Source organism: Canis lupus, chromosome 11, assembly GCF_003254725.2.
Source record: "Canis lupus dingo isolate Sandy chromosome 11, ASM325472v2, whole genome shotgun sequence".
Classification (NCBI taxonomy): domain Eukaryota; kingdom Metazoa; phylum Chordata; class Mammalia; order Carnivora; family Canidae; genus Canis; species Canis lupus.
The window spans coordinates 55,453,574-55,719,591 of record NC_064253.1 but is presented as its reverse complement, the minus strand read 5'-3'; the positions used below and the strand labels follow the sequence as shown (position 1 = coordinate 55,719,591).

The 266,018-nt window shown below is 45.8% G+C and overlaps 2 protein-coding genes and 5 long non-coding RNA genes across 11 annotated transcripts; 4 read left to right on the top strand and 3 right to left on the bottom strand.

The window, feature by feature from the left end:
- Positions 1-16,179: 16,179 nt before the first annotated feature.
- Positions 16,180-17,542, bottom strand: LOC125752179 (uncharacterized). The gene is made up of 2 exons (XR_007401042.1): positions 17,215-17,542; positions 16,180-16,961 (listed from the first exon to the last, which is right to left on the bottom strand). It is a non-coding gene; the product is annotated as an uncharacterized LOC125752179 (long non-coding RNA).
- Positions 17,543-32,353: 14,811 nt separating this feature from the next.
- On the bottom strand, positions 32,354-91,136 carry TGFBR1 (transforming growth factor beta receptor 1). 2 transcript variants are annotated; one of them, XM_025432302.3, is made up of 9 exons: positions 90,960-91,136; positions 61,582-61,827; positions 58,099-58,341; positions 53,014-53,244; positions 47,640-47,807; positions 45,827-45,983; positions 43,864-43,988; positions 42,246-42,376; positions 32,354-36,884 (listed from the first exon to the last, which is right to left on the bottom strand). In XM_025432302.3, the coding sequence occupies exons 1-9, from the start codon at positions 91,045-91,047 to the stop codon at positions 36,759-36,761; spliced, it is 1,515 nt and encodes a 504-aa protein (XP_025288087.1). In that variant the 5' UTR covers positions 91,048-91,136; the 3' UTR covers positions 32,354-36,758. The 2 variants fall into 2 exon arrangements, with proteins under 2 accessions (XP_025288087.1, XP_025288088.1); XM_025432303.3 differs by having other exon boundaries at positions 58,099-58,329; positions 90,960-91,135.
- A 736-nt stretch (positions 91,137-91,872) lies between these two features.
- On the top strand, positions 91,873-113,215 carry LOC112650263 (uncharacterized). Of its 2 annotated transcripts, none has more exons than XR_003130062.3 (3): positions 91,873-92,672; positions 109,812-109,947; positions 111,694-113,215. It is a non-coding gene; the product is annotated as an uncharacterized LOC112650263 (long non-coding RNA). The 2 variants fall into 2 exon arrangements; XR_004803827.2 differs by lacking the exon at positions 91,873-92,672 and adding an exon at positions 107,650-109,476.
- A 9,150-nt stretch (positions 113,216-122,365) lies between these two features.
- On the bottom strand, positions 122,366-227,807 carry COL15A1 (collagen type XV alpha 1 chain). Of its 3 annotated transcripts, none has more exons than XM_049116304.1 (41): positions 227,488-227,807; positions 227,094-227,179; positions 189,461-190,008; positions 187,841-187,915; positions 186,249-186,329; positions 181,035-181,182; positions 177,552-177,661; positions 175,413-175,568; positions 174,019-174,171; positions 171,555-171,704; positions 170,853-171,002; positions 167,462-167,521; positions 166,185-166,277; positions 164,758-164,883; positions 164,139-164,201; positions 158,012-158,047; positions 157,391-157,531; positions 157,128-157,196; positions 156,322-156,357; positions 156,135-156,218; positions 154,772-154,837; positions 152,092-152,127; positions 149,888-149,950; positions 147,433-147,501; positions 147,287-147,322; positions 144,583-144,636; positions 144,423-144,482; positions 143,058-143,126; positions 142,900-142,941; positions 140,231-140,276; positions 138,077-138,157; positions 137,384-137,433; positions 137,180-137,281; positions 136,117-136,261; positions 132,786-132,850; positions 131,319-131,447; positions 131,114-131,173; positions 130,293-130,352; positions 126,232-126,417; positions 124,601-124,716; positions 122,366-123,447 (listed from the first exon to the last, which is right to left on the bottom strand). In XM_049116304.1, the coding sequence occupies exons 1-41, from the start codon at positions 227,790-227,792 to the stop codon at positions 123,234-123,236; spliced, it is 4,419 nt and encodes a 1,472-aa protein (XP_048972261.1). In that variant the 5' UTR covers positions 227,793-227,807; the 3' UTR covers positions 122,366-123,233. The 3 variants fall into 3 exon arrangements, with proteins under 3 accessions (XP_048972261.1, XP_048972263.1, XP_048972262.1); XM_049116306.1 differs by lacking the exon at positions 227,488-227,807 and adding an exon at positions 227,255-227,409; XM_049116305.1 differs by lacking the exon at positions 186,249-186,329.
- Positions 163,074-165,466, top strand: LOC112650587 (uncharacterized). The gene is made up of 4 exons (XR_007414093.1): positions 163,074-163,226; positions 164,159-164,298; positions 164,659-164,849; positions 165,282-165,466. It is a non-coding gene; the product is annotated as an uncharacterized LOC112650587 (long non-coding RNA).
- Positions 185,654-190,227, top strand: LOC112650588 (uncharacterized). Its single transcript, XR_003130300.3, has 3 exons — positions 185,654-185,952; positions 188,808-188,910; positions 189,423-190,227. It is a non-coding gene; the product is annotated as an uncharacterized LOC112650588 (long non-coding RNA).
- Positions 225,202-228,034, top strand: LOC118350212 (uncharacterized). Its single transcript, XR_004803573.2, has 3 exons — positions 225,202-226,187; positions 226,275-226,769; positions 227,839-228,034. It is a non-coding gene; the product is annotated as an uncharacterized LOC118350212 (long non-coding RNA).
- Positions 228,035-266,018: the final 37,984 nt, after the last annotated feature.

Here is a 266,018-nt window from a genome sequence, read left to right as displayed (position 1 = left end):
GAACCACTTCAAAACTCAGTGGCATCCAACAATTAACATCTATTTTTTTTTCCCACTCCCGCATCTATGCTTTGGCTGGGGCAGCTCTGCTCCAGGCCTAGGGCCACGGGGGTGGGCTCCCGGTTGGGGCTGGATTCCCATTTAGCCCACATGACTCTATATTCTCCTTGGACCTGTCAGAGACACATTCTTCCCGTGGACAATCAAAGAAGCGCTAGAGAACATGCAAACACATTGCCTTTTAAGGCCTTGGCTCGTCCGTTCACATCCCACTGGTTTAATCAAGCCCCTCTGCCGAGTCCAGCACCAGTGAGGCAGGGAAATATGTTCTCTCATTGTGTGTGTGGCAAGGTCACAAGACCGGGAGAGAGCCATGTTCGGGGATTTACGAGAAACTAGGAGGAGGGTAAAGCTCTCTCTTGCCAGGAGCCTTCGAGAAGACTTCAGAGACAAGATGACTTCTATGCTGTTTTTAAAAAATAACAGCTATTTACCAAATGGCTCCAGGAGGAGGGATACTCTGAGTAGAATTTGCAAGTTCAGGGACCAAGAGGTGGAGAGCACCTATTGAGTCCCCAAAGCCTGGTGTGAAGAGAAAGAGGCTGCTGAGAGGGGCCGAGTCAAATCCCAGAGGACTTCATGAGCCAGGCTAGGGATTCTGAGGGTTAGACTTCACTCCAGAAGCCATGAGGAGTCTGTGATGGGTTTTACACAAAGAGGCCTGACCAGCCTTGCACAGGGAGGGGGGCGGGGGGAGGTACATGTGGGTTCTCTCACTTCCACAGCAGCCCTCTTCCCAGGAGGATCCCCTACTTCCAGTCACCCAACGCCCCGAATGCTTGGGTGGTCTCCTTTGCCTCACATTGAGCATCACCATTTGGGCCTCACCTTAACGGTGAAAGAGGTCTGAGGAGGATCTTTCAATGACCCTTGGAACACAAACTGCCCTGTTTCACATGATCTACTTAACAAAACTTGGGTGGCTGTAGACCATTGATATAAATTCCTAGTCTCCACAATATTTATTTTAGTCGGTGACTAGGAATGTTTGAACAGCATACAAATTTACGGTCAGAAAATATTAGCTCCTAAACACTGCCACCCTGCACCCCAAATCACCTCTTTAAATTCAGATTGTTTTCCCATTCCATCATTTGCAATCAGAGTTTTCATCTTGGACAGATTTTTACAGGTCAGCCCTACACCAGGGATTTATTTGTGCCCATAAACAAAACCCCGATATTAATCGCAAACTATTTCTGATTCTCGGTTAACATTCTTAAACATCTTGAGTCCCAGGGGGCTCTTTGCCCTGTCATATGAAGATGATGTTTCAGGATTTATATTTCCCCAAAGAAGCGAGTAGATCATAAAATCTAATGTATTCCGTGGTTCGGAATGATAATTTCGCAAAGAGGTGAGGGAATATTTCACTGTGGATCATTACAACATCCATGTAAGTTGTTAATATACTACTTGCTACTTCCCTTTAAATATTCATCCAGTTCCTGTTTATAGACTAGCTCCTATGTCCCCAGCGTGGGCTGCGGGTGGGTCATGTGCCGGGGACGGGGACTAGTGAGGACAAAGCTGTGGGCAGCTTCCTGACTTGGGGTAGGAGGGTTGGGAATGGAGACAGAAGGGAAGATGCCAGACACAAAACGACTCGTTGTGACCAGCGTGCTGTGCTGGACACCAAGAGAGGAGAGAGTTTGGCAAGGAGGAGGGGTGGCAGGGGTGAGGACATCAGGATCCAGGACGACGCTGTATGTGACCACGGGGTGTCTGTCCCTGACACTCGGCCAGGTTGGGCAGAGGTGCGTTTTGTTGGTTTAATGGAATCAGAATCAATTTAGCACCGATTTGGACTCTGTGTATTTACTGATACGGGGTGAGAGGGAGACAATGGTTAGAGATCACCTAGTCCACCCTGCCCATTCCACAGATGAGGAAATCGAGGCCCACAGAAAGAAAAGAACGTTCCCATTCTTTGTGGGGACATGGGCAGTGGAACAGGTGAGCGAGCACACACGAACTCCCGAGGGGGAGCCCATCTCCCTGGACGAGCTGCAGGATTCCTGCAGGCCCGAGGGCGGCCACTCAGAGGCCCCCAGCTGCCACCAGCAGCCAGGGGTCCTGCCGGCCTCCCTCACCACCGTACCCTTCGGCCTGTGCTCTATGATGTCCCGGGGTCCGACCTCTTGGCTCCCCCAGCTCTGGGGAGACTGTGGCCACCAGGGCGGGGACACTCCAGGGGGCTGCTCCCCATGCCCCAGGCCTGGCCTCTCCTGAGCAGGTACCTGGGCTCCCCTGAGGGCAGCAAGCTGTGAGCAGTCAGACGCAGGCCCAGGCTGGGCCGTCAGGAAAGGCCAACCACCCTTCGGAGTCCAAAGAGAGAGACTATTCTTCGCCCCCTCCTCCCGATTCGCACGGCCGTGATCGTTCTCTCTCAACACTGCTCAGAGGCCCGCGGGCCAGGGGACACCCCGAGAGAGCCCATCGCCCGATCCCTGCAGAGGTCACGCCACGGCGGCGTCAGAACCAGGGCCAGAGGGTGGCCGGGGTGGCCCAGTGGTTTAGCATCTGCCTTCAGCCCGGGGGGTGACCCTGGAGACCCGGGATCGAGTCCCACGTCGGGCTCCCTGCATGGAGCCTGCTTCTCCCTCTGCCTGTGTCTCTGCCTCTCTCTCTCTCTCTCATGAATAAATAAATAAAATCTTTAAAAAAAAAAAAAAAAGAAGAAGAAGAACCAGGGCCAGAGCTCTCACCCGGCCGTGCACCGCCTGCCCTCGCCCTCCTGCCCTTGAGCTCTCAGACGTAGGGACGTGGCTGGCGCCCTGGCCACAGACCAGCCCCCTTCCGTGGCACCCCAAGGACCCGTGGCCCCTCGGCCTCCCGCTCCTGCTCCTCGACAGGCAGGAAGGATCCAGGCACGGGCTCCGGCGGCAGCAGCTCTGAGCGGAACCTCCTGTCCTCCCGCACCGGGTCCTTTCGACTTCCCTCCTGCCGTGTAAACCTCCCCATTTTACAGGCGAGGCCACTGAGGCTGGGGGGCAGTCAGAGCGCACAGTCCTCTGGACTTCCCGCACCCCGCACCCCGCTTCCGAAGGTGCCATCCCTAAACTAGGCTGTCCCTGGGATTGGAATAGCTTTGAAGGTGCCCCAAAGCTCCTGGAATGGGGGGGAGTCCCCACCAACCTGCCTTAACAAAGTCATCTTCCACAGCCCCCCCCCCCGCCCCCCACGTACCAGGTGGATTCCAGGGTCCGCAGGAATAGCCCATGTGCGGGCGACTGTCGCCCTCGGGTGGCCGAAGAACAAAGTGCGTCCTAGCAGACCGGGAGAACAAAGACGTAGTCTTCGGGCCTCCTCCACCGGCCACAGGGAATGTGGGGGACAGGTTTGTATCCTGGGGGCCCTGGCCTTTGCTGCCGTGGCTCCATGGACAGAGGACAGAGGAGAGGGACACCTGCCCAGGAGACAGCTGCCGAGGGCCGGCCGAGGCCAGGGGCTGAGTCTGAGGACGGGGGTGAAGATGTGGCTTGCCTGTTGCTTTGGCAGGCACTCGCCTGGGGGCCGCTCCAGGGCTCTCCAGGGGTCCCCTGAGGGGACCCCCCTCCCCCGCCTGCCCCTCAGCTGCCACTGGAACCCAACCTCCAGGCCCAGCTCTCGCCCTCTGCCAGAAGCCTGGCTTGTCCCACCGCCTCTCCCAGAGCAGGTGACAGCTGGGTGACACCTCCGCTTCCGCCTCTGCCACGGGTCAGGGTGAGTGGGGACGGTGGCCCATGTCTGCTCCACTTGGTATTCCTGAAGGCAGGGCTGGTCTGTTCAGCTTCCAGAATGAGGCCGGGCCCAGCCTGGGGTGGGTGAGCGTGTTTGCTGAATGGGAGAAAATTTCAGGCCAGTTCTGGGCCCTGGGTAGGCCTTGCCCAGCTACGGGCTCACTGGGTCACGGTCACGGCTGCAACTGCACAGGGTGGTGGGCCCGAGTCGGGGCATAGGACCCAGGCTGCCCGAGTCAGACTCCTTGCTCTGACGTTCGCCAGCTCTGGCACCTTCTACGTGTTATCCAATTTCTCTGGGCCTCCCACGGCCCATCCAGAAAAGGGTGATGACACCAGCATCGGAAGATAGTTTTGAGCGTCCAGTGCGTGAACAGCTGGAAAGAGGTGAGAACAGTGGCTAGTCTTAGGAAAGCTTCAGAAAAGCGAGCGCTTCCTGCATTAACTACGTACTGCGGCTTGTTGTGAGTCTGGATCAGCCTGGGACAGTACATCTCAGCTGCCTTTAATGTAAAAAATGATCTTTCCGGGGCACCTGGGTGGCTCAGTTGGTTAAACATCTGCCTTTGGCTCAGGTCATGATCTCAGGGTCCCAGGATCAAGCCCAGCACCAGGAGCCTGCTTCTCCCTCTACCCCACCCCTAGCTCATACTTCTCTCTCTCTCTCTCTACCTCTCTCAAATAAATAAATAAAATATTTTTTAAAAAATGATCTTTCTAATGCACAACCTTGGGACACGCTTCTTCACCCTATGGCCAACATGCCATTGACGTAAGAACAACATCATATGCCTTAAAGACATTTGTGGCTTGACATTTATGGACTTAATTAATGAATTAAGAGGTTCTCTTTTTGGGGCAGCCCCAGTGGCTCAGTGGTTTAGCGCCCGGCTTCAGCCCAGGGCCTGATCCTGGAGACCCTGGATCGAGTCCCACTGTCACACTCCCTGCATGGAGCCTGCTTCTCCCTCTGCCTGTGTCTCTGCCTCTCTATGTGTGTGTGTGTGTGTCTCTCATGAATAAATAAATAAATAAAATCCTTAAAAATAAAAAAAAAAAGAGGTTCTCTTTTCCTCTACAAAGATTTGCATTCCACGTGTGGATTCATAAAGGCGGCAATAACCTAAAACCGTAACGCTGGCCGTGGTGGCCACAGCTCTGACAGCACTGAGCAGAGACCAGTGGCAGAGAGAGGAGCCATACATCTCCCGAGACCCCTGAAGACCGTCGTGTTAACCCAGGACCATTTAATATTTTCATTAATGACTTGAAGGATGGAATCGAGACCCAGCTAATCAGATGTCCACACGATACAAAGCTGGAAGGGATCTTAGCTACTTTGGAGGACAAGATTAAAATACAATCCAAGCTTGACGAATTGCAGAGGTGGACCTAAATCAATAAACAGAGCGGCAATAAAGACAAATGCAAGCTGCCTTGCACAGAGCTGAGGAAATTATCCGGGTACCAAAGGGCGACGAGAGAAATGAGTTTTGAGGGGGCCGGGAGGAGCTACCCGGGGGGAAACTCATCAAGTCATAGTATTTGTAAAGTGGAGTCTCGGCTCTATCATCTAGTGGACCTCAAACATCAGTGAGTTTTAAGAATTATCCAGAGAGCTTGGGGGGAAATGCAGATTTCCAGGCCACGGGCCCAGGATCCTAGTTCAGTAGGACAGGACTGGTGCCACGACGATTCTGGCACAGGCCACCCGCAGGTGGCTAGAGCCTGGCAGGTAGGGAGGCCTCTACTGACCACACCGCTGGTTCCCAAATGTTTACTCTAGAACACTTGTTCCATGGGATGCTCTGCAAGAAGTGACTTCCGAGAGCAAGTAAGCTTAGATATGCTCCCTTTGAGAAAGAGAAACAAACATGTTTATGACTCCATATTTTTCTGCAATTAAATAAATAGCTTAACGTGGTTTAATCCAGAATCTCCCAAACTTTGGACCGGGGAGCCATTTCTTCATGTGACATGAAGCAGCATCTGTGGAATGTACGTCAGAAAATGGGATTTCCATTCAATTCACCAAATTCTCCCTCAGTCCTATCCACTGTCCAGGGCCAAAACCCACCCAGGGGGCTGGAACTTGAAATCATTTTGAATGCTGCTCCGTCAGACTTCCCTGGGTCCTCTAACATTGAAGGAGAGGGTGAAAGAAAACTGCGTAGGGGCTCCTGTTGCCCGTTAACCACGTATCCCAGATCAAGAAAGAGAGGGAGGGAAATTTTCCTTCTTCGTTCATTGTCTTCCTTGAACTTGTGTCCAAAACTTCGAGCAGCCTCCCCACAGCCAATTCCCTTAACTGTCTTAGTAACAGACCTCGTAGTGTTGAAGGGGCCATGTGGCTCACTCTAAAACCATATTTCTCAGGCTCCTTTGCAAATGAGGTGGTTAATCAGATGTGTGCAGAAGTTGCTGGGGAGATTTCTGGGGAATTACTTTAAAAGGAACTTACACATTTGGAAGGTACCCTTTTTTGCTCTTCCTTACTTCCTCCTTCTTCCTGCCTGGAACACAGATAGAGAAGGAGCACTGGCAGCCGTCTTGGGCCATGAGGTGAACTCATGGATGGAAGCCACTCACTAAGTAAGGATGGTTGAGCAGAAAGTGGATTTTGATGGCTTTGTGAAGCCACCAGAGCGATCCTTTACAGCCTAAGAGAAAAAGATGCACCTCTCTTTGGTTTAAGCCATGGTTTTTTTTTCAGGTCTCTGGTTACCAGTGGTTGAATGCAATTTTGAATTCACGGAGAGCAGAACCATCAAACCCTTTTTGTCATTTTCCACAAGTCTCAGCCGTGCTGGGCTACCATCTTGACCATGTTTCCATGTGTCCTTGCTGTACTTGTGCGTGTGTGTGTGTGTGTGTGTGTGTGCACGCGCATGTATGTTCTTAGCCTGTTTTTGGCATAAGTCATTTATGTTGCTTGGCCCCAGCCGTGTCCTGTGCAACCCTGCCTGTGTCTTTGGCTGCCTCTCTCTCATTCTCTCTTTTCTCTTCTACTGGAATGAAGTGCAGAATGGAATCAACTCAGGATGACATTTTTGAGAGCTTCACATCATTCTGGACCGAATTTCCCTTTTGGAATCTCTGTCCTTGGAACACTTTGTCCTAAAGTTTGGTGAGTTGCATTCCTGTGTGGAGCCAATGAGCAGCTCCTGAGGCGAGGGGCCTGCATGGAAACTCATCCCGAGCATTCCTTCACATCACCGATGAGACTTGCTGAAAAGCCAAGGAAAATCATGCGATTGCTAAGAAACACTAGCACTGAGCATGCTCAAGAGTCAGGATACACAGGCTTCACTCCAGGGATGGATCAGAGAGCAGAAGGGTCCCCTCCGCAGCCTATGTCGTCTTGGTGGCCTCCCCGGGGCTAGGGGCCAGTGGAGCACCTGGGTTGGGCTGTTCAGCTCTGTTAGAGCCCCCCACCCATGGACCAGGCTGCTGCTTTGCCCTGTAGGCACCTGCCTAAAGAGATCCCCTTGAGTTCCCCTTTGCTTCTGGCCATGTGACCTCAAAAGCAACACAAAGGCCTTTGAACATTTCCCGTCCTGTTCCTTGACTGTGAAGTCTATTTGCACAGAGCCTCCTTCCAGGATCAGACCTAGTGAGGCTGTTGCACTTTCTGAGATACTCAAATGGGAGAGTCCTGCCAGAAGGTTACTCGTGCCCGGTGACTGCCCAGTGGCTGACAGGTGCACACATCCGCTGTCACCTGCACTCCTGCCCAGTTCTCCTCCGCTTCCTGATCCCCTGAACCAGCCTCACTGACTCGCTGCAAGGCCTCTTCCTTGTTCACACTGTCACCTCAATGTACATGCCAAACCTGCACACAAAGTCTATTTTCCCCCCAATAACACAGACAGCGTGTACACCCTGAAGACAGGCAGCAGCCTGGTGTCCTTCGTTGGGCATTCCCAGTGCCTCCTGGTGACTGAGTAGATGCACGGACAAATGAATGCATGCTGAATAAACACGGAGCACATTAAACATTTATAAACATGCGGCAACTGTGTTACCAGCATAGGGAAGACGTTGAAGGCAAATTTCACAAGGTTTTACTCAAGGATCATCAGACTTAGTGCTGATACTCGACACAAAAGCTACCCCACTCTTTCTGCACAGCCCCCAGATGGTAGCCTCTCCTTATAAATAAAAGTGTGCTGGGGGCACCTGGGTAGGTTCAGTTGGTTGAGTGTCGGCTTTTGGCTCAGGCCATGATCTCAGGGTCCTGGGATCCAGCCCCACATTGGGTCCCTGCTCAACAGGGATCTGCTTCTTCTTACCCACTGCCATTCACCCCTGCTCTCTCTCTCACTCTCTCTCTCTCTCTCTCAGGTGAATAAATAAAATCTTTTTAAAAATAAGTAAGTAAATAAGGGTGTCTGGGTGGTTCAGTCGGTTAAGCGTCTACCTTTAGCTCGGGTCATGATCCCAGGGTCCTGGGATGGAGCCCCATGTCCAGCTCCTTGTGCAGCAGGTGGCCTGCTTCTCCCTCTCCCTCTGCCTGCTGCTCCCCCTGCTTGCACGCTTTCTGTCAAGTAAATACATAAAATCTTTTTAAAAATAAATAAATAAATAAAATGGTTCCCCTTAAAAACTTCATGAGATTCAAGAGGTAGGCATCTAATACGTCAAGTCATTTTTTTTTTCAACCTACTTCCCAGATCGCATATCAGGTGCCCTGTGCTTCATCTCTGGCATCCTTTGGTCAAATAAACCAGTCAGGGCTCAATTCTCCAATTGACTGGATGGTTCAGGGAACAAACCCTCAAATCTGATTACAGGAACATTCATTACTTTAAGTCTTCCCTCAGGGTTCAGAGCTCATAAAAGAAACCTCCAGAGGCTGTGGCTGAGGGCAAGAGAGGCCCCCATGCTGCGAATCCACAGATTGGCAATAATTAACCTGAACTAATTATGATCAAGCCCCGGGTCAGACTTCTCTGAGCAGGGCTGTCTCCTGATAAGCTACTTTCCAAAGCAAGAAGTTTCCAAACACAAAAGGAACATTCAGAAGATCCTGATATTAAAAAGCATGGCCCAAATAGGATCCTCTCCCAGGCAAAGCTGGAGCAGGTGGGAGGCACACTGGCAGGGACACAGTGAGAGCCCCAGACAGGCAAATGCACAAGGACACTTTCCCTGGAATCTGCTGCCCAATCCATGAGGATTTTAGAGCAAAGACAACCAAAAATATCAACACATAAAGACAGCAGGCTAAGATAGATATGCATATTTTATTTAATATGTTAAAAAAGGATGTCGGGACACCTGAGTGGCTCAGTGGTTGAGTGTCTGCCTTTGGCTCAGGTCGTGATCCTGGGATCTGGGATCCAGTCCCCGCATCGGGCTCCCCACTGGGAGCTTGCTCCTCCCTCAGCCTGTGTCTCTGCCTCTCTGTGTCCTCATGAATAAATAAATAAAACCTTAAAAAAAAAAAGGAAAGATAGTTTGCCACAGAAACAACAGCCAATCAACATAATCAACCTCACTCTAGAAATAAAAACGTGGGGAAAAAAAATCACATCCTATAAGAACATCTTGTCTTTTGAGATTGTTAAAGTGGTTTTTTATGTTAATGTGCATATTCCCAAGGGGGTGGGTAAATTGGGCACCCCCACACACTGTTGGTGAGAATAAATGTGCAACTTTTAGAAGCCAATTTGTCAATAGATAACAAAAGTCTTAAAATATCCTTTAACCTTGTCACTTAACAACTTTATCCTGGAGGCAGTGGTTCTCAAGCAGAGGCAGTTTTGCCACCCAGGGGACACTTGGCAATCTGTGGATATTGATTGCCAGGATATTGGGGGAGCGGTGTGCTATCGGCATCTAGTGAGTAGAAGCCAAGGATACTGCTAAGCATCCCACAATGCACAGTGCAGCCCCCAGAATAAGAATTATTGGTCTGAACATCAACAGTGTCACTGTGAAGAAACCTTGCCTCAGGGGAGAAACCCAAGTGAGTACACGGGAATCTATATCCAAGGCTATTCGATGCAGCATTGTATAAAAAGTCAAAATATTAAAAATAGTGTATGTCAATAGAAGACTAGTTAAATAAGCCATAGTTGGCTTAGAATACCACAAAGCCACTAAAAATTAAATAAGTCTGTTTATTAACATGGAAACACAGTGCTAAATGAGAACATCTGGTTTCTTTTTTTTTTTTTTAATTTTTAAAATTATTTTTTTAAGTCGTCTCTACACCCAACATGGGGCTTGAACTTCTAACCTGAGATCAAGAGTTGCATGCTCTACCGACTGAGCTAGCCAGGCATCCCAGGTGAATATCTGGTTTCTGATATGGGAAACAAAGGCAGAAGAAAAATTATTAAATCTCCTTACTACCTACAGCCTATTGAAAAGTCCTTGACACAGGCAGAGTGACCATCCTCTAGGGACTCAACTCCCTTGATGTTAATACTTTGCTAAGGGCAAAAGGCAATCTTAGCCCGGCCCCCAGGATCCTGTAAGTCTACTTTAACATATAAAACTTCCTTTGGAAACTTCCTTTATCTCTAAAGCCCCGAGATACATGTTGGTGATCATCCCCCAAGCACACGGCCCACTGATATACATCCAAAGGGTCTCATGACTCAGGTTTTATTAGACAGTAATAAATGACTTTTCCCCAACAAGAGCCAGCCCCCTCAAGGTCCTGGGAAACTTGCTTCCAAAACTCCTTAGAGCCTTATGCTATACTAACCCCTTCCCAACTTGAAAGTCTATAATGACCACCCCTCATGATCCCTGGGCAGCTCTTTCTACTGCCCGTGCTTTAATAAAATCACATTTTTTCACCAAAGACGTCTCAAGAATTCTTTCTGGCCGTCGGCTTTGAACCCTAAGGTTTTTTCCTACATCAATTTCAAAATCATACACCTAATAGGATAATGCTTTCTGTGTACATATATATATATATATACAAAAAAAATCTGAATATATTAAACCACCATGTCACATGTTTCACAGTGGTTTTCCCTCAGTGAAACATGATAGGTGATTTCAATTTTCTTCTAGCCCATCAGTGTCTTCTATTTTTCTTCCAACAGCACTGCCAATGGGGACCCTGTAATGAAGCTTTTGAGACCAAGGACTTAAGAGTCAGACACTAGCAGTCCTGGCTGGGTCCTTTCTCAGCCATCCGAAGGCCTGATAGATCTAGTACTACTGAGGCCGCATCCCCAAATGCTCACACGCAGCCGGAGGATCCCCGTAAAGAGGTTCACCCCAACCCCCATAAAGTCACCTCAGGGCATGTGAATATGTCCCTTTTCTCTTCCTGGAAGTCCACCCAAAGCAACAGTTTTTTTGGGTTTTTTTTTTTTTTTTTTTTTTTTTTTTAAAACCTGGAGACATTTCTAATTCCAGAACCAAAATTATTCGTCAGGGCTGCCCCAAGCAGAGAAATAAGGCAGGAGACCAAACAGGAAGAACAGATGAGGAAGTGGAGAGAAAACCACCAAACTGAATTCTGAAAATGAGAGACACCTCAACATGCAAAACTAGAGTAGCTTATTTATAGCACTAGGAAAGTAGGGGGTACCGGCTGGCAAAAGGTCATTTTCTTTCTTTTCTTTTCTTTTTTAAAAGATTTTATTTATTTATTCATGAGAGACACAGAGAGAGAGAGAGGCAGACACAGGCAGAGGGAGAAGCAGGCTCCCTGCAGGAAGCCTGATGTGGGACTCGATCCCAGGATCCCAGGATCACAACCTGAGCCAAAGGCAGATGCTCAACTACTGAGCCATCCAGGTGTCCCAAAAGGTCATTTTCTGGACTTGGCTGGGTTTGAAGAAACAGAGGAGGTGAGGTAAATGAGAGGTCACCCAAACTAGCCTATTTGCAGGAGGCAGTTTTCCTCTGCTGCAGTTGAGGAGAATGAATTTGTACGGCAAAAACAAACACCACTCCCCCCAACAAAAGAAAAACAAATAAAAACCAACTTCTTACCTCCGCGGGCTTTGGAGCAATAAAGGCTAAACAAACTCATGTACAATAACCTTGCATTATTTTTTTAAAACATCACTGGGCTGGGGACACAGTGGTGAAGCAATCAGACCTACTTCCTGCCTCTGCAGAGCTCCCAATCAGGTCGGGGGGCCAGAAGCTAGTCAAATAATTCCACAATTTCCAAATGCAGGATGGGGGGCAAGAGCGTGGGCTTTGGAGGCAGACAAACCCGGGATGGAGCCCCTGCTGCTCCACGAAACCTCTCAGAGACTCCCAGCTTCCGTGCCCAATGGGGGAGTCTCCAGCACCTACCTCGTAGGGTTGTTGTGGGGTCTGCCAAAGGCAATAGGGCATGTAAGTCAGCACACAGCAGGTGCTTACTAGATGTTTGCTCCTGTTAGCTTCAGTACAGCCGGCAGTTTCAGCCGCAGGGACGAGCAGCAGCGGCAGCAGTGAGAGTATTCTGAAGGGCAAGCAAAAGTTGTTGTTAAGTGGGACACCTGGGGGGCTCAGCGGTTGAGCGCTTGTCTTTGGCCCAGGGCGTGATCTTGGGGTCCCAAGATCGAGTCCCACATGGGGCTCTCTCCAGGGAGCCTGCTTCTCCCTCTGCATGTCTCCCTCTCTCTCTCTCTCTCTCTCTCTCTCTCTGTGTCTTTCATGAATAAATAAATAAGATCTTTAAAAAAAAAAAGTTGCTGTAAGAGCTTCATCACAGAGCAGGGCAGGAGGAGGACTCGTTCAGACGGCAGGTCATGCAAGCGCAGGGATACAGGCCAGGGGTCTCCGGGAATTTACAAAAATCTGGGGGATGATTTGGATGACACCAGCGTGTGGCTGAGCTTTCTGGATCTCAAGGGCCGGGAGACCCCTGCTGATATCTGCACCTATTGTAAACCAGAGCCCCCCACCCCCCTGCCTGGTCCTGCCTCCCTGTCAGCAGGTGTGAGCAGCTTGGCAGGAGCTAATGAAATGTTTACTGAAAAGATTAGCTTGTCAGTGGAGCCTGGACAGATGGCTATTGATCCTCGGCTCGGCTGTCATCCCCAGCCCATCTGAGACTAGGTGCGGGAGCAGGTTGTCTCTGACCCAGAGCTCAGGGTGGGGGCTCAGGGCTCAGGTACGGAAGCACGTGGGGGAAGAGGTCTGCAATGGGAGAAGTTCTCTTAGATCCGTGGCATGGTCAGAGTGGCCCCTGAGCCCCCAGAAGCCCCCTCCTCTGGGCTCATGGAAATTTCACAGGAAATCGCAGACTGATGTTCAAACCCTGCCATGGTTGTTTTGTGACCTGGAGATTTCTGAGACTTGTAAAACGGGAACAGTAACACCTACCTTGTGGAGGTGTTTCAAGGCCTAAATCAGGAAGGAGATATCTAAGCTCTGAGCACTAACATTGTTGAAGGGGGTGTTCGATTTTAAAAATGTAAAACGTGAGCCCACCAGGAGGACTCTTGTCCTGGTCCATGAATTCTTCTAATGTGAAATGCCATTTGGTGGTCTTGAGGGGTCTGGCTTGTAGGATGCTCTAAAGAAGTTGACCTTTGACCTGAGGGCAGAGCTGAGCCACTGAAGGGAGTGACTTGATCAACTATGGGTTTAGCAAGATCATTGCAGCAGTAGGGGGACAAGACCAGAATTTGTCACAGCAAAAGTAATGGCAGTAGGAATACAGAGGCCCCTTGAAGATCGAATGCATAGGCCTTGATGATTAATTGATTGGCTGATTGGATGTGAGAGATGGAGGGATGGATGACTCCCATGTACTCGGTGACCCTTTCCATTAGACGGGAAGCTCCAGGAAGAAGCAGACAAGGGGAAGACAATGAACTTACTCTGCACATGGCAAGCATGAGGAGCCTGTAAGACTCCCAAGTAAGACTGACTCTCGGGTGGTTGGATATGAGCCCGATGCTCAGGAGTGGGATCTGGACTCCACAGGATTCAGGAATCTTCCTCCCCCTCCTCACCATCGCTTAGTTATAAATGGAAGCCACTGAGTGGACAGGGCTCCCGGGAGGATGCCTGAGGAGGAGAGAAGGGGCCTGAGGGGACAGGCCGCAGGAGATGCTTGTAGGGGGAAGAGAGGTTTCCTGGAAGCCAAGGGAAGAGTGAGTTTCAGGAAGGAGGGAAGGAGTGATCAGCAGTAGAAAATTATATAGAAAGATCCTGGTTTGTTTTTTTTTTTTTATAACTCTAAAACGTGTCTTCTGAATTTAGGAACAAGGAGGTTATTTTGGACTTGAGAAAGCCTTCTGTGGGGCAAGTGAGAGTGGGTGGAAGGCGAGACACAGGCCCGAGGGTAGGCAGCGGGCTATTCTAGGACTGAAACCCAGGCTCCTGGAGCCTTGCCATGCGGGGAGGAAGCCAAGGCACAGAGAGGGGGTTCAGACAGGAGAAAGGAACCAGACCCCAGGGGACACAGACGCAGGGCCGGGCAGGGGCCTCGGGCACCTCTACAGCCCCAGCGGGGAGGAAGGGACGCCAAGCAGAAGCCGCACGCGGCCCCCCCCCCCCCCCCCCCCCCCCCCCCCGTGTTTATCCTCCTGGGCGGGAGCTGAGGCCTCTGGACAAGGACAAGGAGGGATGGGGATGGGAATTAAGGCAAGGCAGGGGCCTGTGAAGAGTCGCGGGGAGGGAGGGGGCAGGAGGGGCCGGGGCGCAGGGAAGGGCTGCAGGGCTGCAGGCCTCGCACGTGAGCCTCCCACGAGGGCCAGGGAACTAAAGCTGGGATGGAGCGACGCTGAGGGTTCAGGCCCGAGGACCTGGGACCTCCCGGGGAGGGTGGGGAAGGGTGTCCAAGGCCCCAGCCTGGGCGCGGGGGGGGAGGGGGGGGGGAGGGCGGTGCCATCCCCCCAGGGGCGCCCGCGGGGAGGCTCGGGGACGCCAAGGCCGCAGCAGCCTCCTGCTCTGCGCGGTCCCGGAGGCCACACGGCGGGGCCCGGCTCTGCGCCTCGGGCGGGTGGGGCGCCGGCGCTGGGCAGTCCTCGGCCTGCCGCTAAGCCTCAGTTTCCCCGCCCGGACAGCAAGGAGAGCGTTTCCAGGAATCCCTCGGGCTCCGGGTCGGGGCGGACTGTGCGCGGCGGCAAGTTTTACCGGAGCGCGGGTGTCACGGCCTGCGGGTGTCTGCGGGGTGGGGGTGGAGGGGTGGAGGTAGGGGGATGGAAGGGTGGAGGTGGGGGGGTGGAGGTCGGGGGTGGAGGTGAGGGTGGAGGGGTGGGGATGGAGGGGTGGAGGTGGCAGTGGAGGGGTGGGAGTGGAGGGGTGGAGGTGGGAGGAGGTGGAGGGATGGGGATGGAAGTGTGGAGGTGGGGAGGTGGAGGTAGGGGGTGGAGGTGAGGGTGGAAGGGTGGAGGTGGACAGGTGGGGATGGAGGGGTGGAGGTGGAGGGGTGGGGGTGGAGGGGTGGGGGTGGAGGTAGGGGGTGGAGGTGAGGGTGGAGGGGTGGGGATGGAGGGGTGGAGGTGGCAGTGGAGGTGTGGAGGTGGAGGCGTGGAGGGGTGGAGGTGGGAGGAGGTGGAGGGATGGGGATGGAAGTGTGGAGGTGGGGAGGTGGAGGTAGGGGGTGGAGGTGAGGGTGGAAGGGTGGAGGTGGACAGGTGGGGATGGAGGGGTGGAGGTGGGGGGAGGGGTGGAGGTGGGGGTGGAGGGGTGGGGAGAGGGGTGAAGGGGTGGCGGTTGGGGGGAGGGGTGGCGGTGGAGAGGTGGAGGTGGGGGGGAGGGGGGTGCTCGGAGCGGCCGGAACCCCGGGCGGGGCGCGAACGCGGAGCCCCGGGACGGGATCCGAAGGCGGGATCCGAGGGCGCGGCGGGGGCCCTGACCGAGGCCTGCTCGGAGGTCCTGGGGTCAGCGGGCCTGGCCGGGTCAGGGCCGCGTGGCGCCTTCCCCCGCCCCCGAGCGGCCGCCCCGCTTGGTAAACGTGGCTTTGGAGGCTGAAGGACGCGGGCGGGGCCGCTGCCGCCTCGGTCGCGGGCTAATCCCGCACACCCCGTCCCGTCCCGCGCCATCGAGGCTTCTGGAGCCCCCGGGCTGAAACCCTGCAGGGTCCGCTGAGGCTTAGCCCCCTGGTGACCCTCACGAGGGCAGAGAAATGTCCGGGGCGGGGGGGGGGGGGGGGTCCTCCCGGGTTTAAGGGCGAGGCTCGCGGGCTGCCCCGCCTGGGAGACGGGCCGGTGGGAGCCCTCGGCTGGTTTGTCCTGAGAGCCAGGCGTCCAAGGGGCTGGGGGCAGAGACGCTTCATGCCACCATAGCATCGGCCACCACCTACCTGTAGCCCCTCCTGCAATCGCCGTTTTGGGTTTTGTTTTTTTTTGTTTTCTTGTTTTTTGTTTTGCTCTGAGCAAGGTTAAGATTTACTCTCAGAGCAGTTTTCAAGTATGTAGCACGGTCTTACTAGCCGTAATCAGCATGTACCTTAGAGCCTCCAAACTTATTGATCTTATTATTTTTTTAAAAGATTTTATTTATTCATGAGAGACACAGAGCGAGACAGAGAGGCAGAGACAGAGGCAGAGGGAGAGGCAAGCTCCTTGCAGGGAGCCCGACGTGGGACTCGATCCCGGGTCCCCAGGATCACAGCCCGGGGCTGAAGGCGGCGCTAAACCGCTGGGCCGCCCGGGCTGCCCCACTTACTAATCTTATAACCAGAAGTTGTAAAACCATTATCCTCTTTAACCAATATGCTCCCGTCCTCCCTCCCCGCCCTCAACTACCATTCTTGGTTTCTATGAATTTGGCTTTTAAAAATTCCACATATACATGATTTTCAGGTGAAATACATTATGATGCAGAATTTCTCTCTCTCTCTCTCTCTTTTTCTCTCTCTCTCTCCCTCTCTCTCTGGCTTATTTCACTTAGCATAAGGCTCTCAAGTTTCATCCGGGTTGTTGAGAATGGCAGGATTTCCTCATTTCTCATGGCTCAATAATATAGCTCATTCTTCTTAGATACGTGTATCCTATGTCCGTCTCACATCTTCCTTATCCTTTCATCTGTTGAAGGACATTCAGGCTGTGTCCACATCTTGCTTATTGTGAATAATGCTGCAATGAATATGGGAGTGCAGCTATCTCTTCGAGTTGCTGTTGTCGCTTCCTTCTGATGCATACCCAGAAGTGGGATTGCTAGATCATACGGCAGTTCCAGTTTTAATTTTTTGAGAAGCCCCCAGGCAGTTTCCCATAGTGGCTGCACCATTTGTGGGTTCTTTCAGTGTATTACCTATTCAAAAAAATAAAACTGTAAAAAGGATATCCATTCCACAAGAATTTCCTACGCCCCTAAGCACCCTTGTGAGCGGAGGGTGTAGCTTTGAGCTGGGCAGGGTTCAGACAAGCAGAGGGAGTGAGGAAAATCAGGAAGACACACAGATGTGACGGTTCTCTGGTGGCCGAGGCTGCACAGGAAGCAGCCCCTATACATCATCTCTCTGTACTGAGACTGATCCCATCCAGCTCACCCCCCAAACACAAACCTTTTCTCTCTCCCACCATCCTAGGTGGATTCCTGGCTTCTTCCTTCTTTTCAGAAAGGGTAGAGTTAGAAAGCTCAGAGCAGATGCTGTGCCGTTTCCAGTGTTTTCTCTCACAAGATCCACTCAGCACCAGAACCCAACCGAGGAGTGGCAGTGGGGGAAGGGAAGATGGATGGAGGGAAAGACCTTTCGAGGAGGCCTTCAAGAGTCAGCTCATTCTTCAACTGAATCGTCTCTATTTGGAGCTGCTATAGGTGGCACCAGGGCTGGGATAACACATCGGCCTACCCGGCATCCCCTGAAGCACCAGCTCCTATTGTGCAGACTCCAGAAAGATGCAAGAGGGGGGAAATGAATTTACTGGAACTTCTCACAGAGATTACTCTGTGGTTACAACATTTCAATAAATCTCTCTCTCTCTCTCTTTTTTTTTTAGAAGGGAAGAAGTAATGAGTCATCTGAGGGACATGCTTGGGTAATAAACTGTCTCAGAGTAGAGTGAGCTGAGTTTGGGTTTCACTTGGGGGGCAGTGTGCACATTTGGAGATGGGGCTCAGTTTGCCAGTACAGAAGAGAAGCTGGGCTGGGGGCTGTCACCAGCAATCCTCCCTTTCAAATGGGGCTTAGCCTCTTCAAAAAGTAGCTGTTTGGGGGACACCTGGGTGGCTCAGTCAGTTGAGTGTCTGACTCTGGGTGTTGGCTCAGGTCATGATCTCAGGGTCCTGGGATTAAGCTCCGCAGAGTGCTCCAGGCTCCAGTAGGGAGTCTGCTTGAGATTACCTCTTTATCTCTCTCTCCCTCTGCCTCTCCTCCTCACCATGTATGCTCTCTCTCTCCCTCTCTCTCTCATAAATAAATAAATCTTAAAAAGGCAGCTGTTTGGTACAATATCATTTATGTAAAAATGGACAGGGATATATATATATATATATATATATATATATATACCTGTGTGTGTGTGTGTGGTGTGTGTGTGTGTGTGTGCATGAAATATCCCTGTAAGGATCCAGCATCGTGTTCACACTGGTTGCCTCCAGGGGAAACTGAGTAGCCCAGAGATTGTCTCAGGAAATAAGATAGACTGCTGTAAGAAGTGACCCCAGGATACAAGGCTCAAACAAGATGGCATTTCATTTCTTTCCCACATACCAGGGCTGGTATAATGACAATGAACAGTCAGAGACTCCCAGATTCCTTCCGTTTTGTATTTCTGCCATCCCTACGAGGTTGCCCAGTTCTACGTAGACAAGGATGGCTCCCCATCACATCTGCATTCTGGCCAGAAGGAAAGCAAGAATCAAGGAATTGGCAGGCACATCCATGTCCTTCGGAGGAGCTCAGGGATGTTGAGCTGCTCCATTCATATACGATTGGAATCACCTGGCCACACCTAGGAAGTGTCCTCCTTAGCTGAGTAGCCGTGAGCCCAGCTGAAATTTGGGGCTTTCTTTCTAACAGAGGAAGGAAAGGATAGACAGAAGGGGACAACGAGTAGGCTTTATTTGCACCAGGAGGAAGAGGATATTTTCTTTTTTTTTTTAAGATTTTTAATTTATTTATCCACGAGAGACACACAGAGAGAGGTAGAAACACAGGTAGAGGAGGAAGCAGGCTCCCTGCAGGGAGCCCGATGCGGGACTCAATCCCAGGACCCCAGGATCATGCCCTGAGCCAAAGGCAGACACTCAATTGCTGAGCCACCCAGGCATCCCAATATTTTCACTTTATATATACATCTTGTACCTTTCAAACCATGTGCATTGAGAAAAATTTTAAGTTGGAACAACATATTATCTTGGAAGTCACAAATTAAGCACATGCTTCCACCTCTCTACTATGCCATGGACTCATTAGAATAATATATAAGAAAAAAAGAATAATATATAAGGTAATTTAAAAGGAATTAAATCACATTGGTGCTAGAAAACAAGAGAGGGTGGCAGCCAATCAGAAAATATGAGAAAATATGAGAAAAAGTTGGAAGTAGATGGGAATGGATTAACTGAGAAAGAGGAAAGGTAAAGCATAGCCCCTAACTCTAGGACCAAGAACTTTCCTTCTCAAGGGAGTTCCAGAGAAACTCCTAACACCCGACAACTCAAAAAAACAGAAACACAGGGCATCATCCATATAATTGAGCAAAAGACTGCACTCAGTATGGGGGCCCGAAGGGGCCCCACCTTTCTCCCTTGCCCCTACCCTCAACCCATAAGGAGAAACTCTGTCTTTTGGGTCCTTAGGACTCAAAACTTACTTTACAAAAACTGGGTGATCTGTCCAGGAAGGGATCCTAATATGGGTGTTAAAATTCAACAGAGAAGTAAAATAGAGCTTAAAGTCTCTGCAGACATTCACAAGGGACATCTATGTTCAGGGAAGAGGGTATTGCTCTGTCCAAAAGGAAAACACAGTGAAGTGCTCCAGCCCATTACTGAAAACTCGTCTTACATTAGCAAGTGTGGGCATCCCCAGCTTGCAACCTAGTGGTAAGCCTGCTGACAACACATGCCAACCACTCATAAGAGCCTCTAGCCAGCCCTCCGCTTCAAGCAAGAGGCCTCTTCAGGGGGGAGACAGGCCTTGCCAGCTACTTAGGCAGATTAATCTAGTCCTTTATTGATGAAAGTGAATGGGCAGCCACGGGTCACCGAACGTTTGAGGAAAACCAATAGCAGGAAAGCTAAACAAAGAAAAATAAAAAGAACCACCTCTGCTAAAGCAAGACCCAGGAGGGAATGTCAAGAAGAAAATTCTAAGTGTCCTTGGAGATATTTGAGAGAATGTTAAATCTCTCAAACAAAGCTAGCTTGCCGTTAAAAAGGGAGCCATCAGGAGAACAAATTCCATTTAAAAGGATTGTCAAAATCTAAAAATCCAGCAAACCGGAAGAATAATATGGCCAAGACCAAAAAAACCAGACGGGTAATCTGGAAGTCAATGAAATCTACAATACTGGAAAAACACAAAGCAGTGAAAGATGAAAGAAAAATCCATAGACAGAAGAAAGACCCAGGAGGTTCATATCCAGCATTCACTAGGAATTTGAGGAAGAAAGAACCAAAAAATTAAAAAAAAAAAAAAAAAAGGTTAAAGAAAGAAAAAAAAAAAAGAAGAAAAAGGAAAGGGGGCCGGGGGAATCAAAGACATAACAGAACGTTTTTCTTAGCTAGGGGAAAACGCAAATCTTCAGATTGAAAGAACCCAAGTACCAAGCAGAATAAATAAAAACAAGATTCAGACTTAGATACTTAACAGAAATTTCAGAAACCCCAAGAACAATGATAAAATCTCAAAGGCTTCCAGAAAGAAAAAAAAAAATAGGTCAGCTACAAAGGGGTGCAAATCTAACATCAGACTTCACATCAGAAATACTTTTAAGCCATGCTTTGAAATTCCAATGAGCTATGAATTTGAGCCTAACTTATGCGTTCAGCCAAACCAGCAGTCACCTGTGCCGGGAAATCTTACGATGATGGCACTCAGGTTCACAAATCACTCAAGGGGCTACTCGAGCAAAGCAAAAGGAATGCAAGAGTGAGATTTAAAGGAACATGAGATTAAAACAAACTAGTAACAGTGAGAGTTGAGTAAAAGTGAGGAAAGTCAAAATGAAATTAAAAGGCAGCTTTGACATAGGGAATAGAATCAATAATATGGTCACAACCCTGTACGGTGACAGGTGGTAACTAGACCTACCATGGGGATCATTTCATCATGTATACAGATATCGAATCACTATGTTGTACACCTGCAACTAATACGATACTGTATGTCAGAGATAATTTAACTTAATTAACTTTAAAAATAAAATGAGAAATCCCATTTTTTAAAAGAAAGACAGTTTTGAACCTTGACAATTTCGTGGTAGTGGTTAAGTACGTGGGATTTTCTTTATCTCACTGTAGATCTGATTTCATTTTCTTCTGCTGTGATTAATATTTACATAACCACAGTATGGTAAATGCTATTTTTATTGGGTTTAAGTATTCAGAAGTTCAAGCCTGGAAGACTTGACTATAATTCTGGAACAGAATGTAAATGTTATAAACCATGAAAGTAGGAAGAATGACGATGGTATGTACTGATGTGGAAGAAAGCTCACTCTGTGCAAATATGACTTGCAAAGTAATATGAATAGTATGACCACACTGATATATATATATATATATATATTATATATATATATTTCCTGTTATATGTGTATTATGTGCACAGTAAAACACCTGGAAAACCTTCACTCACCTTTACTTTCTACACTTCTGTATCTTTTAAATTTTTACAAGCAGGCACAGCTTTGGTAATTAAAAAATCTTTAATACAATATTAGTTTGAAGATTTACTTAATTATTAGCCTGCCCTGGGGACTTTGGGTTTTTGGTAAGGCTCAAACAAAAACAGTGAATAAAGGGAACTACATTTTGTGGAACCTGCAATCTAAAGCTAGGCAGAAATGTTGGCTAATCCTAAATTTGTAAAAACAAAACAAAAAGGGACGCCTGGGTGGCTCAGTTGGTTAAGCACCTGCCTTCAGCTCAGGTCATGATCTCGGGGTCCTAGGATGGATGGAGCCCCGCATCAGGCTCCCTGCTCAGTGGGGAGCCTGCTTCTCCCTCTCCCTCTGCCTGCCACTCCCCCTGCTTGTGCTCCTGTTCTCTCTCTCTTTCTCTCTGTCAAATAAATTTAAAAACAACAACAACACTCTGCAAACCAAAAACCAATGAAAGATCAACACTGCCATCTGCTGAGGACTTCTTAGAGAATGGGCTGAGTTTGGGAAGGTTTTCTGTTTTACAAGTCACATTACCTTTGGAGACTGGCCCAGACCTGAAACCTGGTTGATCTCCTACCAGGAGCATGGACTACCAGCAATATGAATAAGAAACCAGGATCACACAGAGAGATGCTCGGGAAGGCATGAGCAACAGTTTCAGAAATGGAGTTTGTCCAACTTAGCAAAGAGCTGGCCCAAGGGACAACATGGTCTGGAATTTCTGACACGGCCACACTGGGGCAAAGGCTTGGTGTGGGGGACCAATGAAGAGGAGTGATAGCATACCAGAAAGGATGTTTTCCTTTCCAAATCAATATTTGCCTCCAAAAATAGCTTATATTGTCCTGTGAAATAGTGAGTGCATCCCTGGTCACTGAAAATGGGTAGAAAGGCAGGGTAACCCTCTATCCTGAAGTTAAAAATGAAAGAATGTCAGTCTGCATTTCTGAGAAGTTAGATTCCACGGCCATGGTGTGCCGGCATTCAACAAATACCTATCGGGTGCCTACTATATGTCAAGTACTGTGCAAGTCCCCTTACACCCAGAGACACAGATCCACAGCCTGGCTTTTGGAATGACTCCAACAGATCCAAAGCACCAAAGAGTCCAGAAGGAGCCAAACTATATCCGGTAAGCCACCGCCAAACCCAATTCGTGTTTAGCAAGCACTGGATTTCATATCACACTCATCCACGCTTAAGACACATTCTTAAAAACCTAGGCCCTACAATCTAATGAACCAAACTCTCATTTCTTTTTATTTTATTTTTAAAAGATTTTATTTATTTATTCATGAGAGACACAGAGAAAGAAGCTGAGACACAGGCAGAGGGAAAAGCAGACTCCTTGCAGGGAGCCTACTGTGGAACTCGATCCTGGACCCTAGGACCACACCCCGAGCCAAAGGCAGATGCTCAACTGCTGAGCCACCCAGGCGTCCCATCTCTCATTTCTTTTTAAAGTGGAGCTTGAAAATAACATCCCAGTAACAAAGCAGACTTCATTCACTTACTAGTTTAAAAAAAACATGAGGGGGTAAAAAAAAAAACCATACTAGGATCCCAAATATTCGAAGTGGAAAGACGTCCAAAATCATCTTGTTCACTACGTTTATAAGTTGGGCTGAGTTCTGGAATGCTGTAAGTAAGCATTCTGATTGTTTTTCAATCCAGAAGGACAGTATAAGAAAAATAGAAAGACATGAATGATATGTAGAGAACTTGTTATATTGTCAGTGCTCAAATAAGTAAGTATAAAAATATTCTTTCACTTTCAACAATTTAAATCCAAAAGCCTCAAACTTCATCTTACTAAAAGGTGCTGGGTTCTAAGGACAGCCTGCTGTTAAAAAAAAAAAAAAAATCAAGTATGAGAAAAATACAAAGAAAAGGACATGGGAGGGGATGCTCAGTTCCAGCTGCAGAGGCCAACCTTGGGGGGGTTCAAAGACAAGCCATGGAGGGAAGCGAGCATCCACTGTGACATGGCTTCATAAACAGTGTGGCAGGGAGCTCTGCAGAGAAGGCACCCCTAAGAAGTGGAACTGGAGGACGCCTGGATGGCTCAGAGGTTGAGCATGTGCCTTTGGCTCAGGTTGTGTTCCTGGGGTCCTGGGATCGAGTCCCGCATCAGGCTCCCTGTAGGGAGCCTGCTTCTCCTTCTGCCTGTGTCTCTGCTTCTTTCTCTTTTTTGAATAAGTAAATAATAAACTTAAAAAAAGAAAGGAAGTGGAACTGGGCTTGTGACAGGGCACCCCAATTACTCCCCACTCCCAGAGAAGCTAAGGGCCTGGGCAATTCAGGACTGCTGCAGCGTGGGAAGAAGGATTATTGCGATCCTAATATGGTTTATTTTACCCCCTTATGTTTCTTTTTTAAACTAGTAAGTGAATGACAAGAAGCCTTTCTTGAACAGATTTATTAAGGTACGATGTCCACACTCTATAATTTATGTATGGATACAATCAATGACTTTTAGTAAATTTTAGAGTTGTGCATCCATCCCCCAAATCCAGTTTTAGAACATTTCCATCAATGAAAAGTTCCCTCATGCCTATTTGCAGGCTTTTCATCTTACTTATTTCACTTAGCAAATAGTTTTAAGGTTCATCCATGTTGCAATATGTACTGGTAGTCCATTTCATTTTTATTTCAAAATAGTAAACTGCTCAATAAATATAACACCTTAAAAAAAATCAATCTACCAGTGGGTGGACATTTCGATTCCTTCACATTTGGGCTGTGATGCTGCTGTGAACATTAACCCACAATTTTTTGTGGGGATGTTTTCATTTTTCTTAGATTACAGTTACTGGATTTAGTAAGTTAAAATACAAGACACCCAGCTAAATTCAAACTTCAGGTGATTTTCTTTTTTTAAGTATGTCTCATGCAGTATTTGAGACATATAAAAAAAATTGTGTTTACCTGAAATCCAAATTTAACTGGGCATCCTGTATTTTATCTGCCAATCCTATTCTGTGTAGATACATAAAAAGTGGAATTGTTGGTTCATATCATAGCCTCATATATAACTGTCTTAAGAAACTGCCCATCTGGCTTCTAAAGGGACTATAGCACTTTGTATGTGGTATACATACACCTGCAATCTATGAAGATTCTAGTTTTTTCTTATCCTCACCAACACTTGGTATTGCCTGTTTGATTATAAGCATTCTAGCAGGTATGGAGTGGTTTTCATTGTGGTTTTATTTTTATTTATTTATTTATTTATTCATTCATTCATTCATTCGTTCATTCATTCATTCATTTATTCATTCATGAGAGACAGAGAGAGGCAGACATAGGCAGAGGGAGAAGCAGGCTCCCTGAGGGGAGCCCGATGCAGGACTCGATCCCAGGACCTTGGGATCACACCCAGAGCCAAAGGCAGACACTCAACCTCTGAGCCACCCAGGCATCCCTTCATTGTGGTTTTAATCTCATCAACAGTCTTTAAGAAATTGTGTTTATTAGCCATTGATAGGTTTTCTTGGGAAAATATCGATCAAATCTTTTGACCATTTTTAATAGGATCATTTGTCTTCTTGAGTTCTAAGAATTCTTTATGTATTCTGAATACATGTCCTTTATCAAATATAGAATTTGTAAATTCTTTCTCTCCGTTTTTTGGCTCATCTTTTCATTGACAATGATTTTTAAGCCCAAAAGATTTTAATTTTGATGACGTCCAATTTATCAAATTTTTTTAATGGCTTTTGCTTTTGTCAGTTGAAATCTTTGCCTAACCCAAGGTCACAAAGAGCTTCTCCCATTTTTTTCTAGAAGTTATAAAGCCTTTTACCTGTATCTGTTCACTTTACAATGTTTACTGTACAATGAAGGAAGACCCTAAATAACTTTCTTTCTCCCTTCCTTCCTCTCTTTTTTAATATGGGCATCGAATTGTTCCAGCACCATTTATCGAACAGACTTTCCTTTCTCCAATTGAATTGTCTTGGCATATGTCAAAGGTCACTTGGTCATATACACAAGGGTTTATTTCTGGATTCTCAATACTGTTCCATTGGTCCATATTGCCTATCTTCATGTAAGTAAAACACTGTCTTCATTATTACAGCTTAATAATAAGTTTTGAAATTGGGTAAAACAAATCTTCTTATTATGTTCTTTTCAAAAAGGATTCTATTTTAGATACTTTGCATTTCCATGTAAGTTTTAGGATCAGTTTATCAATATCTAAACAAAGAAAGAATCCTGTTGGAATATTGACAGGGATTGAATTGAATCTATGGAATAATTTGGAGGGAACTGCCATTATAATAGTACTGAATCCCCTAATCCACAAACATGGAATGTTTCACTATTTATTTAGATACTTAATTTCTCAGGAATTTTGTAAATTTTAATGAAATCAGTGTTTCCATATTCTTTTTGTGCTATTTTGAGTGGATTTTTTTAATTTGGGGGGATTGTTCTTTCCTAATATAGGAGATGTCAATAGATATTTTGAGTGTGTATTGGACTTATATTCTACAACCTTGCTAAATTTACTAGTTCTACTAGGGTTTCTTTATGGATTCCTTAAAATCTTACAGGATCATGTCATTTGTGAATAAAGATAGTTTTACTCACCCCCCCCCCACCACTTTAAATGCCTTTAATCATTTTGGGGAGAAGGAGACTGGGAGCTGGATAGAACCTCCACTACAATGTTGAATAGAAATAATGATAGTGGATATTCTTGACTTTTCCTGATTTCAGGAGAAAAGCACTGTCCCCCTATTAAGTATGTTAGCTGTGGTTTTTCATAGATTGACAAGTCCTTCGTTAGGCTGAAGGTGGCTTCTATTCCTATTTTGTTGAGTATTTATCATGAATGGGTGTTGAATTCTGTCCCATGCTTTTCCTGTTGTCTAGTTGATCATATGGGTTTTATCCTTTCTTTTATTAATATGGTATAAGAAATTGATTTTAAGATGATAAATCAAGCCTGCAGCCCTATGGTACACCCCATTTGGTCCTGGTGTATAAACTTTTTTACTTGTGGCTGGATTTAGTTTGCTAACATTATGTTAAGGATTTTGTATCTTATGGTATTTAAATAGGCTATATTTATTTTTTTTTAAGATTTTATTTATTTATTGAGAGATGCAGAGAGGCAGAGAGAGAGAAGCAGGCTCCATGCAGGGAGCCTGACGCAGGACCGGATCCCAGGTCTCCAGGATCACGCCCCGGGCCAAAGGCAGGCGCCAAACTGCTGAGCCACCCAGGCCATCCCTAAATATGCTATATTTAAATACCTATATATATTTTTTTTAAAAAAAAGATTTATTTATTTATTTATGATAGAGAGAGAGAGAGGCAGAGACACAGGAGGAGGGAGAAGCAGGCTCCATGCCGGGAGCCCGACATGGGACTCGATTCCGGGTCTCCAGGATCCAGCCCTGGGCCAAAGGCAGGCACTAAACCGCTGAGCCACCCAGGGATCCCGTAAATACCTATATTTAAGTGTAAATTTCCCTTTCAGCAGTGGTTTACCTATATACCATAGATTTTGATGTTTCATTTTCGTTTTTTTTTTTTAAGATTTATTTATTCATGATAGACACAGAAAGAGGCAGAGACACAGGCAGAGGGAGAAGCAGGCTCCATACAGGGAGCCTGATGTGACACTCAATCCCAGGACTCCAGGATCAGGCCCTGAGCCGAAGGGAGACAATTAACCATTGAGCCACCCAGGCGTCCCATCATTTTCATTTAGTTAAAATTATTTTCTAATTTCTCTTGTGATTTCCTTAGGAGTTCTTTCAAAAATACGTTAATTTCTATATATTTGGGGATTTCTTTCTGTTGTGACTTCTAATTTAATTTCAATATGGTTAGAGAAGATACTTTCTATTATTTCAATTTTTTTTTATTGTTGAGACTTGTTTTATAGCACAGCATATGGTCTTCCCTGGAGAATGTTCCATGTGGACTTGAAAAGAATGTGTGTTCTGCTGTCTGGTGGGTGGTGTTCTACAAACGTCAGGACAAGTTGACTAACAGCATTCTTTTATATGTTTTTTGTCCAGTTGTTCTATCATTATTGAGGGTAGGATATTGAAATCTCTAAGTATTATTGTTGAATTGTTTATTTCTCCTTCCAAATCTGTCACTTTTTCTTCATGCATGTATTTTGGGGCTCTGTTCTTAAGTTCATATACATTAATAGTTGTTATATCTCCCTGCCTAATATATTGACACTTTTAAAATCACCATTCAAGTGATTGAACTGTCCTCTATTTCTAGCAATATTTCTTGTCTCAAAGCCCACTTTGCCTAATGTAGCTATTCCAGCTTTCTTATGGTTACCTTTTGCATGGTATATATTTTCCATATCATTTCTTTCAAACGGTTTGTCTTTGAATCTAAAATGTGGCTCTTATAAACACCATATAGTTGAGTCTTGCTTTTTTTTATTCCAATGATTTCTACCTTTTTTTTTTTTTTTAGATTTTATTTATGTATTCATGAGAGACACAGAGAGAGGCAAAGACATAGGTAGAGAGAGAAGCAGGCTCCCTGAGGGGAGCCCGATGTGGGACTCAATCCTGAGCCATCCAGGTGCCCCTCTACCTTTTGAGTATTTAGTCCAATCACATTTAATGAAATTATTGGTATGGTTAGAGTCATGGCTGCCATTTTGCTATTTGTTTTCCAAATGTGTCATATCTTTTTTCTTTTCTGTCCCTCTCTTACTGCCTTCTTTTGTGTACCATTTTAAGTTCTATTGATTTTTAAAATTTTTTTTTTTTTAGTATTGTTTTAGTGCTTGCTCTAGGGACAATAATATGCGTTTCAATTTATCACAGTCTTCCTCAGATGAATACTAACATAATTCCAATAAAATACAGAACTTTCAATATAGCTCCATTACCTACTCCCTCCTTTGTGCTATTATTATAATATACATTGCATCTATGTTATAAACCCAACATATAGTGTTATCGTTATTGCTTTATACAGTAACATGCCATTTAAAAAAGAAAAAAAATACATTTATTGTGTGGGTAGGTGTCTCTCCAAGATTCCCATCCTCTGGTTATTTAATCAAGATACTGCCACAAAAAGACTTTGCAAATGAAATTAATGTTACTAAATAGGGAAATGATCCTAGATTATTCAGATGCGCCCAATGCAATCACACGTAATCTATGAACAATAGAAGAGGGAGGTAGAAGAGTCATTCAGAGAGAAATGCAGTGGAAGAGAAATGAGATGAGGCGGAAGAGGAGATCAGAAACTGTGAGAAGGACCCACATTACTGTTGCTGGCTTTGGAGATGAAGGAACCAATAGTCAAGAATTGTGAGTGATTTCTAGGGACTGAGAATAGCTCCCCTGACAGTAAGCAAGGAAATGGGGACCTCAGTCATACAACCGCATGGAGCCAAATTTTACCAACAATCTGAATGAACTTAGAAGTCAATTTATCCTTTAGCCTCCAGAAGGAATGCAGTACAGCCAATACCTTGATTTTGACCTTCTAAAACATGGTGCAGAGAACCAACTCAGCCACATTATACTTGGATTTCTGAACTACAGAAGTGTGCGATCACAAATGGGTATTGTTGTAAGCCAATACATTTGTGGTAATGTTGTCAGCAATACATTTATACAATTCTTTATATTTACTCACATATTTACCATTTCCAGTAGTCTTCCTTCCATCTGTGGATTCGTGCCCATCTTGTTATTTACTTTCATTCTGAAGGGTTTCTTTAAAAGCAGATCCACAGGCAACATCGTCTTTTTATCTTTTTATTTTGCCCTTATTTTTTGCCTTCATTTTGGAAAGCTTGTTGTATGCAAATCCTCCCAACCAAAAATCCCTGAAACTTCCCGAAAGTGCAAGAATTATCCATAAACCCACAGTCCCTCCGTTGGTCTTGACTCACAGATTCGCAAGGGGACTGTTATCCCAAGCACGCTTTAAGATTAGATATAGAAATACCAGACACTCTGGGGCCTACTGAAGAGTGGCAACCTAATCCCAAATCTGCAGGCCTTAAATCTGAGTCACAACCACAGGATGGATGCCCAGCCCTTCTGAGCTGGCTAGAGGAGGTCAGGGCGGCAGGAGTTACCTTCCCTACACTCTTGTGAATCCAGTAGTTGGAAAAGGTAAGATCTGAGCTTGGTGTATAAAAGTCTGCTCTGTTGTACCCATTGCCCTCCCTGAGCCTCCCCTAACAGGAACCCGAGAGAAGGGCACCTATACGTCATCCTTGGTATTCTATCTGTACTAACTGCTCTAGCCTGTTCAGAACCAGGTAGGTCTGCTACACATTGAGAACATCTAGAATGTTCAGCTTTCTAGGTTTTGGGGGGGTTTTGTCGTTTTTATGAGGAGAGATTTTCAACGTCCTCTCTGTCCTTGAGGCGGAGGTGAGCACCAATGCTGGCTCTGGGGCTTGGTCAGCTGCCACTGGCCTCCCAAGTGACAAGGCTTTGAATTCCCAAATCAGAACTTGCAGGAACAAGCCAGGAGAGAAAGCAGCTCACCGAGTGGAAGGCCAGGGAAAGAGAGAAGGCTACTCCTGAGCCCCTTACACAGTATCTGCCCTCTCTGGCCTCACTCCTAAAAATTCACACCCAGGGGTGCCTGGGTGGCTCAGTTGGTTGAGCATCTGTCTTCAGCTCTGGTCAGGATCCCAGGGTCCTGGGATTGAGCCCTACATCGGGCTCCCTGCTCCCTGGGGAGCCTGCTGGCTCCCCCTGCTTGTGCTCTCTCTCTGGCAAATAAATCTTTAAAAAAAAAAAAAATCCACACCCAGATCACCTTCAGCCATTCCCTAAAGGAAGGACTGCCAGGCTCCCCTCAGTCCTCTGTACCCTTCTTAGGACACTTTCAGTTGGCCACCATCTGTCCTAGTTGTAAAAATCAGGTGATCATACATATGAAAGCACTTGGAAAAACTCAAACACTAGGTCATGACAAGTGCAGTCATCTCTCCACATCTGGAATTAAATCTCAAAAATAAGTACATTCAATCCATCTTTCACTGAGTGCCCACATCTATTTCAGCTTAGGAATTCAATGACGACCTAACTCCTCTTGTGGGTATCAGGGGTGCCAAGCAGTTGGTTTTTTTCTTTTTAAAGATTTTATTTATTTGACAGAGAGAGCACAAGCAGGGGGAGCAGCAGGCAGAGGGAGAAGCAGAACCCCTGCCGAGCAGGAAGCCTGGTGTGGGACTCGACCCCAGGACCCCAGGATCATGACCTGAGCCGAAGGTAGACGCTTAACCAACTGAGCCAACCAGGTGCCCCGCCAAACAGCAATTCTAATGTTATTTTATAGTTGATGTCCATAACCTTTCCCATGTAGTTTTTCCTTTCAAAATGTCTAACTTTGGGGCGCCTAGGTGGCTCAGTTTGAGCATCTGACTCTTGGTTTCAGCTCAGGTGGTGATTGTGCAGGCTAGTGGATGGAGCCCCCAAGACAGGCTCCACGTTCAGGTTCCACAGGGAGTCTGCTTAAAGATTCTCTCCCTCTGCCCCTCCCCTCACCTGCACGCACACACTCTCTAAATAAACTTTTTTTAAAAACTTAAATGTCTAACATTACCAAATAGTTTATCAATCACACCTCCCTTTAAACAAAGAACCAGACCTCCCTGTACACCATCTATATTACATTAAGATCCCAAGTGTTTTAGTGCTGCCTACCACAGTAGGTGCACATTTTATAATTGGTCTACATCAATACTACCCTTTACTTCTGATTTTTCTCACCCCCCTCAATGGATTCTTCCCCCTTTGAAATACTTAAGTTGCCAATCCCTTTATAATTCGATTTTTTCTAATAGAAAATAGTTATCTTAAGTTTCTTACCTTTTCCATTTCACTTTAGCTCTCATACAGAATCCTTTATTTCTGTAATGGTTTAATATTATTTGTTTTTTCCCCAATTCTTAAAAATTATGCATGGCTGAACCATGCATGACTGAGCCTTGGTTTTCATAAGATAAAGTTTTTCTACTCATCTTTCAGAGTAGCCCCATTGTTTTGTAAATCCTCAACTGTAAAATTAAAAAAAAAATGTAGAGTTGCAAGATATGTCCACGAGACCACATATACAAAAACTTTTTCTAAATTAGAAGAGACCAGTATAAAGCTGGTTCTGCTGTTTCTCTGAATCTGTTTTAAAAATAATTTCACTTTTTTCCACCTTTCAACAAAAGTTTTACATCCTAGTGATGTGTCTTCTTTATTATGGAGAAAGAAAAAAAATCCCTAAATCCAGTCTTTGAATTGAAGTGATAACCTTTTTTTTTTTTTTTTGAAGTGATAATCTTTAATGCAAGAACAAGCCAATCCACAAAACCTCTCCCAACTGTTAGTCAAGAGTTTGGGGCCACATCTCTTCATCCGCTATCTGCCCAGCTCTCTCATGAGCCAAGTTCCCACTCTCAGCATACTAACTGTTCAAATTTACTTAAGAAAAAAAAAAAAAAAAAGCCTATTTTTACAAATTGTGCCAATTCTCAGAAATCCTAACATTAGGAAAGAAGATGAAAACACCCTAAATTTCCTTTGAAAAGAACTGCAAAACTTTGAGAATTAAAATAATAACATCACTTTAACACAACCCTAGCAAATTTGTGAGTGAAAATAGTTCACCAGTAGGCAGGTCCTACCCCATCCACTGACAGATTAGCAACCCCTGTGCACATGGGAAGAAGCCACCACACCCATGGAGGCGCTCTGGGACAGGTGGGCACTTCTTAACCCACCTTAGGTGTAACTTGTACTGGGGAATAATCCAAAAATAATCAAATGTCTATCTACAGCAACTACATTTCATAACAGCATGGCTCAATCCAATATACACACTTTATTTTAAATTATTCCACTAGCATTTGGGAAAAAAAGTCATTTATTTGCATTGCTTCCATTTTTCTACTGTAGTGTTAGGACTTGACATAAGCATTGTTCTTCTACTTCCTATTTACAACTCATTCAGAATATTACTACAAATACAATATACAACTTTTAAAAACTTATGGGGAACTGCAGTTTTTTGTTTCTTTCCTCTTTACAGGTTTCTCAAAGGCATTCAACTAAAATGAAAATTTATATGGACATTTTCTGTACACATCTGAAAGGGCAGAGATCACACTGATAAAGCCAAAAGAATTTTGCACAAATACAATAAAATACAGAAAACAAAGTGTAGAAGATGTTATTTGGGGTACAAATATAAACAATACAGTACCATTTGAGTAATTTAGCAACATAACACTCATACTTTATAGAAATAAAACTGCAAACCTGGAGGATGCTCTGACAAATATTAAACATTATATACACAATGAGGTAAATGTACCTTGGTCTCTTGAGAGGTAATTTAAGTTTAAAGCGATTGACATTTTGAAGCATCTCCTTGACATATAAAGAAATATCAAACACCCCATCCATTGGCACAATGTGAAAAAGGGATAGTAAAACACGGTTCATGATACTCAATTCACAAATCTTTTTAAAAAATAAAAACAAATTCACTTAAGTTCTTTTTTTCAGCCTTAAGAAACAGGTTGAATGTTATTAACCACATTCTTAAAAGTTTACAATCACAAATAAGATTGCATAATGGTGTTGAAAAGTTTAAATGTACTGACAATCCTCAGAATGTCTTAGAATTCCAGCATTCCTAGAGAGAGGGCCCATGGGTAGTCCAGCATTCCAAAACAGAGACACAAGAAGCTACAGAATATGTGTCCAGATCTATTCTTTAGGATCTCACAAATATCTGAACTGGCATTTCCTGCCAAGCTGTAATGCTTATTTGGAATCTCCATCATTTGGAGCCAGAACACTGCCACAGTCAAGAAACAAAAAGAAACCATTGATTTACAATCATTCTTTCAGTGCAAGGATAAAAATAAACTCTGAATATGACATGTCTAATGGGATACTGATTTTGTTCTGCATTTTACTTAGCACAATGCCACCTTGTTTTATAAAATATTCTATATGGGACAGTTCTCAGATGTAGAAGGGGAACTAAAGGTAGCTCATGCATGAGTTGCAAAATGGCCAAGTGACCACTTACATTTTTTAACAAGAACTGAAATTTTGAATTCTTGATGTTATTAACCATGGCACTGTGCACAGACTCAAGGCACTTCTTGAGCACTATCACTACAGCAGAATTACAGGCTCAGCTCTTCAGACCTTACCCTGTCCTATAGAGGATATGATTTGCCACTGCTTCTGGCACAACTCCTATTGCCATAACTGCTACCTTGTTGCCTTCCCATTCCTTGGCTATAGCTAAAGTCACAACAAGGCAGCCAGCAGGGCGACGGTCCACCCAATCTCCAAACCTGGAGATCCCTCCCAGCAACATCCAGTGACTCAAGGGAATGGAAGCATGTCCCACACTTCCATCAATCATTTTACTCTAGATTTCAAAAGCAGCTATTCAGTCAAAAGGCTGCTGAGGGGAAATGGGTGGGGAATGGTAAGGGCAAGACACTGGTCTCTGAGTCAGGGACCAGCAGGAAGGCAAGTTGAGAGAAACTGAAACTAAAGTTAGGAAGGACCAGGGATACCTGTGCCTCACTGGGTCATCCCTCCCTTCATCCCCATTCCTCCAGGGTACTGGTGAAATGAATGTGGACAGGTAACTGGCCTAAAGGTATGTGTTAAACCAAGTTTAATTTTGGAAGGTGAGCATCTGAAGATAGGCAGTATAAACAAAGGCTTGTGTTTCTAAATGACAAAATTAATACTCTAGTTAGACACATCTGCAGTTATGGCCATAGTAATCATGATCTATTTCATTTTTAAGTGACTTTCATTTTCAATATTAACTAATTGGGGCTTATCAACCTGTCATTAGCCAAAAAGGAATTTGCTGCAGTAATATATAAACCCAATTTAGAACTAAACTCCAACTTTAAGAAAAATTCCCTGACTCACCAAAAGTACATTTTATCCACTTAGGCAAGAATAGTATAATTCCAACTCAAACCTTGACTTAATGAAGAATATATCTTAAGTTGATTACCTTATACGAAGGTGAGAAATCATGTATCACAATTTTAAATCAGGTGAGAACTTTTGGTATGTTCTTAAAATTATGTAAAAATAGTTTTAGCATTGGTCCCCTGGATTTCATAAAGCAGATCTGGTAGGCTTAGAAATGGCCAAAGGGGGAAAAAAAAGTACCTAATCATTGAGCTAGAGATTATTAAACAGGAAATATAAGACAATTATAAAACCAAATCCCTCAAACTCATTCACTTGCTTTGACAAAATCATGGTAACTACAGAAAAAAACACAAATTTGGAGTCAAAATATTAACCTCTAAGCACATTTTCCCCATGATGTTTTTAAACACATGAAATTGACACTAAATTCCTATCCATATGCCATTCATTCTAAAATTACTTTGGCTTTAAGACCAAATAGTCTTTCAAATTTATTCTATGTATAAGAGATAAGACATGATCAGAATGCAGCTTAGTCAGCATAAATGGCCACTATCTCTTACTGACCAAATACTATAAAGGTTATTCTGACCCTTTCATCTGGAAATTGATAGCACTATAAAGTCAATGTCTTGCCTCATTGCTATGATAGTTTTTTCTCCCATCAGAATAAGATCACAGTGATAAAGAGAACTCTGAAAACTGTCTAAAAGTCTAAAAGACTTTTAGCACTGGAAGTAAAAACCAGGTATCATAAGCTAGTTTCAACTTAGTGTGAAGACCATGACGAGTTTGCTTTAAACACTGAATTTGACTCAAAACATCTGTAAATGGAGAACCTATATTCAGAATGTTCTTTAGCTACCACTCTCCCAAATATCAAGGGTGTACTAAACTTATTACCTAACCATATAAAGTAAGCAGTTGCAGTATCTGCACACAGAAGGAAAGACTGAATTAGAAGCTGCCTTCCTCAAAGTGGAGTGAGACCTCAGAACCACACTAACTCTAACTTTAGTTACAAAGACAGAAAGTCCACCGAACACTGACTCCTATGCAACAAATGTGACTCTCTTGCACACCTGTTATCTACTCAAATGATTAACTACCTTTACCTTCCTAGAAAAAGGCCTATTATTTAACATTAACCATACCTTAATTTTAAATGTAATTAATTTCTTAAAAAAATAACACTGTCTTTGATCAGATAAAGAAAAAAATGGCTTACAGAATGCCACACAACTTTTCACAAGCAGCTAGACAAATTTTCCCTTTTAGAAAAATTAGTCTGTATGCCACAAGTTTTAAATTATTAAAGTACTATAAGCATCTAGAGTGCCACTTGACTTTTTTAAGGTATACTTGGACGACACAATTTAAATGTAAAAAAAAACTTGATGTGAGAATATTCAAAAATGACCATGATAACATTTACCAATTAATGCCACTTCATTTCTTTAGTGGTTTAAGCACATTTTGGTAGGAGAAAGGCATTTTCAAATAGAATACCAAATGACATACTACAAAAAAATCTTCCAAAAAACAAAACAGAAAAAGTCTGGGTTACCCAGATAAATAAACTTTTGGAATTAAAATACTATAGCTTTTAAGACACACAGACTTTAAGCAATTCTACTCATTTCCATTAGAAAGACACAGAAGCGGCACTTACTGGTATAGTACAATCCCATTTTGAAGGCATGTAATGTTCTGAATATGTGAAAGAACAGTAACAGTATACAAAATACAATTGCATAAATTATGTTCCTCACTTCTATATGAGGTCATTTTTAGACTCAAGATAAGAGTTTTATAAGTGTTAGTTTTAAGATCCTGAAAATTATAGAACAGTACATTCAAAGTCTGAATCAAGGAAACTCTTTAGTGGTTCAGAATCCTCTGAGAATGTACTAACCAGGAATAAATCACTTTCTTTAAAAATAAGAAATGTTTCGTATAACTCAACAATCCAGCTCCTTTACCCTTAAAGATGATTTCAGCACAGCAGAGTTAACCTAAAGTTAAGACCAGCAATCATCTTTTTTTTAAAAAAACCCAAGTTTTGTGTTAATAAAAAATAAAGGTAGACTACACAACATCTTTTAACTGTCCTGGGAAAGAAGTGTTCATAGTGCACAGAAAGGACCCACACAGCTGTTTCCTGGGTCCAAAGAAATCCTGGGGAGTTTCTCATTGACCTATTACACTGTTGCAAAAGGAAGCAATATCCTTCTATTCCCTCTCACTGAGGTAGAACAATTGACCTCCCAAATTAAAACCCAGGAGCAGATCTGAAGGAAAAGTAGAGTTCAGGCAAAGCTGCAGAACTACATTTTGATGCCTTCCTGTTGACTGAGTTGTGACAATGTTTTCTTAATCCGCAAAGCTGTAAGCCTCGCTGCTCCATTGGCATACCAACATTCTCTCATAATTTTAGCCATTACTCTCAAGGCCTGCAAGAAAATAGAAGAAAAATAATTAATGAGTGCACCGCTATCTATTCATCTGGTAAGATCTGAACTCTGTACAATTTCTAAGTGACATATGTTCAAATTTTTTTTTTATTTTGCTATGTTTCTGCATTATTTGTTATAGCAAATGAATAGAAATGATTTCAATTCCCATCAGTAGGTACTGGTGTCAGCACCTGGAAAGCAGATGGATGAAGGCCGACTTACTTAGCAGAACTAAAAAAGCTGAATCCCAAACCAAGGCTGTATAAGGCAAAAAAGGAACTTAATTCACACAGAAACTCCCCCTAGAACCAAGGAATTAACTGCACTGAGTTAATTGAGAATTAACCAAGGAATTAACTGTACTGAGAACTTCCTCTGAGGGAAAGTTCAAACTGAAAAATAGGAGGATCACCCAAAAGTGCTGGAACCCCAGATACCTCCTCATCCCCAAGCTTTACTGAGCTGAGTGATTGCCCCAACCCCACCCTAGCAAAAGACTAGAAGTTTGTATCTGAGGGGTAAAACAGACTTCTGACTTGGAAAAGATGGGGGCAAAATTCCATACTGACAACTCACTAAATGATAAAATCATAGGTTTTCTCCCAAAACACAGGCAGCAACTTGTAGATACTCCTCCAGGCAAGAGACTAAAAGAGTCTTCTCTGGGAAATGTGAGCCCAAGAGGAAAGACCTGAAGATACTGACATTGGGGCTCCCCAAGGAAGCAACCCAGTTAGGTCACCCTGAAGGTCATAATGGATAAGCTCCATTCGTGTGCACAAAGCTTCCATCAGCTTCCAGTGTGTCCTGTCTTTAAACACGAAGAAAACTGGAGTTTGAGCAGACATCAGAGAAAGCGGTATGAATACAGAAGCTGATACAAACAGAACAAAGCTCCTTGGACAAAACAGTTGTACAGAAAAGAAAATATCAACAACTTATTATTAATATCCTCAAAGAGATAGAAGAAAATACTCAGGTTCATCACTGACAATTTTTTTTTGCCTTTTGTTTGACTTTGGAAAAACCTGACAAAAGAATTGGAAAATAAACCTGAGGAAAAAAGATACAAGTTGATAAACCTCACAGAAAGTGTAGGGAAAAACCAGGGATGGATAAGATGGAAAAGAGAAGAAAATGAGAAGGCCTCTTCAAGAGGTCTAACGTTCAAAACTGTAGTGTAAGAAAGAGAACAGAAGAAAACAGAAGGGAACAAGTCAAAGAAATACTTCAGGGACATTTCCTAAAAATGAACATTCATTTCCAGATAAAAAGGACCAAATGCCCATCACATACACTCATTCCACAAAATAACAAATTTATAGAGAGCATACTATCTACCATCCTAGGTACTGGGGATACAACAGAGGACAAACAAAATCCCAACCCTCATAAAGCTCACATTCTAGGGAGCCAAAGCATATCATTAACAAACAAAATATGTGGACTGTCAGTGGTAATTGCTAAGGAAAACATCATTTAGGTAAGGAGCTAAAAATATGCATGGGGAAGAAGGTGATATTTTAAATGTCCACTAACAAGGTAACATCTGAGCAGAGACTTAAAAAAGGGGGAGAGTGAATACACCAAGAAACATGAAGTCATGGGATCCAGGAAGGAAGGTTCACTATCACAGAGACAAAGGGAACCCAGGACAAACAGTGAGGGCTATCCCAAGACGAAAGCTGCACAGCTGGCCTAGAGAGCCACAAGTCCAGACTAGAAAAGATAGGAAGGTTCAAGAAAATACTTCTTCAGTCATTTTATCAGTTTCATGTTCTTAATGTGTTTCAACTTTTGAGAGGAGATTTATAAAACTCCAGAAAAGTATAAGACTGAATTACTGAAAAGTGAAATAGAAAACTAACCAAATGGAGAAAAAACAAAAATGACACCAGTGGCATTAATTCAGCATGATATGACAGTAACTACAAATTCCGTGTGTCCTCTTAATGTTTTCTGCTAACTTTTCCTCATGCTTAAAAAGCCATCTGTTTCATAACGTGCTCTATTTATTTAATGAGTGCATTAATACTTCAAGTTTGCACTTTGCAATATCAAGATCAAATCTGTAAAAGACAAAATCCAGCCCAATTTCATTTGTTAAACATGTAAATTCTCTGAGCACATTGAGATGTATTTTATCTGGGCCTGGACACTTGACTTTGTTGGAGGTAGCCAAGGAGCACTCTTGATGTCCTGACTATTAAGTCCCATGTTCTTTTGAGATGTAAAACCAACTACTTAGGTCGCCATCTTTTTATTCCTTTTAAGTTATAAAATTTCACATCTGGAGGAAAATGCTCGCTCTTGCCAATATTATAATAGTGACAACTAGCAATTAAGTATAGATTAAATAAGATCTGTCTTATGAATTCTTTAAATTTCCAAGTACAAAAGCATTTCTAAAATTTTTGTAAGACCTGGAATTGAGAATCTCAGACACTGCTGGAAAGCATTTTACCCACATTCCTGGTCACACAGGCAACTGGATGAATAAGATGTTAAATCATCAGACCCATCCTCCCAATCACCTTATCTAGCTTCCTCCTTTTAAAAGGCATGTTAGGATCTGGAGAACTGAAATGATTTGCCCAAAGTCAGACTCGGAAATGGTGGCCAGGTTGGTCTAAAATACAGGCTTCTTAATTTCCATCCAGCACCCATTCTACTGTTCTGGGCTGCCCTGATCAAAAGGATGCATTTGTTTATTTATTTATTTTTGTAATATTTTATTCATTTATTCATGAGAGACAGAGAAAGAGGCAGGAGCAGAGACACAGTCAGAGGGGGGAAGCAGGCCCCTTGCAGGGAGCCCGATGTGGGACTCGATCCCGGGACTCCAGGATCACGCCTTGGGCCAAAGGCGGGCGCTAAACTGCTGAGCCACAAAGGCGTCCCGATGCATTCGTTTAAAATGCAGGTGACTTCTCTTTCCAAAAGACATGATACTACATATGAAAGCCCCAAAGACTCTACCAAAAAAACTACTGGAACTGATAAATGAATTCAGTAAAGTGGCAGGATACAAAATCAATGTAGAGAAATCTGTTGCATTTCTATACACTAATAATGAAGCAGCAAAAGTGAAATTAAGGAAACAAACCCATTTACAATTATGCCAAGTACAATGAAATATCTAGAAATAGACATAACCAAAGAGGTAAAAGACCTGTACTCTGGAAACTATAAAACACTGATGAAAGAAGCTCAAGACGATACAAAGAAATGGAAAAACATTCTATGCTCATGGGTTGGAAGAACTAATATTTTTTAAATGTCTAGAACTACCCAAAGCAATCTATATAATTAATGCAATCCCTATCAAAATACCAACAGCATTTTCAGAGAACTAAGACAATCCTGAAATTTGTATGGAACCACAAAAGACCTCAGAGTCAAAGCAGTCTTGGTAAAAAACAAAACAAAACTGAAGGTATCACAACTCTGGACTTCAAGTTATATTATAAAGTGGTAGTAATTAAACAGTATGATACTGGCATAAAAACAGACACACAGATCAATAGAATAGAACAGAAAACATAAATGAACCCACGATCATATGGTCAATTAATCTTTGGCAAAGGAGGAATGAATATACAATGGGAAAAAGTCTCTTCAACAAACGGTGTTGCAAAAACTGGACAGTTAACAAGCAGAAGAATGAAACTGGATCGTTTCCTAACACCACACACAAAAATAAACTCAAAATGGAATAAAGACCTAAATGTGAGACCTAAAACTATAAAAATCCTTGAAGAGAGCACAGGCAGTAATTTCTCTGACACTGGCTATAGCAACATTTTTCTAGATAGGTATCCTGAGGCAAAGGAAACAAAAGCAAAAATAAACTGAGACTACAGCAAAATAAAGAGCTTCTGCACAGCAAAGGAAATGATCAGTAAAAACTAAAAGCAACCTACTGAATGGGAGAAGATTTTTTTAAATTATTTTTTTAAATTAATTAATTTATTTGAGAGAGAGAGAGAGAGACAGTGAGGGAAGGGCAGAGGGAGAGTCTTAAGCAGACTGCGCTGAGTGCAGAGCTCAACATGGGGCTCAATCTCAAAACCCTGAGATAATGACCTGGCCAAAACCAAGAGTCTGATGCTTAACTGAACTGTGCTACCCCAGTGACTAGAGAAGATATTTTTAAATGATGTATCTGATATAAAGAACTGATACAATTCAATACCAAAAAAACAAAGAATCCAATTAAAAAATGGGCAGAAGACATATTTCTTCAAAGAAGACATTCAGATGGCCAACAAACACATAAAAAGATGCTTACCATCACTCATCATCAGGGAAATGCAAATCAAAACTACAATGAGATATCACCTCACACCTGTCAGAATGGCTAAAATCAAAAACACAAGAAACAACAAGTGTTGGCAAGCATGTGGAAAAAAAAGAACCCTCTTGCACTGTTCCTGGGAATGCAAATTGGTGAAGCCATTGTGGAAAATATTATGGAGATTCCTTCAAAAAATTAAGAGAAATATCCTATGATCCAGGAATCGCACTACTGGGTATTTACACCCCAAATACAAAAATACTGAAAGGCAAACATGTATCCCTATGTTCACTGCAGCATTATTTTACAATAGCCAAACTAAGGAAGCAACCCGTGTTCATCAACAGATGACTGGATAAAGAAGGTGTGGTATATATAGAATATTACTCAGTCATAAGAATGAAATTTTGCCATCGGCAAAAACATGTATGGAGCTAGAAAGTATAATGCTAAATGAAATAAGTTAGTCAGAGAAAGACAAACACCATGTGATCTCACTCATATGTAGAATTTAGGAAACAAAAAAACAAGCAAAGTAAAAAGCAAACAAACGCATGCATATGCGAGAGAGAAAGGAACCAAGAAATAGACTCTCAACTACAGAGAACAAACTGGTGGTTACCAAAGGGGAGATGGGTGGGGGGATGGGTTAAATAGGTGATAGGGATTAGGGAGTGCACTTAAAAAAAAAAAAGAAAAGAAAAAAGATGGTGAATTTAAACCCGTCTATACTGATAAGTGCATTAAACGTAAATGGACTGAATGCTCCATGTAAAAAACAGATAAAATGAAAATGCAGGTGCCTTGGTTTACTGGTAGATTTAAATACTATTCTGACACACTGATGGTCACTGCAAATGCTCCATGGCCCTTTTGATGTACTTGAGATTGAACAGGAAAACCAAATTATGTTTTTCACTCACTGATTTAACTGCCATGAAAAAAAAAGAAAAAGAAAAAAAATTCTTGTGTCTATTTTCCTTAAAAAAAAAAATAACAAATTTCCACATACAAGCAGAAGCAGTTCAGAAAATTGTGTAGTATCCAAAATCAATACTCACTTCACAACTCTGCCATCTGTTTGGAATATTTGGCCTTAACTTCTGTTCACAAACAACTTTTCTCATTTCTTCAACTGATGGATCAGAAGGTACAAGATCATAATAAGGCAGCTGGTAATCTTCATGAATTCCTATATTGGTTAAAAGAAATTGTTTTTGAAGAATTTACTCAGCTAATGCCAGATCATTCTTTGTCCAGGAATAGCTGAGAGTCCTAGTTCAGGGTTCCATTAATAAATTAGCGAAGTGGAACAGGGCTTCTAGCTTGCTCTATCTCATCCACATCTGCATCAACAAGCATCAACAACCCATCTCTCTGAGTTGGTACTGGGCCCACACCCTGAAACTACATATCACTAGGGGATCAGCAAAGGCTATTTTAATGATGGTTAACTATGAGCTATGATGACTTGATTAACATTTTCACCTCATGTGCAAGAAATGATAGTTTTTAACCTGTGAGTGCTCACCCTCTCACTTGGTACAGGGGATATACACTCTACCATGGAGATGTAAATCCTACAAGCAAATCTGGGGTGCAAGTCCTTTACCTCTACTTGGATCTGTCCTCTTTGCTATATAATACAGAGACATGCTCTCCCTCTTATTGCCACATAAACCCAAGTCTCAACCAAGCCTGGGCCCCTAAGTATAAGAAACTATTCCGCAAGTAAATATTAAAAGTGCTCAATCTAAAACTAAATTTCAGCTAAAATAAACTTGTTTAAAAACTAGTGTAATGGTAATGTAACTGTATTCTGTATATGTAACTTCCAGCTAAGAAGTTGGAGAAAATAACACACTCTCAGGGGGGAAAATGAGTTTGACCCAGGTACATGCTGTAGAAACAGCTTCCTGGGTGGCCTCTCAAGCAGTCATCCATTATAAATAACTATATTCCAAGATAACAAGGGCTTGGTTTCTCATGTTTCCCAAGATTCAAATGGAAATAGAAAAAGAATACACTAGAATAAGCATGTCATATCATGTCATTTCCCCCCACTGCAAATTTTATCTCCATTATTTTCTTTGGCACTCTCAGTGATCACCTGGTGAATATAATTTCTGACTACTAATGTGTATAATTTCATTCAATGAAAAAAACCAAACAAACAAACAAACAAAAACACGACAGGGGTGCCTGGGTGGCTCAGTCAGTTAAGCATCTGCCTTCGGCTCCAGTCATGATCCCAGGGTCCTGGCATTGAACCCCGCATTGGGCTCCCTGATCAGTGAGGAGTCTTCTCCTTCTCCCACTCATCCTGCTTGTGATTGCTCTCTACCACCATCTCTCAGTGTCAAATAAATAAATAAAAATCGTAAAGGGAATCCCTGGGTGGTTCAGTGGCTTAGTGCCTGCCTTTGGCCCAGAGCGTGATCCTGGAGTCCCAGGATGGAGTCCCATGTCGGGCTTCTGCGTGGAGCCTGCTTCTCCCTCTGCCTGTGTCTCTGCCTCTGTGTGTGTGTGTGTGTGTGTGTGTGTGTGTGTGTGTGTCTCTCATGAATAAAAAAATAAAATCTTAAAAAAAAAAAATCTTAAAGAAAAAAAAAAAAAGCGGCTATCCTGGACCACCTTTTCTGTTCATGACAAACTGTTGGGAGAGGGGGAGAAATTTACCACCAATGGAACATCGTCGAGCTATTTCCCAGAATACTAAGCCCATTGCATAGATGTCGGCACGTTTGAAGGATTCAAAGTGTTTCATATTTATGGAATCATCTAGAACTTCGGGGGCCATATACCTAAAAAAGAAGTCAGCAATTTACTTTATGGAATAGTAGCCATACTACTTTTGAACTGTTTCACATATTTTCTTTTCCTACTGAGAATTTTTTTTATATATATTTTTTAAATTGGTATTAACTTTAAGACTTTTCTTCCCTTTTAGCATGGTTCTTTTTAAAATGACTCATGCTTCTATAGAAATTTTCTCAAAGTTCAAAAAGTACAAAGTGAAAAATCATTAATGCTTTGATGAACAACCTTTCAGGTATCTCTATTCATATATGGAGATACACACACACACACACACACACACACAATATTATATAACTAAAATATTAGACTCAAGAAAAATATTAAATATCCACACTGCTTTGAAAATTAATGATGTCAACTAAATGCCATGAAAAGCTGAAACAGCAATTTCATGCTATCTTATCTGCCTTATGATCTTCATTTCCAATGAAAGACACCTATATAACAATCATGACTATTATAAATGTCTTAACATATACCACCCACTTTGTCAAATACTATGCAGGGATCATATATTTTAATCTAGAAGTCTTCTCACTAAAATAGGATGAAAAGGAAGGATGAGGACATAATCCAGGGAACAAAATAATAGATTAAAAAATGAATGCCAGTCCTCCTACTGATGCCTCATTGTAGGGTTTTGGAATTTTAAAAACCCTCCTGAAGTTACAGATCAGGATCCATGAAGAACTGTAGCAATCACTGTCTTGAATCCCCACATCAAGAGTTCTGAGAGTCCTCGTCAAATCCAGAAATCACAGATACAACTGAGATAGAATAAAGCTTGGCTCTATCCAAGGTGGAGGCAATAGTGTGAAGATACATTGTGGCAACATGCTGTGATATACACAGTAAGGCCTTTGGGGTCAGAAAGGCCTAAATTCAAATCTCAGCTCTTCAGGTGAGGCTGACCTTTTTATTTAACATCTATGGGGCTGTTTCCTCTTCTGTGAAATGAAGGCAATGACACCTACCTAGTTATGTTCTTTAGAAAACTCATAGATTCAACAAATATTTACTAAGGACTTACTATGCATTAGGTGCTATAATGGATGCTGGGAATACAAGCCTGATCTCAAGCAGCTTGCAATCCAATGGAATATAAAGACAAGTAAATGGAGAGTTATAATGTGCTCAGTGCCTTAATGGCCCAGCTTCACAGCTTGCTATGAGAGCCCCTGGGAAGGGCGCCTCACAGTCCAGGAAGGGCTTCCTCTAGGAAAGGAAGGGTGACTATAAATCAGGGAAACAAGACAATAAAGCTTTTTGCAGCAAAAAAAAAATAAAAAAATAAAAAAAATAAACCAGGGAAACAGCAGGACAAAGTCTGCTCTAGGATACAACACATGCAGAAATTCTAAGGAAGAAAGTATAGTTCCAGGAACTAAAAATAAGAAAATAGTTGGGCTAGCTACAGTACAGCATTTGAAGAGAGCATTAACTGAGAGAATGAATATATATATATATATATATATATATATATATATATATATATTAAGCAAGAACCAAGCATATATATATGTATGACCCATTAAAATGACTGGCACATACTGGGTACCCTATAAACATCAGCTCCTATTATTATTATAATTTTTCTGGAAGGGCCACGAATGATATTTTCTGGAAGGGCCACCTTTCATCAGCAGGCATCTTTAAAAGTCAGGTAACCTTGGCTTCAGAGCAGGCAAGACCATGAGATCTTCTACCTGTGGGCAATCTAATAAAGTACAGGTTTGAGTTTCAGAAGATAATCCACATAAATGAGAAGGAAATTAAAAAGAAGTTGAGCTCAGAAGATAATAAACACTATTTACAAGCATACCTTTTTGTTCCCACTCTGTGATTTGGAGCAATATCAATGGTATCTGTGGCTGAATCATGTCTCACTGCCAGTCCTAAGTCTGCAATACAGCAAGTTCCATTCTTCTTTACCAAGATATTCTTAGATTTCAAATCTCTATGAGCAATGGCTGGTTTCCCTAAAGAAACAAAAAGTAAATGCAATTGCTTAAAAAGTGATAGCAATCACAATTCTCCCCTTTAGGTTCAAAGCCTCTTCTCCTATCCCAGTGTCAAAGCATTTCAGCCCATAATACCTGGACAATTACTAAACAACCTCAAATGAATCATTATATCAAAAGTTGCTGAAATTATATTTATTCAAAGAAAATGGAGAAAATAAGATGGTGCTCAAAAAATGTAAGTCTACCAATTCAAAGATGGGGAGTTAAAGATGTTAGTTTGCTGACATCCTATGAATTATTTATGGAACTCTCATCATAGCCTGATATTTCAGTCCAAGAACCAAGCATGTACACCACTTCCTTTACTTACCAACTGTAATGTACTCAGTATTTAATTTATAATCTTTACTACTAACAGTAGACTCCCTGGAGCCCTCCTAAACTGCTGATAGGAATGTAAAATGGTGTAGTCACTTTGGAAAAAATAGTCACAGTCTGGTAGTGCCTCAGACCATTAGTTATTGTATAATCCAGTAATTCCACTGTATAAGAGAACTGAAAACATATACCCACACACAATAAAAGTGTACACCAATGTTCACAACAGCATTGTTCACAAAAGCCAAAAGTGGAAACAATGCAAATGCCCATCAACTGATGGACAAATGTGGTACATCCAAACAATGGGAGTATTAATCAGCCACTAAGAGGAACAAAATACTGAAACATGCTACAACATGGATGTACCCTGAAAACATGCCAAGAGAAAGAAGTCAGTCACAAAAGACCACATATGATACAATTCCATTTATAGGAAATGTCCAGAATAAGCAAATCTTTGGAGGCAGAAAGTAGATTAGTGGTTACCCAGGACTAAGGAGTTTGGGAGGAAATGGGGAGTGACTGCTACAGGCACAGTGCTTCTTCTTGGAGTGATGAAAACATTCTAAAATGGACTGTGGTGATGTACAACTCTGTGAATATACTAGAAACCACAGAATTGCACACTTAAAACAGGTGAACTATAGGATATGTGAATTATAATTCAATAGTACTGGTATAATCACCAATAGTAACAATTACAAAGATGAGGAAGGCTAAGATGTGAAATAACATGTACGTAGTAAAGTGAGGAATGAGAGAGTCACCAGGGCAAGAAGATAATCACTAGAGGAGAGAGATACATTAGCATTTTATATACTACATGGCACAAAAATCATACCATAACAATTTCATAATTAAAATTTCATATATGATTTTCTCATCTATAAAACTGTCTCATGCAGTCACCTTATCTTGGGGTCAAATATAATTATTTGGCCATATAACATTAGGTGGCATGTTGATTTTTAAAAAGAATTTTCACATTACATTTTGTACTACTACACAGAAACACACATTCTTTCAGACTTGAATTCTAAAATCAAAATCCTCAAAAATCACAACTCTAGATGCTACTTTTAAGAATTCACAAACATGTAGGTATTGTTATAATGACTAGAGAATCTCTAAACAATTACCCATATTCTTAACTCTGAGATTTTCAACAGAAATATAAAGTAATATTAAAAACCTCATTTTAAACATCTTCACTTGGGCTGACATAGAATTTCTAACAGACATTATATTCACTGGAATTTAAAGCTTCAGTAACATAAGTACTTGAGTTACCTTGGGTACCAACAATCTCCATGTGGAGATGCGCAAGTCCACTTGCTGTGGACAAAGCAAGTTTTATCATTCCTTCCACAGTAACTGTGTATCTGTTCAAATAATCAAAGAGGGATCCATGCTCATGATAATCTGACACCAACCAGAGCTGAGTCCATGTACCATTGTCTGTGGAGTAGAATAACAGTGTTTCAGAAGGGTTGTAAAACATCCATTTATTCAAAAGCTACCACTTTTTACTCTCAATCCTGATGGAACAGGATGATGATACCTTAAGTTTGTATATTATTTCCTTCATATTTTCATTTTGTCTTATACTTTTACATACATATCTTTCAGATCCTCTGAGGAAGCCCCCATTCCTGAGATAAGCCAAGGAAAACTAATCCCATTTAAGAGATAAGGAATCATAGTTCAAAGATGGTGGTCTTGAATCTACACAGATAGTAGCAGAACTGGGGAATCCTCAGTTGGCTAGAAAATGTCTGGTTTAGGATAAGTGCTTAGTGGCTGTTTCTGGAAGGAGGAGGGAAAAAGGGAGAGGGAGGGTAATGAGAAGTATCTGGAGCCTAGTGTGGCCACAGTAGGAATAAAATAGTACAGGACAAAACTGAAAGTGAGCATAAATGAAGAAATGCAAGCTTTAATCACAGACTACATTCAGTTCACAAAAAAGCCAGGTAAGAGGATTATGATTCCATGGTTTCCAGCTTAGAAAAAATATAAAAATAGTGGTATCACGGACACATGGGAAAGTTGAGACAGGAACTAAAACCTCAGGGGGACAAAAAGCTGGGGCTGAACCCAGTTTTACACAAGGTGATTTTGAACTTCAACAACTAGGAATATATAGCGATGCCTGGGTGGCTCAGTGGTTGAGCATCTTCCTTTGGCTCAAGGCGTGATCCCCAGGTTTGAGACCCACATCAAGCTCTCTGCAGGGAAGCCTGCTTCTCCCTCTGCCTATATCCCTGCCTCTCTGTGTGTCTCTCATGAATAAATAAATGAAATCTTAAAAAAAAAAACAAACAAACTAGGAATATGTATTCCAGAAATGTTTCTGTAAACTGATACATGGATTTGAAATGTGTATTTTCATGGGAATCATGGGAAAGATTCTGTGTAGGCTTCTACGCTAGGCTAACCCACAAAAGCCTATGTAACCTAGGAGTAGCAAGAAAACCACTCACATTTCATGAAATCATTCATTACAACAATACTAGGAGGCAGCACAATTCAGTAAAAGATACACACTTGGAGTCACTCTGATCTGGGGTGAAATCCAGGGACTAGTTGTTATTGACTATGTGACCTCAGTTAACTTTCTTAACCAGTGAAATCTCTGTTTCTTCTTTTACACAGCAAGAATACCTTACTTTTGTAAAACTGTTAAGAAGATTTAAAAAACAGGACAACTGATTAAGATTTAGCATAATGCATAGCAATAAGAACTTAAAATGGGCTGTTTCCTTCCTTACTGGTTGTAAAAAACAACAACAATATCCACCCCAATTGATACAAAACAGCTTCTATATTTTGAAGGTTGTTACTTGCAAGAAAGCAACTCTAGGTATTTTCAGAAGATTCTGGATACTTTAAAAGAATTTAGATATTCATGACACTAGTTCTTCACATACTTATTCTTTTTTTTTAATATTTTATTTATTTGTTCATGAGAGATACAGAAAGAAAGAGAGGCAGAGACACAGGGAGAGGGAGAAGCAGGCTCCATGCAGGCAGCCCGACGTGGGACTCGATCCTGGGTCTCCAGGATCACGCCTTGAGCTGACAGCGGCGCTAAACTGCTGAGCCACCTGGGCTCCCCCCACATACTTATTCTTCATAAACTTTATAAACTGATTCTATTCAAACTTGTACCTTTTATTTTCCTTGATACAGATGCATCACTATTTTTATCTGCATGCTTATTAATCATGACTGAATTGTGAAAGGCTGACAAATAGGAACACAGGCAGATGGAAGAAAGGGAGATTTTCTGAGGTAATTAACAAGAGACGCAGAAAAAGGATATGTAAGAGGCTGTGTAATATAAAGGGTTGTCTGAGGTGGAATTAACTAAATCAGGGGAATAAAGATAAAGAAGAAGCGAACTATGGTGGATGGGTTAGGTTCTGAGTAAAGTCCATTAACCCCTGACAAAGAAGAAGAGGGTGAGGAAGACCCAAGAGGGTCAGCCAGTTCCCATGGTGACCACCAGATGACAGCACCAGCTTGGCTGCTGCCTGAGCAAATGGGAAGAAAAAGTTCAGGGAACAGCAGCAAGGGTACTTTGTGCCAGGGTGTTTGCAACTTGGAATATGCCTAAAACATCTTGGGCCTGGGTAAGGTTTGAGCCCCAAAAGACAGATTGAATAGCAACTACCACAGTCAAGTTTGAAACTATGCATGTGGATAAGTCCTTCAAGGGAGCAATTACTGTTTTGTAGACTCAGCCTTCATACGAATCAGTAAAAAGTTTTACAAAAAAAAAAAAAAGACAACTACTAAGAAATAAGAAACAAACACATAAAATCCAGAGTCATGAAACATTGTTTGTAAGGTTGTTTTAAGAGTTGGAGGGGAGGGGCACCTGGGTGGCTCAATTGGCTGGGCATCTGCTTTAAGCTCAGGTCATGATTCCGGGGTTCTGGGATTGAGCCCCACGTTGGGCTCCCTGCTTAGGGGAGAGCCACTTCTCCCTCTCCCTCTGCCCTTCCACCCGCTTGTGCTCTCTGGCTCTATCAAATAAATAAATAAAATCTTAAAAAAAAGAAAAAAAGTTGGAGGGGATGCTAATGGTGCCAAAAGCAGAAGAAAAGGAAAACTAAGGACTTGGTCAAACTATGATCACTGCTTTTGTTTGTTTTGTTTTTACATCAAGTAATATGGAATTGGTAATAGTCACTGATAAATCACAGTCTACAGCCATCACATCCATTGCTATCACTGCCCCTAAATTGCAAATTAAGGAACACCTGGGAGGCTCAGGTGGTTAAGTGTTCAACTCTTTCTTTTCAGCTCAGGTCATGATCTCAGGATAGTGAGATGGAGTCTCACCACTCCATGCTCAGCAGATAATCTCCTTGAGATTCTTTCCCCTTTCCCTCTCCCTCTCCTTCCCCATCTGCTCCTCTCCCTGTTATTGTTCTTTCTCTCACTCTCTAAAATAAATAAAAACTTTAAAAAAGATAGTAGTCTAATATGGTTCCTAATGTGATAGACTATATAATACACAATATATTGTATATAATATACAAGTGTATAATACAAAGTATGCAATATATAGGAAAGTATACAATATTTTCAGGAAGCCAATAAAATACAATAATCAGATTTAGTCTCTAATCCTAACTACTAGTTTTTAAATACAAGGAGCAAGTTCAGAGAGCCTATGGAAATTCAATCAACACAATCCATAATGTGATAAGGCCTATAGGACAAACGATCCAGTTTCTTCAACAAACTGCAAGAAGAAAAAGAAAAAAAAAAAAAAAGGAAGAGGGAACATAGCAATTTTAAGGGATTTAAGAAAAACACCAATCAAATGCCATATTTTGCATCCTTTTAAAAAAAAATTAGATTTTATTTATCCATGAGAGACACAGAGAGGCAGAGACACAGGCAGAGGGAGAAGCAGGCTTCCTCTGGGGAGCCCAATGCAGGACTCAATCCCAGGACCCTGGGATTACGATCTGAACCAAAAGCAGATGCTCAACCACTGAGTCATCCAGGTGTCCCTGTAGACTTTGCATCCTAAAGTGAATAGCCAATTGTTTTTTAAAAAATAATATACAACTGCAGAAACATGAAACTGACTGGATACTGATGACATTTTAAAAATTGACAACAGTTGCGTGGTCATGTTGCATTAAGAAGATTCCTTAATCTAAAGATACAAATGAAAAGTATTTGTGGATAAAAAGATTTATCATCATATCTTTGGTTTCAAATAATTCAGATAGAGGCAGAGTAGGTGGAAACATATCAAACATGATTGGCAATGACCTAAACGCTATTGAAGCTGGGTGACAGGTATTCATTATACTCTACTCGCTCCACTTTTCTACATACTGGAATTCTCTAGAAATAAAATCTGAAAAAGAAACAAGTAATAAATGCTTACTGCAAATAAACTAAAAAATACAGAGAAACAAAAGGGAAAATCATTAAACACTTAATATTCTGAAGAAATAAATACTGTTGAAAATGGGAGGGGAGAAGAGGAAAAAGAGGATCATAGTTCTGGCCAATCTCAAAGAGAAAATGATGCATTTTTTAATAATAGGAAAGCTGGGATATATATCTGATTGCAGGTAGGGATGATGAGAGTTCTAACCGGAGTCTCTGAGGAAGCTACAAGAGCAGGAATTGTGGCCACAACAGTAGGAACCAAAGCCAAGATATAGATGAAGTACAGTGTGAAGCCACTGCTCCCTGTCAGCACTCACTCTGACACACCACTGACATGGCTTCCGCACTTCCTGCAGCATCAAATTGAGCCAGGCCCCCAGGCACCTGTGCCACAGGCAAGAAAGCATCTAGATGGTTGGTCACCAATGGGCACTGTGGTCCTGGAGAAACTATTTCTCTATTTAGTAAAGTGGATTTAAAAGACTATTTAGCCTCTGGCAACTTAAAACACAAAATATACTAAGTTATTTTTACTCTTCCTAAAAAGAAAGTCATTAGTATCTATTAGAATGCCCTAATCGTCATGAGGAAATTTAAATGAAACAGATCTCTGGGCTCTATCCTATCTCAAAGTTTTGAGCAGCTAGACTTTATAAATCCCATTTTTTCTATGCTATGACTATACTCAAATAACTGCCTAGAACCAAAATAGCATATCACTTTTAAATACATACGTAGCTTTCTACCTTATAAAACCAAAATAACAAAGCATATCACTTATTTTTTTTTTAAAGATTTTATTTATTTATTCAAGAGAGACACAGAGAAAGAGGCAGAGACATAGGCAGAGGGAGAAGCAGGCTCCACACAGGGAGGCCATGTGGGACTCGATCCTGGGACTCTAGGATCACACCCTGGGCCGAAGGCAGATGCTCAACTGCTGAGCCACCCAGGTGTCCCAAAAGCATATCACTTTTAAATATATATTCAGCTCTTTTTTTTTTTTCAGCTCTTTATATCTTATAAAACATTAGACATTTAGAAACATGTTGTCAAGAGTCAAGAAAATCTTTAAGAAGCTCCTGTTTCTAAAGATTTCAAATATATTCTATTTGACTTAATAGGTCTAATCTGTATGACAAACATTTATTTTTCATCTAACCTGACAATGTTTAGTAGCCATATTTATAGAAAGGCTCAAGTAGATTTCATTATACTAAGAGGAGAAGCAGATGTTACTGACCTTTATTGTCTGCCGCTATAAATCCCAAGATGTTTTCATGACGTAACATTACGGTCTGATAAATCTCTGCCTCACGGAACCATGAGCGCTCTTCTCTAGAGGAGAAGATTTTAACAGCAACTTCTTCTCCTCTCCACTTTCCTCGCCAAACTTCTCCAAATCGACCTTTGCCAATACTTTCTTGTAATACAATAGTTCTTGCAATTGTTCTCTGAACAAGCAATGGTAAACCTAAAGATAAAAAAAGCCATTAAAGAGTGACCCAGGAACAGAATAACTCCTAAGGCTCTGTCTTTATGGAACTTACAATCTCACTAAGGAGCTACAGACTACATCTGCAAAAATAATAATTCATAATAAAATGAAAATAAGATAATAAATACAATAAAAGAATCCAGAAACTCCTGCCTAGAGGGTCCAGGTAGGATTTGTGAAATAAGTTGAATTTTGACTGTCCTTTATGGAAGCAATAGGACCACAGAAGAAGAGGAGATAAGGTTTTCAGGTAGGAGGAATATTAAAACAAAGGTAGAAGAGGGAAATGAATGGATGTTTACAGAACCAGTTCAGTTAAACAGAAGGCGATGTGTGTGGTAAAGCAGTGGAAGAGAAGGGAAACTGACAGCAGAGTATAAAGAGCATTGAATGCTGAGCTGAAGATGACCAATGAGAGCTGCGGATAAAACAGGAGCTATTAAAAATTTCTGAAAAGGGTTCATGAATGAGAAGTAATTTAAAAATCTTATTTTAGAAGAATCAATCTGGTAATGGCTTTATTAATGGGAGGAGTAAAGTATGTGAACATAAGAAACATAAAATCTGTATGTACAATCCATTGTATGTACAATCAGTAAAATTTATCACAGAAACCATTTCAAGACAAGCAATTTACTTACTAGGAACTGGCTGTGTAGGCAACATTAGTATCTTAAGGAATGATGCCAAGTAACTTAACGTGGTAATGAGACATTGGCATTATTTCACCATCTGAACGTGCCCTCCTCTAAATATATATTTTTAAAATATTGCCATTTACTTGTTTACAGAAAAGGATTTATCACACCCTACAACATTTAATTAACACTATATATGGGACTATTCCAATTCACTTAGTATCATATTCCCTCCTGGACTAAGTAAGAGTCATCTTAAATTATACTGACCCTGACAATAAAAATATCAGCATAAACCATGTTCTACACTAGTATTTTTTTCATACAATCTATACACATAAATTTGTGTGATTTATAATCTATATTCAGAGTTCCATGCTAGACTGAATTAATCAAATGATAGTAAATGAAATTATGTGCTCTCTTTGGTTTCCTGATGTGAAAGGTTTCTAAATCCAAATGTTGTCTTTACTTTAAAGTGATCAGAAGTTTTTCTTCTTTTCATTTACATGTTTCTCAAATGGGTCCTTTTCCTTTCCTTGCTCTCTATCCACCTCACCTCCTGCAAAGTAGTTAGCAGTCTAATTATAAACAATTGTTCTTATGTTTATAAGGAAGCTGCTTGCTGAAAAATAAATCTGTGAAAAATCCTTATTTAAATCAAGGAGCTCTTTTCTATTATGAAGATTCTTAATTATGTTGCTTTGTGTAGATACTAATTTATAAGGACATCCTTTGAACAGGATCACATCACATACTTAAAGATTTAAAGTATACTTAAGAGTTAACTTTAAGAGTGTACTCTGGAAGTTAGAAAGGCAAGGACTACAGGAGAAAGGGGAATTACAAATGGGAAGTCTGAAATGTCTAGTACATTCAGGCCCCATGTAAACAATATGGTCAAGAAAGGCTACCAGGACAAGAAAAGTTTTTGTTTCCCCATCAAAATCCATCACTGGATTCTAGATCCCAAACTAAAATTCAAAGCCATGTCTAGATTCACGATGTTATCTATATTTAGTTATACCATAACCCACATGAATACGTGAGCAGTAATACTTTACTTCTAAAGAGAAAAATAAACAGGCCTAATTCAAATCTCTATGTTCTTCGCTTTCCTCTTCAGTATCCTTAGAACTGCTTGAAAGAAAAATTTCAATAGGGAAACAGGGTCCGAACAGCTTCACAAGCAGTGAACAACAGAAAGAAGACCCAAACAACCCACACACATAAGAGACCATAAGCATAAACAAGACATAATGAACAGTGGCTTAAGAGACTCACTCCCTTTCAAAAACTGGCGCATGTGCACATGCTCACACATACACTTTACAATCTAATGACGCTTAAATAAGGGCACACACATAACCTGTGATTCAAATTAATGCGACAGGAATTAGGTTAGCCTCAGGGATAGAGCTGCCCACAGTTCCCAAGTTAATGATATAGTCTTTGAGAAACGGAGATCAGGACTTTCCTTCACCATTGCAACAGTACTGAATAATAAACATATGAATTCCTAACCTGAAATGTTTAGTTTTACCTTTTCTCAATGGGCCAAAGAACTGAAAAGGGTATTACATAAAGACATTTTACTTACTCAGTCATGATGAGTCCCATGCATGAGACAGCATTAAGGCTTTATAATGAATATAGGAGGGAAACAGGTGACTTTTTCTGCTATCATTCAACATAAGATAGCTTCTCCCTCAATAAATTTGGAGGCCTTTCAGTACATCATAGAACTATGATAGGGAAAGGAGGCCTTGGACTAAGTTTTATTGGTACAATGCAGCAAATTGATACTATATGTCAGATTTTTCTTTCAAGTATCTTTCCAATAAGAGAGAATAACACCTGTCATTTGGACATAACTACAATTTATCAAAACATCTTGTCCCATTTGAACTTCACAACAATCCAGTGACGTGCATAGGGCAGAGTTCATTACTTTCATTTTAAAGATAAAATAACTTGGGCATGAGACATCAGCTAACTGCCCGAAGCCACAGAGCTAGCAAACAATGTAGACAAGTTTTTGCAGGGTCAGGCATAAAAGGAGAGAAAGAGGCTTTCAGATAACAGAGCTGTGGTTCCTGATATATCTAGAAATACAGATAAAATGGAAAAAGAGAAATTTCATTCATGACTTTACATCCATATCTTAAAAGGTAAATAAATGTATTCTTATTCAGAAATCAGCTGTCATCCACACAGCAATTTCTTCTAATCCTTTAGGTAGGCTTATTCCCCTTACTGCCCGAAGCCACAGAGCTAGCAAACAATGTAGACAAGTTTTTGCAGGGTCAGGCATAAAAGGAGAGAAAGAGGCTTTCAGATAACAGAGCTGTGGTTCCCGATATATCTAGAAATACAGGTAAAATGGAAAAAGAGAAATTTCATTCATGACTTTACATCCATATCTTAAAAGGTAAATAAATGTATTCTTATTCAGAAATCAGCTGTCATCCACACAGCAATTTCTTCTAATCCTTTAGGTAGGCTTATTCCCCTTGAGGCCTGATACATTACTACTGTGCCAAGTGGCATGAGCAGCTGTGATTTCCCTGGGTGTAAGTTTGGCAACAAGGGATTAATTCCAAATGATCTCAAGCCACCCTGATTTTCTGTGACTTTGGTCGTTGCCTATCATAGTTCTTTTGGTCTAGGATGACTTCTAGAATGAGCCAGAGCTTCTTTGGGAATCCTTTGGACTAAGAATCAACTGGAAATCCCCAGGGAAGCCCTAAAACAAGCTTTCTCCACTCCTCTACCACTCCAGCCCAAAGACTGCACAACTTCAGTACCAAAGCTATTCCACCTCAATCCAACCTCTCAATCGATTCAGGCTCCCTGCTCACGATAGTCTCAGGGGTCCCTAAAGGCTGCCTTGAGAGACCTGGGTTCCAGTGCAAGCCTGTATGTGTCCTAGTATCATGAACAGAGATCACTTATGGAATATATACGGCCAAAGTCAACACATGGCTTCAGGCTAAGAAGTCGGTTTCTTTATACTTATATGACTCAACAGATATGCACATAAATCAATATATATTCATTTCCTTAAAATAAAGAGACATTTGTCATTGTGTGAACTTTCTGTAGTATCAGATGTGACTTCATGCTTCAGTCATGTTCTTCCTCCAGTCACAACTTCTGCTTTAATGTTCGTTTAGTCACTTGATTATAAAAATTATGAAATTTTCATTATATATATTTTCAAATCTTCATTTTATCCATGAATCTAGGCTTTATTTGAAGTTGATTTATATTTTTCAAAAGACAGTATATCTCAGTATCTGTTCCATATTTGTGACAAGGAAACAGAAGCCCAAAAGAAGAAACATGATTTAACCAAGGTCAGAGCCAACCAATGACAAAACTTGCAATGGAATCTACATCTCTTGATTCCTAGCCCAGGGTCCAATTACAATATTGTAGAGGACAGGGGTCTCCTCTCTTAGCATCCTTTCAAAGCACATGCAAGTGAAATAATAGATCTCTTTCAGTTTAAACATGAAGCACTGCTATACCAAAATCCATTTCAAGGGATGATTCTGGCAATTAGCCAGGCTACTTCTGAAACCACAAGAATCAGCAAATGGAAATGAGAAAAGCAAACCTCACAGAGGCCATGAATCCATAAAGCTATATTAAATAAGAAGTTGGTGAGACATTTTTCTAAAGTGAGAAAATCCTTAGTTTAATTAAAAAAAAAAAAAAAAAACTAGGTCTGATCTAAAGACAGCAATTTCATATGTTAAAAAAGCAAATAACCTTCGCAATTCCAAACACATTTTCTGTCATGCTTGCTTTCAAATATAAAAATAAAGCTGCTAAACAATTCTGAATAGAATGGGGAGCAGCAGATCATTTGAATATCTATGAACTTCAGCCTCACTCATAAGAAAATACTTGTCCTTATTCTTTCTATCCCATGGAGTCATAAGATGAGAAAGCACTGAAATTTATACAAACATGAAGCTTATTTCAACAGTAAAGGTATATTCTAATTTGTCTATGCCAGACCAGTCACAGTCAGACTCTTATTGGGCTTTAAATTGGAATTAGTATTCACACTGTCTCAAGTTTTAAATACACTAAGCCAAATAGACTTAGCCAACTAACAAAATAAACAATACAGTTAATTTTTAAAAGACTTCCTAGGAGAAAGGAAAAACAATTACATTACCTGATCCAGAACCTGATGTTGTCATATCATAAATTAAGTCTTTTAATGTAGTGCCCTCTGAAATAAAAGGGCGATCTAAGGAAGGATCCTCTTCATTTGGCACTCGATGGTGAATGACGGTACGGTTATGGCAGATATAAACCATCAACATAAGTGAGATGCAGACGAAGCAGACTGGTCCAGCAATGACAGCTGCCAGTTCAACGGGACCAAGGCCAGATGATGGCTTTCCTGAAAAAGGGCCTCAAATGAAATAAACATCAACAATAGCAAAAACACTGAAGGGGGCATCCACAATTTCCTAATCCTCCACATTTCCTGTACTTGGCCACTACTCCCATTAGTCAGAGAGCCTCATTCCAGAAGCTCACAGGGCTCAAATCCAGAACAAGTGAATCATCCAGTCTTCACCCACTGGCCCCTCCTTTCATGATCACCAACTCAGTCAACAACCACTTACTCTTCCTCTGCTCTTCAGCCTACATCTAAATAAAGCCAGTGACCACCACCATTCTAGGACCTCCATATTATCACTCTCTGGTCACTAATAAAAGAACCAATAATCTAGAAAAACTTCCTTTAATGTCTTAAAAGTACTTTTTTAAAATTAAGTTCTTAAAATTTTAATTCCAGTATAGTTAACATACAGGATTATAGTAGTTTCAGGTATATAGTATAGTGATTCAACAATTCTGTGCATTACTTAGTGCTCATCATGGTAAGTGTACTTAAGCATTTGTTTTTTTACTTTAAATTCTAGTTAGTTAACATACAGTGTAATCTTAGTTTCAAAAGAATTCAGTGATTCATCACTTACATATAACACTCAGCACTCATCACAAAAAGTGCCCTCCTTAATACCCATCATTCCCCACAAGATTGTTTTTTTTTTTTTTAAAGAAGTTTGGCTTGTCTTCTTTGCCCAATATACACTCATAATAAGCAAAACAAAACAAAACAAAGTATAAATATAGATGAGCAAAAGTAAAAAAAGTAAGGAAAGAAGGAAGGAGAAAAAATTATCTATAGCTTTACCACTCAAACAACTCACATTTTAGTGTATGCCTGTGTATATATCTCCATCCATTTTTTTAAAGCTTTTATTTAAGTAATCTCTACACCCAACATGGGGCTCAAACTCATGACTCTGAAACCAAGAGTCACATGCTCTAAGCAACTGAGACAGCCGGGCATCCTTCCATCCATTTTTTTTTTTTTTAATGTAAAATATAACTTTTGTTTTGTTAATAGAGTTTGCAAGTATATACTTTCTAGTCTATGTTAACCACTTGGACTTTTAATTTAAGATCACTTATTTTCTCATGATCTCTTTTAATAACTAAAATTTTGCACTATTTCAGAAATACGTTAATTACAATGATTTTTGGCATTCATCCTGAGCCTTGCTGGTTTACTGCTCACAGACATTTTCATATCACAACTTTCCCATTCGTGAGATCTTTATTTGGATTTATGATAGAATACTAATTCTAGTAATTTTTTTAAATAAGAGTATACTAAATACATAATTATCTAAACATGGTTATTGCTTTTATATATGGAAAATTTTGGCTGATCTAAAGAATTTTGGGTAGCAATTAATATATGATGTTCCACTGTCCTCTGATACTTAAAAAAAAGAAGATAATTTGAATTTTTTCTCTTGTAGAGGTAAACAGTGTTACCTTGTTCTGAATGCCTATTTTTTTCTTTATTCTTAGAACTGACACTTTTTATTATACATATTTAGTTAAGTTATTTTTTCATTAATTTTGCATAGTATTCTTTTCTCTTCTGTCTCCTTGTATGTCATTTTCTGGAATTTTTGTAATAAGCATATTGGATCACCTAGATTTATCCTCTCTATCTCTTTCTTTGCTGTCTCTTCTCCCTGAATTGCAACACAATTTCACAAGCTTGTCTTTGCCTTAAGCTTGTCTCACACTTGGCTACAAAATATTAGTATCCAGTCTGCTACTCACTTTCAATAATACATTTTAAAAATAATTCATCAATTGAGCTTTTCATTTAAAAGTGATCTTTAACGGAAAATGGATTTTGGACTGTCTGAAAGTTCTTCCTTATCATGACGTAAGTCTTTTTCATAGGATGACATCTACTCTGATTTACCCGGTTCAGTTCACTTTTTTTGAACCACTGAAACTTTTCATTTGGTAATTTTTTTTTGGTGTTTGCTTAACACAGAGCTGGGAATGAGGAATTTATGTATGTTTAGCATTAGAAATGAAGTGACTTCTTCACAAGGCTTTATGACTCTTCATTTAGGTATTTGAAGGCCAAACAATGAATGGGAAATTCCAGAATTATCATTTTCTTTGTCATATTAGAATTGCAGATACTTTAAACAAAAGTCAGAAAAATTACAGTCCGATTGAAATTTGCCATGAGAAACTTCCCTATCATGCTGAAGATCTAGTTTTACTTTGCTAATCTCACTTGAATGAAATAGAGCACTGCCTCCCTGTATAACCTGCACAGCCACAGCAGTGCTTCTTACATCAGTTAGCATGATGCCTAGACCAACTGTGAGCTTAGAATGAGCACTGTGGTCTGCCTCCCTGAGCAATGAAACCAGGTGCTTCTTCCTAAAGGAGAACTGAGTGTTTGGTCCTGTATGTCCTCATGCCAAGCCCCTCAGCTTAAGGTTTGGTGGGATTTTCTAAGAGGTCCTTTCACTGACCTCTTTTCATATGGGTAGTCAATCTTCACTAATCTGATGTTATCTGCCCCATAAATTATAGAAACTTCTCACAAGTGCAGGCATGAGGGTGGTATTCTTCCATTAATTCTGCTAACATGAATACAGGTTTCCCACATGTTTATGTTCCTTTGATTATGACAGAAATCTGGGATTTGAGGAAAGTGATGGAAGAGTTAAATACATGTGTTTGGACTAAGATCTTCAACGAGAACCAGAAAATTAATCTAATCCTAAGAGTTAATAAAGCTTTCAAATTCCTGGCTCTGTCAGGACATTGTAAAATGTAAACTATGGTGAAGGACCAAAACCTAGAAATCACATATAATGCTTCATATATAAGAGATTATAAAGCAGAGTTAAATTACAAAATGAAGGCAGCTGAACAGCTCAGTGCTGCTCTCAATTCCCATCCATTATCAACTGCTGTAAAAGGCTGAAGCATCATACAAAGAAAAGAAATTCACTCCGGGGACGTACTGCCACGGCAGCTTTGTCAGAATTCGCCTTTAAGAGACTAGCCTTTTAGGCATAACAGACCTCAGAGAAAGTCTATTATTGGAACTACGTTCTCAAACAACACACACCCACAAGTCAGGATCTTGGCTACTCCTGTAACTCTACAACTATGGACAAGTTCCTTCTTGCCTCTGAACTGAATAAGCTAGGGTAGCAATATCTAAGATCCCTTCCAGTTCTAAAACCATAGTCAGAATCAACTTTTCTTGTAGTATTAAAACAAAAAATCTTATATAACAACTTACCAACAGTTGGGAGTTCTATTTTATTGCAGTGGTCCTGGTTGCAGCAATAGGTTGTAGTAACAGACCCAGTTTTTGAAGATGGTGCACATACAAATGGTCTGTCTCGAGGAATCAGGTCAATTTCAGCTATGCACATGCTATTGTGTATAACTTTGTCTGTGGTCTCTGTGACAGAGACAAAGCAGAGCCCATCTGTCACACAAGTAAAATTGTCTTTTGTACAAAGGTGGCAGAAACACTGTAATGCTGGAAAAAGAGAACAAGATTCTATTAGAAAAAATCCTCTAGGTTAACAATTTGAAATTATCCCATATTCACTATAATACATTCCTGATCCTATTATAATCATACAATTTCTTTGCAACGTTCAAAAAACAAAATTCTTATTACTCTCAGAAGTTCCAAATTCTGTTGAGAACCACACATACAAAAGAGCCAAATATGATAAAATCTGGACCCAGGGTTTTTTCTAGAACTTTTTTGCTTCCAAACACAGAAAAATTATTACAAGTAATTTCCTTAAGGTAAGGCAAGCATTTGCCCTCCTATTTGAAACACAGTACTTTAAATTTTTAATGGCTATATTCTTAACAGCTCAAAGCTATATATTTACATACTCCCCCACTGGGAAGCAATGTGTGAAAATACTTCTACCTACCCACCATAGGTTGGAAATGTCATTTGGGTGATTTATGGTGATGGAGCAAAATGGAAATAGATTTGTACTGAGCCAGGGATCCCTGGGTGGCGCACCGGTTTGGCGCCTGCCTTTGGCCCAGGGCGAGATCCTAGAGACCCAAGATCGAATCCCACGTCAGGCTCCCAGTGCATGGAGCCTGCTTCTCCCTCTGCCTATGTCTCTGCCTCTCTCTCTCTATGACTATCATAAATAAATTAAAAAAAAAAAAAAAGATTTGTATTGAGCCAGACACTCTTTCTTCTTGTGCAAACCCTAAGAAAGACATGTAACCTTCTAGCTAGGGTTAGTGTTACTTGGTCAGTAAGCCAGGGAGTCTGCACCAGTATTACATGAATGCTCCAATCACACACTCAGCCATAGACTGGAGAAACACTAGCACCATGCTCGCTTGAATCTTTTGATCTTTATGGCTCAACTCAAGAAGTAACTCCTTTAGGGAAGTCTTCCCCTAATTACCAACAGCTTCCCACATACACAGACACATACACTCTCCATCAGGCCCTCCAATGAGGTTAAATACAGCCCAAAGCACACACTGCTCACCAGAATTGCTAACTTTCTCTCCCCTATGAAACTAAGCTCATTGAGGGCAAAGATCCATATTAACCATTTCTGTAAATCCACATCTAGCACTAGACCTGGCACATACCAGCATTCAAAAAAAAATCTGTTAAATGAATGATAGAATGGGTACTTACATTTCACTACCATCTCATGAAACCATAAAACACAGATATGTCCTTAAGTTCAAACAAACTTGCCAATTACTTGTTGGAGAGGAAACCGTTACAGTCCAGATATGTAGTATGTAGAATGGCTACCTATGATGAAACCAAGGAAGTCTACAGAAACAGTGTATCTAGAAAAAGATAGTAGACAGGAGGACCAGAAGAAAACTAGTGGAATAGTTAACTTGCTGTGTAGGAAGGGTTAACTCAGCAGGCTTGAATTGCTCAAACCCTGTACATTCCCAAGAAATGCATGTCTTCAGGACTAGCCCTGGGCCAGTCCCTATGAAATGAGCTCTGAGCCCTTGAAATATTCTCCCTGATAAGAATGCTGCAACCTTGTGTGACTGAGCCTCAGTAGAAACCCTGAATACCAAGGCTCAGCTGAGCTTCCCAGGCCTGCAGCACTGTGCACGTGCTGTCACATTGCTGCTGAGCTCTGGTGTGCACCTGTGCTACTGCACTGGGCAAGTACCCCTAAAAGCTGGTACCAGGTTTCTCCTGGGATTTGTCTATATGCCTTTTCCTTTGGATGATTTGATATGTATCTTTTCCACTGTAATAAGCCATAACCATGCGTACAACAGCTTTTCTGAGTCCTGTGAGTTCTTCTAGCAAATCACTGAGCCTGATGCTGGTCTTGGGGACTTCAACTCACTTGCAAAACCCAAATTCAGGAATGTCAGGATCTCTTCAAGCAAGTACTTCTTGGTTGCTGGCTTAATTAATATATTTGTTTATTATCTTTACAGACCAGCAGTTTTACCTTAATCATTATAAAAAAGATTTGTTCTTTCTTCTTAGATAGTTCAGCTATTTGAATTAACTCCTCCCAAACATAAGAACTCAAAAAGAGTATGTAAAAAGACATAATTACAGTCTTACATTTAAAAAATTATTTTTAAATTTTTTCTTTTTAAAAAATTGTTTAAATTCAATTTAGTTAACACATAGTGTATTATTAGTTTCAGAGGTAGAATTTAGTGATTCATCAGTTGTACATAATACCCAATGCTCACTACATCAAGTGCCCTCCTAACCCCATTACTCAATTACCCTGCCCCCTCACCCCTCCAGCAACCCTATTTTTTTTTCCTATAGTTCAGAGTCTCTTATGGTTTGCTCCCCTCTGTCTTCATCTTATTTTTCATTTCCTTCCCCTATGTTCTTCTGTTTTGTTCCTTAAATTCCATGAGTGAATCATATTAACATTTAAAGATTATTAAAAAGGGTGGTAGTTATTCATGGTGAGATTTAGTGGTGATTATAGGTTCAATTTCCTAAGGAGGAATTCTGAATTAGAAATCCATGAACTGGTTTCAGGGATACATGAATGTCATGAAACTGTCAAATGTTGTATTTACATTTTCAAGGTTCATAGCTTTCAACAGAATCACATAGGAGTCTATCACCCATAAAAGATTAAACCACCATCATAGGAGATTGCCATCATCCTCTCTTGAATCTCCTTTACTCATGAGTCAGTCAACCAATATTTTCTATTAGCTTTATCAGCTACTCTACCAAAAATTGAGTGTATGAAGATTGATAATTCATGGTCACAACCCTTGAAGAGCTCCAAGGCCTACAGAATGAGAACACTGCAATACAATGTAGTAACTGCTATATATATATAAATACTGCTATGAATACTGAATTCTAAGCTCTCATCTTCTCCCTTACCATCTATGAAATGAGACCTAAACACTAGGTCTAACAATTAAGGCTTTTACTTTTGGGTTCTAACTTACCACTCACATTGCAAATGCAATCTAGGGCCACATGCTTCTCACCATTATGACATTTATGTCTTTCATGGCCATGGTCTTTACACATACTATCTCTCTGCCTAGTTTAAAGTGCCTTTTATCCTTTAAGACCCTATTCAAACAAGATCTTTTCCATGATACAATCTATACTCTCCCCTACTCTTAAGATAACTGGGTAGGTCCTTACATATGTTCCCACAGTCCTCTTTGTTTACCTTTAAGATAGAACAAATCAATCTATTTATAGTTTGCTGTTAAAGTGTGTCTCATTACACTAAAAAGGACTAAGTTTTTTAAAATTTATTTTCCCATCGTTGAATCTTGGGCTCTTAGAGATCACAAAAATATATGCTCAAACAATGTTTCCCAAACAGGAGGTCTCTCTGTCTCTGATGAATAAATAAAAAAAATCTTAAAAGAAAAAAAAAAAAAGGGTGAGGGGGAATCCCTGGGTGGCAGAACGGTTTAGCGCTGCCTTTGGCCCAGGGTGTGATCCTGGAGTCCCGGGATCGAGTCCCACATTGGGCTCCTTGCATGTAGTCTGCTTCTTCCTTGCCTGTGTCTCTGCCCCTCGCCCCATGAATAAATAAAATCTTTAAAAAAAAAATCTCCTTCAGGCCAAATGTCCTAAAAGCACACTATACAAGCAAAAGTCTCATAGTAACTAATTAAGAGTGAAAAATACTGGACATTAAAATCATCAGAGCATATGACAAGTCAGGCATGGTATATTCAAAGCCAATAAATAGTTCAATAGCTAATACCATATATAGGCTACAAGTATTACATGGGTCCTATCTTTGTAGTACAATTGCAAAAGTTCTTTAGAAGTAAATGTGGTTAGAAGTATCCAATGACAATTTTTCCATTCTCACTTCCAGCACGAGCTGGTGTAGAGAATCATTTAATAAGGATTTCAGTAATGACATAACGCTAACCTCATCTTCAAGTAAACACCACAGCTGACGTCTCATTAAAATTGGTATTTGAGGAATGCTTGCTGGCAAGTGTTTTGGTTAGATATGAGGTCTGATTATCTTGAACTTACAAGCAAAGCCTTGAAGTCATTAATAGCACCTTACACAACATTACTTATGGAGAATGGGTACTTGCAACTTTTAGTAATACTGAAGTTAAAATGTTAAACTGTTAAAATACAGATTTAAAATGGAATGAGACCTGAGGCTATTTTTTTCTACTGTGAAATCTAAATATTACCTGTCACACTGAATAACTATATTAATTTGAAATTTAGTTTTGTAGTCGTCTTTGTATTTAATTCGTACGCTTTGGTTTATAGTTGTAAATGGGCCAAAAATATAAAAATTTTATATCTAGTTTCATAGCTATACAATTTAAGTAACATGAAAAATACATTCCGTATGTTTCCTTTCAAAAGGGTCATTACTTATGGCAAGTTTGAGAAAATCAGGGCTAAAGGGCTCTTAACAACAAAAAAAAATAAATAAAAATAAAGGGCTCTTAACAAGAGTCTTTCAGTAAGAACAAGTCACTAGACAAACATAAACATTATGTAACATAAAGCTTAACCAGGTAAGGATTTATTTCTTGAGGGAAGTTTAAAATTCTTTTTTACCATTTAAATTAGAGTTGAGATTAAATACAAATGCTGCTAAATGTAGGAGATGCAGGAATATATATTAGGGAAAAAATAAAACTATTTAAAATTTCCCATGAATTCATGAGCTTTAATTCCCATTTCTTAAAAGTTAAAATTTATTTTATTAATAAATAGATCTGACCCCTAGCTATCTCCCTTTATTAATTAGGTTGTTGTTTTTATTGATTTTTTAAATGCACATACAGGGCAAAATTTCTACCTAACAAAGGTATATAATGATGTCTTTTTCTCATCCCACAATAGCATCATTTAACACCTGCCCCATCACCTCGAATCTTTCATTTAATTCTGCCATTTTTCATTGAGCATATCCATATGCCAGATGCTGCACGGGCTGTGGGGTGGTGGAATAAATAAGACAAGTATCTGGACTGAAGGAGTTCATCAGGGTGGATGAGTAAGGCATTAAATAGATCATTAAAATCCAGAGTCTGGAAGAGAATGATCAAAGTGCTTCAACACTGCCAAGGCAGAAGGGAAAGCAAGAAAAGCTTCACAGAACATCCAACTCACAATTTGGAGAATATGTAAATCTACTCAATAGTTAAAGATGAGAAAGCTGTCCTGACAGGGTTTTCCTTTATCAGTGGCAGGATTTTATCCTTAGTGGCTATTATCTCAAGTAATAATGAGACCATCAAGTTTAAATAACTATTCAAGATACTAACCATAATGGTTTCATTTCAACAACAAAATGAACATAATACCTTCCTGACCTATTTCATCATCTCAATGAGATCGTCAAATGAGATACTGTACGTTAGCACATTTTGAGAGTATTAAGTCATATGTGACCATACGGAATTATCACATATAATAAATGGTATCATTTCAAATGTGGTTTTTATTTGTAGGCCACCCGAGAAACAGGTCTTCCCAAAAGTACCGTGTAAAATTCCACTCTACAATCCCAGACAGACAGAGCCACAGGAGACCTCGAAGATCATCTCATTTTAATTCAGTTCTATCATTTTATTATGAAGAAATGAAAAGAGAAGAGAATCAAAATAATTTATAACAATATTCTAGCTACATTACAGGTGGATGTGAATTCCCACCACATTATCATCACAAACGTGATGGTACTGGAATCTGTATGTTTTTGTGTTGGTATCCATATGTTAAATAGCTTAAATCTTTCAAGATTCCCCAGTGGTTCAATAGTACAGCTTCTTGTTTGGGCCTCTAGAGTCTGACTCTTCAGCCTGACAGCAAAGATAAGAATCAAACTCTCCCTGTTCAGGACCTTTCTCCTATCCTGGCCACCTTTTGCTTCCATGCCCTATTATCTACCAGCAGCCACAGCTTCTGCCATTCTAAGATGTACATTTTCCTACACTTTAACTTCTGAAATCTGCATCTGCATTACAATCAAGGTAAAAAGAAAACTCCAGCCTCTGGACAGAAAGGTTAAGTCATGATAGTTGTTGCAACATCTGCATGTGCAAACTTTGCCGTGTATGGAAGGGATTATTCATTTAATCACCATTTTAATCATACGCATTGGTAGCTCTCCTGCAACTAAAATTTTATTTTAACCTTAATCCCTATTAAAGTCATCATAAAGATTTCACTATGGCTCAGCACTACAATGAAACGCTGTTGTATTCACAGAAAATTATCAGTCCTGTGCCAGGAAATACAATTACTAGCAAAAGAAATTTCCAAAGATTGCAGAATCACAGAATTTTCAGTTTGAAGATGTTGGTGAAGGACTGTCAGAAACCAAACATCTAGCTGTCATCAAAGAAATAACAACAGTAAAGAGAGATAGCAGAATCGTTGGGGTTATCATCTTCAGTGATGGTGATATATCCCAAGTTGAGATTCTGGCTCTTGGTCCCAACTATAAAGGAAATTTCCATCGTTGCCTCATTTCAGAGTGTCTGGAAGTCACACATCAAAACACTATTATTTCTACCTAATGCTAGGGCCACCACGGGTTGATTCACAACCCTATATATCTGGCTGGACAAATGGAAAAGTAGACAGCCCGTAAACAGTAGACAGAACAGACATATGTATGATCTTTGTTGATTAAATAAAAATTAGTACTAGAAACCTTGTCCTCCCAGGCCAAGAGTGATAGTGTCTATAAAAGTTATCCCCCTTTATTTATATATATATATATATATATATATATAATATATATATATACACATACACACATTTCAATACTCTTTCCTTTTTCTTTTTCTTTTTTTTTAATTTTATGTATCTATTCATGAGAGACACAGGGAGAGAGAGAGGCAGAGACACAGGCAGAGGGAGAAGCAGGCTCCATGCAGGGAGCCTGACATGGGACTTGATCCTAGGTCTCCAGGATCAGGCCCTGGGCTGAAGGCGCCACTAAACCACTGGGCCACCCGGGCTGCCCACTCTTTCTTTTTTCAATGCTTGTTATTTGGTCTCTCAATCCTTCTTCCCCTCTACCAAGAACTTGACTGAAACATCTTTTGAAATTCACTACTGAATTCAATGTTCTTTTCTAAAATTCTTTAGGATATGAGACACATTGACACATCTTTCTTTATTAGTTTATATGATACCACACTTCCCTAACTTATATCCACAGTCAGCCCTTTGCTACATCTCAGATCTACAATTCTACACTTCTTGACCTTATACTTGGGCTCCAAACTCGTATTTTAACTACCTTCCAAGAAATGCTCTGCTTAGGCTTGCCTCTTAGTGCAAAGTCAACATGCTTAAAATCAAACACAACACTATTCCTCTAATAGTGGTATATGTGATTAAAAAGCCCCTGCAAGGATCCTAGGTTCCTTCTTGTTGAGACAGCTCAGCAGTTAAAAAGGAAGACAGGAATGAAGATTTCTCTCACCAAAGACTGAATTCCAATCTTTTCACCACTCTGAGTTGGCTGGTGATGACCCTTCTTTACTTTCCCCCTCCCATTACAGCACAATTATACTTTATAAAAAGAGTATTTCCAAATATTACAAATACGCATCAACAGGCAGGTAAAGGACGTGCACAATGTCTCTTATTCAGTCTGATTAGCTACTGAACAGAAGATCTTACCAGTGCTGGCAAAGATGGAGGCAAAAGTGAGAAGTTCTAATAAACCCTTCTAGGTACTAATGGGAACCCCATTACAATCTAGTCTATATCTCTACTCCAGTTCTTCTGCCTTCCCTTCTGGCTGCTACTCCCAATACCATACCCTCTCTCAAGGAGGTTTGTCCTCTCTTTTCTCCCTGTTCCAGCTCTGGGGAAAGCATATGTATGTTCTCTACTTTTTAAAATATGCTGCAAAAATCTGTAAACAAGGTTAAAACCCTGACCACCAACTAGTTTTGTTCAAACCAGTTGAACAAAGCACTCAGTGGTTCTCAACTCCACACCCTTAGGTAACCTGGCAGTAGTAATGTCAAAGTCGGCTTGTAAACACACCAAGTACCATACGTGAAAGTGAATTCTCTATAGTTTAGTCCAGATAGCATTGTACTCTCAAATTTACAGCTTCAAAACAAAAATATGATTTATCCAGACATTTCTCAAGTAAGTCCAAGTACTTAAGAAACATTATTTCTGATTCAACATACAACTCCAATTTGGAAGACGAGGGGCAAGCCTAAATTCTCATTTGTTTTTCTACAACACCATCATTTCCTAGTCTCCTGAGCTCCATGGAATTAGCTGATAAAATGTTAACTGATATCAGAGAAAAGGACACTAAAAATAAGCTGTCTAAATGGCAAGATGAGACTTAATAGGGGCAAGTAATACAAAGGCTTTCATTTAGGTTCAAAATAAAATAAACTGCACAAGTACAAGATAAAGATTTGCTTAGCAGATTTGGGGAATCTATTTAATAACAGATTTAAAAAGAGTCAACAGCATTTATTGGTAATTGTAGCCATGGTGATGGGGGAGACAGAAGAACAACAGGGCACAGAATTCCCCAAATGCCCAAATAATAAGCAATCAGTAAGTGTTAGATGAACATCAATCTGCCATGTAAATATGAGTCAGAAAATCAAAGAATGAATTCAACAAAGTTTGATCTGAAAGGTATCCTAGCTGTGGAGACAACCACTCATTTCACAGCTATAGTGTCAATTTATCTTACTCCAATATTAAATCAAATCATAAGGTCCGGATGTGGTAAATACTGTTTCATGAAAATCCTTTCCTAATTATAGCTCCTCTCTACAATGAACTGACTGGCTCAAAGAAATTATGACTTCTCTGTCATTAGAGATACTTAAGCAGAGGCTTAATGACCAATAGCCGGAATCTGTGAAGTAGAGAATCTGCTGCGCTAAGTAAAAGGTTGATCTAAAACTCTACAATTCTATTGTTTTGTTTCGTTTTGTCTGTAGTAGGCTCCAGGCCAGTCTGAGAGTCAGTGGGGCTTGAACTCACAACCCTGAAATCAAGACCTGAACTGAGAACAAGAGAGGGACACTTGGGACACCTGACTGGCTCAGCGGTTGAGCATCTGCCTTGGCTCAGGGCATAATCCCGGTCCTGGGATTGAGTGCCACACTGGGCTCCCTGCATGGAGCCTGCTTCTCCCTCTGCCTGGGTCTCTGCCTCTCTCTGTGTCTCTTGTGAATAAATAAAATCAAATAAATAAAATAAAAAGGAGCGGGACACTTAAGTCACCAAAGGCCCCTCTCCAATTCTTTAAATAGTAATATTCCATAATTTTACAAGTTACATCAAATATTAAACATTCATGTTTTCATTTTTTGACTAATTAAACTTAAGTTGACATATCTTCAAGGTACAGAGATTACAAGAGTTTATCTCATTTTATAATTGTTTGTTCATCTATTTCCTCCATTAAACTGTGAACTTCATTGGGTCAGGGTCTGGGTTAGTATTTACGAGTACTTTATGCACCTCTGCATTCCTAGATCCTGGCACACAGGAAAGGATTCAGTATGTTTCTTGAATAAACTCCCAGGAGTGTCTTTGGTATGTGGGTGGTTGCTACCACCAAGGTCCTCAATAAAATGGCCAGCCAAGCAAATTTTCTTTTATCTCTTACTACCTTCATTTTTGAAGTCCTTTTCCCATCTCTCAATGTTCTCCTTTCAAAAGTCCAAAATTCCCACTTAGGTACCTCCCTTGAGCCCATTTGATGTAAAATGTCCCATTATCCAGAATAGCCTCCTCTTCTGTATAAAGGGAAGACAACCTGACACTTTCAAAATGACAAATGAACACACCCTCTGACCTAGAAGGAATGTAACTTATAGATTATACTTTACAGTGCCTTATGTACATGGTTATTAATTTCCTAAGAGTTTATACTAGATTGTTTCTAATCTTGCCTATGCATCTATCAGTAAGACACCAGTAAAATAACATGATGGTACCTATAAAATGGAAGACTGTACTATTAAAAGAAATTGATGTTTTCTATGTGTTAATGTAGACTGACCCTTAAGATGTATTAAGTAAAAATCTGCATAGTGCAGAACAGTATATCTGATATAGTAACATCTTGCTAAAAAGCAAAGGAAAGAAGGAAAATACACACATACACATAGTACAAAGTATCTGCCTAGAAATGAAATAGGTAATACTAGCTTCCAAAGAAGGGAACTGGGTACCAAGAAGATTGGGGTGGCAGGAGACTTTTTACTCTACAACCATTTGTACTTTTTGAATTTAGAAAAACCTGAGTGTATCAGATCTATTCAAAGTTACAAAAAAAATTAAAAATGCCATGCCATGCTCCATCTCTAGCCCCTATACTATCTTCAAAACTCCAACTCAGGATATTTACTCTATGGAATATAGACACTTCATGCCAATTTTAAAACTTGAAAGTTCTTTCTGGAAAACAATTTGCCAAGATATAGTAAGAGCCTTTAAAGTCTTTTTTTAAATCCATTAATTCTACTTCTTAGATTTTAGTCTAAAGAAATAACAGGAGATAAGAGCAGAGATATAAGCACATAGATGTTTGTTACAGTATTTTATGGTTGAAAACAATCTATATGAATGACAATATGGCAATGACAACATAAATTATGATACAATCATAAATGAGATACTATATAGGCATTAAAGCTGATATTTCAGGGATCCCTGGGTGGCGCAGCGGTTTAGCGCCTGCCTTTGCCCCAGGGCGCGATCCTGGAGACCCGGGATCGAATCCCACGTCAGGCTCCCAGTGCATGGAGCCTGCTTCTCCCTCTGCCTGTGTCTCTGCCTCTCTCTCTCTCTGTGACTATCATAAATAAATAAAAATTAAAAAAAAAAAAGGCTGATATTTCAGAAGCATTTCTAATGACAGGGAAATGATCATACTATTAAGACTATATACAATGTGATTATAATTTCATCGCTATAAAGTGATCTTGGTTTTTTTCCAGGTCAACGAGTTGTGGGGGATATGTTGGTATACAGAGCAGATGTATGTACTGTGCCTTATCTTAGCCCCTAAAAAGAAATGAAGAAACTTTTATTTCTGATGGTTAATGCTAAAACAATAACTAATTTCTCATTTTTCTCTAATCTAAATAAACTTTTATAGTTTGGGGAAATTGCTTAAGTTTTTTGAGCCTGTTTTCTAAATTTATAATAGCAATCTCAGAAGGTGAGGATTGAGATAATATATACAGAAATAAGAAAGATAGTACCTGGCACATAAAATGCCTAACAATTCATTTATTCACTCATTCAACAAGTATTAGTGCCTACCATGTGCCAGTCCCTGTCATACATGCTAGACAGAGAATCAGAGCAAATTTTTACACAACTCTAGAAGCCAACACTGACACACAATATATGATGTAAACAATGTGCACATAAATCAGCAAACATTCTTGTTAGCTATCTCTGTCTCTCTCTCCATTCACTGATACCCATATAGAGTTTTTCAGCAATATGACTATGAACAGGGTTAGGCTGAAGAATTTCAATGTAGTAGCATGAGATATACCTACAAGAAAGTATATTTTTAGTTCCAACCCAAATTAACAAAGTATTGGAACACATACAGTGTGCATATATCCCTAACTAATAAAAAAATTAGGACTGTCTGCATGGTTCAGTTGGTTAAGTGTCTGCCTTCAGCTCAGGTCATGATCCCAGGGTCCTGGGATTGTACCCTATACCGGATTCTCTGCTCAGTGGAGAGTCTGCTTCTCCCTTTCCCTCTCCTTCTCCTTCTGTGATCTCTCTCACTCTCATTCTCTCTGAAATGAATAAACATAATCTAAAAAAAAATCATAACTAGGGGCACTTGGGTGGCTTAGTCAGTTAACTGTCCAACTCTTGATCTCAGCTCAGGTCTTGATCTTGGGGTCATGAGTTCAAGCCCCCTATTGGGCTCCATGCTGGTAATGGAGCTGACTTTGGAAAAAATATATATAACTCATAAAATGTTCCTGCTAAGAGGAACCTGGAAATTACCTGATTCTAACCTCTATTTTACAGATGAGGAAACAGAAGTGCCCAAAGAGTTACATCAACATAATCTAGATAGATTCTAAAAGTACAAGGAAAAAAGGATTATTAGAAAATCTATGGTGGGGACGCCTGGGTTGCTCAGTGGTTAAACATCTGCCTTCAGCTCAGGGCGTGATCCTGGAGTCCAGGGATTGAGTCCCACAAGGGGCTCCCTGCGTGAAGCCTGCTGCTTCTCCCTCTGCCTATGTCTCTGTCTCTTTCTCATGAATAAATAAAATATTAAAAAAAAAAGAAAATCTATGGTGATCTCCCTCACATAGGACAAGATGCCTTTCCCTCTGGAGAGCAAGAGTGGCTGCAGGCGATGTGACTTGCACAGGTACTGAGGTACAGTGATGAACCTAAATGAAAGTAACAAATCATTCTGAGCTAGAATGAAGTTGAAACAGAACTGTGGTAAGAGAAGGAAGTGGTAACCAACCACCAGCTGCCTTTGAATTAAAGGAAGAGGAGAGTCACACCTGGGCCTGCAAACAGCAAAAGGCCTGCTGGAGCCATAGTGAAGAAACAACTGGTGGCACTGGTATGCAGTTCATAATTTTAGAAGCAAAGAATAAGGTTTGAACATCTTTTCCCAGAAAAGAACAGTGTATATAACCATTGGGGGAACAAAGAACTCACCTCTAGGAGGACAGAGATACCTAGGATGAGACTCCTGCTCTCAAACAGCTCACAATGTAAGGTGGAGAGCCAACATGTTATGGATAGAGGGTAAGGCACACCAAGTGCTAAGAGAACAGAGAGAAGGGAGACTTCTCTCAAAGATGGTCTTCTCAAAAGCCCTTGAGGCTTACAGAAGGCTAAAGAAGAAAGCAAAGTCTTTCCAGGGAGATGCTTTGCAAAGATATTGTATAGATTCAGGAATAAGAGATTAAGCAGTTTAGGAAAATGTAAATAGATCATATAATCATGATATAAACAAAACCAAAAAAAAAATTTTAAAAATTCAGCACCTATTCATGATAAAACACAAAAGACACTATTCAAAAAAGTCATCAGCTTTTCTTAAACCAGCAATAAAAACAAAAATTCAAAAATATATAATTTACAAAAGCATCTGAAATCAAATACCTAGGAATAAATCTAATACTATGTTAAGACCTAACCTCTACAGGGAAAGCTTCAAAGCATTACTTATTTGACAGAAGTTATGAAGGAAATAAAATAAAATTTACTTATTTATAAGTGAAGGAACATGCAAGACTCCTCACTAGAAGATTCAATACTATAAGATGTCAATATTCTGCAAAGTGATCTGTAGGTTTAACAAAATCAAATCAAAATCCTACAGCTGTGTGTGTGTGTGTGTGTGTGTGAGAGAGAGAGAGAGAATCCACAGCTGATTCTAAAATCTATATGGAAAAATATCCCAAGAACAGTCAAAGCAATTTTGGAAAATAATGCTTTTGGAAGACCTACATTTTAAGATATCAAAACCCATCATAATATAATAATTAAGACAGTAGCATTAGCAAAAGAATAGACCAAGGGAATAGAACAGAGATTCCAAAAACAGATTCTTACATATACAACTACTTGATTTATGATAACAGTGATGCTATAATGCAGTGGAAAAAGTAAGCTATACCAACAAATAGTGCTGGATCATCTGGGCATGCATATTTTTAAAATAATAAAATACACACACACACACACAGAGGAATATTACTCAGCCATAAAAAAGAATGAATCTTGCCAGTTGCAACAACATGGATGGAGCTAGAGAGTACTATGCTAAATGAAAGAAGTCAGTTGGAGAAAGACAAATACCATATGATTTCACTCAATGTGGAATTTAAGAAAAAGAACAAATGAGCAAAGGGGTGAAAAAGACAGAGAGGTAAACCAAGAAACAGTCTCTTAACTATAGAGAACCAACTAATGGTTACTACAGGGGTGGCAGAGATGGGAGATGGGCAAGATAGGGGATTGGGATTACGGACTGCACTTTTTGTGATGAGTACCAGGTGCTGTATGTAAGTGTTGAACAAATACATTTTAAACCTAAAAATTATTTTTTTAAAGATTTTATTTATTTATTCATGAGAGACACAGAGAGAGGCAGAGACACAGGCAGAGTTGGAGAAGCAGGCAGCCTGCTGGGAGCCTGATAAGGGACTCAATCCCAGGACCCCAGGATCACGACCAGAGTCCAAAAGCATATGCTCAACCACTGAGCGACCCAATAGCCCCCTAAACCTGAAAACTATTATTACACTATATGTTAACTAAATGAAATTTAAGTAAAACTTTAGAGAAAAAGAGATTATACTATATATTAACAAGTTATAACTAAAATTTAAATTTAAATTAAAAAAATATCTATTGCATCCCATAATGAAAAATCAACCCCAGATAGGTTGTACATCTCAGCATTAAAGGGTACAGCAAAAAGCCTTTTAGATGAAAATGTAGGGGATCCCTGGGTGGCGCAGCGGTTTGGCGCCTGCCTTTGGCCCAGGGCGCGATCCTGGAGACCCGGGATCGAATCCCACATCGGGCTCCCGGTGCATGGAGCCTGCTTCTCCCTCTGCCTGTGTCTCTGCGCCTCTCTCTCTCTCTCTGTGGCTATCATAAATAAATAAAAAAAATTAAAAAAAAAGAAAATGTAGGAAACATTTCAAGACATTAGGTCCAGAAAGATTAATCAAAGAGGATTCAAAAAGCCCTAAGATTTAGGAGAAAATAACAGAATTTGGGCTACATTAAAATACATTAAAGTTTGTTGAAAAGACCATTCTCCTTTACCATTTTTCTATTCATGTCTTTTTCTTTTTTAGATTTATCAAATAGTTGTCTATTTTAGTAATGTGCTTAAAAAGAACCAATTTGGTGTTTTATAAATCAAATCCATTTTTTAAAGTTTTTTCTAAATCCTTATTTTCTTTATATACTTAGTTGTTCCTTCTCCAGGTTGATTTGTACTTAGTTCCTTCTCTAGCTTGAAATTTTGTTTTCAAATTTCCCTTTAGGTGCTGCTTTAGCAAAACTCCCAGTAGTTTGGATATGTCGAGATCTTGTGTTGTTCATTTCTAAATGGTCTGTAATTACAACTGTAACTTCTTCTTTACCCCAGGGATTATTTACAAGAATTTTTATTTTTATTTTAAAATTTTTATTTTAAAATAAAATTTTTATTTTATTTTAAAATTTTTATTTTATTTCCAAGCAGATATATTTATTTTGACTTCTTCTATTAGTTATTGTGAATTTCTAATTTGGGTATTCTTTGTAGACCTTCATATCATCAATTTTCTGGAAAACTCAAGTAGTATTTTAAAAGAATACTGTTCAGGGGATCCCTGGGTGGCTCAGCGGTTTGGCGCCTGCCTTTGGCCCAGGGTGTGATCCTGGAGTCCCAGGACTGAGTCCCACATCAGGCTCCCTGCATGGAGCCTGCTTCTCCCTCTGCCTGTGTCTCTGCTTCTCTCTCTCTCTGTCTCTCATGAATAAATAAAATCTTAAAAATAATTAAATAAATAAATAAATACTGTTCATTATTACAAAATTGGAATACATTAAATCTTTATTATGTTATTCAAATATTGTCTTCACCTAGTGATTTTATCAATTTCTTCTTGTATTTTTAACAATTCTGGCCTTATATATTCTGACACTATTAGTTGCATAAAAATTCATGACGTCTTGAGAGATGGTACTTCATCAATATAAAATACACCTTTCTTCCATTTAATGTTTTTGTAGCTTGAATTTCATCAGGTATTCACCTTTTTGGAGTCAGATGTGCTTTTTTTTATTCTACTATTTTTTTTTTATTTTATTTATTTATTCATGAGATGCAGAGAGAGAGAGAGAGAGAGAGAGAGAGAGGCAGAGACATAGGCAGAGGGAGAAGCAGGCTCCATGCAGGGAGCCCAATGTGGGACTCAATCCCAGGACTCTGGGATCACACCCTGAGCCAAAGGCAGACGCTTAACTGCTGCTGAGCCACCCAGGTTTTAGCTAAATTCATTGAGTTTTTGCTTTGAAAAGGGATGGGAATGACATAATAGTAGAATAGCCATCCCTATTCTACTATTTTCAATATTTTTATGTCATTTTAGATGTCTTTTGAAAAAAAAAAAAAGCTAAGTTTGCGTGTCTCTGCGTGCATATTAATCCAACCTAAGAATCTGACTTTTCAACAGGGAAATTCAACTCTTCATATTTAATTAAGTATTTATGGACTTATGACTGCCATATATTTACCATTAACTTTTTTAACTTAGGTTTTATTTTTATTAAATTTATTTATGTATAGAGTTAAGGTATCAAATAGTTCTACAAGACTGTTACCAAGCCTAACAAAAAAAAGATAGCAGCTCCCCAACACCCAGCCCTTCCTATTTCCTGCTCCACAGAAGCAATCACACTTTATACTTCATTGAGTTTCTTGGTATTTAGCTTTATGTCATTCCCATCCCTTTTCAAAGCAAAAACTTAATGAATTTAGCTAAAAGCAGGATGGTAGAGACACTGCTGGAAATTTCAGACTTCGTGAACCACACATACAGTTACCACAATTATAGTTAATTTCTTGAGTTCTCCAGTCTGAAATGTTCATCTTCCTTGTCAAACAAAATGTCAAAGCAAGCAATTCAATTCTGGTTGCAGTCTCCTAGAGGAAAATAGCTAAATTAAAACAAGCAAAGACAGGAAAGCCCAGCCAAAATGGCGGGACTGTTACAGTATTTTACAATGCTCTTGCTTTTATAATATTTTATATTATTTCTTTTTTCTTTTTAAGATTTTATTTATTTATTCATGAGAGACACAGGGAGAGAGGCAGAGACATAGGCAGAGGGAGAAGCAGGTTCCTCACAGGGAGCCTGATGCAGGACCCAATCCGGGGAGTCCAGGATCACATCTAGAGCCGGAGGCAGACACTCAACCGCTGAGCCACCCAGGCGCCCCTTATATTATTTCTAATCATTAAATCCATGATCTCTTTTGGGGCATGAGGATGTAAGCATCTAGTGTTGTCTGAGCTCCTTACAGAAGAACCAATCAAAATTTTCAGACATCATGATACAAACATTCAGAGGTTTAGCACTGTGAATATGGGTTTCAAATTGCTGTTAGCATTGATGCTACCTAGCATTTCGGTTACTGAAGAAGACCTCTAGCAGGGAGTTGGTTATTAAAAGACAAGGTCCTGCCAGGGCTTGATGTTATTTAGTCTTCGGAAAACTGAAGATAACAACATAGAATTATGCTATATAGAATTATTCAGCATATGGACAGAATTAATGACATCTATTTAGAAGTCAATAATTACTAGGCCTTAGCTATGGTTTAGAATGGTTCATAGGTGATTACACCCATTTACTCCATGATACTTTTTCTCCAGTTCCAGGATCTCCAAGCTGAATTAGATGCAAGCACCCACTTGCTTAGAACAGTTATTTCCTTAGGGCACACCATCTGTTTGCAATGCCCAGCTAATAGTGAGTCTGTTGCTCCTGGAAGAATATCCCCTAAGGTTTCTGCCTGACTCCTAAATTCAAATTTATTGGAATTCCTCCTTCTTTCCTCTTTTCCTCCTATAAGGCAAGGGAAAGCTAGATCTGACAAATGATCAATGAGAAAGGGTGGAAAGTCCCTAGCTAAAAGAATATGTGGCCTTGTTTTCTGTTTGTTTGTTTGTTTTTAAAGAATAAAGTGGAAGAAACAATTGTGATCTTGGAAGAAAGACTACATGAGAGCAGAGAGACTCCAACTTATAAATGCATTATAAATAAGGAAGAGGAACAAAAAGTTAAAATTTACCTTGGAAAGGTAAAAGCGAAACAATGGGGGGAAAAATAGAGCATTTGTTCATAGGAAAGTGATCTACAGTGATAATTGTGTTAATTGGCTTGTTTGTTGGTAATTAGGGAATTTCAAATTTGCAATGCCTAACTATCCTTTGTAATTAGAGAGAGAGAGAGAGAAGAAAGAAAAGAAAAAGTCAAGACAGATCTGTGGTTCTTGATCCTTGAAGAATGCCAAAAAAAAAAGGGGGGGGGGGCCTAGAATGTGTATCCCAAGGTGCTGAACCCTGGTTATTTTATTTCCTTTGGCTTTAACAAGTACTGCTGGTTTGTCTATATTTAGAGAGATCAGTAACAAAAACACATCTGGGATGAGGAGATACTATAGATTTTTTTCAATTATCCTCCACCAACTTTCTATTATGAAGATCTTCAAACATTCAGAAAAACTGACAACTGTGAACACCTATATACCCACCACTTAAATTCTGTAATTGTTACTATCTTGCTATATTGATTTTATTATCATTACTTATCCATCTGTTAAGGGTCTGATTTGATAGCATTTAAAAAGATCTTCCCCAAATTTAGGCAATTAAAAAAAAAAACATTCTCCCTAAGAGACTTGGGTCAGAAATGGGATGCGAAGTGAAGTTCTAAGGAGGAAGCTGGATTCCTGTTCAGTCAGTAGCTGAATTATTATCCTGAAATTATCCTGATTATCCCGAAATACCACAAACCTTCTGAAACCGTTTCCTCATCTGTAAAATAAAGCAAGACAAAATGATAATCATGATCCCCTTAGTTACAATCCTTTCTAGCCTAAAATTCTATGAAAAGCAATTTTCTTAATAACTGCCATTTACTTTTTCTGTGTTTTCTGTGTGGCAGGAAGTATGGTATAATCTCATTTAATCTTCACAGGTCCCTTAAATTTTTTGAGATACCACATTCATGAAGACTACCGACTGTTTTTAGTAGCACATAGCCACTCTGACCTATTTCTAGTTGCACTTCCCCTTCACATTTTCAGTATGTTTTACTAGCATCAATTTTGTACTCTTTGGTGGAACTAGCTGGAACCAGCACACAGAAATTATCTTTGCTCACTGAGACAAACACGAGTAAACTCCAGCCCCTGGTTTGTAATTTTTTTTCCAAATGTAAAATGAGCTAAAACAGCTAAAAGTACTTTAACTTGTTTATTTTGGTAAAATAATTACATATAATTATTGTTGAAGGAAATCTACAATACACAATCTTGGTGTTTTTATTTAAATCTGTTGCACATTGAATAACAAAATTAAAATGTCAGTTTTTCAATTGGAGAAAGTACTCAAATCAACAGCCATGTGCTAAACAAAGAGACTCAATTAGAGCACATTATGGTTCGATTTGGGAATGAATATATCAAAGAGAAAAAAAAAAAAACAAACAAAGACCATACATATATTGTCTGTGTTTTACAAATGAAAAGCCACCACGACTTTCTATCTCTATATCCTCTTCAGACTTAACTATCTCCTCCATGTTCATTGCTCTCAAATATATATCTTCACTTCTAGTAGAAAAAGCCATTTGTTTTTACTTATTTCCAAGGGAGCTATTTGTATTTCAATGCATATTTAAAGATCTTATATTGTAGAAATGTAACAGGATGCCTGCACAAGGTGTCCCAGAACTATAAATACACCCTATTATGTAATCAGTGAGGTTCACACCTAGGAAGTCTGGATGGAATGGTTATCCTGAAGCAAATGAACAAAAATAAGGTTTAGCTCTGTTGATTGGAAGGAAACACTGGAACTGCAGAATAAGAAAGGAAAGTGAATCTACTCAAGTCACAGAGATGATAAACCCAAACTCTTCACTTGATTTCCCATGCCCCTTAAACAAAGATTTCAATAATAGATTCTGCTCAAGAGCAGGGAGAAACTTCTTTTTCCCAATGAAATCAGCATGTCTCTAACCAAAGAATATCTTTCATGGTAACATATGTGGGTATTTTCTATATGAATATTGGGGTTACTATGCAACCTCCATGTGTAGGGACACACTCTCTGAATAAGTGTTGTCTCTGAAAGGAAGTCATCATTCTCAACATCCATCACCCAGAAAGGAGGCAGCCCTTCAAACAGGAAACCCAAGCAAAGACACTCTCTGGACCTTGCTGTTTTGGTCCCGTTTGAAGAAAGATAAATGCCTAGCTCTATTCACTTGTGGTGGCAGCACTCAGATAATGTCTGCCAAATGGAGACAGGCCAAAAGATAAGGACATGAGGAAAATGTCTTTGTAAGCCAGCTTGAACAGTTTCATGTTGCTTTCTCTATTCATTATCCTCCAGCTTTTAGCAAAGCTTGATTTAAACGCTGCAGCCTTACATCAGCTGTTCCACTGGCATTAGGGTAAGACTAGTGTGTCCATACTTGGATCACAGCTTTAGCATGGAGAAGAAAAATGGTAGCACACACCTCAATACATGTTGAAGAGGAAGCCTGAGAACAAGAGTCAGGGCTGAGGGCCAGCAACCCCTTACCACTTAGAGATTCTCCCTGCACTGCATCTTTGTGTCTGGGGCTCTTTATTATTAAAGAAGGTGGCAGCCTCTCATGAATGCTCAATAACAGGCAACGAGATGCAAACTATCAGGTTCCCTTATTGTTCTCACTGCCTGAAAACTCAGAGCTGACTATTGTGTTCAACTACAAAAGCTTTCCTCAGCTAGAAGTTATGGATAATTGTTCTTTCTTTTCCCCTTTTATTTATTGGTTCTTATCTTTCTGATCATTAGTTCTGGTCTTACTGCATATATTTTTATTTCAAGTTTCCCAAATCGTTTCCTGGAAAACAGCCAGAGTACACAAGCCAATCAGTGAATAAATTTTTCCCATATAATAAGAATGTTACAAAACAGTGCTCATCTCAGTCAAAGCTCTGAATGCTAGGGAGGTTGACAGCTGTATGCTGGCCTCTCTTCTACCTTATCCAGGAACCAGAGCAGATTCCCAAGAGGTCAAAGAGAGCCTGAAGGCTAATGTCCGTACAATCTGAAGATCACAAATCATTCTGAATACATACTTCTAGGGTTGGAGGGGGTAGAGGGAACAAAGCATGGACCTGCAATCCAGGAGAGAATATCTCAGTGAACTGAGCAAGGTTCCAGGCCTAAGCTAGGAGTTCAGGGTCAAATACTTCACTTACAGTGGCTTTTTAGGGCACCAGAATAAAAAGAGAGAGAATGAGGTATAAGGCAAATGTGGATAGCTGCTTCTCTGCCTAAGATTCTCTCCCATTTCTAACCATGTTGCTGCCCACTGAACAAGTCCACTTGGCTATGCTACTTTCACCTCAAACTCAGTATGTTCAAACCAGATTTCATTTCCCCTCAATCTTTCTCTCACCTAATTCATTACTAGTTAAAGGCATTATCCGGGTGTAAAAATCCTGGTCATTCTTTTTTAATTTCATGCAATCCTTAATTTTTGTACTTCAGCTTTCTATGACTAAGATCTACTGGCATTCAACAAATATTTACTGACTGCCTATGATGCACCAGGCACTTTCTATGCACTTTAAACTGCTGAACAAAACAAAAATATTCATTATCACAGAGCTTATATTCTAGTAGGAAGGAGAAAACAAAGTAAATAAGTAAATATAGGTAAGTAAATACAGGATTTCAGAAGGTAATAAATGCTACAAAAAAGAAAAAGTAGAGGGAGATAATGGCAATTTTTAAAAAGGTGGTCAGAGCAAGCATCATTGAGAAAAAGGTAACATTTGAGCAAAGATGTGGAAGAGGTGAGGGAGGAGGCTGTGCAGGAATGTAGGGAAGAGCAGAGAGGCAAAAGGACAGCCATGCGAAGGTCCTATTACCAGCTCCTCCGATTTCGTTGAAATGTCATAGAATCATCCTTCCACTCCATTCCCAATGCCATCATACAAATTCCAAAGTCTCCTAGGGAGCAAACCCTGCTCCGTTTCCTATGTGATGCAGTTAGACATTCATTTTGCAAATTAAAACCATTCACCTGATTTTTAAGGCTCATAATTCTTTGAATCCACCCTTTACATCATGAACTTCATTATTATTTCACTATTTCAGGAACTCTGCCCCTCATCCACTCTAAACTCTATCCATCCCTCAAAGCAGGACATCAATTCTTACCACTTCTATAAAGTAGTGCCTGTGGTTGCTATTATTGAATCTGAATTTATATTTTCCAAGCATCCTATTTCTTGAAAGCAAGTCAGCCTCTTTCTCTACTTCCCATTGTTTTGGTCATTACTAAATATTTGTTAAGATTAAATGAGCTTGGGGGTTCCTAGGTGGCTTACTGGTTGAACATGTCCTTTGGCTCAGGGCATGATCCCAGAGTCCTGGGATCGAGTCCCACATCAGGCTCCCCGCAGGGAGTCTGATTCTCCCTCTGCCTATGTCTCTGCTTCCCTCTGTGTGTCTCTTGTGAATAAGTAAATAAAATCTTAAAAAAAAAAAAAAAGATTAAATGAGCTATTTCTTCTACAAAGCTGAAGCTCTTTGCCAACTTAAAAATACTTTTATCAAAAAAAATACTTTTACCACATTTGATAAACTACTGAAAGAAACAGAATGATTAAAAAATGGTTTTATCATATTAAGAAATGCATGGGGGGGTAGAATAAGCCAAAGTATTCATGGTGGACAGTGATAGCTTTTTTCTTTTCTCTAATTCAAATTTTCAGCTACTTTCAGGTCTGTGCTTAGGTTACTTTGAGAAACAAAGAGCTTGCTATGAAAATATATAAATCAATACAAATAGTGAGTAATCAACTGTCATTAGGCTCATCAGAGAAATTCAAATTACCTTAAAATATAATTCAAAGACTGCAAGCATCTGAATAACCTCCAGTTGTGAAGAGGCAAACTATAATTAAAACAAGCTGAAGCAAATTCTCATGGCTAAAAAAAAAAAAAAAAAAGAAGAAAAAGCCTTCCTCATGAAATGACCAAAACAAGGTATTTACTGTATATGAAAGCAGCATGATGTACAGGAAAGATTACACCCTCTGAAATGCTCAGGTAAAGGTTCCACCATTTATTAACATCATGACCTAAGTTTCATGGTCTGTAAAATGGAAACAGAGAAGCTCCTCTTTTTTTTTTTTTTTTTTTTTTACAAACTTTCATTAGATACAAACAAAATTCCAATTTGAACAAAAATCCTGTTAATCCTTGCTTACCCAAGCAGATGGAGTTAATGGTAATGCACAATCATTCACACTTTGGTGGTTAGACCATTGTTAGTCTACAGACCTCTATTCTATCTGAAGCAGTCTTTTAAAATAATATATTTATGATTAAAAGATGAAAGAATATTAACATCTTTGGATAGCATCTAAGAGAGTTGAAAAGAATCTTAGGTTAGAACCAAGGTCATCAAACCTATCTTTTGAGCACTGGTCACCTGGACCTAGTAACCAATGGACTATAAAAAAATCTTTGGGGGGATCCCTGAGTGGCTCAGCAGATTTGGTGCCTGCCTTCAGCCAGGGGTGTGGTCCTGGAGTCCCGGGATTGAGTCCCACGTCGGGCTCCCTGCATGGAGCCTGCTTCTCCCTCTGCCTGTGTGTCTCTGCCTCTCTCGCTGTCTGTGTCTCTCATGAATGAATGAATGAATGAATGAATGAATGAATGAATAAATAAATAAATATTAAAAATCTTTTGGAATGGGATGTCTTGGTTCCACATTCGGTTGAGAAACAGACTTCCAGATAGATAAATAAATAAATAAATAAATAAATAAATATTAAAAATCTTTTGGAATGGGATGTCTTGGTTCCACATTCGGTTGAGAAACAGACTCCCAGTTTCAGCTCAGGTCATGATCTCCAGGTTGTGAGATGGAGCCCCATAAGGTCTGAATGAGGAGTATGCTTGGTATTCTTTCTCCTTCTCTGGCTCTGCCCTTCATGTTTGTGCTCTTTCACTTGCTCTCTCTGTCTCTAAAATAAATAAACTTTTTAAAAAATATTTTCAAAATTAAATGGTACATAAGATTTTTGTACTATTCTACAACTACCATCCAGGGTTGGTTATGAGAATTAAATGAGACAAGGCAGACAGAATAATGATTTTATTTATTCATTTATTTGAGAGAGAGAGAGAGAAAATGAGAGAGTATGAGTGCAAGAAAGGGGAAGGGCAGCAGGGGGAGGGACAGAGAATCCCAAGCAGACTCTGCACTTAGTGTCAAGCCCTACACAGTGCTCGTGCTTGTTCTCACAACCTGGACATCATGACCGGAGCCCAAACCAAGAGTCAAGGCTTAACCCACAGAGCCACCCAAGCACCCCTGGCACATTCTTATAATACATTCTTTTCAGATTGATAAAAATGGTACGTGGATCACTGAATGTTCAAGAAATGTCAAAGCGACCTGTGGGTATCCCCTGCAAGTCCTATTTTTTTTGTTGTTAGAAATCATTTTTTATAATGCGTATTCTTGGAATGCCAAAATAAGGGACTAGCTTTACAAAAAGCCAGATCTGACTTATAAAATTGGACCCATACAAATTGAATCCAGACTTACTTACTTCACTCTCACTCTTCATTGTGTTTGAGAAAGTGTTTAAGGCAAAAAGCCTTATCCATAGGCTTTAGTGCATATCAAAAAAGGGTAACCATAAGAAACCCACCTGCATCATCTGAGCCCAAACTGGATCTATTCCAAAGTAGCAACAAGTCTTAATGTTTACGAATAATGCTTGGATTTGATATTGAGAAAATTCAGTTAAGAAAGGCATTAATCTATCCTAAGCATTGGAGTTAGGCTGGGTCAAGATAGATAGATCATAATTTTTAAGAAAATTCCAAAGGTTTTCTCAAGCTAATTCTATGGGACAAAGCATGAAAAATCCCTGAGAAACATGCCAGCATCTGCCCTCACTCAATTCCAGAAGCAGGAAGCAAAGATGTGACCCAATCACATGATAATAAACCACAGCCCATCTGTTCAGAGAACTTGTATTATGTAAACCACAACCAAGAAAGAACAGCAAAAGGCAGGCTGTTTGTTGACATGAGCAGGGGGCTCTGTGATTTGAAGAGACATGTTCTCACATCAAAAGGGCCATCCATAAAATAATGGCACTTTCAAAATCCACGTCATTAGAAATGAACGTATCTGATGCACTACAAAGGTACTACCAGAATGGTGTTGGGTTCAGATTAAATGTTTCAACGGGCCTAGAAGAATTTTTCAGCAAAGGTCTTCTCCACATAAGCAGCCCTCCCCAGAGGAACAGATTTATCTCCCACTCAATTACTTTGATCATGTCAATTCCCTATTTAATTTCAACAACAAAGTACATCATCTAAAATTCTAAATCTAGACCATGTAACTGTAAGGCCTTTAAATGCATCCATTTTAACTAAACCCCAGTTTCACCGTCTTACAAACTACTAAATAAAGCCTCCTCTTCTCAATCAATAAGCTCTATATCAGGTCTTTTAATCAGCAATATAAAAAAGACATTGACTTTCTCTTGAGGACGTTTTAACCACCACCACCACCACCACAACCACCACCACCACCACCACCACCCCCCCCCCCCCCCCGCCCACAGTACATCAGAAGTCACTTTTCATAAGTTCTGTGAAATTCAAGATAACTTCACTTAGGTAAGTCACTCCATTAACCCTCCCCCCCCCAAGTCCTTCACATTTTTTTAAAAGCACAAGATTTGGAATGAGATAAATTCTTGTCTTAGTTCTGCTTGACCCTGAGAAATTCACCTAACCCCTGATGTCATTTTTTTCCCTTGTAAACTGAAGTAACTTAGAACTTTCACCATTAGAATGTCTACTCCTGGCAGGCAGCCCATAGTATTTTCCCCTTATTCATCCCACTTAGATTACCTTTCTATTTTGTTTCTTGTCATGTATTACAGAGCTTTCAGAACTGGGGTAAAGAAATAGTGGTTAATATACATCCAAAACCCATACTATAGAATTAGAAACTTAACTCTAAAGAGGAACTTGGCAGCCAATCAATAAAAGTTTTGGTTCCTGCCCTAGACTAGGCCTCAGGACAGCTTACCACTCATCAAATCCCACTCTCTGCCCATTTGAATTCAAGCTACCTTCAAAGTCAGTTTAAATCCTAAAGTCCCAGAAAGCCTCGCCCAATCACTTCAGCCTATATTAATCATTTCCCTCTTGGACCGCTCATGCCTCCCTGTAAGGGTGATCTTAAAAATATTTAACAACTGGCTCCACATTGCTACCAGCCAATCAGAAAGGATGTTTGATCAATCAAAATACACACAGCCCAGTGGAAATTGCTGGTTGAACATTAGTCCTACCTATTATTATCAATACAAAATAGCAACCTCAAACTGGAATACAACTTTCTCATTTGATCTTTAAGATCTCATGAATTAGGAAAAGTAGGTATCATCCAGATTTTCTGCATAACTAGAAGTGAAGTTGGGACTAATAACCAAATCGAATAACCAATTGTGTCTTTCATCATATTATACAATTTTCCCATATTACATACATGGAATTGTCAATTAATATTGCATAAACTGCACTTATATAAAGCAGTATAAATACTCAAGGAATGCTCAGTCAAATGGAATTCCTTTAATCAACGAGTATTTAAGCAAACAATATAAAACACAGCGCTAGGCTCTGAAAGTATAAAGGAATAAAAGGCATAACCTTTGCCCTCTGGGTACCATTCCAAAGTACAGATAAATAACAGTGCGAGATGGTAGAAATAAACAATACAAACAACAATACAAACTGTAAGCGCTATACATACAGTTCAGGGAAATAAAGAGTTCAGGAACTAAACCAGTACATGAAGCCAAAACTGAGAACTTCTCACTCCCAAAAGGGGCAAAAGGAAGTATGTAGTTAGAAGGCTAAAAAGTCAGGAGTCAGTGGAAAAACAGAAATCGCTGGAACTGGAGGTTTAGAGTAATAAGAAGTGAGATTTTTGGTTGAATACTCAGAAATGGCCCTAATCATAAGCCTTAAGTGTTGCTGAATACAAATGGAAACTCTTATAAACCCTTTGTGAGAATGGCTGTGGAAGATTAGTTTGGCCATAACCTACAGAAAAGTCTAGATGAGAGAAACTGGAAAGCAAACAGATTCAAGGGATAACAGGACACTAAACTGATGGCTGTATACAAAGAAAGGAAGAGACATTCAAGAGGCATTGATATAAAGAAGAGTTGGGCTCTACGCATGTTATCAAAGAAAAAACTTACATGATGGCAGAAAGGAAACCAGATTCTCACATGAGATATCCATGTAGACATCTGGTACGGTACTAATCTGTGTACTAAGGCCAGAGAACCAATTTCTCCAGAGAAATCTATGTTAGAGAAGCTGGTCAGAGGGAAACAAAACCGATACCCAGACAATAAGGAACAACTGCAAGGTCTTAAAAAGGAAGGCAAATTATAAATTTAAAATTGCACTTGACCTTCTTTAGAATATATGAATGATCAACATCAACATAACCAGCAAATGTGGGCAGGCCAGTTGAGGTAATGTAGGCTTAAGAATAACAGCACCTGGATCAACTCTGTATTGTATACATGCCACTGTAGTCTGTAAGCTCCTCCCCAGCACGGGTTGAGCAATGTTCTGTGCAGCAATTAAGTCCAACACTGTTCCTTGAATACAGGAACACTTAGTGTGCTAGGCTACAAAGAGGGAACTATGCTATTCTAGTTAACAGTGGTGTAGAAATGCTACTTTTGCTTGATACACGAACTACTGATTCTCCCACCTGCCCCTAATATACCTTGCCCCCACGCCCTAGGCCAATGTCAAAAATCCACGGTTTCCTCTAACCCAGGCCTAGTATGAAGGGACTCCAGGAATGTACTGGGAAGTCAACCTCATTTTCATATTGTGAGGGTAAAATCAAAAAGTGAACAGTAAAGACCAACTGCTCATTAGTGAACGTGAAAAGAAACACGGGCTGTGCCAGACGAGTATATACATTAAGGTGTATAGGTTTTGGAAACACTGGACTCTGGGTGCAAATCCTAACTCCAGTCCTTAGTCATGGAGTACTTAACCTGTTCAAAGCTCAGTCTTCTCATCTATAAAATGGGGCAAATGCCACTAGGAGGGTTTCACGGTCAGCATTAGATAACGCACTTCGGTGTACTTCGCGCATCTACACCATGGTGAAGCTCTTCACAGACAGTAGTAACTAGTGGCAGTCTCATTCTTGGAGTTCTTTGTTTTTTAAACATTTGGTATTCAATTTTAGAAACAGAAATGTACTTTCACTGTAATTTAGTTTCTAACACTGAGGATCTATATTTTAGTTTCTAGTATTTTAGTCTGGATGCTAACGGTTTTTCTCTCTCCCACGGAGGCTGGTCAGGACACCACGTACCCCATCCTGATTTAACCCTTTTGGAAAACGGAGCAAACGTTCTCCCTGGAACACCAACCGCACGGAGGGACTCCGGATTCGAAACTACTGTCACTCGAGAAAAGGAACATCACCGGCGACGTTCCTTCGAGGAAATAAAAGCGTTCGATCAATCCGGAGAGTCCTTCCCATTCAAACGTTCCGAACCCCGCAGAGTGAGCAAAACGTTCAAGTTTCTACTACGAAAAACAATCTGTAGCCTCCTGGTTACTGGATGCACTTCAACGCTCCCCAGACGCACGGAAGAAACGTTCCGCACATCCTCGTGCCTCCTCCTTCTCACACAAAGCTTGGAGGCTCCCCTTCCGAAGCCGCCCCGGCTGGAAAAGGAGCCCCCGGGGCGGGCGGGGGGGGGGCGGCGGCCCTGTGACCCCGGGTCTCCACCACACACCGCCCCCCCCGCCGCTCCCCTACCCCGCCCGGGAGCCCCGGGAGCCCCGCGCCCCCTCCCGCTCCGGGCGGGGCGCCCCGCCTCCGCCGGGCCCGGCCAGACAGACGCACACCCCCGGGCGCTCGGCCCGCGCCCCCTCGCTCCTCGGAAGGCAGCCCCGGCCGCCGAGCGCTCCGCCCCGTCGACGCCGCCCCCCCGCGGCCCGGAGCCCGGAGCAGGGGCGACCGCCGGCGGCCGGGCACGTCCACGCGCGCTCGGACACACGCCCCCGCCCCGCCCCGCCCCGCCCGCGCTCCCCGCCCGCGCCTCGCGTGGCGGCCGCCAGGCCAGGCCAGCCCGGCCCCGGCCCTGCCCCTGCCCCGGCCCCGCGCCGCCACCTGCGCCCCCGGCCCCGCGCCATGTTTGAGAAAGAGAGGGAGCGAGCCAGAGGCCGGGCCCGGCCCGCGCGCCCCGCAGCCGCCCGCCAGCCCCGCCGCGCCGCCGCTCACCCGTCGCCCCCGGGACCAGCGTCGCCGCCGCCGCCGCCAGCACGAGGAGGAGCAGCCGGGGGCGCGGAGCAGCGGCCGCCGCCCCCATGGTCCCGCCGCCACCGCCTGTGGCCCGGTCCGGCCCGGCCGCCGCCTCGCCTCAGCAAGCCTCGCCTCGCCCCACCTCCCGCCGCCGCGGCGGCCTCGCTCCGGCCCTTTGTAACTGCTCCGGGGCTGCGCGTCCATTGGCTGCCGGGCTCCCGCCGGCCCCGCCTCCCGGCGCTCCGCGAGCGGCCGAGCGGGACCCCGCCCGGAGCCCCGCCCACCGGCCCGCCGGACAGCCAATCCGCAGCCGCGGGCGCCGGCCTCTGGCCACGCCCCCAGGCTCCCCGGGGGCCGTGCTGCCAGACCCCTGCCCCAGCCAGAGCCGCCCCCGGCTGCGCGGAGGCCGGGCCGGGGGCAGGGTGTGGGGCGCCCCGGCCTGGGCCAGCCTCCGGCCGCGGACGCCGGGGGTCGCGCCACAGGGGTGTCTGGCTGTGAGGCGCCTTCGGGAAGAGGCTGTGGCCGCGCGACGCTCTTCCAACCTCTCCAAGCGCGTAAGATCCAGCACTGACCCCGACCCCATCCACAGCCCCGCACCCGCGTCCCCAACACCTGCACCCAGATCCGCGGGGTCGTCGGGCAGGCTTCAACTTCCACTTCCCAGACCCACGCCTCAACTTTCGATATCCGCCCCGCCGCCCGGAAAAATCTTGCCTCGGTGCCTTCCACGGACGCCTCAGTCTCCCGCCTACCGCCGCCCGTCCGCGCCCCCGCCGTCGGCGTCTGACCCCAACCACACTCCAGGCCCCGAAAGTCCTCAAATCCCGGCCTCAGGCCTCGGATCCTGAGATCGGACACGCCCCCTCCTCCCTCAGCCCCTCAGCGCCCCCCCCCCCCCCCCCCCCCGCAGCCTCTCTCCCTCCGGAACTCCGAGCAGACCCAGCACCCGGCTCCAAACCACACTCCCTCCTTCTGACCCCTTCCGGATCCAGGTGGGAAAAGGAAGGTCCCCACCACCCCCTCACCACACCCCCCCCCCCCCCCCCCGCCCCAGAGGACGAGGATTCCCCTTCTTGGCTCGCAGCACTCCTCCCCTGGCGGAGGGGGAGCAGTCAATACTTTGACTTGCCTCTGACACGCCTGCACAATAATTCTGAGGTGTCACTAGAAACCCAAATAAACTCGGCTACGTTTTCATTCTGAATTCCTAATTTACTGTGAGACGCTCCACCCACCTTCCCTCTGGGACACCAAAATGAGCTCCAGATTTGTAATTCTTCCTGTCAGACTAGTCCTCTCTTCAGACACAAACACAGCCGAGGAGGCTGTGTTCCACAGAACAGAGAACATTTTTCCACAGAACCTTTTAAGGAGAAAATTTTATTTTCTGTGTGATCTGAGCTTGGAATCAGATAAACCTTGGTCGCAGAAATCACAGTCACCGCCCCCCACCCCCAGCCCCAGCATCGATTCCTAAATCACTGCGGGGCTGCTCTTCCCTGAGCACTTCACCTGCCTCTGAAGACTTCCCTCTCGGGCTGTGAGAGGGCTGGGTGGGGGTCTCGGAGCTGGCATCTGGGACCTGCCTGCCTCTTCCCCTCCTGGGTAGGACCCTTATTTGAACAAGTCAGTCAACCTTACGGAGTCTCCCTGTCGTCATCTGGAACGTGGAAATAAGATCTCCCTCCCAAGGTCAGTGAAAGGATATGAGATTTGGGGGTTCTTCCTCCCCCCTCTTTCAAGTGCTACTTGTAGGCCCTCCCTCCAGACACTTCCATCTCCTCCCTGGACAGGTGAGCCCCTGGGTATACACTGAACTGCCTACCTAGGGATGCAGCTGCTACCAAAAACATGGCACAGCCTGCTCTCTTGGGCTGCTGGAGACCAGCAGTGACAAGCTCTCCTCTTGCTCCTGGCCGCTGGCTGACCAAGCAAGCAAAAACTACTTCCGGCGGGTGCCAGGCCCAATCTGCTCTAATCTTTTCAGTGGAGATGTGGAGGGCAAGTCAGAGTCTTGTGAGACCTGACGTCTATAGACTTTTTTCACTGCTCTAATTCTCAGTGTCTTTCATGAGAGCCCAGAAGATATTTATTGTATGAACGAATGAATGAATGAATGAATGAATTGCCTCAGACAAGCGAAGTGTCTTCCTCTCATCAGGTTCTCTCATTAGATTCTTCATCTCTAGGGGCCCATGGGTGGCTTAGTGGTTGAGCATCTTCCTTTAACTCAGATCATGATTCCAGGATCCTGGGATCAAGTCCCACATCAGGCTCCCTGCAGGGAGCCTGCTTCTCTTTCTGCCTGTGTCTCTGCCTCTGTGTCTCTCATGAATAAATAAATAAAAGCTTAAAAAGAAAAAAGATTCTACATCTCTAAAATGAAATATTATACCTACCCCATTTATAAATAAAAGGGATTGAATCACATGTCTTGGGCCCCTTAGATGATGTAATGTGTCTGGAACAGTGTCTAGAACATAGTAAATACACTTTTTTAAAATATAGTAAATATTTAGTTAATGCCATTTCCTTTGCCCAGCCCCTTCAGGCTCTGTTTGATTCTAATCAGCATTCATGTTCTGTTAACCTGTGCCTTCGCCTTACAGAAGCTCAGTTCATCAGCCTTGGTTATCTTCTATGACACACTTCCAGTTCTTAACATTTTCCATGGAATTGAGTGTCTTCATTAGAACACTGAGGAACAGGAAGGAGAAACAGACTATTTTTAAATTTTATTTTCCTGATATTAGGAAGAAATTTCCATGAGCCACAGATCCATAAATAAACTACATTGGAATGGAACAATAAATTACAAGTTCAAAATCATGGTTCTCAAACTTTAAAACGAGTCCAAATTGGCTGGAAAGTTTTTTAAAATGCAGATTGCTGAGCATCAGCCCTAGAGAGTCTGCATCCGTTCATCTGATAGAAGTCCAGGACTCTGCAATTTGTAATAGAGACCCCAGGTGATTTTGTTGCGGGTGTCACCAGGCCACACTTCAAAAGACACTAGTTTAGAAAGTGTTACCTTGAAATTCAGTAAATAAAAATGCACATACTTATTTCACCTTTTGAGAAAGGGAGGGCAATGGGAAGAAGCCTCTGGCTTTGGAGGCCTAGCTGGTATTCTGGCTCTACCCTTTTCTAGATGTAGGATCTGTGCACGCTACTTGATTTCTCTGAGATTTCACCTCCCGCAGTGTGAAATGGGATAATGACACTGACTCATATATTTGCTGTAAGGTCTAAATGAGCTATTGCACATGAAGAATCTATCATAAATGTTAATTCCCTTCATAGTCTCTACAGGCTTTGAAAAAGGCTTGTTTACTCCATCTTGATTTAATGGGGAAGAAACGGAGGACCAGCCCCGAGCAGGTCAGCTTCAGAGCCAGGACTAAGTGACTCTCCCTCCAGTGCCTTGTCCTCTGTACAGTGCTACCTTTCAGTCTTCATGCCAAGTACATTGTTTGCTTTTCCTTTTGGAGTACTCCCTCAAGTAAAATGTTTTCTTCCAAATGGAGAGCACAGACAGTTAGTTGCCTAAACTACATTCATTCCTACATTCACTTTGTAAACAGAATCCTCATTTCCTTTGGGAAAGCAGTTCACCTAGCTAAAAATCTTAATTTCCTAGGCACCTGGCGCCTAGATATGACCCTGTGACAGAGATCTGGCCAGTGAAATATAAGAAGTCTACCAGGTAGAGCTTGTTGGGAAGATACTGTTTTCCCTATAAAGAAGAGATAGACCCATCACATCCTCACCTTCTTTCCATCGGGAATATAGTTGTGATGCCCAGAGGAATAGCAGCCATTCTGTGAGCATAAGGATGGTGGCCATAACTAGGAATAGTAGACAGAAGGTAGGAATGGATAGAGTAGAAAACTTGGAATGGAGTCTGGATCCTTGATAAACTCCTTGAGCAACTGTACCAGCTCTAAATGCTTACCACTGAAGTTCGCATTATATTAGAAAAACAAACATCTCTTTATTTTAAACCTTAAAACACTCCAATTCTGGTGGTCAATACTATCTATTGTATATTTTGTTACTATCGTATTTTCTTAAACTACGAGCTAATGTTGATTTATATTATTTTTATCTATTGCTAACTCCTGGGCTCCTAGCTGAATAACAAATCACCTCAAAACTTAGTGGCTTAGAATAATAACCATCTATTATTTCTCATGAGACTGTGGATAGGCTGGGCTGTTTTTCTTGGTCTAGGCCAATTGAAGCTGATCACAGTTGAGCTTGCATATGAGGCTGGTCAACTGGGAGCTGAACAGATCTATAATGGTTGAGTTCATCAGCTCCTTCATGTGGTTTTTCACTCTCTAGCAGGCTAGCCTAGGTTTGTGAACATGACAGTTCAGGGATCCAAGATAATGAATGGCAGTTTCCAACTGGCACATCGTTTCTGCCACATATCATTGGTTTGGGCATGAATTAGGCCAAACCCAAATTCAGAATAGAGAAATAGAGTCCACCTCTTGCTAAAAGGAACAACATCACATTGCAAAGGGAGGGACGTAGATATCAAGAGAGACCTAAGTGTGGCCATTTTTGTAAACACTTTTTATCACTTTTTCTGATCTTCATTTTTTTTAATCCCTAGATTTTCCAGCTCAAATCATTTTAATTCCACCTGAAGTACATCCTTTGGAATTCCCTTTAGAGAGAGTTGACTCAGTAGCAAACAATTTCAGTTTTTGTCTGCCCAAGATGACAATATTTAATCCGTAGTTTTGGACAGTGTTTTCACTGGCTACAGGTTTCCAGACTGGCAATCGTTTTTTTTTTTCTCAACAATCAAAACTATCATTCCACTGTCTCCGGCTTCCATTGTTGTTTGAAATCGGGTATTAGTCTATTTCTCTTCTGTAGGTAATTGGTCTTTTCTGTCTTCTTTTTAACAGACTTTATTTTTTATAAATAAAAATATTTATAAATTTTATAAAAAAATAAATAAAATATTTATAAAATAAAAAATAAATAAAATATTTATTTTTTAGGTTCACAGCAAAATTGAGCATAAATTACATAGAGTTCCCATATATTCCCTGTCCCTGCCCAGGCACAGCCTCTCCCACTATTAATATTCCCCATCAGAGTGGTTGGTTTGTTATAATCAATGAACCTGCCCTGACATATCATTATCACCCAAAGTCCATAATTTACATTAGAATCCACTTTTTGTGTTGTATATTCTATGGGTTTTCACAAAGGTTTAATGACATACATCTACCGCTCTAGTATCATACACAGTAGTTTCACTGCCCTAAAAATCCTCTATGCTCAGCCTACTCATCTTTCCCGCCCCCTAACCCTTGGCACCCACTGATTTTTTTCCTGTTACCATACCATAATTTTGCCTTTTCCAGAATGTCATATAGTCAAAATTGTACTGTAGCCTTTTAAGATTGGCTTCTTTCACTTAGTAATATGCATTTAAGTTTCCTCCCTATCTTTTCATGGCTTGATGGTTCATTTCTTTTAGCGCTGAATAATATTCCGTTACATAGAGTTTATTTATCCATTCACCCCCTGAAAGATATCTTGGTTGCTTCCAAGTTTGGGCAATTATGGATGAAATGCTATAAACATCCCTGTGCAGGTTTTTGTGTGGACATAAGTTTTCAGCTCATTTGGGTAAATACCAAGGAGCATGATTGCTGGATCATATGATAAGAGTATGTTTAGCTTTGTAAGAAACTGCCAAACTATCTTCCAAAGCGGCTGTACCATTTTGCATTCCCACTAGCAGTGAATGAGAGTCCTGTTGCTCCATATCTGGCTGCTTTTATTTTATTGAATTTTTCATCTCTACAAGTTTCATTTGGTTCTTTTAAAAATCTTCATTTCTCCTCTCATCATGTCTACATTTTTCTTTATATCCCTAAACATATGAAGCATATTTATAATAGCTGTTTTAATGTACTTGTGGGATAATTCCATCTACTCTGTCATTTCTGGGTCTGTTTCTGTTTACTGATATTTTAGGCTCACATTTTCCTGCTGCTTCTTATGTCTAGTAACTTTTTTATTGGATGCCAGACATTGTAAATTTTAGGGTATGGAGCGCTTTATTTTCCTGAAGAGTCTTGAACTTTTTCTGACAGTGAGTTAAGTTACTTGCAGATTAGTTTCATCCTTTTGAGGCTTATGTTAAAACTCCTTTAGGACAAGTCTAAAATAACCATTATTTTAAGACTAATTTTGCATCACCTGTCAGGTATGTTCTTTCTGGGATCTCTCTGTTAAATCCTCTGTATAGTCCACAAGGTCTCTCCACTCTGGCTAGAGAGGATTCAAATGATTTCTGAGCTGGTCTGAACTCTGAAAATCTGTTTTATAGCTTCGCAGGTATTTTTTTGTTTGTTTGTTTCCTCCAGAGTTGTTCTTGCCAGTCTCGTGAGGTTTCACTCTCTGCATGCATAGATTAGTATTCAGACAAGAGTCCAAAGGACCCCAATATGGATTTCTCAAAATCTCTGCAGAAGTCCTTCCTCTTGGGTGCCTGGGTGGCTCAGTTGGTTAATCGTCTGCCTTTGGCTCAGGTCATGGTCCCAGAGTTTTGGGATTGGGTTTTGGGATCGGGTCCTAGGATCAGGCTTCCTGGGATTGGGAGGCTACTTCTCCCTCTCCTTCTGCCTTCCATTCACCCTGCTTGTGTTCTCTCTCTCTTAAATAAATAAAAGAAAGAAAAAAAAGAGAGAAGGAAGGAAGGAAGGAAGGAAGGAAGGAAGAAAGAAAGAAAGAAAGAAAGAAAGAAAGAAAGAAAGAAAGAAAGAAAGAAAGAAAGAAAGAAGGAAGAAGAAGGAAGGAAGGAAGGAAGGAAGGAAGGAAGGAAGGAAGGAAGGAAGGAAGGAAGGAAGGAAGGAAGAAAGAAAAGAAAGAAACTCTTTCCTCTCCAGCTGCAGGCTCCCTGAGCACCGATCTTGGTCTCAAGTCAGAGGAAATGCTGAGCATCTGTGTTTGTTATTTATTTGCATATCATCTTCTGTGAAGTGCCTGTCCAAGTCTTTTGCTCAAGTCTCATATGAATGATTTATAGGAGTTACCTGTACAATCTGGATATAAGTCTGTTGCCAAATGTGTGTCTGGTAAATATTTTTGTTCTGTTATTTTTATTAATGTTATTTTTAAAGAGTAGTAGTTTTAATTGTTTTTCTTTACAGTTAGTTCTTTTTGTGTCCTGTCTAGAGAAAAAAATGCCTACCCTCAACCATAGATATTCCTCTACATGTTCTTCTATTTGCTTTAAAGTTTTGGCTTTTACATTTAAGTACTTAAGCCACCCTGAATTAGGTCTTGTATAAGATGTGAGGTATGAGTCAAGGTTTAATTTTTTCTGTACTGACATTCAGTTGATCCAGTATGATTTACTGAAAAACCTTTTCTTTCCTTTTTAAACTATGTTGGTGCTTTTGTCAAAAATTATTTGACTGAATGTTTGCAGGCTTATTTCTGGACTCTCTTTTCTTTTACATTGGTCTAATTGTCTATCTTAATGCCAGTATCACTGTCTGGATTACTGTACTTTATGGTAAGTTTTAAAGTCATGTGGAGTTTGCCTCCCAACTTTGTTCTTCTCCTACGTTGTTTCTAGCCAAATTTTTAAGTTATGGTAAATAGAATTTATTTTTAAATTTCACTTTCTAACTGTGTTTCCACTAAGTTTTCTAAAATTTTTAATTTTAACTCCAGTGTATTTAACACATTGTTCTATTAGTTTCAGGTGTGTGATATAGTAATGCAACAATTCTCTACTCAGTGCTCATCATAAGTGTACTCTTAATCCTCTTCACCTATTTCACTCAACCCCACCCACTTCCCCTCTGATGACTATTTTGTTTTCTATAGTTAAGAGCCTATTTCTTGGTTTGTCTCTCTTTTTCTTTGCTCGTTTGTTTTGTTTCTTAAATTCTACATATGATTGAAATCATATGGTATTTGTCTTTCTCTGACCGCTTACTTCACTTAGCATAATACCCTCTAGGTTCATCCATGTTGTTGCAAATGGAAAGATTTCATTCTTTTTTATAACTGAGTAATATTCCAACACACACACACACACAACACACATACATATCTACATCTTCTTTATCCATTCATCTATCAATAGACACTTGGGCTGCTTGCACGATTTGGCTATTGTACATAATGCTGCAATAAACACAGGGGTGCATGTATCCCTTTGAATTAGTGTTTTTTGTATTTGGGGTGTAAATACCCAGTAGTGCAATTACTAGGTCATAGGGAAGTTCTATTTTTAACTTTTTGAGGAACCTCTATACTGTTTTCCACAGTGATTGCACCAATTTGCATTCCCACTAACAGTGCAAGAGGGTTCCTTTTTCTCCACATCCTTGACAACACCTGTTGTTTTCTTCTGTTGTTGATTTTAACCATCCTGACAGGTGTGAGGTGATACCTCATTGTGGTTTTGATTTGCACTACCCCGATGATGAGTAATGTTGAGCATCTTTTGACATGTCTGTTGGCCATCTGGTTATCTTGTCTGGAGAAATATCTGTTCATGTCTTCTGCCCATCTTTAATTGGATTGTTTATTTGTTGGAAGGTTGAGTTGTTTAAGTTCTTAAATATTTTGGATACTGACCCTTTATCAGATATGTGATTTGCATATATCTTCTCCCTTTCTGTAGAATGTTTTCTAGTTTAGTTGATTGTTTCCTTTGCTGTGCAGAAGCTTTTTATTTTGGTGTAGTCCCCATCAAATTTGGGGGGCTATTTTTGCTTTTGTTTCCCTTGCTTCAGAAGATCTATCTAGAAAAATGTTGCTATAGCTGATGTCAGAGAAATTACTGCCTTTGCTTAAAGGCAGAAATTAAAAAATCTTCTGGATTTTTATGGTTTCAGGTTAGGTCATCAATCCACTTTGAGTTTATTTTTGTGTGTAGTGTGAGAAAGTGGTCCAGTTTCATTCTTTCACATGTGGTTGTCCAGTTTTCCCCACAACATTTGTTGAAGAGACTATCTTTTCCTGTTGCATTCTTGCCTTCTTTGATGAAGAGTGATTGTCCACATAATTATAGGTTTATTTCTAGGCTCTCTATTATGTTCTATTGATCTATGTGTCTCCTTTTGTGCCAGTACCACATTGTTTTAATTATTACAGCTTTGGAGTATATCTTGATACCTAGAATTATGATACCTCCAGTTTTGTTCTTTTTATTTAATTTTTTAACAGTTTCTTTCTAAGGATTTTATTTTATTTATTTGAGAGAGAGAGAACATGAGTAGGGGAAGGGGCAGAGAGAGAAGGAGAAGCAGACTCCTCACTGAGCAGGAAGCCTGATGTGGGGTTTGATCCTAAGGCCCTGAGATCACAACTTGAGCCCAAGGCAGATGCTTAACCAACTGGAGCTACCCAGGCACCCCAACAGTTTTGTTCTTTTTATTTATTTTTAAAGATTTTATGTATTCATTCATGAGAGACACACACAAAAAGGCACAGACACAAGCAGAAGCAGGCTCCATGCAGGGAGCCTGACGTGGGACTTGATCCCAGGTCTCCATGATCACACCCTGGGCTGAAGGCAGCGCCAAACCGCTGAGCCACCTGGGCTGCTGAGTTTCGTTCTTTTTAAAGATTGCTTTCAGGGCACCTGGGTGGCTCAGTCAGTTAAGCATCTGCCTTTGGTTCAGGCCATGATCCCAGGGTCCTGGGATCGAACCCCACGTCGGGCTCCCTGCTTAGCGGGGAATTTGCTTCTCCCCTTCCCTCTGCCTATCACTCCTCTGCTTGTGTTCTCCATCAAACAAATAAATTAAAAATATTTTTAAAATTGCTTTGGCTATTCAGGGTCTTTTGTAGTTCCATACAAAATTTGGAGTTGTTTTTCTTAATTCTGTGTAAAATGCGATTTTGATAGGGATTGCATTAAATGTTAGATTGCTTTGGGTAGTATGGACATTTTAACAATATTTGTCCTTCCAATCTATGAGCATGGAATGTCTTTCCATTTCTTTGTGTTGTGTTCAACCTTTTTCATCAGTGTTTTATAGTTTTCAGAGTACAGGTCTTTCATCTCCTTGGTTAAGTTTATTTCTAGATATTTTATTATTTTTGGTACAATTGTAAATGGGATTATTTTCTTAATTTCTCCTTTTGCTATTTCATTATTAGTGCATAGTGTATAGAGATGCAATGGATTTCTGTATATTGATTTTGTATCCTGCCACTTTACTGAATTTATTTATCAGTTCTGATCATTTTTTGGCGGAGTCTTTAAGGTTTTCTATATATAATATCATGTCATGTACAGTAATGAAAGTTTTACCTCTTCCTTGCCAAATTGAATACCTTTTATTTCTTTTTCTTCTCTGATTGGTGTGGCTAGGAGTTCCAATACTATGTTTAATAAAAGTGGTAAGAGTAGACGTCTTGTCCTATTCCTGACTTTAAGGGAAAATCTCTGTTTTTCACCATTGAGTATGAAGTTAACTTGTGGGTTCTTTATATATGGCCTTTATTATGTTGAAGTATGTTTCCTCTAAGCCTACTTTGTTAACAGGTTTTATCATGAATGGATGTTGTACTTTGTCAAGTCCTTTCTCTGCATCTATTGACATGATCATTTGATTTTTATCCTTTCTCTTGTTGATGTGATATATCAAGTTGATTGACTGATTTGTGAACATCAAACTACCTTTGCATGCTGGAAATAAATCCCACTTGATTGTGGTGAATTTTTTTTTTAATGTATTGCTGGATTCAGTTTGCTAATTTTTGTGGTGATTTTTGCATCTATGTTCATCAGAGATATTGGCCTGCAGTTCATTTTTGTGCTTGTTCTGTCTTTTTTTGATTTTGTAATCAGGGTAATGCTGGTCTCATAGAATGAATTTGAAAGCTTTCTTTCCTCTTCTACTTTTTGGAATAGTTTGAGAAGAATAGGTATTAGCTTTTCTTTAAATATTTGATAGTAATCACTTATGAAGCTGTCTGGTCCTGGGCTTTTGTTTGTTAGGAGGTTTTGATTACTGATAAATTTCATTGCTATCAATTGGTCTGTTCAAATGTACTATTTATTCCTGATTCAGTTTTGGGATGTTATATGTTTCTAGGAATGTATCCATTTCTTCTAGGTTGTCTAATTTGTTGGCATATAATTTTTCGTAATATTCTCTTATAATTGTGTTTTGTAATTGATTATACAATTGTATTGTTGTTTTTTTCTTTCATTTATGATTTTGCTTATTTGAGTCCTCTCTTTTTCTCTCTCAATGAATCTGACTAAAGGTTTGTCAGTTCTGTTGATCTTTTCAAAGAGCCAGCTCCTGGTTTCTTTCTTTCTTTCTTCTTTCTTCTTTCTCTTTCTTTCTTTCTTTCTTTCTTTCTTTCTTTCTTTCTTTCTTTCTTTCTTTTTTTTGTTCAGCTCCTGGTTGCATTGATCTGTTCTATTGTTTTTTAAGTTTCTATTTCATTTATTTCTGCTCTAATCTTTATCATTTCCTTCCTTCTACTAGTTTTGGGTCTTGTTTGTTCTACTTTTTCTAGATCCTTTAGGTATAAGGTTAGGTTATTTTTTTGAGATTTTTCTTGCTTCTTGACATAGGCCTGTATTGCTATAAACTTCCCTCTTAGCATAGCTTTTGCTGCATCCCAAAGATTTTGGACCACTGTTTTCATTTTCTTTGTCTCTGTGTATTTTTACTTTTCTCTTTGATATCTTGGTTGACCTACTCACTGTTTAGTGGTATGCCAGGTAACTTCCATGCTTTTGTTTCAAGCTTTCATTTTTTTTTTCAAAAAAATGTTTTTTTCAAAAACACAGTTTTTGTAGAAGCTGTATTTGGATCTATTCCAAATCTGTTTGGTGTTCCTTTATTGTTCCTTATTTCCAATGTGTGTTTTTCAATTTGGTTTTTTTTAAGGCATGTAAAGCATTGGTATGTTAAAAATTTTAGTAATCATAGTTATTTCATAATTATGTTTGTATATGATAATCCCAGCATTTGAACTCTTGTGGGTCTATTTCTGTGTCTGTTGTTTCTCATTTACAATGTGTCTCTATACATATTGTGACTTTTATTGAAGGCCGTGTATTTTCTTTGGGATTTTATTTGAGGGAATTCTTTAAAGTCTGAGTAAAGAAAGGGTCCCCTAAGGAGGATTTGCATTTCTTCCTGCAACCTGTACCTCTACCAGTCTTAGGTTACTCTACGAAATTATTGGCTTGAATTTTGGAGTTTTTAATTTTGTTGTTTAAAGCATACAAGTAATATGAATTGGGGTTTCAGACTGCATGAGGAACAGCTTATGCTTCTAGATTCTCTGTGATAACTTTTTTTTTTTTTTCTGAGCTCAGCACCCAGGTTCGTGCAACTGCCTGGTGGTTGATGAAGTTAATAGTTATTTCTGGTTCATCTTTTCATTGGTGGTGTAGAGCTTTGGGGTCTCATCTTTATGGAAGAGGTGTCCAAAGGCCTTGGATGGCCTCTGATTTTTGTACTCTGTGATTCCCTGTACTCTGTGAGACCAGACATCAGAAACTCCAGTTAATCTGGTTCAGTAAGTGCCCTCAGAGCAACAGCCAGCTGCAGTGCTCCAGTTGCCATGATGAGTTCCTTCTTTCACTTAGTATTTTTGCCCAAGCATCTCTTACTTTCTTGCCAGCTGACAAATGCATTTAGGAAGATATATTTCCCCAGCATTTTTAGATTTATTCCATGGGAGGGTCAATCTACCAATTATCAGGAATGAAACTCCTACTGCCTAAATTCCTATTACAGACATCTTAGAAATCACTATCGAATTTTCTGCTGCAGTGTAACAGTTTTAACTGTTATAGGTATCAAAGGGGATTCAAACAAAAGCTATTTTGCCAATACAGTTTTTAAAAAAATTCAGCTTCTGGCATTGTCTCTGCTGCTTTTCAAACATTAAAAATATGCTCACAGGCTGTCTATCCCACTCGCCTCTGTCAAGCTGGTTTCCCCAAATGCTTGGGTTGCTTTAAGAAAATGTTTTGTTTTGTGTTTTGTATTGTTTTGTTTTCATTTAGACTTTTGTTATGGATGTCTACTTTTAAACACACTACGGATAAAGAATTTGTCCTATGGATACTTTCTCTGCTTTGGGGACTTTATTTGTTAATTTTTTATTAATTTTATAAATGCCCCCATAGACACTGGAAAACAGAAGTTGACTCTTCTGTGCATGTGAATTTTTTTTAAGATTTTATTTTATTTATTCATGAGAGACAGAGAGAGGCAGAGACATAGGCAGAGGGAGAAGTGGGCTCCCTACTGGGACCCCAATGGGGGACTTGATCCCAGGGCCCTGGGATCACGACCTGAGCCAAAGGCAGATGCTCAACCACTGAAATACCCAGGTGCCCCTACCTACTTGTTTTTAGAGAGAAATAGTACAAGTGGGGTGAGGGGCAGAGGGAGAAGCAGACTCCATGATGAGCAGGGAGCTGGATGCAGGGCCTGATCCCAGGACTCTGGAATCATGACCTGAGCCGAAAGCAGATGCTTAACTGACTGATCCACCCAGGCTTCCCTGTGCACGTGAATTTTTGTGTGTGTATATGTGTGTATGTTTCATCCTGGTAGTTAATCTTTGCTTAATTTTGACTGCTTGATCTGCAAAGACACAGACATGCATTAAGCTCTCCCCATTGCTTTCCCTGTCTCTCCAGAGACAGATCTGCTGGCCTTGATCACCATCCTTACCTTGTAAAGCAATTACTGTAAAGTAATGCCAACTTCCTGACCCCTGTGATTTAGGGCTGAGGGCTAGCAGGCTTGAACCATCTTCTCTCTGACTCCGAGAAGTAGTCTCTGGAACTTAGCCTCTAGTGGGATGACAGCTAGGTCTCTGCCTCGTTCCCGTGTCTAGGCTGAGCTGAGCAGGTGCAGCATGCAGGTGCAGGACTCTGAGAAGCATCTCACCTGAATCAAAAGCAATGGGCAGAACACATTTTTAGGAGAGATTTCAAAGAGCCTGAGAATTAGATGAGCACTGCTCAGATGGGGGCTCATCATGCCAGCATCACCATCTCTGGACCCCAAGTATGGGTCTTGACTCCTCCTTTAGTTCCCAGAATGTAAGTCAAACTGTTTCCTCATTTCTGGTAAAACAGTTGAGATGACTAGGTACTTTCCAAAGGAATTTGACTGTGAAGCTTAAGGAAATGAAAGAAGAAAATGCTGTAGGACCATCAAGCTTATAGAATCTGTGTGTCTCAGTTGCTGGAAGGTTTTGCTCCACATCCTACTTGAGAATTCCATTTATAGATGACTTCATATTATTTGAGATGGGCTCCTTTCTCTCAATCTCAACAAAAAGCCAGCTTCAGGGTTGGGGGTCAGTCTCCCTGGATGCACGACTTTCTCTCTTCCAGCCCTAATGGGCCAGATTGTATGAGGAAGGACAGGGGCTCCTGGAAGGACAGGATGAAGGCATGAGGTCTTTCTGTGCAACTATTCTTTCCCCTCTCAAACATGGATAGGTCATGTTTTTCCAGCCCAGTCTTTGTTTCCCTTCTAGGAGCTCACAGTTAAGTAGGGGAGATGGCTGCATACAATTAACTTAGTGTAAGATCCTAACTTCAATATCTCCAGACCACCTCCCAGATCCTACATCATGTTTCATCCAAAGAAACAACAGTCTGACTTTCTGAAGCACACACATGAAAAGTAATTAACATTTTTATTGAAAATAAAATATTTAATGGTGTTGGAAAGATTACATTTAAATGACAAAATGTGGCCTATGCCCCCTGAATCCTCTTCCTCCTTCCTGACAGGCCTTCTGCCCGTGCTAACAACTACCCAGTTGGTCTTCTCCCTCCGCGTCTCCCACTACCCAGATCTCTATTATAAAGGCACTGGGCATCTGATGGGCAAATGTGAACCAGGTCTTGGCCAGCTGCCAGAGAGGGCGGGCGGGACAACTGCTGCTGTTTGTGTTACCGTGGTGTAACGGGACAGGTGTGGTGGTGGCAGTTCCCTCCCACCACTTTCTTCTGTCCATCCTTGAGCACAGTTGCTCCCTAGGGGCTGTCCAGGGTCTTCTTGCTTTGACTCAATTCACACCTCTTCGTGGACAACCTGCAGCTGCTCCCCTGGCTTCCTCTGGTGTGGACATGGACATGCAGACGACTCCCAAATCCCTGTTTCCCCAGGAATTCAGCTCCTAAGTGCCCAGGTTTTTCCAACACGTAAACCATTCTTTGGGAGAACCTAGAGCTTGAGAGGGACACATGGTTACCTACCAAGCTCTCTTTGGGACAGCAAAACCATGACTCTTATAAATAGGTTATTGATGATATTAGGTTGGTAATCATCCTGTGTCTTGTTTGTCTTTTGGCCTCTCCTCCCTTCCCAGCAAGTTCTGGCCGGGGAATAGCCTTTAGTTCAGAATAGTTCTGGACAGTGAATAGCCTTTTTGTGTTTCAGACAGGATCAGGCATCTCCAAAGCATTTATTTGTAATGTTTCCAGGCCCACCAAAGGATTTGGTTGGATTGCCTAAGAGACAGATCCCTGGATTAATTGGGTCATGAGTCCCCTCACTGTGGCCAGGACTAGGACTACTGCCCATCCCATGAACCAGTCCCCTCACTGTGGCCAGGACTAAGACCACTGCCCATCCATGAACCAATCACGGTGACACTGATTGGGATTATGGTCATTGGTTTACTTCAGTCAAGGGATACTCCTAGAGCTCACCCAAACCACAAGGTTATCCCACTGTGGAGAAAGAGAGAATAGGTGGCAGGTGAGTAAGCAACCAGTGTCTCCTGCAAAGTTCCTCTTGAGCAATGGCTTGCAAACATTTTTTGTACATGATCCATGATAAGAAATACACTTTGCATTGTGACCCAGTGCCCACTCCCAACGGACTCACTGACAGCTGTAACAAAACTTCCACAAAATAATATTCACCCTTTGCTTGCTCCTGGGAGCACCCTTTGCTTGCAGCTCCAGGCTGATAGTTTGTAGTCCTGGCTCCTTGATCAGGTAACACTCAATTCTATCTCAGTTTTAAAAAACCCTGGTCTAAACGCACTAGATTTATTTCACAACTCACTAGTGGGTCACAGCCCACAGTTTGAAAAATACTACTCTTAAGGTTTGCATAAAGGGCTTGCATTGTTTAAATGGTGGTTAAAATGTGTCATAAATTTTCCAGGAATGTAACAGGGAAGTGTGTTAGGAAGTGGAAGTTGAGTTAATGGAGAGTACAAGGTCATGAAGTGTAGAGGAGTGGTGCTTGCCACTTATGACACAGAAAGCAGGCCTTGAGAGCAGGGAGTCTTGAGTTCCAAAGTGGGACTTCAGCTTCAGGCAGTAAGCAATCTACAGGACATCCCCCTGGAATAGATCAGATTTGTGGCTACAAAGGACTTCTCTGGAGACAATATAGGGGCACTAAGATGTTTTGTTCCATGATTTTGGTTACCCAAAACCCAACTCCAACCTCTGACCAGACTTCTTCAACCTCTTGGTGACTGGGTTATAGTGACCAGACAGATGCTTTTTGGTCATGCTAAGGCCAGGCTAGCCCAAGCACCTATTGTGCACAGGATGTGTCTGTGTATGATGTGGAGGGTATGTGGGGGAGTGAGGATAAATGGGCCTTGTACCCATTTATAGAACATTAGATGACATACACAAGTAAATAATATATTTTTAAGGATACATTAATATGTTAAAAAAATCAGAATAATAGTTTGAAAGAGTAGATTGAGAGAGAGAGAGAGATACAAGGAAAGGATACAGAGGGCCTTCAACAGGGATGATAAAACATTTTATTTCCTAGTCTAAGTGGCAGATACATGGCTGGTTGTTTTATTATTCCTTAAACATTAAAGATGCAATGTATGCACACATACCTACACACACACACACACACACACCTACTGGCATATATGACAAAAAAATATAATAAGTGCCAGGGCCTATGCTTAGTGAGCTCACAGACTCAAATGGAAGCCAGACATCATCACAACTAATATATTACACAATGAGATCATAAGAAATATAAAGAAGGACTTCATTCTGGCTACTTCTATGACCTTGGGTAAGTCATTTTATTTCTTGAAGCCTGAGGCTCTTCTGATACATCTAGATAGATAGATAGATAGATAGATAGATAGATAGATAGATGATACACACACATGTGTATATAATAGGTTTATTGTGAGACTCAGTTGATATGTACTGCATGATAAAATGTCTGACAAACTGTAAAACGTGTGAGATAATATTATCACTCTGGGCATCTTTGCAACTGCTTCTTTCTTCTGTGAAACTGTTATCCCACACAGTTTTATGCTCAAGTGGCAGTCTGAGCGAAGCAGGTTGTAAGTGACTGTAAATTATTCTCAATCTAACATATTTTGTGTCTAGCACAATGAGGGACAGAAATAAAGGCGGCACGGGCTACTACTGAATAGCTCGTAATTGCCGGAACAGGGACTTGGAGCTTCAGAGACCCCTGAGAGGACTGGTCCAGGGGGACTAGGATTTTGAACTTGTGGGCCAATGGGGGGTTAGTGCTGAGAGGAGAGCCCTGTGCCTCCCCTTCCCTAGGGGCTCTTTCAGTCCAGCCAGTGGACCCCCACTGCCATCGCCGCACCAGGCCCTGGAGGGTGCTGCTCCCCAGTGCTCAGGCCGAAACATGAACACAGATCCCTCCTCCCAGCTCTTAGCAGCCTAAGGAAGTGCAGGAACACTCTGGCTTCTCATGCTGCCAGGGTAAGCTCTCATTCAGGATTACCAGGCCCCATTATTGCCCCTCTGCCCTAGGAGACACCTAGCACCGACCAGCAGCAGTACAGCTCTGCAGGTTCCCTGCTCAAGGTCCTGACCTTTGCCATCTCCATGTGAGGAGTCCCACCCCAAGGCTTGGAGGTTTGTTCTCAGGAATAAAGTGAGAGTTCATTAGTAAGACTTAGGAGTCTAGGTTCAAGGACACTCCAGGCAAATTGACTCCGAATGTTGTCTCTCTTGGGATAGAGTATGTCCCAGAGATTAGGGGAGACCCAAGTCTCAGGTTGGAGTTAGAGTCCCACCCGATCAGGTGACATACACAAACAGGGTAATTTGAGGAGAGTTTAAAGTAGGGCTGTTTTCAAAGGGATGGCAGGGGATGGAGAAACCACAAGGGAGAACGCAGAAGCCTGCAGAGCTCCCCGAGGACCAGTAACAGTGGGTGCTGTTACCAACCCAGACCCAAATGGGCACAGAGAGGAGAAGCATCTGGACTCTGGGCAGGGAGGCCTGCGAAGGATGCCGCTTGATGGGAGATGCGCTTTTCACTGGAGGAATGCAGCAGGACCTTGGAGAGCCTGAAGACAGGGAACCTGGCAAATAAGTACCTCAACCTCGCACTCCTCCCTCCCTTCCAACTCTAGCCAGTCGGCCTAACCCACCTGGGAGCCAAAGCACAAGGAAACTCACTGCTGTATTCCAGAAAGAGCAGGTTGCAGGGCACAGAGCCAGGTGGGTCTGGAGGAGCAAGTGACTCACACCGCCTGGCTGTGAAAGTGGGGGGGGGGGCAGGTCGACAGGGGCCAGTCTGGGCAGCACAGCCCAACTGTCAGGAGAGGGAAACCCAGGAGGTATCAGAAATGACAAAACCACTGTCAAGCAGTCAATTCAGGGAGACCAGCTCCAGCCCATGGGAATTCAGAGATCGAGAAGGCCCCCGGGAGGCCAGGGCATGTCCTTGATGGCTGAATCCAAGTGTCCTGTGTTTAAACGATGATAGAGGCACATCTTTGCAGAGATATTTTTGGCATGCAAGAATCGAATTCATTTAGCAATTTCCCTTGCAGCAGCAGGTTGAAATTTCCCATCAACTGTTTTCAAGGACATTTAGAAGCAAAGCTGTAGCAGACGCTCCATTATTTACTTTATGAAGCAAGTGACTTAGTGGCAAGACTCCGGTGCAACAGCGCAGAAGATCTGGGGGTGAGACTTCACTTTGCCTTAAACTCACTACTGTCCTTTATTTTTTTTAAGATTTATTTATTCATGAGAGACACAGAGAGAGGCAGAGACATAGGCAGAGGGAGAAGCAGGCTCTTCACAGGGAGCCCAGTATGGGACTTGATCCCTGAACTGAGATCATGCCCTGAGTCAAAGGCAGACGCTCAACCGCTGAGCCACCCAGGTGTCCCACTACTGTCCTTTGAATCACTCTCTTCCCCTCTCTGTGGCTCAGTTGCCTTTTCTGCAGTGTGACAGGGTTGGCTGTGATCTGTAAGATCCCTTCTGATTCTAGCAAGCTGATTTTCCTAGAAACTATATGATCAGAACAAGTCTTGACACACTGGTCTGGGCAGTGATTTTTTGGGATTGGAAACTAGAAGCTCAGGTAACAAAATGCAAAAATAAACAGGTGGAACTACATTAAACTAAAAAGCTTCTGCTCAGCAAAGGAAATAGTCAACACAACGAAGGGGCAACCTACAGAATAGGAGGAGGTATTTGCAAACCATGTATCTGATAAGGGGTTAACATCTAAAATATATAAAGAACTCATACAGCTCAACAGCAACAAACAAACAAAAGAGAACCCTGCTTTTAAAAATGGGTAAAGGACCAGAATAGACATTTTCCCAAAGAAGATATCCACATAGCCAAGAGGCACATGAAAAGATGCTTGATATCACTCATCATTGGAGAAATGCATATCAAAACTACAATATCACCTCACACCTATTAGGATGGCTATTATCAAAATGACAGGGATGCCTGGGTGGCTCAGTGGTTGAGCGTCTACCTCTGGCTCAGCTTGTGATCTCGGAGTCTTGGGATCGAGTCCCACACTGGGCTCCCTGCATGGAGCCTGCTTCTCCCTCTGCCTATGTCTCTGCCTCTCTCTGCATGTGTCTCTCATGAATAAATAAAATCTTTTTTAAAAATGACAAAAGATAACCAGTATTGGAGAGGATGTGGGGAAAAGAGAACTCTTGAACACTATTGGTGGGAATGTAAATTGGTACCATCATTATGTAAAATAGTATGAGGGTTCCTTGCAAAATTAAAACTAAAGCTACTATAGGATTCAGCAATCCATCTTCTGGATACTTACCCAAAGGAAATGAAATCAGGACCTTGAAGATCTGTTTGTACTCTCATGTTCATTGCTGCATTATTCACAATAGCCAAGATATGGAAACTACACACACAAGATATGGAAATATTCCACACAGTGGAATATTATCCAGCCTTAAAAAAAGAAGATCCTGCCATTTATGACAACATGGGTGAACTCAGAGGACATTATTGTTAAGTGGAATAAGCCAGACACAGAAAGAAAAATCCTGCATGATCTCAGTCTTGTGTGGAATCTAAAAAAAAAGTTGAATTTATAGAAGCAGAGAGTAAAAGGCTGGTTACCAGAGGTGGGGAGGTGGAGGAAATGGGGAGATGTTGAATAAAGAGCACAAAGTTGCAATTATGCCGTGTGAAGAAGTTCTAGAGGTCTAATGGACAGCACAGTGACTGTCGTCAATAATACTGTATACTGGAAATTTGCTAAGGGAGCAGATCTCAGGTGCTCTCACCACACACACACACACACACACACACGGTAAGTACAGGGAGAGATGGATATGGTAATTAGCTTAACTAGTAATCTTTTCACCATGTATATGTATGTCAAAATGTTGTACACTTTAAATATACAGTCTTTTTTTTTTTTTTTTTAAGCACCAGTCCTGACATCTCAGCACAGCCAACTTGGCAGTCACTCTGTGATTCCGTTTTCTAAGTCACAAAACTGTTTCTTTGAAATCTCCCTTTAAAATTGCTCCATTTCTCTGATGCAGCAAGAAGGCAAGAGACAATAATTGCTTTCCAGTGGACTCATGCCCACGAAAACAAACCCAAGGGTACTGCTGCTAAAAAGAATCCAGTCTGCCCCACTTCCTATTTATTTGGCTTTGGGGAGCCGGACAGCGCGCGGCCGAGGACGGCGGGGTCACCGCACTGAGTCACCACCTGAAGTGGGGCCTGGGGCTGCAGGGCCTCCGGGCCCCGGCTCGCCCCTCGGTCCTGTGCATCCGGGCGGAGGGAGCCGCCTCCTGACAATTCCTGCCACATCGTGCATTGCTTGTTTAAGTTAGACAAGAAAACAAAACCAGCCTGAGCGCGCGCTCCCAATTCGGTTCCTGGACTGCGTTCAACCCGGTTTCCTGTAAGACGGATCGGTTGCGTTGGCCTGCCCAGCTCCTTGCCCTGGCTTTCTCAACAGAAACAGCAGGCTCGCCTCCTGGCCTTAAAAATCTGGTGGATCCTGGTGGGGCTGCACCCACCCCCCCCAGGTGATGACACAACCTACGGCTGGCCAATCACAGAGCCCCAACCCGCAGGCTAGAGACTGAAGGAGGGTGGAGGTTGGCCCTTGCAGCAGCTGGGAGTTACATCAGGTTCACCCTGGAGAGGAGAGAGCAGCCTTCTCACTGCCTTGGCACAGCTGACAACAGAGCCATGTCAGGAGCATGACAACAGAGCCATGTCAGGAGCTGCTGGTGGCCGTGCTTCCCATGCCCTGTCCTTGCCAGGATGAAGCCATCCTGAGCAAGAGAAAATGAGGCCTGAGCTCGGAGAAAAGTGGAGATGAGTGATGCAGGGAAAGGCCTGGGAGGAGAGGGCAAAAAACTTGACAATATAATTCGGGTGCCTGGACACAGCGATCCCATTGCCAACCTGCCCCCCGCCTTTGTACAAGGACCAGTAACTCTCCTTTTCTAGGTAAGCTAGAATTAACTGGATTTCTGTTGCCCAACCAAGGAAGCCTGAATCATATAGCCATTGGTCCCTGCAAATGGAACTGCAGGGACCCTAAAATGTGGAATTGCCTCAGACAAGGTGGTGCAGAGCCACAAGGATTCCTCTTTCCTGGAGGGAGAAGCTGGCATTCCAGGCTATGTGCTGTAGGCAGCCAGTTAGACCGTTACAAGAAGTCTAGGTCAACAGATGTCAGGATGTTGGAATGGGTTGTCTATGCACTACCAAAAAAGATGCTTCCATCAAAGTTGGGCTGTTTTGGGGCACCTGGGTGGCTCAGCGGTTTGGTGCCTACCTTTGGCCCAGAGCGTGATCCTGGAGTCCCAGGATCGAGTCCCACATCAGGCTCCCTGCATGGAGCCTGCCTCTCCTCCGTCTGCTTATGTCTCTGCCTCTCTCTCTGTCTCTCATGAATAAATAAATAAAATCTTAAAAAAAAAAGTTGGTCTGTTTGAAAGTGGGAGGGATCAGCAGACAGATAAAAGAGAGGCTCTTTCTCCTTGAAGCAACATGCCATGGGTAAAGAGGGTTGGAGCACCTTTTTTCTTGAAGAATTGCAGAAGTAGAAATCTGTGGTTGGGAAGGAGAGTACTGGGGTGAAGAGGAAGCATCTCATCTTGAAGCAGCACAGCCCAGGGCCTGTATAGACCTTCCTCATCTCTTGGAGCATCAAGCCAGCTCAGGCCAGGAAGCTGAGTCCTCAGGCAATGGACACTCCTCTAGGCCTGTTGGTGAAGAGATGAAATCTCTCCACCACGGGGTCTAGTTTGTTCAGTTGAATTCCCCTGAGTCCTCCAAGAGGCAGGACCGGGAGGAGGGCAAAGAAGTGTGCTCCTCTGCCAGATAAGTGAGTTTTTGCTGTACCTGTCCAAAAGGATGGGATATAGGTAGTTGGCCGATGACAACTAGAATTGCTTCCCCATTCCATTTTTTAAAACATAGAATTTTGCAAACAAAGATGCAGTGGTTTCAGGCATTCATTTAGTCACAGATGGCAAGAGGATGAGTATGTCCCATAGGCTTCTCAGTTTTAACCTAATCCAATGATTGCTTTTTCAATTATTCAACACATATTTATTGAGCACCTACTAACTGGCAGATCTCTTTTAGATTCCAGGGATACAATAATGAAGAAAACAAAACAACCAACCAACAATGACTTATGACTTGTTGAGTCATTCCCATACCAGGAAGAAGGGACACCACACAGGCAACTGGCTAAGGCCCAAATCCCAAGATTCATTCTCTGACAACAGAGCCATTTCAGTAGGCTCCTCCTATATCCAACCCAAATCTGCCCACTTCTCACTGTGTCCTCAGCTTAGCCATGGCCCGAGACATCATCACTTCTCGGCTAAATCACTGTGACAGTCTTTGAACCGGGCCATTTGCCTCCAGCTTTGGCTCCCAGTCCATTCAGCACACAGAAGTCACAGTGGTCTTTCCAAAACAAAAAAATCAGTTCATGTACTGTCAAACCTAACAGATCTGTTGCGAGCCAACATCTAGATAGTTGTCTCTATGTCAATAATAAAATGAACACTAGCAGCAGGAGGCAAGTATGTGTCTGTGAGACTCTCTTTGTGTATATGCAGAGTCAATGCTGGCTTTGTGTTCTCTGACAGTGGAAAATATCCTAATGATACATTCAATTGTATAATTTGCTGCCTCCAAAAAATAAATAAAGCCAGTTCATGTCCCTCTCCTGCTTAAAACCCTCCAGGAGCTCCTCAGAACAACCAGACGTAAAATCCAAATGCCTTACCTGAGTCTGCAGGAGCCTAGGTGATCTGCAGCTGCCTACCCATCCTCCCTCGGCTGGCTCCAGTCTCCTCCCTCACTGCCTCTTGCTTCAGCTCCTGCCAGCTTCTTTCTGCCTCTGAGACATACCGAATGAGCCTGCATCTCAAAGCCTTTATGTTTGCTGTTCCTCCTTCTTGGGACACTCTTCCCCAGATCTTTGCAAACCCATCCCCTGTCCGTTGTTCAAAGGTAACAGGTTACTCGGTGGGATGTTTTTTATTGTCCAGGAATTCCAGCGAAAGTCCAGAGATGGACAAAGGACAAAGAAGTTCTAAGCATCGTCTCATCTCAAGAGAGCTGCCCCCTATCGCACCAGTTTCCCCTGCTGGGGCTTACCGAAAGGTCAAGTTGGAACGTCCCTATCAGCTGTCTTCCATCCCTCCTTACTAATCTTCATGAGATGACTGGAGCAGAGAAAAAAAAGGTGGGCTAGAGCCAGAATCTTCTCTTCGTGGGGAGAGCAGTGTTTGTGATGAGAGGTGACCCTTCCCCTAAGCCAAATACTGGGGAGGCGCCAAGAAATCAGCCATAGACAGTGGGGTCCCTGAGAGACGTGCTGTTCCCCACCTGATTATCATCTTCTAATTTGCCCCTAGACTTAGGTGAGTGAGGTAGAGGAAGCCTGGCATTGTTTCCAGCTGGGAGTAGGGACAGAAGAGGAGCTACTTGTACTCCTACTGCTGACTGGCAAGAAGGGAAGAATTTGTAGCTAGGCGAAAGGGCCACTAAGAAAGGTAGTTGGGCTTGGGTCCTCCAGGGGACTCACCAGCATTCAAATGGCTGCCACAGAGAGGGTTTCAGTGGCCACTGTTAGCCAGGAAAGCAGCAATAGCCAACTTAGAAAGAACAGCAGCAGTGGCCAGGTGAGTAAAGACCCTCTTGCCCAGTTTCCTCTTCCTCTGCCCTTCCCGTATACACTGGGAGAGCAGGGCACCTGCAGGAGGAAGGGGAGGGATATCTCAGAACCTGATCACACTCTGTCCCCATCTTCATTCCCGGCAGTCAGGATCCGAGGTCAGGAGAGGCAGAGGAGATTTAAATCACTTGAGATTGAAGTCAAAAGGTAGACTGGACTTGTAATCACCCAGGAGGTCATGAAATCTTCCTGGGTCTGTCCTGGGCGCATTTGCCCTTAAGGTACATATCTCACCCTTTCTCAAACCTCACTGTTGGGAACTTGATCCTGGCAGGCTGTGCTGCCCACGCTGCTGGGCCAGCTGACTTCTGGCTACCTTTGGTAGGTGAGGGATTGGAAAGCAGGAGGAAGGAACAAATTCCGGCTTCTTCCCTGCAATTTCTGGCTATGGGGTCCTCTTCCTTTATGAGTCCAGGCCTAGCAGGGCCCAACTTTCACTATTGGCTCCTGGCCTCTGGGCTTTAGTAACACATTCTCCTCCATTATGCCTCTCTTGATAATAGCTGGATAGTCTTACTGCACCCTGTTCAGTTTCTAGGCTTTTCTATCACTTGGGTGACTAATTGTAGCAAATTTCCTCTGTTTCAAATACTTATAAAGTGCTTTTTGTCTTCTAGATGGACCTTTACTTATAGAGTTCCCCACAGGTGTATAAGGGCCTATCCTGTAAAGGACTGTGCTATAAATACAGCATAGTTGAGGACAATATTGGTAAGAAATCAAAGAATTTCATATTCATACCTTAAGACCTCTTAATATACCAGTTATAAATATCCCAACTCAAATGCTGTCTTTTCAGAAGGGGATCTCAGCGTCTCTTCCTCCAACCATATTCCATTACCTTATTTTGTCTTCTTTGAGCAATTTTCAGTACCTGAATCCATCTTATTTGATTTTTTATAATCTTTTAAATTTCACTTGTGGTCAGAATATTCAGGCTTCCTATTTACTTTTGCATCAGTTCTGCTCATAACATTTTCATAGCACATTATCCATTATATCTATGTCTTAAGATTCATACCAGTAACTTTTATATAGAATCTTTTCATTTTTAAAATGGCTTCTGTGTCAGTGGTTTGTAGACTTTTTCCATTAAAATCCTGTGATTCAGTGAACCACTTCAATCCATAGATAAAATTCTTTCAGCTCAGGAAATTTTCTCTCGTTATTCTGTTAATATTTCACTTCTGGGGCACCTGACTGACTCAGTTGGAAGAGTATGTGACTCTTGATCTAGGGGTCATGAGTTCGAGCCTCACAGTTGGGTATAGAGATTACTTAAAAAAAAAAAAGAGAGAGAACTTTTATTCATTCTTCTTTGATTCTAAGACTCCTATTACATAAATACCGGAACATTATATCTATCTTCCTCACTCTTATTTTTTCACCTAATGAATTCATCTTTTTGTCTGTATTCTGAGGGGATCATATTAATTCTTATGAGTTTATCTGCTAACTCAGAGTCAGTTTTTAGTGGTATATATGCTGCAGTTTTATTTTATTTGGGGATGGATACAATTATTTTATTTTTAAGGAGTGTTTCTTGTTCTCCAGCATTCTAGTTCATGTTTCTTCTGCCTTTTCACTGAAATACAAATCGAATTGTTTTATTTTTAAATATTTTATTTATGAGAGAGAGAGAGACAGGCAGAGGGAGAAGCAGGCTCCATTCAGGGAGCCCGAAGTGGGACTCAATCCCTGGTCTCCAGGATCACACCCTGGGCCGAAGGTGGCGCTAAACCGCTGAGCCACCCAGCTGCCCAAATTTGAATTGTTTTAAAAGCTACCTCCTGCTTGCCTGTTTTTTTTTTTTTTTTTTTTTTTTTTCTCCTTAAGATTTTATTTAATTTGAGAGAGAGCATGAGCTGGAGAGAGGCAGATGGAAAGAGAGAGGATAGCTCCCTGCTGAGCAAGGATTCCCAACGTGGGGCTTCATCCCAGAACCCTGGGATCTTGACCCCAGCCGGAGGCAGATGCCTAACCGACTGAGCCCCCCAGGTGCCCCAACCTCCTGCTTTCTGTAATAATTCTTCTTAATTGGCTCTGATTGGTCTCCTGGTTCCATTTTGAGGCCACTTAATCTCCTTGGATGACTAACAGATGCTTGTTATTTGTCAGTATTTATAAATATGAAAGCTTATATTGAAAGGGCTGGATGGGCCTTCGGAGCGCTGCGAGCAGTTGTGCGGGTCACCGTGCGCTTTCTCACCGCTCCCGGGACTCGGGGCACATTTGCCTCCAGCCCCTGGCGGCACAGTCCTGTGGAAATGAGCCTCCGGACAGATTCGCAGGCAGACACTGCCTTTGCCGTGTTTGTCAGACACCCACTCATACCAGGTTTATATCTCCCAAAAAGTCCTCGAGGTTTCTGCCTGTGGGCATGGTTCTTGAAACAAGCCCTGTGTGGCTTCCCATGAGACGGGGCCTGATTTCTCAGGTTTGGGGCTCCCCGGCCCCTACAGGCCCAGCTGGTGACCCTGAGAGTCTCCATCAGCACTTTTTCTGGCAGCCTGAGCCCTCTGGGCCCCGGCCTGGCCAGTCACAAGTCCTGGCCTCCAACGCACCCCTGCCTTTCAGTGACTGATGGTGTGTAACTACCACAGCTCCCTTGTCCCTTCAGTGGGATATTCTGGGGTGCCCATTCATTCCACACTGGCTCCCAGAGTTCCAAAGAGGAGAGCATGATCTGGTCATCTGCAGGGGTGACTGGATGCCCCTGTATAGCCTGCCTTCCCTTCTCTTTCTCATTTCCCCACTTCCCTGTCGGGTATGTCCTGGGATCACCTTCCACAGAAACTACTTGCAAATGAATGCTTCATCTGAGGCGGGATCCCAATCAAAATACTGACAGAGTGTGACAGACTCTTTAGAAAGTTCTCCTTCTTGGTGTGGAGAGAGACCTGGAGGGGGAAGATGGAGGCCAGGAGGTCAGCCGGGAGGTGTGAGCAGCAGTCCCACAGAAGGTAAGAGAGGAGTCAGTGCCCCTGCTGTGTCTCAAACACCAACACAAGCAGCAGAGCGGAATGCCCCAAGATAGTGGTTAAATATGGTGACATTTAGAAGAATAGAAATAACCATCATGGAAATATCTAGACTTTGCTGAACTTCCTCACACTTACTTTTATCTTTTCAAAATTGTTGTTGTTGTTGTTACTTCTAAGGAGGCATTCAGTCAATACTTATTGAATGAACAAGTGAAGGAAGAGATAAATGACCCCTTGGCTGCTGGCTGGGTAGCAGGACCATTCACGTAGAGAAGGTCCAGGGGGAAAAAAAAGGAGCAAGTCTGGTAGGAGGGGTGGGGCAGGCAATCTCCTCTACAAACAGATCAGATAACAGGGTACTCTGGGTACTTTTTGGAACTCAGGGTGCTGGGCAGGCGTAGGCAGGGGAATAATCAGACTATTTCATAGTCCTTGTAGCACGTGCTCCTGTCAATCAGGAGGAAGCCAGCCCCAGTGCCAGAGCTGAATCCTGGAGCCCCTACAGGGCCAGATGATAACACTAGTTGTTGGATTATGGGGAGGAGTGGAGGGCGAGGGTAGCCAGACTACGTAAGGGACTCTTACCCACTTCCAACAGGTATCTTTGTACCAGGTGTGTACAGGGTGAGCCCGAGCCCTGGGTTTGAGGTCAGGCAGAGAAACCAGGCAGATCAGAAGACATCGCCTAGCAAGGTGAGACCCCCAGCTCCTTCTGAGAAACATCAGGGCAAGCTGAAGATAGTGAGCACTTATGGGTGCTTACTCAGTATGAGAATACCTTTTCTAGAGCTTCCAACAACTCAAGAGAGTAGTTCCCATTACTATCTCTATTTTCCAGATGAAGGAACTGAGCTGAAGGGAAAGGTTGAGTGTAGGGGACTGTAACTTGCCTATGACTACAAGGCTCTTAGGGGCCAGAGCCCAAATTCAAACACTAACCAAGGCCTGCCTATACTTGACTGCCCTGTAAGTTGGAGTATACGGTGGAAAGCAAAGGGGTAAGTCAGCCAGTGGGGATCAAAGAGCTGTGAGGGGTTCAGTGATGTCTCGGTGACCCAGGAGCTCAAGGAGTAAGCAGAGAAGTGCTTTTCCAGCTGCTAGGTTAGGCAGAGATTGCACACATGTACTTGCCTCAACGGGTGAGGTCCCCGCGGGATTGGGAGAGAAGGGGATATACATGAGGTTTGAAATAGTCTGTGCGTTCAGTGGATTTAAAAAGTGGGATGCATCGTCTGTCTTTATACTTCCAAATCCAAACATAGTCCTGGATACAAAATCATCATTCAAAAAGTATTTCTGAATGGATGAAACAAAAGACCTACTTGATTTTTCTCGAACAAAGACCTGATCCCATATCTCATCTTCTTAAAATCTTCCCAACATGTGCCACCAATTGCAGGAGCAAATTCAAATGCCTTATCCTAGCATTCAAGGCTAGTGTGATCTTTACAGGCACACAATGCAGGTGGGAACCATCAAGTCCTTTCCAGGGATTAGTATAACCCCAGAGGGGAGACGAAGTCTCTTTTTTTCTGAGGCCAGTCTCTGGGGTGGTGGAGTAATGTGAGCCTGGAGCTGTCTGCGAGCAACCCCTGCCACACTGCCACACGAAGAACTCTTGTTCCTCCCTGCAGGAAAGGAAGGAAGCCAAATACAGAGGAAAGCAGAAGCGAGACAGCAAGACAGCAGCCAGACAGTCACACACACACACACACACACACACACACACACACAGAAAACAGGCTAAGTGTCCTTCTTTCTGGTTTCCAGAGCTAATAAATTCCTTTTTGTGTGCTTGTTGTGTTTTTGGCTTATGAATTCGGCTTGTGTCTCCCTTACTGCCTAGTATTCAGCTGTACTGGATTGCTGACAGTTCCCTGAAGTCCATGCTGTCCCCCTCTTGCATTCTCTCTGAGTTCAGACAATGCAGTGCCAGCCATACAAAGTCCAGGAGCGCAGGATGTTTGAGAGTGGCTCTTGTGATCCATCCTCCTTGTTTCCTTGTCCCCCTTTGGGCACCACCATATGGCCACACTCAGGTTGGCAGAGAGCTATCACCCTGCCACCCCGGAAACTCTCCTTCATACTTCGTCTCCACCACCTCCCATACCTTCTCAAGTCTCCTGGCTCCTCTGTGCCCTCCAAAGTTTGCCTCTACACGGGCCCGGCCCCTCATATATGTTGACAGCTGCCTCTGTCATTCTGGTTCTGCTTCTAGATGGGGGACCTTAGATGTTTTGGGCTTTAGACCTTGAGAGTCTACAACATAGACTCAGATCAAGTACCCAAAGACCTCCAGCAATGTAAAGATGAACTACTTGTGGCACACCTCCTTCCCTTAGCGGGCCTGAGAGCATCATAGTCTGTTTCTTGGCCCTTGAGGTACATTCAGAAGTAGAGCGAAGGCCTACAGACCTTTCAGTCTCTGTGTTTCAATTATGTGATAAGAACACCAGCTGTTTAGAGGAGGAAGAATGACAAAGGTAGACAGGTTCGGGGGACTGGGATATCGTAAATGAGGCAGAGTCTGTACTGGCCACCAGCAAGGAGGCCAGGCAGGTATAGAGTGGTACAGCTGTCCCAACATGGGGTGGGACATGAGCGACAGCCAGGTGGAGTGGCCTATGTGACTCACTTAAGTAACCATAAGGACACTGGACTGGTCACCTTTGGCAAGTGATAAGAAAGCTGATGTTCCGGGAAGGATCTTGAATGCCCAAGATTTTGACCTTCATTCTCAGCAATTGAAAGGGCTCAGGTTGATCCAGGGCCTCTTCTGAGAGGGCCAGTTGGTTTTACCCACTCCAGTGCACAGAGGACTGAGATGCCAGGTCATGAACCTCCACTTCTCTTCCCGGGGTTAGCAGGAGTCTCTCCTCCTTTTGGCTCTCCCTGAATTCCCATCTTGCCCAGCTCACTCTGTGACCCAGGGCCATGGTGGGCTCTGACTAAAACAGATGGCATCTTCACTTCATGACCTCAGGAACTTCCTGCCCTCCTCCTCTCAGTTCCTGTCCGTGTCAGGCAGTCCTCTGTCACTTGGTAGGTGGGCCAGTCCTCAATCCACTTCTGGGGTTTTCCAACCTACAACCTGCCTTTTATCCTATGACTCATAAGAGATTCTCATCACTCTTCCATTTAGGAAGCCCCTAAGTGGAGGTTCTGGGCTGTGTGGCCTTTTTTTTTTTTTTTTTCCGGTCCTCAATTTCCTTCCTACCTCAAGGACTATTTGGGTGGATTCACTTTGCTGAGTTTCTGGGCCAGCCCAGCTGAATGGAAGGAAGTATCCCGGCATGCCCCTCGCCTAGTGATTCTGTTTCTCCTTCAGGGTCAAGCCAAGAGCCAGAGTATCACAGACTCAAAAGCGGGAGGGAGCAGACAGGTGGCCTCATGCAGTGGTTCCTTGCAAAGATGTGACAGCCCGCATCTGAAAGGATCCCTACTGCTCACCAGCTAGGTGACCTGGAACAAGTGACTTCCTGAGCCTTTACTTTTTTTCATCTGTAACATGGAGCTAAAAATACCTACCTTGCAGAGTTATTAAGAAAGGTAAATGGACCTTATAATAAGTCTGATGTTTAATAACTGGGAGCTGATATAATTATTTTATCCCAGCCTCCTTGAAAGAACAAGGCGGGCTTGCCCAAGGTCATGCATTGCGACAGTCACGGTTCACTGTGTTTCCCCTGCTGGGGTTCTTCTGTCCCCACCAAGTGGGAGACAACAGGCAGGAGCGCAGATAGCATGACGGGAAATCCTCCCGTGTTCTCTGATCATCTCCTGAGGGCTGCGCAGCAGTGGCAGGGTTAGCAAACCCGCCCCAGGGCCACTTCCACAGCAGCGGTGGACAAGAAAGGATCTAGGGGAAAAGAGTCAAACAGAAAGAAAGTGCCTGGAAAAGATGTTTTTATGTTCACTTACATGGAAAAAAAATAAAAGTATACAGCATGAAGATATATGTGTCTCAGAAAATTCATCCTCATGAACCTGGTGGTTCAACGGCAGTTGTAATTCGAGAGCTGTCCCTGGAAGTCATAAAGTCAGGGGGACGGGGTGAGGGTGGGGGCGGGGGTGGGGGGGAGGGCCACCAAGGGAAAGGTAGTCATTATGTGCTATTTCTTTTCTAGTTTCAGATAATTTGGAGTTTAAACTTTTCCAGCAAGTCAGAGTTATATAAACAGATGCCATACTAAAATATGATTGTGTAAAAATATAAAACTCCTAAAGCATGATGGCAATATTTTAGGAAATAAACATTAAAGTCTGGTAATATCAGAAAATACAAATAGGATCATTTGAGCAGTTCAGTTTCTCTGTAGATTATGGATGTATGAAGAATAAAGCATTCGGTCGGCACATAACTTAGGGTAACATGTCTAAACACTGACTTTGTGAGAAAACATGAAGGACATCTTACACTCAACAACAATGGTTAAAGGAGGAAATTACTTTCTGAAGGATGCAGTGGACAGAATGCCAAGGCCTTTGTTTTCAACTCACTCTTAACCGTGTTGGGATGTGTTCACACTGCATGGGGTCTCCTGCAGAATCTAGCACCAATAGATCAGATTTTACTTTTGATCTGAGTCCTTTATGTCTTCAGTTTTTGAGTGTATTGAGGTATGTTTTCTTTGGTTGCTGTCGTGACGAATGTGTAATAAAAAACTAATATTTACAACATTTAAACATTTTAGATTTCAGTGTCAACTCTTCACATAAGAAAAACTGGAAAACTCTTAGGAATCATTGGAAGGTCATTACTTCCTAGCATCTGTCATGAAACTGTTTTCAATACACAGAACAATTAGCCTATTAGCGCAGCTATATGTTTTCTGGTCCAGAATCTTCCCTGTGCTCAGTGGGGAGGCCAGTCCCGTGACTGCCATGTCAGCGGTTCGCCACGCTTCACAGTACTTATCCACAAGACGCACTCCGTGGGTGCTGGAGCCGTGCCAAACGACCTTCTGGGGCCTGCAAAGGAATCGTGTCACGTTACTTTTGAAATGTCTCTTCTTTGTGTCGTACCTCATCGATGAACAAATTGGCGTTAAGTAACGAATCAAGTCAAACTCTTGAGCCCTTCATGGTCTGACCCCACAGCACCATCTGACCCCACCACTGGCAACATTGCTCTTTCCAACTAGCTGAACACCTTGTATTCCAACCCTACCTTGCTCGTCCCTGTTCTCAGACCACACTGTGCTTTTGTGAATCTGAACCTTTGCACATGAGGACCTTTAGAGTGGCTTCTCTTTCATTTTCAGACCAGTGATAACTTCTTGTCTTTCAGAGTCCATTAAATGCTTGCTCTTACAAGCAGCCTTCTTGACTGTCGGCCCCAAATAAGGATGAATCTTTCTTCTGTACTATCATCTGTTTCTCCATTTTATAATTATAGTGTTCTGTCCGGAACTATAGCTAGTTGGCGATTAATCTCCCCTGTAGACCATGAGCCTTGTAAAGGCATGGGGTCATGCAGCTTATTACTATGTCTTCCAGGTGGACATCGGGCCCAGCATAGGGTAGATGCTGAGGAAAGCTTTGCCAAGTTGTTCTAATCTTTTTTTTTTAAAAGTAGGCTCCATGCCCAGTGTGGAGCCCAATGAAGGGCTTGAACTCATGACCCTGAGATCAAGACCTGAGCTGAAATCAAGAGTCAGACGCTCAACTGACTGAGCCATCCAGGCACCCCAACCAAGTTGTCCTAATCTTAATAGCACACTGTTTCCAAAGAATTAGAGCCAGCTCACAGCATAGGGTCAGAGGATCTCCCAGAACAGCATTCCTTACTGCTTGTTGAGGGTCTATTGCATGCTAGATGTTCTCACACTTAGCATTTTATGCTCACAGCAACCCTATGGTACAGCTATGACTATCTTGCCCATTCCACAGTGAGGCACCTGAGGCTGAAAGAGTGGAGGAACCTTGAAAGGTCCCTTATTAAGGGGCCACTACCACAGGTCTCTTTGCTGGAAGGCCCGGGCTCTCTCCATGGCTCTCAGCTGCCTTGCTGAGGCTCTGTGCTAGCAACAACCCAGAGGGGCAGCTGGTAAAATCATCCCATTGTTAGAATGTCTCCTAAAGCTATCACACCATATGCTTTGAGGGCTTACCCCCTACTTACCAGGAAGGATCCGTCATCACGTCTCGGCCATCAAAGGAGTATATTGGAACCTGTGCATTGAACTGTCCTCCATGGCCAGAAAAAATTGAGTCCCAATTGTTGAAAAGTACTTGGCCCTGTGGAGATAGAAATGCCACGTTGGAATCATTGTGCTATCAGCCTGCAATGGACTAGCTCTTTATTCATTCTTCAAGGCTGAGAGGCTACCCCACGCCAAAGCCACCAGCCCCAATCCCAGAGTCTGGACAGAGTGGGAACTCAAGAAATGTTTGTTGTTTCTTTTATCATCCATCCTTGAACTCTTCTGGTTTTATTGTTTATTTCTTGATGTAATTTCTCTTATTATATGTGTATAAAGCTTCCTCCCCATCAAAAGCACATTTTAAATCTTTACTAATTTTTATTTATTTATCTTTAGATTTTATTTATTTAATAATGAGAGACACACAGAGAGAGGCAGACACATAGGAATAGGGAGAAGCAGGCTTTCTGTGGTGAGCCCGATGTGGGACTCGATCCCAGGACCTTGGGATCACGACCTGAGCCAAAGGCAGACGCTCAATCACTGAGCCACCCAGGCGTCCCCTAATTTTTATTTAAAGAATTCTTCTACATATATACCAAGCTTCAAATTAGTGCCAGGGCTTGTGCCAGTCTACACTGCAGGTGATACAGAGCTGACTCTTACTCCTCTCCTAAAGGAGCCCAGTTTCCTTCAGTTATCTGTATTCCAAGAATACCAACAATTTGAGGGGGTAAATGTGGCAGGATGGAACCTAAGGATAAGCGATGGGTTGGGAGGTGCCAGGTGTGGGATCAGGATGGACCTTGCTAGCCTTGAGGTGCCAAATTGGAGCACCAGGGTCACAGGGACCTAAGGGTCTCAAAGTACCTGTGAGCTATGGTGAGATCAACATCCAGGATATAGTGTGAGCAGTAGCAGAGCTGTCCCTCTGTAGCCTTAAAGGAGCCGCCTATTTCCATGGGGTAACAGGGGTCTTACTAGGCCCTCCCCTGCCCGTGAAAGGGGGCAGAGAAATATCTGCCAGGATTTGGCAGCTTAGATGTGCCAAGAGGACCAAAGTACGGTGTAGGATAGTGAGGCTCTGCTCTGGGAGCTCCCCAGCTCTTCTCTGGTGCCACCCAGCCAACGCCCTACAGAAGGCAGCCCTGGGTGGAACTGAGAGTCCCAGACTGGGAGTCAAGGACTTGACTTCTGGTTTATAGTGACTTCCAGCAAACTCCTTTCTTCCTCTATGCCTCAGTTCCCGCACTTGACAATCTGAAGGAAGAATGCCCCCCTCTTTTATTGGAAGTGTCTATTAAGATAATGGATGTAAAGCACTTTGTAAACCTAAAGAAAAGTGACATAACTAAAAGAAGTGATTATTGTTATTCCTTCCTTTTGTCTGATCCAAGAGCCATACTGTCCAAGCAAGAAGGGCCTTGGCAAATATAAGGAAACTGAGGCACAGAGAGGTTAAATTGACCCACCCAGTCACACAACCAATCAGGGACAGGCAGGGTCTGGAACCAGCACACTTCTGATGACATCAGGAAGAGGCAGCTGCCTGCGGTCCCTGTGGAGACCAGTGCATCGGGGAGACAATGGGAAGAATATTTATTTTTACCTTGAGGTTCACTATTGGAAGGCTGTATCTCTCTGCTTTCCTCACCACCGTGGAGAGGTCTTGCAGATGGGAGGATAAGAATGCTCGGTAGGTGGACAACAGCCCCGCAGCCCTGGCCTGCTGGAAGCACTGAAAATCAGCTCGGATGTCCCCAGAAAATGGCGTGTTCAGGGCAACCAGGTGCAGCTGGGAAAAGTAAGTGAGCGTTAAAAGAGTTGAAGGCCAACCCTGAGTCCCATACCCATCTCATGTTGATAGTAAGATCCAGACTTCCTGGGATGGAAGGCACTATAGGTCATCTCATTCAGCCCCTGCCTGACCATCTCCAGGGCAGGAGAGCTCGGAGCCCCAGTCAGCCTGCTGCAGCTCTCTGAACTGCTCTAAAGGGTAGAGATTGCTTCCATAATGAGAAAACATAACAAAATAAAGCACTTCAGAGATCTGAGTCCAGTGTGCAGACCATTTGCTGGAGACTTCTGGGTCTGCCCAAGTTCAGCTTCCAAGAGGGTTTTAAGCCAGCTTTGCTACTGGATCCTAGAGTTAAACCAAGTTATCTGGCCTTGCCCTTTCCTCTACCTCCCAAGCAGGCTGGGGGCTGATCATGAGGGGCCAGAGGGAAAGGCACTTTTACAGGAGAAAGTCATGACATTAATTGCTAAGACTGCCGGGTAGACCCTTTTAGAAACCAGGGGTCACACAGTAACTCTACCCTCACATTCCTTGCCACCTTGGTCAGCAGCCAAAATAAAAGTCCTTCCAGAGTGTGTTTTCTCCCACATTTTCTCTCCCAAAACCCATCTCTCTCTCCCAGCCTTCGTGCTGTGCCCTCTAGAGTACATTCCGTAGCATATGTCCAAGAGTAGTTCTCTCCCTCCTCGATGTCACCTCAGGAGTGACTTTGCTCTCATCAGCACAGAGCTGGGGAGGGCTGGTGCCAGACCCTGGGCCTCAAGTCTCCAGAAAAAAAAAAAAAAAAAAAAAAAAACTATTTCAAAATATCTTAAACCAAAAGACGTGAAATGAGCCTTGTGTAGTGAGGCAGGAGGTGCTCAGTGCTTCTCTCCCCACTTCTGCACTGCCTCTCAGGTCTGAATGTCCCCAGCACCAAGCTTCTATATGGCCCAACACCAAGTGTCACCATATTGGCCTTCTTCCGCTCATCAAGTGTCCAGCCAATTGGGCACAGCTCACTATGAACTACAACATCTAGACTGCCCCATGCAGTCCCTGCACTTCTCTGGATGTTCTTCTCCATTTCACCACCGTTTCCTTCCCCATTTTGAAGAGAAGAGACTCCAAGCATGCAATATCTCCTAATTTATGGTTTTTATTCATTTCTGTTCTGCTTGTATCACCGTGCTAGATAGAAGTCCAAGTCAAGCCCCCTATCCCCCAACTGAGACAAGGCTTCCCTTTGGCCCTCCCAGCAGCAGCCCTTAGGATGGGGTGGGGGCTGCAGCACACTGCTCACTCACCATGACCACTTTCAGCCCACCGGACTTCCAGCCCCACACACAAACTCGTCCTCCCTCCCATGTATCTGCAGACTAGCACCTGAGGGAAGAGGCCCTAGGGTCTCATCACCCTCTGACCAGCATGTTTCTGGTGGCTACACCCAAGGGCTGTCACAAGAGGATGGCATCCCTACACCAGGGGACACCTAGGAAAGGTGCAAGAGGTACATGCAGGGCTTCCCTGCCATGCCTCCGATCCCACCCATCTCCACGTCTCCTTCTTTACATAGAGATACATAAATAGAGAACTACCTGGAATGATGGTGGTTTCTGAATGGTGGGAGGGGGGGCTTTTGTGCTCTCAGGTCTGTATTTCTCTAAGGGCTGGAACATTTTTCATAATGAATATGCTATCATTTTTATGAACATATTTTATGAATAATGTTTCAACAACCAACTTGTTAAATGGGTGATTTTGGGGGATGGCTGTAGTTTCGGTAGAGGTATAGGTGATTTACTTCCCCATTTACTTCCCCATTCTTTGTATTGATTATCCAAACTTTCTACAAAATACATATGACTTTAGAATTTATAAAATACTATTTTAGAAATCCTTCAGCGGCTGCCCTAACTTCTCCTCTTCATGGCTGAGCTTTTGGAAGGGTTATCTCCTCTCTCTTTCCTCATCTCACCTCCCATTTATTCCTCAAGCAACTGGAATCTCGTTGGCATCCCTCCATGCCCCAGAAATGCTCTTCTCTGGCTTCTAAATTTGGAGGACACCATTTTGGTTTTTTGATGGCCCTCTTGGCAGCATCTGACATTGTTGGCTTCTACCTTGTTTGGCATTCTTTCTCCCTCTCTGGCTATGGCTTCTATTTGTTCTCATGTTTCTTCCATCAGTTCCTTTTTGTTTTTGCTCCTCGCCCTCCAATCTCTTCTCAGTGTGCAGACTTTCTTTTGGGAATCCTACCACCCCCCTCATCCATGCCATGGCTGGGAGGAAGACTCCCAGGTCTGTATCTCCAGACCAGACCCTCAATCCCACACCCTCTGGGCAGCCTCCACTCATGTATCCTACGGGTACCTCAGACTCACAGTGTCCTGGATCAGGTCCTGCCTGATGAGTGGCAGCACCACAGGAAACACATTTCTGATGTCTGTCGAGCCCATGCCTCGTTTTTTTAAAATGCCCACATGACTTTCGTTATAAAGAGTGTCCTTAGGCCATTCAATCTCATTCTCTTGGCTACGTTCGATTTGGCTGGGAGTGGGCAATGAGTCCAACATGACCCAGGTAGGCGACCTCTCCCCAGACCCTAAACTGAGTCAGGAGTACTGGGCTCTGCAGCTGTAAGACCACATGGTGTTGATGTCAAGATCAGTGCCATGGCAATGCAAAGCAGTGTGTGAGCTTTGCGGCCGTGACCTGTATCTGTGTGTTGGGAATGGGGGTGGAAAGGAGGCAGGAGGAAAGAGGCTTCCAGAAGCTGGTCTGTAGAGCTACTGAGCAGGCTTAATAGCAGAGACAAGAGTCCACAGGCCCAGTGGTACTTCCTGCCATTGAGTGTCCGAAGGCTCCTGCAATTAACTGCATAAAATCTTCCCTTAAGCTAGAAGGGAAAGAGTCAGAGTTTTAATTCTGGCAACAAAATGATCCTTGGGAAAGAAACTAGAGCCACTCAATTATCCAAGCAGAAACTTGGGCATCATTCCTGATCTCCTTCGTCCTTGCTGCCCCATATTCATACCAGTGACCAAATCTGTCACTCCTGCTTTTTTTTCTCCAGTCTTCTTATTTTTTCTACGTGTTCAGGGCCATCATCCTAGTTCAAAGACTACAACAGCCACCTGTCTTTGGGCCCCTGGTCCTGTCCCCTCCAATCCATTTGTACACTCTAACCATGGTAATTTCCAAAATGCCAGTCTCCTTCAGTAGCTCCCCACACTATCCAATGGAACAGGTGCAAGTCCTTAGAATTGGCTTACCGGCCCTTGATGACGAGCCCCCACCCCTCCAGCCAGACGAAGTTCTCACAGTTACACAAAACCCAGTGCTCCCCCCTCCCCCCCGCCCCCCCCCACCTCCCTCTGCTCCAAATCCCCTTGGCCTCAATGCCCTCTCTCTCCCTCCCACCTGGCTCCACCCTGCTCTCGGCTCTCCTGCAGGTCTTAGCTCAGAGGTTACCTCCTCTAAAAAGGACAGAATTCTTGGACGTTCCTCACACCCTGGCACCCTGCTTGCCTCACCCCAATGACTCACCACACTACTGTAACTACCTATTTTTTTTTAAAGATTTTATTTATTTATTTATTTATTCATGAGAGACACACAGAGAGAGGCAGAGACACAGGCCGCGGGAGAAGCAGGATCCCTGCAGGGAGCCCGATGCGGAACTTGAACCCAGGACCCCCGGAACATGACCTGAGCCCAAGGCAGACCCTCAACCGCTGAGCCACCCAGGTGCCCACCTACCTATTTTTTTGTTGGCCCTTCTTGCTAGTCTCTATGCCTCTTGAGGGCAGGGACCATGCACCAAGCATGGGGCAGGCACTCAATAGATACATATGCAGCAATTGCAGGAAAAATGCATGAACTGTACTTACCGCAGGCCTCTCGTAACTGATGCTTGAAAGGGGCATCCGTGGAGGCGGAAGCTGATGTGGCTGTTATGTAAAAGAGGAAAACAAACGGTCCTGAATAAGCATCCAATCTGTTCTCCAGAGTACACTGAGGTGCAAGTGTGATGTTTCGTGAATAAATACTTTAAATAGTCTGCCGTTGTCTTCAGGCCACTCTGAACTGCCAAGAGTCTCATGTCCTTCACCTCCCTCCCGGCCCCCCGCTGTGAAGAAATGATCTTCGGAAAGGGAGGGGATATTCTCAAATCTTTTACAGAGAGCACTGAACCAAGGAACCAGAAGACCCATATTTTAGAGCCAACTCTTCACTTTGTAGAGCAGTCAGCAACTCAGAGCCTCAGTTTCTTGAACTGCAGGGTGGGGATGGCAAGACCTGCCTCAAAGCATTGCTGTAGGGCCAAAATATGGACAATGGAAGTCGCCAACGTTCTTATCAGGCCAAGGAGTCTCAGAGTGCAAAACGTGAAGGGCTCTTCTTGATTGCCTATGCCAACCGTGACTTCACAGGGAATAAACTGAGGCCAAGAGAGGGAGAAAGTCTGTTGCCCAAGAGGATTCAGCTATGACATGCAAACAGCAGGTCTCTGGCCTCCGGGTCCAGTTCATCCACTGCTCTACTGTGAGAACATTCTGTTGGCACTTGGTAACTTCTGGCCTCCCGCCAGATACTAAACCATGAGAGCTGGCTGGTCAGAGGCTGGAGAGCTTGGTTCTGGACACCAAGGGGGGACTTAGTGGATGCCGATGAGTGAAGGAGTGAGAAGTAGGGCTGGGCAGCTACTCACATTGCTGGAGAAGGCGGGGGGCGGTGGGCTGTCAGCCGGAATGGGGATCAGCTCTCCCAGCTGGAAGAAAACAGTACGTTGAAAATGAAACCTCCACTAGAAATCGTTAGCCTACCCTCAAACAGAAAAATGGCATTTCCAGGGGTCGATTATGATTTTTTAGAGGGTATGTGGAAGCAGTCTGTTAAAAGAAGTTTAGCATTACCTGTAATTTCTTCCAACCATCTCGGACCCGAATGAAGAACTCAGTGCTGTCCCTCAGGTAGATGAATGTCCCTTCAATAACCAAGTGTGCTTTCTGCAACATGTCATCCATGCTGCTAAATGCCGTAACCTGTAGGAAAAATTTCCAGTCCAAACAGTGCAGTTTTATCGTTAGAGCAGTGGCACAATTCGAAAAACCAGCCTTTGAGAACTCAAACAGGAGCCATCTCCTGAAAGCCAGCAAAAAGGCTCTCTGTGCCCTAGAGAGACATGGAACTTCATTAATAGCCAAAGGACATTCTTTGTGAAGAAACAAAAACACAAATTAGCTTGGACCACAGATCTATACTGTAATAAATAAATGAAAACTGGACCATGATATTCCATGAGCAGAGATGTTTAAAAGGTGTAAAGAGAGTTGTCTTTCTTCAGTCCTGATAATAACAAAATCGTGAGTACCTTTTGCCGCTTGGATTTGCGTGAGCTGCCCAGGGGCACTGATGTTGTTAAATGTGTTTAGCTCCTGCTACTCCATAAAGAGTTTCAGTTTTGTTCTCATTTGGAATAAGAAATGCAAGCTAGTGAGGAATTCCAAGTAGGGTTTGAATCGTTTTGGCCCCGCTGGTTAGTTGTAATATCAAATTACAGGAGAGTCTGTATATCCCTCGGTCTAGAAAATGGCCAAAGATTTGCCATCCATCTTGGCAAATCTGGGAGCAGATACAAAAGCTACAAATGTCTATTGACAAGCATCACGTCTCCAAGAAATATTGGCCAAGAGAGCTTTTATTTTTCATCTCAACGGAGAAAGGTCATAAAACATTAATTTTCACCTAGCCTGGAAAATAATGAGTTTGTGCATCAAAATGGCTTAGAAAGCCCCCAAAGGCACCAGATATCAAAATTCCATCAGCTGCTGGATGGATTTTTCCTCAGGCAGCCAAATTTTCCAACTCCAGCCAAGATCCTGGCGCATTCCCAGGACTCCTGACATCCTTGTGAGGTTGTCTGCCTCTCTTCCTGAGCATCGTAATAATCTCTGAGTGCTACACCCTGGACCACTGGTGTGCAGGGCAACCAATGTGCGAGAGATATCCCCTGGCAGGAGAGACAAGGCGGAACGACCCAGGGTAAGTCTGACCCAGACAGGGCCTGCCACGATACCGTTTACACTCTTGTGCTTATGTTTCTAGATGTCATCTAATTGGCTCTTGTTATAGTTTAGTCAATTAAGGATTAGAAGGATGGAACCGAAGTCATACGTGATTTTGCATTCTGTGTCTTTTTACTTGATAAGCCACCTAAAGAGATCCTAAGTAGCCTCTGTATGTGAAACTGTACCAGTTCTATTGCCAGGGAGGCCTAATTCTTACATAAAAGGTGTGCCAGCCCCTACGCACTAGAGTTGACGTTCTAAGTAAACTCATTAGGAGGAGAAGGATGAAGACACATGGATAATAATACTCACCAGGTTTCTGGATCCGGGAAGCCCTGGCTGTCCTGGAGGGCCGGGTGGACCCGGAAGGGCCACAGCTAAAACAAAGCAGAAGAGAGAAGTTACAAAAAGGCATACTCTCCATGCAATGCCTCAGATGTCAGCTGGTCACCTTGGGGAGCGTTTGCAGCCCCATTCAGAGCGATGCTGGGCACGGCACCTGGCATCCGTACCTTGGGGACCATGAGCCTGGCCTGGGACTCAGCCACATTGATGGGCTTGGGAAAGAGCTGCAATTCTTGACCGTAGCCCTGGATGAAGCCACACCAGGACTTTCTAGCTTCCTAAGTGAATAAGTTCCTGTTGTTTCTGTTGTCTGTAAGGGTCAGTACAATTGGGATTTCCAGAAATGTCATGACTTGGGCAAGTTACGTCAGCCCAGAGACTAGACATGCAGGGAACTACTAAACAGATGAGGCAGCCTCAGAAAGAGGAAGGGAGGTGGCAGGCTGCAGAAGCGGGGCAGGGCAGCGCAGCAGCAGCAAAAGGAGGAGCCTTGGCCTTGGGGCCAGGAGACACAGACTGAGGCTCCTGAGCTGTTGTTTCTCGGCTGTGTGATCCTGGGGAAGCAACAAGCTCTCTGAACCCCTGCTTCCTCACCTGTGAGATGTAAACCAGCCTTTCCTCTTCACTGGGCTGTGGTGAGAACAGAGAAAGGATAGAAACTAGGGATATGCTTTGCACACTGCCTAGCATCCAACCCAAGGTTTGTAGTGTTTGAGGAGTCACTGCCCTCTTCCCTAGAAAAATGCCCATACCCATGCTCCTCTTCTGCCTCTCTAACCCCCGTCCCACCCCCCAAATCTGCAAAGCTCATGGCAGTTCAGGAGGTTTTTACAAGTCCCAGTAAAATTATTATATGAGATTTTTCAGGTTGTTGCGAGGAAGTCTGCAGTTGTGACCTAGGACTTGGACAGCATTACGTAGATGGTGCATATCTGGTGAGGGGAGGGTCAGAGGACTTGGATCTGGACCTCAGCCATGCCTCCTACTAGTATTTGTGACCTTGAGCAAGTCTCCTAACCTCTCTGAGCCTCAGTGTCTTCATCCATGAAATGAGTTTTACAGTAATATCCATTTCCTCTCCCTCCCAGGGTCACTGTGAAGATTAAATGGGATAATTGATATAAGAGCATTTTGTAAAGTGTGCCTTGCCGTGCATTAGGCGAAGGGCAGTCCTTAGTGGAGCGAGGAGCCCTGGGCAGCATCTCATGTAGAGCTGCTATGAACGACAGATTCTCTGCATCTTGTAACGTCCTTCCTCCTCCTGCAACTCCTGCTCATCCCTCAAGGTTGTGTTGGCACCTAGGTTTTATCTGCCTAGTACCTTCTTTCTCTGTAGGACCAGTATCCTCACCTTCTCTTGAAATCTTCCCCTTCCCCTCTACAACCATTTGGATTCAGAAGGCCCCGTCATGTTCTCATGTAATCCCACCTTCTGGCCACAGGTGACCGGCCCGAGGTTGGGCATCTGGACCAGGACAGGTTAGTCAGAATTCTTCCCTAGGACTTCTCCACCCCAGGACCTTTCAAACTAAAACTGAGAAAGAAGGCCAAGATTTCTAGCTGACTATGGAAACTCTGAGTTATCAGTAACCATGTTTCCCACCGTGCAGAGGATGTGGTCTGTGGTAGCGAAACGTGAAGCTAGCTACAGAGAGGAGCTGACACAAGAGATGGCCAAAGAATTCTCGTTTCTGGTTCTGGCTGTGCCTGAGGTCCTGCTGCATGCCGCCCTCTCCCACAAATAATTATTCACTTCCTTTTTCATATCCAATAAACTTCCCTTTTGCTTAAGATAGTTTGAGTTACATTTCCATCACTTGCAGCCAAAAAAATGCAAGATTAAGTGAAAGGCCCAGTCCTGAAGTCACGTCCTGTGTAAAGTTCTCTCTGATGCCCTAGATGGGTCCCTTCCCGGGTGGGCTTCCGCCACACGTGGCTCGTGTCAGTGCGAGCAACCAAAGTGACACATTCATGCTATGATTGCTGCTTTTGCACTATGGGCCCAAATAAAAGAACACAGGCCTCGGAACTACACCGATCTGGGTCCACATCCCATCTGAGCCCCTAATTAGGCGTGTGACCTCAGAAACATCTATGGGTTTCACTTTTCTCAGCTGTAAAATGGAGATGCCAATTCTTTCTTTGAAGAGCTTTGTAAGAATTCCATGAAATGATATAGGAAGTGACTAGTGGAGTGCTTGGCACTTGGTTAAATGTCCAACAAAGGGAGATTTTCTTCTACTTCACCGTTTTATTATTTTATTTTTTTGTTTGAGGGAGTGAGGCAGCTATGGGTAGGGAGATTTTTATGGGGAGTTAGAATCAATGCTGGTCCTCAAGTCCCCTCAGGGCCAGTCATTGACAAAGCAGCCAAGAAGTTCCCACCTACGCATGAAAGATGTTCCACACCATTAGACTTTAGGGAAAGGCACATGACAACCACCACGAGATACCACCTCATGGGAATGGGTGATGGGTGGAATAAAACAGGTAGGATAACAAGTGTGGGTGAAAGTGAGCAGACACCAGAGCGAAAATGGTGTAGCCACTTTGGAAAGCAAGGTTAACAGGTCCTCAAAAAGTGAAGCAGAGTGAACACGTGTCCCTGCCACCTGGCAATGCCACGCCTAGGAGTACACCCAGGACACCTGAAAACATGTCCGTACGAAAACCTGTATACGGATGTTCATGGCAGCACTATTCCCAACAGTCAAGAAGTGGAAACAACCCAGATGTCCATCGGCTGATGAGTCGCTCACCAGAAGCTAACGTGCACACACAATGGACTATCACTCAGCTGGAACGAGGGTGGGGAAGGGCTGACACGCACTAAACTCAGATGAACCCATGACACACCATGCTGAGCAGAACAAGCCAGACACAAAAGACCACATATGGTAGGACTCCACTGATGGGATAGGTCCAGAATAGGTAAAGCCAGAGGGATAGAAAGTAAATCTTCCCATGCCCGGGTCTGGGGTGGGGAGAGCGAAAGAACAACTGCTCATTGGTGCAGGGTGTCTTTCTGGGGCAATGAAAATGTTCTGGAATTAGAGGAGATGGCTGCATGACCTTGTGAATATATTAAAAACCACTGAACTATACACTTTGAATGGGTGGATTTTATGGCACGTGAATTATATCTCAATGTAAAAAAAAAAAAAAAGAAAAAAGAAAGCTCCATCCAGGAAATAGCTCTCAGTCATATAATGTGGCACTGACATGCCACTCAGATGTGGTGCCTGACCCTGAGCACAGCAGCAGGGAGAGCACAATGACCACCATGCCCAGTACTGACCTGCACCAAGGATAGCTGGTGGTCCTGGGGGCCCTGGGGGTCCCGGTGGCCCAGGGGAACCAGGTCTTCCAAAGCCAGGAGGCCCAGGCAGGCCAGGAGCACCCGGGGGTCCCTGGGGCCCGACGACAGTCTCCCCCTTCTGGCCCTGTCAAGGCAAGAGCACAGTAACACAACAGAGAACACAGAACTGACCTCTAGAAGTCCAAGCTCTTCTTTGTATAAGGGTGTTTGTAAAAAAAAAACGTCAGTAACTACCAGCTATGGCTATCATTATCTCCATGCTGGGCACAGCTCAGGTGGTATAGGACCTCACTCCCAGTCGTTATGCTCAGCGTCACTGCATCCAACTCCAGAGAGCCCTGGAGTCAGAAGGGCCCAGACTTCACATTTAACTGATTAAAAAACTCAGGCATGGAGAGGAGACAGGGCTTGTTCCAAGTGTCAAACCCAGTTAGCAGCAGAGGTGGAAGTAGAAGCTTGGTCTCCTGGCTTTGCTGGGTCTACCTTCATGGTGAGCTCTGGGACCAGAAGTTGCTTATGGTTCCTAAGGGTCATGATCTGGTCATAATTTCTCTCTTGTGAATTTCTCTGAATTTCTCTCTCGTGAGTTGGAGAAACTTGGCATCTTAAGAAGACTAAGTCTATCTAGGGGCTCCTTCTTTGATGAAATTTCATAAGAATCAAACAGCTCTTCTAAAAATATCTCCCTCGCCTTCCATTCTGTCTTCATTATCTGATATGTTCACTATCAGTAACTCCTTGGGTTGAGAGAATTTTCCACCACTGACATGAATAAGGCAGTGTGGTTAGTGGCTTGAAAGTTACTGAATGCATATGGCCAGGGCAGCTCCCTTTCTTCCGTGGGCCTCAGCCAACCTCCCCATCAGTAAATAAATATAAGGGAGAGAGACCAATGACCAATGACCAATGACCAATGACCAAGTCCTGCCTCCAGCTTATGGTACAGTGACAGACCCTTGACTCTCCAGCTGCCTAGTCCCACTGGGGAGCTTCAGGAAAGGCTGTGATTTACGGAGGCAGATGGCGAGAAGTCACTACTCACAACCAAGCCAGGACTTCCCGGCAGGCCTGGAGGCCCTGACACCAAGAAATCACCGTGAGAGTCTCCTTTTTCTCCTTTGATCCCCCTGTCTCCATTCTCCCCCTGCAAGCAGAGAACATTCAGTGAGAGTAAGATGAACCGGTCTCTGATATAAGCCCAAGCACTTGAAAACAGAAGCCAAATGTTTGGTAGAGAAAAACTCACCTTCAAGCTGTTTAGAAAGTGTCTCAGGTAAGTTGGATCCACTGGAGGGCCTGAAAAAGAAATGCTGTGTAAAATTCACAACCATAACCTCAGAAATTTAAAAATAAAAATTTCCAGAGGTGCCTGGGTGGCTCAGTCAGTTGGGTGTCCAGCTCTTGATTTCAGTTCAGGTCATGATCTCAGGGTCAGGAGATCAAGCTCCATGTTGGGCTCCGTGCTCAGTGGGGTGTCTGCTTGAGGATTCTCTTTCCCTCGCTCTCTGACCCTCCCCCTGCTAGTACTCTCTCTCTCTCTCTCTCTCTCTCTCTCTCTCTCTTTCAGAGGTCTCCAATTTGGCAACCATCATCATGCCCCAGCCAAAGTGACCTCACATTGGTTTAGCTGATGGAGTGGGCAAGGGTCTTGGAGGCAGAAATGAGTCCTCAACTGGGCCCCACAACCCAGACACTGTGGGACACTGGGCATGACCCTAGCCCTCTTTGGGCCTCATTTTGCACAGGAAGCATGAATAGATTGGAACTTCTGGTCTCTCTTGGCAATGTTCCATGTTGGGTATGCGTCACCCATGACTGGGTCTCTCTAGAACTCCACGGAGCTTGTAGTCAGGGTGGTCATATAATTTCTCTTTCTGGCTCAGTTGGATTTCTCAGGAACAAAAATCAAAGGCAAGATCCAGAACAATAGTTGCAATACCTGGTGGTCCCTGGGCCCCCTGGTCGCCTTTTTCTCCTTTGGAGCCAGGAAGACCCCAGGATCCTTTTTCTCCTTTAACACCTGCCACCAAACACATATATGTTAATTTTTTGTTTTTAAAAGACAATGGAAAATCACCTTCATTCTGCATAAAATGTTTCTGAGACAAGTTGTCCAACAGAGCCCTTTTGGCGAAGTCCACTCAATAAATGAAGGCCTAGTGAAGGTATGAAATCCTTTGGTAAATGCTGGGGAGGGCAGAGGTGGATGCATCAGACACAATTCCTGACCTTGAAAAGCCCTGTGTCCTTGGGGAGATGGACACAGCAGAGGCTAACCCGAAGCAGGGTGGTGTTCAGGGGTCAGCTAAGACTGTAGTTAACTCTTCTAGACAGCTTCGTGCATGCAGCCTGGCTCAACACCCTGGCTAGCTTCCGGTCCCATCTCACCTCCGCCTGTGTAGCATGGTGCTGTAGGGGAGGAGAGGACTCTCCCAGGAGTGCCCTCAGAGGACATGAACGGTGCTAAGTATTCCATGTACAAAGTTGGAAGGACAACCAACTGTGTCCTCCACCACCATCACTCAGGACTTATGAGAAGCACCCTCTCTCCAGCTCTTTATATGGGGGACAAGCATGGAGGGAGCCTCCTGGGAGTTCAGCACTGGGGAAAGGGAAGCAACCCCCTGCCCCCACTCTGATGGGTAGGGTAAACACTAGATCTCTGAATTCCTAGTTCCCAAGAGGTGACAGATCCACCAAGCAGTGCCCTTGAGCCTAGAGATGGGGCTTGGAGGCTCAGGCTTCCCAGCATGAGGGGAAGGAGTGGGAGTGCCAGAGGCACGATGTGCCAGCTGGGGGTCATCTGGGAGATGCGATTGCAGGGCCAGGGTGGCAACGCGTCCACCTACCCACTGTAAGACCGTAGGCAGTGGTGCAGCCCAGAGAAGGGGCCACTGAGCCCACCACCACCACCAATGGGGCTGCTCACCTCAGGGAGCAAGAGTTAACAGCCACAAGGAAGTAGGACACAGGCTTGCCAGGGGCTGTCCTGTCCAGAAAGGTCAGTTCCCTCCCCTGCGTCCCAGAGCAGCCCCACGGGGATGGGGAACCACTGGGGACCTGAGACAGCAAATCCAGCTCTAGTTGCCTCCCCAGGGTCCACCCTGCCCCAGGGGCAGGGGGAGAGCCTTGAACCGGAGCTGAGCATGGAGGGTGACAGTAGTCTGCACCCTATAACCCAAAGCAACAGAAGAAGCACAGGGCCAGATATCATCAGACCACTGCCTGGCAGGCCACAGACAACAGAGCAGAGCCAGAGGTCAATATTAGGGCTGTGGGGGGGTGGGGGGGGTGGGGATTGACCTTTAACTGATTCAACTGCAGATGTTCAGGCCTCTCAATCAAAGTGGAAGACAGAGTGACAGGGGGTGTGGGGACAGGGAATGAGAGTGACTGCTCCCTGGCAGGCTCCTGGTTTCCTGACCTACGCCCCTCTGTAGACCTACACTAATCAGACGCCCAGAACCAGTGCCCCCCATACTTTACTGTGCATACACCTCGGGGGGCGGGGCGGGGGGAAGGCTTACAATGCAGCCTGTGATTGGGCAGGTCTGCAGTGGAGCTTGAGATGCTGCATTTCTAACATGCTTCCAGGAGATGCTGCTGCTGCTGGTCCAAGAACACTTTGAAGCAAAGGTCTTCGGAGCTCCCATGGCCCTTCCCTGTATTCATTCCCGGTACGTTGCATTATAATGATTTTTAAAATAGTTCCATCTAATGGAGCCTAAGGGCCTGGGTGGCAGGAACGGCACAGAATTCATCTGCCTCAGCCCAATGCATGGGATAATTTCATGAACCATGGTCTCAGTCAATGTTTTATGAGCAAATTAACAAACAAATGGACAAATGGAGTATCTCCTGCTGGCTGGAAGCCCCAGTCAAGATGTATAGACCATATGGAGGTGTGACAAAACCAAAAAGAGATGCTCAGCCCCACAAGCTGGCTCAGCTCCCCCTGCTTCCAACACATGCAGCCAGACCTTCTCAACCATGAGTCTTATGTCCAGTACTGGGAATGGAGACCACCTTTTGTGGAGCTACAAGGGTCTGGAAAAGTCCCACAGAGCCATAAGGTGAAGAAGGGAAACCGTACCATGAAAGGTGATAAGTTCTGAATTCCCCGGATGAATGGTATCAACCTGGAGAGAAAGAGAGTCAAGGTCATAACGTGCGAGCCCTGTCCTGGCATTTGCATCCACAGGTAGCCACTGTCCCCTGTCCTGGCGGTGTGTGTAGGAGGCACAGTGTCACAGAGTCAGGCCTTTCTTTGGAAAGAAAGAAAGGGGCTCTATGGAGCCCCCAAAAGTCCTGAGCTCCCCCGTGGGAGCTCCTGGCACAGGCCAAACCAGGCCTTCAACTGGAGGGGCCCATTACGCAGCCAGGCCCGGGGTGAGACTTACTGGCCGAACAACTCTGCTGAGGGAAAGCCCAACGCTTCAAGATAACAAACCGTGGCCCACTATGAGTGTTCTTCGCCTCTTTTATTATTATTTAGGACTGATTCATGTGAGAGGTCAAGCATCCAAGTGAGTGGTGTACCCAGCCACGAGGCTGGGCCAGCCGTGAGTTCTGCTGCTGCACAGAATCAAGGATGAGCATATTAATGAGGAGAAGCTGATGATGGTAGTGATAATTAATAAGGGGGGAGAGTTATCATTTGGTTGAAGGACTATTCTAGATGCTCCATTACGTGTTGGGTGTCCAAGTTGTCCTAAATAATACTCCTTCCCAGTTCATTCTCAGATTCCTGCATTTTCTTATCTATAATACAGAGCCACCCGCGAATTTGCTTTCATATCCAACTTCACCTTTTGCCAGGTGAGATGTGGAGTCAAAACGACCCCTCTGGTACCAGGATCCTCCTAGTTTTGGGTGGAGGGTCACCAAGAGAAGATGGGGCGGGGAGTGGATGGGAGTCCCCCAGGACCAACATTTCAAAGTTGGCTGCAGTGCCAAGCTGCTATCTTGTGGCTACGCTGATAGGGATCCTCCTCTCCAGGTGTGGGCTGGCAGTTGTGGTGTCAGAAAGGGGCTGAAAGTAGAAGAGGCTCGTGGCACGATGGATGTGGCACAAAGCAGTTCTTTGTCAAGTGTCCATTTTGAGAGCTGGTCCGGAAATGTCCATGCCCCAGCCCCATGGTGTCCGACGGCCAGGCAAGGTGAAATAAAATATTCATCAAAAGTGCTCTGAGCTCATCTTTGGTTTTTCTTCAGTAACCTCATGACCCCAGAGGCCACAGCTATGCCAAAGGTCCTACCACAGGCCACGACAACTGCAGTAGCATTTTTACAAAATCTCAAGTTTGTGAGGTGCTGCCCTGTGGTGGTGCCACTGACACCTGCAATCATGTTAGCAGAGGGGGGCTTTGGGCACAAACTCCCAGGGTACTGGGAGCAGCTGGTCCCTCCTTCTGTATGATAAGGAGGTGGAATGCAGCCACCTCTCAGGCCTCAGGCCACGGATGTAAACATGACCTGGCTTGCTGTTGTCCTTACAGAGATCTGGAAGCCAGCAGGCCCTTTGGCCATCTTAGTGGATCATGTCATTTGCATTCTAGGCCAGAGTTCCCAGGGCCCTGGGCTGCAGACTTGGGTGCCTTAAAGTTTTGACCTGGACAGATGTCCAGGCAAACACTCAAAGTGCGTCATTTGAAAGCATCTGACCCAAGCCTCACCACCACACCCAACACATCAATTATGAACCCACTTCAAGGGATCTTTCTACACTGTCATTTGCAAGCTCCTGAGAATGGAGGGCACGCCTATCTAGTTCACCCCTGTGTCGCCAGGGCCCTGCAGAGTACTTGGCTCTCGGTAAGCCCTCAAGAAATACTTGTTGAATGAGTGAAAAAATGATCACACGTCACTCCTAGACTAATGCCTGTGCACAGGGACAGGTCCCCTCTCCCTGGGCTTCCCCACGGAAACAGAACCTTCCCAATATACAGGGAGTCACAGTGTTCGCACCTGCTGCCTAGTGGCCAGGGGACCCAAGGGATAACCCCAGCTCTGTCAGGACTATGACCCTGGACAACTCAGTGACTAGTGTGAGTCACAGTTTGCTTGCTCATTATAAAGTGGGAGGGAGAGCGCTTGCCTCTCAGGGCTGTGTGCTACGCAACACCGCAGTTGGGAAGGGACAGCACACACTCAGTTGTAGGTTTTGGCCCATAGTTCCTAATGCAAGGAACACTGATTGGAACTGCTTTATTTTCCCATCGATATTTTTACAGGGTCTGTCTTCCTTCTTACTCTACTGCAGCACGCATGAAGCTAACGTGGTTACAATAATAAAAGACACTGCTTTCCTGACTGCATTAAAGAAAGATTCTGACAGTGTGTACACCCTTAGAAGATCCAGTATGTTTCACAGCCTAACAGATAACACGGTCTGTTATTCTAGAAGCATCTAGCTACTTACTTAAGGGTCTATATGTAGGGGATAGGAGACATCAAAGAGGACATTGATGGACTGTAGGCACTCAAGACAAAGAAAGACTGATCACCTTCTCTAGGTTGCTTTCTTTTTTTTTATTATTTTATTTAAATTCAATTAATTAACATATAACTTCAGAGGTAGAGTTCAGTGATTCATCAGTCTTACATAACACCTACTGCTCATGACACGGTGTGCCCTCCTTAATGCCCATCACCGAGTGACCCTATCTCCCCCCCTCCCCTCCAGTGACCATCAGTTTGTTTCCTAGCATTGCTTTCTATGCCAAAGTCTGCTCTGGAAGGCAGCGACCCTACACGACTTACCGGTGTTTTGCAGTGCGGCCGCGCTGGTATGGGGAAGACAGCCTGTGCGAAGTGAGAGCAAGAGAAGTGAGGCCCTTGGGATCCCTGACTCCAGGCACTCTGGGGCCCATTCTCCGCTGTCCCCTGAAGGTCTCCCCACCTCCCCCACACCTACTTACTCCTTTGATGTTAATCACAGCTCCAGGAGGCCCAGGGGGACCCGGAGGACCAGGTAAGCCAGGTGGGCCCTACAGGGAGGAAAAAGGCCATTCCTGAATTCCGGTTATTGTGAGTACATACACACTGCAGGATATTTTCTCCAGGGTTTGGGGACACAATGAAAAAAGAAGAGTCCTCTAAAGTCGACTAACTTCTCCCACAGGTAGGCCTGACACTTCTAAAGAGCATGTCCACATCCACGAGCCCATTGCATCTTTACAGCAAGCCATGGGGGAGGGCAGCGGAGCAAGTATTATCCCTGGTTTACAAATGGAGACAGAGGCCCAGAGAGGGGCAGTGACCTGCTCAAGGCCACACAGTCGGAACTCAGATTCTGACTCCCAGAGCAGCATCAGCCAACACAGAACCCACCACCTCTCTAGCAGCACATCCCTGATATGAAGGGCCAAGTGGGGTGGGGAGGGTCCTTCACCTGATATGGTACCTGGGACAGTGCCTCAAAAATGCAAAAATAAATGCAAAACTCTTTTTCAAGAGCAGAGTTATTTTCAAAGCCAGGTCAGCCTGGCCTTAATACCACACAGTGTCTTCTCCTCCTGCCCTGGATCCGAAGCAGGACCTTACAGCAGGAGGGGTGAGGCTCTGACCACAGGCATGAGGAGTCTGGCCTGCTGGGAAGCTGCACTAATTACTAAGTGAAGGCACGAGTGCCTGCTTTCCCTAGTAGCTGCAGTGGGCTTGATGGGTGTGAACCTGTCCCCACAAGCTTCAGTAAAATTGCACTTCTGGTTTCTGGACATACAAAGAAGAAACAACGTGATGCAAACAAAAGTAGACTCTGTACTGAGTCTGGTACATAGTAGGTGCTCAATAAATGTTGGCTTCCTCAATAAATGTTGGGGCCTACTGATGTCCCCAGTGTTGGCCACCTCGTGAGGCTCCACCCAAGTAGACACTCACAAACCCGTACTGAGCCCCTAGTGATGTGTGAGAAGCCTGGGTCTGGGTATGGAGGGAAGATGGGATAGTATCCCACGGTCAGAAGACTGGGATTTGAGATTCAGATTTCCTGAGTACACCCAAATCCCCTTCTCCCACCCTCCCTCTTGGGTCTGGACAAGGAAGCTTATATTCCACGAGGCTGCTTTCAGGGACAGGGACCATCCTGAGAGTCAGCTGGAGGCCAGGGATGGCCTGGAGGATCTTTGGAAGTGGCAATGGAGGAAGGAGAAAAACGTTCCTAAAGATTCTGTCTGCAAGCCCCAGTCGCTGGACCTGGCACTGTCCCCTCCCTCCTCTGGACACCAGACTCAGGGCTCTGTCCCTGGGGAGTGCAGGGTTGGGGCAGTGGTCACGTCACTCACCGGCATCATGACCCCTCGGTCTCCTTTGGCGCCCTTGAGGCCATTGAGTCCCGGGCGACCCTGAAACCCACAGGGGATGCCTTAGTAAACCCACAGCCCAGCAGCTAGCCCGGCCCACGTCTCCACCCTCACATCCAGTTTGAGGAACACCGACACCTACAGGTCGTCCAGGAAGGCCAAACTCTCCTTTGTGTCCTGGCGGTCCTTTGGGCCCCTAGAGGCAAAATATATATCAGATTAGAAAAGAACAGAAAGTCAAAGGCCAGGGTGATGGGGCAGGGGGCGGGGGGCACTGGCCAGCCTTCATGGGCAGGGGTGAAGATGAATCCCTGAGGGGAGGAAGGACAATGGGCAATTACGAAGTAGGCACCTGTCTGGCTCCTGGTCTCCCAACCTCTCTGCTCTCAGCTGGGACTACCTGTCCCACCCCTGGGCTCCCCATGTCCTCCTGCAGGCTCCCCCCAACCCCAGACTCTGGACCCCACCCTCTCCATCAGAGCTAACGAAGGAGCAAGAGGTCAGTAGCTTGGGGCCTCAGCCCTCTCAGGTAGCTGGGTGCTGGCGTCACTTAGAAGCTGGACTTTTGCTGCTAGGTCTTATGTCCCAGGACTCTCCATGTCTCCACCTGGAATCACGGAGGCCTGCCACACCCTTCTTGGCAGCCCAGCCACAAAGAGGGGTTCCCAGCGCAACCCCAACCCCTGAGAACCAGCTCCAGGATTTGACTCCTGCCTTGCTCCTACTCTCAGGAGTCTTGGGCTGCACCCCACTTCTCCAGGTGAGTCCTTGACCTGCAGACCCTTATTCATTCCAGTGTTGGCTTTCTACATCTTTAGGCTTCTAGAGACATTGCCCTGTTCTCATCTCCTGCAGGAACCCTACGCCTTCCGGCATCAGGGATCCATGCAATGCACAATCTCAACCCGGAACAAGCTCTACTTCCAGTCTCTTCCCTACTTCTGTACTGGCTCTGCCCTGTCTCCCAGGGGAATGACTAGTCTCAGCCAAGTCCCTTCCTCCTGCTGACATTAACATATATGGCCACGCCCTGGAAAATGGCAAATAAAGCTGAGTGGAAATAGGCTCTGTATGTAGAGGACCTGGCCCACATCACTCCTCATCAAAGAAAAGCAAGGACAGAAGGAATTAACAGGGTACAGGCCACTTGGCGGTATGTTCTAGTGCAGAGCTTCTCAAACATCAGTGTGCCTGCGCATCACTGGGGATCTTGTCAAAATGCAGACCCAGGAGGTCCAGGGTGGGGCCTAGGGCTCTGCATTTCTAACAAGCTCCCAAGTGATGCTGATGACGCTGATCCATGAGCCTCCTATAACAAGGCTCCAGGAAGCTTGTAAAGGAGGCATAAGCTACACTAGTCACCAGGGCCACAGCTCCCCTATATGGCACCTTTATGCAAATTAAAAGGTGTCCCCTACTGTCTGTCCTTGGCAAGCTGTGCACACACAGAACAACCAGCATGGCCATCTGCAGCGGCCTGCTGACCCATTGCTAACGACCACCATTTCCCATGGTACTGGATGCTAGTAAGTGATCAACCAGTGGTTAACGCAATACTCCCCCAGTCTGCCTTAAGCCACAGTTTCTCCTCTGCAGCACATCCATTCTGCCTGACTTAAGGGACCAAAGGCCTCAGGAGGTCCTTTGAAGGATGCACCTTGGAGGTGGTAGGCCATTCATTCATCAAGGACATGCGTCTGGGAGGTATTTCTCCCCAGGCCTGAGGTCCAGCTTCAACCAAGCAAACCCCATGTGCAAATAAATCTCCAGGCCAAATACTTCCAAAGAAGTGTTTCCCGGAGGCAGTGGGGAAAACCTGGCCACAGAGTCTGACAGGCTTGGTTGAAATCCCCAGGGTACCACTTACAAGCTGTGTGACTGTGGGCCAGCTCGTCATTCTCTGTGACCTCAGTCTCCTGATCTGTAAAATGGGGATTCTGATACCGCTCAGAGCACTGAGGATGAAATGAGATGGTCTGTGTGAAGTATCAATGCGGTGCCTCACCCACAGTGGGTGTCTACACACGAATTTTGTTGTTCGTTGGCGGTGGTGGGGGACTATATGCCAGAGAGGTTTATAGTTCATTCTGGAGAGAACTGGTAGCTTACAAAACTATTCAGTAGCCCAAATTGGTTACAGATTCCTAGAGCAAGGAAGGTGAGAGGGGTGCTATCGTATCATCTAGTACTAAGTCAATACCTCCACCTTACAGATGGGAAAACAGAGGCCCAGAGAGAGATGGATTTGCTCAAGGCCTCATAGCTAGAATCCAAAAAGCCAGAGAGGACTTCCTGGGGTTCCTCTGGGGCTCCTGGGGCAGTGGCTGCCTCCAGCCGGCAAGCCCAGCACACAGGGCACCTGTGAGTGCTCAGCACCCCAGTGCTCCTCTCCTTGCAGGACATACAGCTCAACCACACTTTTGAGGCATCCCCGAGGCATCTAAGTTCTGGCCAGTAGAATGTGCTAAAGTGATATTCATCACGTTCCATGACCTCTTTCCCCTCCGCAACCACAGCCTGCCAGCTGGAAGATGCCAGTGTGGCTTTGAGGCCATCAGATGGTGGAGCCCCAGGTCAGAAGCACCCTGGGTCCCTGAGTCACCGCTCGGAGGGGAGATGCCCACCTCGGAACCACCACCGTGGGTTTGGTGGGAGTGAGAAATAAGCTGCTGCTGTGTTGAGCCCCTGAGATTTTTACTTCATTCCAATTAGCCCACCCTAATCCACACACACCTTGCCATACCCTTTCTATCTTCACAACCGGGACAACCCACTCTAATGGAGCCAAAGTATGATAAATTCTTCAGCCCCCAGGCCAGACCCAGCGGAGAGGTGCTCTGGCTTACCATTGGTCCCGGGGCTCCGTGCACTCCAGGTTCACCCTAAAGCAGGGAGATACGAATTTGTCATTCAGAGGAACACAGCGTGTGGCAGGAACAAACGTGGGATGCTTATACACATGTGTGCCTGCAGGGCCTGGTGACACAATTACCTTTTTCCCCTGCAGCCGTTCCAGAGGAATATCTCCGGTCAGGATGGCACCTGGCTCTCCCTTCTCGCCCTGCAATTCAGAGAACCTTTCAGTGAAGTCAGGCCTCCTCCCCACTGCTCACAGTCCTACAGCCCCGCTCCTGCCCCTCCAACACACCACTCTGATGTAACCTGTCACTAGAGAGAGAACCGCAACAGGCTCCTCAGGCAATGCTCTCTGGGTTATTCCCTCCATACACCACAAGCCCAGGCTGAGGTCCTGCAAGCCTCCCCCACCCAGGGCTCCCACTGCTGATGGATCTACATCCTCACCCCCTACCCTCCAGGAACCAGCCTGACAAGGTCGTTCCCACCTCTTGCTACACAGCACCCCTCTGAGAGCCTCTGGCTCCTAATTTATTTGGTGGCTCACTTTCCCAACAATCTTATTCTTGTTAAAACGTCTGTCATTTAAAAAAAATAAAAATTAAGAAAAATTAAAATAAATAAAATAATTATAAAATATTTTTTTAAATTAAAAAAAAAAAAAAAACACCTGCAATTGGAAAACAGACAAAGGTGTGAACACTAGAAGCCTCTCTTGACACAGAGGCCCTGGGGGGGGGGCCCTGTGGGACATGCAAACCTGATCAGGCAAAGCTATTTCAGAGGCAGGGAACTGGGGAGATGGGGAGACCAGTGGCAAATCCTGCCCCAAATCCCGTCCTCAGCAGAGCCATCTCCTTATCTCAGGAGGCTTCCAAGAAGATATCTGCACACAGGGAAGGCCAGGTGGAGGAACCTATGTTACCCTGAGGCTCTGGCTCCAAACTTCAGCCCTGGCCCCAGGGGCCTGGGCCGGACCAGGCCAATGTCTCCCTTCAATGGGTGGGAAGCAGCCAGGGCAGTGGTGCTGAAGCAAGCAGAGCAGCCTCTTCCCTTTGTCCCCCCGAGCCCACACCTCATATCTGGATCTTACCACTCCACTGGTGAGGGAAGGCGGTCCTGAGCATGGCAGCAGTGAGAAGGACAAGCACAAAAGCGTTAGAAGCAGAGCAAGAGAGAGCTCGTTTGCCGTGAGGGCTGGAGCAGAGCTGGCTGGGTGCCCATCCCAGTGTTCAAGGCGGCAGGAGCTTAGGGGCGGCGATGGCATGTAGGTCCCTCTAGAAACAGCGGTTAAAGCAACAACCACTCTTGCTTGACCAGGCCTCCTCCCAAGCCAGAGCAGCTCCTCCCAAGCCAAAGGCCCAAGGCAGCAAAAAGCATCCCAAGACATCGCCCCATGTGGCACCAAACTTAGACCCCTTCACCCAGCACACTGAACCCCCTCTCTCCTAAGACTGTGGTCCAACGGACACCGGAGCCTCTGTTGGGGTTGCCAGGGTGGAATGTTGGGGTAGAAAACAAGAGAAGCTTAATGTTCCCTCCTTTTAGAGACATACATACCCACCCTCCGTGACTCTCAAGGCAGGCGCGAGGGCTGCTCCTCCCCGCTTTGCACAAACCTCCAGCACAGCCATGGCCATACTTTCTGCTGGCTAATCGCACCCCTGTTCCTCATGTCTTACTTCTATATCCCTAGGGCCACTATGGGACTGGCACACCCCAGAGAACAGATATAAGACGCACGAGTACACAAACGGATAGATGAATGATAGACAGTCTGTGATCTGTGAATAGATGTCACTCTTTCCTTTCTCTATAAAAACTAACTGGGGAGTTAATTCCAAGAAGCAAATGTGGAAAGGTATAAAGGTCCATTCAGTGTCCTGGGAGTTCCAAGGATATGCTTTGCATGCTAAATATTTATTCCAAAGGTTCTGAACCAAGACTGCCATCCAAATGCAGAATGTCCAGCTTATTATTTCTAAATACTAGCATTCAATGTGCTGATTAATTATATGTTGTATCGTCTTTTATCCAATATATAGAATTATATATTGTTTTATCCAATAAATGTCTTGGGTGCCATTTGCATACCAGGACCTGTGCTAAGCACCAGAACTATAGAAAAGGAACCGGCATGTGGCCTGCCCTCGGGGAGCACACACTCTCATGGGGGTGCCCAACAGGTAGTCAGACAAAGCACAGCACATGGATGACAACATTCAAGGGTGTGTTGAGTTCTTTTTCCAAGCCATGATGAGAATCAATTTTTCCACCTATGACCCACCCTCACCTTGGAGGACCATTGAGATGATAAAAGTTAACAGCTGGGGAATGGCTGCTAAAAGATATGGAGCTTCTTCTTGGCATGAAAATGTTCAAGAATTGGGTAGCAGTGATGGTGGTACCACCTTGTGAGCACACTAAAACTCACTCAATCCTTTAAGGAGTGGATTTTGTGGTATATGAATTATTATCTCATTTTTAAAAAGTTAACAGCTACTTTCAGCCAATTGGAAATAGTTAGCAAATTCTGAAAAAAAAAAAAAATTCTGGAGCATGATCCCAGTAGAGACCTGAGTCCCTCTTACCTGTTCTCCTTTTAGTCCTGGAAATCCAGGCACGCCAGTGTCACCCTTTGGTCCTCGAGGGCCCTGGAAGGGATCATCAGAGGAGATTCTGTTGGTTGTTATAATTAAAATGCTTTAACCAAATGGAAGTATTTTTTTCAAAAAGTAGAAGAGTAGGGGGTGCCATTCCCCTGGGAGGAGGAAGTCACCATTATCCATGATATCTTCTTAATTTTAAGTGGTGCAGAAGTTATGGTCTAGGGGAAAGAAGACAACACTGAGCGTGAGTAGGCCTGGAGGCCCTGCTGCTGAATGGTGGCTTCCCCTGATGGGCACTCCTGAAACAGCCTGGTCCTGCTACCTCTGCTGGCCCTACGGCTCCTTCCAGGCCATCCTGCAGCCAGCTTCTACCCACTGTTCACCTTCCATGACTCCCGCTTCTTCTCTGGCTCCCTACCACTCATGGGACAGGATCCAAACATCCCAGCCTGACCCCCAAACCCAGCACACCAGCCTCAGCATGTCATCTCCCGCTCCCTGTCACACCAGGGTGAGTCTTTCCCCTGCCCCTCTCTGCACTGTCCGTCAGCTCTGTGCTTCTGCCCGTGGCCTTCCCCCTGCAGGAAAGCACATCCGCCCCTCTGCAGAGCCAAGTTCTGCACACCAGCCAGAAGTGACCTCTTCTCAACTCCAACAGACACTGAATACCTGTGACAATGACTCATAGCCAGACGTCTGTCCCCCCCAAAAACGTTAAGCACTTTACTGCATGTAGATTTTCACAAGTTCCTGTTCTGCCTGCTGGTTTAAAGGGTGAGTTGCCCATTAGAGCAGTGGCTTCCAAATATTTGTTATCATTATTTTTTAACAATGAAGCTCTTTTCATTCCTTTTCTTTTTTCAAATAAAGACTTCAATGAAAAACCTACTATACAAAGTATGTCAAATGGAGCTTTTCTATTGGAGGTCAGGGGTCTGGAACCTGCCTATGTGGCCCCCTCTTTGCTCTCTAAAGTGGCCTGGGAGCCTCCCTCAGCAACACAGAACTACTCATCTAGAGGAAGACGTGTTCTGGAACACACCACCAGTTTGAAGCAGCCAAGCCAGGGCTGGAGCTCAGAGGCCTGGACTCTTCTTTTCCTAACAAAGAGGTGTCCTCCATGGCTGCCACTCCCTCTCTCATATCTAAGGTCTAGTTCATGCGTATTTGCATGAACTATGTCATCATAAGATACGCTCTTTTATTTTATTTTTATTTTTTTAAAGATTTATTTATTTATTTATCATAGACAGAGAGAGAGAGGCAGAGACACAGGAGGAGGAAGAGGCAGGCTCCATGCCGGGAGCCCGACGTGGGACTCCATCCCGGGTCTCCAGGATCGCGCCCTGGGCCAAAGGCAGGTGCTAAACCGCTGAGCCACCCAAGGATCCCCAGATATGCTCCTTTTAAAAAATGTAAAAAAGTTCAGAAAAGTAGAAAAAGAAATCATTTATAATTCCACCATCAAGAATAAATTGATGTTGCAGTTTTGATAAGTTTCCTTCATTTATCTGGAGACAGTGCATATGCCTGTTGGCATTAGGACCTTTCAGAGCTATAGTGTCTTGGAGAAATCACCCTGGAGCCTTAGGCTTCAGCACAGGCTCAAAGTTTTAGACAGAACTGATCACCTTCTACCTAGAAATGCATATTCACATCCCGTGATAGAAGCCCCAGCAGTGAGCACACGGACTATTAGATATTGGACTCCTTGTGATTCCCCACCCCATCCTCCATCGCCACTGTCTTCTCTCTGTAGGAAACTGATCTGCTGGGACTGTATCAGCTGTATCTATTGAAATGCTTGACTCATCCACTTGCATTCATAGAAAGCCAACCACTGGCTCTGGTTTCTGCCAGTACTGTGGGAGAGAGAGAGATAAGACCCAACCTCCCCAAGCTTTTCACAGTAAAATCATGGGAAAAAAAATAATAAAAAAAGACAAGGACACAATTAACTTATTTGGGATCAGAAGAAGAGAATCACAGCAGAGCTGAAAACAAAGCCTATGGAACTCAAAGGAGGAAAAGACCACTCCAGGTGGAGGTCAACGAGGACAGGTTACATGAACAAGATGGCACCAGGGGTTGGTCATGCAGAATTTAGAGAATGACATTGCAGGTGGAGGGAACAGAATGAGCACAGCCCCAGGGCACAGAGGGAAGATGGCTGCTGTGGTACTTACTGGAAATCCTGGCAGCCCGGGTATGCCTTCCGGACCCTGTGACATACCAAAAACCAAGCAGGTGGGTTAGGAATGGCATTTCCAGAGCCAAGAGGAACACTGCCTCAGAGCACCTCCCCCCACCCCCAGCACCTCCCAAAGGCCCAAGCACGTTCCTATGTGGGGAATCTCATGATCCATTTGTTGATGAGGATGCTGAGGCCTGGGAAGGGAAGGGACTGGGCAGAGTCACACAGCTAGTGACAGAGCCAGAAACTGCATCCTGGAACCCACAGCTCCACTCCCATCACCTCCCCCATCCCCAAATGGGACTCTGCAAGTGAAGCGGCTGGCGGCTCCCGCTCCATGAGTTCAGTCAGTGTCCTCAACACATGTTCTTGAAGCATAAGCCCTAATTTCTGAGGAGTGGGCCCAAAGAGTGCACTGAGGTATTTGGGGGTGGAAGTGGGGGCATGTTGGTGACACTCAGCTCTTCTCCCTCAGAGAAGAATAAACAGAGAGTCTGTGGTTCACTCCAGTTGGCCAGGGCTCTTCCTGCTGGCTCAGGGACCCACATGCTCATCAAAGGTCTGTGAGTTTGGCAGAAAACATAAAGAGAGAGATGACTGGATAGCAACACGTTTCTTGGTACACTGCATACACAGTGGGGTGGGAAAGCATGAAGGTGTTGGCCGGGTCTTGAGTCCCTCAGGGAGGGAGGGGCCTCTGAGTAGGAAAATCTTGGCCCTTCATTCGGCATGTAAAGGACCCTTGAGGGGTGTGGGTTTACTAAGGGGAGGACAGCGTTGGAGGGGAAGGTGGATTCGAGAGGTGGGGAGAGGGAGAAGGGTTGGGGCAGACAAGGCCCAGGGACTCTTAGAAAACAGAGGCCAAACCTTTGATTTTAGCCTGTTATTTTGCTTTAGTAATGTCCCACCTAATACCCCAAACTTCCAGCAGTTTGGGAAATACCAAGACCCACAATGAGACGACTTTTGTTCAGTAGCTGGTTTGCCTTAGGAGTTGGTTACTGGGGTGTTTTGAGTGATTGTACAGAAATCAAGGAAAGGGAGCCTCAGTGGATGTAGTACAGAAGAGACAATGGGAGGACCCACCAACAGAGGTCACTCAGCAGGAGAGACTAGCCCTAGAACCTCCCAGATAGCTGCAGAAGCCTTGGGGAGAGCACCGAGTTCCCCCAGGACATGGATGGTGGGGGTTCAGGCCAACCTCATTAGGGACTGCAGGGGTGGGTGACCCCTGAAGACATCAGGGCTGCCTAGCTGTGGAAGCGTAAGCCTCAGTCTCCATCCAGGCTTGCACAGAGTGTGTGCCATTTCCAAAGGAGTCCACATCCACCAACCTCCGGTGAGCTGCCCCAAAGGCTGGTGAGGTATGATCAAAGGACAGGCTTAGACATTCAGGGTGGTGTGTGGCAGGCAGAAGGGCTGGACCCCAAGGCTCCTGAGGCCAGAGCTCTCTCCTCTCTCCCCAGCTGTCACCAGCACATGCTGGGAGGTGCAATGGGGTGTTATGGCACAGAATGCAGGAAGAAGCTTCCTTCCTCTTAGGTCCTGCTGTGCCATAGACCAACTCTGTGGACTTTCAGAAATACTGTTGTCTCATTGAATGTTCCTGATCTCTAACGGGGAGGCTAGAAAGAATGAAGCAAGTCATGTTCTCTCCTTTGTGCGCTGGTTTTCCCATTAGCACTAGGTTAGGTCTCTCTAGGCTCTTCCCGTTCTGTGAAATGAGATCATGCTAATAAAAGCAAGCCAAAGCCATCACACGGACGTCAATTGGATTGTTACTTATGATTCTCTGATTTCTATGACGCATACTTCTGATACGGAAGACTGGAAGCTTCCACTGCATTGGATAAAACTCCCCAAACGATCAAATTGATGTGATAGCAACTTCTCAGAAATACAAAGTTCTTTTTCCATTCTGTTCTGATATATTCTAGCTCCACGATTCAAGAGCTAAAAGTCTAGGGCACCTGGGTGGCTCAATGGTTAAGCGTCTGCCTTTGGCTCAGGGCATGATCCTGGGGTCCTGGGATTGAGTCCCACATCAGGCGCCCCACGGGGAGCCTGCTCCTCCCTCTGCCTATGTCTCTGCCTCTCTCTCTGTGTCTCTCATGAATAAATAAATAAAATCTTTTTTTTTTTTTTAAAAAGCTAGGGATGCCTGGGTGGCTCAGCAGTTTAGTACCTGCCTTTGGCCCAGGGCATGATCCTGGAGTCCTGGGATCGAGTTCCCTGTCGGGATCCCTGCATAGAACCTGCTTCTCCCTCTGCCTGTCTCTCTGCCTCTCTCTCTCTCTCTGTGTGTGTGTGTGTCTCATGAATAAATAAATAAAATCTTTAAAAATAAATAAATAAGGGATCCCTGGGTGGTTCAGTGGTTTGGCGCCTGCCTTTGGCCCAGGGCATGATCCTGGAGTCCTGGGATCAAGTCCCGCATCAGGCTCCCTGCATAGAACCTGCTTCTCCCTCTGCCTGTGTCTCTGCCTCTGTGTGTGTGTGTGTGTGTGTGTGTGTGTGTGTGTGTGTGTGTATCATGAATAAATAAATAAATCATAAACAAACAACAAACAAATATAAAAAATAAATTTAAAAAAGAGCTAAAAGGCTTCCAAACCAACGCAACTTAGTCTCATCAGAGGGACCCTTACTCTAGGGCAGCTATGGATACACACCGGAGGCCCAATGAGCTCAGGGATGTCCGAGAGATTCATGAATCCATGGGTGATGTTGGTCAAAGCCTGAAAAGAGAGCAAACAGACGATGAGACAGTGGGTAGCGTATGTCCCACCCTGCTCCTGGCAGGGAGTCTTTCACTGAGGTCGCCCCCACCCTCATGACAGAACACAGATGGACATGATAACACCCTAAACTCACTGCCAACACATCCATCCCTTCTCCACCTTTTATAAAACAGCCCTGAGCTGCTGTGGCACTTTCCTCTTTCAATTAACCTTAAAATTGCACAAAACATGAATGCCTTCTCTCTTTTTAAAATTTTAATACATGTAGATATTTTGTATATAACACAAATATATATATATATATATATATATCCACAGAAAACTTGTAGTGTTGGCTGTGTGTGTGTGTGTGTGTGTGTGTGCACGTGCACATGCGTGCAGGTGCCTATTTTACATAAATGGCATCAGGCTGTATGTATTATTTTTAAACTTGCTTTCTCCAACCATATAGCATGACCATCTTTCCACATGAAATTGGGGGTACAGGCATTTTTAGTTTTAACGGATTGCTAAAGAGCTGTCTAAAGGGGCCATACAATTTACACTGTCACTAAAGCCTATGTTTCCACACCCTTACCCATGCTTGATATTTTTAATCACTTTTTTTTTTAAAGAAACTCTAGTCATCCTCTTTTTCCTAGTAATTTGGGATTTTTGTCTTTCTGTTATCTACCAGTATGATATCATTTGTCTCCAAAGGGGCACAGTTTTTCACCAATGTGATACCCTAACACGAAGGGGACCTTGCTCTGGTCCCAAGCCACATCCCAGCCTCCTCTACAAATTTCTATCACTCTCTACCCTCTTCATACCCATCAGCTCCCTGTGCCTTGGACACACACTTTTTCTATTCTGAGCTGTGGCTCAGTGTTCCTGCTCCCCTGAATTCTGCAAGTCCTGTTCTTAACACTCACCTGCTAAGATCCTTCGCAGCTCTCAAGTCTCTGCTCAAAGACATTTCCTCCAAGAAGTCTTCCTGAATTTCCCATATCCCAAAACATCTTTATTCACTTATTCCCCCATTATGTTCCTCTGCTTCTATGTTACAGCTCTGTGACAGCTAATCTCTTGGCTGTAAATGCTGCCAACTAGGGGGATGTTCTGGAAGCACTATGTGAGAACAGTGGTACTGGGGTAGGAACAGACATGTGGTGGAAGCTCCAAAGCCAGATGCCAGCTCTGCGCCCTCTGCATAACCACCAGCCTCAAAGGCCCTCAAGCTGTGTTCAATCTTCTCTCCCCTTTAGTAAAAGCAGCAAATGCATAGCCATGCTCCAACCTGGATGATACTCACACTAGACAGGACTTCGATGCGACCTGGTGGCCCCCTGGGTCCGGGGGGCCCCACAATGCTGGCTCCATCCATCCCTCTGTCACCCTGGATACAGCGATGATAGTGAAAAAAAAATTTGTACATGGATAATGCTCCTAGAACCTGGCTGGAAATTTCCCCCACCCCTACTTCAGATCTGTGACCTCACCTTGGGTCCCTGGTCTCCTTTTTCTCCTTTGGGACCCTGGTAAAACAAATAAACATTGTTTGGTTTTCTTCTCTTCACTTTGCTTACTTCCTATCTTGCCTCCCTAAGTGCCCATGTGAATTTTTCCCCCAGATAACAGGACCAAAGATGATGGGCAAACTCCCCTTCCAGAGTCAGAAAGGAGTCTTTCCAGCACAGGGAGAGTGGCTTCTTAACCCTGAATCTCAGAGCCCTCTGCTCCTAGAGGATAGGAAAAGGTCTCATTTAACCACCGAGGGGACTCTACTGCTTGTCCCTACAGGCTGTTTCTCCTGGACCAGTGTGCTCAGCTCTGGGTCCCGTTTGACAAAGATAATGAGATGGGGGGGTGGTGGTCGGTCCTCTTGAGATTAGGAATCACTGCGGAAGATGGACAACACCTCCCTGGGGCTAGATGCAGTGGGAAGGGGCACCTGTCAGGAGCACAGGGTTCTGAAATGAGGCAAAGTGTGAGTACTGAACAGGGCAGCAGGTAGGAGACAATGAGGTGGAGATGCTTGATGGTAAGGACTGGAGAGAGAGAGAGAGAGAGAGAGAGAGAGAGAGAGAGAGAGGACTTTCAAGTTTTCCTCTATGATGTTCTGTGTTGCTCCTCTAAGAAACAAGCTATAAAGAGCACTTGGCCTCCCCACAGCACTGCCGGAAGCTGGAGGCACAGAGAGGGTGAATTAATGAAAACAGCAGGGCCAGGATAGCACCCCCATAGCTGCCGCACTCCAGCATGACAACGTGACAGTCCTCAAAATGAAGGCTTCAAAACAACTTACACTTGGAGCCACTGGTCCGGAGATTCTCGGTTCATGCAATAGCCTGATGCTTCCGGACCCTTCAGTATCCTGGGGAAGGAAGAATGAGAATTTCCTCTCCAATTCCTGAGCATCTACTTGTGCCAGGTGTAGAGCTGGGCCCCAGGGCTGGGGTCCGTGGGGGAGTCGCCACAGCCTCTGCCCTTTGTACCAGCGTTGCAGCTGGCTTTTCCAACAGTCCCCAGGGCACGTTGTTCTTTAACCACACAGAGAGGGGAACATACCTCAAACCCAAGTCCCATTGCACATCCAGGGCCTGGGGGTCCTGGGGGTCCAGGAGGCCCTGGAGGTCCCATGATCCCGGGACTGCCGACTTGTCCATTTTTCCCTGGAGGTCCTGGTAAGCCTCTGTTGCCTGGGTCACCCTGTAAGGAAGAGGACAGGTTTACCGGGCGGCCCTGGGTTTGCTCATGAAAGGAATAACATACGTGCCTGAGTCAGAAAATCATTCTTTGGACTTAATGAGATTGATGGGGTCTCTGATGGGCACTGCTTCGAGGTACAGAAACTGCTACCTGGCTAACTGACACTTCACTTGGAGATGAGCTGATGCACATCAGTGATGTGGAGTGATGATGCACATCATCACTTGGAGATGAGCGAGCTCTGTGCACGCCCATGTGGAGAGGACGTGAGAGAGGAGTAAACACAACAGGCTGCTCACCCACCCACCCACCCACCCCACCCATGCCAGCCACTCTGCTTTCTCTCAGCACTTGCTGAGATGTGTTTCTCTCTGCTCCCCAACACTCATGTGTTTAGCATTCCAGCCCAACAGTCCAATTATAGTAAAGCCAGAGAAAGGACAAAAATGAGAAGCAAGCTTTTTGTTCTTTTTCTTTTACCTTTTCACCAACGGAGCCATTAGGCCCTCTTGCTCCCTGGGAAAGAAAACACACACACACAAACAAAAAACAAGAGAAAGGGTCAATGAATGTACATCTCACTTGGTATAGTCAAAAGAAAAGAAAATGCAGAATTATTGACTCTTAAGTAGTAGGATATTAAAATGGGCTGATGTCTCCAAGCCAAGTGCATTATCGGAGTTGTCATTTTGCTAGGCAAGTTATGCCGAAAGCGTGAGAAATCCGTGTTTCAACTCTTAGCTCATTATCTACCTCAAGAGTGAAAAGGAGAAGTTGAAGATTAACCAGGGAGAGATCGTAGAGGAAGAATTCCCTTGGAGAATTGTCCATGCACTGGCCGGTCCGTTACCCCACCCTCCCACGATGCAAGGAGAGGGATACGTCCCCTACTCCAAGCTAATAAAGGGACTTCAAGAACTTGATATGTATTCCCTAGACTTTTAGAGATCTGTGGAACGATGGCTGACTTTCTTCTGGATATACCTAAATACCAATATCTGGCTGGAGTGGCCCCAGGATGAGGTTGGGGGGTGTTGCTCTAAAGTAGGTTGCAAAAAAAAAGAGGTTGCATGTCCATTCTCAATGGGGGCCACAGGACAGGTTTAGATCTGGGAGGTGGTTAGATGTGGATCCCATGGAATTGACCCAGCTGTGAGCTGTGAGCAGAAGGGAGGACCAGTGGGGGCTGGCGGCCAGGAGTGGTCAACTACAAGAGACATGGCCCTACATGTCAGGGGACTGTGGACAGCGAGTCCCAATGAGAGAATCTCTGAGGATTCACGACAGGAGGAGTCAGGAAAAGGTCCTGACACTGATGGTGATGGACCCACCATCTATGGCTGTGCTCTTCTCCTCAGTCCCCTGTCTCCCTGGGCTGGGTCGCTCTTCTATATCAAATTCATAGAAAGGACAGAGCAGATAGTTCCAAAATAACATGCTCAAAAGTCAGATGGCAAATGACACTGAGCTTGAAAACAGCCAGGAACGCCAAGGGGAAAAGACAGGAAGCCGAAGCCTGAGGCTTCGGTGGTGGAGAGAGGCACAGGGGAAGACGATCCTGCAAAGTGGTGACAGAAGCCAGGAGCAGGGTGAGGCTCTGATGGGCAGATAGGCTGAAGTTCCGGAGCAGGAAGGCCAGCGAGCCCTGCCATTCCCTCTCATCTCCCCCAGTCCCCACACCTACAAGAACAATAAGCTTATTTGCTGGAGTCTGGGTATAGGGCAGAGTCCTGAGTGGCTAGGGAACCCCACGGGGGCTGGGGCACCCCAAACTCCTAAGACCAGCTGCTGAGATGCCCTGCCTGATGTCAACACTCCCCCACCCCCATCCTCTCCCTGAAACCTGCAAGTCTCAGAAGTAGCTGCTGCCCAGCTCCCCACAATCTGTCCAGACAGAGGCAGAACACAGCCCGAAGGGAGGTTCCAATCTCAAAAAGCAAGCACACAAGCAAGAAACACCACACATCCGAGGGCAGGCAACGCAGGGCAAGAGGCGGCAGTGCCAGCAGTGGGATGTACGCCCGGGGAAGGAGCGTGAAGAACACGAGCCAACGGAGACTTGAAGGGTACGTGATACCCTTCAGGGAATCTCAGGGAGAAGAGGGAGAGTATTACAGCCACGCAACACGGACAAACTATCACGAAATAAGCACAGTGGTTATAGAAAAGAACCAATCAGCGATCTTAGAAATAAAAATACAGAACTGCGGAAAGGAAGTACTCGATAAGAGCTGAATCAGAGGGATGGACCTGAGGAGAGATCACAGAATCAGGTTGCAGCCCTCCCCACCCTACCGCCCCCCCGGACATTAGGGAGTGACAGGAGGGGAAGGGGAAGGGGTACTGGGAGAAGCGGTGGTGCCTGGGTTCGGAGGCTTCTCTGCCTACCAGCCTGAGCAGAGAGAAACTACATGTGACCTTTCACTATGGGCAGAAACAAAAAGAATCAGGTTCCAGTTCCGTCGCCTCTAATCTGGAGGCTATGGTTACTGCACCTGCTCTTCTGGGGTGTGACCAGCCACGCCAGCCTCTGCGGCTTGTCGCAATCTGTCCCCGTGGGAAGTGCCACCCTTACACGCCTTTCCAGTAATGAGTCGCATAGAAATCAGGGATATTGTGAACCAGAAGTTAAGTTAACCCCCTCTCTTGACTTCTGGACCCTAATCTCTGAAAACCTTATTGTTGTGTTGCTAGCTGAGTGTGTTAAAGAAAATTATGGGGGAATCCCTGGGTGGCTTAGCGGTTTGGCTCCTGCCTTCAGCCCAGGGCGTGGTCCTGGAGTCCTAGGATCCAGTCCCGCATGGGCTCCCTGCAGGGAGCCTGCTTCTCCCTCTGCCTGTGTCTCTGCCTCTCTCTCTTTCTCTGTCTCTCATGAATAAATAAATTAAAATTTTTTAAAAAAGAAAATTATGTTCAGAAAGTGAAAAACAGTCTTTCTCAAAGTTACCTTCCCAGCTCTTCAAATCAAGAGTACATCTTGTAGTGGTTTCAAAGGAAGTTCTAGAAGATATTTTGAACCTTGAGTTATTGTTCTTAGACACAGGTGATTTTTATCCAGCTTGTACATGCAGAAAGGTAGTATTTGGGCCCATCCCATTGGCTTACAGATTTGGTGGCCACCATTTTGGATTCTGAGTGGATCAACTGGGACATGGATGAGCTTGCTTATTGGAATTTACACGAACAGATGCACTGAAAACTGGGGACTCCAATTACAAGAGTCAGCGAAGACTCCCTGCTCCCAAAATGATGACAGTAGAGCTACAGACTTCATTGCTCAGTGTGAGATCTTGGAATTCCAACCAGCCAAGCTGTGGGTTTGGCTGTGGCAGTGAAGTATGGAGAGGCCAGTTCCACAACAGAAATGCTGCAAAGGACCGAGGCGCAGGAATGCTACAAAATCATGCTTCAGAATTCATTAGAAATTTCCACTCATTACGGTAATGGGATTTGCTAAGGACATTATGAGACTTCAACATACAGGAACATCAAAAAACCTAATAACTGTATCAATTTTTTTTCTTGTGGTGGTATCTGAGACCTTGGGCACGTCTGTCAGTGGTGGTCATGCAGTTTGTTATACTGATAACTTGCAACTTGTTAGTTACAATTGACCATGGTCTGTTTGGTTTTACGGAGACCCATAATCCTGATTTTGTACCAAACATATCTGATGGTTAAAGAAGATCTGAAGTAGGAAATCGGGCCAATATTGGAATGTTTAACCGAAATAAGCTGTTACCAGCTCCAAACCACGACTGGAACCTTGTTAAGCGTGGCTCCCCCAGCAGAGTGTCAGATTTAGAGAACTGCTCCAAGAACAACTGGGTTTCAGTAGAAAAAGGGAAGCTGATGATGATTTACTTGCATCTCTCCTCATCTCATGGGCAAGACAAAATCTGCTATGCGAGGTCCAGCAATGACATTTTGGCAGCTCGGTGAGATCACTCAAAGCCTGTTAACTGGGAGTTCAATGCTCCTCAGCAATTCTGGGCACGGAAGAAAACTTCAAAACACAAACTCTTTCCTGCCTGGGTGTTCCAGCACCTTTTGACACCAAAGAATACACTGAGTGACTCAGATTGTAAAAGAAAGCGAAAGAGTGATGATCGTAAATGCTACACATGTGAAGATCTGGATGGCTACCGTGTGCTGGGCAAAAAGAAGAAAGGAATTTTACAGAGATTCGTCTCCAGCAAGTCCTTGCAGCATCCTTTCCAGAAGCACTTGGTAGCTGAGAAAGCAGCCTACTCCTTGCCTGTTTCCTTCATGGGCCAAAGACCTCAGAGGGGCTGCTCATGTTAATTTGGGGAAATAAATTAAGGAGTATGCCTATCATCGAACACAACATAAAATAATCTGTTTCATAAATTCTTAATGACCATTCACATTATGATGACAACCTCACATTTGAAAATAATGACTATATATGATAATATTCTTCTTCTTGCCAAATAAGCTGGACCTTATTCTTTGGGAAAAAAGTCCCCTTTAGATAATTGTCCAGACTGGTCTCTACTCCCTGCAAGTGAGAAGAGAGGCTGCTTTCTGCGCAGCCTGAAGAACTCCTCCTACAAGTGTCCACGCAACTGTGGAAGGCACTGCCTGGCAGGAAATGAGTCCCTTGTCACCGGAGTTGTGCAAACTGAAGAACAGTATCGCGGAGGGGAGTCAAGGATCAAATGTATCATCGGATCTCATGTTGTGTTACGCCCTGGAGATTACTCATTTTCTTTAGCATGTTTCTGTTATTTTATATCCATACCACAGCTCCTTGGTTTAGTTTTGGCTTTTAAGAAAATTTTTTTTAGGTAAATGTCATCTGCAAGGTTTCCTTTGAGTTTTCTAGATGCAAATTTCCAAGTCCTTCTACAGTCTCCTTTTACTTGGCCAGAAAGCATCGTATGAACATCGTGCAATAAATTAGTACTCATAGCAAATTTGGGAGAGAAAAATGTAATTTATCTCCAACAATTATCCTGGTGAGCCTGCTGCCCTGTGCAAGGCTGCTCCCCTGAGCTGCTGCAGAGTGCACCCGCCCAGTGTCAGCGTGCGGATGTGGGCATGGGTATTTTTAAATACCAGAGAAGCATGGAAGGGGTGTGTGGGGGCGGGTAGAGGAGAGCTGGTAAGAAGAACAGGGAAGAACAGTGTAGGTCTATGATGTTTCCTGCAAAATCGAATTTTTTATGAAATACTCAGTACATGTAAAATGAGGTCCATAAAGCTTGACAACTAGTTGCTTTCTTCCTTTTCTGAGAAATGAGCTTTCCACGAAAATCAAGTTACTATTTCAATTAAAATAAACACACTTGAGAGCTGACGGAAACTGGAAATTCAGTTCAGGGAAGATGGTGGCGTCTAGGGAGTTCACATTTTCCACGACTTCATGCGGTGGAGTACACAGAAGGCCTTGCTCCTTATCTCAGCCAGGACAGATCATCCTCGCTCTGAACCCCAGTAAAACTCATGACTGCATCATTGCAAGGAGGTTTACCTTATCTTTATTGCTCTCCTTTGAGGGATGTGGCTTATCTCATCAAAGAGGCTGGGAAGACTGCAGGGGCAGGAACCCCGCCCCCACGCACGCAGACAGAAGACAGGCTTACAGAGAATGAAGAGTGAAGGGAACAGCAGATTTGCTGATCAAACACTAATGGAGGCCTGAACCAGATCCTAAGGACGCACAGACAGTGTGAGTGCTATTTGTCAGGGTAGGGGTCGATCGGGGGAGCTCACCGGTAAGCTATCACCAGCTGGGAGGGGTCCCAGCAGAACAAATACTGTGTTAACAAGAAGTACAGGAAGGAGGGCTGCTTTCTGCTCATAGGGAGTCTGAAAGGGCTTCTCGGAGGATATATCTGAACTGGCCCTTGGAGGACAAGGAAGGGGAAAGTCACCCAAGATGGAGAGAAAGCATGTGCAAAGGCCAGGGGGCCATCCAGGAAGAGTATGCCCACAGCACTGCAGCAGGGCTGCTGGCTGATCCAGAGGCTACATGAAGGAGACGGGAGGAGACAGAGCTGGGATGGAAGGTCTGGGCGCCGTCTGTGTTTCATCCTACAGGCAGCAGCGAGGCTTGATACCTTCTCAGCAAAGACCAGAGAAAGCCTGCTACGGGAGGGTGGACGGGTGGGGCAGGTGGGTGGAAGCTGGATTGTGGGTGCGGAGAACGCGACACTGGCAAGACGCCTGAAGCCACCGTGTGGGTGAGGAGAGATGAACATCAGATGAGGGAGGAAAGAGGCAAGAGATGTGGATGGCAGGTGCACCAGTCAGTCCTGGCAACAGGTGTACCAGTCCTGGTACAGCAGGAAAGGGAGAGGAAGGAGGGCTCAGAGAAGATACTGCCTTTGAGTCCTCATGACTGGCTAGGTGGCAGCGCCATTCATGGAAGCTGGAGATGCTGAGCTCAGGTTTGGGCATCAAGAGCCCCAGGACGGGGACATCCAGCAGCGAGGGGATTAGGACCCCTCCTAATTAGATTAGAAAGGGTCATTCACCTAAGAGGCAAGGAGGTCTAGAGGTCTCAGGCCTAGAGGTCAGAGAGAGGCAGCGTGGGTCTGGCGGCCCCCATGTGCTTGGACCCCTCCCACCCTGTCTGTACCTTCTCTCCCTTCATCCCAGGAAGGCCGGAGGCTCCATCAGGTCCAGGCTGTCCCTCGGGGCCCTGAGAATATCAGTGACAATCAGCCCACAACATCTCTGATAAGAATCACTATGAACCCTTCCTGGAGAAGGAGGCCATGGCTGGGAGGACCAATCAGGTGAGGTCAATGGGTCCAGGAGCCTTGTGTCAGTCTAGGGTGGAAATGCTGGTCCCTGGCCCCAGCATGGCCACTGCTGACCATGTACCTGTGGATGAGTGTCCCTCACTCTCTGGGTGGTATCTTCCTCTCTGGGTTTGTGGGGACCTGGGGGCAGGGTCGGCCTAGATGGTCTCTGAGGACCTCCTGCTCCCGGCCCAGCACTTCGATGTCCTATGATTCCAAGATTCCACATGAGTCTGTATCTCCTATCCTAAGACAAAGCAGCAAAGCAGTGTGTAGGATGGTATGTTTCTTGGCTTCTGCTTCTTATGAGTCTCAGCAATGACTCAGCTGAGGATTTTTGTTTACAAACATTAGCTAGCTGCTCACTCTCTGTTATGAGCCTTCGTGCTGGAGTCTGGGGTCTAGAGGAAGCCTCATGGCCAAGGAGAGGGAGAGATGACCCCAGAAGCTCACCGGGGGCCCAGGTTCACCAGCAGCTCCATCCTCTCCAGGCGATCCAGGGGGTCCCATGAAAACATCAGTTCCTGGTTTTCCTGGAATCCCAGGTGAGCCAGGAGGGCCCGGGGGACCTGGGGGACCCTTAAAAAAAAAAAAGATACTCTGTTAAGAAAAAGCAGGGTAGGGGATAAAATATACTAAGCATATATGTTCCCTTCATTCTCTCTGTTCCTCACAATAATACTGCAAGTAGAGACTGGTGTTCCCACTTAGCCGATGGGGGAAACTGAGGCTCAGTGAGACAATGTGACTTGGTCTGGGCTTACACACTCACAGCTAATTATTAGAAAAGCTGGGACTTGAACCCAGGTCTTTCTGAGCCTATCATATCATGTTTTCTCCCTAGATATAGCTATAGAATAAAAATCCACAATCAGTTAGAATTTTCAGAGGTGTCCTGGCTAATTTAGTTTTCTGATTACCTGACAGAGCAGTCAAAAACTGCCTGTTGCTAACTCTTATTAAAATTCTTCCTGTAGGGGCACCTGGGTGGCTCAGCGGTTGAGCATCTGCCTTTGGCTCAAGGCATGACCCTGGGGCCCTGGGATCCAGTCCCGCACTGGGCTCCCCGCATGGAGCCTGCTTCTCCCTCTCCCTGTGTCTCTGCTCTCTCTGGGTCTCTCGTGAATAAATAAAATCTTAAAATAAAAAAAATAAAAAATAAAAAAACCATCCTGCAGTGTACTAGTCTCTTTAGCCTCCAGCTGGGTTGGTGGATCCTACCAGTCAGAAAGATCCATGTGACTCCCATTTCACTTATCCAGTTAAGTCCAGAATCCTTCCTGTCCTAGCCTGAGGAGGGGACAGAGGGGCAACTGGGTGGAGTCTTCTAGGTGAAGATTCAGCACAGGGGCTCAGGGAAAGGGCTGAAGGCAAGGTTGGGGGCCCCAGCACAAAGCCACCAGCTGGAGTTGGAGAAGGGAGGTGATCGCCAGGAACCAGAAACTAGTGGGGGCCCTGCCTTGGGCAGGAGGCTGAGGGAGCAAGAGCAAAGGGGAAGAAGGAGCAGTTGAAGAGGTAGTAGGGGTTGCCTTGGGGTAAGGAGGATTTCAAGAAGGATCTGGAAGCCAAAGTGTGAAATACTACCCAGAGAAGAGGCCAGTAATTCTCCATAATGGGTAGAGGGGATGGAGGCAAAGCCAATAAGAGGTGAGGGTCATGGGGATATGTGACCATGGAACAGCGCTGGATGCCAGGTAAAAGGGGCAAGTGGCAAAGCAGAGGTCCCGAATATAAACTATATACAAGGCTCATATTCATTTAAAACAAAACAAAACTGATCAAAGTGGAAAATGCCAAATATAGACACATGTGGAGGGGAAATCCTCCGGATTTCTGAGAAGGCGGTCCCAGATCCCAGGATGTCCCATTCTCACACTTACCCTTAACAGCTCTTCACTGCGTACCAAGTCCCCAGAGCCAAACCCAATTTCGGAGCCCCAGCCCAGGCCGGAGCCCTCGGCCTCAGTTTCCACCTGGAGAAAGAAGAAATTCCCACCGCTTGGTTTCACCTGCCACTCCCTAAGGACAGCTAGGTCACCAAAAGTCTTCCCTTGTAGCCCTATCACTGCTGCTGCCACTGCCCTTCTGGTCTCTTCTCCCACTCTCCTCCCCATCACCTCCCTTTGCACAGCCAACAGCCAGCCAATCCTCAAACATACGGTGCTCTTTCACATCTTCTCAGCCTCCCTTCTTGCCTTTCAAACTGTTACTCATCCTTCAAGGCCTAGTTCCACGGCCCCCACCTCCATGAAGCCCTCCCACCCCATTTCCAGGTAGAGGTGGAATTCATCTCTCCCTACTCTGTGTTCCTCACCAATCTCCGCTGAGGTCTCGATTTGGGGGTAGGACCACCTGACTTGAAGCTCAGTTGTGTGTATGTCTGTGGGCCCCTCTTGGCTAGGTCCCCTCCAGGGTTGGTCCCCTCCAGGGTTGGCCTATCCTGAACTGGGCATTCAGATACCTCTGAATGCCCAGTATCTTAGCACAAGATCTGGTACCAAGAAGGCACTCAGTGCATACTTATTGAATGCCATCAAATTCCTCCAAAGGACAAAAGGGAATCTCTTAAAAATACCTTTCTAGTACTTAATTCCTGAACATAAGAACCAGGTAAGGCTCAGTTCAGTCATGGAACATGCATGGAGCATATGCTCAGAGGCCCCAGGGAGGGGCTGGGCTGGAGGTTAGGTCTGGATTGAGAAGGGTGGCGGTGGTGTGTACATGTGAGTGGGAGAGGGAAGGTGGGGATGGGGGTGCTGCTGCCACTGTCTGAGGCACCAGCTAGCCTCGGGGCTTGGAGACAAACTGGATGGGGCGTGGGAGGCATAGGGCCACTGGAAGATGTTTCCTGATTTGCCTTGGTATCCAGGAAGATGGGGCGCTGCTCCCAGAGACAGAGCATCCTGAAGGAGGAACAGTCCTGGGGCACGGTGACAAGTCGTTCAGGATGTGGTGGAGAGACATGTGGGCCATTCAGGGCCCAGGATATAAATAGGATATAAACACACTCTGCCCCTGAGTTCCCTGAGGGTTCTGACAGAGGTAAAGGCCCTGACATCTCACTGGAAGGCACCCTGAATCTGAGCCTGTGCCTATTTCTCAGCAGCCCCAACCCCTGCACACTGTGTGTGTGCTGAGCCCAGATAGGGGGTCTCACCGTGGGTCCAGTAGGCCTGGCAGGTTCAGGGTGGCCAAAAAGCCCCTCCCCAGCTTCACCCTAAAGAGGACAGAATGGTCAGCAGAGCGCTGGGCACCCCTCCTCTGCCACTGTCCCCCCTTTGTAGAAACTGATCATCTTTAAGAGGAGGCTTACACAGGGGTAAAGAAGGCTTTGTTCCTCATGAGCCAGCCCAAGGGGCACTTGTCACCCTGGGCTCAGGAGCCCTTTCTTTCTGCATCTCACACATAGGGTGGATGGGTATGATGGAGGGAAGGAGGCCGTAGGGATCCTCCCCATTCTGTCAGCTAGGGTCCCCCCACCGCCCCAGTCCAGGTCCCGCCAGAGCAGGGTAACCAGGCCCAATATGCCACCCTCTGAGGCAGGTTCTGGCCGCCCCTCTCCTCCCACCAGCCCTGTAGCCTGTCCAGAGCCTTTATTGCTTATAGGCCTGCCTCCCTGGGACCGTGGGCTCCTGGAGGGCAGGCATAGTACCCGAATCCCCTCTAGGCCCCAGCGCCTGGCCTTTGGTGGGTGTTCAGGAAATGCTTTCAGAGTGACAGGAACACCCACTTGGAGAGGAGAAGCGGAAAGGAAAAATAAAGCCCTTTTTATCAACAAATAAATATCGACAGTTAATGCCACACAATGTACTCAAGTTTAGAACCAGTTTTCATCGTGCGTTATGTTATATTTCCTACACCATTAAATATTCCTGGTAAGTATAATTTTAATAGCTGCATAATATTCCATCATTTGAATAGCCTTTATCCAATTGACCCCCTTTTTTGTCTAGTTAAACTGTGTCCATTTTTTTCTATTATGGGTAATATGGAGATTAGCAAATTTATATACAACAAAGCCTTTTTACATAGCAGACTATCCCCTTTAGGATTAATTCCCAGAACAAAAGTTTCCACGTTAACACTAAGTAGTTTCATGGCTGTTAATACGTGCTTGCAAAGCCCTTCCCAGAAGTAGTAAACCCATCAACACTGCCACCAACATGACTGGTCTCACCAGGCCTTCAGCACCAACTTCTCGAAGTGGAAAATACAAAGGATCAAGGGACAACTGACTCAGTTTCTCCAAGAAATCAATGACAAAAAAGAAAAAGGAAGCTAAGAAACAATCATAGACCCCAAGAGACTTAAGAAACATCAGCCCAAACATCATATATAGAACGTGTCTAGATCCAGATTCAAAGTAATTGTAATAAGGCATTTTTTAAGCAACTAGGGTATCAGATATTTTGAAAGAACCATTGTTAGATGGATAACAACATTGATATTGATAGTAATGACCACTGACGGGTGGCATTGCGGCCAAGGAGGAAAAAAAGTTCCAGATCAACCTATTCACAATATGCATTAAAGTATTTATCAGTTAAATAATGCGACATTTGGGATTTGTTTTAAAATACTCCAGCCCTCACCTCCAGCCTTCATCTCTGCTCCAAAAAGATGGCCAGATGAGGTGGAACAGATGAAGCCCGGTGGCGAGTTGGTTATGTGTTCACACTGAGTCATGGGTACGTGGGGGGCTTATTGTAGTACTCTAAATTGTCTTGTGAATTTTTAGAATTTCTATCACAAAAGGTTTTTGAAAGAGAAAAAGGAGAACTGGCTCCACATAAAGGTGCATGGCCAGGCAATACGGCTGTATCTGATGTGGTGTCACCATGGGGAGATGTGGTCTTGCTGTTTTCCACGGCCCTTAGAGTGAGGAGCAGAAGAGCAGGGGAACCTGGTCAAGGCAGTCACAACGTGTGAGCCGGGGCCACACGGGTCACTGCCAGCTGGGTGGGTTCCACTGAGCTGTCCAGTAGAATCTCCCGGGAGCCTGAACCCCAGAGCAAGGGGCTCCTCGATTGGTCTGGCAATGCACTCAGACACCTGCGGTGGTTTAAGTGCCCTGGTGTCTCTAATGTGCGCAGAGTTAAAAACCAGAGCTTTTGTTAAAAACCTCCCTCTGTTTATGGATGGCAACATCGACACTGATGGACACATCACACACCAGTGGCGCCCCTGCAAGGAACCCTGGCACCCTGGCTCCCAGTCTGGCACCTTTCCACTGCACCACACTCTCAGGGGTGCTCAGGGGCATAAGCTCTGCTGGCCAGCATGCCTCGGTTCAAAAGCCAGCTCTGCTTCTTCGAGGCATGCAACAGCAGGCAGGATTCCGGAGGTCCCACGACCCTCACCAGCAAACTGGGGCCCTTTCAGTTTGCAGTCGTATGCATGGGGTCAGATAAACTCGGACATAGAGTGCTTAATAGATGTCAATACAAACAGCTGATTTCCTGCTCCTCAACTGCGAATTCCTTGGGGACAGGAGCCAGGTCATTATCATCTCCATCTCCAAGAGTCTGAACTGAGGCCCTGAGGTACTGTGCTCAGCCAGTGAGTAAATCAATGAATGAATGGACAGACTTTACAGAAAGAGGCAGTAAGTGGCGCTTGATGACCCCTGGGCCACTAGCAGAGGTCCTCAGGCCATGGGCGCTCTGGCTCCAGAGTATTCTTGGACATGTGGTCCCACAGCCCTCGCAGGTTAGCCCTGCAGTGCTGTGGTGGGTCACATGGGCCATGTGCCTCCAGCCTGAGTCAAGGCTTTGAAAGCGCAGGTGACCCGATGTTACTTAGGAAGCTGACTTGCCCGATCTGGTCACCAGACTGTCCCTTACAAATATTCACATGCCCAGAGCAGCTTCATTCAGATTCACACCTGCCCATGCAGAGAACAGCTCTGGGGTTCTTAGTTCCCAAACACAAAGTTACAGGCCTTATGTGGTGACAACCCCAGGCATGTGTACAGAGCTTTCCAAACATTCCCAGACTGCGGGACCTCTGACTTGACCTCACAGCCACCCTCCTAGAAAGAGGACCACCTGAGCCCCAAAGGAAAGAGAGGGTTTGGGTGAGGTCACACAGGTACAGCCCAGAATCAGAGAAACTAAATAACAAACAAACAAACAAACAAAAAGAATCAGAGAAACTCATGGAGGAAGGGACGTGGTGGTCACCCACATTCACCCCCGAGTCCTGAGTATTAGGAGCTTCCTCACGTTCGGGATGGGACTCTCGTGACATCTGAGATGGGGTCTTTGCATCTTTGCCCAGCTTTGCCCATTATAAAGTTTTCATTTGAATTCGAGGACAATTGGGACAAGAAGCCGGGTGCCCTAGATTTTTTTCGCCCTTGCATTTCCTCTGCAAACTGCAGCTTCCTGGGCGTTCCCAGGTTGGATGCCCCTCAAAGGCCCAAATCTGGAACTTAATGAACCACGATGAAACCCACCTCTAAGCAAGTCCCTCCTAGGACTCTGGCCCTTCTTTCCCTCCTGTGGAAGACGGGCCGCATCTCATCTTCATGCCTCTACGCCACTTACCGGAGTGACCCCTCTTTCAGAGGCCACTGTGGGTACGGGCAGCGGGGGCCGCTCCGGGAGGCTGCCGCCCACCTCTGGCGCCTCAGCCTCAGCCGTGGGAAGGGGCTCCGCGGTCACAGCTGCTGCCAGCTCTCCCTCATCACCAGGCCCCTGAAGAGCAAAACCAGCAAGAGGAATCACCTCCCCTCCCGGGGGACGCCATGTGCGGCATCGCTGCTGGGGGTGTGGGTGACAGTGGTTCCTAGGGCGCCGGTCCCGGTTTCACGAGACTTGCTGACCTTCAACTGTCCTCGCCGCATCACAGGAGCAGGGACTCGCAACCCCCTCGACCATGCGTCTCCTCCGGCGGTGGGGCGCTCCCTCCCCTCCCTTCTGCCCCGCCACCCCTTCCAACCTGGCAGCCCGCCGAGAAAATTCTTGGGCGAAGTTGGGAGGAACAGGGCTGGGCCTGACTCCCTGACCTGCCCTGTCACGCTCCTTCCACGCCCCCCCCCCCCCCCGCCTCCCTCGGGTGGCCCCGACCCACGTCCGCGCCCTGGCCAAGCTGAGGGCTGCCCTGGCCTCTGGAAGGCCAGGCACTGCTCCTGCCTCGGCACGCTGACACCGCCCCCCCCTGCAAGGCACGCTGACACCCCCCCCCCCGCAAGGCACGCTGACTCCCCCCCCCCCCCCCAGGCACAGGGGAGGCCAGGAGATGCTTACGGGCTCGCCCGCTTGCTCGGGGGCCGCTGTGGGTGGGAGGGGAACCAGGCCACCCGTGGGGACCTGGCGAGCCTCCTCCTCCTCAGACGTGCTGCCGGGCACTTCCGTCGTGGCTGCTGATGCTGTGAACATTCCTTCAGCGACTGCACCCTGAAAGGGAAGAGGCATGAGAACGGGCCGCTCCTTCCACACCCCTGGGTCAGCAGCCGGGCCAAGGCAGACAAGTAACAGGGCCGTAGCTTTGCTCCTGCGAGGCCCGCCTTGGCCCACAGGCCCTGGAGACCCAGGCTGGGGCACCTCTCAGGTCAGCAGGCCGCCCCCAGGCTCCCCCGCGCTCACCGCCGCTTTGGCCTAAGCCTGCACATGCTCGGGCCCAGCGCTCACCACCGCCCAGGCAGCCCTGCACCCCGGCGGCTCCGCTGGCCTCTACGAGTCAGGACTCAGGCCCTAGTTTTCTCACGCTGTGACTAGGGCTTTGCCTTTCAACAAGTGGGGGAGGGAAGGATGAGGAGTGAGGGGAAAGAGATGGGGGGTGAAAGAGAAGAAGAAAGGAGGAGGAGGGGAAAAGGAGGAGGAGAAGGTGGAGGCAGCCGCTTTGTTAATTAAAATAACCCACGCGACTTGCAAGTGGCCTGGAGAGCTCTGTCAGCGGGTCCCCACTGCGAAGTTCGCCTCATGGACCAAAGGGGAAAGGCTGGGAGCAAACGTATGGAACGTTCTTAAAGGCCAGGGCTGTTCATATGTGACAGCCAGATGACACCTCCAGTCATTCATCCAGCAAATATCCACCGAGTACCCACCATTTATTTGCAGGGAGGAAGACAATGAACATGATATATATATAATCCCTGTCCTATTAGAGCTTACAGTGTGGAGGGAGCCAGAAATGAACTATTTATTAAGATTATTATTACCTGGATGCTTGGGTGGCCCAGTGGTTGAGCATCTGCCTTTGGCTCAAGTCGTGATCCTGGGGTCCTGGGATCAAGTCCCACACTGGGCCCCCTACGTGGAGCCTGCTTCTCCCTCTGCCTGTGTCTCTGTCTCTCTCATGAATAAATAAATAAAATCTTTTTTTAAAAAAAAACCCATCCCGGGTCTCCAGGATCGCGCCTGGGCTGAAGGCGGCGCTAAACCGCTGAGCCACCCAGGCTGCCCTAAATAAAATCTTTTAAAAAAAGGTTATTATTAACTACAATTATCATGAGGCCTTCCAAAGAGAGGTTTGAGTACCACAAACATGTCTGATGAGAAGATTCACAGTCTAAGATGGTACTTCCTTTTTTTTTTTTAAGATTTATTTATTTATTTTGGAAGGGGGTGGGGAGAGAGAGAGAGAGAAAATGAGCACTAGGGGGAGGGGAGAGTGGCAGCAAGAGAGGGAAAGAGAGAATCTCAAGTGGACTCCCTGTGGAGCCTGGAGCCCAATACAGGGCTCCATATCATGACCCTGAGATCATGACCTGAGCCAAAATTGAGAGGCAGACACAACTCACTGAACCACCCAGACGCCCCTGGGATGGTACTTCCTTGACAAAGTGGTGCTTGAGCTGAACTCTGAAGGATAAGCCAGGATTCAAGGCAGGGCAGAGGAAGGAAAAGGTTCTAGGTAGAGAGGAGAGGGTATGGGAAGATCCTAAGCAGAGAAGCACAGTCAAGAAACTGCAGGAAGGTCAGTGAAGTGGGAGCACCGAGAGCCAGGGAGACAGTGGCCTAAGAAGTGGTCACCAAGGCTGGCCAGGCCAGACCCTGCAAGGCCTTGTGGCCACATGGGGGAGCAGGGTCTGGAGTGAGGGCGATGGGAAGCTCCATACAGAGGGTTGCCCCCACCCCAGGGAGAGTTGGGGGAGAGGATGGAGGTGAGGTGGGGCCTTAGTCGTCTCAGTCCCACAGTCTGGGGCTGGGAAGGGTAGAAGGAGGCAGGTCTATAACGGATTTAGGTAGAAAAATCAATAAGACTTGATGCTTAACAGGATATGGAGAGTAAGGAAGAGGGAAGAGAATTCTGGATTGGCCGACTAGGGGGTGATGGTCCCTATCGTTGAGGTGGGAACACAGGAGGAGTGGACATGAGGAGTCCAGGGCTGAGTCTGAGTCTGAAGAACTTGCAGGACTCCCACTATAATCACATCATAGGGACAGACCCACTAAGTGTCTTAGAATATCTGCGTCCCACCTTCATGAGCTGGGAACCCTGACTGTCTCCATGTCGCCTAAGGAGAGGGCTGAGGGAGTTTGGCCCTGCCCTTGACTCTGCCCTTCCTCTGCCCTCTCACAGCTCACGCTTGTGCCCAGAAATAGGGCTCGACCACACGCCTGCCCAGGCCTTGGCCAACTCCACTCCAGAGAAGCGCCCCACTCAGGCTCCTTTGGATGTGCTGAACAGAATGAAGACTGGTCCTCTAAGAAGGCCAGGACCTGCTCCAGCTGTGACCTCAACCCCGAGGCACTTTGCACTCCTTACCAGGGTAACCCCTGTCCCAGGGTCCTGGACGGCCACGGAGAGGGTCGCTCCCTCTGTGGGCACACTGTCGGCCTCTGTTTCGTTGGCGGTGCCATCAGGCACCTCGGCCTCCCCAGCTGCTGTGGCTCCCGAGCCTTCTTCAGCATCTACACTCTGAACAGGAAGACATTGAGAGGGGCCTGTCAGCGGTCCACTGTGGTCCGTGTGGCTGGAGCCAGCAGACAGCCAGGGTCCCTTGGGCATCTGCACCCTGTGGCTTCCTCGCCTTCAAAGCACTTGCACATCCAAGACCTCATCTTGCGCAGCACCGTGAACACAGCACCCATGCGGAAACCCACGTCTCGCACACCATGCAAGGTGTGAGCCCCTGGCCAGCGTGCCACCTGCGTGGTTCACCCCGCTCCTCCCTACCATCCTCGCTGCCACCCACCCTCATCCCTTCCGTCTTCCTTCCACTGCTCCTGGGAGTGGGGCTTTCACCGACGCCCCAGTCGTGGCACCAGGGCAAAATCCAGGGACCCGCAACACACAGCCTTCTCCCTCATTAAGAGGAGTTGGCTGGCATCACTGACCTCCTCCTCACCTCGCTCTCCTTCCACCCCTCCCGCACCCCTAACCCTGCCCTTCCCGAGGCCACCAACAGTCATAGTGGCAGATCCACCAGCCGCCTTCCAGGCCTTTATTCACTGAGACTCTGGGAAGAATATGAAAGCACTGACCAAACCCAGAGCGAGCCGATACCACCCCTTGCCTGGACCACGACACAGCCTCCGATCCCAGCCCCGGCCTCCAGGCTTGCTTCTCCCAGCCTTTCTCCACTTTCTGAGACCTACTTTGACTAGTCCACTAGTCCACTTCTGAACACACTCCAGCTCCCACTCGCGGCTCTCAGGGTCTCGGGGGCCTCTCCAGCCACATTGCCTGCCTCCTCTTGTTCACATTCGACCCTCTGCACGTTCCCATTGATGCCTCCAGGTCTCTGCTCCTGCTAGCCCGCCTCCTGGAACACCTGTCTCACTCTCACCTGCCAGCTTCCTTCTCAGCGTCCCCATAGCCTCACCTTCAGCAGCATCCTATCCTCAGGAAGGCATCCAGGGCCCCTGATCTTTTGGGTTGGGTTCTGGGCCCCTTTCAGTGCTTTTCCTATTGCATCTCTTATGGCTCTGTCCCCAGGAATTGGTCTATCCTATCTACCCATGCCCCACATAACACATCACTCCACAAACAGCTGAATGAGTCAACAGACCCCTCAGCCTCCAAATCGGGGTCTACACAGACTTGATCCCACAAGGCTATCACTCTGCATTCTGCAGACTGATAAGGAAGACCAGTGACTGCCCCCACCTCTGATGCCCACCATCCCCCAGAAACAGCAAGTTCTCTGAGCTACTTACCAGAGTGACCCTTTCCCCCATATCTTCAGTGGACAAGGAGAGAGCTGGCCCCCTGGTGGGCATACTGCTGGCCTCCGCTTCCCCGGCAGTGCTGGTGGGCACCTCAGCCTCCCCGGTGGCCTCTGTGGCTGCCAAACCTTCTTCAGTATGCACAGCCTGAAACAAAAGCATCTTGAGGCACCATGTCAGGGGGCCTATGGCTCTGATCCATGTGCCTGTGGCTGGAGAGAACAGACTGCCCACAGCCCTCCCTCTATCAGCTTGCATTCCTGTAGCTTCCTTCTCTCGAAGCAATTTTCTTATCTATGACTTCACCCCAGCCCCAAGACAGTCCCAGAATCACAGAATCCCAGGGACAGGAAAGACCGTGAGGCAACTGTATCTCCTGTTTGAGTCCAAGCATCTGTTTGCACATGCCCAGTGGCCAGGCCATCCCTGTCTCCTGAGTTAGCCTGCTCCAGCTCCAGACGCTTCTATCTAGACACATCTGTCTCCCTGTGACCTGCCCTAGGTGCCGCTCCAGAAGCCGTAAGGACAAGTCGAATGCTTTTGCCCCTGACGGTGCTTCAGAGATGTGCAGACAACAATCTTGTCCTCCTCAGCCTTCTCCAGACCGAACCCCGTGATCCTTCTCTGCCTGGGACTCAGTTTCCTTGGGAAATGCAGAACCTTCTCTGGAGGTTACACAGCAGATGCAAGAAATGGAAATAGCAGTTTTGGGTGCTAGTGTGATCCAACTATCTCAGTTTTCTCTCAGTTTCCAAACGTTTCTTTTTTTTTTTCTTTTAAATTTGGAGGGTTGTTCTGTTTTATTTTGTTCTGTTTTGCAAAACGTAGTTCTTTTGGATACTAAAACCATTAAGCTGACCAAAGTTAGATTTCCTTGCTGCAGGACTTACAAGGAGTCTATAAAAAGGAGGATAGAAAGTGGAGTATCTCCCAAATGTATCTGACCACAGAATCCTTTTTCCTACGATATAAATCCTTGCAGAATTATTGTCCTTCCCCAAAAAAGAAAGAAAAGATGACGTCACAGATTTTCAAATGAGACTCTTTCTGCCTCAAATTTAGCTGAAGTCCCAAAGGGCTTTACAATAAAGTACAATTAAGAACAATTAATTCATTGTATAATTAAGTACACTTCCACATGCTAGAAAAAGCAACCAGACCACCTGTGTGGCACGTGCTATGAGACAAGAAAGGAAATCAGTTTGTTTGGTTTTTTTAAATTTAAATTCAATTTGCAAACATATAGCATAACACCCAGTGCTCATCCCATCAAATGTCCTCCTCAGTGCGGTCACCCAGTTACCCCATCCCCCCACCCACCCACCTCTCCTTCTGCAACCCTTTGTTTCCCAGAGTTAGGATCTCTTGTGGTTCTATCAGAGTTAGCCCCCGACCTGCCTCCAGCCACCAGCTGCCTCAGGGCTATATAGGGAAAGGTAAAGAATTCCTTTGGAGAGAGAATCATCTGTGTGCTGAGATTTTCTCCTCCTTCCTCCCCACTGCAAACCATTTGTGAGCTGGATATGTGTTCTTTTGAATTGGGAGACAAAGGGATATTATGCTGGACTGGACTTTGGAAATAGCTGTGAAAATAGGTTATTATCAGATCGTGACTGGGAGAGAATGAGAGGTGTCCGCGTTTCATCCCAGGATAGCAGAAAGAAACACCCGAACCTGTGAGTTTTTAGCACAGGTTGTTGTGCAAAAAATACATTTGCTTCAATTTCACACCTCACTGTGTCTAGCATTTTAAAAAATTGGCTTTGTGGGTATAAAAGCCAATTACACGACAATGGAGTGGACACATATGCAATCCATCTGATTCTGTCTTCAAGGAGCTCCAAAGGAAAAGGCTGTGTAATCTTCACAAATGAGCAGGAGGGAGGTGGGTACCACAATGAGGACCCAGGACTCATTTCCAGGCAGGTATGAGGACTGGCTCATGCCGCATCTCCTCTCCCTGTCCTGGGGCATCCCTGGAGAGCCTCCTGGGCCCTGGGTCTCCCCTCATCCGTACCAACAACTAAAACCCTCTTGATTCTTTATTGTGCCAATACAAGTCACCACCAAGCCTGAAATAAGCAACCAATTTACTACTGACTCAGCAAATGAAATCTACCATTCACTCACCTCCTCAGTGACATGAATGAAGGCCCCATCCCCCGAGCCAACATCTGTAATGGGGGCACCGTCCACAGTATGAACTTCCTCCAGTGTGTCATTCAGGACTTCACCAGACCCTATGGAAGCAGGCATTCTGGAATTAACAACTGCATTTTGTAATCCTGAAAAAGCAATGAAGCACCTCTTTACCTATTAACTTGAAAAGATGTCCGTAATATAGGATTAAGAGGAGAAAAAAACAAGTTGCAGAAAAACAGATGTTGAGGGGGATTATTACCCTGTCCTTTAATCACAGATGCTGGCACCAACTGTGGGGTGGGAACCCTGCTTTGCCACTTCCTAGGAACGTGATCTGTGGCAAGTCATTCAACCTGGGCCTCAAGTTCCTCGTCTATGAGTCAGGAGCAACAATTACTATTTCACAAGGTTGCTTGGAAGATTATGTGCTACGAGGATTAAATAAGTTAATACAAAAAAAGCACTGAGGACAGCCCCTCAATACAGTTAGCAATAAATATAGTTAGCGATTGATAAATGCTCATTGTCAGTGTGGTTCTATGTGTGTTAAGTGAAAAAGACTATATGAATATACATGTTTTATCATTATTATATATATATATAACCTTCATTATATAACTAATACAGTTATTAAATAACATATGTAACATATAGATACGTATGTGTGTGTGCAGATAAACCACACAAGGTTGGCTAAACCACACTGCTTAATACTGGTTTCCTCCAGATAGGAAAGAAAATTTTGGAGGGTTCATAGGACTCTGTCTGCATTGATTGAACTGTTACCACAAGTACATATCTCTTTTGCAATTTAAAAAACAAGTAGATTCCTAAAGCAAAAAGAAGAAGAAGAAGAAGAAGAAGAAGAAGAAGAAGAAGAAGAAGAAGAAGAAGAAGAAAGAAGAAGAAGAAGAAATTATACTAATATGAATGTATGCCTGTCATGGGCTGGGCCCCAGGCTAAGCATGTCCCATGAGGTGCCTCATTTGATCCTCCCACTAGCCCATCTGTCTTACCTGCAAGGACCTTCCACCACCTGACAGCTGGGGGAGCAGAGCCCGGACAGGAATCCCACGTTTTCCATCTGCCCACTATCACCCCATAGCATGTCTGTGCTGCTCTGGTGTGCACATTAACACTTTATGATGATTAACCCCATTTTGCTGAAGACAAACAGGTCCCACAGAAAGTTAGTGACTGGAAGGGGCCTCGAAGCCAGGTCGGCCTGTTCCCACATCCACGTGTGCTGTGCTAGGCATGTCCCCTGGTGAGAACAGTGTGGGCGGGGGGAGGTGCTGAGCTATGGCCCACCCGCATCTTCTCTTCTCTCTCTTCTCTCTCGTCCTCCCAGATCTGGCCACCAGGGGGTGCTGTGCAAGCAGCAGGCCAGACCCCAATGCCCTGAATCCCCACTCCTTGGAGGATGTTAAGTTGGAGGTGTGGGGTGGGGGTGGGGGTGCCCTGGGCCAAGACAGTCTCAGGAAAGTTTGGATTAAAACTCCTAGGTAGCTTTGCCTAGACGGGCACAGGGCTCAGGGTTCGGGCCCCTTTCTCCTCACTATCTGGGCTGTCTACTCAAAAGAACAGCAAGCTCTGTTGTTTCCATTTGGCCTCTTCTCTGCCTGTAAAGGAATCTGGCTGATTCCAGGGAACAGAGGAGAGAGGTGCTTAGATCTGCGTCCCAGTCTGCATTGGCTCCCACCTCCTTTGCACTCACACGCACCCCCACTCCCCACCCCCAGCCTAAGGAGAGGCCCTTACTCCGCCTGCAGCCCTTGCTGGCTCCTTGCCCCTCCTTAGAGATCCTAATTCCACTCAGGAGAACAGCATTCCCCATTCGTAAACCAATTCCACATCCCTGGCTGGGTCCAATCCTCTAAACTACCTGGGAGGTGGGGACTGTGAACACTCCCAGGGGGCAGTTAAAGAATCTGAAGCTTGGAAATGTTAAGCAACGTGTGCCAGGCCTTAAGAGCAAATAGGTGGCTGAGTAGAGCTGCTGCCCAAACCGTCTGCTCCGTCCCAGGTCTTCCACGGCAACACCCTGACTCCGCGGTTGTTATTATGACTTTATTAAATTACCATACAAATTTTTTCCTATTCAGTACTGTATACCTTCTCTCACCCAGAGACTTCCCACTTTAGATGTTAAAATAACCTGCATTTACTGATGGTAGCAGTAAAAAGAAGAATGAGGCGTATGATTGCAGAAGGCTTGTCAAACACAGAAGAAAGGAAAACCACCCACAATCCTACCACCCAGATAACTACTTATAACATTTTGTTGTCTATTACTCTAACACACACACGCACACACACTGCTCTACATGCCTATACATAAATAGATATAAAAATATATTCAAAATGAGGGTTACAGCATACATGCAGTGTTGAAATCCACTTTTTTTGTGGAGTATACCACAAACCTGTCCCTGGGTCATTCAATCCTCTGCATCACCAATATCGGAGCTTAACATAAAAATGAAATACAATTTGCCCAACCAATCTTTCCTACAGGCAGTCTGAGTGGGCATTTGCCCTTGTTTTTTTTTGCCCTGCATGTTGGTGCTCTGGCACAAGCAGTAACCTCAGCCTGAAGCAGCTGCCCCTTTGATATAGGACAGAAATCTCAGGCCTTGGGTACATGTCAGGCAGCCGCCTAGGGGATCACATCAGATTCTGGGTTTTGACCAGTGTTCTCTGCACACTGCAGATGACAAGGGTCAGGAGCAAGAGCCCTGGATGGGGAGCCAGGAGACCAGCACTCCCCCAGGGCCTGCCACTGACCTGCTGGGTGCCTGCCCCTCTCTGGCCACCAGTGTCTCACGTGTGCCACGTAGGAGCTTAGATGACCTGATCCTATTCTCTGAGAGTCAGGAGTTTGCGGCTGAAGCTGGAAAGGATGGGGATTCTGGAATCAGGCCTGGACGCTGGGTCAGTCCCACTACTCACTAGCCGTCTGAGCATGGGCATGAGCTGTGACCGTGGGCATGTCACTTACCTTTTCAAGTATCAGGTTTTCCACCCATAAAATACTGGCCAATAAAACCAACCGGGAGACGTACTTCCAAGATTATAGATGGAGTATGTGAACACTTGGCACACAGTAGGTATTTAATAAAGAGCAACAATTCCTGCAACCTTTTCTTTTTTTTTTTTTTTTTTTCCTGTAAGCTTTTCTGTTGGAACTTGGGCCTTTCCAGAGTCTAGGGGTTAAAAGTTCAAGTATCCAAGTTCAAATGCAACTCTGCCATTTACAAGCCAAAGAGCCTCAGCTAGGTGACCTCCCTTCTCTCTATGACTTGATTTCCCCATCTTGTCTATAAAACGAGGATGGTTACAATTCCTTCCTCGAAGGGCCGAGGGGAAGGTTAAATGAGATGTTCCATGTGGCATACATCCCCCAGGCTGGGCACACAGCAATCGCTTCACAGAAGACCATCGTGTATGGAGGCGCAACAGGGACTTGCCTTGCTCTGGGATGCTATGCAGGCTGACGCTCAAGTTGACAGTTTCCGCAGTCCCCTCGGGTACGGGCTCACCCGAAAGTTCTGTGTCGTCAGAAGGAGGGGATGGAGTTGGAGGTGCGTTTATGGGTTCAACTTTTGCTTCTTTAGACTGAAGGGAGGAAAAACAAAACCCAAAAGGATTTACTTGGGAGGGAAGCAGGAAAAAAATGGCAGTGATTTTCACTGGAGGAAATAATATATCCATGACGTGCTAAACAAACCCAGAAAAATATCTGGACCTGCCTATTGTATACGTAGGCAATCACTGACCCTCCCAGGACCTGAAAAAGGTACTTGAGAAAGAGCAGCACCTCCATAGTGCTTTTCCCTGGGTGTTGGTATTAAAGGTGATTGTTTTATCTTTTTTCGTTCATCCACAATTGCAGTTTTTCCAGTAACGAACACAGAATATTTATGTATTAAAAATAAAATGTAGGTTATTGTACTGTAAAATCTCCAGGGCAGAAGCAGGAATGAAAGTCTCCAAGAAGTTGGGCCTTAAAGAATGAGGAGAGTTTCAGAAGACAGGGATGGAGGGAGGCTCCAGGTAAGAAAGGACACAGCACTGTTAGGACCTGGCTTACCTATGCCTGGCGAGGGTTCGAGGGCTCGGGGAGGGAAGCAGGTGGATGGAGCCAGGGGAGGCAGAGAGCAGAGAGCTCAGTTCTTTGGTGAGAAGTCTGACCTTGCACCTGGGGTGTCCATGGGTATTAGGTTCAAGAGAAGTGTATGCATTGGGGAGTTCAGCCTGGCACCAATGAGAGTGCGGATTTGAGGGTTGAGAGTTGGGTTTAGGTCAAGAAACTGGGAGGCTGGGATGCCTGGGTGGCTCAGCGGATGAGTGCCTGCCTTTGGCCCAGGGCGTGATCCTGGAGTCCTGGGATCGAGTCCTACGTTGGGCTCCCTGCATGGAGTCTGCTTTTCCCTCTGCCTGTGTCTCTGCCTCTCTCTCTGTGTCTCTTGTGAATAAATAAATAGTCTTTAAAAAAAAAAGAAAGAAAAGAAAAGAGAAAAGAAAAGAAAGAAAGAAAAGAAAAGAAAAGGAAGAAAGAAAAGAAAGAAAAGAAAGAAAAGAAAAGAAAAGAAAAGAAAAGAAAGAAAAGAAAAGAAAAGAAAGAAAAGAAAAGAAAGAAAGAAAAGAAAAGAAAGAAAAGAAAAGAAAAGAAAAGAAAAGAAAAGAAAAAGAAAAGAAAAGAAAAGAAAAGAAAAGAAAGAAACTGGGAGGCTGCACAGTAAAATCCCAGCGAGGCAGGAATCGGGGAGGGTGGGCGGTGGGAGAAAGAGAGCAGGCCCCACCACCAGCGGGCTGTGAAGAACTCCCAAGCACGCTCCCCTGCTTCTCCCCAGCTGCAGGGGGGCCCCAGCCAGGGTGGTGTGAGCTCTGCCCTAGGCAGGGGGCACTCTGCTGTGGTTCTCTGATGGCGTCCCTGCTGGTAGCTGGAAGCGAAGCTGCTTTGTAAGGGGTTTGAGCTTTGGGATCAGGCAGGCAGGCAGGGCAGGCAGGGGTATGGGAAACCAGAGCGCAACGTAACAATGGGCTGAGCTGTGTTCAAGACGGCAACGGTCCCGTTACGTGAAATCACGGACTCCAGCCTGTGCACCAAAACCCTCGTTTGTCAAATTCCCAAGAAGTGAGCTACCAACTGCGCTTCGAGGCAGAGCATGAATCAGGTAAGCTGACCCTTGGTGGTTAGGGTCAGGTGTCTTGCCTCCAACAGGTGGCTGTTGGTTTTCAGGGGTTAGTGTGGATGCGGAACCTGTGTGTCTATGACAAAATGGGACTACCGAGTCTCAAGACTTTGTATCAAAGGTGTAGAGGCTTGCTGAGCCTCTCTCTCATTCACAAACAGAATTCTTCATTCCACATGTACTTCCTGAGGCCCTACTGTGTGCCGCATCCTTAGCTGATCCTCAGGGATACAGAAATGAAGGCCTTAAATCGTTGTACTGGGGGGAGACCCAGACTCAGACACGATGTGCTTGAATGTGACATGTGGGACAGCAGAGTGGGTGAGAGCAGAGTACAGGAGGGACGCTCCGACAAGGGGCTGCGGACAGGATCCTGAACAGTTAGGACTTGGCCGGGGGGGTGGGGGGTGACGGGGGGCGGGAAGGGCCCTCCAGGCAAACAGACCGAGGCCAGGCCAAGGCCTGGGTGAAGGAGTTACAAATGTTTACAGAGTCTGGGAAAACTGTGAGCATTTAGGTGTGGCTGGAAAGGAGGCCCTGGCTGCGGATCCGAATCACCTGCAGAGCTTTTGCAAGTACACTTTCTTGGACCTCACTCCAGCCCTCCTGAATCTGAATGCCCAGGTACACAGCCCAGAGGCAACTGTCCCCCCTCCGATCTCCCCCCCAACCACCACCACCCGCCAAGACACACGCGCGATTTTGACGCACAGCCAGGCCTGGGAACCACAGGGACATTAATTCTAACTGAGCACGATAGAACTTTCCAGAAATGGAGAGGTGTGTCAACAGAAGCTGACTTAGGGGGAAGCATGCGGTGGCAGGGACTCCTGCCCTAAATGGGGAAAGAGGTGAGGAGGGCTGGCTTTTTAAGTCCCTGACTGCTCCGGCAGCCCATGATTCAGTTCGCCGCTGGTCATGGCTTGTGTCTTGCAGAGTGGCAGGTTGGAAGGGGTGAGGACAGGGAAGTGAGATTCGTTCCAAGAGAGAAGCCAGACAGAGATGAGAGGGGAACATCTGAGAGAAGAGGGGAATTCCCCCGTCCTGGAGGGGTGGCCCTGGAGGGGAGCTGGAGCCCTCCCAGGAGGCGGTGACATGAGAGACAGAGCCCTGGACCGGAGCTGGAGACCTGGCTGTGCCACCGCCTGGCGGGGCAGCCCTGGGGACAAACTATTCACTCCTCTGTGCCTCAGTGCCCCCTCTGAGGAATGAATGGAAAAACACTCCCCGGGAAACAGCAAAGGAAGTGCTGCTCTGCAGGAGCCACGCAGGGAGGCAGCGAACAAACGAACAAACGAGACTCAGATGCCAGGAACAGACAAGTTAGCATCAGCACCCACAGGCCAGAGAGAATTCTGTTAAGGACTACGGGCAACCACAGGGGTTTGGCATGCCCAGCAGCCCCAGTCACCAGCCGACCAGGAAGCAGGTGCTGGGAAGGGGGCCCCCAGCAGAACAGGGCGCTCTAGGGCAATAATCTTATCAGTGGAGAGCGACGCCCACCACCACGCACGGAGGGCTGCCCATGTTTCACGGGGGCCACGTAACCCGCACCAGCCCCCTCAACGGAGGAGGAGGAAGTTACTGACGCCCAGCCAACAACCAGCAAGTGGAGAGCTGAGCCACACCGGGTGGGACTCTGATGGGCACCAGTTCTCTCAACGCCACGGAGGACAGTGCGGCTGGGAAGTCTAGGAAGTAAAGTGTCCAAGGAGGGAGGGGGCCCAGGGACCACCAAGTCCCTCAAATCACTCTTCTGTTCTCCAGACACGAGAAGGATGTAGTCCTTACCTCCTCCTGACTACAGCGTGCTCGGACACCTGCCCCACGCCTGTGGCACTGTGGCCCGAGGTCCTGACTCCACCACTGCCTGACCCTGGCAAAGCCACCCTGTTCCCTGAGCCACCACCTCCCTTGCAAGGTTGTTGCAAGGATTGAATTAAGTCACGTATACACAAGCACCAGGCCCACAGTGGGTATGGAGAAGTGCTGGTTCTCTTGCATCCCTTCCTTTTCTCTACCCCTGTCCAGAGCTGCCCAGCTTCAATGCCTCCTCCACCAGGAAGCCCTGGGTGGTCCCTGCTGCCATGATCATCTCATGCTCTCAAACCCTCACTCCCCTTTTCCGTTCCTCTTGCGGGGCCACCATGTGTTACTGGCATCTCTGCCTGAGCTGGCCTCACGCCGAGCTGTGAACTGGGGCACTGGGCAGGCACAGCGTCAGGCTAGAAGGAACTAGCACTCTAGGCCCTGCTGCAAGTGCCCTGGACATGCCAATGGGGTGGCCAAGAGCTGTGGCACATAGGGTTACGACACTGCCGAGAACAGCCACAGCCCCATCACCATCTAGGCCACCTTAGACCCTTGCCTCTTCCATCTCAGCTGCCCTCGAACTGGCTGTGGTCCTGGGGAGGAGCCTCTGCAGCACCCTGAGACCAGAAGCACGAGGCTGTGGCCTGAGCCCTGGATGGGGCGTCAGGGGGCTCATGCTCTAGCTTCAGCTCCACCCAGGTACCCAAGGGCCATTCTGTTCCCCTGCCTGGGCCTCAATTTGCCCATCTGTCCAAAGGGCAGTTTTCTATAAATCTCTGTACAGAAAGCGGGGACCTTTAAGTCTCCCCAGCACTAACAGACTGAGGTTCCATTCTGCTCCACCCAAACCTCTGTCACCAGAGACCTATACTCTATAGCCTCTGCCCTATTTCCATCTCCTTGCTTTCTTTTATCAGGGATAAGTCTGTAGAATATGCCAGACCAGTCAAGGAGATTGCTGGGCTTCTGTGTTCAATGACTCAGACACTGCTGTCTTCATTAAAAATGGGTTCCTGCTGTCCCCATGGTCTGACTCAGTGCTTTCAAAACCACTTCCTTGTCTGGGCCACAGAGTACATTCCCAGGAGGGAGGAGGCCCCAACCACTGCAAGGATGGCAGCCTTTCCCATGGGGCCAGAAGGGAGCTCCTGGGAAGACTCTGCATCTCACAGGAGTGGGGGCCCTGCCTTCTTTCCCACAGCCCAGGGCCCTGAGCAAATGCGACACCAGCCACCATTCGGCGGCACCACTTCCCTCGTCCCAGACACTGGGCTGAGACCTGACCCTGCACTGCTTCATCTGACCCTCCCAACACCTCCTTGAGAGAGGACTCTGATCAGCATTTTATGGAAGAGGAGCTGTGGCTCAGAGAGGCTGAGTAAGTCACCTAAGCTCACAGAGCTGGGAGGGAGTGGAGCACGCTTGCCTTTGGACGGTCCTCTTGCGGCCACGGCACAGGGTCCTCTTGTGGCCTAGAGATAACTGGCATTTCACTGCACTGGGAATTTGGCAAAATGCCTTGGCCAGGACTTTCCTGACCTTCCCAGGTGAGCCCACAATTAAAGTCACAGATCTAAGAAAAGAGACAGAAGCCCCAGAGCTCGGGGCCCTCTCTATTAACTCCCGGCCCCTAAAAGCTGACCAAGAAGGTGCGGCGAGGCAGCCAGTACTCACGGGGGCTTGAGTGTAGGTGACAGCTTCTAAGATCTCAGCTACTCCCTCTGGCTCCTGAAGCCCGCTGCTCTCTCCTGACGCCTGTGTGGAGACAAATCATGCCCGGCAGAGGGGGAGCAGCAGTTGACAAGTGGGACGGTCACAGACGGTGACTCCTTTGGAGAAACTGTGTGTGTGCGTGCATGCGCGTGTGCATGTGTGAAAGAAGGAGACGGACAGAGCCAGAGAGAGCACGTGTACAGTGCTCAGGCTTGGCTCTTCTTTTCACTGTTCCTTTCACTGCTCATGCAGTCAACGCACAGTCTCTCGAACATACCTACTTTCATCTTGTCCAGGGCCCTTCAACCTCTGCCAAAGGCACTTCCATTTGCATGGCTGTCACCAGAATGTTACGCTGGAGAACCGTGACATTTGGAGAATGTCTTCCTATTGCTACCTTATTTTCATAATTAGCCTTCTGATGTCAGCCAGAGAGCCTGGGGGCCACCATCCTTTTGTCAATAATACCTTATTCTTGGACTCTTGGGCGGCCTCTACTTTTCCAGTGCTAACAGCAGGGCAGAGAGCAGGGGATGATATATGTAAGGTGTCCCTTCTCCCAGCTTTAAAGGAATGGCAGGCCAGGGTTAGGCCTTGGGGAGTGCAAACGTTCTTACAGAGCCTAATTCCACCCCCAAAGAGCTTTCCCACTAAATTGGCAGCATTTTTTTCTAGATGAATGAAATCAGCTTATGCTGTACTTTGGGGTTGACATCCCCCAAAGAGAAAGAGAAGTTCTAGGAATATGCCAAGCCATGCTCACCTCTGACTTTCTGCATCACGCTATGGCTTCTACCAGAAAGGCCTTTTCCTCCTCATCCCCAGCTGAGACTTGTGTGTCATTGGTCAAGCATCAGCTCCTCTCTCACCTACTCTTTCACCTTCGTGCCCCCACTCAACCCGGGAGCTTGGGTTTGAGGACTTCCCAGGTTCCGGTCACCCCCAGCTCTGTCACTGCCTTCGGGCTTGTTAAGTGTGTGAGAGCAGCTTGAGGAGAGACAGCTGCTGATGTATCTCATTATTTCCAGCAGCCCCCAGGTCTGTCACCTAGCAGGGACTCAGTAGGTCCTTGGGGGAGGGAGGGAGACAGAAGGGAAGGGGGGGCGTGGAAGGACCCATCTTTTTTCCCTGCCTACCACTCCATCCCCAACTTAGGAACTGATTCATTTGCCAAGCATAAAAGCTAAATTTAGGCCCGTTTTTATAGGAATTTACACTCATGTCTTAGAGTTTTAACTTTGATTTTAGAATCCTGACACCCTTTCTTGGCAGGAAGTCTAGAAACCAGGCCACTGACTGCCACAGCCACAGAAGAACCTAACACCCCAAAATAAATACAACCCACCCCAACCCCCACAAAAGACATGGCTGAAGTTCTTAAAAAAATAAACTGAGCCCAAAAACTCAAAATAGGACTTGAGGCAGTGCTTGAGAAGTCTAGAGATTTTAGAGACTCCATGACGTTGGGGAAGAGGAATTGCCTGGGCGTCCAGCCCTCCCAGGTCAACTGGCGGCTAGGGGTGGGGGCAGGGACAGGGGAGATGGGGGCTCACCGAGGATTCTTCAGTTTCACACATCTCCTCAGGGGTCCTGGGGTCAGGGTGGATGGTGAGCTGCTGTATGGAGCCCTGGGGAAAAGCACAAGGTCAGAAGCCACTGCTTGCACATCTAAGACCACTAGTGGCAAACATGATTGTTTTTGTAAGAGAGACCACGCCACTGAGTGAAAGGACAGGTGTGAGAATGTGCTGTGTGTGGCCATGACAACAGGATAAGCCACCTCTCGGCCCACCTCATTTAGGGGGACTCTCCTTGGGCCAATATAATATGAGCTCCACTAGCTGCAGAAGCCCCAGGGTACTGTGTTCAGAGCACAGGCTAACACAGAAGCCCCCTAACTGGATCCAGATCCCTAGCCTGTTGGTGACAGGCCCTAAGATGCACGTCCATCTTCCTCACCCAGAAAGTGTCTTTCCCCTATAGCTCGAAGCTTCTTGGCCAGAAGCCCTCGTGTGAAGAAGAAAGACCAGCCAGCCTCCCTGCCTCCACTCCTGCCTCCTCTCTCCACCCTGACAGTTGGTTTTCCATGATGCTCCCAAAGTGTTAAAAAACTGTAATTGGATTTTAACTTCTTCAGATTCACTCACCGTCTCCCACTAAACTACAAATAAACCCAAACTCTGCCCCACGGTACCATCTAGTACCGGTTAGGTAAGGTACGAGTATGTGTGCTGACTGGATGCATAACCACAATAAAAGGGATTTTCTTAGAATGGCTTATGCATAAAAGCCTCTTTTGGGACACCTGTTGGCTCAGCGGTTGGGTGCCTGCCTTTGGCCCAGGGCGTGAACCTGGAGACCCGGGATCAAGTCCCATATCAGGCTCCCCACAAGGAACCCGCTTCTCCCTCTGCCTGTGTCTCTGCCTCTCTCTTGTGTCTCATGAATAAATATAATTTTTTAAATCTTAAAAAAAAAATAAAGCCTGTTTGACAGGGCAATTTTCTGCTATTTTTTCAGAGAATATTGTCCAAAAGGAGAGAGAGAAACTACCTTTCACTCTGGCATTCCAGCTTCCTCTAGCTTGGCAAAAATTAAATGCACCTGGCACTCCTCTCCCAAGGTAAGATCACTGAAAAAATAATAAACTATCCTCCTTTTATAAATGCCTGAAAATGCACAGAGAGCTTTCCATCAGGCCATCCCACTTGACTCTACCACTCCATGGTGCAGACTTTCTCATCCTTGTGTACAGATAAGAAAACCCAGAGAGGATCAGAGAATCCACGCTCTGGAATCATCAGAATAAATTGGAAACATAGGACTGGAATCTAGGTTTTGGGTTGTGGGACTAGTGCTCATCCCACCACACATGCCTGCCTCTTTGAGGCTTTAAGAATAAAATAATGAGGGATCTGTGGGTGGCTCAGTGGTTGAGTGTCTGCCTTCGGCTCAGGGAGTGATCCTGGGGTCCCAGGATCGAGTCCCGCATCGGGGTCCCTGCATGGAGCCTGCTTCTCCCTCTGCCTGTGTCTCTGCCTCTGTGTGTGTGTGTGTCTCTTATGAATAAATAAAATCTTTAAAAAAGAAAGAATAAAATAATAACAAGAACAATGGCTTGTGTTTCTTGCACAGTGTCCAGCGGCCTCCCGGATCCACAGAGCTAGACTCACGGTGAATCTCTCCAGCCCCGTGGCTCCTGCATTGCCCACGAAGATCCCTGCACTGGGCTCGAAAGCCAAGGCCCGGGAGGACCGCTGGAAGGAGATGTGGCTGTGCTCTTCACAGTCCATGAGGAGGGTCACCTCCTCGCCCTGGACAATCACCGCAAAGCGGTTCCACCGGTGGGTCATCACAGGCACCAGGAAGGCAGCAGCCTCATGGGACACATGGGAGCCTGGCTCCGTGTAGTAGAGGATGACCCGCTGGCCACCATCCTCCACGCCCGAGAGCCGCAGGCCCAGGTAGATGACCTTCTGGAAGGCATCGGTGATAGCAAAGAGCACCCCACCGCTGGCACTGCTGGGCTTCACTGTGACGCTGATGGCGAAGTCCCTGAAGAAGGTGGGTGGGATGAGGGTCCTGGCTGGGCGGCCGACGTTGGCACCAGGCCCGAAGCTGTAGGCTGGGAAGCCACCATAGCCCGTGACAAAGGACACAGATGAGGGCAGCGGGACGCCGATGAGCTCCGTGAGGTCCAGGGGGCCCTGGGAAGCCAACTCTGCAGGGAAGGAGACAGAGGCCATGCCTCACACATATATTCCACAATGCTTGAAAATGGGGAGGAAAAAAAAGGGAAATGGGATCCCTCAGAAACCTCCCTATAGTTCCTTCCTTACTGGTTTACAAACTTTTTTGACAATGACCCACAATTAGAAATGCATTTATATTGCAACCCAATAGGCCCGTTTCAATAAACATATCTGTAACCCTGGAACAATGTTTCATAAAACATTATTTACTTTCAATACTCACCAGGCACTCCGAAATTTTCCTTTGGGGAATTCTTTTCCTCTTTTATTAAAAGCATGCTGGAGGGGCGCCTGGGTGGGTCAGTCAGTTGAGCAGACGTCTGACTCTTGGTTTTGGCTCAGCGTCACGACACTGAGCCCCAAGCTGGGCTCCGTGCTCAACAGGGAGATGCTTAGGACTCTCTCCCTCTCTCTCTGCCCCTCCCCTCTCAAATAAATAAATAGAATCATTAAAAGCATGTTGGCAACGACCCACTCAATTAATGTCATTACCCACTAAAAAGTCCTGACTGCAGTTTGGAAAACATTTTAAAGTATTTCCTAGAATATTCGAGGACTATATAAAGTTCTCCCATCAACTTACAGATTGTTCCTCGTTTCTCTCTATAAAACTGGGTAGGTTGGTTTGTTTTGAACAAGGGCTACTGTTGAAGTGTCCCCAGGGTTATGGGGAGAAGCTGGGACAAGGTGAAGTGTTCCTAGACTTCAGGGCTGTTGGAATTCTCATCATCATCAACAGGGACATTCCCTGAGTTCTCCTGCGTGGAGCCCTGCGCTAAACTCTTCACATACATTAGCTCATTTTTCATCCTCATGATAATTCTGGGAGGGGAAGTACCCTTAGCTTCATTTGACTTCAAGGAGAAATTAAGAAATTTGCCCAAGGTAAGTTCCCTCAGGGTTCAAAGCCAGAGCATCTGACCCCAGGGTCTGAGCTCTTATCCAGCTGAAATCCTAGGGTTCCATTGTGGTGGCCTGGAAAGGCCCCTAGTCTAAGGAGCCTTGATCGGCCCAACCCTGGTGCCCTGGGAGCAGGCTCTGGGCTGCCTTGTGTGATGTGCACCCATTCCTGAGGAGATGTCCACGATGCCAGCAGTGAGACAGGAAGGCAGGTCTTGGGGACAGGTGGACTGGACCCCTGCGGGCAGGACAATGGACATGCAGGACACTTAGGCCTCAGAAGTGAAGCCAGATCCTGAGTATTCAGCCCAATGAGGAGATGAGGGAGGGTCAGAATCGAGCAGGGTTCTTCCCCAGAGGTCAAGGGGGAAAGCAGACCCTGGTGACTGCCTGGGTTACAGCCAAAGGTCAGAGGACCTTGAGAGCCTGAGTGACTACAGGGGACTTGAGTTTATGTCCAGAGAAGACCCAAGCCTTCAAGGGCACTGGGAGTAAAGCTCCATGTAGTAAATCAAGCCTGCCTTTCAGTTTACCAACTTGTCCCTGTCTGGCTGAACAACTAATTAGCTGTGTGACCTTGGGTGAGTCATTTCACTATTGCAAGGCCATGTTTTCCTCTATGATATGAGCCCCATGAAAATGATTGAGTGAGACCACCTGTGTAACTTGGTAAATAAGGTGGTAATGCAATAAACATTCACTACTCTTTCCTTTTTTTTTGTTTTTTTTTCTTTTTTTAGATTTTATTTATTTATTTATTTGACAGAGAGGGAGCACAAGCAGGCGGAATGGCAGGTAGGGGGAGAGAGAGAGGAAGAAGCAGGCTTCCCTCTGAGCAGAGAGCCCGACACGGGGCTCAATCCCAGGACCCTGGGATCATGACTTGAGTCAAAGGCAAATGCTTAACCAACTGAGCCACCCAGGTGCCCCAACTTCTGCCTTTCAACAAGTCCAAGTGGTTGATGGACAGGGGTTATTGACCCCTCTGTGACAAGGAGAGGGCCAAGATGGGGGCCTGGACACACTGCCTCTGTGCCCTTGAGCTCCCCATACAGAATAAATACGACCAAGTTTTTCATACATGATTTTACTTAGTCCTCACCACAGCCCCAGGGATTAACTTCCATTCTCCCATCCTGCAGATGAAGAACTGAGGCTTGGGAAGATGGAGTGACTCTCCGAGGTGACACAGTAAGTGGCAGATGTTTTTAACCCATGATTGGTCTGACCTCAGGCTGGTTCACTGCCTCAGTCTCTCAAGATGGGGGCTCCCTTGCAGAGGTTCTGGGGGGAGCTCAACCTGCTTGGCCTGCCATGCCAATGATCCTTTAGCAGCACGAGGGTGCAACTGAATTCTGAGTGGTCCAGGAGCTCAACTGTCCCTGAAGGATGGGAGAGAGAGATGCCTGGACTCCAGTGCCCCACCCTCAGCACCCACAGAGAAGGTTGCACAAAGTCAGCAGCTAGCTGCTCTGTGTATGTGTCACAAAGTTAGTACAAAATACTTAAGACCTACCAAAACCCATAAATAATGGGACACATATTAAATGTTAAAATGGCCAATTTTGTGTATTTATGTTTTGCCATTTATTTTATTTTAATATTTTAATTTATTTGAGAGAGAAAGAGAAAGCACAAGTGAGAGCAAGGGGCAGAGGGAGAAGCAGAGTCCCGCTGAGCAGGGAACCCAAGGTGGGGTTCCATACCAGGACCCCGGGATCATGACCTGAGCCGAAGGCAGATGCTTAACCAACCGAGCCACCTAGGCACTCCATTTAGCCATGATTTTAAAAAGGAATAATTAAATGAGAGGATTAAATAGTATGAAGCGCTGGCACATGCTCAGTCATGGTGGCAATCATCATCATCATCATCATCATCATCATCATCTTCAACTTTCAGGTTCAAAAGGAATCTCAGAGGGCCCCTGATACAGTCCCTAACAGAGATGTGTTAACCCCACACTGTCCAGTATGATAACCATTAGCCAAGTGTGGCTTTTGAGCACTTGAAATGAGGGTCATCCCAACTGAGGTGCACCTCACATGAAAAATATGAACTGGATTTCAAAGACTCAGTTTTGAGAAAGAATGTAAAATATCTCATTAATCACGTGTATATGGATTACATGTTGAAATACATGATAGTTTGGGGAAATACTAAGTTAAATAGAATATATTATTAAAACCATTTCTGAAGAATATTATGAAGAACAGGCATATGCCAGCACTCTGCTTAAGAAAGTACTGATTCAGCAGAAGCTCTCGGGCACTGTCCAATCCTAGTCCCCGGCCACACCCCAAAGGCAGCCTCTCTGTGGGATGTGGGGTACATAGTCCCATGCATTGTCTTTATATGTTTACTACATGAGCATGTACATCTGTGACGGAAGGTGCAACCACAGTGCACGTCTCTAAACCTCGCATCAGAGTTGGTATACTGACGTGGACTCCTCTGACAATTTTTTTCCCACTCAACATTGCATTTTGAAGATTGATCTTTATTGACACATGTGGCTCTGATCTTATGCTTTCACAATAACACTCTACGGTATCAACAAGCCATACAGAGTGGCTCACTTTTTTGTTGGTGGGAAGGGAGATTTTCATCACTATTCAAAACTCTACTGCTATGGGCTTCTCATACACATCTCCTCGTGCTCACCCGGCGGGTGGAATGATTGCTCGATGTGGGGATGTACCCCTGCAACTTCACTGAATGCTGCTACAATGTCCTCTGAAGCAACTGTGCTAATTTTTTAAATTGGGACATCAGTGATATATAGTATTGTATAAGTTTAAGGTATACAATATGTTGATTGGATTTATTTCTGTATTGCAACATGATTACCACCACATCTTCAGGTAACACCAATATCACCCAACTACCATTTCTTTTTTGGTAGTAAGAACATGTAAGACGCCACTGTGCCCACCAGCAGCATATTCTGGCCAACATTCAGGGGAGGCAGGAAGATGAGCTATGGGAGCAGCCTCTGTGGCTTTTCAACAATAATGATTTCTCCTCCTCCTCCTCCTTCTCCTCCTCCTCCTCCTCCTCCTCCTCCTTCTTCTTCTTCAGTTTTTTTTTTGGGGGGGTGGGTAATGTTTACTTCATAAACTAAGTGATATTTAAAGATACTCATTGTAGTATTGTTTATAAAACATGTGATGGAAAATATGTCACAATGTCTTAGTGAAAACAATTACCCCTCCTCAACAAAAGAGCGAATCTGATCACATTGGTGCCCTGCTGAGAAGCCTCCCAAGGCCACCCAGCCCAGGGCCCTCCCTTGGACAGGGTCAGTGTCAGGCCACTGCCTCCTGTCCTGTGGTTGGGACCCAGCCGCACTCCCTACTCTCCAGCATGCCTTGACACAGTCTCTGGAGTGCCCCATGCTGTGGCCGCTCCTCCCTGCTCTAGAGCAAGTGCAGTCCCCTATGCCAGCCACCCCATCTCACCCCACCCAGTTACTTTGCCAGAGGTACTCCTTCTCATCCTTCAAGACTCAGGCCCGGCCTCACCTCCCCTGAAATCACCTCTTTCACCTCCTGCACCCACATCCTCCTCCCCTCAGGAGGCTGCATTAGATGCCTTCTCAGTACACACTGGAATCCTCCCTCAGCCCTTATAGCACACCGCATGTCACTGTTGGGTCACTTTATCTCTCTCCCCGTTAGACTAGGAAAACAAAGTCCACACCATTCATCTCTGTGTTCCCAGTATCCAGACTAGTTCTGATGAATGAATGGATGAATGAATGCATGAATGAATGAATGACTAAAGTCAAACCCCTCATTTTACAAACGGTAAAGGTGAGATTCAAGGAAGGAGGGGACTGCTGGCTACGAACTCAGAACTGATTTTCCATCCAATGCTTCCCCTCTCCAGTTTTTGACTTGCATTAAGACAGGAATTAATTTTAAGTATGAGAAACCCCAGAAGGCATAAATGAAAAGGTTGATCAATCCTTTAAATTTAACTGCACAGAAATTCTTCAAGTTCTGCATGACAACAAAAGTTCCCAAACAGGTGTCGAATAAAATTCCAAACTGGACAGAAATATTTGCTACATATATCACAGATAACAAACTAGTTACCTAACACACAAAACAGATGAATAAACAGGAGAGCACAGCCCCATGGAAAAATGGGGAAAGAATAGGGAAATTCTTTCCACCGTGAAAAAAATATCTAAAATGGCTCTTAAACATATGAAAAGATACCTCACTCAGGAAAGAAATAGAAGTTAGGGCTACGAAGAGATGCCATTTTCCCTCTCAGATTGGCAAACATCAGAACGTCAGATAATATATGCAAGGCTGCGAGGGGGTTTCATACACTGCTGGTGGGACCACACACTGCTATCATGTCTGTGGGAGGCACTTTGACAATATTTCTCAAAATCACAATAAACATGGGCTCTTTGATCCAGGAATTATACCTTCATGGATTTTTTTTTAACAAAGTCACATATGTGAAATAGAGAGCATGTACAAGAATATTCCTTGCAAAAAAAAAAAAAAAAGAATATTCCTGACCATCCTCGGGAATGGTTAAATAATGAGTTTTGATATACCATGCAGCCTTTAAAAAGAGTGATTCCTTAGGTATTAATATGAAACAATCAACAAGATGTATTAAGTAAAAATAGACCCAAAAAGGGGTGCAGAGCAGAATCACTATCTGTTAGAAATACTTATATTAATACATATTTCATATATAAATATATAGATGCTTAAATATATGTCAGAATACCTCTGGAAGGATACATAAGAAACTGGGACTCGAGATTGTCTCCAGGGAAGGGAGTCGGTGGCTGGGGAATGAGAGACTTTCTTCTCTCTGGATACTCTTGTACTTTTTGAAATCTTATACCATATACATGGTGTGAAAAAAGACATTTACATATTTTAAAGACATTAACTCCTCCCATCCCCTTTTAGAAATTATGAAAGCGTCTTTCTTTGCTTTTCTTCACTCAGATGTGGCCTGTCTCTATAGAAAAAGAAAGGCAAAAGAAAGAGTGAAAAGAAAAGAAAAAAGAAATAAAAGCAAACACCCCACTGAGATTTCTTTTCTCCTCTCCAGGTTGAAAGATAAAAACAAAATAAAACCAAGAGCATCCTGCTGACAGCCCTGCTTTCTTCTTCCCTGAACTAGTGTGAAGCTCTACACCCTTCTAACCCCCCCATCCCCATCCAATCTCCCCCCTACTGAGAAGAAGGCAAGCCCCTTTCCGGTGGGCTGCTCCAAGTCTGGAGAAAGTACCCCTCCCCCCCATAGAGAGTAAATGGGCCAGAGCCTCTCATCCAGCCATGGCTGGTTTCCAAGTGGTGTCCCCAGGGTTTCAGGGACAGGTGGGGGTTCAGGGGACCCTGGGGCAGAGGCAGAGAGGCCGGGAAGCCTGCTTAAACCAGCCCAACGCTTCCACGTGGCAATTCTGGGATTCCTTTAAGTCTCCAAAGAATCCTGCATTAAAAAAAAAAAAATACAAATCTATCCAACCTCCTTGTTTTATAGATAGGAAAATGGATGGTCAGGGAGGGAGTTCTGTGACTGTAAGCCACCGCCGGGAAGTGGCAGATGAGCAGCGAGTAAGGATGGACAGGGGGAGGTGTAATCCTGCGCTGCTGTCCCAGCCCCTCTGGGCACAGGCCATTGGCCGGCCATCTGGAGAGTGGGCAGAGGAAGCCACCTGCAGAGGAGAATTCTTGGCATTGGTCGGAGCCGGGTTCGGATCCAGCCTTTGCCATTTACCACCAAGTCAGCAGCCTTTGGGTGGATGACTGAGCGGTGATGTGAGGACATTCAGCTCATCTCACATGTGGGGAATCAGATGAAACGAAGGGTGGGAAGTGCCAATGCTCAGCAAATGGTAGCGGCTGGTATTCTACTGGATTGCAAGGTATAAGCTGAGCAAGAGGCAAAGTCTGCAAAGAGAACCTTCCCTAACGGTCCCCTGCCCTCCTGCTGCCCAGGCCCCAGCTGTGTGAGGGCAGACGAGTGTGCAGGAGCCTGGCCACAGGCCTTGTTTCCACTGGGTTGGCCAGAGAGGGAGCCAACTGCAATCTGCAGGAAGCCCGAGTCAGCCCAGCTCTGCTCTCAGCAACCCCTACCTCCCTCCAAACGCAGTGTCCCGTGGCGTGGTGTGGGGGGAGCGACCCCTGGCCTGGAGTGACCCCCCGCTCAGCGCTGCGCCTGGGCCTGCTGGCTCATTTCCCCTTGGCTTCTGCAGGAGGGCCACCTGCTTAGGCGGCCACCAGGGAGGGGAGAGAAGCCAGGGAGCCAAGACAAACAGGCCCAGCGGCTTGGTCCACGGGCTTGTCCTGGGATGGCTCTGTGCTGGGTGGGAAGTGGGAGGGTGGGGGTCACAGCTGGTGGGAAGACATCCCACTATCGGGAGGGAGGAGGCAATCCCAGAGGGGGCAGTGCTCACAGGGGCTGATCCTGGAACTCTCTGGCCTCGGGAACCTGGGCCCCTTCCCACGAAGGGCCCACACTTCTCCACAGATAATGATACCTATTCTCCATAGACAGCTGTGTGAAATAATACATCTAAAATGCTTAGCACACAGGAAGTGCCAGGCTCAGGATCTGAGGCCCTGGTTAAGGCTAGTGGGATCAGGCTCGGGCCCCACCTCTACCAAGGACCCCACTGCATGTTCATCCATCACCTGGAGATCCAAGCTCCCTCCCATTCCCACAGTGCCAGGTCCCAGGGAGCCCTCTGGGCATGGATACAGCATGGGGCACTGAGAGAGGCCCAGGTGGGGGATGCAGGACTCTTCAGTTGAGTCCCAGCTCCACCCCTGACTCCATCTGTGCTCCTGGGCAAGCTGTTCTCCATCCCTGACCTCAGTTTCCCCATGTGCACATCAAGGAGCTAGACAAGATGGACTCTTGGAGCCATAGCCACTCTGACATATTCTAAGTAGCTTCGCTGCCTTCGAAATACCTCCTGGGGCTGACTCTGACTTCAGTCTTCATCTCTCACTTCATTAGTGCATAAAGAGAGCTTCATCTCCAATGGGGATTTTTCAACCCACTTTTCCAATCCATGAATTGATAAACATTTATAAAGTCCCCAGATTTGGCTTGTGTGCCACCGGGGATGTGATGCTGAAGCAAGAATGCAGGCACTCAGGAAGCTCACGATCCAGGTGTCTTGGTTAGTAGTCATCCATTCATGCTACTTACAAGCTCCGAGGCCTTCCATGGCTCCCTAGTTCCGGCAGAATCAAGTCAAAATTCCAGTGAAGACACCCTCTGCTTCATCTCTTCATTCTCCCCTCTCCCCTGTCTCTGTCTCTGCTCATGCTGTTCCCCCTATTTCCATCTTCTCAGAGCCAAATCATCTAGGAAGAGCCTCACCTTCCCACTTCCTGCCCCTGCTCAGCTGCACTCCAAGACAAGGGAGCCCTCCTCGCACCCCATACACAGAGCCACAGCATCAATCCCACCTCTAAATACTCAAATCAGGGCTGAGCACAGGAGCAGGCCCTCTGCACCCGTGGCCTGATGAAAGGGGACAGAGGCCCCTGTGCCCCACGTCTTTGGCTCAGGCTCCTGAGCACAGCTCTGGGCGGCCCCTCCCGAGGGCACAGGGAGGAGGCGTCAGACGGCTTTAGAGATGGACCCAGCAGAGGAAAATCTGAACAGTCAGTCACTGCAGGGTGCAACTTTCCTCCCAGGGGTCCAAAGCCAGTTTCCATGGAAACCAGGGCAGATTCCTAGCGATGAAGAAACAAACAGGGCAGGGTTCAGGTTTTCCTTCCACTGAGAAGACAGCAACCTGGCCAGAGGAGGTGAAGAACCGGAACCCTTCCCTCTGCTCTTGGCGGCCACAGACTCCAGGACATCTGCATCTCATCTCCCTCCGTCACACCTTGGTTTCTCCTTCTGTGCAATGGGCTGGATCAGCCCTTCCCTGTGCGGGGTGCTGGGGCAGTGCCTGGGGCTAGTCTGCGGCTCTGGGGCCTCGCCTCCCCAGGGAACTGCATTTGGCTTCGCAAAGCTCCATCTCACAGATGATCATCTGGGACCTGCGCCCAGTGCTCGCGCTTGTTAGCATTTAAGGCCGGAAGGAGCTCCGGAGCGTTCCTCTGGCTCCAGGTCAACTAGGGCTGCGGAGAAGCCAGCGGGGAGGGGGGCTGAGGACACCCCGGATCCTGCGTGGCAGCGGCCCCTGGTGGCCACCTGGAGAACTGCGCCTCCCTGAAACCCAACGGAGGCTTCCCAGGCTGCAGTTGCGGGGACACTGCCGCCTGGGGAAACAGCGAGGACAGGCATCCCAACACCAGAATCAGAGTCAGGGGCCTGGGAGGTCCCCACACAGCAGGCCTGAGGTCATGCAGGTCGCTGCGGCCAAGCCAGGTCTAGAACTTAGATGCCTACCTCCCACCCTCTTCACTTTTCCTGTGCTGGCTGCCTGGGAAAGCACAAGGTGCCCCCTCCTCATCTCTCTCATTTCCACCTGCGGCTGCGAAGACCTACGGGACACTTCAGTCAGCTTAGGTGGGCACCCTCCCAGACGTATTCGAGCTGGTTGGCGTACTCCACGGGAGGCAGGGCACAGGGGGTCTAGAGGATCCCATGCTGCTGTGGCCTGGGGCTGGAGCCAGTAGGCTTAAGGGAGTGTAGGTAAAGTGGGGGTGACTACCTGGGAGCCCCTATACTCAGGCTCTGAGAAAAAAGGAGTTCCCCAATACCTCCTCTGCTCCAGCAGCATAAACTTGGGAGCCTCCGAGAACCAAGCATCTCTCCTCTTGCTCCTTCTCAGGCCATCCTGCCTGGGAAGGAGATGTTCCTGCATCTTCCCAGGACTGTTCCTTCCCATCCCTTTGGATACCCCTCCAGACATATGGTCCCTGAGGACGCTGGGTTATCAAATCAGACCTCCTGGCCTGTGGCTTCCCTTCCTCTCACTTCCCCACAGAGACAGGAAGCTGGGAGTGGAGCAAGCCACAGACTCTATGCAAGGAGAGTACAGCTCACTGTCTGAAGAGGGTGTTTCCTCCACCGCATACCCACCAAAAGGCCATGTGCAAGTGTTCTGTGTGCACATCTCCACTACTGGGGACAACCCTGACCACTGCTGGGCAGTCTTTAGTCTTCAGATCTCTTTCTCCTGATGGACTGAGGAGGTCTCCCTTAGCTCACACCCACCAGGCTGGGCCCTACTTTGCACTCTGGGACCACCCACAGGCAGCCTTGACTCTTGCATCATGGCCTCTCTGAAGCATGGGGTGGGGGAAACTGCTGGCCTGGAGGCAGATGGCCACTAGCTCAATGTATGACCTTGAGCAATCCCTTCTCTCTGAGCCTCAGGATGATGGTTTCCATGCCCCCCCTCCGCTCCCCACCAGGTCTGTGAGTCTCCTATCCTGCATCCTTCTTGTCTCTCACAGCTGATTTCCAGCTTCTCTAACCACTGTTCATTCACTGTCTGTTCCTCCAACCCACAGCCTTCGGGCCTGGAAGGAATGACTCCAGCAGGGAGTCAAACTCAGCCCGCCCCACAGACGTCCTGTCTTTGGGCAGCACAGCCTGGCCAGAGGCATGGAGCGCTGTGCCCAAGAAAATGTCACAACTCCGCCTGCGAGGAAGCATTGCCCCACCCAGGCTGGAGCCCGCAGAGACTCCCAGCTCTACCTGACTCCCTTCCCGGGGAAAAGGAACAACAGAATTCGTGCTGCATGGGATCCATCCGCACCCAGCAACGATGCAAGAGGTTCTTAGAAAAACCTGCCACCCAATGCATTTCGTAGAAAAAGAACCATTTTCTTGCCAGGGGGGAAAAAATCCTGGATCAACTCAGAAAGGAGACCTGGGCTTGGCAACAATCAAAGACCTCATTTTTCTGAATTACAGAAGAGCATTTTTCTACATGTAAACTTAGAACGCCTCCTTCCCTTTGCCGGTTTTCATATATAGCATAGGAATTTTCACGCTCAATGAAGTTACTGTGTGAGCTCTCCTCCCTCTCTTTCTCTCTCTCTCTCTCTCTCTCTCGTTCTTTTGCTCTCTCAGGCCTTTGGCCTAAACTGAGAGAAGGATGGCTTTGAAGGTGCCTGGACGTGGGTGGAGACGAACGAGGTGTGGGCACTGCGGCTTGTCTGCCCTGCCCACCCGGCAGGAAGAAGTTGTCCCCCACCCAGCACCCTCTCTGGCTTCCAGAGCATCCCCTCCTCCACCAGGGGAAGAGGCAAGGCATGATCACTCTCTCATTTCAAAGAGGAGGAAATCAAGCCCTAGAGAGAGGAAGCAACCCACTTGAAGCCCCAGTGCAGGAGCCAGCACGGAAGACTTCACGCTGGGCTCTGCCCAATTACAAGTCACGGCCTCCCAGGCTGCCCTCGGGACTCCCCCAGGTACAGCTGCACACCTCTGTCTCCCCGGGGTCCCCCACCTATCCCTCCACTCCAACACCTTCATCTCTCTGCATTCTGGTGGTGCGTTCCCTTCCCTCTCTGATAGGACCACGTGTGGGCTTCTGGGCATAGACCATGCAGACCCATCTCAGTCCCCAGTGGAGGCAGAGCCTGGCAAGGGTGACCTATAAATGAAGACAAGAAATAACATCAGCAGCTAAGATTCACCGTGGGCTTGCTGTGTGACAGGCGCCGCTCAACAAGCATCCCATGAATCATTTCATCTTCCTACTGACTCTCTTTGGGGCAGGTCATATTATTATCCCCATTTTACAGGTTAGAAAGCTGAGGCTTGGAGAAGTTCATGATCACTTTAAGGCCATGAAGGATAATAAACGATTTACATCAGGATTCAGATCAGAATGGGTAGTATAGCGTGGCATGAAGTTTCCTGCCCAAGTCACACATCAGAGTCACCCAGGGAGCTTTTAAAAAGACAGAGGTCTGGGCACCTGGGTGGCTCAGTGGTTGAGCATCATCCTTTGGCTTGGGTCATGATCCTGAGGTCCTTGGGATCCAGTCCCACATCAGCTCCCCACAGGGAGCCTGCTTCTCCCTCTGCCTGTGTCTCTGCCTCTGTTTCTCATGAACAAATGAATAAATAAAGTGCTTAAAAAAAGAAAAAAAAAAAAGACAGGTTTGCCCCCTCCTGCCTGGCCCTTCCTCCTGTGGATTCAGTGTCTTCCAGGGTCTGTCCTGGGTAAGTCTGATGCTCACTCCCAGTTGGCAGCCACAAGTAAGGGTTACCCTCCCTCCCCCAGCCCAGGCTTGGCTATCAGACACGCCCGGCCTTGAGTCCTGAGTCTGCCACTAAGCCGTATATGGCCTTGGGAAAGCCACTTCACTCCTCTGAGCTGTGGTGGGGCCGCAACAGAAGCTGGCTCACAGAGTCATCGTGAGAAAGGACAGCACCATGGGGCCATGCCCAGCAGGGAGCTGGCACAGCTGAAAACCCAGGACCGGCTGCAGGTCCTAGCTAACTGGACTGGGCCAGCTCTGGGCCCCACACCCCCACGCTCTCGCCAGCCAGCTTCCAACTGTTAGCCATTAAAGAATTAATAATATAATCGGATAAGTAGGCCCGGCAATGAGGGAACTGAGTTTAGCCTGGAGAGGATGTATTCTGACTCCCTGATTCTGTGATCCAGGTCTGCTCACTACCACCTCCTACATGCACACGCACGCACATGCACACATGCACACACACACATTAACGCCTTGGACTGGACAGAAATCGGCTCCGGTGCCAGAGCCATCTGCAAGCCTTAGGGAGCATGCAGTGGGTCCTGCTGTCCTGGGGAGGTGAGGGTCTTTTCCAAACCTGTCCCAGAAGCCTGGGCCCAGCGCCACCTCGGAGACCACATGCACCAGGTGGCGCATGAAGTCCGGCAGGTGTGGGCAGGCAGGAGCATCAGGGAAGAGTTTTTGAGTCAACTCTTCTCGATTTATCGACCTTTCTTTTCCATTTGGGGAAGAACAACGGCTCTTTGAGTGTGCCGAGGCCCTGGAGCCCAAGGATGACATCAACCGCAGTGAGTCATCACTCCCGGCGGGCAGCTCTGGAGGACTCGGCTCAGGGCGCCCGCCTCGAGGAAAACCCATGGAAAACGGGCACGGAGGGGACGGGGCCTGTCGGGGGCACCTGCCGGGCACGGGAGGGGAACACGCAGCGGCCTGCTGGGAGCGGAAAACTGCCAGGTTCCCCAGAAGGGGACGGAGCCCTGAGAGCCCGGCCGGAGGCCGCGCGGGGTCAGCGCAGACATCTGGACCCCTGGTTGCAGCTGCCCTCCCCGGGCGGGGCCGGGGCTCCAGAGGGGGCTGCACGCGGGGGCTGCACGCGGGGGGCTGCACGCAGGCCCGGACTGGCACACGCACACGCACATGAGAGCGCTCACACCCTGACACCCTCACCCACGCTCATCCCCTATACATGCCAAGTCACACACACACTGGTCTGCTCACACTCACACTCATCCGTGGGTACTCTCACACGCTAACTCACAAGGACACATGCTCACACCAAAGCCACTCAGACCTCATTTCCTTCATATGTTCAGTTCCAATCCCAGCCTCACTGGAGGAAAGTGTTCTGGAGCTAAAAACAAACCAACAAAACCCCCACCATCTGATGCCTGGGTGGCTCAGTGGTTGAGCGGCTGCCTTCAGCTCAGGCCATGATCCCGGGGTCCCGGGATCGAATCCCATTTTGGGCTCTCTGTAGGGAGCCTGCTTCTCCCTTGGCCTGTGTCCTTGCCTCTCTTTCTGTGTCTCTCATGAATAAATAAATAAAATCCTTAAAACAAAACAAAAAAACTCCACCATCACAAGCCTTCCACGTTACTGATGTTCACGAGGGAGCACTGCAAGGGAAGATGTTGGCCATGGGGCCCACGGAGAGTCTGCAGCCCACTCTCTCTAGTCTAGCTACCTATTAAAGGGTTTGGAGATCTTTTTTTGGGGGGGGGGGAGTTGGAGATGTTTGCCTATGATTCCTACTCACAGGGTTTCAGTTTCTCTCATATGGGTATATTTTCTGAATTTTCCCCCTCGTCAGTAAAACCTCCCCAGAATATCAGATTTGGGTCATGTCTTCACAAAGCATCGAACCCAACTGACTTATTTTCTTAGAAGCAATGCTAGAAACAGTTGGTCGATAAATACGAATAGCTGACCTGTACAGGTGATGCTTGGCACAGAGCCTGGCACAGGTAGGTGCCCAATAAAGGTCAGTGTCGTGAACATACATGTGCCTTTATGCCTAACGATAGCTCATATGTATTGAGCCCTTCCTGTGCCCTGGGTACAAGTGCTCTACCCCCATGGCAGTGGTTCTCAGCTCTGGCTGCACAGCAGAATCACTGGGGAGATTTTCAAAAACTCTACTGCCCATGCCTCACTCCCAGAGATTTTGATTCAGGTGGTCCCAGCGTAGCCTGGGCTAGTGAAGGTGATGCTCATTCACAGCCCCCAAGTTCTTTTTTTTTTCTTAAGACTTCATTTACTTATTTACTTGGGAGACAGAGAGAGAGAGCTTGCACAGCAACGGGGGAGAGAGCAGGGGGAGTAGAGAGAGAGGGAGAGCGAGAATCTCAAGCAGATTCTGAGCTGAGCACAGAGGCTGATGCGGGGTTTGATCTTATGACCCTGAGATCATGACCTGAGCCAAAATCAAGAGTTGGATGCTAAACCGACTGAGCCACCCAGGCGCCCCGACACAGCCCCTGAGTTCTTCACAACTACCCCACTCCTATCATCCCCAATCTGCAAATGTGGAAACAGAGCAGTTAAATTAGTTGCCCAAGAGCACACAGCTCTCAGGTCTCAGAATGGGTGAAGCCTTCATCTGTCGGAAGTGAAGAGCTGGGTCTCCATCTGGCCCTCTCCAGGAATGTCACTTCCCCCCAAGGCTGCCCCGCGCCAGGGAGCATGCCCTGGTTAGCCCTCAGTGACCTTGGACCTATCTGCCTCTCTACCCCCATCACTCTTTGTACCAACACAGCTTCCCCCTAGCAGCTACCAGGAACAGACTGCCAGTCGGAGACAGTCTCTCAGGGGCTTTATCTTCTAAGCAGATCTGGGAGGGCCAGAGACTCCCGTCCTGCTGGCCACTGGAGGGCCACATCTCTCCTCTTGGCTGACCTGACATATTTTCAGAGCTGGGAGAAGGATCTCTAAACAAGATGACATATGATGGGGAGAAAGACAGCTCTGGCTTCAAATCCCAGCACTGCACTTAAAAGTTGTGTGACGTCGGACAAAACATTTCCCCTCTCTGAGCCTCAGGCTCTAAATCTATAACATAGGAATAATGCCACCCAACTGCAGGAAAGAGTCTTGAGAATGACCTGAGATAACAGATATAGAACACTCAGTGGAGGGCCTAGCAAGAGCAGACATTTGTTTAGTAGAGCACATTGGGTGTGGTTATTGCCATTATCATCAATGACATGAGCTTTCCTTCCTCTCCCCTGAACTACTACTGTAACGGCCCTGAAAGGCAGCTCTGAGCGGCTTTCCCTCTGGGTCTCAGCTTTCTCACCTGGAGAGGAAATGCTACTTCCATCTCTAGGTTGCAGGGAGGGCCACATGCGGTTCTGAAAGGCAAAGTGCTTTGTCAAGCGCAGCCAACTCAGGTATAAGGAAAAATTTATAAGGACAGAGAGCTCCAAACAGGTGTCCAGGAGCTGAGAGTGTGGTTTTCCTCAGATGGGTGAAATCTGAACACACAGAGAGACTGTAATGGGGCCAATGCCACTCCTGAGGGGAACCTCCTGCCAGCTTGGGAATGGCTTGAGAAGCAGGGCCAGCACAGAGGAGCTAGAACCTGGAAACCGGTTTAGCACCCCACTCGATCCCCCCACCCCAGGGCAAAAAGCTGGAGTCAGGCCTAACTGCAGCTGCTGGAAGAAACAACAACAATAACAATGACCATGTTCACTGCAGTGGGTGGGATGATGGCTCTCCGGAAAGATATGTCCTCATCCCCGGAACCTGTGAATGGGATCTTATGTGGAAGAAGGGTCCTTTGCAGATATTAAGGATTATGAAATGAAGAGATCATCCCAGATTACCCAGGTGAGCCTGAAATCCAGTGACAAGTGTCCTTATAAGAGACACACGGGGGACATCTGACAGATAAATGGGAGGAGACACTGTGACCACGGAGGCAGAGCCTAGAGAGAGGCCACCCCAAGTCAAGGAATCTGGCACAGCCAGTGGAAGCCCAAAGAGGCCACGAAGGATCCTCCCCTAAGGCCTCCAGAGGGGGTAAGGCTCTACCCCAAACCTTAATTTTGGACTTCTGGTCTCCAGAACTGTACAAGAATAAATTTCTGTTGTTTTAAGCCACACGAGCTGCAGTAATTTGTGACAGCAGCCAAAGAAATGAATGTATTCACTGAATGCTTACGGTACGCCAGGTAGGACCTCGACTGGGTCGTTCCGTGCTCACGGGAGCCTGGTTTATAGATGAGGAGACTCATCTAGATGAGGTGTAGAGGCGTGGGTTCACATAGGTGGTAAAAGAGACAAGATCTGGGACCTAGATAGCTGGGTTCAAGCCCCATAGCCCATCTGCTTAACCATGACACTGATGGTTCTCAAAGGGTGGTTCCTAGGCCAGCAGCCACAGCATCATCTGGGAACTCAGAGCTACAAATTCTCAGGCTCTACTCCAGACCTACTGAATCAGAAGCTCTGCAGCAAAGGCCAGCATCTATGTTTGGACTAGTCCTCCAGGTGATGATCACCCTCAGGTTGGTGACACTTGTATACAGTGCTGGTGCAGGCTAAGGTTGGGGTCTAAGGCCGGAACAGAGGTCAGTGGTAGGCATCCACACAGCAGGAGATGTGAGCAGATAGCCAGCAGTAGAGAAGTCTGCAGGGCCAGGACCCAGGCATAGGATTGGGAAGGACTCCACCAGGGACCAGGGGATGGACCCAGGCAGGGCCTTGGCCATGATGAGCTGCAAATGAGTGACTTCCTAGCCAGGCCAATAGAATACTGAGTCTGCCGAGGGACTAGACCCACTGACTGACAACAGGAGGGCCCCAGGGCCTAGAGTGAGGTGGCCAAGTGGCCCTAGGCTGGAGAGAAGTGAATACAGGGAGGCTTGGGAGCCCCAGCCCAAGGGCCTTGGCATATCAAGTGAGGGTTCTGCAGCCAGGAATAAGCTGATGGCCTCCAAGGGAGCTAGTACCCAGGGAAAACCTGTCCTGAGCAGAAGGAGCCATGTCTTCCAGAGGAGTGGCAACAGCTACTTCCCTTGCCTCTCCGGCCTCCCCTTGCCCTGTGTAGGACTTAAGGGGCCTAAACACATCCAGGGAAGTCCACTTCAGCCACACTGGAAAGCTGGACCTCAGGGCCCATTCCTTCCAGATGCCTACAAATGAGTCACCTCATCTTGCCAAGAAATCCTCCCTGTGTGAGTTTCCCAGGAAGCTCAGATTTCTCACTATTCTGTTATTATCTGTTTACTTGCCTATGTCTCCCACTGCCTGTGAGCCCTTCAGGGTAGAGATATCATGTTCTGGTTTCATTTCTGTATCTTCCAACTTCACCCACCCTCCTAGCATGGGACCCGGCCTAAACATGGATGGATGGATGGATGGATGGATGGATGGATGGATGGATGGATGGACACATAATGCACAAGTGAGTGAATGAATGAGCTCAACAGATTTTGGACAAGAGTGATTGCAGGCTTGCCCTAACATCTCATATTTATCGTCATCAATCAAAAGAATTCTAATGAATGCCAGCTGTTGCCATAGTAATCCCACCAGCACTGTTAGCTCAATAGGCACCTACTAGCTTAGTTCTCATCTGCTCTCCACTGTTGAGAGATAATAGAATATTATTATTATTATAATATCACAAAGGCCTGATGTTAACTTTTGTGAGGGCTGCAGTCTTCCATCCTTTTGGCTGACCCTTAAGCAAGAGGGCTTTGAATGACCAATCTTCTGCAAAATCTCTGCTCTTGGCTCTCACCCACTGACTGAGTTGGGAGTGCCTCCCTTAAACACACTGGCCTCTCAGACTTCAGACTAAATTCCAGCCGCCTCCACCCTCCCCCCTTCCTGAACTGAGGGTCTGGGTGGAGGATGTGAGCAACACACACCTCCCCTTCTGCTTTACATGCTGGTAGGGTCTTGAAGTTTGGCTGGAGGCCTCAGGGAAACTGCCTATAACCTGTCTGGCTATCAGACATGAACTGGGGCCACTGGACAAGTGAGATGGGATGGGATGGAACAGACTTCCAGGTCCTGGGGGAAGTAAGGAAAGATTCCTAATCCTGGCTGTATCCCCCACCCCCACTCCCACTCCCACCCAGAAAGTAAGGCACTGGGTGGGAGGGGCTTGCAAGACAACAATTCTGGAGCTTTCTAAGCCTTTCTCTAAGTGAGGCATATCCTCAGGTATTTCCTGAAATTTTTGGCATGGGTGACAACTGGTCGGTAAAATACCTTAAAGAGTTGCTATCTATAGGCCTCAGTTCAGCCATAATTTACATTATTCCAGCCCCAATGAAGTAGGGTAAGGTAGGGTTAGGTAGGGAGAGATAGTAGGGGGCTACAGGATCAGGCTTACTAAAATCCCAAAAATGTAGAGGTGTAAGGAAACCAGAGATAGGGGGACAAACCAGACCATCCTGTCCTAGGTGTCAGAGGTAAGGTCTTGTTATAACAGCTACTTTTGACCAATAAAGAATTACCAGACCCTAAAAAGAAAGTAAGCCGTTAAAGGTGTTATCACTGGTCCTTACTCTGGTGTTATCAATAAACATGTTAAAAGGATTTAAGTTCCTCCTTAGCTTTCAATAAAAGATCAACCCTAAAGGTCCTCCGTGGCAACCCTGCCGGGACCCCTCTCACTCCTGAGAACTTTTTCTGTAACCTTGCTTAATAAAACTCTATTGCTTTACTCACTCTCCTTTGTCTGCAAGATTTATTCTTCAACTCTGTAAGACAAGAACCTAGCTCTCCTGCTTCATAACCACAAAGGGAGAATGGATCCTGGAAAGATCTTTCCTTTCACGCTATCCTGGTCTCAGTCAAGGGTTCCGGGCTTGCCTACAACCAGTGTCCAGGGGCTAACCTTGTCCAAATTTGGCTCTGGGCTGGACTCTGGGAAGTTGCGAGGATGCAGTATCTGGTCCCCGAGTAGCTCTCAGCCTAGTAGAGGGACAAAACTCCAACACAGAGCCCCGCTACAGGCGGCCTGAACTGGAAGGCTTTGCACAGGTGAATATGGTGGAGGGAGCAGGGCACAGGCTGTAAGGAAAACAAGAAGCGTGTGAGTGGTTCTGGGGGAGCAAGGGACCCTTAAACTCCAGCATTACAGCAGAAAGGAAAGCATATAAATCCAGGGAAATACAGAAATGTTAAAGTGACATGCATTAGCTCACTTAATCTCAGGACAATTTGATAAGGTGGGGACCACTGCTGTCTCATTTTGCAGATGAAGGCCACAGAGCTGGTGAGCGGATGGATGACCACATGGGACTTGCATGTGGGTCACCTGAGGTCCTCCCCTAGCTCTTTCTACTCTTACCACCTTTTCATGTGGGAGACAGGAGCTAGATTGCAGAAAGGCTTGACTGTCAAGTCAAGGGGATAAAAAATGAATCCAACAGGCCACAGGAGCCTCAGTAGGTTTCTGAGGAAAGCCACAGCTGACCATTTTAGGAGGCATCACTACCTCATCCTAAGCTGCTTCCCCTGGCAGCCGGGCCCCCTTCCTTTGCTTGCCAAGGAGAGGGTGGAATTGGTGAATTGGAATGTGGGGCGAAGGCGGTAGTTTGGCAACAGCAGGAGACATACTTTCCTGCAGCCTCTCAGGGCACTTGGCATGTTACACCCTGGGCAAAATCAAGCTGCCCTGGGAACAGCCCAGGGTGTCCCAACAGACAAGTTTGTGTGAACTCAGCCAGGGCAGAGAAGCAGCCGGCGGAATGAGCTCACAGCTTCAGCAGGCACCATGAAATCTCCCTACACACACCAAGGCCGGTGGAGACCTTCAGAGCCAGAGTGGACCTCAGGAAACACCAGTTCAGTGTCCCCAAGATGAGAAAATCAGGGCCCAGACTGACGATGGGAGTCACCCCCACGCCCACGGCATGGCATGTGCCCACAGCTGTCTACACTCCAGGCCACTCTCCCACCAAAGCCTAAAGAAGGTGTGATGTGGGAAGCGCCTCGGCCAGTGCTTGGCATACAGTAGGGGCCCAATGTGGGAATGACTGCACTCATGCCTGCAGTGGGGGCCTGCGGTCCATTGCATGTACAGTGATGTGCAGGCAGATACAAACCACCTAAGAAACTGTCCTCCAGCTGTTACCAAACACACTGCCTCTTCCTACACACTGTCCTGCTCCGCTGTGCAGAGACCTGCTCTCTGCTGGACGCCAGAGCCCATTTGGCTCCGCGGTGGGATCTGAGTTTCAGCAAACAGCTGGAACAGATGGTGACCTGAGTCATAATTTGCAACAGGCTGACTCTTGTTCAGTCAAGATGAAAGTACAGCTCGATGGTCTGCACATGTTCGCTGGAGGGAGGGCGGCACACCTCCAGAGTGACAGGAGGGAGAGTCAGAGCTTCCAAGAGGAGTACCCAGGAGAGGCCCCTACCTGGAAACCCGAAACTGTGGGTAACGTCAGAGGGGATCCCAGGAGGCCCAGCATCACCCCACAGGTGCAGGGGAAAGGACGTGGGATTCGGTGCCAGACAGACCTGCGTGCGAGTCCTAGCTCCACCACTTACAAGCCCATGACCTTGGGCCAGTTCTTTAACATTCCCAAGCATTAGGTTTTTTTGTCTGGACATAGAGACTGCGATACCTAGCTCTCAGGGTGATGGTATAGGGCCATGTCAGGAGCAACACACACCTGGCCCGTCCATTCATTCACTCATTCATCCATTCATTCATTCACTCACTCATAAATACTATCAAGCACCAACCACCAGCTGCCTGGGACTGCCAGTCTTGGAGATTTACCAGTCTTCATGTCTGTGTGGTCTAGAACTGAGCTCCTCATCCCGGGCAGAACCACCACTGGGGTGGGGGTGGGGGGTTAGAACGCTGATGCCTGGCTGCCCCCTTAGTCAGAATCTCTAGGGTTGAGGCCAGAGATGCTTCTGTGCAGCAGCATGAGGCGTAGAGGAAAGCTCCCATCCGCAGAAGGCCTGCTGCCTCCCGCTCTCTCTGAGCACTCCCCTAGCATTACTTGCTGAAGGCCTCACACAGCTCCGGAGGAGGCGGAGGTGGGACCTCTACCCAGCCCCACCCCAATCCAGGCAACAAGACCACCACTTCTTCTGAGCCATCTGCCCAAGGCACATAGCTCAGAAAAGTCAGAATTGGGATTTGAAGTCCATCTGATGTTTCCAAAGCTCAGCTTTAACCACACGCTGCCACATACAAAAGGGACCTCAGCTTATGTGAATTCCTGCCCCTGGCTCTCCTCCTACGTCCCTGGGGATGGGACAGACACTGACCACACATCTGCAGTCAGGCGCGCTTAGGGAATTTCAGGGCGGTGCAATGCTCCACCTGGACATCAGAAGACCCAGATCCAGGCCTTCTGTATTCCAGCTGTGTGACTCTCATCCTTCCGTCTGTAATTTAGAACTAGAATAGATGATCCTGAAAGCCCCACCTGTTCTGGGTCCTCCAGGTTCCCAGGGGGTTTTGATGGAGGCAAGGTGTTTGGGGGACCTTCAGGCCCTTTCAGAGGGACCCAGGAGCTCAGCTCTCCAAGGTGCAAGAACGGTGAACTGTGCCTTCTCTCCCATGGGAGCCACTATGTGGCACAGACCACACTGGGTAGGAGGCTGCCTCCAAAGGGCAGTTCTTAGAATCTGGGACCTTGAGTGGGACTGGCCAGTCTCCCGGATGCATATGCATGAGCAGCATTTCTCGAATTCCACCCAACCTTCCCATGCTAATGCTGCCCCACACACTCATTCCTAGAAAGGTAAATGCAGATGGAAAGGGGAAAGTTTCTTGTCGCCATGAACACACACACACACACACACACACACACACACACATCTATTCATTCAATCAGCATTCACTGGGCACCTGCTGTCTTGGCAGGCACTATTCTGGGTGCTGGGGATCCAGCAGTGACAGACAGACAAGTTCCTTCCCTCATGGAACTAACAGTTCTAGTACAAGAGCTTTGGAAGGCAGTGATCTTCATCTTGTCAACACCAAAATAAAGGGTAATAACCCCTTCTGCACACACGCATGCTAGATATCTGCAGATGGAGCAAATGTTTATACAAAACTAGGTTTGGCACCCACTGCAATAATTCTGAACCTCCCCCACAAGTTGGGGACCTCAAATCTATATATAACATCATCTCCACTTAAGCTTCCTACCATCAGGGAGAGGGGATGCTATGCCTGAGGATCTGGGTCTAGACAAAGAGCTCCCCAGAGCTTAGAAACTTAATTAAAGCCTTCTGGTTTTAACTCTAAAAGAACTCAACTTTTGCACTCCACTCCATAATATATGTGTGCTGTTCCTTTTAGTATAAAATACTCCAAATCGGGGCGCCTGGGTGGCTCTGTTGGTTAAGCATCTGCCTTCTGCTCAGGTCATGATCCCCAGGTCCTGGGATGGAGCCCTGCACTGGGCTCACTGCTCTGCGGGGAGCTTCATCCTCCCTCTCCCTCTGCCTCCCGCTCCCCCCGCTCCTGCTCTCTCTCTCTCTCTCTGTCAAATAAATGAATAAAATCTTTTTTTAAATGTTCTAAATTATTCCCCAATTATTACTAGACTCCCCACCCCAAGTTACCAACCTCTGGGTAAAATGGATGCAGGAAATAAACAATGTGACTTTGCATGCCACAGTCACGAGCCATGAGCCATGAGCACAGCCAATCTGAGAAGGTCTCTAAAGAAATGGCCCAGACAGGAGGAGGTAATGCATCAGCCACATCCCACCATCTCTAAAGAAGTTGCTTTCCTGTGCAAACACATCTAAAAGCTTCCCACCAGAGTTATTTTACCACAAGATCTTGTTTCTGTTCCCTGGCGAGAGAACTCTGCGTCGTGTTCATGGATGCACATTCTGAATACAGGGATCCAGAGAGAGACAAAAATCAAAAGAAGAACATTGGCTCTGGATGGGCCCGAAATGAAGGGGTTCATTTCACAGACAGGAAGAAGCTTTTCAAAGCCAAGACTAACTGGAGTCTAAGTGCAGAGGGCAATTCTTAGAATCCTTTCCCCATGTGACATTCACGGCCTCCTGATGAGGCGGCTGTAACAGGCTCTGGGTGGCTGAGGCTCTGGGTGGCTCTCACTCAACCCTGCTCCCCTATCATTTCGCTGCAAGTCTCTTAAATGCACTGTACCTCCTCCCTGAAGCAATTCACCCTCTGCAAGTAGAGGCACAAGCAGGGAAGGAGGCAGGACCTGGAAGCACCCAGTCCATGGATCCTAGGCTGTGAGCTCTTCAAGGCATCCACACACAGAAGGAAGCCAAGAGGCTCACCTACGGGCCAGGCTTGGGAAAGCAGCTCCTGGATGGAGGGTCTGCTTTCGACCTGAGATTCCTCACAGCCTCCCCTCCCGCACCACGCTCAGGCTGCACACAGGCTGCTCTTTCTACCCTCTCTTCATTCTGATCCCTTGACCTGGAAGATTCCATTCCCCTTCAAACCCACCAACCCCACAGATAAATAGATTCACCCCTCACTTCTCACCCTAAATGTCACTCCTCACAGAGACTCTCCCGACACCCTAGTGCTGATCAGAATGCCCAGGTCTGTGCTTTCATAGCTCCCTGTACTTCTTCATGACATTTGTTTGCCATTTACAAATATTTAGGGGTTTTTGTACAATTATTTATTTAGTGTCTATGTCCCCCCTAGATTGTAGACTCCCTGAGGGGTGGGAACCATGCCTCTCTTGTTCATCATTTGATGCCCAGCACATACCACATTGCCTTGTACAAAGCCAGAGCTCAATGAATTCTTTATTCGGTAATAGTGAGTGAACAAATGAACAAATGAAAAACCTGGGGCACCTGGGTGGCTCAGTTGGTTAAGGGTCTGACTCTTACTTTTGACTCAGGTCACGATCTCAGTGTTGTGGGACTGAGCCCTGCATTGGGCTCTGCGCTGGGCATGGAACTGCTTGGGATTTCCTCGCTGTCTCTTTGTTCCCACACCCTCCCTCTCTAAAAAAAGAAAAGGAAAGAAAAAAGAAAAACCTACCAGGTATGACAGGCAGGATGGCCAAGTCTATTGAGGCCAGAAACCTTAGGATTAATTCTATCCCACCCACCTATCCACCCTTGCAAAGTCCTTGCTTAGCTATATTTCACTTTTCCCACAACAGAGTATGGCTTCTTAGGTTCCCTCTACTAGAAGGTCAATGATTCCAAAGATGAATGACCTTGTCTCAGCCCTCCTCATCCTTGGCAAGACGGGCCGGCACACAAATCCTGAGCCCTGATGGAATGAGGCAGATACGAGTGCTACGCTAAGAGCCGTGGGGGCATGAGCTCCTGACCTTAGCATGACAACTCTACGATGGATGGTTACTATTATTATCTCCCACTCTACAAATGAAGAAACTGAGGCTATAAGAGGATTAGTAAACCATCCAAAATCACCAGCCAGTACGTGCAAAGCCTAGAACTGAACCAGCTCTGTATGATCCCACAGCCCCAGCACTTCACCACCACGCTACAAAGGCCCAATTTCACGGGCACCTGGGTGGCTCAGCGGCTGGGCGTCTGCCTTTGGCTCAGGGCATGATCCTGGGGGTCCTGGGATCCAGCCCTGCATCCGGCTCCCTGTGAGGAGCCTGCTTCTCTCTCTGCCTATGTCTCTGCCTCTCTCTCTCTCTCTCTCTCTCTTTCTCTCATAAATAAATAAATCTTTTTTAAAAAAAGGCCCAATTTGAATAATAAGTCTATGAAGGAGAAAAGGCAAATGAGGACTTTAGCAGGGCACGGAGAGAATTCCAACCTGCAGGAAGGCACAAGCAAAGGCTGGGTGAAGGGAACATACTTCAAAGTTCAGAGACCAGCGAGTAGTTCAGGGGGGCTGGAGCCAAGGCAGGAGGTGGGAGGGAAGGGGACAAGCAGCCTTGAGTCCCAGCCCAAGAAAAGTGGAATTGAAGGTGTAATGGAAAGCATGTAAGGGGTTCAGGAGGGGGCCTAACATGATGGAACCTGTGTTTCAACAAGTCACTCTGCCTGCAGGGCGTTCTTGGGAATGGAGACACAGAGGTCCCACTGGCCAGGGAGCTGCTACAACAATCCACTGGAGGCCAGGACACAGGCCTAACCCCAAGGGGCCGGGGGTGGGCAGAGGGAGGGAAGCGGGACATTGGATGCCACAGGCATTGCAAGGGTAAGCTCAATTTCTTTCAAACAAAGCTGAGAATTTTTTCCAGGTGCTAACAATGTCTCAGCCGCTTCATGCACTGGATCAGCAACACAGAGCGGCTGGTCCAGATGGAAGGTCAGGTGCACACAATACCAATGGAGTCTCAAACAGAACTACTCTCAGCAATGGGGCCCACCAACCACTTCTTCCAGTCCGGCCACACGGTCTCCATGGGGAACCAGCCTTCTCCAGTCCTTGCTCTGTAAGTATCTGAGTCCCAGAGTGGAAGTGACTTGGCCAAGCTCCCACAACTAGGCTCAGAATTGAGGAGTCCACCCACCAGGTTAGTGCTATGCATTTCAGAGAACTTCCCCCAGCGGAGAGGACGAAGACATTCAGCTATAATTTGGTATCAGCCCATACTTGCAAATATGAAACAAGCAAAAACATTCCATTTCTTAAACTGGAAGTTTACATTCTAGAAGAAGAGGGGGGAGATTCTGACGTGGAATCATCTACTCTAGACAGTTAAATCTGAAGTAAAATTAGAAAATGTGTCACATGGAAAAACTCTGCAGTGAGAAATAGTTTCTCTGCCCCCTCCCTCATTTTTTCTTTCTGTGGGAGAGTGAGTGATTTGGCATTTTAACTAGACAGGGGGAGAGGGCAGCTGTGGTCTCTGTTTTGCGCCAAATACACAGTTGTCGGGCACAGTTTCTGCATCCTGACTTGTGGACTGGGATATAGTGAGGCATGTGCCTAGCAACCAGATGAACAGGGATGAGAGCTGCTGAGTTCAACCGTTTCCCCCAAGTGCCACAACGTTTGGCCAAACTGAACTGAGCCATGCTAGAATGTTCATGCTAACAGTGCTTTTAAAGTTCACCTGGTCCAACCCCTTCACTTCTCAGATAGGAAGCTGAGGCCCAAAAAGAGATCTGTCCAAGACAAAAGAACAGGGAACCCTCAAAGCTGAGCCTGTGGGCAGCATGCCTCCCCACATCATCGCCGTCTTTGCCTCCTGAAGACAGGGGAGCCCCTCCACGGTAGATGGTAACCTGAATGTACCAGGTGATTCACTTCACGAGCGTTGCCGGAGTACCTGCCAGGGGCCAGGCATGGTGCTAGGTGCTGAGGATCTAGGGGAGAATGTTCCCAGTTTCGACTCTTGAGGTGGCCCTCCCCCAGACTCCAACCACTTTGGAGGCTGTGCTGTTTGAGATCAGACAGTGAGGAGGGAGATTCTGGGAGACAAGGCCAAAATAGCACATTAGTGGGATGTCAAGGGTCTCAACTGCCATGCTAAGAAGTGTTGTCATCATTGTCTATGGCTGCTGTAACAAATCACCACAAACTCAGTAACTTATACTAAGAAAAAAAAAAAGAAAAAAGCTTGGGACACCTGGATGGCTCAGTGATTGAGTAGCTGCCTTTGGCTCGGAGTGTGATCCCAGGGTCCTGGGATTGAGTCTGCATCAGGCTCCCCGCAGGGAGCCGGCTTCTCCCTCTGCCTGTGTCTCTGCCTCTCTCTGTCTCTCATAAATAAATAAATAAAATATTTTTTAAAAACTTATAATCTCATAGTTCTGCAGGTTAGAAGTACAATACAGGTCTTGTGTGGATAAAAAGGTATCAACAGACTGTGCTCCTTTCCGGAAGATTTAAGGGAAAATCCATTTCTTGCCTTTCCCAGCTTCTAGAGGCCACCTGTGTTCCTTGGCTCATGGTCCCTTCCTGCGTCTTCAACACCAGCAAAGAAGGCCAGTCAAGATCTTCCCATGTCGCATGATCTCCTCTCCTGCCACTGCTTCTACTCTGCAGGACCCTTGTGATTATGTTGGACCCACCTGGGTAATCCAGGATCCTCACCCTCTTTTAAGGTCAGCTGATTAACAACCTGAATTCCATCTACTACCTTAGTTCTCCTACACCGTGTGACCTGACATATTCACAGGCGCTGGAGATTAAGATGGGGAAGCCTTCGGAGGGCCATGACCACCTACCATGGGTGGTTAGCATGAGAAGATGAGAAAGGATTCTAAGCAGGGGTGACATGATCAGAGCTGGTTTTATAGTGATGCTCAAACTGTACTGTGGACACGAATCACCAGGAATCTTGTTAAAAGGCAGATTCTGATTTACTGGGTCTATGGGTGGGACTGGAGATGATATGATGATTTTTACCTAAGTCCCCAGGTGCTGCTGATGCTGCTGGTCTGCAAAGCACTTCTGAGTGGCAAGAAGCTAGAAGACTACTGTTAGCCGCAGTTGGGGGATGCATTGAAGGGTGGAAGGAGGCAGACCTATGTGCTGAAAATAAAGTTGGAAGAAGCCAGCCAGTAAGATGTACGGCTGGGAGGGAAGAAGCAGCTGGCTGACCCAACTTCAGATGGAGCTCTGTGTGTGATGCTGTAAAAATTGCATTTAGGTTCAGTTCAGTTTGTCCGCCAGCTTTTGGGCTCTCTGGATTTCTATTCAATGGTTCTAACTTACCAGCACCCAAAAAGCATACCTTCATTTTCCTTTTGTGACATGTATTCATTCTATCCCCACCATATCTGTTATATCCAGTCCCTGCTCTCCCCCTCACTCTGGTCCCTGCACCATCCATTGCAGCAGATGGCTGCGGGTGGTTTTCCAGCAGGGCTGGAGGCACACACAAGCTTTGCTATGGTCAAGGGTTCATAATGCTGGGTTTTCACTTAGATCTCCACAGTCTCAGGCTTTGAATGATGCATTCATTAATGTATTCAAATACTCATTGTGTCCTGCTTGGTGCCATGTCAGATGCTGAGGAAACATGGATAAATAAAAAAGGGTTCCTGCCCTCGGGGAACCAGCAGTGATGTGGGAGCAGGGAAGGAAGGAAGTCACTAATTATAGGCCCAATGCTTACTTTCTTACCTTTCATAGTAGGAACCACTGGCCCAATTTACAGGAAAGGATAAGGAAAAGAGAGGTCACTCAGAGGGAAGTAGCAGAGCTGAGATCTGAACCCAAAACCCAGGCTCCCAGAGCTCATTGTCTAAACTCTACTCCCTGAAGCTCCCTCTGGGATCCAGTGCCTGGTCTGCCCCTCTTCTCTGTTGCAACCATGGGCAGGTACTTTCCTCTATGGGACTTGGGATCGCCACATCTGAAAGGAGGCCTTTGGGCTGCACCAGGTGTTCTCTTCCCTGGCTGCACCGTAGGACCACACCAGGAGCTTTTAAAACTTGCCAATGGCTAGACCTCACCCCGGATGAGCTCAGCGTTTTGGAAGTGGAGAAGGCTGGGCATCAGGTTCATTCCGAATCCCCAAGTGACTCTAAGGTGCAGCCACGGTTGAGAACCACCAAGGTCCTTATGACCTGACCTCTGGAACTCCAATTTCCTGAAAGATCCTCTTCTTCAGCCCTTACAAGGCATGTGCAAAATGAATAAATGAATGAAGCGGGAAGGGAAAAAGGAGGAAGGATTCACGACTCCATTCAGCTAAGGACAATATGGGACAGTCATGCAGCACTGTCCCTATACCTGCTGTTCACTTTTTCCCTTTGGATTAGAGAAAGAGCAGCAGTGGATAAGGGTGGGGTGAGCTAGTTCTTGTATGCTGCTGCAGGGAGTAGAAATCACTAGAGAAGCTTTAAAAAATGGGCATGCACTAGAGCCAACATTGTGCTTCAGGAATTTGTGCTAGGGGATAACTACAGAAAAGGTCAAATACAGAGCTACAAGACTAGGGTCATCACGATAGTGTTTATGCTAGCAAACAACCAGACACCGTCTAAAGGCATAAAAGGGGACTAGTCTAATTAAGGGATGTACATACAACGAAACACTACTTTCGTTACAAAGGATGTTAGGGAACAATATTTTAGTGTTCCAGAGGAAGTGTTTAGATGATTATTAAGGAAAAAAATGCCAAGCAACAAAACACTGTACAGAATGATCTATTCTTTTTATAATGCATGTGCATATTTAGGCAAATAACTTTGAAAAATGTCCACAAATGTCAACAGCATTTATCTCTGAGTCTGGAGATAATATGTGGCATTTGTAAACTCCTTCTCCCCCTAGATTTTTACAATAACTGTTATTTTTACTATCAATTTTTAAATGCAATTGAACAAAATAAATCTCCTCCTTCAAAGCCTGCTTCCCTCCCCCTGCCTCCCCCATCTTCTGGTGGAAATAGACATCCCTACTTTGGTAGTGCCAAGGTTTGCTTGCACCTGCATTAGGACACACAGGATAAGCTCCCTAGCATTTAAACCAGCCGCTGCACACTGGTCTCAACTACTGAACTGTGAGTCCCTCTAGGATGGGCACTGTCCCTCTAGGATGGGTACTCAATCCAATGCATCTTCTTAGTCACCCACCACCCACCTCAGAGGGCCTCAGTGAGAGCAGACAGTCAGGAAATATGGGAAGAAGATAGAAATCTATATATCTATAAATTTATACATCTATATTGTAGCTAGAATACGGAATAGGGCAGACAGTTTTTTTTATTTTATTTTAGGATTTTATTTATTTATTCATGAGGGACAGAGAGAGAGAGAGAGAGAGAGAGAGAGAGAGAGGAACAGACACAGGCAGAGGGAGAAGCAGGCTTGCATGCAGGGAGCCCGATGTGGGACTCAATCCCAGGCCTCCAGGATCACACTCTGGGATGAAGGGGGTGCTAAACCACTGAGCCACCTGGGCTGGCAGACAGTTTTTCAAAGACTTCAACAGATGTTCACTTTATGGAGAGACTAGTTGAAAAAGCCCTTAAAAGAGAGGGCTTTGAAGCTGGGCCCCATTTAAGTCCCTCAGTGACGGAAGGGTGACTCCTAGAGATGCTTAAGGCAAGGCTGCTCCCTTTAAATCAGACTCTAGCCACGTTGCCCCAAACCCAGGAAGGGGCTCTCTCAATACTTGCAGACAGGGGTCCTGCTCATTTAAGGGAGATACCAGGACCCTCAAAATAGTTTTCTTCCCTTTCCAATCCTTCAAGTCATCCATGCCATGCAACAAGTACAAAATGAACTGGATTGGATAAAATTGGGTTGGGCTGGGTTGGGTTGCATTGGGTTGAGTTGAATTGAATTGGGTTGAGTTCTGATGGAGATAAGAGGTGGGATGTGCTCATTAGGTGACCTCAGTCTCATGTCTCCCTCATTAAAGCTTACCCAATAACAGGTCTGGACCTTCTCCCAGGTTCTGCTCAACCCTAGACTTTTACTCTCTTGAGTTGAGGCAGAGCAGAGGAAGGTGGTTTAGTCAACAAACTTGCTCCTTCCAACACTTCTGATGCATCTCTGCTCCCCTGGGCTCTGTGTCAACAGCAATAGTGCAAGACCCATAATCTTCTGCTCTGAATTTGAAACCTTATTTGCTCATCCATTCTTCTTATTGCACATTAGTGTCTTCAACTGAATCTTATTGTAAGGTTTCCTCTCTTTTGATAACCCTCACTCACCCACCAGCATGCCAACATCCCCAGCACCCAATCATATCATAAGAAAAAAGTATATGGCCTAATAAACAAGACAGGAGTGACTTTCCTTACCAGATTTTGGAACATATTACAATGCAATGATTATCAAGACCACGTGAGATTTTTTTTTAAGATTTTATTTATTTATCCATGAGACACACAGAGAGAAAGAGAGGCAGAGACACAGGCAGAGGGAGAAGCAGGCTCCACGCAGGGAGCCCGATGTGGGACTCGATCCCAGGACTCCAGGATCACATCCTGGGCTGAAGGCAGCGCTAAACCGCTGAGCCACCCGGGCTGCCCCCATGTGAGATTTTTAAAAACATGCATACACATAGGCACAAGAAGGGACCAATAGTAGAGATTTTGTATCATTAAAGAAAAATAATTTATACAATAACCAGAAGCAACACAATGATGGGTAAATCACTCACATCTTAATTAGTATTTTGGGGAATCCTAGGTACCACTTTGAAAAAACATGGCTTTAGATTACATGCTATGTAATCTATGTAATTAACCTAATTTATGGTCCTTTTTAAGTAGGTCAAGCTGTAGACATTCAAAAAAAACCTTGAAAAAAACTCAATATTTAACTAGCAGAGAGAAGATAAATGTACAGCTTTTGACAAAATATAGGCCATCACTAATAAGATGAGAGGGGATAAGCTAGACAATAAATTGTTTCTGCAATTACATATAATGAAAAAATATAAAGAACAAAATAACATTGGCATAAATTCCTAACTAGTTATTAAAGTTACTGAAGGAAAAAAACCTAAGAGTTCCATAATGTACCCTCATTACTCAGCCATGGTCACCCCACGGTTGGCAGAGCTGTGGAAGAACAGAGACGAATTACAATTACCATTGACATGGTAAATTGGCACATTCTCTCCAGACCACAAGCTGGACCTACCCATTCATTCCCTCTTTGATTCATTGACAGAGTTTACTGAGTGCCCACACGGCCAGGCCCTGGGATAGGTTCTGGGATTCAGAGTTGGAAAGGCCCAGTCCCTGTCTCTTGGAGCTTCCCGTGTGGTAGGGAAGGCAGGAAAATCATCACTGGTCACAATCCAGTCTGAGAAGGCCTGTGACTGAAGGATGGGTTGATAGACAGCCCAAAAGAATGACACCCAACATGCCTGGCAGAGGAGGGCTTCCCAGAGAGAATGCTTAAAGGATGAATAGTGGGTTGCCAGGTGGACAAGGAGAAAGGTATTCTCAAAGAGCGACCCGCCTATGCGGAGGCACAGGGTGAGTCATCCCATATCTTACTCCACAAGCTACCAGTGATTTGGTGTGAGCCCAAGTCGATAAGGGGCATGCTTCTGCTTAAGTACAGCAAGAACCCAGTGAGAGCAATTAAAATAGGAAGGAGAATGATTAAATTTGTATCTAAGAGAGATCCATCTAAATACATAAGAATCTATCCAAGTACTTCTGTCCCTTGATGGGCAAGTCTGTGTGAGGTAATCTAGTCCAAATAACAATAATCCAAAAGGAAAACAAAGGCCTTTTGTCAGAGATGGTCCCAGCAGCATTATTGTCACAATAATGACAAAACAGCTGAAGTCCTAGTGGCCAACTTCTGGACAAATGAGGCATGACCCACACCCTCAAAGTGGTCCTGCCAGGGTGCCATTTAGGCTGGTAAGTAGCACTAGTCCTCAAAAAGAAACAGAAAGGCAAGGAAGTGTACTCTAGACAGGGAGATGAGTTCACATCTTGCGCAAAGTCAAAGGAACTACAAAATCCCTACGGTACACTGAGAGCTGTGAGTGGTTCAGTGTGCCAGGAATTGTCAGCCTGCACTCTGCTGTAAAACACACAGGCAACACATGATGCGACCACAGGCATTCCCTACTTTATACAAAACCAAAAAGTTTACCCAGTAATTAAAACACTACAGGGGCACCTGGGTGGCTCAGTGGTTGAGCGTCTGCCTTTGGCTCAGGTCATGATCCTGGGATCAAGTCCTGTATCAGGCTCCCCACAGGGAGCCTGGTTCTCCCTCTGCCGATGTCCCTGCCTCTCTCTCTTCACTTCTCATGAATAAATAAATAAAATCTTTTTAAAAAATAAAAAATAATAAAATATTACAATCATTTATCTTCATCACAACCTCCAATGATATGTGAGCAACAGTAGCTCACTAAGGCCAGGACACAGGAAAGGCCAGAGGCTAGAGAGAGAAAATCTAAGGTGTGACTCCTCGCCACTTCTCTCTCCTTCAGGAAAGCACATCAGACAGCCATGAGCAAGAAGAGTGAAATGGTTAGAGGAAAAACTCAAACTGGCTCTGCTTAGTGCTCAGATTTGCCTCAAAGAAGATCTGCAAATGGCCAAGAAGCATGTGAAAAGATGCTCAACGGCATTAGTCATTAGGGAAATGCAAATCAACATAACAAGGAGAGACCACTTCACACCCACTAAGATAACTATAATTTTAAAAATGGAAAGTCAGAAGTGTTGACAAGGATGTGGAACAATCAGAGCCTTTGTACCCTGCTGATGGGGATGTGGAATGGTACAGCCACTGTGGAAAAGAGTTTGGGAGTTTCTATAAAACCTACACATGAAATGACCACATGACCCAGCTGTTCCACTGGGTTTATACCCAAAATAAGTAAAACAAGGACTCAAATTCTTATACACAAATGTTCACAGCAGCACTGTTCATGAGAGCTAAGAGGAGGAAACAACCCCAGTGTCCCCATCAATGGAAAAATGGATAGACGAATTATGGTATATCCATGCAGTGAAATATTCAGCCATAAAAAAAGAATGAAGTCCTGGCACACATGGAGTCCCTCTAAAACATCATGCTACGTGAAAGAAGCCAGACACAAAAGGTACAGGGTATATGATGCCATTTTATGGAACAGTCAGAATAGGCAAATCCACAGAGATGCAGGGCCATTTAGCGGCTGCCAGGAGCTGGTGGGGTGAGCATCGGAGTAATGGAGAGTGACCACTTAATGGGAATAAGGCTTTTCACTCTTTAGAGTGATGAAGATGTTTTGGAACTCAACAGAGGAGACGGCTGTACCACAGCATGAATGTATGAACTGCCACCGAATTATACACATGGAAGTGGCTAGCTCTAGGTTATGTGGGTTTCACCTCGGTAAAAAAAAAAAAAAAAAAAAAAGTGGGGATCCCTGGGTAGCTCAGCGGTTTAGCACCTGTCTTCAGCCCAGGGCATGATCCTGGAGTTCTGGGATCAAGTCCCACATCAGGCTCCCTGCATGGAGCCTGCTTCTCCCTCTGACACACTCTCTCTCTCTCTCTCTCTCTCAAATAAATAAATAAAAGCTAAAAAAAAAAAAAAACTCATTAAAAAAAAAAGTCAACCGGGATAACTACCAGATGTCCAATAAATATTTGAAAAGGTAATCAACTTAATAATCAGGAAAATAGGGGCACCTGGGTGGTTCAGTTAAGTGTCTGCCTTCAGCTCAGGTCATGATCCCAGGGTCCTGGGATCAACCCCCGCAACCAGCTCCCTATCAGTGAGGAGTCTGCTTCTCTCTCTCTCTGCTTGCTGCTCTGCCTACTTGTTCTCTCTCTCCCTCTCTCTCTCTCTGAAATAAATAAATAAAATCTTTGACAAAAATAATAGGAAAATATATTAAGACTATAGTTAAATTCTACTATGTACTCATTAGAAGGACTGAAGTTCAGTCCAGTGACAAGACCGAGTGCTGGTGGGGATTTGAAGAAATGGGGGCTCTTATGCCACGCTGATGACCGTGCACCTCAGTACAACCATAGAGTAGGCTGGGCTGGCACTGTGTGTTCAGTTGGAGGATCTGTGCACCCTGTATCCCAGCACTCCACCCCTAGATGTAGAATCTACCAGAACACATGCACATGTACGAGAACATGCAGAAACACTCTGCTATGTCTGCCAAAATGGAAATGACTCAAATGTTGTTGGAGAAAAATAGATAAGGTATAGCACATCAATACAGTGGAAAACTATACAGCAGCAAAGATGGATTCGCTACAGCCCACATGCAACAGCATAAATGAATCTCAAAACTTAATATTCAGTGAAAGACGCCATGTATAAAGTTCAAACGCAAGTCAAATGAAACTGTAGAATTTGAGGATGAACGCTTAAGTACTAAAGTTATTCCTAAAAAGTAAGGAAGAAGTTAACATAAAAGCCAAGGTGATGGTTACCTCTGAGGGTAGGGAGGGCATGATCGCATCCAAGGGACACACAAGAGAGCTTCTGGGGCTAGCCTATTTCTCTACCTGGGTTATAGGGGTGTTTGCTCCGTGATAAACCATTGGGCTGTACTTTCTGTGTGCACTTTTCTGAATGGATGTTATATTTCACAGTAAAACAGTTGAAAGAAAAGTAAATATTTGCACATATAAGGATTTTCTTAGCAGGAACAAATTACTTGTGAAGCCACTTTTCCCGGCTCCAAAACAACCTCCTTATAACTGCATAGCAGGTATTCCAATGACACTGTAACTTTACTAGCTGGGCCATGATGCATCAGGGGCACGAGGATCCGCGTGGGGGACAGGGTCCCATGGACAAGGGTCTCTTTAAACAGGGTGGGCCAAGGAAACCCTCAGGGCCTGGGAAGCCTGGAGACTTTGGGAAGTGGTTTCCTTACTGAAGCACAGAGACATAAACAGCTCCAGTGCCTGCCTCCGGGAGCAATTTTGAGGACTGGATAAATGTAACCTGGACCTGCTCACACCTCTGCCTGAATGTAGAAAGTGATTTGTTTATAAGCGTGAGCATGATTAAACTGCCCGCAAAAATCTGGTTTGCAGGAGGACGTTTCACACGTCTAGGAAGTCTCTGCAGAGGCCCAGAGCGACGCTGAATACCCATCAGTTGCAAATGGCCCTTTCTTTGCCCTTTTCAGCTTCTGAGGGTTTCCTGGCACTCCCCTTTTACGTTATGGATGGGAACAGGACATCCTCTGTGTTGTTTCTAACAACTGACTTGACATCGAGGAGTCCAGCCTTCAAACACAAGAGGAGAAAGAAACACCAAAGTCTCTTTCCCCAGAATCTTCTTCCTTTTGGAGGTGGGGGTTGCAGCAAAATTCACAAAAGACCAGGGAAACACGAAGCTGCCCTCTGCCACTGAGCTGGCAATACCCTATATCACATGCCAAACTGCAGCATTTCCACATGGACCACGGTGCTGAGCAGCCAATATGTGCTCCAGCTGCCCTTTGATCTGCAAGAAATGCCAGGCCGGAGGCTCTGGCAGGAAAAGTGGCCGCTGCGAGTTTGGGTCTTGCTCCCAAGGTTACAATGATCCAGGCTGTCCCGGGCTTCCTCTGGCACACAAAGAGTTAACCTGGGCCACCCTCAATAGTCCGTTTCCTTCAAAAGGACAGAGAGGCTGTTACCCCTTCTCACACACACTTATTCTATTGAGGCTATGTACTGATTTTCTAAAACCAAAAGAAGAGGGAGGCTACTGCTGGGACAAGAGAGTTGTGCAAAATGGTAAGGGGAAAGGACTGAGGGAGGAAGGATGGGAGCCCAGATCCCGCCTTTTGGACAGGCCACTTCTGAAGCGTCTCTCCTCCTCAGTGTCCTCTGCTGTCAAACTGCCTGCACTGCTTGCTAACGCGGCGACTGCAAAGATCCACCCAGAAATTCTACCACTTACTTTGTGCCTGCATGGGCCGCAGCGTGGAAACATTGGATATTTCTAATATCTCTTGTAATCTTCACGGCATCCCCCAGGAAAGGTGGTCTAATTATTCCCCCCCCCCTTTTTTTTTTGGATGAAGAAACTGAGGCACAGAGAGGTGAAATTCCCTGCCCTGAGTTGGGTCACCTAACTCAGCCAACAATTCAAGCAGCCTGAACACACCCCTTAACCGAACGGTGTTTTAACTCCGACTGTAGCCGTCAGTCATCCACCCACCTCTGGGTGCTGGGGGGGAAAGTGAGGCTCGGGGAACAGGAGGGACCGGGTCCCCTGGCTCCCCGCCCCGAGCTCTTCTCGTCACCCAGGGCGCCACTGCGAGGGCGGACGGGGACTCCCGCAGGTAACCTGGAGCTAAGCGAGGCAGCATCGAGGTTCGTTCAGTCCCGTTATTTCTTGCGCGGCACAGGCCCCCGGGTGTCCCCGCTGTGGTCACGCTCCCGCACCTGTGTGCACGGCCCGCCGCGCCCCGCTCCACGGTGCCCCGAGGGCGCGCCCCGCTGCCCGGTGCCGCGGCCTCGGGCTCGCCCCTCGCACCCCCTGCACCGCCCGGCGCGGCGAGGACTCCCTTTTATGTCCAGGAATGAGGAGCGCAGGCAGGCACGCCCGCCGCCGAGCCCGGCTGCCCCGGGGGGCGGGGGGCGCGGGGCGGGGGGCGCGGGGCGCGGGGCGGCGGTGCCCGAGGGCCGGGCGCTTACCTGTCGCCGAGCGGGTCCGGGTGGGCGCGGGGAGAAGCGCGGAGACCGAGAGCAGCCACAGCAGGCGCCAGGAGCGCGCGTCCCTCCTGCAAGAGGTGGCGGGGGCAGAGGTGAGGCGGGCGCGGGGCCGCGGGCCCGGGGCGCGGGGGAGCGGGTCCTACCTTGGCGCCATCCCGCAGCCCCGCGCGCCCCCAAGGCCCCGTGCGCCCGGCTCGCCCTTCCTGCAGCGAACAAAGGCGGCGCTGGGCAGCGGGGCGGGCGGCCTCGCGGCTCCCCTGAGTCACCCGCGCTCTGAAACCCGACTCCGCCGCGCTCACGCCCCGGGGGTCCCCACGCCCCTTTCCCGACGGCGCGCTCCGGGCCGCGGCCGCCACCCCCGCCGGCCTTACGTAACCTTCCCCGGGGGAGCGGGAGCCGGGCGTCGGTCGGGTCGGGGCTGCCCCGCGGGCCGAGCGCTCTCCGTGCACCAGCCAATGGGATCCTTCCAGCAGCCCGGGAGCTGGCGGTCGCGGCGCTGTCCTGGCGCGACGGAGCAGGAAACTGAGGCTGGAGACGGGGAGACGCAGCGAACGCCCGGGGTCGCACAGCGGGACGGGGGTCCCGGGCTCCTGCCTGATGCGCCAAGCCCAGGCGCACGGCGATGCCCGCAAGCGGGAGCCCGTTTTGGAGAGGGAGGGGGGTGGTATAAACGTCTTCCATATAAACACATGCAGCAAAGAATATTCCTTTTTTTTTTTTTTTTAAGATTTCATTTATTTATTCATGAGAGACAGAGGCAGAGGGAGAAGCAGGCTCCATGCAGGGAGCCCGACGTGGGACTCGATCCCGGGTCTCCAGGATCACGCCCTGGGCTGAAGGCGGCGCTAAGCCGCTGGGCCACCGGGGCTGCCCCGCAAAGAATAATCCTAATAAAACATCTAAACGTATCGAATATTTCCAAAGTTTTCCTCTCTATAACTTGCGAGCCGCCTCCACCCCCTGCCCCGGGGAATGCACGTTTCAGGAGGGTGAGAATGTAGTATTTGTTTTGTTATCTGGCTAATGTAGTGCCTGGTGGTAGGAAATGCCCATAAAGGGGGAGCGAAGGGGCACAGTCCCAGGTGAGCCGTCACTCCAGGCTCTGCCACGATGTGGAAAAGCGCAACCGGGCTCAGCCTCCAGAAGCCACCCCGGGCCCGTGTGACTATCCCTCGTGTATAGAGCTTAGCACAGGGCCTGGCACTGGCTAAGCCCTCAAATGGTGGCTTTTCATTCGGCTACCAGCACGCACAGGGGAGCAAGATTTGGGGGTGAGAGGAGACACCGTGGAGGTCCAAGGGGACCTACACAGGTCTGAAGCTGGCAAGCCCTGAGAGCCCCTCTTCCTGATGCACCAGGTAGCCAGGTGGGCTGTGGCCCCCATGGTCAGTTCCTGGTTTTCATTTCTAGTTATTTGAGTTAGGCCCCCGGAGATGGGACGAGGACGGACATGATAGCTAACATTTATTGAGCGCTTATTATTTCCCAGACCCTGTGCTAAATAAATGCTTTACAGGTCCCATCCCACACACACACACACACACACACACACACACACACCACCCTCGGAAAGTAGAACGTTCCTATGAAATCTTTCATGAGCCAAAACGATGTAAAGGAAGAAGCAGTTACCTTTAATTTATATAGGAAAATGTTTGAGAGTTCCCAAAAATAACCCCTCTTAGGCTTTTCTGGTACCTTAGGACACATCTTGCTAAGGATGCCCAAAATAAATTGAGATAAAGCACAGATAGATGCTCACAGACCCAGTCCAAAACGGTGACAGCTGGATGCTGAGATGCTTGTGGGGGACCAATCACACTGCTTTGGGTCCCCGCTGCATCGATAACAGCTTGCCCGCAAGATACTCAGCACTATTTTTGCTTTGCTCCTTTGAATCTCGAAAGTGAAAATCCTCTCAGAATTTCTTTCAGTTACTGAAAACAGGTATTCCCATAGGTCTTTCATAAAAGCAAAGTGGTTAAATGTGAACTTTTGAAAAGCAGGGGCTACCTATACCTGTGTTATCTCACTTAATCCCCACCTCATCTCATACGTGAGGAAGCTGAGGCTTCACACATGCCCAACCTATGCAGGACAGGTGCCAGCACCCATGCTCTTCACCACTTGTCACACCCTGGACCCGAGAACAAGGGGGTTGGACCCACTGGAGACATGCAGTGCCCCAGCGTGAAAGGGTTAATGCCTACATGGCCAGTGAGGGCTCCCAAGGGAGCTCCAGCCTGTGGTCAGGAGCTAGGTTTCCACTCCAGTTCTGGCCTGGGCTATGGAGCAAAGTTGGACAAATCCTGCTATTTCTGATTTTTTAATTTCTTCATCTGGATAGTGGACATGATGGTCCTGATGTGGGCAAGTGGCTGTGAGTCTCTCCATAAGAAAACTCACACCCCGCAGTGCTCTGGCCCCTGTAAAGGGCTGCATATCTGGATTCTGTACCCATCTGGGATTAATGTGAACAGTCTTCAGAATGGGAAGAGAGAAGCATGGCCTGGAGAAGGTAGGAGAGGCATCAAGATGAAAGCCTCTGGAGGAGGGAAGGAGAGTTTGTGGGGGCTTCAGAGGAGGGAGGGTTAGGCAGGACTCCTAGAGATGCACACTTGCAGTAAATAAATAAAAACTTCTGGGTTTGGAGCAGGGACTGGTGAGCAGGGCAGTGCCAGAGCCAAGACCTTCAATGACATGCTGATTGATGGGTATGCATGTGGCCTTGAAATCATTGGTATTCCCTGAGCATTGTGGAATCCCAGAACATTTACAGTGGATAGAGCCCTGAGGAATCTGATCCAGCCATCTCCCTCCTGTCCCCATTTTATTGATGGGGAAACTGAGGCTCAGAAAGGCCATGCAATTTACTAAATTGACTATCTAGTAAGTGACAGATTGACAAGTCCCAGGGCCGAAGAGGAAGACACATAAGAGAAGTACACAAATGGGTAAGGACTTCAAATGTTGCAGAAGATCCTTAGTGGTAGTGAATTCTCTGTCACAAGAGAGACAGACCTCTTAACAACCAAGAGGTCCCAGAGAAGGTAGGAATTATGAACTGGGGGCCCTGGGATCATGCTGCCTGGTGACTCCTGGCTCTGTTATTTATGAGCTATATGAAATCTGTAAAATGAAGATGACAAAGAGTTTTTCCTAGCAGTTGTTGGGAGGATGGAGGTGTTACTGACATACATGGCATTTACCAGAGTGTCTGGTGCAAGATAATGGCCATTTGGATGTTAGCTTCTATAACTGATGGTGGTGAGATTCTGGCAAAAGGCACAACTGCAAGAGAGGTGACACCGCAGACCCAGCTTCAAGAGGGTGAAGCCCCCGCAGCCAAAGCAGCTCTGGAGCTACGGTGGCCCCCTGTGGCATCAGCACACAAGGCAAAGTGCATTCTGACAAAATTGTCTGCTTCGGGCTTCTCTCTTCATCTGTTCATATTCACTGTGAATGTGATTCTCTCCTCCTTGAAGCTGCTCTGTACTACAATACCTTTAGAATAAATTACTAACCATAGAGAATTGCTCTCTTAATTCTATATTTCTCTATTGCTTATGAAGAATCACATCAGCTGGAAATACAACTGACCTTCTTAGAGCTCCAGCTTAGAATATATTTCTACATTGCTTAGAAACATCCATTTCAATTACAGTTTTACGATAGGCCTGTGGTTCTATGTGACCGTTAAAACCAGAGGTTGTGAGGATGCCTGGGTAGCTCAGTGGTTGAGCATCTGCTTTTGGCTCAGGGCGTGATCCCGCAGTCCTGGGATCGAGTCCTACATCGGGCTCCCCACGTGGAGCCTGCTTCTCTCTGCCTCTGTTTCTGCCTCTGTGTGTGTGTGTGTCTCTCTCATGAATAAATAAGTAAAATCTAAAAACAAAAACAAAAAAACAGAGGTTGCGAACTGGTGGCCATTGGCTCAATTTGGCCTATAGGTCTGTTTTGTTCAACTTATCTGGTGACAAGTTCAACGTTAAACTAGTTAGCAATATTGGATAATTAGGTGATTTTACATTAGTCTAAATTTCCAGTTTCTTCTTAAATTTTTGGAAAACCTGGCAACACAGGGCCCGAATTCCCTGTGCCAACAGCTGATTAGCATTGCAAAAGGGCTGTTGTCTTCAGCTAAGGCCATGCTTTCCAGTTTGCCGCAGTCCTCACCACTCCCTATTATTCCTCAACAGCAAGGCTATGCATCATTTGCCATGACATGCACTCTGTCTTTCTTATAAAAAAAAAAAGAGCAAAGTGGGGAGTGCCTGGGTAGCTCAACTGGTTAAGCATCCAACTCTTGATTTCAGCTCAAGTCATGATCTCAGGGGCGTGAGATGGAGCCCCACATCAGGCTACATGATGGGTGTGGAGTCTGCTTAAGACTCTCCTTCTGCCCCTCCCCCTAAAAAAAGAAGAATAAAAGAAAAGTGGAATAGATTGAGCACTCATGTCTCTGTTCAAAATAGATAAAAAATAAAAAGATGCATAGATATAGAGTCAGGTTTCAAGAAAGATGTAGAATAACATATTTCTGTATGTTTAATATATAAATAAAGTATATATACCTTGAAAAATATGAAAACCAAGATGCTGCTATGAAAAAAGCCTTGCCCCTCCTTAGTTACATATGCTATGGGAAGGATGAAGGCAGGGCTGCATTTTGACTGGTAGGTTTTAACTGTGGTCCTATTTATAATTCAGGGTATGTACAGATGGTATCAGACTTACAATAGCTTAACTTATGATTTTTCAATTCTACAATAGTATGAAAGCAATATATGCAATCAGTAGAAGCTGTACTTTAAATTTTGAATTTTGATCTTTTCCTGGGCTAGGTGTATACAGGATGATACTCCCTCATGATGCAGAGCAGGCCTACAGCTCCCGCTCAACCACCTGATCATGAGGGTAAACATGCAATCATTCTATTTTTCACTTTCACTACAGTACCAATACATTACATGCAATATTCAATGCTTTATTATAAAACAGGCTTTGTCTTGCGATGCTTTTGCCCAACTGCAGGCTAATGTAAGTGTTCTGAGCACATTTAAGGGAGTCTAGGCTAAGGTGCAATGTTCTGTAGGTTAAATGCATTCAAGGCATTTCAACTTAGGATATTTTCAACTTATAATGGGCTTATCAGATCTTAACCCTGTTTTAAGTAGAGGAAGATCTGTATGCATAAGGCAGAGCAGGTTCCTTTATTACGCTGGCAGGGAGATCTTATGTGCAAATTTTATATTTTGTTTGCTTCTGTGTACTTATCGGATAATATCCAATTCACTGGAATCTAAAGATGGAAGTCCCCAAAGCACATTTCTTCTGTATGAATGACTGGAAACAAATGCATGTTAATATTGTTAATTTTGGGGATCCCTGGGTGGTTTAGCGCTGCCTTCAGCTCAGGGCGTGATCCTGGAGTCCCGGGATGGAGTCCCACATCAGGTTCCCTGCATGGAGCCTGCTTCTCCCTCTGCCTGTGTCTCTGCCTCTCTCTCTCTCTCATGAATAAATAAATCAAATCTTTATTAAAAAATATTGTTAATTTTGTACTTACTTTACCCGGGAAGCTAGGCCATGTTCACAGCCAACAGAGCTCTCATTTTGAAGTTGGTCCCAGGGGTGGGAACTGTGAGCTCAGGCTGATGGAAGACAGGGAGGGTGCAGGGCATCCAAACGGTCCCAGCTGCAGGTGTGGGAGGAATGGGGGCAGGACGCCAAGCAAGGCATTTTACCTCCTGCCAGACTGTGTTTTGAGGGTTTCAGCGATTTCCTTCCATTCAATATGAAGTAGTAGAAACAGCCAAGAGGAAGCCTCATGTCATACCCAAGTGGGTCTTAAATTGTTTACCACAGCTTCAGTACAATCTGAGAGATTAGATGTGTGGAGACGTGGGGATCTTGTGTCTCAGCTCTCCCAGGACTCAGCTAAATTAATGTGCTGTTCCATTTTCCCATAATCCACCCAAGTGTCCCAGAAAACACAGTCTCCAGGAACATTCTCCAGGCTGCCTCCAGCAGCTGGAAGATGTACAAAAATCAGTGAGAAGCATCCCAAATTTTGGGTTGAGAAGAAGTTACCAACCACATAGCTCAGTGTGGTTGTTCAGGACAAGGGATAATATCTCTCCTGGGGGATTATGGTGACAGAGCTCACACAGGCACCCAGAGCTTGCATCCTCATCTGATTCCATGGGCAAAAAAAGGGGGGGGGGGGGAATAAACTTGGCTAGCTGACTAGAAAAGAATGTACTAGAATAACCAAAGAAGGCTGCCCTTTGGGTGATCAAGAAAAAACAGTGACTGTTGAAGCCCCCAACAGCTTCCATTGAGGAACCTTGTTCCAATAACCACCTGGATGTGTTTGGATGTGCAAAGGGGGAAGAGAGGGCTGCATAAGAGAAAAAGATGAATTTGAAAATCTGACAATCTGAAAGGAAGAGGACGAGGAGGGAGAGTGTGTCGGACCCTCTTCAGTACCACTGTCAGTCCCTGGTCCCTGTCCCCTCTGCCTTTGTCATTCATGTGTGCTGTAGCAAGCACCTGCTTACCTTTCCCTGAGAACTTTCTCTGCCCACACAGACCTGCGGTGCTGGGGAATTACCGCTGACCCAGCAGCTCTTAACTGCTGACCGGCTGGAGTCCCTTTCTCACTTGGTGGGAACACGTAGGCACCCAGAGTCCCTTGCCCCCCGTACCCCATACTCATGCGGAACACCTCTCCCTTCTTGCTCCACGGGCTCCCTGCTGATGCTGCCACATTGCATGATCCACCCAGCACGAGCAACCTGGAAGTGATGTGGAAATAACATGCTGGGAAGTGGACTTTTTGCCCCCAGAAGCCAGCAAATACTTGTTTCTCCCTGCTTCTCCCAGATGCACTGTCCCAAGAAAGCCGTTGACGAGGCATCTCAGAAGAAGGTCTCGGGAGACTGATGTCTTCACCTAATGCATCTTACGGGTTCCTTCTCCTTCCTTGCTTCACTCCCCTGTCCTCACTTCTGCTTCCTGGGACTGTACTCCCTAAAGCCAGAGCTACCAAAAACTGCTGCCTGAGAACCGAGGGTAAGGCTAAGGCAGAGCTTACCTCTCGCTCTCTGACCCTCATGCATCAGAACAGAGTCTCTGGGTGACTGTCCTTTCCCTCTCACCAGGTGCAATCAGCACGATGCCATCGACGGAGGGGGCTAGCATTATGACCTGTGGCATTTATCAAGATGACAGGGTCCCTGTGAACCATATTATAACAGAGAATTGGAGAGTTAACACCGTCCTGGGGCAAAAAAAAAGGAGACATATAGTGCTCTTCTTGCCACATGGAAGCAAACTGCTTTCAATTTTCCCCACTGGTAGGGATTGTGACTGCACTTGCTGGATCATGGTGCATCCCAGGTGTGTGGAGACGAGGGGCTTCTGCACACAATCCATTTGGCTTCTGCAAGGGCCATGGAAGTGAACTGGTGAAAATATAATGGGAGTCACCACCTTTGTACCACTTAAATCTTAATAGGGGCTCTAATCTCTGAAATACTTCCTGGGGGATGGTATTGCTTCGTATTTACTCTGGGAAGTGGAGAAATGGAGGTAGTTTTAAGGATTGCCATTTGACCTTTCCCACCAGGCTCCATTAAGTCAAGTAGCTTAATATAAGTGCTCTGCCAGAAGTTAAGTATATCTATCCCATTTATATATTTGAGAAAATGCCTAAACAGATCTAGAAAAGGCACAGGTAAACTATGTGAACAGGTAGCCTAGAGTCCCATGTCACCTGACACTTTGCACTCATACCCCTTCTTCAGCGCACACCTGTGGATTCTGGGTGGTTTCCTATGTCCCAAAAACAGAGAAGGAAAGAATTCAGGCTGTTTCACAGATGAGTCAGTGCAATGTGTTGGTGCTAGTTGAACATGAACTGTCTCTGTATTGTAACCATTTCGAGGATGGCCCTAACGGATAATTGTGAAGAGAATGTCTCCCAGAGGGGAGAATCATGAGTGATAGACTTGGTCAACCACTCTAGGGAAGGGAAAAGTGGTCTGAGTTACACATGTGCATACATGCCTAAGGAGTGTACGAAGGTCTCGGATGTTGGCCAGGGGTCTGAAAGATAAGACTGGGTTATCAGGGACAAAGAAGTATAGGAAAATGTTATTATGTCTTGACCTATGGGAATGGGCACACAATGTGTTGGTCCTTGTATTTCACAATGCTCACCAGAAAGTACCCACCACAGGAAAGACAGTCAACAACTAGGTGGACAGAGTGACTCATCCTGTGGATATCAGCCAGCCTCTCTCCTTGGCTACCCTAGGGCTGACGTGGGGGAGCCTTGAACAGAGTAACAATGATGGCAAGGGTAAATGCTAAGCAAAAATCCAACAGCATGGGCTCCTTCTGTCTAAAGCAGATCTAGCTATTGACCCTACGGCACGTCCAACATGCAAGCTTAGAAACTGACCATGACTCCTCAATATGGTACCATGTCCCAAAGGGAGCAGTCAGCCACTTGGTGTCAAGTCGATTTCTTTAGACCCTTTCCTGAAAAATTCTCCCTTTATCATCATCAATACTTATCTGGATATAGGTTTGCTTTCCCTGACCAAGTACCTTTGCCAGCACCAAGGATGCTTGATTTATCAGTATAGTGGCCCATACAACATCGTCTCAGATGAAGGGACCCATTTTATAGCAAAAGAGGTATGGCAATGGGTGAATGGCCAAGGAATCCACTGGTTTTAGCATGTACCACATCACCCAGAAGCAGCTAGCTTAATACAACATTGGAAGGGCCTGTTAAAAAGGCTCAGCTAAAAAAAAAAAAAAAAAAAAAGGCTCAGCTAAGGCACCAGTTTAGGGACAACACAGTGCAAGGCTGTGGCCCTCTCCTCCAGAGTGGGAGGCTCTTGGTCAGCACATGGTTCGTGCCTCCTCATGTCTCCTTTTTTTGCCCCAGTATGTGGCTTCTAGATCCAAGGTTAAGTACTTGGATCTAGAAGCCAAGAGATAGTAGGAAGCTTGAGCTCTTTTACCCTCTGTCCCAGTGCTCCACTGAAACCCTAGGCTCTTCCAGAGTAGAGGTGCTGGTTTCCATGGAAAAATCCTTCCAGAAGATACAGTGAAGCTGCCAAACTTGAAGCTGAGATCACCTGGTCATTTTAAGATGCTCATGCCAGAGAGCCAACAGACAAAGAAGAGATGGGCTGTATTGATGGGGACAAGGAGACTGATTTCTATGAGAAATGTAACAGCAGCTGCCTACCTTATGAGAGTAGAGAGGAGCTCAGGTAATTTCATGGGGATATCTTGGTGCCTCCGTATTCTGTACTGATGGCAAATGAAACAATCAAGACAACAAATAGATCATATTTTTTAATGTATTTATTATTTGAGATAGAGTGAGAGATTGTGTGTATGAGTGGGGAGGAGGGGCAGAGGGAGAGGGAGAAGCAGACTCCCCACTGAGCAGAAAGCCTGGGCTTGATCCCAGGACCCTGAGATCACGACCCAAGGCAAAGGCAGATGCTTAACTGACTGAGAGTCACCCAGGTGCCCCAGATTCTTTTTTTAAAATATTTATTTATTTATTTATTTATTATTTTTTTTAATTTATTTTAGAAAGAGTGTGTGCACATGCATGAGCAGGAGGAGAAGGAGAAGGAGAGAGAGAATCCCAAGCAGACTCCCTGCTGAGCACAGGGCCCAATGTGGGGCTGGATCTCACAACCCTGAGATCATGACCTGAACCAAAACCAAGAGTCAAACACTTAACTGAATGAGCCAGGTGTCCCTGGATCAGATTCTTAAAGGATGAAGGTCCAGGTCACCTCAGCAGGTGAACAACTCAGACCATGGATAGTGTGAGCCAAAAGTAAAGGAAATGTAGAATGGGGCAGCCTGGGTGGCTCGGTGGTTTAGCACCACCTTCGGCCCAGGGTGTGATCCTGGAGACCCAGGATCGAGTCCCATGTCGGGCTCCCTGCATGGAGCCTGCTTCTCCCTCTGTGTCTCTGCCTCTCTGTGTGTGTGTCTCTCATGAATAAATAGATACAATCTTAAGAAAAAAAAAAAAGAAAGAAATGTAGAATGGGCAACATCGAAGGGAAGTGACACTCATCACAGCTGGAAGATTGCAGCATGTTTCACTAAACCTCTTGCCTAAAGTCTTCCAGAAGATTTCAGCTGGCTATGATCTGGAATGGAACTCTCTGACTGGCTGGACTTGCACTTGAAGAGAATATCTTGTTCTCACATCGGGAGCCCCATATTCTAGCATGGGAGCCGGATCTATTGGGACCTCATGTGCAAACCTGAGAGGTACATGGGAGGACCCGATTAGACATCCCTAGCTCACCACTCCAAATCCTCCCATTACCTGCTTCCAAGTGGCCGTGTGTGCCAGCCACAGCCTTCGCTGCAGCCATCACCTCTGTATGCATTCCAGCCAACCGTGGGCACAGCCTGGCAGCCTTACACCCAGACTGGGTACCACCGCCTCCTGCTTTGGGATTTCTCCATCGATCCTGAAGCCTGAGATGCAGCAGGATTCACTTAGTGCCCACGCATAAGCTACTAGGAAATGCAAAGGAAATCCTACGTGGCAGACTTTTGAATAACGGGAGATAGAAACCAGTGAATAGATATTTCTCCCTTCCTCTCTCAGATGAATCACCCTACAAATTAGCTTGTTAAAGGAAATTCCCAGGACGCCTGGGTGGCTCAGCAGTTGAGCGCCTGCCTTTGGCTGAGAGTATGATCCCGGAATCCAGGATCAAGTCCACATCGCGCCCCTCCCAGGGAGCCTGCTTCTCCCTCTGTCTCTGCCTCTCTCTCTCTCTCTCTCTCTCTCTGTCTCATGAATAAATAAATAAAATCTTAAAAAAAGAAAAAGAAATTCCCACAAGAGGGAGAAATTATTTGCACTTGATGCCTCTTATGTATTTTTCTTGTTCCTTGACTCATTCCCACTTCCCTCATTCCTGGGATCTTACTCTGTAAGAAAGTAGTATAGAAGTCTCTGCCTCGAGCTCTGCTTTCTGAAACCCAGGTTAAGACAGAGAGTAAGAGCACCATCAACACACAGGCCAGAAAGTCTGTAGATGAAGCACCAGTAAAACATTTGTAGCAGGAGTGGCCCCAGACCATTTGAGAAACTATAAACCTAACCTATAGTTTATAGCCATTTGCGTTCCAGCAGTGGAAACTCCTCCTGCAGGTCCCCTTCCTGAAGCAACAACAAAGCTTTCAATCAAGTTTCTAAATATATAAATGCCTTGTGAAATGGGGTTTTGTGGACATCAACTGAAAGATGAATTCCCATCTTGGTCAACAGAACCAAACGAAGGCTGCACACAGAGGATACACTAATGAGCCATAACTAGAACTTAGTAGAAACAAGACTTCAGCATCAGAGATAAGCATAGGAACTTCAGCTTTCTGAGAATTTGTTTAGATATTGAGGACAATTTTGGACTTCCAAAAGGCACAGAATGATGGAGGCAAAGGTCATTTTCAAGGGGCAAAAGGACTCCATCCAACATCTGACATATGAGTAGCAGAGACTATCCAAAATCGTATAGATTTAAATTCATGGATTGTCTCTTACCGACTGTGTGACCTTAAGAAAGTCACTCAACATCTCTGTGCCTCAAGTGTCATAAATTGAAAAATAGTTATAGTGGGGCACCTGGGTGACTTAGTCAGCTCAGGTCATGAGCTCAGGGTCCTGGGATAGAGTCAGGGTTCTTCGCTCAGCAGGGAGTCCCTCTGACTCTGAGAGTATATGTCCCTCTCACTCTGCCCCTCCCTCCTACTTGTGCTCTATTTCTCGCTTGCTCGTTCTCTCTCGATAAATAAGTAAAATCTTTAAAGAACAAGAAAAATATCTATAGTAATAGAGAGTGGGCACATAGCAGTCACTAAGCAATGTTCTGTTTTATTATTATACAATGCCTTTGTCGATATAAACAAAAGCCCGGACTTAGGGATGCCTGGGTGGCTCAGCAGTTGAGTGTCCTGCCTTTGGCAGGGCATGATCCGGGGTCCTGGGATCAAGTCATACATCCCGCCCCTCCCAGGGAGCCTGCTTCTCCCTCTGCCTGTGTCTCTGCCTCTCTCTGTGTGTCTCCCATGAATAGATAAATAAAATCTTTTTTTTAAAAAAAGCCCATAGTTATAATCATAGAATATCAGATCTAGAAGAATGCTCAGAAGTCGTCAAGCCATTCTCCACTCCTGACCAGACAAAGGAAGGGGCTTTCCCAGGACCACAGTTAATTCAACGCAAAGCCAGAGCCAAGTGTGTCTTAACGCCTGTCCAGTGATCTTTTTTCTGTCTTGTGGGGCTCCTGCCAAGTTCCCCATATACCCAGAATCAAGACCATTACAAATCAGAAAGATAATAAGAAATAAATGTTTCATTCTTATGAGCTGCCCCTAAGTCTCTGCCCACTTTGCTAAGTGCTCCCCTAGAGCATATCACTCTGCCACTCTGCATTAGTCAGCATTGGTCCAGACCAGTGTTTTTTTTAACTTGTGGCCCATATGCATCAGATTTATTTTGTGGGAGAATGTTAAAAATGCAGATTCTGCGTCTCTACCTAACACCTACCAAATCAGAACCTGAGAACTGGAATTTTAAGAAGCTCCCCTGACCCATCTTCTGCACACTGAAGTTTCATCGTCATTGGCCTGAAGTTCCAACATCTATATTTCTTAACAGCACCTGGCTCCTGAACCTGATCTTGGCATTTTGTGCATTAGGACACTTTCCAATTGAAATATAACCCCACACAATGATGCACTTGCCATTTCTAGCCTCAGACTGCCAACACTTCTCTTGGATGGACCTTCCCACTCACCACACCCTTGAAAGAGCAAGAGATCATTTGTTCTGTTGAATTAAGGCCTTTAGAATCCAAGATTTTGGAGACAAAGCAGCCCAGAACTAGGAGGGATCTTGCACCTGATTCCAAAGCAAATCCAATTAGGCTCTACCGTGCAGATTTAAAGAAATAAGACAGCTAGGGCATCCCCTAGATATCATTTGGCTAAAGAAAGGAGGTCTATCGAACAGGATGTAGGCAAACCCCACAGCTATGCACTGCTTGCCTTCTGTCTTACCCCAACCCCATCATCAACACATCAGATAATACCTGTCACTTCCCCAGTATCTGTAGAGAAGGCAATAGCAAATATGGAAGCACTACAGATCACAGCTATTTTTGGCTCAAGGAGGAAGAGAGTTGATAAATGTGTCCTTATCATAAGCTGGAGACAGCAAGACATGCCATCTGCCCAAAGTGATAGGAGCTTTATTACTGATTAAGGACTGATGTCCCCACATGGCAGGGCCACACCTTGCTTCTGAGAGTGGCCAATAGAACAGCTAATGAAAAACACAGCCTCGGGTCATCCAGGTAGCTCAGTCTGTTAGGCATCTGCCTTCAGCTCAGGTCATGATCCCAGGGTCCTGGGATCAAGCTCCGCATCGAGCTCTAAGCTCAGTAGGGAGTCTGTTCCTCCCTCTCCCTCTGTCTGCAGCTTTGCCTACTTGTGCTCTCTCTCTCTCTCTTTCTCTCTGTCAAATAAATACATAAAATTGTGGAAGGAAGGAAGGAAGGAAGGAAGGAAGGAAGGAAGGAAGGAAGGAAGGAAGGAAGGAAGGAAAAAGAAAGAAAAAAAGGAAGAAAAAGAAAAACAGCCTCTCTCTCCCCCTTACATGCCACTCTGCCTCCTGCCCCAGCTCTGCTGGGCTTGACTGCAAAGCAGCAGGAGTAGTGCTAGATCAACAATGGGTTTCCTCAATCCTACAGATTCAGGGTCTGGTCAGAGGCACCCCTAGGAGGTGTTCGGAAATGTACGAGTAGGGAAGTTCCTTTTGTCACAATGAATGGGGATGCTTCCAACATCTGGCAGACAGGGGCCAGGACTGCTAAATTCTGTAATGTGAGAGGCAGTCTATACAACAAAAAAATACCCACACAACCATGCCAATTGTGTCCTACTGAGAAATGCTGGAAGATGGTTGCTTTCCAATTTTTTTTGAACAAGACCCTCAGCCTCACAATCCCATGAACACACACTTATGAAGCAAACATTTCACGTAGCAACATTGCCCTTCTTACATGTAGTGAGCTCAGGTAGTTTCTATTCTGTTCTGTTCCACTGGATTTAAAAAAAAGAAAAAAAAAGACCTATGGATCAAAACCTATTAAATAGATTTTGTAGCCTATAAATGGGCTATAACCCATGTTAGGAGGTGATCATTTCAAAATTCTTAATCAGGGGACGCCTGGGTGGCTCAGCGGTTGAGCGTCTGCCTTCAGCTAGGGGCATGATCCTGGGGTCCCAGGATCCAGTCCCACATCAGGCTTCCTGCACGAAGTCTGCTTCTCCCTCTGCCTGTGTCTCTGCCTCTCTCTCTGTGTCTCTCATGAATAAATAAATAAAATCTTTAAAAAGAAATTCTTAATCAGCACCAGTGAGTGGATACATGGAGAGACTCTCTCTGTAAGCATTAGTCATCTGCTCTCACCCTCACTACTTGACTTACAAAATCTCAGGGCTAAAGTGAAAGCTAAAGTGACTTCTGATGAGCTAAACTAGTCTTGCTCTGTCTCCCAAAACCAGATGCCCAAAGAGAGACAAACAATTGTCCGTTGCTGAGGCCGGCAATTTTCACAGGGCCCTGCTCTGAGGCCCGTTGCCCTTGTGTTTTGCATTTCCCCACAGGGTGGGGGGCAAGTGGATCCTAGCCATTCAAAGGTGTTAGATCACAGTGAACAATGGAACCAGCCACAGAGGGCTGAGGGCTCTGATTCAAGCCCAGAGGGCTTAAGAGTATTTCTCATCTTCCTGAACCACAGCCTGGCACCTGCATCAGATGGGCAGCCTGGTTCTCCAAACCAATTCCAAACTTCCCTGCCACTGTGTGCAAGCAGGCCAGGTTCTAATAGGCCGGAGGAAGTGCTAGCGTAGATGCCAACCAGGAGTGCCTAGGTAGCTCAGTCGGTTAAGCATCTGCCTTCTGCTCAGGTCATCATCCCAGGGTCCTTGGATCAAGCCCCACAAGGGGCTCCTTGGTCAGTGCAGAGCTTGCTTCTCCCTCTCCCACTCCTCCTCTGCCCTGTTTATGCTCTCTATCTCTATCAAATAAATAAATAAAATCTTAAAAAAAAAAAAAAAGAATAGATGCCAAGCATAAGGTCAAGTACAGGGCCAAGCTCAAAAGTGGGGCCTGTAATACTGATTGGCGGGACCACCCATGACCCTTTGACCACCTCCTGCCTGCTAACATTGATCATAAACTAAATAATCAGATCCTTTCCCCCACACTGCGTCCTCTAGTATTCTTACGACACTCTTAACTACCATCATATCATCATATTACTTTAAGATGGTTGAAAAGATGCCATTTTCAGGAAGAGTGGCCTCCCCCTGCCTCTCCATGGACAGTCCCTTCTTATCTTGGTTTATGCTTTCTCCGATTCCTGGATTTAGTGACTCAGTGTTCCCACACGTAGAGTCATTGAGGAAAGTACCACACACTCTCCCTGCAGGACCCTAGTGCCACCAAAGCCTGGACACCCCCTCCCCCTTCCCTGCCCCCTCCAGGCCTTGGAGGGCTGGGGGGCCAACCTTTCCAGGGCTCCCATTCCTAATAACATGCGAGATTTCAACTTCTGCTGCCAAAAAAGCAGACAAAATAAAATGTTGGCTGGCACCGGCCTCAGAGGATCTGTGTTCTTACAACCTAAACAAGATCATGACCCACGGAGGGAGGGGCCTTCATGGCTTCCTCGCCGCTTCTCTCACATGATCATCCCAGCAACCCTGGCGGTGGTAGGACACCTCTTCTTCCCCGCCACCTCCCCACCCCACCCCACCCCTCCTTCAGAGAGGAGAAGACTGAAACTCAGGAGGTGAAGGGGCTCATTTCTCAAGGTCAGTAGGTTGAGGAAGGGCAGAGCTGAGATTCAAGTTGGGTCTTCAGGCCTCCCATCCCACTTGACTCCACCACCTGAGCACGGCACCAGTCTTCCCTGCGCGCCCAGGCTGCCCACCTGGCTGTCTGGGGGCACACCTGGCAAGACAGCTGAGAGATTCTCACCTTCACAGAAGAGGCTGTTGAGGCCTCACAGGACTTGCCCTCACATTTCCGGGCAATGCCAGCTTCTGAGGAAATCCCAACACTGGTCGTTCACCGCCTCGATGCTTCACAAATCATGTTTGCCAAGAGGGACAACTGCTGAGGTGGGCACCTCACTGTCTGCTTGCGGGGGTCTGGGCATTGGACCCCCAGTTCCAAGAGCTTCCTGGAGCCTGAAGGTCAAGAGGAGGAATCAGAGTGGGCATTGGCATCTTCAGGATGACACTGTGCCCCAGGAGGTGGCCACTGGCTCCAGGAGCCTGCTGCTGGGAGGCCAGGCCCTGGGCCCAGAGGTGGGGGTAGACCTCCAGAAGAGCCCGCCATCTGTGGCTGTTCTGCAAAGGAGCAAGTAGCCTCTCGACCGCAGAAATTCCTGGAAGCACTCAGGTATTACACCCAGAGAAAATAGCCGCCGGGTATGCCCATCACATGAACCACCAGGAGAAAGGTTCAACTGTGTTGTGTGAGCTCTTTGTAGAAAAGCTCCACTGTGTGAAACATCTCAGAGAAGACTCTCATCAAAAACAAATAAAATCAAAAGTAACTTTCTAATTGTTTTAATTTAAAAGGGCAAGCTTTAAGGACTGAAGGAACTCTCAGAACAGCCCCAAGTTTTACAGACATGCGTTAACAAGGGATTTTTTTGAAGCCAAATTTCCTTTTTTTTAAATGTTTGTGAACCTCATGAAATGGAACACCTACCTTCTTCAAAAGATACTTTGAAGCCATAAAAATGTTCATACACTTTGACTCAATAATCCCCTTCTGGGAAGCTAGCCTAAGAAAATACCCTGAAATATGGAAAAAGCCATATGCAGAGAAATATTCATCAAAGAGTTGCTTAGTGAAAAACTGGAACCAGCCCAAATATTCAAAAAAGGAAAGAGAGGATGGTAAAGTAAATTATGGTGTAAGCCTTGAAGAAATCTTCTATAACCATTAAAAATGATGGGTATGGAGTTTATGAGGGATCACAGAAAATATTTACGATAAAGTATTGGGTACAGAGACTCTGGAACAGTATTTGCACACACATGACTTGTAAAAACAAGAAGGGAACATAAAAATATAGTTATCACTATGTCAAAGTGGTAGGCATATGGATTTTTACCTTGTTTTTGAATTTCTCTAATATTATTATATCTCTACTTTTTAAAAAATTTCAATCTCCCCAAAAAAGTGAGGAGGGCAGTAGATCCTGTTCATACTTTAAGTAGGAAGAAACATTAGTAGAAGTCAGGGGTAATTAAGTGCCCAAATTATTGCTTTTGGAATGCTTTCATGTTTTAGAAAATAAATATATAATATATGCAAAAGGCAGTTTTGTTCAAGGCTCCAACAACCCAAATTATATTACTGCAGAAAGCATTCAGGGTTTACAGAGTTTCTTATTTCTGTGTTTTTAGGTTGCTATGGATCCACTTACAAGGGTCTTCTTGTCAAAGAGCACTGAATGATGCTTCATATCTCTCTACGTTTTTATTTCATCTGTAGCACTCAACATGCCATGGATATGAGTATTGGACTCAGAAAACAAATCTCATTTTCTCCCTCACCATCCAGGACACTTAGAATAATAGAAGAATTGAAAGGAATTCAAAGTCATTCATGTAAAAAAAATCTCCTTGGCAGGAGCGCGTGTCACAACAATGTAGGTGGGGAGTTGGACATGCAGGGTCGCAGAAGTGCTATGTGAGTGTGAATCTGGAATCAGAGTCCTACCTGGGGACAAGGCCAGTGTGCAAAGGTGACAACAAACCACAAATCCAAACCCAAATACCTGGGAAAATACAAACTGGTACTTGGCTGGAAAATGAATTCAGAGGATCCAAGGGTCCCCTCATGTGCCTGGGGTGGCTGGCAAAATGGGTTCGGCTGCAGGTGTTGACCATGGCTCCTACACTGGGCCTCTCTGGCGTGGCAGTTCGGCATGGTTGGTGCTCTTCCATGGTAGGTGGCATCTCCTGTAGCAGGCATTCGAAGATACCCAGCCAAAAGCTGCAAGACTTCTGGCAACTGAGCTCAGAAGTTCTGGAACGTCACTTCTGTCACAGACTACTTGTCAACACATCACTAAGGCCAGCCCAGGTTCAAGGGAAGGGAATTAGAGCCCATCTCTCAATGGGAGAAACAGTGAAGAACCTGTGTCCATCCCCTGTCCACCACAGCATCATTCTACATGGATTAGACCAGGAGAGAAATTGCAGAGAGCAGCAGTGCCGACAACGGCATCGAGATGGAGTTCATGCATATATTCATGGTGACGGTGTAGACGGGGGCCACAATTTGAGGAGGCGCTTTGTCGATGTGGACAGAATACATAAAGTCAGTGGAAGGCTATGGGGATGCACTAAGAATTCACTCGCCCGAAAGCTGGGCTTTCTCAGTCCGGCCTGCCACTGGCCTCACCTGGGGGCTTTCGAAAACACTCCAGCCTGATTCCACTCCCAGAGATTCTTTTTTTTTTTTCTTTTTTTTTTTTTCCACTCCCAGAGATTCTGACATGCTGGGTCTGAAGCATGGCCAGAAGCAAAGGGATTCCTAGAAGCTCCCCAAGTGAATCCACTGTGCAGCCAATGCTGTGAATTCTTGCAATGGGGGTTTGTGATACTCCTTATAAAAATCAAATGAGGGGATCCCTGGGTGGCTCAGAGATTTAGCGCCTGCCTTTGGTCCAGGGCGCGATCCTGGAGTCCTGGAATCGAGTCCCGCGACGGGCTCCAGGCATGGAGCCTGCTTCTCCCTCCTCCTGTGTCTCTGCCTCTCTCTCTCTCTGTGTGTCTATCATAAATAAATAAATAGATAAATCTTAAAAAAAAATCAAATGAATGGGGACACCTGGGTGGCTCAGTGGCTGAGCATCTTCCTTTGACTCAGAGCATGATCCCGTGGTCCTGGAATTGAGTCCTGCATTGGGCTCCCCATAGGCAGCCTGCTTCTCCTTCTGACTGTGTCTCTCATGAATAAGTAAACAAGATCTTTTTTAAAAAAAGTCAAATGAGAGCAGCACGGCTGGCTCAGCAGTTTAGTGCCTGCCTTTGGCTCAGGGTGTGATCCTGGACACCGGGAATCGAGTCCTGCATCGAGCTCCCTGCATGGAGCTTGCTTGTCCCTCTGTCTGTGTCTCTGCCTCTCTCTGTGTGTCTCTCATGAATAATGAATAAAATCTTTCAAAAAAAATCAAATGAATGTATAAAATCAGCTTTTTCCTTCTTGCATTTTTGGACCAAATGCTGTTGGATGAGGTCTTACAGTCCGAAGATTTGGGAGCTCAAAGAAAAATTTAACTCCTTGGACACTAGGGTCACTCTGGAATGTTGTCACATGTTCAGAGCTTGAAGATTTTGCCAAGACTGGTTTCAGTTTGCTTTTTTTTTTTTTTTTAAATAACATGTTGAAAAGCTCTGTGTTGATGCCCCCTTCCCCTTATTATTCTGCAATGGCCCTTGTTCAAAGACTTGAAAATTTGATGTACCGTGTCCCCCTGATATAGATGTCTAAGAATAAATTAGAAAACATTCAAAATATATTTAGAAAAAATGCCATTTTGTACTACAAGGATTGAGGGTCTATAGAAAGACGCCTTTCAGAATAAATGTCAGGCATTCTTTTAGGATGAATAAGTCCCTACAGAGGTCCCATGGCGACCAGTCAGTTCCCCTCCAATTCGACTCATAACTGCTCATTGATTCTGTGCAAGGCCTTCTGAATGGGGTTGGGGTTCCAACACATACATGGATGGCAGGCAAACTCTTGGTCCAGTCCTGGGAAACTGATGCCTTCTTTCCTTCCGCAAACCAGAGGGACCCAGCAGTGTTGGCTCAGACTTCTCTTTTTCACTCTCCGAATCTTCATGCCCCCTGGGATCTGATGAACACAGGTTTCAGAGGAGGAAGTATGACATATAGTGCAGTGGTTCTCAAGTGTGGTCCCTGGACCAGCAGCATCCATGTCACTGGGAACTTCTTAGAAATGCAAATTCTCCGGGGTGCCTGGGTAGCTCAGTAGGCTCAGTCAGTTGAGCGTCTGCCTTTGGCTCCGGTCATCACCCCAGGAGTCCTGGGATTGAGCCCCACGTCGGGCTCCCTGCACCTCGGGAGGCCTGCTTCTCCTTCTGCCTGCTGCTCCCCCTGCTATATTCTCTCTTTCTGTCAAATAAATAAGTAGAATCTTAAAAAGAAAAGAAAAGAAATGCAAACTCTCCTGCCCACACAGCAGATCTACTAATCGGTAATTGTGGGGTGGGGCCCAGCCATCAATATTTTAACCAACCTTCCAGGAGAGTCTAGCCCACTAGAGCTGGGAACCTCTGCTTAAGCACACAGATAGAACACAAACAGACTTTTTTGCTTTCAAATGCCAGCTCTCCAGCTTACTAGTTGGGCAAGTCACTTCATCTCTCTCATCTTGTTTCCTCACCTGTAAACTAAGAATAGTGGCACATACCACTGTAGGGCTATTTGAGGATTTAGGGAGTGGATGCAAGCAGACTGTGGAGCGCTGTTCTTGGCAGAGCCAGGTTGAAGATGAGACAGGTGAGGCACCTGCCATCCTGTGGGTACCTCTGTAAATTCTGCACCCGTGGGGTCTTCACTCTCTCACCATAGTCGCACCCTGGTACTTGATATTCCAAAAACGCTCAGTAAGTGGCTGCTACTTTTACATTATTGAGGAATCTGAGGTTCCATCCATTTTCAGGACTTTGGTCAGGCTGAGTTCCAGAAGCAAAACCTTTAAACAGTTTGCTGTAGAGGAAAGAGCATCAGCTTTGGAGTCCACAGGTCTGAACTCTAGGAATATCAGTCAAGGAGTGAGATACAGAGCAGAAGGGAGGCAGGCCCAGGTGCCCAGGACAGGCTCCTTTCATTGGGCAGGGCTCTTTCTTCCCCTCTTCTTCTTTCTGAGAGAAGAGAGAGGCCTTGCCTGAGTTTGGACTCTCCCATCTATGATCACTGGGTTTTCTGTATCAGTAGATACTGACAACATCCAAGATCCACTCCTGATTGAAAGTGTCAGCAAATTAAGAATAGAAGGGGAAGGGTAAAGAAGAAGCCTGGGTGGCTCAGTCAGTTAAGCATCTGCCTCTGGCTGGGGTCATGATCCCAGGGTCCTGGGATCAAGCCCCATGTCGGGCTCCCTGCTCAGTGGGGAGTCTGCTTCTCCCTCTCTTTGCTGCTCCCCCTGCTTGTGCTCTCTCACTCTTCCTGTCAAATAAATAAATAAAATCTTTAAAAAGAAAAAAAAGAATAGAAGGAGGCCTCCTCTAGCTGTCAAAGGGCGACCACAGAAGAATCCACTGGTAATATCTTCCTTAATGGTCAAAACTGGCCCCTTCCCCCTAGGAACAAGAACTGCTCCTCTCCGAAGTAGCAGAGGTTCTAGTTAGTTCTTTAAAGCAAGAGAAAGAAACGAAAGGCATCCAGATCAGAAGAGGAGAAGTAAAACTGCTTTTATGCCCAGATACCATGATTGTAGGAAAAAGTCTGATAGAATCTTCTGGAAAGCTACTGGAACTAAGATGTGTGCTCAGCAAGGTTGCAAAATACCAGATCAATACACAGAAATCAATTTCATTTCTATACTCTAGCAACAGAAAAATTGGAATTTGAAATTTAAAAAAGCCTGTCATTTATAATAGCATAAACAGCACAAATGCATAGATACAAATCTAGCAAAAGATGTGAAAGGCTTGTGCTGCAAACTATAGAGCACTGTTGATGAAATTAAACAAGACCTGAGCCCATGACCTCATCCAAGGTCACTTTACCCCTATGTTTTCCTCTCAGTCTTTTAGTTTCAGCTCTTGCATTTGGGTCTTTGATTCATTTTGAGTTAGTTTAGTTTAATTTTTTTTTAATTTATTTATTTATTTGAGAGAGAGAGAGAGAGAGTGTGTGTGTACACAAGCAGGGCAGGCACAGAGGGAGAGAATATCCAAGCAAACTCCTGTTGAGCGTGGAGCCTGACACAGAGCTCGATCTCACCACCCTGGTATCATGTCCTGAGCCAAAACCAAGAGCTGGACGCTTAACTGACTGAGCCACCCAGATGCCCCTTGAGTTAGTTTTTATATATGGCATGAGAGAGGGGACCAACTTAATTCTTTTGCATGTGGAGATCCAGTTGTCCCAGTACCATTTGTTGACCCTGTTCTCCCCGCCATTAAATGGTCTTGGCACCACTGCAGAAAATCAATTGATGATGAAAGTTTCTTTCTGGACTTTCCAGTGCACGGGTGTCTATCTTTATGATAGCACTACACCGCCTTGATTGCTGTAGATTTGCAGTAAGTTTGGAAATTGTGATGTTACTCTTTTTCAAGATTGTTTTGGCTGTTCTCTGTTTGAACAACTGATTTTTGACACAGACATAAAGGTAGTTCAGTGGACAAAGCCTATAGTCTTTCCAACAAATACAGTTCCAGAACAATTAGACATCTGCATGCCCTTGGTTTTCACTCTCTTCTTCCTGTTACCCCTGCTTTCGGCTCAACCTTGTTTTCTGAAATGCTTCTGTTCTTCCAGAAGTTGTTTCCTTACTTCTTTTCAAAAATATAAATTTAATTAAGTTTAATTAAATTTAAATCTTCTCCGTCTGTGCTTTCTCTTTTTGCAGGCTGTGCCTGGTCTCCCCATTCATAGATTATTTTGGAAATCTGAGAGCATGAGCAGCTTAGAGAGAAAGACTGATGGGAGTGGGGAGGCAGCCTGGGAATCTGTCCCTGTGCCTTCCTTCCCCAGACAAATGCCCCCATCCCCACCCCTACCCCCAACTGGCTCTGGGGAAGGGCATGGGTCACCATAGCTACAAGGACTCAGGCACCTGCAGGGCCATCAGGCACGGGGCAACTTCTCTCCCTTGGTTTCTGAGACAGTAAAGGTTTCAGCCACTTTGTCCATTGGCATAATGTGTGTCTACATGACATATATCAAGAATCTAGTGCACATGGATGTCCAGCTAAGCTGTGTAAACAGGCCCCAGAAGGCTCGGATTTGGCCACTGGTGAGGCGGGAGGTAGCAGGAGAGTTCTGTGCAACACAGTTCTCACAGTGTGGCTCCCAGTCCAGCAGCAACTGTATCACCTGAGAAAGAAATCAAAGAATCACCTGGTTAGAAATCAAATTCGGGTCATTCTAATGCCCCTGGGTAGTTAAAGCGCTTATCCACTGGGCACTAAATTGCCAAAATTTCGTATCCTGCCCCTGCCATTTGCTACCTGTTACTTAAAATCTCTGGGTCTCAGTGCCCCCCACCTGTGCAGTGAGGATGATAATATCGTAGCAGGTTCCTAAAGGCTCTTGTTCACATTAATGGGACAATCCATGTAAATTCCTCAGGAAGCACTTGATAATCACTTGAATTTCCCTTGCCTTCCCTGTTTCTGAAAATTCATCATCACATGTAATCATTGTATAGCACATCTTAAAATCTCTCAAAGACATTTGTATGATGGCCTTACTCTTGTTTCTAAGAAGCCAAGTAGGTACTGTCATCACCTCCATTGTCCATGTGTAGAAATGGAGGCCCGGATGATGAACTGTCTTTTCAGGGTCACAGTAATCATCATGGACATAAATCATTTCTGACTAGAACGTCTGTGTCTTTTGTCACGTTGTGATTCTCAGAGTGTAGGCTTGAAAACTCAGGTGACTCGGGTTTAATTTTTTTTTTTTAAGATTTTATTTATTTACTCATGAGAGACACAAAGAGAGAGGCAGAGGGAGAAGCAGGCTCCCTGTGGGGGGCGCCTGATGTGGGACTGGATTCCAGGACCCTGGAATCGTGCCCTGAGCCAAACTCAAATGCTCAACCACCAGGCCAGCTAGGCATCCCAGGTTTAATTGTTTTAATCAGGTACCTATATTTATCCCTTACAGGAAGTAAGATGTGGTTAATGGTGATGGGGTTAGTCATATATAAAGCTTTTGCAGGACCCAGCCTCACACTCATTGCTCTCCAAGTGTCTTCACTCCTGAAAGGGGAGACACTGTCCTGTGAGGTGAAACAGGCCTACTCTGCTCCACCTTCTGGCTCCAACAGCTCTTAGCTGAGCACGTGACCTTGAACAAGGTACCTTGCCTCCTAGAGCTTCCTTTTCCTCTTCTATGTCACCCCTATCCTGCCCAGCTCCCAGAATAGTCTTGCAACTCATATGAAATAGTAGATGTGGATGGACTTTGCAAACTGTGAAGTGCATGCACAAGTATAGAGTTAGAAGTTGCAGAGGTGATAAAGGAAGAAAGAGTCCGCTGAAGACAAATAGCACCGGCCCCACCAGCGCTCAACAGCCCTGTGGTCTGGCAAAGCCAAAGCCCTGTGCAGCTGGTGGGAGGGAGGTGGGGACTGGTGGAGAATTATCAGGGTGTGTGGTCTGACCCCTCCTGGGGAGCGGCCTGCGGGGAGGGGAGCTCAGAGACCCAGGCAGGCAGAGCCACAGGCAGGTGCTGTCACCCGCGGGAGCCATCGGCTGGGGGAACCCCTCTGCTGCCCTGCTTGCTGACTAGCCAAAGGTGCTCTGGCATCACCTGAAGTGAAACAAGCTCTCATCCCAGCTGCCAGTTCACAAAAAGACCCTGGGCAAGACCCTCACTTCTTTGGCCTTAGTTCTACAACGTAAGTGGCTGCTTCCCAACTGTCCCAGCATCCCTCTGATTATGCCTCCTACATCTAATACATGCATCTGAAAGCCTTCTTTCCCAGTAGCCTTCCCTGAGTAAGGATGAATGTGTTTGCCCTTTTGCAATATTGAAAAGCACACACCCGGGCTCCAGGAGACTGTCTCCTAGTGGCTGAGGGTGGGAGCCGGGGAATCAGCCTGCCTGGATGGGAATCCTGGCTGCCTGTGCACGTGGCCTCAGGCACTTAGACCCTCAGTTTCTCCATCTGCAAAAGGGAGATCATAAAACATTCCCACCTCACTGGTGGGGCAGGGGTGGGGGGCGGCAATTAGTGAGATGATGTGCATCAAGGGCTTTGCCCAGCTCCTGGCAGAGGATAAGCTCAGTGAGAAGCCGTTGCCGTATCTAGCAGCGCCCGCGGACAGAGGACCACCCCAAGTTGACGTCAGGAAAACACGGAGACACCTAATTACTGCTAGGAGCCTGTGAGCACACACGGGGGTTATCTCCTGGGTCCTTAGGACTTATGAAAAAACTGGTCATAGCCTGAGGACCCCCAGCATCCAGGGCCCCTAGCCTGGGAACTACTGGCCAAGAGAGTCCTAAAGCTTCATCAACCTTTGAGAGCATCTCAGTTATGCTGAAGGTCCGCCAAACCTCTTAAAAGCAATCCATGTGGTCGGTGGCAGCTGGGCCGTGGTGGGTCCAAGGCAGACCCCAAGAGGAGCCGCCACGGCCCAGAGTACCATCTCCGGGGCCGGGCCCCTGGAGAAGTGTCACACATCAGAGGGAAGCTTGCAGCCTCCTGTTCAGCTCATCCAGGAACTGATTCTCCACACCCCCTCCCACCTCTCTGATCTGGAAAGGCCAGGAGAGAGGAAGTGGTTATTTCAAAGGCCGGGTGAGTCCCCTTTGCAAAGGGGTCAGAAAGCCCAAGCCTCGAGTCCCCCAAGGAACTGTTGAGAGAACTTTGCCCGTTTCCTTTCCTGTGATGTCCCCTTTCCTCTCCTCGCAGGCTTGTTCTAAATATATTTCTTGGAGGTCAAAATACAGGATGGCAGGGAACAGAAACATAACCACCAAAGAAAGGTAGAGAGAAAACTCAGGAGCTGGGTGGGTGGGAGTCATTGGAGGGGGTCAGCTATGCAGGTAATTTTGTCCAGGACCAATGGGACAGCTGATGGGAATGCTGTACAACCCTCCCCTCTGTGATGCCTTCGCACCCTTCTCTCCCTGGGTGCTCTCACCGTCCCCAAGACAGCCAAGGCAGGGCTTCTTACTCCCTTTGTACAGAGCCAGAAAGGAGGTGATAGCACTGAAATCACAGCTCACTTTTACTGAGCACTTACTCATTTGCAATAGGTACTAGGAACTTGGCATGTATCAGCTAACACATTAGGATGTATTTAATCCCCACAAGAATCCTATGAGGTAGGTACTATTATTACTAAAGCGAATTGCAGATAAAGAAATTAAGGCACAGAAAGGTCAAGTCACTTCTGTTCTGTCAGACGCCAGAGCCCACACTTGTCTAATCACCAGCTAGACCAGGCCTGCCCAAGGACCACAGGAGTCAGCAGAAGGGCCAAGAGCCAAGCCAAGGTCAGTGCTATATCCCTGCCACTCCTCTGTGGTCAACATAAGGATGGCTATTCTAGCCATCAGATCTACACAAAAGAGGCACGCCTGGGTGGCTCAGCGGTTGAGCGTCTGCCTTTGACTCAGGGCGTGATCCCGGAGTTCCGGGATCGAGTCCCACACTGGGCTTCCTGCATGAAGTCTGCTTCTCCCTCTGCCTGTGTCTCTGCCTCTTTCTCTCTGTGTCTCTCATGAATAAGTAAATAAAATCTTAAAAAAAAAAAAAAAAAAAAAAGATCTACACAAAAGAAAAGACCAGCTGTGTGGGAGGGAGGGAGCTCTCCATCACTGAGGGGCATCCTAGTGCAAACTACATGATACTCATGGTGTGTGTAGGGTGCTATGGACATGAGGGAGGTTGGCCCTAAGCTTCTCCCCAGACAGGGGCATCTGCAGTTCCAGGCTAGAAGGAGACAATCACTGAAGTTGCTGAGCAAACCTCCAAAAACAATCTCTAGGTCCCATTTTTCCCTTTTCATCTCGTGTCATTCATTCACTCTCCTGTGCTACCATTTCCTAAGAGCTTCCTGTGTGCCAGACACTGTGTCATAGAAGACGGACCCAACAGACCTCCTGGAGCTTATACCCAGTGACCTACACAACACAGTGGCCTTCCTGGAATTTCCTCTACTAAACCAAGGTTTCCCACTCTGGACATTAGGTCTTTCTGTTTCCCTGACACCAAGTCCTCACGCTGAAATGAAACTCAGCTCAAAGGCCCTTCCTGGAATTCCCAGCAGCCGTGCCACTCCTACCAGGCCCCAGGACCCCTGCAAGGTGTTTATGTACCTCACAGGCAGCCAGGCTGACCTGCTCTGAATTTCGGGGAGATGTCTTGAGGATGGGGAGTTCTACTGCAGGACTGCAAGTTCATGGACAGGAGGGATTGTCCCCTACCTTGGCTTTCCCACACCAGGCATCCTGGCACAGAGAAGATTCTCACTTGTTCATCCAACCAGTAGGCGCCAAGCACCAAGCATGTGGCCGGCACCGTCCTCCCCTGGGTTTACAGACTGCCAACAAAACAGGCCCAAAGCCCTGTCCTCGCTGACTCCCTTGCGGCGACTGCTCGGCGGACAAACCAATGACTGGATGAATGTGCATTAAATCCAGTACACGCCTTTATGCCTTTTGAGACCTTGCACCTAGAAAAAGGTACATTTTAGGACCATTCGTATATCCACAGGCCAAGTATTTATCTAAACTAAGTGAGCTCGTGAAGGAAGCCCACCTTCCTCTGCGGTGTGAGTGTTTAAAAATCACCGGAAAGAGATTGGGTTGGAATTGGTCTCTGCAACATGACCCAGCTTTGGGGATCCAAAGCCTTGAGGTGTTAGTCTGAGGCTCGGATAAAAAATAAATAAATAAACTATCCTTTAGAGTCACAGAAATAATTCAATTTGAGGAAACACCAGGCCAAGGGACAGTAATAATAAAAATAATCACAACCCACACTTACACAGCACAGACCGTGTGCCAGGCCTGGGAGAAGCCCTGGTTCCCGACAGATGACGAGGCTGTGTTGGAAGGAAGGGGAGGCCACGGGGCGGGTGACCCTGACTGGAGCCGGAGCCGTCCTCAAGGTTGGGCCATTGTTCACTTGGGTTCCTACTGTCCCATGATCGGTCAGTGCCTTTGAAATTCCCAGGACTTCAATAGCTGAAAAGACAGGTCTTCACAAGGAGAAGGAAATTTGATGCCCTAAAATAGAAAAATTGTGCTCAGAGAAGGAAACCCCTTGGAAACATGGAGGCATCTTTAGTCCCTGAAAAGAAGATTTAAAAAACCTTTAGTGAGTACCTATTATAGGCCAGGCATTGTGCTAGGGCCTGATGTGAGCTGTCATTTACTCACCGTTGGGTGCTATTCTAATGTGAGGCCAAAGTCAGGAATGACATGCAGCCGGAATGTCCCTATATAACTGCCCCATTTACTAAAGTATTTCTATGTTTCTTTTTTTTTTTTTTTAAGATTTTATTTATTGATGAGAGACACAGAGAGAGAGGCAGAGACATAGAGGGAGAAGCAGGCTCCCTGCAAGGAGCCTGATGTGGGACTCGATCCCAGGACCCCAGGATCACGATCTGAGTTGAAGGCAGACACTCAACCACAGAGCCACCCAAGCACCCAAAAGTACTTCTATGTTTCTTTTCTAGCCAGTACAGAGCAGCTGCCCTGAGCCCCTGGGTGCCCCACTCCCAGCCCCAGCTGCGCCAAGCCCTCTTCCCATCCTGCCCCCACTTCCCTATGATCGGACTACTCAGGAGTTGACTCCAGCACAACTGGGAGCCCAGAAGACCTGGCTTCCATTAGGGGCCCGGCCTGACCTGATTGTCCGGTGCCTGTTATGTGTTCTGCTATCACCCCTTGCCTGGCTCTCTCAGATCTCCCAAGCCAGTGGGGATCTCGCTGAACCCCTAGCAGCCCCACGAGGGGCAAGTGTTGGCTCTCTCAGACTCCTTCCAGCTCCTCAAATGCTGCTGGCCCCCCAGCTCCCCTCCACAGCCACTCCCTTCTTAGTCCTCACCACATCCTGCAGTGACTTGGTTCCAGTGATCTGGTTTCCGACCTGCTCACACCCCCTGAATTTGTTTCTCCAGCCTCTCCCCTGAGTTGGCCCTAAGTTGTCTCCCTGGGTAGTCCCGCTGCCATGTCAAGCCCAAGGTCTCCCCAGATGACTGAGGTCAGCTTCTTTCCCAGACCTCTCCTCCTCCCCCTAGTCCTGCAGAGTTCTCCATTTCTCTCACGCACGCACACGTGCATTCATGGCAGAAATTCCCATAGAGCATGCGTTATGTGCCAGGCATGGTGGCTGACACTGAAGATGAGGAAGGAACCAAGATAAACCTCCAAGGAGCCTGCAGTTCACTAGGAGCCCCAGCTAAAAACCCGATCATCACCTCCCCTCACCCCTGCAGGAATGTGAAACAAGTCCCACAGTTTGCCTTTCTCTCCAGCTCCATGGCCAAAGCCTGAGCCTGGATCCTCTTCTCTCTCATCAAGGTGACCACCAGCCTCCTCAGCCTCCCTCCTGCAAGGTACTCTCCTATTCTCTGCAAATAGCCAGAGGGACATCTCTAGCATACATCGAAATCTGCCCCCTCCCCCCTTAGCTTAGAGCCTTCCATGGCTCCTCATTGCCCTCAGGAGAAAGTCCACACTCCTGGGCCTGGCATTCAAGGCCTATCCTGACCTCTCTTGCTCCAGTAGGGTTGGCCTAGCAGGAAATGAGCTGTGGGTGGTGAGGCCGTTTATCCCCAACGACTTGCTGATTCTTTATCAGGCAGGATACACATGCACACAGACCCCATACACACACAGAGACACACAGGTACACAGTCCTGTGCACCCTGAAACATGAACAAGCAAGTCTATTTAAACTGACGTACGTGCAATATAGATGTAGTTGTTAGACTTAACCAATACAAAAATAAGGTTCCCAATGGAACAACAAATTATTTTTTTGGTCTATTTGGAACATCCCTAGGCTAAAAAATAATTTGTCGTTCATCTGAAATTCAAATTTAACTGGGCATCCTGCATTGTATCGGGTGACCCTATAAATCGGAAAAGACTTAGAGAAACATCAACCCCATACAGACACGGCTTACACACTTGACATATTACACACTTAGAGTTCAGTTCATGTGTGAATGCGTACCTCATGCTATCATGCCCCCCTGACTAATGGGCATCTCACCACCTGAGACTGAATGATGGCAGGGCCACAACATTGGCTGGTGGTGGAGAGCTCTTCAGGGAAGTGTTTATTCCGTGAATAAATGCCTAATTGACAGGAATTCCTGGACGTCCAGCTCCAGGAATATTGTGTGCCCAGAGTAATCCCTGCGGAAGCTGGGTTTCCATTGAATACAATGCCCTGACTGTAGGCATAACAGTGGGGAGAGGGGTCTGTGGGACCTAAGCCTCTAAACCTGACTTCGGCACATCTGTACTGTGTGTCTTTGGGCAAATCACTTCACCTCTCTTAGCCTCTATTAGCTAATCAATATAATGGGAAATGTTCCACTAATGAACCAGCTCCTTAGGGTTATGATGAGAATTACTAAATGACATAAGGTGTATGAAAGACTTTTTTAGAGTTTGAGTTTGGAATAAAACAGTATTTGTAAACTCTCACTGTCAAGATACAAAATCAAACGAATGGCAAGTACAATTAGATTCGGGGATGGAGAGGCCCCTAGGGTTGTAAGTGAACTACAGGAGAGGAAAGGGGATAAAACATTGGAACAATTAATTTCAGGCAAATAAAGAAGGTAGAAGGAAACTTTTGGGGTGAAGGATATGTTTATGGCCTAGGTGGCAGTGATAGTTTCATGGATGTATACTTATCTCTAAAATCATCAGATTGTATACATTAAACATGGACAGCCTTTTGTATATCAATTATACCTCAATAAAGTGGTTTTACAAAATAATAATGGCAGGCATTAGTATGAATTAATTACAATAGAGCCACATCCTAAGTAGGTTAGGGTCTAAATTTAGCACATATAGGAAAAACTGTTTATGTTCAAAACACTTCAGGTTGGTTTTTTTTTTTTTTTTAAGAATTTATTTATTCATTCATGAGACACACAGAGAGAGAAAGAGAGAGAGGCAGAGACACAGGCAGAAGGAGAACCAGGCTCCATGCAGGGAGCCAGACAGAGGACTCAATCCCGGGTCTCCAGGATCACACCCTGGGCCGAAGGCAGACGCTCAACCGCTGAGCCACCCAGGATGCCCTGTTCAAAACACTTTGAAACTAGAATTGCATATACAATGTTGTCCAATGTCAAATAATGATTCTTTTGAATTGAGGACCCCTGAAATAGAATGAAAACAAGGATGAAAGGAGCTTCTATATGCAAATATCTGGGCATTTTCTGCTTCTAAAATGACTAGCAAATCTCTACGAATGGTGAGGGTGGAGAATTTCAGAATTTCTGCTTGCCTACTCCCTATTCTTTTGAAAGCATTGAGTTTCTATAGGGTTGACATTAGCATGGTCCAGCAATATTTCTGATTTTCTTTCCACCTTCAAACACAATGGAATTGGAGGTCTCTTCTTCCTTGAGTTTAGGGGAGATGATGTAACCTGCTTGGGCCAATGAAATGTGAACTGCTTTGTGTTACTAGGGGGCAGAAGCGTTAAATTGCTGGTAAGTAATTCTTCATCTTCTCCTCTCCCTGGTGCTGTGATCAACAACATTCCAAATGGTGAACTCTGGGTATTCAAGAGTGTGGAGCAGAGACCCCACCAATCCACAATGGATGTGTAGCATGAGTGAGAAATGACTGCTGACTGTGTTAAGCCATTCGTATTTGGGACCTGGATGTTACTGCAGCAAACCTCAGTCTAACCTGACTAATGTGCTTCATAATCTTAGTACACATGAATAGATTTGTTTGTTGTTGTAAAGATTTTCTTTAAGTGGCTTTATATCTTATAGGGGGGAGAAAGTTCTAAGTCCGTCTGTAAGTTAAATGACCCTGGTGCAATGTCAGTACAGTTATGCACTGCCCAAGTTCCTTCCAAACAGAATCCGCAGCAGCTCAGCAAGTCAAAATATATATTGGCAAAGAGAGTAGCTAATATAACGATGGAGGAGAGATGGGAATCCATTCAGAGAAAACAGGAGAGGATTATACCTGAAAGTTTTGCCAAAAGCCAGGAATGAAATATTGTATCATGGATCAGTGAAAGCATGTAGAAGTGGGTAATAGAAGAAATCAGTACAAAAGGCTCTGGGCCAGAGGGCTGGGAGGGAAGCATGTTTACTGAATGCCTGCTGTGTGCCAGATACTGTCTTACATGCAGTGAAAATATAATTTCTTTACTTATTAGTCTCACTAAAGCTCAGTGAAGTAGAAACTGAGGCTCAGAGAAGTCACGTAAGTTGCCAGAGGTCACACAGTGGTAGATCAAGGATTCAAACCCATGTTGGCCTTGCTTTCACACAGATGCTCTTATTGGAGCCATAGGGAAGCTGACTTTGGCAGGACACACTGGCCACTATTCACTCCAGGCATGGATGCAATTTAACATGGCAACAAGCTAGTGTTCAGCTTCCAGATAGCTCAGATGTGAAGGTTGATCAGAGGGGACCAAAGTGTCCAGAGGGCCAGCCCCACACGGGGCAGCCTTGCTTATGACCTCCTACTCTGCACCCACCAGGATCTCAGGCTTCTTGGGAGTATCCTCCGAGGAAGAAGCAGCATTCCAGGCCCAGATGCAGACAGCTGTGTGCTTCCTGCAGCCTTGGGTGACTCATACTGGGACAAGAAAACCGCTTCTTTCCTGGATTCTCTGTCCCCAAACCCTAATCTATGGAAAGCTGCCTTAAGCTCCCTGAACACAAGGCTCTGTCTGGGTGGCTGGCGCACGAGAGGGGTGGAGGCCAGTGACATCCAGAACAAAGAGGAAATTCAGGGCGGGAGATGGTTTTCTCTCCCTGGCACGCCTCCTGCAGCCATCTGGCTGAGGGGGCTGTTATTCAAACCTCTGGATCGTGGACTGTTTGTTTTTTAGGAGTTTGCAGCTGATTATTTTCATCAGATTCCCTATAACCAACTGCGCTGGCTCCCTTCGCAGGCAAACCTGTGCAGCCAGCGCGTCCTCTCTGCTGGGTTCACGCTTCCCTCATGAAGAGGGAAGAGCAGTCGAGCTCTTCCCTAACCAATGAGTGGCCCCTGCACCAGGAAGGAGCCTTTGCCTCTGGATGCCTGGGCCCACCTGCCACATGTTTTGGTTGGTGTTAACGGGAGAGACTGGCATGAGAGGGGCATCTGAGAAATCAGAAAACCCCAGGTGGTCAGAACAGCTCCAGCGGTCCTCCCAGCTCTGGAAAGGCAGTGTCAGCCTTTTCTGGGCATCTCCATAAAGGTCAAATGTAAAGATCTCAAAGAGATCCATTACTCTGGCTATATGGCAGCTGAGGCTCCATCCCTCTGGGGATTGGGGACAGTAAAGCTTTATGTCCCTGGGCAGTTGTATGCTAATGCATGCACATGTAATGATAGAGGTAGAAGGCCTAAGACCATGTGTGTACATAGCAGGTTCTCAGTAAATACCACGAATTCTCTACTTTTATTTCCTCAAAGATATGATGCACTGACCTTTCTGTTCCACTGCTTTAGGGACACGCAAGAGGGTTGGTGTTCCTCACTGTGGGGGACAGGATGCAGGAACTGAGAACTTTCTTTCCAGATGTGATAAGAATGGTCCGTGTCTTCAAAATAACTGGGTGATAACTCTTCACCCAGAAAATCAAATTCAAATGGTTTGGTAAGATGTGAGCTCGGTTACTCAATAGGCCTTCTGGACGTCAGCCTGTCCATGGGGATCAGGGAGATGGACCCAGGCAGCGGGGCGGGGGGCAGAAACTGTTCTGCATGAGGGAAGACATGTCTTCTCTACTGCCGGAATCACAAAAAGCCCCATGTCAAAGTCAGGCAGCCCCTTGCCTAAGAATCCAGGTTATGGCAATTTCTAAAGCAAACATTATTTTTCATTCTTTGTATCTTAATTTCTCAGAACTCCTCATTTCTGTCCTTTGGTAGTAAGAGAAATGAGGATTCCTCTAATGCCTTGCCTGGCCCCCCACTCCCAGCCCTCTCTTCTCCCCACAGTTGAGGTGACCCCAGATGCATGGCACTGCCTTCCCTCAGGATGCTCCAAGGACTCAGCTCTGGTGGATCTGGCAGCTGGGCCAGCAGGAAAGGGCTTTTGACTCCTCCTGATGCTAGTCCTGATCTTGCAGCCCGTTTCCTCAGGATCACTGGAGTCCCTAACCCGAAGACTTGAATCCTGACCCCAAACCTCAGGCCTATGGCTCCCAGTCTTCCTCAGAAGCCACCCAATTCCCTAGAAGCTCCAAAGTGCCCACTCCTCAAACCCTGGTCCCACTCTGGCTGCTGAAGGCCTTTCTCTGGAGCTCCAGACACTACTGCTTCCAGTAGTAGCCCCACAAAGGGCAGCTAAACTAACCCACACCAGCTTGCCAACAGCATCTCACTGCCCACAGCTATGGTGCCTGGGGGTCTTTCCTGACCTGAGGGACCCACTGTGCCCAGAACAAGAGAGTGATAGGAACGAGCAAATGACAGTGTAGCATGAGAATTGCAGTAGAGGTGCACAGAGCATGGAAAGGAATGAGAGGAACCCACTCTACCCCAAGGTGTGGGAAGGGAGTCAGAGAAGGGTATGGGGAGGAAATGTGGTCCAACTAGGAGTTTAAAAGCCAAAAAGGAGACCAGAGTAGGACAGCCAACTTCTCATTGCTTCAATGATCACTTCTATCGTCACCAGAATTTGTCCCTTCTGTGGCTACTTCTAATTCACTTAGTTTTGCCTCTGAGCTACAAATTCATGGTAGTATCTTGTCCTAAGTTAAAAACGCTGGATTTTCTTTAAAAGGATAGCCAGTGAGGGAGCCCTAGGTGTGGAATCAGAAACTTCTGGGAGAAGCCTTGCATCTCTTGATTTTTAGAAGTGACCGACCATTCTAAACCTCAGTTTGCTCATCAGAAAACCAGAGAAAATAATTCCATCCAGGGCAGTCACACGGTTCAGATGAAGCAGTGTATGTGAGGTTGCTTCATGAATGGGCAGCCCCTCTGCCCATAGGAGAATTTGTCATGGCAGCAAGACCTTCCCATGGGCTGATCCATCAGCTTCCCAAGACATGGGTGTAGCTATGAGAAAAACCCTAAATCTTCATTTCCCCTGTTTGCATGCTTATAATTGCTGGGTTTGCTGGTCAACATGTACCTTACAAATGAGCTCTTAGCAGGCCTGGCATTTTGTACCTGTTTTTCAGAAGAGAAATCATACTTGAGCAACAAGGACACACACCCAAGGTCCCTCAGAATAAGCTTCTGCGTGTGCTGGATTGGTGAGTCCAATGATAAGGTGTGAGTAGTTGGGGTGTCAATTTTTAAAGTCAGGAAGGAGGGAGGAGGGAGCTCTGTTTGAGGGGAAGGGAAATGCCCATGCTTGCCCAAAGCTAAAGAAACCTTGGCAAAGGTAGCAGGTGTATACATGCTGCTGACCTGCTCCTGACCTCTCCAAGGGAGGCCCTGGGAAGGAAAGCTCTGGAGGGGAAACCAGAGCTGGAAGTGGCTTTCAATTACTTTTCAACTGCTGGCCATGGAAAAACAGGAAGGGAGCATTCAAAGCAAGGAGCTCTTGTAGCTTGAGGTTCTCAGAGCTGGTGGGAGCCCCATTGACTTTGGTGGGGGAAGGGACACCTACAGGGAGACACACCAACTGGAGCCTGCTGACAGAGCCCCATCCTGAGCTTGGCCTGAACCAAGGGGATGGAAGGAGAAGCATTGGATCTGAGTCTGGGAAGCTCACCCCTGATGCTTTGTGTCTGGCCCCAGACAAGTCACTAGCACCCTGTGGGCCTTGGTTTCCCCTTGTGTGTAGCTAGAGGATGGAACTGTGCCATCTCAAGGCACCTCCCCAAACTGACTTGTGTGGTCTCTGATGCCAATGTCCAGTGAAGAAACTCAGGGATTGGAGGAGGGTGACTGGCCACTTAATTCCACACCCCTCGTCTCCATCTGCTGGATTTCCAATCAGCATCCATGCTTATTTATTGAGTTACGAACAAAAGAAGACAGCTCACCAATACTTACATAGCTCTGCAGTCCCTCCACCATGTCAACCTGTTCCCTCCTTCCAACGGCCCCATGGCAAAATAACCATAGCTACAGTGATTGATACTCCATGCCAAGCAGTATTCTAAGTCCTTTACATAGTTCATCTTACTTAATCCTCACTATTATATGAGGCACAGGTATTATCATCCCCATTTTACTGATGTCCCCTTGCCCTGCTTTATGTGAGCTGGTGCACAGGGCTCCTCTAGTCGCCCATGGACCCAGATCCTCTGAGCCTGACCTGCGTGCTCTCCACTGGAGCTCTAGCCCCGGGCCAGCTCTGGTCTATTTACATCAGGCCCATATTTCTTCCCAGCTGTCCTTGTCCTTGGCTCTGGTCTCTCTGCTACCAGAGGACAGTCTTGAAAAATCATTCTCTTGGTGCAGCAGGAAGAGGCCACTCCAGTGGGCGGGGTCCTGAGGGAGATGCTGAGCCACTTTCCACAGGTCTGCTCCTCCCCAGAGGAGGGCTGGCCTAACGGCCTCACAGGGCAGCCTAACAAGTGTCTGTTCTAAAAACTTGGCTGAATGTTCTTCCTTCCTCACTGGCTCAGAGGATCTGCGGTCATGTCTGCCAGGTTCAGCCCTCCACCTGTGTCCTAGATCCCAGGACCGCCCTCTCCTGCACAGCCTCCCCTCCCCTCCCTGGTAGCTTCCACCCCCACTGGCTTCTTCCCATCCACTACAGCTGAAGTGCAGTAGAGAAAGGCGCAGAGTCTGGAGATGGAATCAAATCCAGCTCTCCACTTATCCATGACTCTAAATAGGACGAGCCACGGAGCTGAGCCTTGGTTTCCACCATGGAAGTTGGGGCTACGAAGGAGATGGGATAGTATGTTCTCTCTAATCTAATTTCAACTGCTCCCTTCTTGCTGCCTCTGCTCCATCCGGCTCTGTCTCCTGCCCATGGATTATCTAACAAATTGACTCAGTAGATGGTCCTACTATCAAGGTGTCCACAGTCTAGTGGGTCAGAGAAGACAGTAAATAGGTGATTACAAGACAATGTCCCAAGAACTGTGATGTCAGAGTTGGGAATGCTGAAGCAATGGGATGAAAGGTATCTAACTCAGGCCTTTTGGGTGCCTGCAGAGGCTTCCCAGAGGAGGAGAAATTAAGCTGGGAGCTGAGGGCTGGTAGCAATCAGCTCTCTGAAGGAGGGAAAGAGTATTCCAGGTGGAGGAAACAGCTTCACCAAGGCCCAAAGACAAAAGAGGGTGAGCAGGTTAGGGAATGTGAACATGGTTTGATTTGGTTGGACCACAGAACATATGCATGCATGTGAGCATGGAGGGGGTATGTATGTATGTGCCTGTGTGTGCATGTGCGGGCGTGTGCATGTGTGTGCATGTGCATGCATGTTGGAGTGGAAGAGGACAGAGAGGTGAGCCTGGGAAAATGGGCATGCACTGGCTCATGCAGAACAAGACTCTAGGTATCATACTGAGAGCAATGGGTTCCATTAGGGGGATTTTAAATAGGGAAGGGACATCGTCAGGAGTGTATTTTAAAAAGATCCACCTGTCTGCCATGGGCAAAGGGGGACCCAATTGAAAAAAAGAAAAGATTAATAATAGCAAGCGTCTGTGAGGATGAAGAGCCACTGGAACGCCCATGCTCAGATCCACTGGAAAGCAGACACATAACCTTCCACACCACGTGAAGAGCTATTTGCAATACCTAGTAAAGTGGAAGACCTGTCTACTCTTGACCCAGTAACTCTGTTTCTTGGGGGACATGTGGGAGGATATTCACCACGGCGCCATTTGTAATAGTAAAAAAATAGAAATGACCTAACCAGGCATCTCGTAGGGGAGCAGCTCTGTAAACTATGACTAATTCATACAATAGAATCAATATGATGATTAAATGAGTGAACTGGTTCTCCGAGTAATAAGGACAAATCTCAAAATCTAATTCGCAGTGGAAGGAAAAAAGGTAACTTGCAAAAGAACATGAACCTAATACCATATGGTTTGTGGGTCATCAGTAGAAAAGGTAGAAAAACACATGTGGGAATAAATCACATCTATTTTAAGATAACGTTACTCTTCGAGGGATTGTTAAGGGATAGGGTGGAAATGTAGCTGAGGTTATAATATTCTATTTCTGTGAAAAATAGAATAAGAGTTAAAGCAAATATGGTGAAATGTTATCCATTGAATCAAAATACATTATTTGCTACACTTTTTTTTTTATATGTTTGAAGTGGTTTTTTTTTTTTTTTCCAATTAAATTGACAACGGATTGGTGGAGAATAAGACAACGGGAGGACAGATCTGCTGGGAAGGTTTAGGCTGTGTCCAGGGGAGGGGTGTCAGCAAGCTAGACCAAGGGAGGGCCCAGAGGGGATAGAGAGAAGTGAATGTCAGCAAACAATACTCAACTCCTTGCCCATTGTGGTGACTTCCTTCCTTCTCCTCTATCCTTGGGTACTCATGGGAGTTCTGTATCCAGGAAGCTTCCTCAGCTACTCTACTTCTCAGGGATTTCTCTCTCTGACATCTTGAAGCCCTTATCATCTTGGTTCACTCCAGGAATCATTTCATGCAACGATGCCTGTATGTGTGGCGTCCATATGTCTCATCTCTCCAATAAAACCAGAAGGGCAGGAACTGTCTCTTGTGCTCTTGATGGCTGTCCCTCCAAGCAAGTCTCTGTGGCTAATTGCTGGATCCCAGGGCTTCACACAATGCCAGACCCAAGGCCAGAGCATGAGAAATTCCAGTTAAATGAATGAATGAACAGATGAGTGGCTAAATGAGTTCCAGAAGGAATTGTTGAGGGAACACCAAGCCCTGAATTCAAACCATGACTTTG

What these genes read in the sequence shown, in the direction of transcription:
- TGFBR1 (XM_025432302.3), bottom strand. Translation starts at nt 91,047, where the DNA reads ATGGGGGCGGCGGCCGCTGCTCCGCGCCCCCGGCTGCTCCTCCTCGTG. An exon ending in GGAGATTGTTGGTACCCAAG is followed by an intron (nt 45,984 to 47,639) that starts GTAACTCAAGTA and finishes TTGTTTCTTTAG; the next exon opens with GGAAACCAGCCATTGCTCAT. An exon ending in CACAGAGTGGGAACAAAAAG is followed by an intron (nt 43,989 to 45,826) that starts GTATGCTTGTAA and finishes CTTCTTTTTTAG; the next exon opens with GTATATGGCCCCCGAAGTTC.
- COL15A1 (XM_049116304.1), bottom strand. Translation starts at nt 227,792, where the DNA reads ATGGAAGACGTTTATACCACCCCCCTCCCTCTCCAAAACGGGCTCCCG. An exon ending in TCATTCATGTCACTGAGGAG is followed by an intron (nt 175,569 to 177,551) that starts GTGAGTGAATGG and finishes CTTTTGTTTCAG; the next exon opens with GCTGTGCATACTGAAGAAGG. An exon ending in GCAGTGAAGAGCTGTTAAGG is followed by an intron (nt 164,884 to 166,184) that starts GTAAGTGTGAGA and finishes TTTTTTTTTAAG; the next exon opens with GGTCCCCCAGGTCCCCCGGG.